The sequence below is a fragment of the Pygocentrus nattereri genome, chromosome 5 (genome assembly GCF_015220715.1).
Source record: "Pygocentrus nattereri isolate fPygNat1 chromosome 5, fPygNat1.pri, whole genome shotgun sequence".
NCBI classification, from domain to species: Eukaryota; Metazoa; Chordata; class Actinopteri; order Characiformes; family Serrasalmidae; genus Pygocentrus; species Pygocentrus nattereri.
In genome coordinates, this window is record NC_051215.1 from 38,310,812 (window position 1) to 38,598,072 (window position 287,261).

General features: G+C 38.5%; 8 protein-coding genes and 1 long non-coding RNA gene across 26 annotated transcripts; 6 read left to right on the forward strand and 3 right to left on the reverse strand.

Moving 5' to 3' along the window:
* The first annotated feature begins 10,436 nt into the window (after positions 1 to 10,436).
* On the forward strand, positions 10,437 to 11,604 carry LOC108442278 (DNA damage-inducible transcript 4 protein-like). Its single transcript, XM_017722251.2, has 2 exons — positions 10,437 to 10,597; positions 10,744 to 11,604. The coding sequence occupies exons 1-2, from the start codon at positions 10,477 to 10,479 to the stop codon at positions 11,178 to 11,180; spliced, it is 558 nt and encodes a 185-aa protein (XP_017577740.1). The 5' UTR covers positions 10,437 to 10,476; the 3' UTR covers positions 11,181 to 11,604.
* Positions 11,605 to 11,873: 269 nt separating this feature from the next.
* Positions 11,874 to 15,667, reverse strand: dnajb12a (DnaJ heat shock protein family (Hsp40) member B12a). Its single transcript, XM_017723473.2, has 9 exons — positions 15,501 to 15,667; positions 14,890 to 15,067; positions 14,577 to 14,722; positions 14,292 to 14,465; positions 14,056 to 14,135; positions 13,738 to 13,847; positions 13,400 to 13,572; positions 12,729 to 12,862; positions 11,874 to 12,466 (listed from the first exon to the last, which is right to left on the reverse strand). Exons 1-8 carry the CDS (start codon positions 15,631 to 15,633, stop codon positions 12,738 to 12,740), a joined length of 1,119 nt encoding a protein of 372 aa, XP_017578962.1. The 5' UTR covers positions 15,634 to 15,667; the 3' UTR covers positions 11,874 to 12,466; positions 12,729 to 12,737.
* A 49-nt stretch (positions 15,668 to 15,716) lies between these two features.
* trmt2b (tRNA methyltransferase 2 homolog B) lies at positions 15,717 to 17,820 on the forward strand. Its single transcript, XM_017723460.2, has one exon. It carries the CDS (start codon positions 16,006 to 16,008, stop codon positions 17,416 to 17,418), a length of 1,413 nt encoding a protein of 470 aa, XP_017578949.1. The 5' UTR covers positions 15,717 to 16,005; the 3' UTR covers positions 17,419 to 17,820.
* A 1,750-nt stretch (positions 17,821 to 19,570) lies between these two features.
* scdb (stearoyl-CoA desaturase b) lies at positions 19,571 to 26,060 on the forward strand. 2 transcript variants are annotated; one of them, XM_017723494.2, is made up of 6 exons: positions 19,571 to 19,799; positions 20,096 to 20,347; positions 20,958 to 21,088; positions 21,315 to 21,520; positions 22,777 to 23,009; positions 23,520 to 26,060. In XM_017723494.2, exons 2-6 carry the CDS (start codon positions 20,116 to 20,118, stop codon positions 23,717 to 23,719), a joined length of 1,002 nt encoding a protein of 333 aa, XP_017578983.1. In that variant the 5' UTR covers positions 19,571 to 19,799; positions 20,096 to 20,115; the 3' UTR covers positions 23,720 to 26,060. The 2 variants fall into 2 exon arrangements, with proteins under 2 accessions (XP_017578983.1, XP_017578976.1); XM_017723487.2 differs by having other exon boundaries at positions 19,572 to 19,895.
* Positions 26,061 to 28,661: 2,601 nt separating this feature from the next.
* On the forward strand, positions 28,662 to 34,559 carry wnt8b (wingless-type MMTV integration site family, member 8b). The gene is made up of 6 exons (XM_017722243.2): positions 28,662 to 29,244; positions 29,793 to 29,826; positions 30,505 to 30,643; positions 32,176 to 32,301; positions 32,436 to 32,578; positions 33,754 to 34,559. The coding sequence occupies exons 1-6, from the start codon at positions 29,174 to 29,176 to the stop codon at positions 34,315 to 34,317; spliced, it is 1,077 nt and encodes a 358-aa protein (XP_017577732.1). The 5' UTR covers positions 28,662 to 29,173; the 3' UTR covers positions 34,318 to 34,559.
* A 7,531-nt stretch (positions 34,560 to 42,090) lies between these two features.
* On the forward strand, positions 42,091 to 53,284 carry hif1an (hypoxia inducible factor 1 subunit alpha inhibitor). Its single transcript, XM_017723429.2, has 8 exons — positions 42,091 to 42,511; positions 44,514 to 44,764; positions 47,888 to 48,036; positions 48,188 to 48,333; positions 48,862 to 48,968; positions 49,402 to 49,465; positions 50,698 to 50,808; positions 51,406 to 53,284. The coding sequence occupies exons 1-8, from the start codon at positions 42,332 to 42,334 to the stop codon at positions 51,460 to 51,462; spliced, it is 1,065 nt and encodes a 354-aa protein (XP_017578918.1). The 5' UTR covers positions 42,091 to 42,331; the 3' UTR covers positions 51,463 to 53,284.
* A 945-nt stretch (positions 53,285 to 54,229) lies between these two features.
* On the reverse strand, positions 54,230 to 62,756 carry cuedc2 (CUE domain containing 2). Of its 2 annotated transcripts, none has more exons than XM_017723441.2 (9): positions 62,578 to 62,756; positions 61,632 to 61,710; positions 61,390 to 61,533; positions 61,192 to 61,253; positions 60,932 to 61,047; positions 57,683 to 57,853; positions 57,307 to 57,371; positions 56,226 to 56,286; positions 54,230 to 56,098 (listed from the first exon to the last, which is right to left on the reverse strand). In XM_017723441.2, the coding sequence occupies exons 2-9, from the start codon at positions 61,703 to 61,705 to the stop codon at positions 55,952 to 55,954; spliced, it is 840 nt and encodes a 279-aa protein (XP_017578930.1). In that variant the 5' UTR covers positions 61,706 to 61,710; positions 62,578 to 62,756; the 3' UTR covers positions 54,230 to 55,951. The 2 variants fall into 2 exon arrangements, with proteins under 2 accessions (XP_017578930.1, XP_017578939.1); XM_017723450.2 differs by lacking the exon at positions 62,578 to 62,756 and adding an exon at positions 62,253 to 62,460.
* LOC108442265 lies at positions 61,828 to 179,672 on the forward strand. The gene is made up of 7 exons (XR_001859021.2): positions 61,828 to 61,933; positions 64,172 to 64,309; positions 65,267 to 65,371; positions 144,642 to 144,822; positions 174,023 to 174,065; positions 176,677 to 176,741; positions 178,646 to 179,672. It is a non-coding gene; the product is annotated as an uncharacterized LOC108442265 (long non-coding RNA).
* On the reverse strand, positions 128,737 to 165,117 carry pax2a (paired box 2a). 16 transcript variants are annotated; one of them, XM_037538724.1, is made up of 13 exons: positions 164,807 to 165,117; positions 158,399 to 158,564; positions 158,011 to 158,031; positions 157,296 to 157,493; positions 153,911 to 153,996; positions 153,631 to 153,750; positions 152,661 to 152,705; positions 145,900 to 146,075; positions 143,377 to 143,497; positions 137,401 to 137,610; positions 133,806 to 133,907; positions 131,807 to 131,893; positions 128,737 to 131,360 (listed from the first exon to the last, which is right to left on the reverse strand). In XM_037538724.1, exons 1-13 carry the CDS (start codon positions 164,895 to 164,897, stop codon positions 131,284 to 131,286), a joined length of 1,500 nt encoding a protein of 499 aa, XP_037394621.1. In that variant the 5' UTR covers positions 164,898 to 165,117; the 3' UTR covers positions 128,737 to 131,283. The 16 variants fall into 16 exon arrangements, with proteins under 16 accessions (XP_037394621.1, XP_017578793.1, XP_017578803.1 ...); XM_017723304.2 differs by lacking the exon at positions 158,011 to 158,031 and having other exon boundaries at positions 128,737 to 131,341; positions 164,807 to 165,116; XM_017723314.2 differs by lacking the exon at positions 158,011 to 158,031 and having other exon boundaries at positions 164,807 to 165,114.
* Positions 179,673 to 287,261: the final 107,589 nt, after the last annotated feature.

Here is a 287,261-nt window from a genome sequence, read left to right on the forward strand (position 1 = left end):
TTTTAACATTCATCAACCAGGCTTGTCCAAAGTGATTGTCTGCTGTTTTGTGTAGAAGTAATTCTTGACCAACCAGGAGATCTTGTGTCTGCACAAGCAGCACTGTCTTTTAGTACAGCAGGGTTTGTGTACACTTCACCGCTGATTGGGTAACACCTCCGATACAGTCATGTAACGGCAGATAATGTAACTAAAACCCCATTGCACACTGTTTCGACGAATCCGGAAACTGTAGCAAAATGATGTACAATGTTTTGAGATTGATCATGCCCTAGAACTCAAACCAGTAGCTCACCCTCCCAAATACAGTGCCCAACCAAACTGTTCCAGAGGTCACATAATGTCTATAGATTAATGTCACTTTTACTTACTGTTTTAAGAACTAAATACAGCCCAGCTAAGCATGAGCAAATAAGCATGGGATCCAAAGCGTGCCCTGGCACCACAGTATTGTCGTTGGAAAAGCACAAATCTGTAACTTAGTAAATACAAGTTAACTACAACACACATCAGCTAACAACAGTTAACACGTTCATTGGAGTAGTTATCAGCAGGGCTGGACCCAAACTAAATTAGGAACTAAATTATGCCCCGGACATTTGTGTAGACTAGCACACTACAAACGCACTACAACCAAGAGCCACACCCACTACAACAAGGTCAATCAGGTCATACTGCAACTCTTTTCAAGTGACATGACGTTGATTGTACTGTCAAGACATCAGCTGTGGTAGTCTTTAACCAGGACACATGCTTCACTGATTAACCTGAGGAGGTGCACACATTAACAGAGACATTGTAAACGTCCCTTGTTGGAAAATAATTGGGAAAGCTCATAACACTAAACGTCATCTTTTCACAAAGAAAATCCCACCTTTGAACAAAAAGAGCCATGGTTATGCTGGTTATGCTATCAACGGGAAAAAAAAACTCTACTTGGATTTAGTTAAAGAGATCTCTGTGATTGCAGCAGCCAGAACAAGCCAATAAAAAAATGCATTCGTGTGTTTTAGCACCAAACTATTTTAATGCCAAAATACTGATGTTTCTGTCAGACTTCACTGGTAATTTCTTATATGTTTTCCAAACAGTAATGTGATCTTCAGTTTTTAGTTTTTAGGTCTCCCCATTCAAAAAGACAGGAGTCTGGTCTTGTATATTTGAAATAGCTGATAGCTTTAATATTAATTAGCTCTGATTAATAAAACTGTTTTTTTATGATTATTGATTTAGGCTTGTTTTGAAAATAAAAGCATGCAAAGATACTAATAAATGTTTTCATTAATAACAACACTTCACACAAGCACACCCACAAAAAGTCAATCATCACAGTGTACAGCTGAGCTAAACTCTGAGCTAAAGTTCAGCAGCTGTTTATGAACAAACTACTAGTGATGTGCGATTTGTGCAATCTTTTTGCTCTGTCCTTTTCAGTTGAAGCTGCCATTAGAAACTCCTCCGACTAATTTAATCTGGTTTATTTTTAACTAAACAAAAACACAATTTATAAAATGTGCTCTTTCATCTACTGCTAATTGTTCATTTAAGCTACTGTTAACATTTAGTAAAATATTACCATTTACATTTAGTAAAAGTAAATGTACAGTCTGTTTGTTCCTTATTTAGATAAAAGAATAACAAGTAATGTCACAGTAACTAAATCAAATGATTCTCAATGGTCACCATATGTACACACGTTCACAGAGTATCTCATACTTATGACTTAAGAGTCTTATAATTAGAACATTTTCTCATAATTATAAGATGCTAAGTCATTATTATGATAAAATAAATCATACTTTTAAGATGATAATTATTATAGACTGTTTCCAGTGACAGAAAAGGTTACCATTCTATTCAAATATTAACAGTACCTAAATTAGTGAAAATAACTAGTCCTTTTGGTTACACAATTGAGCAAAGGTTAGTCTTGCATATTATTACACTGCACTGATTAATGCAGAAAGATTTTTAATGCACTTCGTAGCCTGAAGAATCCATCCAATAGCACAATGCTAATTCCTGCTAGTTCCCTAAATGAGATTCCTTAAGTTAGTGCTAAGCTAACACATAATAATTAAACTCTTCATATTTCACAAAGAACCATTTTGGAAAAATGAATTGAACTTCTCATCAATACGCCCTACTCCCACACAAGAGGATTAAGATTCAGTACACAGTCATTTGGGAAATTATGATAATCATTCTGTTTTTTTAATATTACGGATCATATTTGAAATTGGACAGTCATGCTGAATTTGAAGTGTAAACCATTTTTCATTCACTTTTCTGATAGTGAGGCAGTGGACAATAAAGTGGTTAAATCCTTTAACAAAACTAATAACTGTAAATTGGTATGTAGAATACCAGTGTAGAATACCACTGTATAAGGAAAAAGCAGAAAAGAGAAAGATGAGGAAAATCAAAAAGCAGTGGAAGACAATGCAAGGACAATATTAATAGTTCACAGCAGCTATTCATCAAACACTTAGTAACAACACCTGTATTAATCCAGTCATTTTGTATCTTATAGTCAAGTAGGTCCACAGGGGACAGACCAGGAGAGAGCCTGCGAGTGATGCAGCAACTACTTCCCCAAAATCACCCTCTTCCACAAGAGGAACAGAAACCGGGAGAGACAGAAAGATGAAGAGCAGCTCCAACAGATTCAGAGAGAGACAGATGAGAGATGGACCTGACCAAAAAGAAAGCAGAAGAAAAAGAAGCAGGGAGAAAAGAGGAATCTGCAGAGTGCCAGAGAGAGTCATGATGAGGAGGTGATACGAATAGAGCAAAGAGAGAATGACATCAGACATTTGGAAAAAACAGTGAAACAGCAAGGGATGGAAATCCTGAGATTCCGTGAGGTAGGTAGGTAGGTGGATATGTAGGTGGCTAGGTATGTGGGTGGTAGGGTGGCTCGTTGGATGGATGGATTGATAGACAGACAGATCTTTATTGATCCCAGAGGGAAATTGCAGTGTTACAGTAACCAGACATATAACTGCTATGAACTTACATACACTATGCTGAAAAATAGAAATAAATCTAGACATAAGTTAAAGTACAAGAGTATATCTATCTACATATTTACATGGCATATGAGACACCATCATCATCGTCGTAGACCGCTCAATCCAGATAGGGTCGCGGTGGCATATGAGACAGATTTATTTTATTTACAAGACAGCAGGCACCGCGTGATATGAGGTAAACTAAATGCACATAGACATAAACTAACTCTGAGTTGCATCAATATTACAGTGTAAATTACATAGTGAAAGTGTCATTACAGTTGTGATATATTGCACATTGTGTATTAATCAAAGAGGAGATACAGTGATGTGGTTCAGCACAGTTCAGACAGCATGACATCAATACCATCTCTGCAGTAAGGAGAATTGTTGTAGAGCCTTACAGCAGTAGGTAAGAAAGATCTCACACGGTGCTCTTTAACACAGCGCAGCTGTAACAGACGTCCACTGAATGTGCTTTTCGGTTTATCCAGTGTAGCATGCAGAAGGTGTGAGGTGTTGCTCAAGATGACTAACAGCTTGTTGAGCATCCTCTGTTCTGCCACAACCTCCAAAAAGTCCAGCTTGACTCCTACAACAGAGCCAGCCCTCCTAATAAGTTTGTTAATTTTGTTCAGAGCACTCTTGTTAATGTTGCTGCCCTAGCACACAACATCATAGAACAGAGCACTCGCTACAACAGACTGGTAGAATGTCCATAGGAGCTTAGTGCACACACCAAAAGACCTCAGCCTCCTCATGAAGTAGAGTCGGCTTTGGCCTCATTTCTACACCGCGAAAGGTGTTACAGCTCCAGTCCAGCTTCTTGTCCAAGTGCACACCCAGATATTTGTGTGTCCCAACCCCCTCCACATCAACACCATCAATAGTGCCTGGTGACAAGGCAGGTTTGGACTTTCTAAAGTCCAGCACCATCTCCTTAGTCTTACTGATGTTTAGCTGCAGCTGGTTCAGCTTACACCAGTCAACAAAGTCCTTCACCAGCTTCCTGTATTCCTGTTCCTGTCCATTCCTTGTGCACCCCACAATGGCTGTGTCATCTGAGAATTTCTGCAGATGACATGACTCTGTGTTATACCTCAAGTCAGAGGTGTACAGGCTGAACAGGAATGGAGCTAACACAGGTCCCTGGGGTGCCCCAACAGTGCACACTGCCTTGTCTGAGACACAGCCCCGCAGTTGCACATACTGAGGTTGTCCAGTCAGATAGTGCATTGTCCATGAGATGACAAATTCATCCACCTGCATCAGCCATAGGCTGTATGGTGTCAAATGCACTGGAGAAATCAAAGAACACAATCCTCACAGTGCTGCCTGATGTGTCCAGGTGAGAGTATGTTCTGTCCAGCAGGTAGATAACTGCATCATCCACTCCAATGCCATCCTGGTATGCAAAGTACAGAGGGTCAAGAGCTGTTTTGGCCAGAGGTCTCAGATGAGCTAGCATCAGCCTTTCAAGTGTCTTCATTAAGTGGAATGTCAGTGCAACCTGTTGATAATCATTCAGTGCTGTCGGTTGCCTTTTCTTGGGAGCAGGAACCACACAAGATGTTTTCCACATAATTGGGAAGCCTTGCTGTCTTCACTTCAAAGCAATTTGAAGGCATAAGCAGATAAATCGAAGGTTGCTGTTAGTATTTTTTACCTTTCAGAAAACATATACTTTAAGAAGAATATTAAGCCACTTTAATTTTTACTAAAATGAGTAAAACTGCAGCATCAGCAAAGTACTCTATTAAGAGTTTAATTTTCCCAACTTTTGCTGCCTGTTGCTGTGGAAATAAACTGTATTCTGATTTTTTTGGAAGCCATGGATGCCAAGCATTGAATTTCAGAGCCCAGTATTGTATGAAATAAAAATAAGAGGACGGAGAGACCTCCTGACTTTTTCTACCCTAAATAAACAATATACACGGCTCTAGTGAGATAATCAGCCATATACCACTACAAGGCACAGAACAATGGAAACTTCTTGTCCAAACTTGCTCTTGATTAAATGATCTAATTTGATAACCTTAACATTTTACACTATGTACTGTTTCATGACCTCTTGAGTTAATAATTCTAAAAGCTTCCATGTGTTCACCTGTACACATGCATGAACAGATTACATCAGAAATCAATTTCAAAACAATGGTTTCAATTGTCTAGACAAAATATGCAGTGTTACTGCTGGACTGGGAATAGTCCACCAACCAAAATATCCAAACAAGCATCATGTGGCCAGTAAATGACTCCTTAAAGACTAGAGAATGACTAACACAAACTGTGCAGCAACAGATAAACAGATAAGCTGTCATTAATGTTCGATCTACAAGGTGGAAAAACAAGGTAAAACTTGTTTCAGCAAAACATGCTAACATGCCACCACCATGTCAGTGTCACTGCAGTGCTGAGAATAATCCACCACCCAAATAGTACCCGCTCTGTGATGGTCCTGAAGAAGAGTGAAAGAGGGCAAATAAAGTATGCAGAGAAACTGATGGACTACTGTCTGATAGACGTAGCTTTAAAAAGTGACCAATGAGTGTACATGTTTCAGAGATAATTTTATATGCTGTGTGTGGAATAAAAACAGTTGTGTATGTCCCTGAAGTATAGGTGTCAACCCATGCAGTGTGGCTTTCTAAAATATGTGTGTACATGAGAACAAGCCAGCTGTGTATGAGACACTGATTTGCTTGATAAACAGCTATGTTTTCTGATTCTGTAATATATTAGTTATAATAATTAGCATGACTACTAGAGGATTTTCACTGTGAACAAATACAAAACTTTGCTAATGATTTTACTTTTTTAAACCCACCTATGGTGGTAGAAACCTTAGAAGTTATGCACAAACTTTTAACTGGTTCCATTATGAGCTTATGTGGGTATATCGCTGCTGTCGGAAGAAAACCTCGTATCTCCATTTTTCAGTTTTTAACATAATTTTGAACGACCTGTTGGTCTTTACATTGTGTGTAAATTTCACGATGAATGGACCAAAAGAAACGGCCCAAAATGACTTGGAAAGACGTCTGGTTCCATTGACTTACATTAAAACTACCGTGGGTTTTATACTCCATTCTGGAGATGCGAGGTTCTCTCCCGACAGCGATATTATGATCATAATGCTTTGTTTTGCATGCATTCATTTCCACCAGTGCAGAATCCCTTAAACAAAACAATAAGCAAAAACATTTAGAATGTAGTCAGACAGTTTATTGTGTATCAAAATTTTAAACATTTTCAAAGTGGAAAAATTATTAATGCACAAAAGCAAACACACAAAACAGTAATGTTTTGGTCTACAGTAGATAAATCTCATACAACGGCTAGTGAATACGTTTCTCTGAGGAAAAAGGAAAAGCATTCAGCTGTCATTTAACTACTTCCTTAACTGATTTCCAGATAACACACTTTTGTGTCAAGCTGTACAACAAACCCCTTACCTGACAAACTGGAATAACAATCAGCTTTTCCAACAGAGACCTCCGCAGACTCCAATAACAGTTTGTCTGGAATAGATGGTTTTACTTCAGAAACTTAACAATGAGGCAAAAACTCCACAAATGCACCATCTGTAAACAACAAGAGCGTTTTTGACACAATAAACACGAAACCCATAATCAAATTTAAGCTACTTAACCTACAGGTTGAACTACGTTAATGTAAAGCACTCCTGACAACCCTCCTAATCCAGGAAATATTGCCTCAGTTTAACAACCACAGAGCCCGTTTTTAAACTGTTCTCTAGTTCTACTGACTTACACAGAAGGTTTGTGTGTGCAGAGGACATGCTACTGCTGTCACAAGACAGCAAACTTAGTCCAGAGCAAACGCCCTATGGCCGAGCTAACGTGCTAACCGCGAACTGCATCGTGTACGCTAAGCACGCTCCACCATCACGGCTAAACGCTTGAAAAAGCACAGGCTATATTCTTTTTAAATGCTCACAGCAGTTAGCCAACGTTAGCTCGCTGTTAGCCAGTTCAGACGTTACTAAATACTCTCAACATTTAAAAGGACTAAGTTAACATTTGTCACGACAAACTAGCAATAATAATAAAACTAAAAATAAACCTTGAATGGATCCATTTCATTAACCTAAGTTTGCTAGTCTTTTCAATTATTAATGCCATACTGGAGCCTTATAATTTGTGGAATGTATGTAAACATGCTTTTAAAAGTATATTACTAACCTTAATGCCCTCTTCTATTTGTTGTCTCTTCAAACCCAGCTGCTGGCTTGTCCTTTTGAAAATGATGAACTTGGGCAGGAAATTTGTTAAATTAGGGGGTTTAACCCTTCAATGGTAAGTATCGGCTGTTTTCTGTAACTTCAGTAATGGGCCACTTAGGACGTGCCAGACTTGGGCCAAACGTACTCAAACCAACCGAGCACTGATGAGCCGCAGCATAAACGTGTAGCAGTCTTCCCTCATCCACAATGTTGGGCCACAACATACATGCCAAAATTGGCACTTAAACGTAGATACAAGTAAAAACCATACACAGCTGTCCGGCATCTGCTTTACATGTCTAATATCCATCCTGAATTCAACGAACACTCGCGAATTAGAGCCAGAATCAGCCCAGAACTGTCTTTTTCCCACTCATACAAGATTCCTATCTCTTGGAATGGGGGAACAAAATCTGTGGTATAAACCATATGTACCATTTAGTTTTAAAAGAAAAAAAGAAAGCCATTTTAGCTTGTTTTGATCACTGCGCATGCGCAAGTCACACACACACACACACACACACACACACACACACACACACACACACACACACACAGCATGAGGGGACGCTCTCCACATAAACAAGAGCCATGTTGAGTGTCACGAACTTTCTTATTCATTTTCCAACCAGTGACCGGTCTCCTGAATAACGTCCTTGCTTAGAAAACATTACTCTCACAAGCTTGCCCTAATCACGGTCCTAACTGAAGGTGATGAAACTGTTAAGACCGCAGAGTTATATTTCTATTATACAGCTCCAGTTACTTGACCTCACTCCTCTTGCCGCCAGATCTCTCGCACGGTACTTCTTTGTGACGTAAGGCGCCCCGTTACCGCTGCCATGGAGACGGCTCTTTACATTTACATTTACATTTATGGCATTTAGCAGACGCTCTTATCCAGAGCGACTTACAAAAGTGCTTGTCATTACTTCAGAATATCTCATGTTAATAAAGGTCGACATAATTTTAAAGAGCTTTGCTCTAAATTGCTACCTTAAGTTATCTATGCATTGAGACCTAAACAAATACAACAAGTAGAAAAATACCTACAACTCAACAGAGTCTACACAACACTAAACCTGCTGAAAAAAAGCTCTTCAAATCAATTGAACATGTTTGCGTTTAATCTTTAGAGTTAAACCCAATGTGAGTATAGTAGAGCATGGAAGCGGCAAGGAAATAACGTTACGCTTCAATCATTTAGGAACCGTCATGACGGAAAGCTGTGCCTTTGTGCAAGTTTAGTGTCCAATGTACCATTATCCGGTAAAGCCAGGCTACGCCCCCTGCAGTTCGAGGCTGGGGTAGCGGGCGCCATGCCGGTAAGGAAGTGTCTGCAGGCCTGAGATATCCTACCTTTCTTTAATCACAGGGAACTCATGACATACTGCGCGATCCTCATAAAATATTTTGGTACATTTATCCGGCCTTGGCCTTGAGTTTCTTAATTCATTTTTCTTGGCACAAATAAAACCTTTTTATGAAAATTATTGAAACAATCTTATAGCTACTAATTCCAGGCACATGTCGCAGACCTGCTTTATAGAACATAGTAGACATACAAACTGAAAAACAGCGCTGTGAAGGGAGTGGCACTGTCACTTATATTCCTTTAGTATAAGTTATATGGTAAAAATTTTTATGACAAAATGTAAAACCTATTTCGCAGTTATTTGAGTGTATTTTCAGAATTGAGTTGTGTTGATATTGTGAATGATGTCGTTAATGACTAATTTTCCAGGAAGTACTTAGTTAATATTAGTGTTCATCCGAATTCATAAACCACTCGAGCACGTGTAGCTTCAGCCTTTTAACCTATAAGACTGAAAGGGTCCACCATATGCGGGAAGGGCTACGTGTAGTTTTTGGTGTTTGCTACCAACAGGCTGCACGGGTTTTGGTGATAGGGGGTGGGGTGGGGTGGGGTGAAAGGTCCGGATCACTTTCACACAAAGACCCTAAAATTCCTGCATACGTGCCCTCGCATCTTCATGGCTTAGAAGTGAGAAGTGGCTCTTACACAACGAAGGAAGTTCACACTTATTGTGGAGTAGAAGTACTAAAGATTCAGAGCACAATGCAACGCATCGGTGCACAGCAAGTTTAGTATCTTGACCTTTAATAACTTACAGTAGTGTTCTTTCCTAGTTTTTTACCACTGCTAGATTTACTATTCATGTTTTTTTTTACACCACGAGTCAGTGACAAAGAGATGTGTGTAACAGAACTTTTAAGTATCGTTAGTTCTGTGAAACAATGACTTAAGTAGAAGGAAAAACTATCAGGACAAAACATACTTTGAGCTCCATACCCCCTGTAGACGCAGCTGTTCTGTGGAACTTAATCGTTGCATGTGCTGTTCTTCCTTTTTTAGAGCACAATGTCTAAAATAAAGTCATAAAGCTTCAAAGTCAGAGGTTTTACCAGTCTCAAAGCAGTGCGACACAATGAACTTACACAAACAAAAAGGAATTACTAAATGTCAATGACTAAAATGAACCTAATTCGCTCTTCCCATAAACTCACCCGAGGATTTTAAACACTCTGAAAGGTACAAATACATCACAATTGTACTATTTACTCAGTTATATGCACTGAACTAGTACATGTAATTAAGTAAACTTAACTACCTTTGAATACATTAGTGAATGAATGTAAATGAATACAACCAGTAGAGCTAATTGGTGTTATTTGTGAACTTCCAGCTTGTTCATTACTATTTTACATCGTTTTTTCTGTAGGTAAAAAGTTTACACGTTTCTGCCAAATGTGTTACTGACTGAAACACACGTACCGTCCCCCCACCCCCACAAGTCAACCAAATGTTCTAGCACGTTTGGAGCTTTTGCTCACATCATTTCTCATGTGTAATGAACTTCGTAGGTTGTGATGTCGAAACTACGCAGAATGGATTTTATCCAGTGTGGTGAGACAGCCGTAAGATTTGTGGTGTAATAATCAGTGCAGGCTAGTTTTACCCCCCATTGATGTGTATTTCGGTCAGTTCAGGGTGAAAACAGTCAATAGCCCAACAGCGTCTCCAGGCAGAATGGGACGCTTGGAACGTGCCCTGAAAACTGATTGGTTGAGAAATGTGAGGGGCGGGGCTCCCCTCCGCTCCGTATAAATATGTTTTGACTCGCCCTGCTCTGAGCTGCACTTCTGGACCACACCACAAGCCTGAGGCCTTGGCACAGCACTGCTGAACTTACAATGAGCTGCTCAGCGTCCGAGTCTTCAACGCGTCTGTCATGGGGAAGAGTGGTGCAAAAACTGTTCGAGTCTAACCACGCCGATGCAACATCACTCGACTGCTCTGAGAAACGAGATTCAGGTATTTTATTATTTTAATTTGCATGTTGTGAAATTACTGGGGCTTTCAAGTTACATATAGTACTTGTTATATTACGTCTGAAAAAAACATCAGCAAACAATTAAAACTGACTAAAACACCAACTCATCCTTTTTTTTTTTTTTTAGGATGTTCATCGGTGCTTTCAGAAGACCCCTTTGAGGAGGCGCTGTGTGCTGAGACTTTGGATAATCTCTCTGAAATTCTTGGCGAGGCCAGTGCCAGAGCCATGGGGTGGTCCAGGCTTCTTGTTCCTCATCAGTTACTCGAGCACATTAGACATGAGCTCCTCCACCTGGCTGCTGGAGAACCCTGCGGTCTGAGAGGAGCTCTAATAGACCTGTGTATAGAGAATAACGGGTCCTATCAGAGCGTCGGACAGTTGTCTGTGGACCAATGCACTGTGCCAACTTTTCACGTCACTTTTTTGCTGCGGCCAGATCTTGGAGGACTGTGGCCAAAGTTTACCAGAAGGCTTAGTAATTCCATCAGACTTAGCACAGGCTTCACGGCAGTCAAAAGGAAGCTTTACAGCTCAGCTGAAGTTTACATAGATGAATTGTGACCCGAAGATATTGATCTCAGAGGGAGAAAGGGCTTTGCAATTTTTTTTCTTATTTAAGAAAATGTTTCCAAATTTTTATGTATGGGTTCTACCATATGCTTCACTGGCAGACATGCCAACTCAGGTCAAGCAATGCTAGGAATGTCTTTATATAATGTCCGTTATTGGACAAATGGCAGCTTTTTGAACTTCCTTAAAAAGGACATTTTTATGATATACTTTGTGATTTGTTGAATACTAAAGTGCCTTGGTTACGCTGGAACATTGACACAAAATAAACTTCACTATTTGATGGAGTATGTTTGTCATATTTTGAATCTGAGCATACCCAATTTAACTGATACATTTGTTTTCATTTCACTTTAATATGCCTAGATGGTAAACATTACATGATTAAGGCAAACTGTAAATTACTGTACTATCTACACACAATTTTAATAATGCCATATTGTTCAGACTATCAAAGTATTCTAAATTAAGTGAAGTACAAGAGTTGCCAAATACTTCACAAAAAATTGTGCACTTAAATACATGCAAATGCTAAAAATGCAAATGCTAGGCTCTTCTTAAACAAGATACAAATTCTTAGAGTCAAACTCACATCTTCCATTTCGCAGAAATAATGTGTAATTACAGAGATAATTGTATAATGAGACAAGAAACATTGTTCTTGATAATAAAGTTAGACGCAGATCTGGGATGATTCAATTTTAATAAATACAGATCAAAATTCTTTCATTAATCTCAAATGCTTATTTAAAAAAAATCCAACAAGCAAATCTACAATGAACAATGAATTAAATAAGGAATGGCAACAACTTAAATTTGAATTCACCAAGTTCTTGCTGTCAAATAATACAGGTCCAAAGAAATACTAAAAATCTTGAGTGGCTCAGATAACCCAAATTCAGGGTACTAAGAATTGCTTACAATGGAATTGGGGTGCACAGACTGAAAAGAAAAGCATTAAGCTAATAGCATAGCTTACCGTTCAGAATACAGTTACATAATGTTTTGTGTATCTCCAAATCCATAATATATCACCAGTTATTTTCAAATGAATTGTTTTTTAACCCATTTTCCAGATTTCAGCAATATCTACCCAATGATGTGCAAAGTTGCCAACATCATAAGGGAGAGGAAAGACAAATGCGAGCCCACCGCCGCACAGATACAGACTATTTTTGCTTTTCCTGGTGCAAATTCCCACTCTACTTTCAGTGAAAGTTTGGTGAGAGCAGAATATGTCTATACTTGGTCACCTTCAAAACAGACGTTCACAGGACCTACATGAATGGAAAAAGGGTCAGATGAAACATGGTATTTATGGAAAACCAGACATTCACTTAAATTTCCTCTCGGACATTTAATTTACGCCAAAATTCATTTAGTTTCGTGTGACCATTTCAGTGAAATATACATTTTCATTTAAAAAGGCATATTTTGAAAGCAATTTAGTTATAATCACTTGCTATACATAGATTTAAAAAAAAAAATTGGTTAATCTGGTTGTTTGACTGTACCAAAATGAAAAGTTTCATAACTTACGCTTGACTCTCAGTGTCCATGTAACAAGACTTGAATGTCTGAGAGCTTTGAGCAACTGGGTGTTCCCATTTTCTGTGCCCTTTGGTAAAGGTCTGAGTCTCCAAAATAACGTGCTCGATATAACAATCCTTCCTCTGCAAGCATAAACACATAATTTAAGTCCCAAACGTTTCCAATCTTCAAGATAACAAACTGCACACATTCATTATTTTTCTTTATTATTCATTTATACAAACTAAATACTAGCCACTGTTAAATATCTCAACACACCTGAAGAACAATGCTAAATTGTCTACCATAGCACATCCATGCAGATGTCCATTTGTGTGGTACACTGGAGGAGAGACAATATGATCTCTCACTGTCCTTTCTTACCAATGAAAATGCAATCAGTTATGTCATATGGCATAAGAGACTTAAGCCATGGTCAAACCGGACAACAGTCCTGCTGTTTTTTTGGCCGAGCAAAACCGCAAGGTGAAATTAAAAAAGGAATTTGCTTCTGGTGTTGTTATGTTCCCATATCCTTTTAAAATCAAGTGAATTAGCTTTTTCTTGCCAGGCAAATTTTAAATTATGTTTGGTGTGAGCGCTGCTACATAGCTGTCAGTGCTTTTACTGGATGCCCAAAGAGTGCAAAAAAAAAACTATGCAAGATTGACAGGACTTACTTTGTTGTTTTTCTTTCCAGCAATTGTTTCTAAGGTTTGAAATGTAGTCCTCCTCCACACTCTGTTCAATGTTCTTGAGACTTTTTCCACTATATTCCTCTGAAAAGTGGTCACCCACATAGTAAGGCACCTTCAGAGTAGCAGTTTGTCGCCTGTTTGTGTGGCCTGAAGACCTGCAGAATATTAAATGTTAAATTGTTAGGAATTTGAAGGACACTGATCAAATGTTGTTCCTTTCATAAGCCAACCACTTTAAATTAACAATAGTAACTGAAGGTGTGTAACTGAGGTTGAAAACAAGGCAAATGCTGTTAATAAAAAAGGCAGCGCAAACTTACGGACTGTGGCTAAGACTGTAAGGAGGGCTGGACACCATCATTTGGCTGAGGGCTGAAACTATGATGAGGATGAGGATGGGCATCAGCTGAACAAACAAAGCAAGGCTTCCCTAGTTCATAAAAAAAAAAAAAACATAGGAAATCGTTATATATCGTTTAGTTGTTGTGCATGATTAAGAGCATTGTAACAATCTGTGAAACAGATTGAAGCACAGAGAAACTCACTATCTTGTACATGCACACATTTGGAAATATGTATACGATGTTATTTGATGTTCATTAAAAGTTACAAAATATTTAAAGAGTACAGCCACTTACATCTCTCTGCTGTTCTCTTCGTTCTTGCCTGTGGTTATGCCCAAATCTCATCCTGCCATTGCTGTAGACATGGACATTACCTAAGAAGAGTGCAAAGAAATGACACAAATTTAATACGCCAATGATTTGCATATGGCAACTGAGTTCCTCAAAGCTGCCAACAGGGATTTGTAAAGCCATTTTAATTGGCATTAAACTTATGATACCTAATATTACCACATTTATGTCCTACTTACTAGATGGAAATCCACCTCCAAAGAACATGTTGAAGAGGTCCTCAGGGGAAATATCTGCCTCAAAGCCACGATGAGAATGGCCATGGCGTGATTGGTGGACTTTCTCCTCCCCATAAAGGTCATACTGCTTCCGCTTCTCAGTGTTACTAAGAACCGCATATGCATTTCCTATAGCTATGACCAAAACGGTGATAAAAGGAAAATATGTTGCTTCAAACCGTCAAATGTAGACATTCCAAATGGCAGAAAAGTTAAAAAGTTCAAAAGCATAAACAAGACTTTTACCTTTAAACGCCTCTGTAGCACCAGGGGCATGATTTTTATCAGGATGGAATTTCAAAGCTAGTTTTCTGTATGCTTTTTTCAGGTCATCTTCTGAGGCATCTTTGCTAACTCCAAGAATTTCATAATAGTCTTTGCACTTTTTTATCCTAAGTAAAAGACATATAACAAGACAAAGGAAAAACGTAAGTAACCACACAAGGAAGTACAAGTATATCTGATTAAATACTGGTTGTATAAATAAATCTGATTGGTAATCAAGTTTAAATGCTCTCGGTAAATCAGAAAAAATAAAATACAGTCAAAACAAACAAACCTTTTGACTGCATCCAGTTGATCCGGTGTGTATGACTTGGCTCCATCTGTGGCACTTTCTCCCGTGGTCTGATCTCCAGCATTGTTAGTTCTGTGCCTTACTCCAGCGCCGTCACTTTCTCCACAGTTATTATCACTGCCATGTGATTTTCCATTCTGAGCTATAGATTCTAATAATCCTAAAAGGACAATTTCAGTGAGACAAGTACGTCCAAGACACTACGAGAATCTTTGAATCACAAACGCTTAGAAATAGACACACTAAAGTGCAGGAAGTCTTCAGGAGGACCGTGTTTACAACATAAACAAGGAAGCAGGCGCACATCCATCGTTCATATTCACATCTAATATAAAGGCATTTTATCAGCACAGCAGCTAAGCTCGAGGGTCTGGCTGCTGGTGCAGTACTAGCTGAGATGATGTCGTGACACATAAACACGAACGAAAAGGGAAAAATCATAAAACGAAGGTTCATGCGCGCAAGAAGAAGCTGACGTTAGCTGTGTGGTTAATGCTAGCCAATTGGGCAGCTAAGCTAACGTTAGCTAGATTTGCTTCTCAAGTGGCCTCTTATCTGCCTTGCTGTGACACTCCAGACAGATATTCACTTACGTCTCGCCTTCTCAGTGGGAAATAACTTCTGCGCCTTCTCCAGAAACCTCCTGGCTCTGTCGGGCTGGTTGTCCCTCAGCGCTGTGAGAGAAATCTCGATGCAGCGCTCCGCTTCGTCCTTGTTTGATTCCATTGCGACAGCGGAACTCCACTGGCTCTGAGGCGCCGCGTAATGACGTTGCTGAAAACAGCGGGCGAAAATAACGCGTCACGGTCTGTGAGCTACTGCACTGCACTACGAGGAAAGAGGCAGAAGATTGCGGGGTCGCTTTTTATTTCTCCTAAAGTTTACTGTGTCCAAAATGCCGAAACATTTCTTAGACACGAAGGCTGTTTGCCCGAGCGAGTATAGTGTACCCAGATTTCCCTGAGGACTGGTATCCAAGACCCAGACTAAGACAAACAAGACCTAAAAGGGATTTTCAGTGGTGTGTCAGTATCGACTCTTCGGTTTACTCCAGGCTTACCAGCCTATATTGGTTTAACATTCAATCGTATCCTTAAAATGCGTATGAGTAAGATATTCTCAGAGCTGTTGCAGCGTGCTGGTGACCTAGCGAGAGCACCTGTTAGCTGTGCAGCAGTTAACTGCAGTTCAGGTTCTGCAACCAGTACTGAAAAGAAAAGAAGAGTAAAGCAGCACAGATCTCCAGGTTGGGAGACTCTGTCCTGGGAGGAAAGGTTAGCTGATATTGTGACTCCTCTGTGGAGACTGGGGTATGAGGAGCAGCTCCAGTGGAAACAGGAACAGCAGCTCAAAATCTTGCTTCAGATGTCAAATGTGGTGGGCACATGCAATAAGGGGGAGCTTACTTTTCCTCTACTGCCCATAGTCCCCTCTCCAGTGAGGGATGGATACCGCAATAAATCAACATTCTCCGTCAACAGAGGAGTCGATGGAAATCCAAAGACTGTAGGGCTTTACATAGGCACTGGGAAAGGTCGGAACATTGTCTGTGTTCATGGTGACCATCTGCTTAACATGCCATCAAATCACAAATTGGTTGGAAGGTGTTATGAAGATTTTATACGTGCCTCACCACTGAAGCCGTGCATTCTGTTTCATGATGGGGGGCACTGGAGAGAAATTACAGTGAGAACAAACTCTGCTGGTAGCACTATGGCTATAGTGTACTTCCATCCACAAAACCTGACGTCTGAAGAGTTGAGTGTCCATAAAGCAGCTGTAGTAGAGTACTTCACAAAAGGTCCTGGGGCCGTTTGCCAGCTGGACTCTCTTTATTTCCAGGAAAGTACCATGACCCGATGTAGTCACAAAGAGTCTCCATACCAGCTTCTGCATGGGGTACCTCATATCTACGAGGAGATCCTTGGCTTCAAGTTCCGCATCTCTGCAGATTCCTTCTTTCAGGTGAACAGAGGTGCAGCTGAGGCCCTGTATAATACTGTAGCAGAGCTGAACAAGGCCTGTGGGAATGGAACTCTCTTGGATGTGTGCTGTGGTACAGGAGCTATTGGTATTTCATTATCCTCAAGAATGAAGAAGGTCATTGGGGTTGAGCTCATTGAGCAGGCTGTGGAGGATGCGAAACATAATGCAGCACTAAATGGCATTGAGAACTGTGAGTTTCTCTCTGGAAAAGCAGAGGTTATTCTTCCAAAACTGATACCCACTTTGTGCTCTGATGGGGGGCTCACAGCTATTGTGAATCCTTCTAGGGCAGGCCTGCATTATAGAGTGATCCGTGCCCTGCGGAACCACTCAGATATACAGAGACTTATCTACATATCCTGCAAACCAGAAGGAGAAGCAATGAGGAACTTCAGGGAGCTTTGTGGGAAATCAGATTGGCAGAAGAAGATCACTGGAGAGGCCTTTACACCAACTATAGCTGTCCCAGTGGACATGTTTCCACACACACCTCACTGTGAATTGGTGCTTGTCTTTGAACGATAACCAAAAACCTCATCCCTGATCAGGAAAAAATAAATCATGTTTTAGAGTAGAATTCCTAATGAATATTGACATACATATTAACCAAGGACTGGAAGTGTTGCTGGTACTTTTAAAGAATTTTGCAGTTTAACATGTTTAGAAGAGACTATGGTTTATCGCTTCATGTTTTATTTGCTAATGTCATTTCCTGTATTTTTATGACAATCTCACACAATTTATTGTGTAATACATTTAATTACAAGCATATTTCAAAGGAAGCCAACACTGTAAAGTTGTTTATAGTGGTCAAGTTTCATTGTCGCTGCATAAAACCTGTTTCTTTAGTCCAGAATGCTGATCCCATGTGTTTCTCATTTGGTTTAATAATGCACATGCATGTTCAGCATAACCATTACACATAGTAGCACAAAAGTAAAAGTTTGATTTTCTACTAAAATATGACAAAACATGAGTAATGTGTATTATATAGAGTATGCTTTTACACCCTTTGCAACTTGACCTTTGGAAGGTTTGCCAGAAAAAAAGGCTTGACTTTCTTCAAATCATTTGATTTCAAATTTACTTAAACATAATTGTTACTTTAAAATGTACTTAGAATTGGGTTCTATGGGCATATAAAAAGTTGTTTGACACCTTACATGACATCATTGAAAGGTCATTTTAAAACAGGGTTACACACCTTAGGTCCTAGATGGTCAGTTTTCTGGACAGTTTGATGACTAACTTGTTTAAACACACCTGTTTACACTCATCTGTTAATTGCCAGGTTTGATGGGTGTGTTTGAATAGAGAAGCTACCAAATTGTACTGGACACTGGTCCTCCAGGACTGGAGTAGTAGTGACCAGTGCCCCAAACCACAAACTTGCGAGTGAGCAGAAAAGGGGAGTTTACTGAATTAGATAGCTGCATCAGTTCTTTCTATACACATGGTCAAAAACTGGTACAATGGATTGGGTTATCCTTGACCAAAGGTAGTCAGTTTCTAATGTATGAACTTAAGAAAAACAAATGTTCTGTCATTTGTTGACAGTTCAGTAGAGTGGCCATAGTAGGGATGCTACAGTAGAAAAGTGTCTGTTCAAGGTTGTGGGTACTAGATGTAATGTGCTTAAGATGTTTTGCGTCTTATCAAAGTTTTTGCAGATTAATATGGAAATGAATGCCAATGCAATCTACCTTCATTTCTGTATTTCCATATTTCATAGCCTCTTTTTATCCTTTAGAATTTAGGCTGAAATCAGAATCTTTTATTACCTTGTTAGTTACCATGTCCTTGGCTGCATTACATGTAATCCATTGTGTCATATTATTCAAAAACCAAATTCTTGTCTAACTATAATCTTTGATCCATTGACTCTGTGTTTGTTTCAGAAAGTTTGCTTCTCACGCTCCAGTCAGCCTTAAGGAATAAAGCCATGTCATGCCCACAATAATTTCCTGCCTGAATAGCCAGTTTCACTCAGAAATAGGTCATGTTGAGGAAAAAGAATGCTTTCTGATTTCCAATTCATGTTGAATTTAAGACTGATTTATGTAAATTATCTCATCAGTGAGAGATCAGTCCAGGCTTGAGTACTCCTTAAAGCTTCAACTTGAATGGGTGGGGCTACACAGTTGTATACTCAATAGGGAGATATATGTAAATGCATTGTTTTTTTTGTGACATTACACAAACACACACACAGACAGACACCTATTCTAAACTGCTTGTCCTTCTGGGTCGTGGGTGGAGCTGGAGCCTATCCCAGCAGTCTTAGGCTGGAAGGAAGGATACACCCTGGACAGGTCATCACAAAAACATTGAATTCAAAATAGACTATTTTTGCAGCTATACATACGTGCGTGTGATGATGTGAATTCATGTTTTTTTGTTTTTTTTTATTAGATCGTTTGTTTAATGATTGGCCCTCCTACCTAAAAAACAAGTCATACAACAAGACAGAATCCACCATTCTTTATAATGACCACAACATGCCAAGCATTTTATTGTAAATTGTGGAACAGTGTTAAAGTGCATTGACCTACATTTGCGCAGGGTTACTCTTGGACAAGGACTGAGTCACTGCAGACAACGACCTCGTCTGTCTCTCTCTCTCTCTCTCTCTCTCTCTCTCTCTCTCTCTCTCTGTCTCTCTCTCTCTCTCTCTCTCTCTCTCTCCCTCTGTATGCTGCAACTCGTGTCATTCTAGATGGGCTGCAGAGAATAGTCACCGGGAGAGAGAGAAAGAGAAAAAAACCAGATTGTTTAGATTGTGGCTTTCAGCGTGAACATCAGATGAGCAGGCAACCAATGAAACTGGAAAGGCTAGGTGGCATCCATTCCCTCCCAGCCAATTGCAACCATTTAAACGACGTACCAAAAAACGGCCAGCGACTTAGGTAAGCAAGCTCAGTGAAAGCCCATTGTCTTCATCTGGTCCCTCCGGACGTGCCCAGCTCGATGAATTGTTGACTGGAAATTGTGTGACACCGAAGGTAAGCGGATAAGACCGAATTTGTGAAGCAGCGTTTATGATATTGTGCTTTCTGCAGAGCTCGACGGTCATCGCTCCGCTGGCCCACATTAGGATGCCGGGACCCACCCATATAGGACAAAATGTTACCCTGATGTTTATTTCCTGTTGTGTTGGTGTCGCATTTCTCTGAGAATAATGATGCTTTATGTCTCGCTGCAGGCGATCGACATTGTGAAAATATGACTGCCACCGAAAGGAATTCTGTCCAAACTAGGCAACGAAACGTCGATGAAATGGCCGAAGGAACGCTAATGGATGATGTTCTTGATGAATCTTACAAGGAGAGACGGGATCCGAGTTATCCAAAGCAGATAGTGTGGAGAAACGTAGTTCTGATGACGTTGCTTCACGTCGGAGCTGTTTATGGGCTGATCACCATCACCGCCGCCTCTGCTTTAACCTTGCTATGGTGTGAGTGTGCTCTTAGAGTTTATTCCATAATCCAGTATGCTAACATTGACCGACATGAGCATATTATGCTCTTGTTTAGGCCAAGAGCTCATTGAGCGGTCATATAGTGATGGGTCATGTATTGGAGCGAGGGAGCATTCCAGTGCTGTTCTTTCACCCAGGATGGCATGAAGACATAGTCACATAGATATTGGAGCAGAGATCCTACTTTTATCACATTGTTTGCTGGTTCTCTTGTCCTGTTTTAGATTTAGAATATACCTAATTTTGTCATTTTTTCCCTAGTTTGTTTATGTGAAAGACGTTTCTCTTTCTATTGGCATCGTTGCACTGCATAATATTTCACCCACTGAACAATGCACAATCAGCATTCCAATAGGCCATCCATTGTGCGCTTGTCAGGCTCATAACAGTACGTCTTTCTCCACTGGGATCTCTCAGTCTAAGCAGCCTTGTCTGCAAACACATAGAGAGACATTCAGCATTCCTGCAAAACATCTCTGAGGAGGCCAAGCACACCTCCAAGCAATGTAGACGTAAATAACACAGGAACAACTGTACACTAAGGGCTAATGTAACATCTTAATTTATTGCCCCCTTCTCTTTACAGCAAGTGTGTGTTTCATGATAAGTGCTCTGGGGATAACAGCAGGAGTTCATCGACTCTGGAGCCACAGGTCCTACAAAGCTAAACTGCCACTAAGAATCTTCCTAGCCATTGCAAACTCCATGGCTTTTCAGGTAACCGGCTTTTCAGGATAGCGATTAAATCACAGATCAGGTGTTCAGATGTCAAATGGATAGACTTTGTGAACAGAGATGTGCCTCAGTGATCTACTGCAAAAATAATGCCATGCACTATAATGACATATAGGCAACAAAGTACTGTACAAGCCTTACTATTTTTCACAATGCGTTTTACTCAGTTGGACCTGATTGATCATCACTATTTTTGATATGTGTCCAGAATGATATCTATGAGTGGGCTAGAGACCACCGCGCCCATCATAAGTTTTCCGAGACCAATGCAGACCCACATAATGCTGCAAGAGGGTTCTTCTTTGCTCACATTGGATGGCTGCTGGTTCGTAAGCACCCAGACGTGATTGAGAAAGGAAGCAAGCTGGACCTCAGTGACCTCAAGGCAGATGCAGTTGTCATGTTCCAGAGAAGGTAAGAACTTGTGCTGTGGAACTTGTAAATTTTTGTATTGGACTGAAAGCTATCGTCTAGCCTGTTGTTACTCCAAATCCTTGTAATTTGTGGAAAGGAACAAATACTAGGATTAATTTACCAAATCGGATTTAATTTGTAGATAGCTGACCTACCAAGTACATAACTGTATTTTCTGCTAGCAGCAGCAAAGCAGATGTTCATTTCAATTTGTTTCATGGATTTTCAGCTCATTATCTAACCTATGATAACATTATATTTAAAATTCTGAAGTTTTAGCTGTTGCACACTACACGTTTCCGATAAAGCCCTATCCCATATAATTCACTGATGTAATGTTTCATCACTGCACAAGAATTATGAGAATGTTGATACCACCCAACTCTTTCTAATGACTCAGAAATGGCTACTTGTTTTCTGTATTTATAGACTTTTTAAATCTGAGCATTTGAACGTGACGTTAAAAGTTTTGCCCTCAACCCTGTGTCCATAAAAAGGTGTGGTTTATACAACAATGTTTTAGTTTAACAAGGAAGTTAATGACAGGTGCCTTTGGGCCACAGCAATCTCACAATGTCAATTGCATTGAATTGCTTTTTAGAAATACAGCCCTTAATGTGGACTAAAAGCTGCAAGAATGTTAGCATTAACACACTGTACGAAGTGATGCAGACAGGGTTGTAACCTCTTTTCCTCCTGATATTTTTCTCACACCTCTGTGGCCTGTCCTACTGAGAAAAGCCACCGCCTCTGGCAAAGTGTACATCAGGCCACAGCCAGTGAATGAGCAGAGTCACCCGATCCATTCTCTTGGATGCAGTCCCGCAACAGTCCTGAACCTCTTTGAAAAAAGGGATTAACACTTCTAAAGTCTACTGGTCAAAGGATGCCCTCAGAACATATTTCAGAGAGTTGCCAAATCACATAGTGGAACAGTGACCAGTTTGTCAGCATTTTTAGCTATTTTTTTTCTAGATGTTACTTTCTTTTTTAAACACAGTAACATAATTCAGATCTGCAAAATGTGTCCTAGCATGAGGTTCTTGTCGACAGATTCTTTGTCAATAGATTGTCAAAAGAATGCTCAAGCACTTCATATTTCTTTAATATCAAAATGATGACCTCTAAAATATGTTCACTGTGTAGCCTCTATGTGGTGTTCTCTATTTTCCTTTACTGCCTAATAAGAACTTAAATACAATAAATAAATAAATAAATAAAAATACCATCATGGGCCTTCTTCACTGTTCCTTTAGGTACTATAAGCTGTCTGTAGTGGTGATGTGCTTCCTCGTCCCCACCTTGGTGCCCTGGTGCTTCTGGGGGGAGAGTTTGTGGGTGGCTTACTTTATCCCGTGCCTGCTGAGATACACTCTGGTCCTTAATGCCACCTGGCTGGTCAACAGTGCTGCCCACATGTGGGGTATGAGGCCCTACGACAGCAACATTAACCCCAGAGAGAACAAATTTGTTGCCTTCAGTGCTGTAGGTAGGTGCTCAATGTTTTCTTCCATTGTACCTGGTGTTTTTGTAACCTCACATTGATGAATTCAACAAACTCGGTGTTTAAAATCTGTTACTACCTGTACCTGATGCATTTATATAGCATATGCGCACACAAAAAAGGTAAAAAGGCTATAGATAAGTCTGTAATGAGAGCAAAGCATGGGATTCTGTGCTAACACACAGACCTGATGAAACATTCTAAGCAGTGCTTTAATGTTATCAGTGGAAACACAGCCACAACCCTTCAGATTTACTGTTAAGGCATGTTTGTTTGGTGAAAGCTGGGCTGTCCGCCTTGGTTTGTGATAACGGTGCATGTTTGTGATAGTTCAGATGTTTAGTTTGACATGTTTCAGTTCTGATAGCAGTAAAAAAAACAACTTCAACAGATTACTTTATCATAACCCATTTTATCTGTAGAACCATCAGACAGCTTTGCATTTTTCTCATATATATGTGACAGTTGGATGACATCTTGTTTATTCCATTTCAGGAGAAGGCTTCCACAACTACCACCACACATTTCCTCATGACTACGCTGCCAGTGAATATGGCAGTCGGCTGAATATCACAAAATCATTTATTGATCTTATGTGCCACTTTGGCCTGGCTACGGACTGCAAGAAGGTGGCTCATGACACAGTCTTGGCCCGGATACAGCGCACTGGTGATGGCAGTCACAAAAGTGGCTAAGTTACTTATGCTACTTCAGAAGCCAGAACATGTGATGAGAAAGCCTTTTTTTAATTTGCAGTGAGTGTGCAATGAAGGTCCTAGTGATGTCTCCACTCTTACAATGAATTAGGGATTCCTATCTAGTTTGCAGGCTAATACCGGCTTTAGGACCACTGTTTAAGTTTTTGAAATCCATTATCAAACTGTAGTCCTTTTAGTTCCGGCACAGAGTTTGATTAGGGTAACATACCTAGCTCTCGCACTGCCTCTGAAGCAGGAGTTGTAACAGTATTGCCTAAACAGTTCTGTGCCATGTCAGGGCACTCTCTCTCTCGGAAGACCTAAGAAGTGCCGCTATCTGTTTAAATGATAACATCCAGCTTTAATTTAAGAAAATCATTCCTATAAACTATGCAAGTTGTGTATGCAATTCCAGCTTATATAACATCACATGTTTGTGCTATTAATCTCTTGATATTTCTGGTTTACATTTAAATACATTAGGTTACATTTTTAGATGATACGATTTGATGTGAAACTAAACTGAAAATATTTGATGCTTTAAAGCTGCTTTTTAGTTCTAAGAGGTAAGAGATTTTTTTTGTTCTCACTGAGTTTGAACTCAGTGTAATTGAATGGTGAAAGCTAATTCCATAGTCTATGTTAATATAGACAACTAGTACAGAGACCCCCAACTAGTATAAAAATGCTGGGTAAACTTGGTTTTTAAAATGTGTTCTAGGCGATGAGAAACTTACTGTGACACTTTTAACTCAAAACTACCCCCCCCTGGAAAAGACATCTTGTTTATTGGTGCCCCTGAATTTAGTATTTTGCACATTCTGTTAGATTCCTTTGGGCCTTCATCTGTATCATGAAAACGTGATCTGAGACCATTCTGCCATCCACAATATCTTAAGAGCTCTTAGCCCTCACATTTTCTTCAGCTCTGCCAACAAGTTTCACAGGGACTTTACATCACCTTATTTTAGCATCCCATCAGAGACATGATATCCTAGAAGTCTGTCATGTTGTGTGTAACCTAACAAGGTTCCTATGTGCTTTGGAGGCAAAACAGCCCTGCAGTATCACCTATAGAGGACTATATTTAAGAGCCAGTTAATAAAAAAGTTATTTTTCTGGATAACTATTGCTCCTTTTATGACAAACCTTTAGACAAAAAGGTTCTGATTATGTTCCAAATATATTCAGTCAAGGTGTTTTTCTGGGAGTCTTTTTAGGAAGCTTAGTGGCATAATGTCTTATAGTTTTTGAGGCTCAGTAATCCCAAAATTCACCCCAATTTATTTATTTATTTATTTATTAGCTTTTTTTTCTTTTACAGTACAAATGAAATTCAGGATAAAATGTGTTTTTCTCATTTCGGATTTCAGATGAGCTGAGAAATCTTCTGGCTTTAGTGCCGGTAATCGCATAAACTACTTTTATAAACAGGAATGAACTATAAAAGACTATTTAAACCCTATTCAACAAGTAAAAGTGTATGTCTATTATTGTAACAGTGGTGACAGACATATCTCCTAGTTTTGCTGTAAGACCTGTACCAACTCTTTTTTAGGTCAGTAGAAAATGATTATTTCATTATTCACATATCCTGCATGCTCAGTTACTTGTAGAACAAGGGTGTCTAGTCTTATCTACAAAGGGCCAGTGAGGTTGCATGTGTTCATTCCAACAAAGCAGGAGCGCACATGTTTTAAGACTAAGACCAACTGATTCAACACATGGACTCGGGTGAGCAACTGCTTGTTTGGAATGAAAACCTGCAGCCACACCAGCCCTTTGCTGTTAAGATCAGATTCCACTGTTACAGCATACAGTTCCTAAGCCTTTCTACAGGTGACCATGTTAAAATGCACTTCTTAAGGTGCAAGTGCTTGATAAATAATGTGTATTGTTTGCTGTAGACCAAATTTTAGATGCATTTTGTATTGGTACCAGGCTTTATTATTAGCTGAGCTTTACTGTTGGTATCTGTCTAACTTATGAATGACTATAATGAAGCTGCAGCTGGTCTTTATTAGTCTACAGAAAATATTAAAAAGTTGAGAGCTCTTTATTAAGGCTACATATACAATGCTTTCTCGCATTAATTACTGATAATTTTACTGAACACAAATGTATAATTGAAATTTGTTACTATTTCTCAGTATTTTACACTGATGATGTGTTCTGAGAGGCTTAAAACAGGCAGATTTTCAAGGAATGTTCACTTTGTGTACCAATGAATGAAGCAAATTTTCTGTAGAAAGAAGAATTTTGCGAGTTGTGCTGTGAGTTTATGATCATTATTAATAGTGCTGTTTTCTTAATTGAATAAAAATTGAAGAAAGCTTTATTTTTCTTTGGACTATCAATCATGTACTGCCATGTAGCCTCAGTTTCCCTACCAGAGACATAAGTGCTGTGAAGTGGGATGATATTACAAGTAGCAGCGGTTCACTGGCGCCATCTTCTGAGTGCAACTGGCTACTACACCACACAAAAAAACAGTAGGACCTGCATTCTCATAAATATCGTCACTTATTATTATTATTGCTTTTGCTCATATTTTTTTCTTCTTATTATTATTATTCTTTTTCTCCTGAAAAAGTGGTTGTGGAGAAGAGACCGTAAGCCATCCAGACACCAAACATGGTGGCTAGGTGTAGTTTGTGTGCATCTCGCCCCACAGCAAAAATGACCCCGATCGGCCAAAGGGGGGCGCTATAGAGCACCAAAACACGTTTTGCTTCATAACTCCTAAACCGAGATGTGCACAGACAAAATTCTTTTTGTGGCTCATTCCTTGGGTCAAGACAAACAACTTTGCTGCTGACACCATTTAGCTCCGCCCACTTAGCTAATTTGCATAATATGCAAAACTTACTTTTGTGAACTAGTCCTACAATTTTCACTCAATCCTCAATTTTCTGGTATCAGAAAACTCGGGAGAGCATCATTGCACACTGAGACATTAAGGGTGTATACAACTTTTTGTCCAGATTGGCCCTTAGGGGGCACTTCAGCACTCAAAAACACTTCAAAATCAATTTAATTGCTGTTACAATGTTATTACAAGGTTGATTAACAAACAATTGGTGCCATATGACTCAGTTCACTCAACTGAACAACTTTCTAATTGCATGTCATGTCAAAAATTGTACAGCTTGTCTGGTATTTTGCCTTATTTGTTCAAAGATTTCACTATACAAAGGCTTATTATACAGAGGTCAAAAGGTCATTCTGACCAAAACCTGGTGGACGTCTATGGTTTTAGTCCTTGATCAATAATGATATCATATTGAGGCCTTTTGACTGATTCTGACCCAGTTTCACTGAGCTGCTCTACACCTAAAGGGCATCATTTCGGTTCTATTTCGGTCCTTTGAACAAGATTCAAACAGCTTGAGGCCTTTTTACGCCGGATGGGCTAAACTGCTGAAGGGCTGGTACTGCTTGTACGTGCTTGAACCCGCTCATCGCCGCTTGCGGCTATATTTATTATTATTATTATTATTATTATTATTATTAGTGGTTCTGTGTAAAGTGGTGTTATTTGTGTCAGGTTGATTAATTAAATGTGTATGTTGTAACGATTTAACTGATTCAACAATTAAACTCTAAAAGTTTATTGCTGTGTAGGAGTTTAATACTGAGGCACACTCTTAAGAAAGATGGTTCTTCAAGGGTCCTTTATTGAAGGTAGTGGTTCTGTTAAGATCTATTAGTTCCATATGTAGAAATGGTCCTTTAGACCGATGGAGAATGTGTTGTAGAGCTTTTTGAAGAGGGTTCTAAATAGCACGAAAAATGTTCTGCTATTTTAATGATGTCAAGCTTGTAACAACAGCAGAACCATTTCTATGTGGAACAGTTTTTAGAAATGTGTTATGTAGAACCGTATACAACACATTCTCCATTTTACCGTCCACGGAACCATTTACGCCTTAAATGGTTCTATACAGAAGTCCTGGTTCTAAATAGAACCACTGCCTTTACTGAAGAACTCTTGAAGAACCACCTTTTAAAGCATTTTTATAAGTGTGTGTTTTTTCTGATCATTTTATTTTCTCTTAATCAAGCTTTATGACAATAATACGAACTCTATGGGAATAAACCCCCCCTTTCTCGCCCATCCCTCCCCTCCTAGTGGTCCATCCGTCTTTTTCTGAACATACATTTCTAACGATTTATGAAATAAGGTTTAGTGAACATTTGTTCCAGCTTTTTCCTCACATTTCTGTCTCAAAAGCAGAGGTTTTAGCTGTATGAAGTCTGGCTGTGGTCAGCTCTATGAGATGTAGCCGAATTCTCGGAAATATTTCTTTTTAGGTTTCGAGATGACTTAGAAAGACGGCCGTTGTTTTCTCGCGTGTGTGTCAATTCAATTAGCTGATTAGATAAAAACACTGCAGTGCCTTTAGCAAATGTGATGATTCTGCCACTTTTTACATGTTGGTTCCCACATCAGCCTCATTAAACCCTTTCAGCGCATAATCCGAAAAGGTCTGTCGGAATCTCCCGGATAACTTTCCTTAATCCTGATTTTCTCCGGAGAAAAAGAAGCAGAGAGAAGCTGCAGGAACGGCCAGGGCAGCTTCACACAGCAGAGCTGTGCTTCTGTCCGGATTAACAGCAAATGCCCACATTCGTTTGTTTATATGGATCTGCCTCAGTGTCTGCTTAGTTTGCGCTCTTAATTTGTCTGTTCCATCCAGGGGATTTGTTTGCAGACGTTTTCATTTGACAGGTTAGACTATTTGGCGTGGATTACAGCGAGTCTGTAGAGGATTAATCGCGTTGGGTAGGCTAAATTTAGAGTTTTCGACTCTCTAATCATTACAATTCTCCTTCCAACGGACACCAGGCCGAAAAAGTGCCGAGTAAACGGTAGGAGCGTTCATCAAACCAGCGAACGGCCGTTTTCAGTCTACGTAAAGGGTGGTCTTAGGTTAAGGACGATTCAATCTGAAACTGTGCTAATTTCCTCAACAAAAACAGAACCCAAATAACATCTGCTGTTTGATCCCCGCGATAACCGCGTAATCCCCGAGCAGAGCGGCTCACGGGCCCGGCCTGCTGTATCCCGTCCGCTCTCTCAGGCTGCTGCTCAGACGGGGTTTGAAGGCCCAACTCGAGGAGATCAGTGATCCCATTCGGTTTCATATTCATTCCCTCCAACTGTTAACACAGCGAGCTCTTCCCAGCTAGCTGGGCCAGAGGAACCCGGGGTGCCCTTTTGATCATTTCAATCTCTCCTTGGTACAATAGTTCTGATTGGCTGAAGCAGTAAGAAGGGGAAAATCTTTAATGAAGCAGATAATCTCTTGTTGGGATGAGAGCAGCTCCATTTCAGAGCCCCCTTTGGCTCACACATGAGAGCCCAGCCTCTGAGTCCTGCATGTAACTTTACAGCTCGCTTGCAGCTTATTTCCAAGCTAAAGACGCGTCTGCCAGTCCTCTTTCAGGATGTTCATACATTTGGACGTTTATTACTACATTTTCATCCTGATGGTTCACATGAAGTCTTGCTGCAGTTGGTGAGTTATTTCTTATCTGTTATCGTGTCTTATATTTGATTTCTTTTTTTTATAGGTTTAACATTAACTACACTAAAACTTGTGAAACTTTATATTATTATTATTTTCTTTTCAAATATTGTTTTGGCTACATTTCGAAATGTAAATGAGATTTTAAAACAGAATTAGGCCTAGTACAGAAAGAAAGGATAAAAAAAACCCTTCTTTTTCTTTAATCCATTTCCAGAATTTCACGTTTTGTATTTAACACAAAAGAAAATCAAGCCATAATTTTTAAGGCAACTTTTGGAGCCATTCAAAAGGCAGAATTTCGTTTGAAGTCATTCTAATGTTTTTAAAACTCCCTTTCTCCTTTTTGAGTCACTGTTATGATCTCTCATTGTGATGTGAAACAGAGTTTATGAGAACTGTTTAATTCATTCTAATGCTGTTGTATGATATGAACCTAAAACGTTTTGAGTATAAATGCAAAAAATAGTTACAACTATTTGGTGATGGGTGAGAACTAACACCCTTGCTCTTAGTTAATAGGCTGCTCTATCTTCCAGGTCAGTGAATAATTTCCTGATGACTGGCCCAAAGGTAAGCCAGCATTCTTTTGATCATCCCCCCAGATCTTTATCTAAAAAAAAAGTCTTCAAAATCTCCCAGCATTCAATAATCTAAGTAGATTACTATTTTAAGATAAATGAACACACTGCAAACTTTTTCTCTTATACAACACTTTCATGATGGTGGTGATCTGCAGACGCTGGGGTGTAACTTCTCTGAGATAGATTGGAAAGATTGGTTTTCACACACTTGAACTCATTCACATTGTTATGTTCTGAAGGGTCCAGTTGAACTGAGTGGCCAGGAAAAGGGGTTTGGTGGGTGGTCATCATTAGCACACCAGTTGCCTGTGAGAGCGTTTGTAGTGCAATCTTTCCTAGCCCACTTGAGACATATTAGCATGTATCAGTCACAGTCTCAACAAGCAACATAGTTAAAACCGAACCACAGAAGAAGTGCTGACCTTTACTTTTGGGGTCAGTTTTGTTCACGCAACAAGCTGCATCCTTTAAAACCTTGAAGAATAATGTGAATTTTCTGTGAGGTATGTATTACCACTTCCAGTCATTAATTATCTAGGTGTAATGTGTGCTTAATTACACTTTAAAAACATAAATAGGGAAAAATATTTATATCAAATTAGTGTTATTAATCGTTATTACTACATTATTAAACTGTTATGGGATTAATGTTTTCATGCTTTTCTAGGCCTACCTGATCTATTCAAGCAGTGTGGCTGCAGGGGCTCAGAGTGGGATTGAGGAATGCAAGTATCAGTTCGCCTGGGACCGTTGGAACTGTCCAGAACGAGCCCTGCAGCTCTCCACCCATAGTGGACTCAGAAGTGGTGAGTGTGTATGAGTTTGACCAAAATTCAGCACTTTACTTAATCATATTTCAGGTACTGGAGATCTTCTATACATATAAAGTCCTATATTTTTCCAAGTAAGGAAGCATGTCTTCATATTCTTTATTTAAGCTTGGAAATCTTTAGGACAGGTCCACTGATTCTTCAAAATTTCTGCATAATTAGATCCTTGAGATGTAAACAAAGTAATTTACAGTGGTTTATTCTGAAATGCTTAATTGTAGAGAACCTTACAGACTCAGATTGCTTTACAGTGGTGGTGATAGGAACCAGGGGTCATGATGTCTATATTGCAAGTATAGATAGCTATTCCATTTATTGTCCAAAACCACAAGTGAACCTATTTGTGTCTTCTGAGTTTTTATAATATTGATAATATAGTAGTGGTCAATAAAAAAAAGGTTTCCTTTTAGGTCAATTCTGCATTATAACTCCTGCATGTACCTCTCCACCAAGAATATATATAAACAAATCATTTTAGAACAAAACATCTTTTCTCAATACCATTGTGAAATAATGCCTATTTGTAACCAGGTTATGTAATTACTTTCTGTGAGGGAGCTTTTAGAGGCATGCAATTTTTACATCTGTTTCATATCACCATATATATATATATATATATATATATATATATATATATATATATATATACATATATATATATATTTATATATATATATATATATATATATATATATATATATACATATATATATATATATATATATATATATATATATATATATATATACACACATATATATATATATATATATATATATATATATATATATATACACATATATATATATATATATATATATATATATACACACACACTCTAAATAACTTTGTTTACATCCTTCCCATTTAATTATGCAAATGCTTGAAAAAAATAAGACTGTATCTGCATTTAAGAAACATGGCTTAACATGGTTCTTCCTTTTCTTTAACCCCTTAACATGCCAGCTTTATTTTTAAAAACAAAATTTATATTATTGAGAAACTACAGTTACTTCAATGCAAACTTGTGGAGCTATTCTTTGGTTACAGAAGTGTGTAAACCGTTGCTCATTAAGAGGTTATTTTATATGTAGAAGCAGCACTTGTTCAGTTTTATTCAGCAATTATGTTACCATTGCTCAAAACAAATGTTCTCAATGTTTACTATGACTGTAAACATTACTCTCTGATATGAATTATACCTAGTCTGTTAGAAAGTAAATAGAAAGGCCACCTAAAGGATACTATGTGGCAGCAAGAATGAGTGAAATGGATGTCCTCTCGATGTGAAGGGTGTGGGTCAAAGGTTTGCCTTAGGCTCCTTTCAGTGGGCATTCCTCAAGTGCCAAAAAGGAACCTGACCCGGTCTAGTGCCGACCCCTGTCTAATTGAGAGGCTGCTGAGCTTATGCCAGCTGTGCGCTTCACTGTTTGATTCAACAAACGCAAAAGTCTGAGAAGTGGAAGCACAAAAATGAAATATCATTTCAAGGTTGTGTCTACTTGCAGCAAACCGGGAGACAGCTTTTGTCCATGCCATCAGCTCTGCTGGGGTCATGTACACCCTCACAAGGAACTGCAGCCTCGGTGACTTTGACAACTGTGGTTGTGATGACACCAGGAATGGTCAGCGAGGTAAACATGTTGCAGATATAAAGGAGTAGATACCCTATGACAGACAATAACATAAGCACTATTATACATATGCGATTGTGATATTAGGCATAATGTGCAACTTGTGCTGAAACAAACCTGCTGCAATGTTTCAGGTGGCCAGGGCTGGCTGTGGGGAGGCTGTAGTGACAATGTGGGCTTTGGAGAGGCCATCTCCAAGCAGTTTGTGGACGCACTAGAAACTGGGCAAGACGCACGGGCTGCCATGAACCTGCACAACAATGAAGCGGGACGCAAGGTATTACTCTCGTTCTGAATGTCAGAAAAGGGTTCTCCATTTCCTCTCACTGCCTTTAGCTCATGAGAGAGTGCTAGAGATAGTTTGGTAGAGTAGGGGATTTACTCCTGCACTATGAGATGGGACTTGAAATGTAGGCAGCTCCCTTGGCCACCAGTAGAATGTAAAGTGCCCTTTGAATCATTTTTCAGTGCTTCCAACGATCACTTACCACCCAAGAGTTTCATTCATGGCCTTATAAGCAAGGTGCCACTCGTTCCCCCCACCAGTGTGTGCGCTGTACCAGATGGGCCTATTTATGGCCTGTGAATGTCCTTTATGACAAGACCTCAACTCAAGATTCTTGGGATCAGTGGTGCGAGCTTAATTAGAAGACCTAGGGGGCCACACGTTGCAAAGGTTCTGTATTCTGTTGCTCCTCAAATAAGTGTTTAGTTTTATTCTTGCAATAAGGATCTTACATTTATGTTGGTCTTTGTTGCACTTGAGAGAGCCACAGGGATCACATCCATACAGCTGAAGTGCTCTTTGTTTTTCCTGCCAGTGCCCCGTCTGCAGGTTTTGTCAGCTCACTGTGGCACCTGGAGCATCATTGTAACTGAAAAAAAATGCAAAAGAATTCTTTTTTCATTTCCTCCTGAATGGATTAACCATTGGGAATGCCCATGGCAGAAAACATGTTGACAATGGCCATGCTAAATAAATACTCCCCTTTCCTGTGGCAAACAATTCAGCTCGCTGTGAAACCTTGATTCCGCCTCCTATCGAGAGCAAATGCCTCCCTGAGAAAAGAAACCCTCCTTTCAAATGACAGATGTTTGTTTCGGTTGAAGTCAAGAAATATTGTGTTGGCACAAAAGTTGAAAAGAAGAAAAAAATACACTCAGACCTGAACCTTGAACCGGCTCTTCTTTAACTCGCTGAATTCCTCTTTTTGTCAAGTGGATGTTTTGAACATATAGTCTATCCAATAAAGAGTTCATTGTCTGCTGTCTTGAAAAGTGATGAATTCAAATCCAATCAAAATGTCCTCAAACAGTGAAAAGAGGCTGCTGTGGTGAGTGAATGAAGGATAGTCAGGAATTGTTCATATGGAATTAATTCTTGAATGAGATGCACTTTTTTGCTGAGGCACATCAGTAATTTCTTTAATTTGAGAACTTTTCTTAAACCAGGCAGTGAAAGGAACCATGCAGAGGACATGTAAGTGCCACGGTGTGTCCGGCAGCTGCACCACCCAGACGTGCTGGCTGCAGTTGCCTGAGTTTCGGGAAGTGGGCAATTACCTGAAAGAGAAGTACCACCGTGCCATTAAGGTGGACCTTCTACGAGGTGCGGGCAACAGTGCAGCCAGCCGCGGGGCCATTGCAGAAACATTCAGTTCCATCTCTCGTAAAGAGCTGGTGCACCTGGAGGATTCTCCTGACTATTGTGTGGAAAACCGCACACTGGGTCTGCCGGGCACTGAAGGCCGTGAGTGCTTGAAGAAGGGCAAGAATCTGAGCAAGTGGGAGAAGCGCAGCTGTAAGCGGCTCTGTAGTGACTGTGGACTGGCCGTGGAAGAACGCAGAGCAGAGACAGTGTCTAGTTGCAACTGCAAATTCCACTGGTGCTGTGCTGTAAAATGTGAGCAGTGCCGCAAGACTGTTACCAAGTACTATTGCGTGAAGAGAGCCAAACGGGTTAAGAATGACAGTGCAAGTCGAAGGAGAAGCCTTCGCTTAAAGAAGAATCACTAAAGGAAGGATTCAGCATAGTAAAGAGTAATCTTTAACATGGACAAAAAACACAATAAATATCATTATCCTTTGGATATCATCAAGTTTTGGTGATGCATTATCAATAAAATACTGGACTTATTGGAAAGACCTAAACTGCATATGGATGAGAAAAAAAAAAACAAACAAAAAAATTGTGATGGTATCAATATTTTATAAAGGATTTCTATATTCACAAATATTCCTCAAACTGATATATATTTCTAAGGACCTAACTCAAACATACCTGGATGCCTTTAGTAATGCATTTTTAAGATAGCACTGAAAACATTTAACCATAAAATAGAGCACATTAGACGATAGTGTCTTCCAACATTTCTTCAGCAGAAGTCTTTCTGGTCTCTCCATTCACTGAATTATTAGTTGCTCTTGAAGCAGCTAATATATATTTTGAAACTGGGATAATAATCACACTGGATGTCAATTCTGTAAATGAAATGTATATAAGATGAAGCACTTTGTATATTGTTTATTTATTGCCCATATATTATGTAGTGGTGTTTTGATTTTTGCTAGTTCTTTTTTCTTTTGTATTTTTTCCACCATACTTTTATAATTAAAGCTATGTAATCGGTGTCCGTTGTGTTAGTGGTATGATCTTTTGTGATTTGTAAGTATGCATGTTTTCGAAACAAGGCACATTTGACCTGCAGATATACATAGCAGGCCAGTTGGATTATGTCACTATAAGTGGTACTGAATTTTTCATTGCTGATGTTAATTCGAACAATGTATGTATATAACAACACTATTCATACTCTTAACAGTGTTATTACATTATCATATACTACAGGCTATTTACTGGAACCACTTATTTTAAATAGCACCCATAAACTGACCTTCTTCTGAGCATAGATTTTTGCTTATAACTCCTTTTTTTAAATGTGCACTATATATTGTCTTATTATTTCTTAATTTAGTGTCAGATAACCCTGGGGCAGGGAAACAATAAGAAAACAAGTTTTAATTATAATCTTCCTTCCTTCACGCCTCTCCTCAATTTCTTCTTTCAAACGCTTCTTTTTTTCTGTCTTAGTAATCCTCAAAGAACTCCCGATGCCTTGGCACTTGGATATTTCTTTACTGTTTAATACTAGTTTAATTAACTTTGTCGAGACAGAGGGAAAACATGAACCAAGTCGCCCCTCAAATTATCCTGCCTCTAATTTTGTATGCTAATCTCCTTTTCACGCCATCATCTCAGGGGAAAAAAAATGTTGGGAAACTTCATGTAGCCTGTATTGGGCTTCCTGTGGATGTTTTATTCCAAGCCCACCTATTTGGCTCCTTTCACTCCTCTAGGGCCTTCCTTTGCTCGATTTAACAATGAATGGCGAGCTAATCAGCTCCCTCGGAAATGCACCGCTGCTGAAGAAGCTAATCCCCCTCTCCTCCTCCTTCAATGGGCTGTCGCCTTCAAAGAGACTTTGGGAAAAGGCTTTGCATGGATTCACACTGTTTGATGAATAGAAGTTAGTTCAAGTATTGTATCTAAACAAGTAGGGTTTATAAACAAATACTTGCCAGCTACCATCCCACCTGCAAAAGTGCCAACTCTACAGTAGCACACAGTGACAAAACTAAGGCCCTCCAAAAGTGATGTTCTCTTAAAAAAGCAGATTAAACCTCTATTGAATGGGATAAGTTCATTCCTGCAAGTGTAGTCTTCTTTACTAAGAGACGTGTCAATGAAGCACCTCGTTGACATCTTATTTATGAGGAAAAGAAAAAGATCCTCTTGACACTAATCAGATAGGGCTTTAATTTGGTATTGGTGCTATCGAAGTTTCAACCACCCATCTTAACCCAATGGAGCAGATACCTTAGTAGACCTGGCTTTCAATGGGACACCTTTTCTCAATTCTAGCATTATACATTTTAATCAACATGATTATTAATCAGGGGTGTTTTTTTCTATAAGCATGTTAGCACAAAGATGACTCTTAAATGATAGAGTCAGCATCATACTGAAGAATCTCTCTCCTAGTTAAGATGGTCTTAACACTAAGATGCTTTTGGGAAATAGGGCCCATATCAGTAGTTTGGGAATCCGAGGCTGATGTTTTGGAGGTCCTCATTAGCTTGTCGCCATTGTTATCATTTCATATCAGGGCAAACTTAGCATTTTAATCTGTTTAACCAGATGTTAAAATGGAAAAAAATACAGAGAAACAAAAGGACAAACCACAGATGCCAGAATTGTGTTTTGACATTTGACACATCTCTTCATAAGATATCCTTTATTTAGAGGGTCTAACACTATTTAATCAACTTCACTACTAAACTTATTACTGAACTACTTATCTTGTGTATGTTCAAATGAGAGAAAACGCCTGTGACAGAGAGGTTGGCCCTGCCATTGTGATTTGCAGTGGGGCATGATGCTGAGGTGGCCGAGAGAGAGGCGACACTCTGGAGGAGGAGCTGAAGCTTAGGAGCTGACTATACATGTATGTCTAAATCTACTCACTCAGTTAGGAAGGTCAATGTGCATTTCCGGTCTTACTTTAATTGTAAACCATCTGATTTTTTTGTATACTCAAGCTGTCTGTTACTTCACTCTGTAAAACAACTTCTTTCTTTTTTTTTTGTTTTTGTTAAATTTATTCATTTGTTAAACTTACCAATGCACCTCAAGACACCTCTAGAGTCTTTTGTTCAAAAAGCTTTCCAGAATTCTTAGCAGTTTTGTTGGCTTTTGTGAATTAACATAATTTTTCATTAGTCCTCTTTGCATAATTTCATTTGTTTATGCCAAAGCATATTCTCATGCTAAAATGTTCAGCTACAGTTGGCATGGTTATATCATTCTCAGTATGATGATGTTTTGTATTCAGGTTTATCAGTTCAGCCTGTAACCAAGAATACTTTCAGTTGGTAAATTCCAGCCCCAAGCAGTTTTTGAACAGAATGGCCAAAATGCTTGAAGACAGTTGAGTTTTCAGTTATTCAGTTATTACTGCATGAAGAAATGGTCATGAATATATGTAGCCATTGAATATGCAGCCACTTGTTCATCACTGCATGTAACAATTTATTTAAATATAATACAGCTGTTTCTTAGTTGATATAGATGCATTACAGATGAATAGATAATTAAATCAGAGGTTACCTAACTAGGCTATTCAAGTTAACAAAACATAAAAAAACATAGAGTTGAAATTATTTAAAATCATTGGGCTGTTTGAGTTACCTTTACATGCTGTTAGCCATGTTGATCACTGAAAATGAGAAAGTAACTCAAATATAAACTTATTTATGTTTACGTAACTTAATTTTTTTTAGGCAATCATTTTTCCTGATTTATTAAAGTTATGTAATGCAACTAATTTAAGTTTACAGTGTAGAAGTAAATGTTCTATATCACACATTATATAGATAACAAGTCATATATTTAAAGATGATAAAGTACAAAATCATGCAAACTGAAATGACATATTGCTAAATAACAACTGATACCATTATATAAAGTAAATTGTTTTCCGCCTGAGAAAAAGTAAAGACTACTTTTGCCCGAGTAAAGTGATGATACAATGGAATGGGAAAATTACAATTAATGGTTCTGAGAAACCCTGACTAATAGGATTTGTGACTTAGGAGCTTTGAGCACACAACACCAAGAGGGGGCCAGGGTCAGTATAGATGTGAGAGCAGTGGTCAGTGAGAAACTATATTCTAGACACTTGCTAAGAATCATAGTTTTAAGATAATTGGTTTGGATAGGTAATTAAATTTTAGATTGATTTCTTTATTTAAGCTTACAGTCATACAAACATTTGCAGAGTAACCTGCTTCTTGAACAGATACCTCAAAGTTCTCATTACCAACACGAAAAAGTCAGCTCTTTTGAAACATCTTAATTTGGATCACTTCTTGTCAGCTGGTACTGGTCATTTTTTGTTTGTGAAAATCATGTTTATGTTGAATTACGTATGTTTCATATGTAGATGTTATGCTTGACTATCTGAAACTCATGGTCTATCATTTTTCCAGATCTTGATTGTGAAATCAACTCCAGTAAAGGCTGTGAAGCTTTGAACTTGTGTATACTCTGAACATTCAGCACACCTATAAAACTTCTGTGATAATTTTCTTCCAGCATACATGAAATGACACATAGGCATTCAAGTGGTTTCTAAGGATGAAGACCTCAGCAGTGCTATAGTTCCACCTGCTGGTGAACGAAAATATGTTGCCGCTGTTGTGACTAAATCTGTGACAAAATCAGGAATATGGTAGAACTACTTTATGATATATCTATAAGCTGCCTTATGAATACATCCTCAGCAAATTATTGTGCCCCAAAGAGGAATAGAATAGATTTAGCTGTATCTGATTTTTTAAAAATTTTTTCTTAGTTGTGAATGAAAATTCAATACCCATCTGGCAATAATGCCATCTAGTTTAACTAATCCTACTTGGAAACTGTAGGACTGAAATGAAACCCTACTAAACTACACTACATAAGTTGCTAATTCTTTAACTAATGTCTTTTATAATTGATGTCTTTTGATATGTGTTTTTTAGTAATCTACAAGCATTAAGCCTCTAACATAAGCGGTAACATTACTCAGGCTGCTCTGTAAACATGCTTTGTACATTTATGTTGCAAAATACTTTGTTTGTACACTTACAGCCAGCTCTGTATTGAGAACAGTTGCTGTGCAGCTTGGCTTTGGAATCTAGTGGCATGTCGTTCACAAACGAGTTGGCTCTTTAAGATGACTCTTTTATGTCAACGTTGGAAGCTGATGAGCAATAAAGAGATGATTTTTTATTTATTTAAAAAATTGAGTAGCTCTTATGATGCTGTAGCTGAAAATCATAGAAGCCCCTTCTGGACCTACTCAGACTATCTCTGCTCATTATTCCTAAGTCTCTTCCTTGTTTTGTTAGTTTATCTCTGGTTTCATGTAATTCTTAGCCATATTTCCAAGTGTGCCTCATTAGTACTTCTGATTTTTTTTGCAGTTGATTAGTGGTTGATGGATTTGTCTGCATATCTTGTGATTCCTTGTAAAATTACTTACTGCCATTTTTTAAAAATAAAAGTAATTTTTGTTCATTAGTAGAATAGAACAAGGTTAACAGATAATGGCACTAATTTGGCAGATATTAGGAAAAAACACAAAGTTCCTGAATTAAGAGCAGTTTGGGAGCTGAAAGAGCCAGCTCTAATTTGCAATGCCTATTACTAATGGAAACTGAAAGTGTGCAAGGTGCTGTGGCACTGTGGGAAATGTAGTGTCTATGATACATTTACACGGTTACAATGTTTGTGTCTTGTAGTTTAGCCCCAGAAAGACACAACATTAAATCTTACGTCTTACATATTGACCTTTGTTCCATGTTTATAGTAGACCACTGTAACAATTTACTGGGGTATGTACTGCAGTACTTTAGATCTAGTGGTGGCCCTGTAACTAAAATAATCAAAAACTATGCATTAACTAGACAGAGTTACTAACTTGCAAATCCTTGGATTAAAGGGACACCCTGACATTTAAGAACAAACCTATTCTGTATGCTCTGCATTTGTGGGAGGAGCTAATGTTGTGTGTTCTGCATTAATGGGGAGAGATAATACCGTGTGTTCTGCATTTGTGGGAGGACCTAATGTTGTTTGCTCTACATTCGTGGGAGGGGCTAATGTTGTGTGTTCTGCATTTGTGGGAAGACCTAATGTTATGTATTCTGCATTTGTGGGAGGAGCTAATGTGTGTTCTACATTCATGGGAGGAGCTAACAATGCGTGTTCTGTATTTGTGGGAGGGGCTAATGATGTGTGTTCTGTATTTGTGGAAGGACCTAATGATGTGTGTTCTGCATTCATGTGACTCTCTTGGATGCATTAGCAATAGAGGAATCAGAGGTTTAGAAACAAGGAAACCCACGTTGCACTTGGTCTTCATAAATTTCATGTAGAACACTGGAACACGGTTGAGGTGGCTGAGAGGTTAAATTGACAGATTGCTAATCCACTGTGCTCATGGATGGGCTTGAATTCCATCCTACTCATTGGAAGAACAAACACATCAGCAGTGAAGAAAGTAAATAATCTTCTGCTGCTACATTTAAGGGCGGCACAGTGGTGTGGTGGGTAGCGCTGTTACCTCACAGCAAGGAGGGCCTGGGTTTGAGTCCCTGGCTGGGCAACAACAGTCTTCTCCGTGTGGAGTTTGCATGTTCTCCCTGTGTCTGTGTGGGTGTTATCCCTGTGTGGGTGTTCTTCAGTTTCCCCCCACAGTCCAAAGACATGCAGTCAGGCTGTTTGGACATGCTAAATTTGCCCCTGTGTGTGAGTGAATGTATCTGTCTGTCTGCCCTGTGATGGACTAGTGACCTGTCCTGGGTGTATCCTGCCTTTTGCCCAGTGACAGCTGGGATAGGCTCCAGCAGCCCCTGCACCCCAGACGGAGAAGCGGCTTAGAAGGTACACGTTTGTGTGTGTGCTATGTTTAAACAAACTGTGCTCAAAACACATAGGTCTTGACAAGATTAATTATATTCTGATTGTGCACATTCCCATCCAAATTACGCTGGCAATAGTTTAAACCCATCAAAATGATAACAGCCAACAGTGAAATGCTGTAGTTTTTTTTTGGAACAAAACCCTTCAGTTGCATAAACATGCCTCTGCGGAGCTGTTGTGAAACTTTCAAACAGCCTTTTACAGCACAACCCTAGTCGCATATTTCTGCAATTGAAGGGTTTCATTTCAAATCGCAATTTAAACCAATTTTATGTTTTTCCTGATATACGTTGTTGGGAGCGGGCAGGAAATATCAATGCTATTGTGAAATTAAGCCAACCTTTATTACAGTGATCAAATGTGTTTTCCATTATATGTCAGCTTTACAAAACTTCATTATATCCTAAATTGTTACAAACAGATATGCAGCATTTTGGAATGACACTCTTCAGTTGCTTTTGCTGAAAGGGCTTGTGTGCAACATCTAGTTTAAGGCACTCCAATCTGTGGATATGTGCTGCAGGACTGGGATGTTGCACCTAATATGCATCATATCATTTGTCACAAGATTGTGAGACATGCAGCATTACAATTTTACCCAACTGTGTGTGCTTTCTTTTCTTTTCAGTTACTTTTCTAAATGACTTAAAACTGTCCTACAATAACCAAAAAATGTCAACATCAGATCAACAAATCTGCAGCACAACTCGAAGCTAAAATTTAAAGGATATAGAGTTTCTGCCAAGTTTACATTGTTTCTGCTATTTAAGTGATGTGTTTAGTAGGTTTTGCTCTTTACTAGTGATTTTCATTGATTCTGTGTAAATGGCCCCATTCAGAGAAAAACTCTTTTTTACAGATAATGAAAGAAAACATTTACGTATTTTGTAAACATTGTAAAAAAAATCACGAAAATCACAAATGTCATAATTGGATATTGTATCTAAAAAAATCTAAACAAAAAAACCAAACAAACAAAAACAATAACATACTACTAAAAGAAAAAAGAGGATATGGGCCCTTTAAAGCGAAACAATGCCTATCGTAATTAAAAATCTCCTTTTCAAAAGAAAAGACCTCGCCACACCATTGCTTGCATACACTTTTATTGATAAAAATCTATTCGTCTAATCAAGTGGCCAGAATTTATTTGTGCATGATGAAGAGGAGACTAAGAGGCTCGCACAGGTGCGCGGAGCGCGTCATCCCCAGAATAGTTTTTGAAACAAAACACGGCAGCATTTCTGGCTTCACGCCGTTGTTCCAGAAAACCGCCGCACGCAGCGCCGCCCGCCGCTATTGCCAAGCAAATCTCACATCGTCCCGTCCGCGATGCTCAGTTACCTGTTAGCTAGCTAACTAAGCTGTCCTCAGAGTTCTCAGCAGCTCTGAACCACTTAGGTTGCTTGTGCATGTTCGTCTGTGTAACTCATATCAGGAAAACGAGCAGGACTGTCTGCGAGGACAATCTTCATTCGCGCAGAGAGAGAGACGGAGGAGGAAATGGCAACGGCCACAGTGGTAGAAGCCGACCCTACGTCCAACGACGGTGCTAGCGCTTTTTCAGGTGTTCATAGTCCAGGCTGGACTGACTCTCAGCTTCGAAAGTACCCCTTCCAAACAAGACAGATCCCTCGTCTGTCTCATACGGACCCCCGCGCAGAGATCCTTATCGACAACGAGGTAATGTTGTCTGGGTAGTGCTTAGGTAGCCAGTTAGCTTCTCATCGCTAGCCAGCTGAATCATGCATACAGTTAACCCCTGCTAACTAGCGGTTCATATCACTTTATTTTGGTGGTCTGTTGGGTTTTAAAAAATATTTATGTTCAACGTCGCGGGTAATTATAAGCAAGTTAGCCAGCTAGGTAACCTACCTCGCTTCAAGACATGCCTCTGACTGTCTTTTGTGTTTACATATGCTCTCATCGTGTAACGCTAACGACTTACGGACGTCCAGTTAGTATTGCGTTTTGAATGGAGAACAGACGGTCTAATATAATGTTAACAGTTACTGTCAGCAGTCTAGATAGTTAGGTTAGCAGTTTCTCTGGCTGCGAACTCGAAAGTACAGTTTAGGTTAACGTTAAGTGGTAACCTTGCAATCTAGCAAACCTGTTTGGTTCTGCATGTATGCAGTAGCTATGTAGGTGGTTGTAGATGTATGCCCTGGGGAAAAGGAACAGGTGGAGTCGCAGTCTCAGTTGCAGACAAATGTAATTTGGAGTTTGAATGCGCAGTAAATACAATAAAGTGTTTGGACCCTTTTCCTCAGCCATTAGCTGTTAGCTAACTAGCTAGAAGTTAACTCCCACAATGATAATAACACACGCCGTCAGGTCCACGCCTCCGGTGCTGCTGCCGCCGCTAGTGCCCCATGCAGTTTACTTCCAACAGCTTGCCTCAATTCGTGCTTCTGTTAACCTTTTCAGTTAAGATTCCTGTTTGAGCTTAAACTTTTAGATACGCCCCCCGACCCTCTATATGCCTTGAATTATCAATGTATCAAAAACTGTTCTGTTTCGAAAAAGAGAGAACGTATTTTTTTTTCCCAAACGAAAACCAGCACCAAACCAAAGCACGCGAATATTATCTGTCCATACGTTTTTTTCTTTTTCTCTTTAATCTGCCGCCTGTCGCTTCCGTCTCCTTGCTTTATCGCTTACTACGGGCAGGAGCGGTTGCAGCGCAGGCAAGCTGCCCGCCTACGTGCGAGACAGCGTACGTTCCTTCGGTCACGTAGCACTTCTCACTTTCTCAGAGGCAGCAGCGTCGGTTTTATGCCAGAAAAAAAGCGGTGTTATTCATGTGCGTTGTCGATGTACTGCATGCGAGCAGCTCTCGGCAGTAATTGCTCAGGCATATGGAACGTTTTGGATGAGTATTATACTTAAAGAAAGGGTAAAGTTGTGACGGTATAAAAACGTATAAACAAGATGTTGAGTGGGTTTCAAACCCATTTAGACCACACTGTCCGTGGTAGTCTTCTTAAAATGAAGAAAAAAAAAATTAGTTCGTAATCATGCCATAATAAGGTCTTATTTTTGCCTATCCTTAAAGTGCAGAACTCATAAATCACATTTTAAAATATTTACATTGATAAACCACTCTAAGCAATTGCATAGACTATAGTTTCACCAAGTCATGTCTGGATGTGACCGTGAAGCATGAATGCTGAAAAGAGGTGTACAGACACTAAAATACTTTTTACTTTGTTAGAATAGACTACTGTTGGCTATTGGCTGTACTGTTGGACAGATGTTTCCCTATGAACAATAGGGGGATGAACCTTAACCTGATTTATCCCATATTTAAAATGTTTTCTCTACAAGTCTGACTATGATGACAAAAATGAATAGATGCCAGTGATGAAATGTATGTATACATTTATTACTTGTATACATTTAGTTAATGCACTTAAAGATTGAATAAATGCATTAGAAATGTTTTCATTTTGCTGACAAAGTTGTGGAAGTACAGGCTAATGCCCTCAGTCGTTAATGTATGATTTCCGATGGTATTAGGCCTAGGTTTAGGTTATCCGCTGTTTGTGTTTCTGGGGAAATGTATTTTAAGCTGGTAGTTTTGTAAAGCTTAGTATTGTTTGCAGCCTAGGTATTGATTTTGCAGTCTTTTTTTGTGTTTTGAAAATTGTACATTACATAGTTTTCCTGCTTATTTTCACAGGAGCCTGTCGTGTTAACAGATACCAACTTGGTGTACCCTGCACTCAAGTGGGACACAAATTACTTGCAAGAGAATATTGGGAATGGGGACTTCTCAGTGTACATTTCTGAAAACCACAAATTCTTGTATTATGATGAGAAGAAAATGTCAAACTTCGAGAACTTTGTGCCAAAGTCACGCCGAATAGAAATGAAGTTTTCAGAGTTTGTAGAAAAGATGCATCAAACAGAAGAGCAGGGTGGAAAAGAGAGGTAAGTCTTACATTGTTCAGAACAGTGCATGGTTTATATGTATTCTTGTATTTTAAGATCAAGTGAGCAGTTTGAGTTCACACTGTTGACCTACAGTGAAATGTTGTAACAGTAAGTATGCAAAGTTGTGGAAAGTACACACTACAAGAAATCCAATCCAGGAAATAAAACTGCGGTGGGACATGACTAAGCAGTTACTTCGCCGGCTGATGAGAAGAGAACTGACCTCTTCATGCAGTGATTTAGTTGCTGTTCCCCTGCTGCATTTTAACATCTTGTTTTAATGTTTACAACCTATATTGCTATGAAAAAAGAAATAGTAACAATGTAAAGAATATTAAAAGGGAAGGTTAATCAAATTTCCATTTAAAGCCACATGTTTCTGGAGTTTAGTAAATATTACAGTGATTCATGCTACTTGTAGCAACTGTTAACCACTTAAACTCCTTCCAAAATGCACTTTGTCATATTCTTCATAACTTTCATATTTCATAAGCTACATTCAGAAGGTGGGTGTCATATGAGAGCTGTAACTTTCTTCTTTCCAGTCAAATAGATGGGTAATGTAATGAACCCTTATAATAGAAGAAGCTAAGCTTACTTAACTTTTTTTTTGTCTACTGAAAGTCGACCCATTTTTCCACAAATCTGGGTTATAAACTATAAACAGATGGCATCTCTTCAGTGATATTTTCTGTGAAAATAATTTTTATATAAAAAAAAGTCTTAATATTTTTGTCTTTCAGCATCATAAAACACATTTTCTGTAAATTTGAGGGGAGACTTTACCAAAAAAAAAAAAAAAATATATATATATATAAAATAATAACTTGCATTTTTTTTTCATGCAGTTACTGAATAATTTGCCTTACAATTTGGTCATCAAAATTCAGATGGACAAACCAAAGTATACCCTGGAGAATAAGAGGTTAAGTCTCAGATGGCTGCTGTGGTAGAGGCGAACCTCAGACTGTTCCTTCTATATGTCTCTCTAAATTTCACTTCCTGAATAATCACCCAGAGTAACGTTAACTCAGACTGCAACTGACTACACAGTGGGAGAAGAGGGATTATTGATAGATATCTAACTCAGCGCTTCAGTAAATGGCTACCATTAAGGTGTTTTCCACTATTTCTACATTGTTATTTATGCTTATTTGTAGCTAATACATGAGGAAAAAAATAAACTGATATATCACAAACTACTAGTGACTCCTCTTCAGTAGCTGTTACGGATTTTTTTTTTTATTACTGCGTGTCTCGGATCTGAGCTAATCTAACACTGCCGTTGTGCTGCAGTTCAGTTAAGGACCATGTACCTGTACACACATACGCGTCACTCAGTAGCACGCATGTGTCAGAAACTGGTTCAGATCTTGTATTCTCCTTTGACAATACCAATACTGTATTTAAGTGCAGTTGTCGGCGCTGATACAGTATCCATATTGGTGTCACATTACCGATAATAGATTTTACGCACCGTTAGAATGCATTCAGCCGATCAGATTTGATGTTCGATTTGAACAGATTTCGAATTTTCAGCATTCCTGATTACAGGATTGAAACACAGTACTTCTCCATTTAAAAAAAAATTAAAATGGAGAAGTACTGTGTTCAAGGATAATCAAGTAATGTGCTAAATTAAATGCCTCTTGGAATGGTGATGTTGGAATATGTATTGCATATTGTCTTTTTACTTTTCATTTTCACCAATCTTATTAGCCTGATACAGTGAAACTGTAGTTTTTCTTTTTTTTGTTTTTAGCTAGCTTATACCATGATGCTGTCTTGCCCCTATTTGTCCTGTATCATTCTCACTTTCTGTGGGCTAGTGCTGATAAAATGGTGGGTCATGATTCAAGCCATTGGGATGCTTGTCATGTAATTTTTAAGCAGTAAAACACTCGAGGTTGTGTGTTATTGTGAAATAACATCATGGCTGATTTGGTCACCTATAGACCATCAGAGCCGTGATGTTATAGCGATAGCACATGACCTCGAGTGTTCTTTGCTTTTATGCAACAGTTACATAAATAAAGTAAGAAATAAATAAATTGGGCCGTGAACGTTCCATTTAATATGTTTTAATGTTAGCGATTCCTTCCGGCAAATGATAGGTCCTTAACAAGCAGCTTGTTCCTATGTCAGAGTATCAAGCTCCGCTCACTCATTGTACAGCCAGCAGTTCATTCTCCAGCTCCTTACACAGATCAGCTGACAGTTTGGGAATTTAGTGCGGTCTCGTCTTTAAATTCTGACCAAATCGGCTGTCGGTTAAATGTGATCTTCAAAGTATCTATTTCTTTTTGTGCGCAAAGTAAGAAGGAAAAACGCTCAGATAGCTTGAGTGTCTCTTACCAAAGTTGTTGCTTAGCAGCGGCATCTCAGTGGAGTGATGCAGTGTTTGTGAAAACCTGTGATGTTGTGGCGACAGCATGGGGACAAGGGTTTTGAGTACCACTGTTTTAACATTTAAATATTTAAATATGTCATAGTTGGTTTGATGATATGGACTGGAAAATGATTCTTTACACTTCTACTCAAGCAGCAAGTACTATGTACCACTGCCCTGCCCAGTTGAGTGTGTTTACCTTCCTGCAACACACATCGTTGTACTAGTCAAGTAAATATGAAGCCGTTCAGGTATAGAAGAAATTGCTTTGCATAAGGAAAAATAAAAGCTGTGCAAGAGCATTACTTTTATTGTATATAATGTGACTTTAGTATAGTATTAGTATAGTTAGTATAGACTGTATTAAGAGAGTAAGAAACACTATCCCACAAAACTGGGTTTTCAGTAGGCTAGACTAGTGTTTGACTTCACATACCACAAATGTAGTCAGGCAGCTTGACAAGTTTGTTGGCTGAACTGTGTTCTTTTAGTTTGCACAACTAGTACAAAGCAAATGCATATAACAAGTAATAGAAGCTTATAATCATTGATTAATATGATGCAGTTTCCATTGCCTGCTAGTTACATTAGATTTGTAACTCCAGTGCAAAACAAAAGAAGGAAACCTTTGACACCAAACATGTCTTGACTTATTGACTACAGTTGGGGCAAAGGGGAATTCAAATTTGGTTACAGTTTTTTTCATTGACATCAATTTAATTGTTTTTAAGAGTATACTTGCAACAAACCCTGAATGACACAGTTGGGCGAAAAATTGTTGTGGATTTCCTGGGATTCAACTGGAACTGGATCAACAAGCAGCAAACCAAAAGAAACTGGGGACAGCTAACGTCTAATCTGCTGCTCATAGGCATGGAAGGTACAACATTACAGCACTAAAAGGCTGACAATAGTCATGTCAGTAGAACACAATTTCATTTTTTATCTTTGAGAAGGCAGAAATGATTCTTATTTGTGTCAGGTTTGTTTTTTAATGTATTTTTTTCCCCTCATTCTTTTGCTTGGAAAAGGAAATGTGACACCAGCACATTATGATGAGCAGCAAAACTTCTTCGCACAAATCAAAGGTCACAAAAGGTGCATCCTCTTTCCTCCAGACCAGTTTGAGTGTCTCTACCCCTTCCCTGTTCATCATCCATGTGACAGGCAGAGCCAGGTATTACTGGGATTTCAGACTTAATTTAAAATTTGTAATCCGACATATGTAAAGCTGTTTTAGTTGTAGCAGAGTTGGAACACTTTTTGGTAGATGCAGCTGGATGTTCTTGTAGTAATTATTCACAATAGTTACATTTGATTGCTTCATGTCACTCAAACAGTAATACAGTATTAAATGTATCCGTGTCCTTCTGAGCTCACTCTATAACTAATATATTATCCAGTCACAACTAGCATTTCTACACTTACACAGTTCTTCCTTTAGTGTTTTAGAAAACAAAGTACTAAAGAATAATTTGATTTCTGCAATTGTCCCTTAGAGCAGTGGTTCTCAGACTATCTAGATCTCAGTCCTCAGTGACCCCCAGACTATCTAGATTTTTTCTTCAGCCCAACTTGCAACACAGAGTAATTGAACAAAAGTGTGGACTGTCTTGGGGGTGTCCCTGAGAGGGACTTTGATACCCACTGCCTTAGTGGCACATTTACAGCACTGTTTCAAATTGTGTGCTTGTTTTCATTGTAGGTTGATTTTGAAAACCCTGATTATGAAAAGTTTCCAGAATTTAAAAATGTCCTGGGATATGAGGCTGTTGTTGGACCAGGTGATGTACTGTACATCCCAATGTACTGGTAAGCAATAACTTGTAAATTAATTATTGATTTATTGCTCAGCCCGTACATTATTTGGACAGTGACAGTTTTGTTGTTTTGGTTCTGTACTCCAGCCTGTTGAATTTGGCAAAAAAGACTAATGTTAAAACAGAACATTGGTTTTTGCCCGAGGGCACTTAGATTTATTTGAGGTGAACATAATAGGAATATATAGGAACAACATACAGAATTCAAATCTTTATTTGCAGCGTAAAGCAAATGAAAAAAAATCTATATATCAGTCAGTCAATATAAAAATAAATAAGTACTTAAACAGTAAATATTGTCACTGTCCAATGAGTTATGCAAGTTAACAATTTGTTGATGAAATTGACATTAGTGGATGAGCTTGAATTCATCTTTGAGGATTCTTAATGTTTTGGTGAAATATGTTTCTTTTTTAAAAATATAGGTGGCATCACATTGAGTCCTTGTTAAATGGAGGAGTAACAATTACTGTCAACTTCTGGTATAAGGTAATCCCCACTCCAATGAAGGGTGATCTAACAGCTGGGTTCTAGATGCTTTCTTTTGCCAAGTCAGTAGAAGGGGTGATATTTATTATGACATAAGAAGTCAAAGGTACACTGTGTGTCAAAGTTTGTAGACTCTTGCTTATTCAACATTTCTTTTGAAATCAAGGGTATTCATAGGGAGTTTTTTCACAGTAATATTCTCTACTTTCTTACCAAGGCTTTACACTAGATGTTGGAACATTGCCATGAAGATTTCATTGCATTCAAACTCAATAGCAATAATAAGGTCAGGTACTGATGATAGATGATTTAGTTCTGGGTCACAAACGGTGCTCCAGCTTATCCCAAAGGTATTCATTAGTCCATCCAAAGAATGCACATCCACTGCTCCACAATACTGAGGGGAGGTTCTTTACTTCTCTAACCGATGCAAGGCTAGATTGGGTATGGTTCCCTTAGGCTCATGTGCAGCTGCTCCACATTGTCTCATTCTATTGCCAATGCTTTTCAGTGGAGATTGTACAGTCTGTGTGTACAGTTGAATGTCTCTGTCAGCATTGAGTACACCTTAAAGTGACTGAATTCACTAGTAGAAGGTATATGTGGATACAAATAGTGTATTTTGGATTTAACCATGAACATTTAGGGCAGGGGTGCTCAATCCTGGTCCTGGAGATGTACCACTGTGCTGAGTTCAGATCTAAAATGCCTGTTTCTAACAGTGAAGTGCCTTGAAGGCCTTAATTAACTGGTTTATGTTTATTAGATTAGAGTTGGAACTAAAATCTGCAGAGTGGTGAATCTCCAGGACCAAAATTGGGCACCTTGATTTAGAGGCTAAAATCCTAGCCAATTAAACACATTTGCACTTGTGTTCAAGATGGAAACTGAAGTGTCACCCAATGCAGAAACAAACCCTATCAAAAAAACACATTGCATGCATGTCTCCCAAATGACCCTGCAGAAATTACTGAAGTGACCTGCACCTAGCTCTTGACTTGGCTTCTGGATAGCTTCAAATGTAGTGTTGTTGGCTTAGACATCAAATAACCTCAAACATGATTTTGTTTTTGTGTGAATGCAAAGAACTATGTGATTCTAGTTCACAAAAAAATCTCCTAGGTGCCTGTTTTAAAATCATAAATCATGTCAGTTCAGCCATGCAGAATCTTTTACATCTTTTTAAAATCTATTATCACCAGTGAAGACCAACTATCATCTTGCCTTTTCAGGGAGCTCCCACTCCAAAGAGGATAGAATACCCACTGAAAGCACATCAGAAGGTGGCCATTATGAGGAACATTGAAAAGATGTTGGGAGAGGCCTTGGGGGACCCACATGAGGTACTAAAAAGTAGAGCAGTTAATCATAATGCTGTTCTATTTTAAACTCTTCAGCAAGATTAGTGCATTTGAGAAATTCCCTCTGTATTTTGACCCTGGCAGTAACCTAGTTACAGATTTATTTGTAGCTAACCTGGTTTAAAGCAAAATGAAAGTGAACATAAAATATATGTATCTTGACAACTATTCATGAGATTATGGATTTTTTTTAGATTATTTTGCCATGAGAAATAGTTTCTTGGTACAGATATTGGAAGCATGTGCCAAAACGTTACTAGTTATTCTTGTGTTTTTATAAAGCAGCCTTGCTTCACGATGTAATGGGCAAGCCCACATTCTAGTTGTAGAAGTTTACTGGCTTACAATTAGCAACTGTTGCTTGAATCCACAGCTGTAATGTAACATGTCACAGTCGTGACCTTTCTGCTGTCATAACTGAGAAACAACCAGAAGCGAAGGATTCTTTGCATTTCCTTGTAATTTTCGTATATTTTACTTGAAAATCAGTATGTTTTAAAAAAAAAAAAAAAAAAAAGAAAAGAAAATCAGGGCAACACATTTTAAACAATTAAATAGCAGTATGTCTTCCCTCCACAGGTTGGCCCATTACTGAACATGATGATCAAGGGACGATACGAGCAAGGTCCCAGTTAATTGGCAGGAGACAGATTTGTATGATGTCGGAGGGAGATGCTGTATAATAGAGTGTAGGGATGTGAATGTATGCTTGTCTGTACATTCAGACTGTTGATTTGACAGTGTCTGGCAGTGTTTTGACTGCCTCTATTTAAGTGTGCTTTGATTGTCTCAAGCCATTGTCTTGTTACTCCAACATCTATTCAAGGAAGGTACCACTAGAGAGAACTTGTTCCGTCTTTTGAGTCCTCATAAGCATAGTGTGATGCATTCTGCTGCATGATATGATGCAATGAAAAAGACAAAAAAAAACAACAAACATTCAAAGCACAGCTGCACCTATCTTGGTGCCTCTCTTTGTTGGTTCCATCTTCGGATGAGCAAGGTGCCATAGCAAAGTACTGAATTCCTACAGTTTGGAGTCCTCATTTATAAGCAAGGCACATCACAAAAGATTGTAGTTATAAGACCACTTGTAGTGAGCCTTGTCTAGAAGCACTTTTACAATTGCTGAATTTTACAGTGTACTGTAATTTGTGCAAAATACAAGACTTTTGAAATTAGTGCAGACTCCCCACTTTCCTAGATATAGCTGTTCTATAGCCTAAAATGAATTTGTCAGTAGTTTTGTAGTTAACAGGAGCAGTCCGCAGGAAGTATCGTTTTAAAACACTGAAGGAATGTTTGGCCCTGTCATAGCTGGAATGAAGTTTGGTAATTGCTGAGTATTTCTACATTTGTTTTTTAAATCTTTTGTGTACATTCAGGCATATATTTTATTTACTTTTTTGTTTGACTTGTTTATTTGTTTGAATGTAACCTTATTTTACATGTGGTACAATTTCAGGACTGTAACTGCAAGTGAGGGCAAATATGTAATTTAATATACATTATTTACAAGGCATTAATATCAACTCTTTTGCCATCTGATTTCAATAAACGATATTTCATAGGTAAAAATTAATCTGTCCTATGCAGGAGTGAAATATACCCATCACACCTTTGATGATCTTGGATCTGAAAATGAATATTATACTTGTGATTTGAAGTTGCTATAGTATTTTTTAAAGAATGCTATAATCTTAATTCTACAAACAAAAAGTCTCCAGTTTGCTTGTTACCACATTTTGATCTTTCTAATAGAGATTTAATTAACCAACTTATTTATCCATTAACCTGTCCATATACTGTTGTTATCCTGTGATCTAAGTAATATTGCATTTGCATGTAAGAATTTGTTTACATTGGCTGTGGTACTTTGTTTGTTTTCATCTGAAAAGAAAAGAAATAGCATTGATAAATATTTCACAGAATCAGCTTGTTTATTCAGCCTGCACTCATAGTTTTGATCATATTTTGGGTGCCATGCATTGAAACATGTTACAAAGTAGTGACAGTCTTTATAATATAGCTTCTTGTATATGTGCCAAATTCATTTTCCTAATGTGGAGTTATCTGAAAGTGCTTGAATACAATTGTTGGATTTAGTTGAACAATTAATGTTTAAGTATTATCTTAAAGTTTTGATAACAGCATTTTATAGCTTGTTTATAATGGCAATTGGAAGAATGAGATTGTTAGTATAGCACTTAAATTAACTGGGGATTCTAAGCGCAAGAGCACTTAGTAAATATTAAATCTTCCCAAAAAATATTGTACAGAGCACTTGGGACTGCTTGTAATTTCTTACTGAAGGATGAATATAAATGTGACCGTTATTTCAGGCAGTAACTAAAATCTGTAATTTCTATCTGTAAAAACAGTTTGGAAGATTTAAGTCTACTACTTTTAAAAAAAAAAAAGTGAGAAGTAGTAAGTGTGGCTTGGTGACTGACATGAAGAGAAGACGTACTTGAGTGAAAACTTACATTTATAAAATTGATAATTCCCAAGCCAGAACATTTCTTTGAAAACTCTGGTATATACAATTCATTTGCTGTCATCTGTTGGGGAGCAAATGCTTATTCATACATGCAGACTTGCTGGTAAATAAGTGCCTGGGCAATGTTGACTCCAAACTGTATTCAAGAATAGAAATCATATCTTATTGCTTTTCTCAGAAATCCATACTCTGTATTTCTCATTCATCAATACTAAAAGGGGAACGGTTGTATTGTCCATTTTAGGTAGGGTGTATGACCATGATGTAGGCTATTGACCATTTCTTTATAAGTCCTTGAGAGGAATACCTTCAGGAGAAACATCTAAGGAGGAAGTCAAGCAAATACTGGTGTTCTAGCACAAGTTATAATGTACAAAATCTTTAGCATGATCCTGCCCCTCTCCTTTTTAAAGTAATACAAAACGTTATTTTTATTGACTTCCTGTGTCCTTGAATAATTTGCTCTGCTGTATTACTATGATTTCTGAGATGAATAGCTACTGAAAACAATGTTCCAAACTTTTGTGCATGTACTTCATGAATAAAAGACTCTTTTTAAACACATTGTCTGTTTTACTGGGTTTCTCTTGTAGTGTTGGTGACTGTACAATTCTTTTGTTTGATATTTGGAAACTGTCAGGTATTTTTTAATTTTTAAACATTTAAAACACCAGCTATTCTACATTTACATTACAGAAGAAAGCAAACGATTTGCAGTGGTAATAACTTTGAACCATTCAGTTTGCTTGCTGTGCTTTTACAAGATGTTACTGAGGAACTATGATGAACTATGCATATATATGAATCCACATATACATTTAAATTGACAGTCCCAATCACGCTTACCAAGTGTGGGGGGATCTTGATGTGCTAATTACTAGACAACACGCACATGGCCAAAAATAAACATAAAAAAGCACAATCTTTTAAACTTTACTCCAAATAAGTATACAGCAAAAATAATTCAGACATTGGTGTCCCTACCTATGGACGCTATGTACAGGTTTCAATGTACAGTTCAGCAGACTGTATTAGCTGCCTTCACTTCTCCGAAACACTGCACAAATTTAGTATAACAAGCACAAATGATACCTCAACAAAGTTACAAATGTAAAACACTGAGATAATGCAACTATGAATAGTGAACATGGGTTACATGAACATTTCCATCATCAAAACCCATGCAGACCTGTAATCACCAAAGTACACAATACTTCTAATGAATAACTAATTGAAATTAAATAACATAACCAGGTATGGTGCATTATAAGATATAACCAGTGTAAATAAAGATGAGACGCACTCCAGAGCCAAATACTTGACTGACGTAGGCCATCATTTCTGTTTTCCCTGGATGTGGAGATATAGTACAGCTTGACACCTTTATAAAAATGCTTTATAATTTTGTACTTTTAAATATCTGGTTTATCTGGTTACCACCACTAGCACAATGCTAATTTACACAATCGCAGCATGTTTGTCATGTTACGGTAGCACCAATCTACTTGTCAATATTCACATTTAAGGCCAATTCTAGCTTATGCCCAGACATTTGTGGTTTGTAACAGACTTAGAACTAACATTTTTTTACTTTGTATACTGCAGTATAACATGCCTCCGTATGCAAATGTCTGAACTCTTAAGCATGCCTCTGGATATGTACGAGTCTGTTACCCACATGCTGACCTCGTGATCCTTCTCTAATGAAGTAAGACTGTAGTCCAGTTACAGAGAATATAAAGTGTAAACCAGATAAATAGAGACTGTTAAGTGTCCGACTATCAAAGTATTCATCTGGCTGAGTATCCTAGTCACGGATTTCAATAACAATGGGCTTTTTCAAGCAATGAAATATGGTGGTACTGGAAGATTGTTTTAAACAGTGTCCACTGAAGTTTGAGCAGAACAAAAAGACTACAAGGATAGTGTGTTACAGTAAAAACAGTCAAATGTAGACACTGATCAAATTTACAAATAATATTTAGGCATGTAGATGATTTTACATCATTTGTTAATTTAACAGTGTCATTCCATCGGGTAGATTAAATTTGACACTGGAGTTCATCTTTAAGACGAAATGTGAATTCATGCTGCAGTGCGTTCTAACTCAAGCCCAGCTTGAGAGAACTTGGCTACATGGTAATGATGATGTTTGGAAATCTTTTGGTAATCTATACATCTGCTTAAAAAAATAAAAAGTGACTATTTTATATTGGGCATCAACCTCCAATCACATAGTAGCAGGTAATATTCTTAGAAATGAGTAATTGTTGAAATGGTTGTTTCTGTAACAGACCCAAGTACAACAGAACAGCCACAGAGCCCCATCTTTTACTGACTCTTTGAAATACCTATATTGGCATCAACCTTCAACTTAAAAGTTTGTAAAGTTTCTCTTTAAAAAGCCGGTTAAAAAATTTAACAGAACATTTAAGTCAGCACAGCCGTAATAGGATGTAGTCTGAATCACTATTCAAAAAGGAAACAGTACACAGAAGTTTAAAAAAATGTAAATAATAATAAAAAAAATAACAACCACAATTTGACAGCAACTCACACACAATTTTAGGTCTGAAGAAATAAACTGTAAAACGGATATGCAACTGTACAGATACTGGATGATCATCAATGAAAGCGGTATTTGCGTGCTGGCTTGAGGCTAACATAAGTCTTTTTCATATCCTCTGATTCATCTTTCTTGACTAGATGATAGCGCTCTCCCTTGGTAGTCACCACCTGGCTGCCATGATAACGCACCAGCTTCTTTGGGGCCTACAAGACATTGAAGTAAGATCTGATTGTAGGTTTACACCATACTGTGTTTATTTCATATGTAGTGCCTTCATCTCAAAATTTTAAACTTATGGAATTAAACTTTATCAGCAAAACAAGTACTCACATCTTTTGGTATGACCGGTCTGTGAATTTTCTTATCTTCCTCACTATCTACCAGCATATATCTGAAAGAAAATATGTTAATGTACACAATGGCTCCAACCTGCATTTTCAGAATGATTTAAATTTAAAAACTCTCTGACATATCAACCAGATTTTTCACTAGCATAGATTGCAAGTACTCAGTCTCTTGGGTTTGGTAATGTAAAAGCAGCATATCTTCACTGTCCACATAAATATATGAAATAAAACCAAAGAAAATAACACATGCACACAACCAAGTATCTCCAAAATAGAAGGGTTTTTTTTGTCACTGACTTGTGGGTGTACAAACAGCAAACACCACATGAAATACTCACACTCACTCTGGCCACTTTATCATCAGGTACACTAGCCACACAGGTGCACTTTGTAGGTTTACAGCTACTGACTGCAGTACAATTTATCAACCCTACCCCCCACCACTTTCCCAGTCCAGCGATGGAAAGAGACCACCATAGAATCACCACTGATCAAATATTATTTTAAACACTATGTACACATCTACCTTTTTGGTGTACAGATGGAGACAATTTGTGCATGGGAAAAGATGAGCAAGGTACCCATGACCCCTTCATGAGTGGCCAATTAATTACCACATTTCCACTGCTGGCAGGATGCTTTAGGTTGTCAGCTATTCAAAACTCAGCAGCGACACTGTAGTGTGTCAAAACCCTAGCATACTTGTACCAGCATAACATGCACTACCATGCCACTACTATGTCAGTGAATCTGTTGTGCCCAAATAATATCTCATCAGTGGTTGTCATATGGTGGTCCCCTCCCATTGATGGAGAACACTGGCTGGTAAAACTAAAAGTGTACCACTGTGGTAGGTGTAATAGAAAAAAAATGGCCGTTGAACACACCACAGTTTTTTAATTATTAATCTGTAACACACATGTTGTTGTAACACACTTGATGTCACTATATAATGGGGGATTGAGGGGTTCTAGGTATTTTTAGCATGCATATGTGAGGCATTAATACTGAATAGTTTAAGAAGATTAAAAAGTAATACATTCAGTAGTTCAGAGAAGACTCACTTTTCCAAAATGCTCGCTTTAAGTTTATCATCCGCCTGGGCAGAGACGTTCTTTCCTTGGTTTGCCTAAAGAAAAAAGCTTGCATCTCATGAAGTTGTTTTCCAGACAAAGAATAAGCTGAGGCTTGTTACTTTCCCGAAATATATATATATATATATATATATATATATATATATATATATATATATATATGAATGAGAGAGAGAAAAAAATACATGCACCTACTATGTCACATACTATGGCACTCTAGCCAAATTTTTTTGCAGGCACCATAATTCATGCGCATTGCCACTCATTTTTTTTATTACTCTGATTGGTTTAGAGTCTAAGATGCTCCATAAACAAATTAAATAATCACCATGGTTAGAATACTCACGTTGGGAGGAGGAGTGTGATTGAGCTGTACATCTCCCTCAATGATGAGTCGAACAGCTTCCTCCATGTCTCCTTTAGCAATAGACAATGCACTTCTGGCTTCTGTCACACTGCACTTAGGAAACATCTCCAGAAGGTGCTGTTCCTGTTTATCCCACTCAGAAATGCTTGTCTAAACACACGCACAGTTGTTCATTGCGGTTTCATCGGCTTGCTAGCATTACCATTTGTAACTATAGCAATCATTTTACATACATACAGAAGTATATGGACATCTGAGTTTGGCTATTTTAACTACAACCACAGCTGACTGCTGTCTAAGATCAAGCATACAGCCATGAAATCCACCCAGAAAACATTGCCAGTTGAATGAGTCACACTCAGGAGCTCAGTCTTCTCCAATGCGATCCTGTCATATGATGCCACCACTTCAATAAGTCGGTTCATCAAATGTCTGGCTTGTTATTGTGGAATGGTAATGCCTATTATTGTGCAAGAATTGTAATTTACTCACATATTATTTAAATTGTTGAAATATTCATATCATTAGAGTCTCAAAACCACCTGTTGAAGCAATGTTGCCACAAGAAAGGCTCATTGGGATCTTTATGTATTAGGTTTCCATGGTCGAGCAAGATCAACATGGGTAACGTCAGCTGAACACTGTGTGCAGAATTATTAGGCAAATGAGTATTTTGATCACATCATCATTTTTATACATGCTGTCCTACTCCAAGCTGTATAGGCTTGAAAGCCAACTACCAATTAAGTAAATCAGGTGATTTGCATCTCTGTAATGAGAAGGGCTGTGGTCTAATGACAACACCCTATATAAGGTGTGCTTAATTATTAGGCAACTTCCTTTCCTTTGGCAAAATGGGTCAGAAGAGAGATTTGATGGACTCAAAAGTCAAAAATTGTGAGATGTCTTGCAGAGGGATGCAGCAGTCTTGAAATTGCCAAACTTTTGAAGCATGATCACCGAACAATCAAGCGTTTCATGGCAAATAGCCAACAGGGTCGCAAGAAGCGTGTTGAAAAAAAAAAAAAAGGCGCAAAATAACTGCCCATGAATTGAGGAAAATCAAGCGTGAAGCTGCCAAGATGCCATTTGCCACCAGTTTTGCCATATTTCAGAGCTGCAACGTTACTGAAGTATCAAAGCGCACCTTGTGCTTGATACTCAGGGACATGGCCAAGGTAAGGAAGGCTGAAAAACGGCCACCTTTGAACAAGAAACATAAGTCAAGACCTGGCCAAGAAATATCTTAAGACTCATTTTTCTAAGGTTTTATGGACTGATGAAATGAGAGTGACTCTTGATGGGCCACATGAATGGGCCCGAGGCTGGATCAGTAAAGGGCAGAGAGCTCCACTCCGACTCAGACACCAGTAAGGTGGAGGTGGAGTACTGGTGTGGGCTGGTATCATCAAAGATGAACTTGTGGGACCTTTTCAGGTTGAGGATGGAGTGAAGCTCCACTCTCAGACCTACTGCCAGTTTCTAGAAGACACCTTCTTCAAGCAGTGGTACAGGAAGAAGTTGGTATCGTTCAAGAAAAACATGATTTTCATGCAGGACAATGCTCCATCACCTGCATCCAAATACTCCACAGCGTGACTGGCCAGTAAAGGTATAAAAGAAGAAAAAAATAATGACATGGGCCCCTTGTTCACCTGATCTGAACCCCACAGAGAACCTGTGGTCCCTCATAAAATGAGAGATCTACAGGGAGGGAAAAAAGTGCACCTCTCTGAACAGTGTCTGGGAGGCTGTGGTGGCTGCTGCATGCAATGTTGATCGTAAACAGATCAAGCACCTGACAGAATCTATGGATGGAAGGCTTTTGAGTGTCATCGTAAAGAAAGGTGGCTATATTGGTCACTGATTTGTTTTTGGATGTCAGAAATATTTATTTCTAAATTTTGTGTTATATTGGTTTAGCTGGTGAAAATAAACAAGTGAGATGGGTATATATTTGGTTTTTATTAAGTTGCCTAATAATTCTGCACAGTAATAGTTACCTGCACAAACAGATATCCTCCTAAGATAGCCAAATCTAAAAAAACCCCACTCCAACTTCCAATAATATTAAGCTTTGATATTTATAAGTCTTTTGGGTTGATTGAGAACATAGTTGTTGTTCAATAATAAACAGAATCCTCTCAAATACAACTTGCCTAATAATTCTGCACACACTGTATAGGGCATCTAGCGCTCAGACTCTGAAGCAGTGGAAACATGTTCTTTGGAGTAATGAATCTCATTTCACTATCTGGCAGGCTCACTGATAAATGTAGCTTTGGTGGATGCCAGGAGAACACTACTTGCTCAATTAGTGCCAACCGTAGAGTTTGGTAGAGGAGGCATGATGGTGCGCCCAAGCACAAACAAAGTCCATTAAGAAACAGCTTGCTGAATGGAGGGCAGATTAACTTTATGGGCTTGTACAGAGCCTTGACCTACACACTATCCACTACCTTTGAAATGAACTGGAACAATGACTGCTTGCCAGACCTTATCGCCCAACATCAGTGTCTGACCTCACTAATGCTCTTGGGGCTAAAAGGAAAATAATTTCTACAGACAGATTCCAAAATATAGCTTTCCCAGAAGAATGGAGGCTTCTAAAAGATAAAAGGAGGGGGGCACCAACTCCAAAACTCTGCAGAATGAGATGTTTGGGTGCTACACAGTGTAGCTAGTATTAATCAATATTTCAGCCATCTTGCTAGAGATGTGTTTATATGCAAGTTTTGCAGCTAGGCGAAGTTAATCCACACATAATCTGCCTTCATGTGCATTTGTCATTTGTACTTCTGAGTAAGTTTCACATCACTACAATGCTATGTGTCTGTAGTTTGTTTACACTTTCTGTAAAATCAGATAACAAAATGAAAATCTTTGAAAATTTTAGATTTACAACAAATTGGCTGCTGTTCCAATTTTCCTCACATTGTGTCTTAGTTTATGCGTTATCATTGTGTTCATGATAAACTCATGTACAAATGTGGTTCAACTTTATAGAAAATGTACATTTTTTTTTTTTTCGAGGAAGGGGCATCTAGCCGCACCTTCTCCTACTTAATGATCAACTGTTGTAAGGACATCCTATTGTTAACAGTGAGTCAAATCAGTGTTATGGACGACTTAAATATACAGTCTTTTATCACAGTATGTTTGCTTAGATTATATTTATTAACGCCCTACATTCAGGGTGTTGGGCGTTCAGAGAAGCAGATTCATTACCTTTGCTGTGGCTCCCTCTACTTGTGATAAGTGGTTGTGCGTCTTCTGTACTGAGGCTCCGTGGGCTGAGACTGTCAAGGAACCATTCATCTCTCCAGTTTTCATCTCAAACGATCCTTAAAACGCCATGATTCACAGATATTACAAACTCACATGTGCCATCTCTTTACACAGTGTATGTAATTTATTTTTCTAAATTGCTCTAGGCTTTTCTAAAGATATCTCCAAAAATACACATCACTGGTGCTTGGATAAATTACCTGTATTCCGTGCCGAGGCTAACTTCGAGGCCAAATTAAACATCATTTCACAGACTTGAACGCTGAGGAGAAATTTTCATGTGATTTGAGAAAAAGGGAAAGTGGAACATCCACTATTAACGTGTAGATTATTTACTACCGTTTAGTACTGAAGGAAAAGCTGACTTCCGAATTCTATTCATAACAAAATCATTTTACCTGTCAATATCAGAAAATCCCGGAATATAAGCTTCCAGCATTTCAACAAACACCTCGACATCAAAGTTTTCCTCAACGCTTGTTTGAGAGCCCAGATCTTCCAGCACCCCAGTGATGTACGAAAGCAGCACGTCGTCTAGAGTGCTACGAATGAAAGGGTGAGAAATGGGAAATGTTACCGTTGGCTTGGTTGATGTTTCTCTAGCAGAAAAGATTTGAGAAGACAAGTAACTTCGCGTTACCTCAGATCTGCATGCGGTATGTGTGACTGGACGAAGTCGTACAATGCATCATGAATGATTTTCTGAAGCTCCATTCTACCTGCAGCGGATCATGCACAGAACAACAGAAGCGTTGCACGAAACTCCAGTCAAAAACAGCGTGAACACCATAAAGTATTAAAGTAGTAAACGGCGGTCAGCAGCAGGCGTGATAGAACGTATTTACAAGCAGCTAGCGACATAGCTAACGTTAGCAACTTAAGAGTTAACCGCAGGGTTAACTTTCAGCTACCGACTTTACCTAGACGAGAAGGGTGAAAAGGGTGAGTGTTAGGAACTTGCTTACTCACGAGTTGTCCATACTCTGTAAAGACCAGTTTTTAGATGAACGTAGTCAGTTAACTTCGAAATACGCTAGCACAGCTAGCATTAGGTAACTTTAGTTAACCTTTATTTGTTAGCCACAAATCCTGTAATATCGCTTATATAACAGCTAACTAACTACAGCGTTCATATACAGCGGATGTGGACGCAGATTACAAGCTCAGTCGCTGCAGTTTTGTAGAATAAAGTTGTGGAAACGTGCTAACAACAGTTAAAAATCTACGTTTCCCTTACATTTTGGACATGGGATAACCTTACCGTTACATTCAGCTTTTGTTTTGAGCTGTACGAAACTGTCTAGCTGCCAGAGTTAACGTTAACCTTAGCTAGGATGCTAGCCGATATGAGGAGGTCACAACGCATTATGATGTTTGCAAACTAACTAGGTTAAACACGTTTTCAGTCCCAGTCGCCATGTACACAACTATCTTGCTTCTCGATATTTTGAAGGTAGGCTAAAAGGCAAGCTAGCTAGCGAACTCTCGGTAGAATGAACTAGCAAGTGCTAGCTTGTATTAGCAAGTCAGCTGTAGCTTCATGGGCTGGCTCACATTACCTTAGCAACAACACAGAAACAGCTTACCGTTTAGCGAATTTATCCAAATGTGTCTGGATCAAACTGACGAGAAAATAAACATACGATAGGTGCAGATAAAGCTGTTTGGGTTACACACCCATTTAATACGAGCTCAAATGGCTAGGTTAGAGTAGTTAACCCTACGCGCCGGCCTGTGTTCAAAATCTCTTACATCATTTCCTTCTGAATGTAAACACGTACTCGTGCTGCAGGCGTGTGTCCTCACACAAGATCCTCTTAAATGACTTAAGTCACTTGAGAACTGTTATTTAGGCCTGCAGTATTTTTTTCCCCCGAAAGTAGTTTTCTGGGAGTAGTAACTTCAGATCTACTGGTAGCAGATTGTTTTGTGTGATGTTTTATGGTGTTAAATGAAAAAAAGAAAATTACTGTAAAATCGTTTTGGACAAAGGGGTAAAACAGTGCCACCGTATGTTTTAACGACGACAAATGATGTGTACCTGCTTCACACTGATATGCCACTACAGACGTGCTTTGCAGAGACACAAATAGGAAGTGCACACTGTTTGAAAAGCTGTTATACATACAGATGTTATTCGTTCAGTTTCCCAGATGCTGAAACCAGACCATAGTGACTTGAGAACCAGTTGTTTCATACTGTGGTCCAGGGGTGTTGAAATCTGGTCCTGGAGGGCCAGATTCCAGCACAGTTTGGTGATTTTCCTGCCCGAAGACACCCAATTCAACTCATCACTTAAATGCTGGGATTAGCAGTTATGATTCAAAGGCGAAGTCACCAAACCATGCTGTGTTTATCCAACACAGACTGTCTGCAAATATTCTCATTCAAATATTCATCATGGTCTGAGTTGGGCCTACTAGCTAATTAGTCTCAGTATCACTTACAAGCTGGGCAAAATATCGGTGCCACTGCTGATTGCAAGATTGAATGCAAGACTTGGGTTTCGTTGTTTTGACATGTGAAACTAGTATCATGTGTGTTGTATCTTATTGCTCCAGTTGGTGCTATTCAGTAAGATGATAAGCAATTTCAACTAGTTGGTCTGCAGTGATACATTTGTGACATGATTAATAATTATTGCACACAGGTTTCTTTTGAGTGATTCATTTGATAAATTAATTAATTTGACACTTGTACCCATGACTCACGTCAAGTCAAAGTATTTATATAGCGCCTTTTACAGCAGGAGTTGTCGCAAAGCAGCTTTACAGAAAAATCCAGGTCCAAGCACCCATGAGCAAGTGAATGGCGACAGTGGCAAGGAAAGACTCTAAGAGCAAGAGAAAGAAACCTTGAGAGGAGCCAAGACTCAGAAGGGGAACCCATCCTCATCTGGTCGACACAGGATTTGACATTTGTCGGCTGTTTTTGAGGAATCTTGTATTGTCTCATTTGTTTATTCATTACATAAGAAACGGCAAAAAAATCTGTTTGCTTTAGACATTGTAGAATTGTGCATAGCAGAGAGTGAACTGACGCACATGGTCTCAGCTCGTTCAGTGTTGTTATGCTAGTTCACACTGCCGCACCTCGTGGGCACATACTGGCACTATAGATGTGTACTTCTACATAATTAATGGAAGTTCAGTTTGTGTGTGTGTGTGTTTCCATTTTCAGCTCCTGTAGAGTCCTGTAGAATCTCTTGCCAGCTGCATGCTTCCATCCGCCCAGAGCAGGAAACACAGTACATGTAGCTGATAATGATTCTAGGCGAAGACGTTGCAACTTGGCTGGACTCTGTTTAAACTCTCTAAGGTCAGAGGAACATGGAATTGTCTTACGAAATGAATGCATGAATGAAACCTATCCTCATTCTGTGGAGAAAACGAAGTAGACAGTGTAAGAATATATGAGAATATTTAATTACAATTCATGTTTTCAGTCACCATGACTGGCAAAGATTGGTAGACTATGCATCACATTTAGGGAACATTTTTTTAATAATCATTAAGAGAATCCATCTAAAAGGTAAATATAAACCAGCTCACAGGAGAATGTTTTGTTTGTTAGATGCAGCCGTTCAGATCATGACCAAAAACCCCAGTGCAATCAAGTTTTATGCAAGTTCATATGAGAACGGTATTTGTTGAGTTACGCCACAGATGTCACTTAAGATAAAACAGAAAGATAGGAGTCAATATTAATTAAATTCAAAACAAAATGAAAAGGTATTTTGTTATGAAAATGTTTTCTGTCTTGCCTTTTTCATTTTTAAATTGGCTGTACTGAATGCTGTTATTAAAATCATTATTAAGTAAACAAGTCTTATTTCAGAGATGTTTAAATACAAAGCACAGCTCAACACTAGATGGCTGCATTGAGTCACATTCTGCTCTCCAAATGCCACAGCTCAGACCTGCACGAATTTAATCCATAATCTTTTACTTTCCCAGTGGATAGCAATTTATAATATTTATATTGTAATGATACTTTGGAAATATATAACCAGTTCAGTAAACCAGCTACAAATGGTTTATTGATCATTTATTCTACAGCTGTTTATATTAGATTTCAGGTTTGTAGTAGAAGGTTGTCTTTGATCTGTAGAATATTACATGATTAATGTGAAAACTTAGACATGCATAAAAAAGCTCCAGGGAAACAAAAAATAAACAAAAACATATTGAACATTATCAATATCAACAAGGAACATCAAAGTTGTTTGTGGTGTGCCTTTTTCTCAGTTTATTTTTGTTGCATTTGGGTGAACAGTTGCGGATTGAACCACTCATTCAAGTTTTCTTGGCATCCACTTATTTTCCTCTTGATGGCATGACGTGCCCCATCTGCCAGTTTGCCAGAACCCAGGAGCACGAGGTGAGCTGCAGAGAACACAATCGCTAAACCTGCAGGGACCTGTGTCCCGTCAAGCACATCACATTACTGTGAACAGCTTTACTAGGTATAAACTCAATTCAGCACGAAGTTTATATATCATAATGTCATTCTTCTTAACCAGACTGAGGCTTTATGAAGGATATTTGTGCTCAGTATTTAGTGTGCATTTGGAGATGACACAGAACATTAACAAATCCAGCTGTATTTTAATATCAGTGTTTTGCACCTAGATTTGAGTACATAGCACTTGCAAAATGAGTATGAGAAGTTGCTTAAAGCTTTTATCATGCTCCAGTCATTGATTGTGGTTCTGAAATTAATTAATGTTAAAATTTTTCCACAATTGTTCTACAATTTTGCCATGAGCTAAGTACTGGTTCTAAAAATATTGTAGTTATTTCTTTGTTATTAAATACTTAATGTTCATATTAGCCTATATAATTATCCAAGTGAGTAAATGCAATATTGTTTGTTTTTGTCAGGTGTGTTGTTTACTTTGCAGGGAATGAAATAATGTGCTTATTCAATAAGTATTCCACATTTCTTCTAACTTTCTTTGGTACATTTGTATTCAGTAGAGATTAATAAGTGTGTTTAAAATATTTTTTTTATTGAAAAGTATCTTTCAGATTTTTACGTGCAGTAAGTGGAACACTCAAGCATGCCATGATTACAATGGAGGGTCAGGATACACAATGTGTATATTGTGCTTAGTGCAGAAGATTTCCATCTTATTAGAGACAATAGTGGAAGACTTCAGGTCTGATTTGCAATTTCCTTTCCTTCGTTAGATCAACCAAACACAGTGCAAATAATTTACTGGCAAATTAATTACCTTTTACTCAACTTTAGACAATAATACGAGGAGCTGTCGTTTGGAACATTTTTCTAATTATTTTATTAATGCATGATTTGCAGTTCAGGCACAGTGATTTCAAATTTAAATGTTATTGTATTTTCTTGAATGTATATTATTACATCACAAAATGTATTAGCTCAGATTTATGTGTTACCTTGAATTAAATTAGCTGAGTGCTAAAATCAAATCAGTGGATTCAGTTTGCCCTGCACGGAAACTGATAGAACTTGTGCAGATCTGTTCTGTAATTGAACTGCTTGAATGTACCATTTCGTGGCATTGCTTGAACTTTATTATATATTTAAGAAAATGGAATAATAAGTGTTGACTCTTAAGTGGTGAAAACAAAAGACATGACAGAGTCACGGCAAAGTATCATATCTTAATATCTGCCAATCGTTTATTCCCAAGAAAAAAACCTTTTTAAAACAACAGCACTTCATGCTGTATTATTAGTATTATTATTATTATTATAGTAGTAGTAGTAGTAATAGTAATATTTATTTATAGTGTTTTATCTAAGCAAGGTAATGTAAACCTTTTTAATTTTGAATCTCATAACAATCTTTCAGCTTCAACCTGTTTCATGGTTGCTTGAATTTGCACCTGGAAAAAAACATTTTATTTGCTATTAAGTTATAAGTGCAGCATTATAGTTTATGTTTAAAATAAAAATCAATATAATTACTAGAAGCCTATTGACAGACTGAGCAAACTTTTTCTGCTTTTGTGGCCAGCGTATCAGGCTTGGGGGTCTGGAGCTGTATCAAGCCATCAGAGCTGGCTTATCCGGCCTCCTGCAAGCCATGCTTGCCTTCCCGTCTGGCTCCTGCTTAGATCCTGTCTCAAGGAAATGGGCACCAGACTGGCCACTGCTCCCCAAGACCCACCGTGAACAGGAGGCATAATGCCGCCTTGTGAAGTGGACACAGCTTTAGCCTGGCTTAGACAAGGAACTTGCCTTGTCTGTGCTTGAGTGCACAGCTAAGAATATGACTGTTAATAAGTGATATTTGGGACTTTGAGAAATATTACATTTATTATATTTGTTTATGTTGTACAGTTTTTGTGCAGCCATGAAGACACAGCTGTTCAGTTCATGCACAATAGTTGAATAGTTAACAGTTAAAATAATATTGTTGCTGAATCTTTCTTAATATTTATCTTTATTTCTTGTGAAAAAAAATCTTGTTAATGGTTTATAGGCAAGAACTTTCACTTTGCTGCTTTACTGCTGTAGTGACCACATACTTTGGTACTTCAAAAAGAGACCTACTTGTTTTACCATTAGGTTTCGGAACATTTTAAAAGCTTGTCCACACAGAAACTCAACTTTAAAGCTTTAAATTTATATCCTTATCCAGCACTTTTGTGTTGTAGGTTATCTTTGTGTCACACAGTCACAGAGAACTACAGCACATAATCCAACATGTTTTAGGTTGTGAGTAGTCTGTAAAATTCAGTAGCGAACTGGTTAAACTGTGTCTTGCATCTGTCTTCAGGACCCCCCACATATTAATATTGATCTGCTGAAACTGAAGAACAAGTGTGTTATCATTTCCAGTGGGAAAATTTCACTTTCTGTGATGGAGTAAGGGCACCACTTTTTTTGACAAATGACCTCGCCGATGTCTTTTGTCTTCCTGTCAATAGTCTGGCGTTCATCCAGATTATGGATCGATAGAAGCTTATCTTTTTTATGATAAGGTGCAACATAGTCTGCTTTCCTTGTTTTTGTGCTAATGGAGATGCTGTTCTCATCAGCTATACAAATAGATGTTTATGTTTTCGTAATAATTCGAAATGTCCCCCATAAATTTGCACGTGGCAGGAGTGTTTTGTGTGAGCGGTAGTCAGTGTGGGAGATGGCATACTTACTAGTGAACATACATTTTCAGGACTGTTTCCAAAGCTTTGGGTGTCTCTCATGTGTGAGACTGCTCAGTGGAGAGTAGACTCCCCTCGGTAGAAACATCTGTTGTAGAAGGGCCTGTCACTTTCCCTTTTGTAAGCTCTGTCTCTTCCTCAGACTTAGACTGTCATCAGGTTTGATCATTTCTGTGACTGAAAGAAGAATGTAGAAAATCACGCATACCTTTGTTCAGTTCAGGATCTTTGTGCATTTGTGTTTTTACAGTATCTGTTTTTTTTTGTTTGTCTATTTTAAAATGACGGACATGGGTAAGTTAAATGCAATTAATATGCCAAATGATGGTTTTATTTATAAAGAAAAATCAGTATGCTGTCAACTTACTGTTTTGTTGTTTAATTTTGTATGTCAGGTTTAAATTATTGATCCACTCTGTGGACTCTGTAGAGCTCTTTAACATGAGAGTTTAATTCTAATTAGATTTTCTTAATTTAATGGTCTCAGTTATTATTTTTATGCAGTAGAGTCACTGTGTTAAAAAATTACATTCCATTGCCTTCCATCTCCAATTGTGAGAAGCTTACAGTCATGTATGAAGGAGCTCAAAGGTGGGGTGCTTCTCAAGCAACGCAGGAAATGTTTTCAGAACAGCACCACAACAATGCCACAAGGCTCTTCACCTTTCAGTGTCTTCAGGTCAGATGCCATTTATCTTGTGTCAGAAAATACCTTAAAGTGATTCCTCATCTGAACTCAACATTAGTGTCCCGTCAAAACACTGGGCTGGACTGATGTCTATGCCACTGCTAGGAATCCATAAATAAGGGCAGACCATGCTGTCTGAGCAAACAGCTCAACCTTCATCTGCACTTAAACATAGCATCACCGTACGCTTACCCATGTAGGATTTATTTGAGATTAGATTAAAATTATTGTTGTTGTTGAATATGTTTGAGAGGATTTTAGAATAAATGCATTAAAAAGTGATTTTCAGACTTTTTAATGCTGTAATTTTTATAGTAATGCGGAAAAAAGGCTTAGTACTAGATGATGTGTGATATGTATATCGCTGCTGTCAGAGAGCATCAAAACCTTGCATCTCCAAAATGATAACTTTATGGGAGAAGGAAAAATAATGCTTTATAATGACTTTTTCCCAAGTAGTTACAGGCCATTTGTTTTGGTCCATTCACCGTGTGTATGTGTACATATATATATATATATATATATATATATATATATATATATATATATATATATATATATATATATATATATATATATATATATATATATATAATGCTTAAAGTAATCAGTGCTCACTGGAAAAAATACTGTCTCTTGTTTCTCTAAAAGGTTGTCTTTTTTTTTTTTTTTTTTTTTTAGTGTTTTTTGATGTTTGACATCTGTCTTTTTTGTTTTTAGCAACATCCATGTTTTTGATAAACAGCTGAGACCGTTTTACTGTACTTCTCCTTATGAATGATCACAGAATGATTTACAGAACAGTTAAGTAACTGTCTGTGGTAAACCATTTTGTTTGGGGTTTGTTGGTTGTTTTTTAGCTTTATTTTCCCTTATTGACATTTTTAAACTGCATTGCATGACAAAATTGTTTGTCATAACCTAACAAACATAGTTGTATTAATGCAGACTATGCACAAGCAGATGTTTGCATCTAGGTAGCTACACTGATGGATGTATTCCATGCCTATAGCCTTGCCTATGAAAATGGAAATTATTCTTGGCTGAAAACATGCGTAGCTTAGGAGTAAAGGCCCCATCCCACTCTTTTCTGTCACCCTTTTTGCTCATCTTGCACACATAGTAGAATTCCAGCCATAGTCTCTCCACTGTCACTGTGGCATGTGTGTTTTGTTCTGTGACTGTATTCCATTCTTCTAACTTTGTTCCATTGACTGAGCTGCCCTGAGTGAGGTATGAGGCACTGGTTTTCCGTGCCAAAGGTACGCTAGCATTACTGTCTGAGGAAAATAAAGCTTGCCGTTTCGCTTTGCTGCCACCAGATGCAATTGCGCAGCATGAAAAAGTGGCAGCAGTCTTTGTACTAAGTTTGAGCTTAGACTAGAAAGCGCTGCAATTTTTAACATGGTGCATACAAACTGTATCCCCCTCTAATATCACTATAATTAGATTTGTTGCATCTATCGCTCATTATTATTTTTTTCTACTTCTCTCTTTTTTGATGCAAAGTTTTTCCCACTGATTATCATTCTGACTAATAAAATATATTTCCTTTATTTATCAAGAAAATAGAATAGTTCAAGCTTGTACAGCTATTTAGAACTTTTAAGCTAGTCAGTTTCATTCATCTTAAAAATTCAGAGGTATTTTAAGGTCTCTCAGAGTTATGACGTTGTTTCTGTAAAGATACACTGTTGTGGCAAATTGACACTTAATAAAATACCTGATTACAAGTTCCTGTCCCTTATCTTCTGCAGACAATCCCTAGACACACAGTTGCTTCCCCTGTGGCCGATTATCAGATCACCTTTCCAGGATCCAAGCCCATACGATTACACACCTGTGCCATAAAACTCAGAAATGTTGTCTTTCTTGGCTCCACAAGATAACAATAGTTGCTTTCAGTCTTTGGGTTGAAAATTTCTGTTTCTCAAGGGTGCACCTGTGACTCAGAGGCCCTTGTTATATTTTGCCATTCGCAGAAATATTGCAGTTCCTATTTTTTGAATGAAATTTGATGTGGATTAAAATTGTAGTTTTTGTTGCAGCAATTCATAAGCTTTGGTATTTTCATTATATTAGAGGTATTTATAGTAGATATGATTCATGAACAGTTGCATTTTTCAGTCAATATGTTAAAAGCAAGTTATAATTATTTATTAAAATGCTACGTGACATATTTTGATTGCCTTTTAAGGCTCTATCTTCTTTTTTTTTTTTTAGAATTTGCAATAGTGGAGCATCAAAATGCCTAAGTATAAGAAAGGCTTTTGTGAGCTGCAGATGTAACATTGGAGGCCATGTCATTTTCATATTGATTAATTATCTTCCACTTTGATGTTCCAGCAATGAACTGGCCTCTTCTCTATCTCAGTGATGTATTTTATCTCCCTCCACCATTCATGTACACATTTATTGGATGCGAGGACCTCAGGATTCATCTTTTGGCCACCAGAGAAGCATAACTAATGGCAACATTAGAGTGGCTTTGTGAACGAGGAGACCGGATGCGAGTTAACCAAGCAAGAAATAATCTAGGATTTTATATTCTGCATGAACGAGCATAGGATATGCCAGGAATAAATTTATCCTCCAAAATAATTTGGGAGTGAGTTTTTTCAATGGGATGGGTTTTTTTGGAGGAGGATTGCTGATGCTGATATGAAAGGAGGGGACTCTGTGTATATGTCTGTGTGGCATTTTAAGCAGATAATTGCTGTCAGTTTAATGTTCTGTCGAGGTCAAATGATCTAGCTTGTCTCTGACCGAGGGGTCTAGATGGTCTCTATTTAGGATTTCAAGTCTCTTTGTGTGTATTGAGGGCCTGGCCTGTTTCTCCCCTTGTGCCCAAACAAGGATTTTTTCCCCCTTTTTTTTCTAAACGGGTGACATTGCCACACAAGCTGTCTTCAGAATCCCCTTTAATTAAACTGACATTTGAAGCTTTTCTTGGACACTAATAAACCTGGAAACCCATTAAGATCTTCCTAATTACTCCATGTGGGAGAAAGGAGAAACACATGGACAGCCAGCACTAGGGTAAGCCTGCTGGCATTTGGCCCCAGAAGCTTAGTGCTGCACAAAAGCAAATGTCCCCTCCGTTACCCATCCCCTCCCAGCTGAGCTCTGCTTCCCCCCACCACCCCATGTTTTTGCTCGCTATGAATGGAGCTATATGACATGTCAGTCTGAGAGTGGCCATTCATGGAGTGGAGGGAATGTGTGAATGAAGTCTCTTAATTAGGAGAGGCCTCTCTGAATCACCTGACTCATCATTAAGGTGGCTTTATGCAGGCCCTCTGTTTTGATGTGAGGAGGGGAAGGAGCATCTCTTTGTGTACCAGCTCAACATAACAGCTACCACACATTGAGAAGATGTTAACCAAATTCTCTGAAAGCATAGAAAGCAGGAGAGAAAATGTGCTCATATATGAAGAATGATGAACATTTCCATAATAAGCATTATTTTAGCTAGGAATTCTATAGTGTCTAGCCTACTTTCTCACTTTTCTGATGTTTTCTGTCTCTTGTGTTTTTTTCTGATGCTGTCTCTCTGACAGAAGATGAAGGACAAGTTGATAGTTTGTTGGCATGTAGCGGTTATATTAGTAGTGCTATTAATTCGAACATTCCATTTATCATTTCCGAATTGAGTGGTGACACTTGTAGTTTTGCGCAGGCTCTGCATGTATTTTCTGAACAGTGATCACTCCTCATGTTATTCTCATCAAACTGTCACTTATGGTTTATAAGGCTGGAAGAGTATTGATACACAAGTGAGGATTTGAGGACATGATGCATACACTGTTTTGGTAAGGAATCATGAGCTTACTGCTGCGCAAACCGCTACAGATGATGAAATCTTGTTATTGGTGCGTCTTTATATGGTGCTCAAGTCTAAACAGCCCCTGGCATTTTCCCCCTAAAGCTGGTACAAACAGGCTGATGTGTGTTTAGTGCATGTCCTAGTCGGCAGATTAATGACATTAACGAAGTTTCCATTAGGCCAACGATGGGGGGAGACAGGGGCGTCCATGCGGAAAGCCACATGACTGAAGCACTGATAAGAGAAAATGAAACACATCTCTGCGGGCCAAGAGGGGCCAGGAAATGCCACTCCAAATTAGCCGCCGGCCCAGTTTGTTGTTACTTCATTAGCCCAACAGCCTTGGGAAAAATAAAGAGGGAGGTTGCGACCTCTCTCGTGTCCAAATGGGAGGCCCAAAGGAGAGTCTCCAAAGTTTGTGTTCATTCTCTCTCCCTCCTCCTCATGTTCTGTGTATATGAAGGTTGTGCTTTGCACCTACCAAAAATGACAAAGGCCTCACCCGACAACAGTTTGTGTAGTTAGATCTGGAGAGCAAGAAGGTACCCACCTTCCACCAGCATGGGCTAATAATCTATGACTTGTGTAGTTTAGGACAGAGCTGAGCTGCTTTGCTACATGTTTTAGTATATAGAGGCTATTTTAAAGCTCAAGTTCCACAGCTGAGGCAGCTTAAGCTCTTGGTGTTGGTTGTTGGTTGAAAACAATGGAGGAAAAAAAAACTCTCTTCACCAGCTAAAACCTGACCAACCCAAGTTGTGATCAGATTTCTGTGTTTTTGGGTCTGCATTAGCTTAGCATATTTGTGGAAAACAAAACCCCTTGAGGCATAGTGCGGCCCTTGTTGGTGGTAATGTGAGTGCGATCGCAGCTCCTCATGTAGCCATTGGTGACTTTATTAAAGTGTATAGTTTCAGACCCCTGGTACCTGTGCCATTGTATTCTCACCCCTGGATAGCAGGGTTAAGTCCTTCACTGCCTGTGAATACACAAAACACCTCTCAGCCACACTGACTGCACTCTAATGCATCTACTGCACAATGAAGAACAAGCAACTGTTTTCTTATTTGCCCAAAGCCCTAATTATTATCATAGATGATTAGTGTAGTTTCTGTATAACTCATTTGAACATTATTTGTGTTTTGTTTTCTTTCTCCTCCATGCACATTAAGTCAGACTACTATATAAGAACATTGTAAAATAGGCTTTGTGTATTTACACACGAGCAGGTTGTTAGCATAATATCTCATTGACTACAGGCTGTCTGTGGTAGATGTTGCATGGTATGAGTCTTGCTTTTCCAAGTAGCCACTGGAGGGGAAGACACAGCAGCCTGCTTGATCTCAGGTGCTAAGTGAGCATGTAATATTCACCTCTGGGCTGAGATGCAATCAGTGGACAGTAGTTGGAAAATTGTAGTGATGAGCACAGCTATCAAGAACCATTCAGTAATGCATGATTGTGTTTGATGCTTGTAGTGCAACGCACCATCACTGTGGTATATATCTTGGTAAATAGTAGCTGTTATGTTGAAAATCGTTGAAAAGAAAATAGCAGAACACTATGCATAACAACAAAAATCCCCTTATGCTTTATTGCTTTCTTCATGCAGGTATAGTTTTCAGGGTTAGTAGTTCCTATAAAAATGAGTGCCAAAAAATCAAATATGAAATATAATGTATGTATATGAGAAATCATTTTGATCTTCTTAGCTCTCTAACAGTGGGTGTAACCCTATTACTGTTAATTCACTTACAATATGTTGTTTGTCACAAGAGGTGTAAAGTAGGAGTGTGAAACACTGGCTGTGTGTTAATCTACTGTGTGAAATTTGCCACACCAGCATAACACATTGCCAGGATGTGATGAGGATAAATTGAGTCCAGTGTTGAGTGAAAATGATAATCGGAGATGATTTTCAGTCACTGAGATGAAGATGATGAAGATGCTATATTGATATTTTCAGGGGTGTGTTAAAATGAGGGCATATAAAATAGCAAGGTATATTCCCACTGCATGTGCTATTTTTCAACGAGTAAAACATAGGTAGAATTTTGATATTGGATAAGATTTTGGATTAAACAGTGTTATTCCTTTTGTTGTTGTTGTTGTTGTTATTGTTATTATTATTATTATTATTATTATTATTATTATTATTATTAACCTGAATCTCTTTTTCCTCTTTTATCTATTTATAGCAGTTCTGCAGCATATCGAATTGATACTTTTTATTAGGGATGCATTCATTTTTATGGCCGGTTTTTATTCTGGTTTCTTCACGGTCAAATTGGCTGATGACTGTTTTATTTATTTATTTTTGGCCGATTGTTATAAGCCTCTTTTATTCCAAAGCTCACATTGTGTGTGGTAAAGGACCACATGAAACCAGCACCAGCACATTTCTAGTAGTTTTTATTAGCCATACATGCCGCATAAACAAAATGATTAGTTTAGCTCTTTAAGGGGCCAAACTGGCATATCGCTTATTTTAATATCATAATCATATTAAGTGGTACATTTAAGATAAGAGACAGCTGGCTTTTTAACACAATGAGTCATACATGATGATGTGATGACTTTGTGGTTCAGGTGTAGCAGCAGCAGTCAAGTATAGCATAAGTGCACCTTTCAGATCTTGGCCAGTTTTGATTGTGTTTTCGTACCTTATCTGCCAGTAATATTTATATATGAGCTCATTTTCTTTTAAAGGGGAATTTAGCATATTTTTCAAATTATCTGCAGAAATGAATCATTGACATGTAAACAAAGTCATTCAAAGTAGTTGATGTGAAATAGTTCAAACTTAACACCTCTGGATTTCATCACAGTAATGTCATGGGAACCAGGAGTCATGATGTCTACAACACAAATATAATTGTGTTTACATTTGAAGGGTTTTATTTCAAAAAGCTTTATAGACCATTTTAGATTTTTTTCCTTTTTTTTCCTGATATATAGTTTTGGGAGTATTCACTGCATTCAATATCAATACTATATTATGATTAACACATTTTAGTAGAGCAATAGAAATATGTATCCCATTGACAATAATTCAAGAACACACTATATCCAAAATTGTACAAATGGATAAGCAGCAGTTTGAAATTAAACTACTAATTTATATTTGTTTTATCGTCAACACCCTGCATATACCTCTCCATCAGGAATGTTTAAAAAAATTATGTTTTCCCCTGGTCACCTCAAAACTCCAACTCAAAAAAGTGCATTTTGCGTTTAAACACACTCACTTTGTTTTTATTTGCATTGTTTTAATTGCACAGAATTTTTGGAAAATCTTGGAATTTTGGAATTCATCACTAATTAAATACCCATTTTACCTGACTGTTAGGCTGTTTGTCTAGACCATGTTGCTAGAGAATGTGTATTGTTTCACTGGCCCCTGCTGGAGCCAGAAAGCTCTTTAGTGATGGCAGCTATTGTTGGTATCCTGGTAAGAGCTCCACTGAGCTTGCAATAACATTTGAAGTGCTTGAGACAAAAGTCACTTCTCTAAGAGGACTGCAGGAGCCAGTGAAGAGGACATCATACCTCTTCACCTAGCTAGCACACATTCAGGAGATTTAGGCTTTTTAAGTTTCCCTTAAGGATTTAATGATCAGGCATGAAGAAAACAGAGCAAGTCACTTCCACGTTTTATAGTGTGTGATATTTATAATATTGGCAGTATGATATAAACAACTATGTTATAAATGTATGTTATAAATGTACATATGTATGTATATGTATGTTATAAACAAACAATTCTAAAATATTTCCTTAAAAAAAAAAAATCATCATCAACAAAATGCTTGTTTCAAGTGCTGCAGCACTTTTTCTATGCTGCATTTTTATTTGGGTAGCGTTTTAAAGCAAGTGAAATACTCAGGCTACAGTTTATCCGATATGTGACTCATTCTTCAGTTGCTCACTCCCATAACTTTGTAACTTACATATTTGTTTTAAAGTACTTACCAGATTTGATTTATTTATTTAGTTTATAGAAGTTACTGAATAATAAGCCTAGGATTCAAGGGATTATGCAATTCAGTTACATTAGGGATGTGCATCACTGACTGTTACAGTTATTTTTAAAAAACACCCATAATCTGTTTAAATAGTGAAATAAACATTTGCCCTGGCTTTCTCCCATACCTGCTCCATAAAGCAGAAGGTTATTGATTTGCTGTAGGCTTGGCTATCATTGCACTGCTCCTCTCAGAGACAAGTAATGAAGACTCACTCCCTCAAGGGGGCTCACGGACGGCCAGGTATCAGAGCAAATGGCCTCCGTCGCTTTCACAGCCATGTGTTATTTACCTTTGTTTGTAATGTGCAGGGCTGTTAGGGAACTGAGAGCTGGACTCTATAGGCCATGTTTATGGGCTCTCTCCGCACTGTGGCTAAGTGTGGGATCAAGGTCATCTCGGAGCAGCAGCGGAATGATGGGCCATCAAACGGAGCACTGAAAGAGCCCTGACAGACACAAGAGGGCTTTTATTGACTCGGGCGGCGTTCCTCAGGTAACAGTGAGGCAGGGCTGAGATGGGACGGTCTTATCTCGCCCTTTCTCTCAGGCTGGAGTTACCTCCACTGTGTGCCCCCACACCTCACCCCCCCTCCCTACCATCCTGCTTGGCCACACATCAAATACACTCACTACCTGGAGTATTTAGGAATGGACAGTGCATTGCAGTCTTGACAGCAGTATGTTACCTGACATTGTGCTGTACTTTCAAAGGTGTCAGCCCACGTTACATTTATTAATAGAAAACAGTGAGAAAACAGGGGTGGATGATATACTGGCACTGATTTTCAGCTCTAGTGGTATTTGATATCAAAAGCATGGTTAACTTCATTGTGTGTCGTTCTTGGGGTTGAAAGAATATTTCAAAGTATGTAAAACTAAATAAATAGTATATTTATTTCTTTCCCTAAACATAACATTATTAAAGTTAAAGGTTAAAGTTTGCTGCTGTGATAGCTTAATATATTTAGAAAAAAAATAATATTACATTTTATCAGTATTGCTATGCACTACGAAAACATGACGCAAACAGAAAGCAAAAGATGACTTTTCACACATCTAATTAAAAAAAGGAAAAAGCCTGAAGAGCCTTATTAAATCTGACCAGCAGTTGGCTATGTTGCAGCACAGGTCCGGTCTGGTGTGGGTGAGGCTCAGTGTGGAGGCTGATTTGAGCGGCAGCGACAGATGCCGTATGGCCGGCTGTATTCCCTGCTGAAAGGGAAGTCCCTGGGGTCTGCTGACATCTGACAGTACACCAGGGATCAGCACTGACACTCATGTCTCCTGATGCCATTGCGTGCTGCATGTGCATACACCCTGGCCAGTGCTGGGAGGAACTCTTAAAGCTGGTGTCATCTGTCAAGTGACGTGCATGGCTATGCTCTATTTAGTGCACATCAGAGTTTTTTCTTCCTCTTCTGAATTTATAAGTAGTAATAAATGTGCTAATAGTTTTGTTTGGCTGGGTTCCACACAATGAGGTGATTAGCCTAAATAAGGAAAATGTTAGCTGTCTGTTCTTGCTGTCATACATTTGGACTGTAAAAGAACATAATGCAGGACATTATGCTGATAATGTAAGTCACTGACCATGATGGGTTGGAATATGCTTTTAGTTCATTGGCTGTACCATGCTGAGCCCTATTGATTTCGTTTGCTTTCTGAATTAGTTTGTATTGGGTATGAACGATGGATGTGAAAGGTGAAGGAGAAGAACTTCCCTGATAAATTTGCAGCGGTGTATTTTTTGCCTCTTAATGGTTCCCTTTACACACCTATTTTGTTAACAGACTTATTTTAAAGATGCGATAATATCAGCCATCGCATTTAAGTTTTACCAAATTTTAAACACTTCTAAAAGTGTTTACTTTGAGCACAGTTTGCATCAAATGTTCTGCATGTTAGTGTGTGTTCAGGAAAAAAAACTGTCATTGTTAGTCTGTTATGCTTATTTCTGTTTAGTTCTGAATAGTTGTGCTTGGTTGAGTCAGAAAGCTTATATTTTGAGCAAGTTGCATTGCCTGTATTTGGCCAGCTGAGGCCATGCTTTCCCCAGACTGAGTGAGAGAAAAGAACAAGTAAGAGAGCAGAGGGCCACCCCCCTTTACCTAGCATTTGTGTAGTGTATCCTATAGACTCTGATTTTGTTAAAGTGCTCAAACATGGATACTTGTTGGATGATGATGCTTTTTCACATCATAATAATATCTTCTCTTCTGCATAAATGGAAAAGAACCAGATTCATATTAATTTTCACTGTAAGTAGATGTAAGTTGGATGAACCAGCTGTATACTTGGTTTGCACTTTATTTTTTCCTATTTTACTGTTTGTATTGAGCAGGGCAAGCTTGTGGGGCTAGAGCAGAGGACCCCCACACAGAGTAGAGGATTGGAGACAATTTCCCTGCTGAAAGGTGGTCTACCTGCACGGGCTGGGCCAGGGGCAGCTGCATGTCATTTCTGTCCCAGCCGGCCAGGGTCTGTCAATTAAGGGAACACAGGGCAATCTGTGGCCACTGAAAGAGATCCCCTCACCCTGCTTGCTGGCGGAGAGACGGCCCTTTGTTCACCGGCATGTCTCACATACTTTCAGAGGCCAGATAAGCCTGGGCTTCATGAAACCCGGCTTTATATTTGGCCACTGTAATGTCCCTGTGAGGGCAGAACGTAGTTAAGAAAGCACAGGCAGTGAAAAGGTAATATTCCCCCCCTCATTACGGGGTCGGCAATAAAAGCCACAGGTTAGGTGGTCCCAAAGTCTGGCTTTGAATATTTGCTGAATGATGCACTCTGCCCCCCCCCCCCCCCCCCCCCCCCAAGCCTGTCCCTCACCCACTTCCAACAGTGGTGTAGAAATAAGCTGGGAAGCTAGAGGGCGGCTTGGCTGTTTCCTGAAATCGGATTAGCAGCTACTCTACACTTAGATCTGCAGGGAAAGGGGCTTTATTTGAGCCTGGCTCAAGACCACCCATCAGGTAAACAGGTACATTAATGTGGCCCTAGAGAGAGACAAGAGTCAGAACTTGAGAGTGGGAGCGAGAAAAGGAGGAGAATGAGAGGCAAAAAGTGAGGGAGACTTGGTCAGTGAGACAGGGCAGACTGTGTAAAATATAATGCTCCCCTCAGCCCTTCACTCTGTTGATTTCCACAGAAAGTGTTTTATCGGATGTAATTTGACCTTCAAGAGCAGGTGTATCTTGTATGGTAGGCTTGTAGTTATTTTCTTCATTGTGAAGCAAGCATTGAAGAGATCATTTAATTGTGAGGCTGATTGTATTTGGTTAGTTTTGTTTTGTAAACCCAGAATTAAAAACTCAACAAATCAATAGAATAAAAATGATTAAATTTTAACAACAACAACAATGATGAGAATAATAACAGTAACAAAACTATAATAATAATAATGATGATGATGATGATAATGATGATAATAATAGTCATCATCAATATCATTAAATGTTTCATTAAATGTTCAAGTGTAATGAAACTTTAGGTCAAATAATCACAAAGTTAAATCATCATTGTAGTTTACCATTTTTTGTAAATATCCTCAAGCCATTTATTTTGGTACTTTACACTTTACGCTGCATCCTCAAATCCCCCCGTGCCATGATATCTAAAGCCGGGTATGTCATGGCGCTACCAAAGCATCCTGCAGAAATCCCTGAGTGCTCCTGAAAATGAGTTTTTGGCAAGTTGCTTGAAGACATGCTCTTCCCTGCAAGCCACCGAGGCTTTGTTAGCATTGCTGGCCTGAGCCTGGAGCCTTCAAGACACCCATTATGCCTGACTCAGTGGGGCAGAAAGTGCGAGAGCCTTTGCTGCAGTCATGTGGCCACACTGGCATTATACACAGTTGAGTATTAGATATTTTGTGAGTCATATAAACAGAGCAGAGGGCTGTGAGGCTGCCTGGAGAAGTTTTGATAATTGGGAGTTATATAAGTGCCCAAATCCTCAGCGGAGGATTGGAGGACTTTTTTTTTTCTCTTTCTTTCCTCCTATTGTGTATTTTTGAAAAGCCAAGAAGGCTTCACAGTGGAGGTGACAAATCCTTTGACATAAACCGTTGTGTAAAGGTTAGGGGCAAAGCAAAGTCCTCAGGAGGAAGGCTACTAATTGCTTCGTTCGATTAAGGTTTTTTTTTTGTGGTCGGTGTTTTACAAATGAAATGAACGCTGATGCTCACCGCAGAGCCTCATTCAGCTCTCAGTGCTATTGTAGCCACGCTGAATGGTTTGCTCACTGATGTTGTTGTCAACATCCAAAGACAACGTGTGCGTGCCGGTTGGGTGCCGGCTGGAAGAATGGAGATTTTATTAATCAGTGATGGGCAAACTGCACTACGGTCAGCTGTCAGGAGGGGGATGGTGGCGGCGGTGGTGGGGGGCTTCCTCCAGGAAGGAGACAAAGCGGCTCTGATTTGCAAGATTCTGTTGATACAACATGGCACTTGGGAGCGTTTGGTGTTTGAAATGCAGGGATGCACGGTCCTCCCTTGTGTGTTAATGCATGAACTGTTATCAAACCTCGCTCTTGCAGTACTTTATATGTTAATGGGATTCAGACAGGAAAAGAACACAGATGTAATTCAGGGCCAACATCAGTATTTTCATAATGCGCCATTGGAGAGGGAAGCAGCTGGCAGACCTTTTAAAAACTTTGCATGAAATGGTGAATAAACAGTACGTCAGTTTTTAATAGTAATACAAGGGATATCGTTATGTGGCATTTTTCTTACAGTGTTACATCAAATGAATTTCAAGTTTTAGTCCAGTGTAGGTTCCAACCATAGTTTAGGTGACTTTGCACAGTGTTTGAATATGACATGAAGAGCAGTATATCACCATTAAAACCCTAGTTACTCTCTTTATTTACTCCATTAGTAAGCACTAGCTGCCCTTTCCATTTAATAACATTACATGTAATATTCCAGTTACACGAATTAAAAACTTGTAGGAACAAATCTGCAGGAAAAACACAGTTTTTTAGTGTTTCACTTTTCATAAAATAATAAAAATTATCTCAGCTATCCTTTCCATTGTTTCCGAGATTTCATGATGGACAGACCAATAGAAATGGTCCAAAATTATTTGGAATAGTCTTCTTGCATTGACATATTGAAAGTGAATGTTATTTTTACTCCTGTAAAGTCACCATTTTGGAGATGATATTCTGGCTGTGATAAGTTAGTTATGAATATCTGTATCTGTATATATGAATACCTGTTTTTTTTTTTTTTTTTTTCTTCATTTCATTATAATGCTCCCAGTACAGGGATACAAGTTACACAAAATTATAGTATTGGGATAATTTGTTTCGGTATGTTTTTTTAAGTAGAGTGTTAGTTTTCTCAAGTAGAATGTTAACATAAAAAAAGTCAGTTGCCTTACATTTCTTACAATTCACACTTGATTTGCAGAGAAGAAATGGAAAACCAAAAAGCACTTGTCTGTTTTTGTCAGTAACCAAAACAAAAGGAGCTTAATGCCTGCCTTCTTGTTGGTTTTCTGAAACATTTTCTACATCCCCCTCCTGTTCTGGCCCCAATTATAAACTACATGAATTTTTCCCAAAACCTATGCGTCCTGGCCTGTGCAGCTGCCCAGTGTGGATCTATGCTCTCTGACCGTCTATCCCCCAGTTGCCCCAACTGAGAGAGAGAAAGAGAGAGAGAGAGAAACGGGGGGGAGAGCAGCTGTAAATGGGCGGCAGGCCGGGGCACTCAGGCATGACCCTGACCATGTCAGGCCGTGTGTGCTGGGGGCACAGAGCAGAGTGCCTCCAGCAGTGAGCTCCACCAATCCCACAAACAGCTGCCAGCGGACACCCTTCCATCCTCTTTAATACACAACACACTCTGGCCGCTCATCTCTGACATAGCTTCGAACCCCTATGGCTCACAAGATTCAGGGGTAGCTTTTTAAAAAGTCAATGTTTAAGTTTTCAGTTGGTAATTTCCTGTTTCTCTGTAAGGCTTGGTCATTATTCCAATATATGTTGATGCAAAATCTGTGGATGCTTCCACAATCCTAAAAAATAAAACCAAAAAGTGTTCTTTGGAGCGATACCATAGAAGAACCACTTTTTGTTAGATAAAGAACTGCTCATTGATGGTGCTGTAAAGAACATCCTCTAGAAGTTCATAGATTTCTGCTTATCTAGTGTTTCCTCTGAAATCATTAATAGGGAGATTCCCGTTTTTGCTGCAGTAACAGTCTCTACTCTTCTAGTAAGGTTTTACACTAGAAGACATTTCTTTGAGGATTTCATTGCATTCAGCCACAAAAGCATTATTGAGGTCAGGTGCTGAGGTTGGATGATTAGTTCTGAATCACAAACGCCACTCCAGCTCATCCCAAAGCTATTTGATTGAGCTTCATCACTCTAGAGAATGCATTTCCACTGCACCACAGCTCAAAGCTTGCTGGCTTCATGCCCTTTTAGCCAACGCTTCACACGGGCATGGTGACCTTACGCTCATGTTAGGCGACTTTTGCCCGTGCTTTACTGTGGAGATAAGCTGTATGTGCACTGTTGAGCCCCTGTGTCAGCAGTTGGTGAACATTAAAGGAGCTGAATTCACTAAGTACAGGGGGTGTCAGCTTTGTATTTTTGTAAATAAGATCTGGGTGATTAAAGGTTTTTCCGACCAAAGAACTATTTAGAATACTTTATTTGCATGCATTTCAGTTTATAGAACTAGTCTTAGATATAAAGGTGCCAAATGGAACCAAAATGATTGGATAATTGTTTGAAAAACCATGTTTGTAGGTGAAAAGTGTGAAGGACATTTTTAGTGGTTTAAAGAACCTCCATGTCATATTTCCTAGAACTAAAACCCAAGCCAAGCCAAGAACCTTTTAGGAGCCTTTATTTGTATTACTTTTTGAACCTTTATTTTGTTCATTATTTGTAAATAAATTCATATTTTTCATTCAACAGTATACAGTAACCTTATACAATCCTTTTGTCCAAATTGTCATTAAACGAATATTTGTGTTATGCTCATAGTGCAGACTTGGTGAGGATAGCATTTGAAGTATGTGATGTGCTCTGGATAACAAAGGTTTGGTTTCACTTGCAGCACACAGTGTAGCAAGTAAGGGCTTAGCTTTCTCCTGTGTGGGCTACTCTCCGCGGGTTTTTGGCCTGACAAGTCTTTGCTTGGCATGGCATTCAGCTGCTGTAAAAGGCAGCCTGGGGCAGGGGCCACTGGTTAAGCATTTTCATGGTGGATTTGAAATCAGATTATATATGGGTTTGCTCAATTGACTTAATGGATTTTAAGGGACTAGATCCTATTAATAAAAGGGGGGTGGATGCCCCTAAGGCCACAGTGTTACCAGTAGTAGGCTAATCTGGCATGCAAATTAAATCCTGTCTCAGTATGCTTGTCCATTTAATGCAATCCATTACACCCCTTTTATTTGTTTAGATCTAATATTATTTTTGATATAGGCCTTGAAACGTCCAGCCTGGTGGAGGAGTAGGCCTAACCATAATTACGGGAGAAGATGAGGTGCGTTGTGAGGCTCAGTCTGCCTTAGGGGAAACCCTATCACACTAGAGGAGCGAGCCATATTCTGTCATTTTTTAGATCCACTCTCATTTCCCTTCTATTCACTGCTGTCTCTCGATGGGGATTACCATGCAGCAGCCACTTAGGACTCTAATCCAAGAGAGTGCCACTGTTTGGTCTGTAACTGAGCTTATCCTGTTTTTTCCCCCTTCTCTCCCTTTCTCCCTCTTTAACTAATGAGAGAGTGCTTTTCTTTACTCCTTGCATCCTGTTTCTGTGCATCTTTGTCAGAAGCCGAAGGTACACAGCCCTGCGCGTGTCACATATACTAATCGGCTTTGGCCTTAATGATGACAGAGATTATACAGTGCACAAAGCTTCGACTCATATTCTCTGGGTGGTGTCTCAGACAAGGTTCGCCCACCTGAATGAGGTTTCTGCAGCAGACACATTTCATACCGATCAGGAATTAACGCTAAACTGGGTTCTCTGAGAAAATCCCCAGGAAGTGTTGTATAAATGACTGCACATTATGCTGCTCTTAGTGACACGACTGCTTTAAACACGACTTTTTCTGTCTCTCTCTGCTAGAAAATGATTTGTCACAAGGCAGTTAGGGCTCATTTTCTTTCTCTTTTTTTAGAATCCGAAATGCTGATGTAGAAAATCAATCACCAGGAGGTCAATAAATGATTAACTAAATCAAGCAACAATCAAACATGAAGGAATAGATGATATCTTTAATTCTAAAGCCTATCTATGCTCCATTGTGACTGCTTATTTAAGAGTGTCATTTCCAGCAGCTATTAAGAATGCTTTGTCTAAACGTCTCATAGATATCTCTGGGACAAAATGACACAATATTCAACCTATTGACAGTTTTGAGTACGCTAATCACTACATTTGTGAAGTGAAAAGAATGATTGGAATATGGAATATTTCCTGTTCTCTGATATCAACATCCGGCCAAATAAAAATAAATAACCACCTTTCAAACAAAGGTATGCTCGGGAGTGTGCACCTCATTTCAAGCACAATTAACTTGAAATGGAGTGCTGCTGGATCAATAGTCCCCAGTTGATCCAAGGGGGCTGTCACTCTATGGAAATGGCACACATATGGTAATACCCTGAGCTTAACAACAACTTAGAGGATTTACTGTTGCCGTTTTCAGACCAACATGAATAACAAACAGTCGTCCACCCCCTGGGAGCCATTTTGTTTTATTCTAGCCTCAATTAATCTTTCTGGGGGAGGATACCATTTAAGATAAATGAAGGGGGGAGCTTAGTTGGCTGCATTGAGAAGCTGAACAGTAAACTATGCTAATTTTGAAAATTAAAACTCATAGAACATTTTTATGGAAATGATATGCTGCTCTTTTAAGCCCTGTTGTTTGTCAGAAAAAGAGTTTCTATTGTGTTGTTTTTTTTTTTTGTTTATTCCCCCCAACACAATCCTCTCCTTAGAGCCAGAGTGAAATATTTGGTCTCATGTTAATATCAGTATTCAGAGATGTTAAGTATGTTGTGTCCCAGTTTCAAACTTGCCTGAATTGCCAAACACAGTCTCATATGCATTGTAAGTGTTTTATTTGCTGAATAACTGATTTACAAGTTTTAATACTATGGATAGTGGAGATTTTGCATATTATATTTGTGACATCTGTGCCAAACTCTGCAAGCTAGGTGTTACACAGACATTAGTAGAGCTCACCAAGGAGGACTGAGTCAGACAAGCATATAAAGAGTACTGCCATCTTAGATGATGTGGGAGTTGAGGTCAGTTCCCAATTGATTTACTTCAGGTGCGGAATTGATGTAGTCAATTTATGTGAAACTTTTTCCATTGCGATTGAGTATGTGCTTTTGGGACTTATATCAGAATTGAGCAGGGTCTGTTAAAGTGCACTGGATTCAGGGGTGCAGTTGAACTATGTGGCATGGATGATCAGCTATCAGTAATTGCTGACCTCTCCATGCTGCCAATTGGCTTTCAAGCTTCTGTGTTTGTGTCAGTAATGTACATTTATGTCTCCCTCGAAAAGAGATTTTAATGTCAAGGGCCTTCCTGGTTAAAGGTAGAAAAAAACATTTAAAGCAATAAATGAAATCAGGCACGCAATCGAGCCGTGTGACGTGTATGATCTGCTGCCAGTAATTACTAATCTCCCTGTGCTGTCAACTGGCTTTAAACATACTTTTGTATGTGAACATGTAAAAAACCCTGGCCAGATTGCACATTTTGTTGTTTTTAAATCTGGCGTTTTTATTCTTTTGACGAGTTTATATTTATTTGAAAAAAAAATTATTAAGTTTAATTTTCTAAGTTAAAATGTTGTTTTTTTTTTCCCCCAAATATACTAAATTCAGCAGATGAACTGCATTAAAATATGCAGACGTGTGTTCTCTGTACTTGGTTTCACTTAGAAACTCGGCACAAAAACAGTGGTATCCAAACTTTTGCATACAACCATATAGTATTTATGTCAGATGTGTAGTTTAGGATGATAATGTACATTTATAACAATAATGGGGCAGCCTCTGTGTTGCAATGCTGACTGACAGGTCAGGCAATGCTGTGTGCTCTCCAACTTATTGCCTCTCAGAGTTCTACTGAGCTGCCAGGTGTGAGTGGAGAGGGAGAAAGTCTACACAGAGGCAATTCCCTGTCCCCTCTTGCTGGGAGTATGTTAAACCAAATCTAAATTGCTCCTATGATTTCCTCACTCGCCTCGGATGGAAGGCGAGTGATGTTGGTAAAGAAATGAATAAATGAGAAGCAGCGGCGCTCCAGGGCCAGTTTGCCAAGCCCCTGCCTTTATCATGTAAATCAGAGAATTGGGAGTGGGTTAGGAGGACAATTCCCAAGCCGCCACTTGGGCGAAATGCAACTTTCCTGTGCTTTGAGGGCCCACAATGAGGAATTTATTTGGAAGACTCAGTTTTAATTTAAAAGGAGTCAGCAGTGACTCGAGGGAGCAGGACTCTGTGTTCATTGTATGTGTGTGTGAGTGTGTTGGTGTGCGCTCTCAGGAGGGCAAACCTCCCTCCTGACTTCTCCCCTCTAACACGCCACATCTCCAGCCCAACCAGTGTGGATATGCCTGCTTGTGCTACTGATACATGTCTGTAGTTTTTTACAGTAGGGAATTCACCAGGCTGTGTTTTGTTCTCCCAAATGAAACAATCCGATTCAGTTTCGCTTATTATGTTTTAAAAAATCCTCGCCCACTCCCTGTGAGTGAAAAAAGGCTCCACTAGAGGCAGTACCTTGAAATTGACAGCTGTTACCGTGCTCCGATGTGCTGCACCATCTGGTGCTGATGCCAGACAACAAAAAGGGTTAATATTCTATGATGTTTTCTGTTGGCACTGCCTCCACAGCCAGTCAAACCAGGCTGATCTGTGCCAGGAGGATGCAGCGTCCAATAGAAAATAAACCTCCATTAGCCTCACGCTATAGATGGGGATGTAGTTCACCCAAAGGGTCAGACATGTTTGGGACAATGCCAAGAATAGCCCAAATTCATCTTCCTGCAGACTTTTTCAGCAACCTGCTGTTACATACCCTCTGGAAGTGTTAAAGAAGTAAAATAAATCATCGAGACACATTTACTAATATTACTGACATAATGTTAATAAATGTGATTGAGAAGTCGCGCTGATGCGCCAAATGCTTTGGGGATATTTGTGTGAAGTCTATGATATGATTTCTGATTGTGTTTTTGTCTTCATGTGGTGAGTTATTGGTGGCGGCTATTAGTCTATTATTCATTGACCGCAGATGTAAATATATTGAAATAATGGGGCACCCGCTGTACATTGATAGCCTCTGGAGAGGACAGAGCCCAGTGAAATTAATAGGCCTCCTGCGGTTCAATAAGCAATGGTAAAATAATACTAAATGTCCCTGAATTGTTTGACAGACAGGGCCAAAGACTCTGAACAGCGGGTAGTTATTACACGGTGCAAGAGTGCAGGGACATATTGCAGACCTGGAGTGCCACATCAAAAATATCATACCGCTGTGGACAGTGGGAGTAGAGGCTCATTTGCCACAGACCCATTAGCTGCCATTCATTTTTGATATTTATTTGCATAAGAAATACACAGCAGAGAAACATTGTAGTGTTAATAATAAAGGAACATTTAGTTCTGGCAGTATTGATTAATTTCAATAACATGACATTTCCAGATTACATCAGATATATAAAATTGATAAAATGTGTATATATATAAAATATAAGTTTGTGTTAGTAGCCGACACTAAAACATTTATACTATGTATACAATTTGAAGTAGTAAGTATTCAGACTTTAGATAATATTATGATCTATTTAGTTGAGATACTGTAGGTGAGGCTACAAATATACAAAATCATCATTTATACATATATTTCTGTTTGGAGAAGTGTCTTTCCTAAATCCTAATTTCAACTTGTGAAAATCCTTTTTTATTTATTTATTTTTAAAATCTATTTCTTTTAGATTTAAATTTAGTCCATAGGCGGAGCTTTATTTTAGACATATGCCTGCATTTTATAGCAGAAAGTGAGACTGCTTCTCTGTCCCTTATGGCCACATGGTGAGCAGTTTAATCTCATTGTCTTGAAGTAAATGTGGCCCTAACTTTTTTAACATTAAGGACTGTCACTCCAGGGCCAGCTCCTAACAAAAAATATGTGATGAAACACATATTTCTGCAGTTAAGTAAACTTTTTTGTGCTTAAATGAAAAAGATAATTTGGTGATTTTTCACTGCTTAAAACTGTGTTTGGTAGTCATGTACTGGCTAGCTTTATTCAGTTATGCTCAAAAGTAGCTAAAATCGTCAATACTGAAACTGTCATTGCCCAAACATTTGGTAAAGTTTTAGAGGTGTTATTATTGTTTTGGCAGTGACAAAATGGAATCATTTTGAAGCCATTTGTTTCAATAAAATAAGCTAAGCAAGTAATGGGAGCACTCAAAGCAAAATAAAAAATCAATCCAATCCTCAATCCAAATCCAAATCAGATAAAAGTCCAAAGTGTGATTTTGAACCAGTTCGGTAGAATGATTCACATATATGTATGTGCTGGTGTTTATATTCAAATAAAATCATTTTAAATGTTAAATTAAATTATTTTATAGGTTAAAATGGCTTATTATTAGAACCATTTTAACTGACAAAGTAATCTGAGAAATCATAGCAAAATAGTAAAAACAATACTAAACAATATACAGGCAACCCTGTGTCAATATTAAAAGGCTGAAGTTGACTTCCAATTCACCAGCTTTTTGTCCAGTTTTTCCTTTCCTTGTTAAATGGAAAGGCAGTTACATTCTGAAATCTGTACAGTAGTCTGAATGTAGCTGCAGCATCGTTTAAGGTGGAATGGCAAGTTTGAAGTAGAAGCCAACTTCAGCTTTGTTGAATTTTTCAAGTCATTTGTCTCATACATGCATCCCGTATGCTTGTGCTTCTGACTGTCAGGCAGTGCTGGAATTTCTGAAATATTAGTCATTCATGCATCAGTACCAGCTGGTCCATGGCTTGTCCTCATGTTCTAGTGTCCATATTAGGCAAACTACAAAAAAGGTCATCCCTTTATGTTCAGTGCCTCAAAAACAAAGTGGACTACTTCAGATGCAGTGGACTAGAGTGTGAGAGGTGACTGAGGGACTGCTATGCTCTCATTTTCATTTAAATGTTACTGAAACACTCCTGGCCCATCAGTCTGGTTGTCACTGTTTGTACATTGTGTTATCTGTGCTTGTGGCATGCTGGTATAATGGTAATGATAAACCTCACACGTTATGAGCTGGTATACCACCCACTGCAAGTTCCTAGTGATAAATTCAATGAAGCTGTGCTCCTTGAGTACTGAGTACTGTGCTAGAAGAAAATCTTACAAACATGGGAAGCTTGTTTGATTGCACTGATTTATGCTATTATTATATCTTTAAACTACTCCAAAGAGATCTTTGCATAATATGTTTATATCAGTGTGACTACAGGGACATTTCTGTTTTATACAATATAATGTTATGATGGTTATTACCCTTTATTTATCAGTACTGCAAAAAAGTCAGTATTATTGTGTAACACCAATACAGGTTAATGGTATACAGGATGTATCATCCGGCAATAAGTGCACAGGTCATCAGACATGCCAGGAAATGTAATTCATCTGGATATTGAGATCCAATGTGAGAGTCAAGTACACTTAAGTTCATAGAACTCTGCTCTGTGAGCAGAAAACATTACATACGGACACTCATTTGCCCAAAGGTTTAGTGTTGACAAAAAGCTAACAAATATGCCCATAAATATGTGCTTTAGCTGGAAGACAGGCTTTTTTTAACCGGTAGCTCATTTAGCATTCTGGAGAACGGTTCGCAAAATGGTCCAACATATAAAGCAAGCAGTGGGGGGTAAATTAGAGCTCCGAGATGAATTATCATACAATTAAAAATTCCAGACTGTGCCAAAAACAAAACACAATATGGAACAAATTGCTGCACTTTTTTTCCCAGCCTTTCTTCCTTACTTTGGAATGTTGAGTTTACATTACTCTGTTTTGGTGCACTATTTGCCAATCGGTTTACGCTTTAAGCTGAAGTATGTACCGAATTTGCGCAGGATCCTTTTCAGTCAGTCACCCAAATAAAGAGGCAGTTGGTTGTGTGAGATAAAGTGCAGTTACATGTGTCTTGGGATGCTAGAGAGAGCATTACCCATACTGAAATGAACAGCCATGTTTCAGCAGTGTCCTCCCCTTTACCCTACACTCTGCATTATGTGTGTAATTCAGCATTTGAAGTGTGAAATGTGGATGAGGTGGTTCTTTCTCCATGGCTGGAGGCTTCCTCTGTAGTAATAAAGAAACCAGCAGGGCTCAGACCACATGGTGAGATGAGACTTGTGTGTTGGTCAATAATCTATTACAGCACATCGGCCTCCGCAGAGTGACAAATGCCCATCACTGAAATAGGCCTGCAAAGGTCAATACTGGTCTGGTGACCTCAGCCCTGACAACAAATACTGGAGCGGTTTTACATTGGCAGCTTCAGTCTCCAGGGGCAAACACACAACACACACCCACATGCAGATTGAGAGATTTGAAGTGTGCTTTCCTTTACAGTGCTAGAAATATATTAGTACATTGAGTTGTAGTATGTCTGGTATGTAACTTTTCATGTTTAAAAGTTACGTTTTGTAATAAATATGATGAAATATGTTTTATATATTGAAGAGCAAGAATTGTGTTTTACTCTTCCAACCAGAACTTCACATAAGCACTGAATTTCTGCAGATCACCTGCTGAGGCTACATCATTTTTACCCAAAAGTCTCTTCAAGTCTCACCATCTCCACTGGAACACTTACTCACAGAAACAAAAATCCTTTGTTGTTCTTGAAAAATACAAAATTGCTTTCTTCATGTCAATTTTAGGAATGAACTGACTGATATTTACCCCAAGGTTTTAACTGTGTAGTCAAACTTACCTTAGGTCTTTTTTTTTTTCCAGAGAATGTATCTTCCCAACCACTTTTTATTTATTTATTTGTTTATTTATGAGAATTTTCATTGATCTTGCATAAAACATTGCCACCATATTAGGAAGTGAAGGTACAATGCTAGTTCATAGTTAACTGAGTGAAAATAGTTATATATACAAATTTGGGGACCCCTAGTAAAATTGCTTGATTTTCTAAGTGAAATAAGGGAACACATCCTCTACACAGAACACACGTCTATGCATTTAATACACTTACACATTATTTAAGCCACTTATTCTTTTGGGTTACGGGGGGGGGGGGGGGTTGGGGCTGGAGCTTATCCCAGTGGTCACTTGGCGGAAGGCAGGAAACAACCTAGTCCATCACAGGGCAGCATTTATTACACAATTATTTATTATACACATATATGTTTATTTATGTTTAACATATTAGAAAAAATAAAACATAAAATCTGGCCTGTGAAAAAGTGATAGCACATATTTGTTTTGTTTCCCATATGTTAAACTCAGCAATTAAATAAAAATTGTCCTGTAAATTTAGCAGAAAAATGACATATTAAGTATATTCTCTGTAGTGGATATTTTAACTTCTTTTCCTCTAGAAATTGAACAAAGCATGGAATTTGGCTGGGTGTGTTCAAATGATTGCATATGATTATGCATGCCATGTTTCACCTTTGAAAATTAACAATGCATTGCTTTTGTATTTTGTAGTTTAGGTAGTGTAGTATACATCAGATTTAGCTTTGTCAGGGTGGCAAATGTGCTGTCTGTTTATCTGTTTTTCAGATATGAATGTCTTGTGTACTATCCTTTCCCCTGTGTGAAAACAATAGTTCACAAACATCTACACACATTGAACCTTTTATTGGAATATACTATAAATATAGTCAGTGAATGTTTTCTTATTTTAAAAGTTTCTGTCTGTTAGTATGAGCAAATTCATGTCTTTCTTATCATACAATAGATTGTTCCTAAGACATTTATCTACTGAGTTAGAATAAAAGATATGAACATTGTAAATGTAGATACAGCTATGGTTGTCTATCTTAAGTATTTTTAAAGATACGCTACCTTCACTTTCCCAGGGCAAAGATGCATATTTGCACCTTTTCATAGTGTTTTAACATAGAACAATAAAATAAAAAGCATTGAGTCAAGAGAGTATATATGAGTATCAGTGCAACCTAAAAATACGATGTGTTGAAATATGGTCAGTATTCTCAAACTGTACATGAAAAAGTCTTAATTCTGTAGGAAAATCTTTTGTCTGCATCTGGGATTAAAATGATAACTTATTAGACCTTAATCGTTACATGAGTTGTACTTGACAAACTGTGGAAGACTTGGAAAAAGTCTGTTGTAATGAGTAGTCATTAAAGAACTGTGTGTGACAAGGTTTTGAAGAGTGAGCCAGAGCTGCAGGTGATGCTGGATGAAGGGAAATCTTTAGGAATCTGGAGCAGGTAGAACATCCCGCCAGTCTGCCAGCCTGCTTATAGCAATCAATTTATGCCACTAATTCTAATTCACAGCCACTCAAGCATTACCCACTGCCTCGTCCCTTTCTTAAAACACTTCCCCTGTTCACACACACCCACTCCCCCTCCAGTGCCTCCCAGTCGCTCAATAAACACCATTCAGCTACTCAAAATATTCATCAGCTGCCTGTTATTGCTTGCTCAACAAATCATAAGCCCTTTTTGTCAGTGTTAGCATCCATTTTGTGGTTGAGAATTTTATATTCCACAAATGTCAGTGGAGAGCAGGCAGAGGAGGGAAGTGATGGTCATCAAATCACAAGGTTGGTCAGCCTTACTCTCAAAACACCTGTTTAAGTGGCAGTTAAACATAAGTGAAGCGTCTGAGAACTTAACACATTTGTGAGCACATTAAAGCTAAACAATAAGCATTATGTTGGCCAGGTTGTACCCCTTGACTGATTTAGTGTAGTGAACCTAACTAGACTCAGACAGAAGACCTTCTATTTACTATTAAACAACATAGACTCTGTCTGATGCTCAAGAACAGAGAAAAGAATCCTGCATTGGATGACTGAAGGATTAGCATGTGCTTTTCTATGGGCCCACTAGTCCTAGCACTTTTGTCTGTAATGAAGACAATGATATCTTCCCATGGAGTCATCCCAGTGTTTAAAGTTTCAGTTAAGGACAGTGGGAAATACAGCTAAAACATACTGTTGCTGTCATAACAAAACACTGTATATCCAAAATTGCAACTTTATGAAAAATTAATCGTTTACAGTTTTTTACACCATTACTGTGAGTCCAGTGGTCATGAAATGTTAGCACAATGTAAAGGGCAGCTGGCATTTCCAAATGATAAAAAATATACAAATCTGTAACAGGGTTTTAATGTGGCAACAATGATATAGTTAGTTTGTTATATTCATCCTTGGTAAAGATGGGGAAAAAAGTAATGAAAAATGTCTTTGTGGTTAATTTGCACAATTTTACACTGAAAATATGAGTGAAAAAACAGAAGTACAAAAATATGTCTCACAGTTATTGGCATTATATGGAATCTGAGGCCACTCCTCAATCACAGAATCTTTCCAAATCCTCCAGAATCCTTGGTCTTTTCTTTTGGACTCTCTTCTTTAGCTCACCCTAGAGGTTATAACAGAATTTAGATCAGAAGACTGGGGTGGCCATGTCAAAAGCTGAACCATTGAACCATTTTCGTGAAGATATGGATACATGCTTTGGATCACTGTCCTTCTGGAAGATGCAATAATGACCTAGTTTTAGCTTTTTGGCAATAGCAGCCAGATTTTTAATTAAAATCTCCTGGTTCTTCGTGGAGTCTGTGTAACCTGACAAAGGACCTCATTTACCAATACATTACTAAGCATCTGTTAAATGTGTTCTTGAGAGAGGTCCTGAGAAAAAGTCTACATCAGATTCATGACATTTTTTGGGGTTTTAAGAATACATTTGGCCTCTATGTCATATTGTTTTTAGGATATACCCCAGTAAAACAGGAAGTCGTGGGTGATCGATTAAGAGTTCCAAAAAGCTCAGGTGAACTTAAAAGTGAAATTTAAATGGGAACATGTTTCAGTTTTGCTCATGAGAATGTCTGGGGTGCCAGTAAATTTGACACATTGTTTGCTAATATATTTTTTCATGAGGGTTTTCTTTTTTTAAAATATTTACTTCAACTAAAGTTGACAAGATGGAATACATGTGTGTGAATGAGAGGGAGGCAGGTGGAAAGGTGAAGATGCAAGGAGTAGAGGTCATAAAGGTGGATGACTTCAAATATCTTGGGTCAACCATCCAGAGCAATGGACAGTGCAAAAAAGAGGTGAGGAAGAAGGTGCAGGCAGGATGGACTGGGTGGAGATGGATGTCAGGGCTGATGTGTGACAGAAGGAGAGCAGCAAGAGTGAAAGGGAAGTTTTACAAGACAGTAGTGCGTCCTGCTATGATGTATGGTTTGGTGACTGTGGCTCTGTCTAAAAGACAGGAGGCTGAGCTGGAGGTGGCGGAGATGTAGATGCTGAGATTTTCGTTGGGAGTGACAAGGGTGGACAAGATTAGAAATGATCAGATGAGAGGGACAGTGAAGGTGGAGCAGTTTGGAGATAAAGCCAGAGAGGCCAGGTTGAGATGGTTTGGACATGTGTTGAGGAGGAATAGTGGATATATTGGGCAAAGAATGTTGGAGATGGAGCTGCCGGGTAGAAGGAGAAGAGGTAGACCTCAGAGAAGGTTTATGGATGTAGTGAAGGTGGACATGGAGATGGTTGGTGTGAAAGTACAGGAGGCAATGGATAGGGCAAGATGGAGGCCGATAATCTGCTGTGGCGACCCCTAAAGGGAGCAGCCGAAAGAAGAAGACGGCCTCAACTAAAGTATAATTGTGAGGTTATTGATTGCAAAGACATTTTAATGACCTTTCCCCTCATGTTTAATAAGGGTGCCCATAAAAAAGGTGCTGAATGTAATTTGTGTCATTTTGTCATGCCCTCTGTCAGGATTAATCCAGGTGTGGCTCACTTTTAATTTAACTGCGGTATGAATTTGTTGTGGTGAGGTAAAATGAAAAAAAAAAATATGTGAAATACTAAATTATAAGGCAGGTCACTTCCAGGTTAAGCCTTATAAAGTTTTCTTCTTTTGGAGACGAAGTTGACACAACTCAAATGAGCAGCGTATAGAATTCTGTGGAGAAAAAAGAGCTGCAGATAATATTTTTTGAAATTCTGTGCTCATCAGCTAATCTAACAAGTGTGCAACATATGCAGTAATATTGACAGTGATTGTTAAAAGGCCGAAAAAGCTAATATTTTCACCTGCCAGCTGCAGAGGTGCTGTTTAGTTAACATGTGTTGGCTGTAGGCAAAGCTAAACTACACATATTTTAAAAGCACTCTGCTTGTTTTGACTGTGCCAAATGTCTTGAACATTGATTCACTAAAAATAGATTTGTAGTTGTAGACGCTGCTCTCTAAGTGCCCCCAACTGTGTACCAGAGAGCTTGACCCAGAACTGATTTAGAGAAAGAGAGATACCTTTTTGGGAAGCTGGGGCTCAGAGAATATGTTGGAGCCAATTAACAAATGCAAAGTGCACAAAAATAGTCTGTTTTAGGCTTTTTTTAATTGATGTGAAGATATGCCTCTATTTCCTAACACATAGAAGTAAGGGTGGTGTATGCAAAGCTTACTTGCCATTTGTTGAAGAATATAGTAAAGTAGGGAATCTCTGGAGATCCAACAATATGATATTCTCATGATATTATCAGACCTCATCCATGGTACAAATGTATTGTTTTTTGTGAAGTACTGTGAAATGCAATTTTCACATTTTTCTTACTTTTGACTGTAAATTATACTCCCAATAAAAAGATAATCTTATTCAGCATTTTTTGAAGCATAACAGAACAGTGAAGTAGACACAGAAGCATTCAAATGTGTTCAAACATTTACGTATGTGGATGTTTTCTTGAAGACTAAGTATCCAGTGTAGTTGGGCATTTAATTACTCTACCAATGGGCATTACACAGTAAACATATTGGTTGTTAAATAGTAATACATTAATTTATTTTCAACCAGAATATTGCTATACTACATTATATTGACTTTTTTTTTCTCTCAGGTTATGGATCACTCAACTGGTTCAAGGTCAGAGTTGAAAACCCATTTATACTTTTAACTGGCTTTAACTGACTTTAGACTAAAATCTGTACCCTAATAATAAATGATATAACATTCTGCTTTGTCGCTAATAAAACAATCATAACACTACTAAATGTTTCAGTAGAGGCTGTTTTGCTAGTAACAATTTTAGCTAATTTTGAGCATCACTCAAAAACACTAGCTAATACATGTCTAGCAAACACAACTTTGAACAGTTCTCTGCATTAAATAACAATATTCTTCCTATAAAACAAGGTTTTAGTAGTGACTATTCCTAATATTGCATACTGTTTTTTTTTTTTTTTAGACTTTGGGACACTTTTACTTCAAAACAGTAGGATCTAACTGCTCACCATGTGGCCATGAGGGACAGGGATGCAGTCTCACTTCCTGTTCTTAAATGCAGGGGTGAGGTTAAAATAAGGCTCCACTTTTGGACTAAAACTGTTTCTTATTTTGGTAGTGACTTGAAAATGTGGGACAACATTTGTTTTTTGTTTTTTAATTTAAAAATTAAACTCATGATAGATCTAAATCTTTCCTTTTAAAATAAGACAAACATATATTTTTAAAACAAAGTTGAAAAAAAAATATTATTTTCATAGGTTGGAATTTAGAGTTTAGGGTTGGGTCAACCACCTCCCAATAGCCTGTACCCTGTAAATGATGGGTTTGCATATATGTATCTTATTACTATCTTTATTAATGCCTTGGGTTAAAACAGATCATAACACAATTCTTCTAAATGTCTAATTTCTGAATACTTAATTGTTTTTAATAGTATTTTTTTGTTTGATTGTTTACTATGGGGCTGCAGTTTAAATTAATTCAGTAGAAAGGTCCATATAGCATGTTAATGCAGCACTCTTCCCCACCATCTTACTTACTCTGCACTCTGTTTTTACATATCAGGAATCCCATTTTTTTAAATAAAGATTTGTCCTGTCATGTGTAATTTCAGAGATGCATTCAGTGTGCCCAGCAGTATATTTAAATGGAAATATTGCCTTTTTTCATGCTATTATGTTCTTATTGATGCTGTTGTAGTAAGTGACCATAATTTGTGAAATATTCTGCGGTGTTCCACAGAAGCAGGCTCAGGCTCTCTTAGAGCACAATTAAATTAAATTTAGATGAATGTTAATCAGCTTGTTCTCTTGCCCCACATTGTACATGTAGCGCTGACATGCTGAGGTGTCAGATACTGAGGCCAGGTTGATAATAAGGATTAATACGATGTTCGTGCTGATTTCTGCTAAAGAAAGCACCTTGTGCCTGGACTCGCGCTTTGATGTGTCTGGTCTCTCTACATATTGGCAGTGTGGCTTCCATGTAATAATGATAAGAATGGACGTGAGGCATTTAAGTAGCAAATCAATAGCAAATTAAATTTTTCGGCTCTGAGGCACACTTTCACAATCACGTGTAATTAGCACTGACAGTCTGGCTCTGGGTGAATTAGATTGCTGCCTCTTGTCACGTTACTCCCCCCCTTTTTTAAGTCCATTTTGGATCAAGGCGCGTCAGTGGCTTATGGTGAATTACAATGGCTTAGTACAAAAACATCGCCTGAGCTGTGCAAACATTGGAATCCATCAGAACTTCAAGGGCAAAACCATACACCCTGTTTTGAAATGAATATGGGAGAAGTTTAAATTAACCTCTATTATAACATAGACCCTTTTTTGAAGTGAAAAAAAAAAACATTTTGAAGCAGCAAAGGACTTCATGCATAGTTTTGCCAGTACATGCAAATATTTTAGTGACAGTTTGGCTGTTTCACTTTACTGTATCTGCACGTCCCACCAACTTTAGATCTTAGTAGATGCTAAATTATCCAAAATTACAAAGTGCTCACTTGACCAAGAATAACCACACATACCATGTCTATATTTTTTTCAAGGAGATTGCATTGAAAGGGCAAGTCTTGAAGACTCATCCTAAAGTAGGTTAATCATAGAACACATGGCTCTTGCCTGGCGGTATGGGAGAAAATGGGCTACCACCTGATTTAGATAAAGCATGATGACCCACAGGCACTCCTATATAATGAATTGTGTGACGACTATGTCCTCCAAAACGTGCTACTTGCTGCAGTTCATTTTTCATCTCAGTCCTCCATATGAATAAACAGGGTCTATTTAATTTGTCTTTCCTTCATGAGCTAGCAAGGCATATGGCCCCATGCTGTATGTGCATGCATACAACTTCACATCCGCCTGCACACGCATACATATTCAAACGCGCACACATACAGTAGCTTTCTTTCTCTTGCAGACATACACACTCACGAGCACCCAAATACACTACTACAATACTTATTGATTTCACTTTCCTTTGCAGAATTTAGCAAATCACATTAAAACACTAAAAAATCAGTGGTGTAACCCCTCCAGTCACCATTACTATTAGTGTTAATATATTTTTTGCACATACTGTAATTGTGTTTAAAAACCTGTTGTACATACAAATGCTATATGGTCAGTTTCCCAGTCAGATATTAAGCTTGAACCTCTGTCCAAGAAGCCAGCCCATACTGCCTTGAGAACCTTGAGTCATTTAATATGCTAGTTCAGGGACGTTGAAGTCTGGTCCAGGAGGGTCCAGCACAATTTGATGATTTTCCTGTTCAAACACACCTGCGTGAACTAATAATGTATTTGCTGGGTTTGGTAGGTATGTTTCAACAGGGAAAACACCAAACCATACTGGACCAGGCTTTAAAACCCTATACATTTCCTCAGAAATCTGGTACAAAAACAACTATACTTTTTGCACCTTTACACACTTATATGTATGACCTGACTTGCAAACCAACTTGAATTATGTGCTCTAGTTGCAATAACAAGAAGTATATCTGAGAAGCTTGACATACTCCACTAACATGAGTAGGAAAAAACAAAAATACTGACCAGTGCCCAAGGCAGTATAAATGCCAAGCTTTAGTACTAAGTGGTTAAAATGTAAAACTCAGATATCTGGTCATTTTGGTGAAGCCATTTGGGAACTTCACCTGTCAACCTCTCGCTTCTTTCTCTGGTTGTAGCATCTGTGCATTGTTGATCAAATAGAAATTAACTGCACCTGAATGACATGGCAAAGACCCCCAGTGGGCCAGGAATCTGCACACAAACTCCCTTTTAATAGACTTGCACCTCATTTGGCCTCTAAAGCCCATTGAAAGGTCCCAGAGGATGAGTGGAGGCTGTAAGCTGGAGCTCCTCTACTGCCACAGCAGCGAGAGAAGAAAGCCTGATTAGAGCGCGCCTCCTAGCCTGAGGAGCTGCAGGGGACAATGCACAGCTTTCCCTTTCAAAACAACAGGCCATCCTGTCTGACCTCTGTCACTGCCAATGTGTGTCACTGCGAAGATGACACACACACAAAACACGTACACTCACACACAAAAGCTCTTGTTGACCGATCTCATATTGTCTGGAGCCTCTGTATACTGTACACTTTACTTCACGTTTGCTGTCCGTAAAACTCTGTTGAATCTCTTTTTTTTGGCTTTTAACTGAAGGTTCAGTACACACACACACACATGCAAACACCGGCTGTCACACAAACTCTAGTATGTCTTTTGTTGTTTAAATTGTATTATTAAATTCAAGTTTATTTATTACATTTATTTTATTTTGCATAATTTGAAAATTCCAGTAACCTTTTACATTATGTTTAAAAGTCAATGGAGGAATAGAAATGGTTTAAATTTACTTGGGGAAAAAAGTTGTTTCCATTATACGTTAACCTGTAAAGTTAGCATTTTGAAGATACAAAGTTTTCTTGCATTGATCTAGCATTTATTGTCCTTCTCTGAAGCTTTGGCTCAATTAAAGAAATGATATGGTAAGCAAGTTACTTCTCAATTTCAACATAGCACTTTATCTGATTTATGTTATTCAAGTAGACAGCTGATTTTGTTTTTCATTTTAGAAGTGAAAATGCCTTCAATTGGAACTTTCCTTTATCTTGAAGTTTTATTAGTGTGTTGTTTTTTGATCCAGGTGAGGTTTCATCTTGCATTAGTATAGGCTCAGTAAATGTATTGGGCAGTAAACTGCAACAATATTTTGATGTGTTGTTCACTATTTCCAGACTGATAATTCTATACTCATATCATTCTTATATCAGTAGTAGTATAATGCATCATGCAATTCTTGCGGATTTTGTGAATCTCATGCTGTACGGCATCCCAAAGTTGTTCTATTGGATTCAGATTCAGTCTCAAGAAGACCAGTAAAGAACACAAACTTCATTATCATGTTCATGAAACCAGTTTGAGGTGATGTTTGCTTTATGACGTAGTGTGTTATCATGCTGGAAGTAGCCATTAGAAGATAGATAAATTATGGCAATGGAGGGATGCACATGGTCAGCAACAGTTCTCAAATAGGCTGGCATTCAAGTGAGGATTGATGGGTATTACCAGGCCCAAAATGTTCCAAGAAAACATTCCCCACACCATTACACCACCTCCACCAGCCTAGACAGTTGATATAAGGCAGGTTAGTGCTGTTGCTGCTAAATTTTGACCTTACCATCTGATTGCCTCAGTTTTTCAAATCTGGACTCCTCACAGTTCCCTTAACTAGACTTTCTACTATGGCTGGCAGACCTTTCAGTGCTGTTGCCCCCAAACTGTCCTGCTGCCTTCCACACTTCATAATTGGTCTTCTCTGTCTTCCTTCTAATCTCTGCTAAAACCTTCCTTTTTTCTTCTCCGTAGTCTTCGATTTTTTTTGATGGTATGTAAAGCATCCTTGGGTTTGTGAAAGGCGCTATATAAAATGAACTTACTATTATTATTATTATTATTATTTATATTTATATTTTTATTTATTTATTTATTTATTTCTTTCTTTCTTTCTTTCTTTCTTTCTTTCTTTCTTTCTTTCTTTCTTTCTTTCCAGTCTTCAGCTTTCCAGTTTTGGTGAGCTCATACCAATTGAAGCCTTAGCTTTCTGTTCTTTGACTGATAAAAGATGAACCCAGCATGGTCTTCTGCTGTTGTAGCCCATCGGCCTCAAATTTCGTCATGTTTTGCATTCTGAGATTCTTGTCTGCTCAGCATAATTGTGCAGAGTGGATATCTGAGTTGGCCATTCTCTGTTGACCTCTCTTTACCATCCACAGACCTGCCACTCACTGGATATTTTTTCTTTATGGCACAACTCTGGGTAAACTATGGAGACTGTTGTGCATGAAAATATTGGATCAGCAATTATAGAAATACTCAAACAAGATTGTCATACCAGCAGCTTCAAATGCTAATGTTCACATCAACTATCAGAATGGAAAGAAGTGTGATCTCAGTGATTTTGACTATGGCATGGCCAGCCCATCGTGCCAATCTTGCCACAGTAAATCACTGAGATCACACTTTTTTTTGTGAAGTGAACATTACCTGAAGCTGCTGGCTCATATCTGCGTGATTTTATGCCTTGAACTGCTGCCACACGATTGGCTTATTAGATAATTGTGTGAATTAGTAGTAGATGTATAGGTATGTATATATATGTATGTGTATATATATATATATATATATATATATATATCCATCCATCCATCCATCCATTCTCTAAGCCGCTTCTCCGTCAGGGTCGCGGGGGGGTGCTGGAGCCTATCCCAGCAGTCTTCGGGCGGAAGGCAGGATACACCCTGGATGGGTCGCCAGTTATATATATATATATATATATATATATATATATATATATATATACATACACACACACACACACACACACACACACACACACACACACACACACACATATATATATATATATATATATATATATATATATATATATATATATATATATATATATATATATATATATATATATTAGGCTAAATGAACCATTGGTTTGAAATTGGCCAAAAATTATTCTGAAATGTAGAGGCTTATTGTCACTTTCTGAACAAATATCTCCAAAATGATAATTTTTAAGGAGAAGGAAAGAAATGTTTGATTTAAAGTGGCGTTTTGATATCACATCAATTATATTTGATTCGATCTTGCAACAATCTGAACCACTATTTGAAGTTTCTGTCATAAAAATGTTTACATTGTACATGTGTCAGATTCAGCAGATGGCTGAATTGATAACAGTACTGTCCCCACTGATGTGTGTCGGTACAGCAAGCTTCCATGAGGCAAGCCTGGGTGAAGTGGTCATTAGAAACAAACACTGTCATTTGGAATGGATCGTTACTCATCTGAGTATTGCTCGCTCATGTTAATATGGAGATGACCTTCTCAGGAGGGGGCTGGCTTTGCTAAGCTCCAAATTGTGATGCATACCAATTGCTATTTATGATATGCCACCAAATGCTTATGCATCATAGTGTCATATTCAAATTGGTGCCCATAACCTTGCAATCCCTAAAAAGTCATATGTTATGAATTTAGTTTGGTGGCATTGTTTACGCTGCATTAATCATTCAAACATGCATTTAGAAAACAAATGGCTTGTGTACTTTTTGGAAATGATTCAAAAAGGTTGTCTTCCTCTAGCACCGCACGTTGCATGGCACAAATTGAGAAAGCATGGGCATGGAAAGGCTCTTAATGTAGGCTTCACTGTTAAACTCATAAGCAATAGCTGGTTATAGGTCTACCTTTTTATGTTGTTCTTACATAAATGCAGTATAGAAGAAGGCAAAAAGTGTAGGCAGTATGACAGTCAGTCAACTGTAACTGTAAAATCAATTGGTGTGAGCTTGTCAATTTTAAGACTGAGCTCCAAAGTGTGCTGCCTGCCTTCTTTGTCTAGTAAATTGTGTGTGTACCATTTTGCTTGCTTTTCTAGCCATTCTTTACAGCATAAATCTGTGTTGAACTGTGCCTGGTGTGGGTAGTCTTTTGAATTGAAATTGTTATTGCTGACATTATGCATGCTGTCAATTATGGGTGGGCCTGACCTTAGTTACCTAGTTACCCATGTTGAATGCGGGTCAGTAATTGAATACAGTGGCAGGCAAGCACCCATTTCTTAGTGCGCTCAGTAGCTGAAAGAGCTATATTGTCATTGCTGTCTGTTGAATAGGTTACAGCACATCTGAATGAAGGTTATTCTTGGCCGGGACAAATAAAAGGGATGTTGGTGATTTTCATGAATCATAATGAATATGTGATGTGAACATTATTGAGAGCTTAACCAAGCACAGCCTCGGCTTCCCTCTTCTCTCATTTTGAAAGGTGACGTCCGAGGTTCTGATAAGGCGGTTAATGTACATGAAGAGCCCTTGCATAGCTCATTTATTCATTGCCTGTTTCAAAGGCATCCTTTGTCTACTCAGGGGGCCCATTGTCTCCATATTAAGTGGAGTTCTGTGGAGATTTGAACAGCATCTTGACTCCCCTAAGTTGAAGTGCGGCCGAGGTTAAGTGGTCTCCGTGCTCACAGCACCCATCTCCACTCCGGCGTGACAGCTGGGGACTAGGCCGTTGCTATGGTTATCGCTCCCTCCATTGCGTCGCCGTGCCCCAGACTGCTCATTTGAGACAGAAGCAGTCCATCCAGACATGAAACAACAATCTGCAGATCAGTAAACTTCCAGACAGTCTGCTGTTTTTCTCAATACCCTATTTATGACTTTCTCTCTCTCTCTGTCTTTCTTGGCCTTTGGCTGCACTGTGCTTGCTTTGTTTTCATGCATTTGCAACTTTTAATTGCACACAAATTAAACGAGTCACATAAAAATGGAAAGTCATTTTTGGAACACTAAAAGTAAATTCCAATCATATGAGATAAGCTCCGTTCAGTTTGTATTGCTCTCTCTTACAGAGCACAGTAATGCCAATGGAAGCTTTCCAATTGATAGTGAGGCCACTGATCAGGAAAATTATTTCAAAAACTCTGCCAATAACACGGCCTACAGCATTGGTCTTTATAATAGCTAAAGGATGGGGAGTATGTTTATTGATGTTTTGCACACAGGGTTTATTAAGCTGTGTTTAAATGTAGACATACCTATCATTTTGAAATCGCAGCTTAAATCAAAGCCCAAAACACCTTCATTCATATTAAAACTGCCCATTTGTTTCAACGTTTAGGCTTTCCTCATATTCATTCAGTCTTTCTTCTTTCACAGTATAGTATTACTGACTGAAGTGTGTGCTTTATGAATCGGATAGGTCATTGACCAGATGAGAAAAAGAATTCCCTTCTCACAAGAAATTAAAGCAAAGTAGGTGATGAATCTGAAAATAGTTTAAATCTAGATCATATTTGTTCTAAAAGTTTAAATCAATGGTACTAAAATATTTATTTTGTTTAATTTGTATTAGCTATAATGGCTAAACCAGAAGTAAGGGCTTATACTCCTGATAAGAATAAAAATTTCAAAGCATGATTCCATGTGAAATATTGCCTTGTTACTATGATGTATATTCCGTCGGGAAAAAAAATCGAACACTGCAATATATTTTAGTTTAAATCATCTTCTAAAAGAAGCAGATCTGCTATTAAAGGGAACTCAGGGCAGAAAAAGCTGTGATACCTCAAGGCAGTCAAGGCAAAGACTTTTGAACTGTTCATAAGTCAATTTGGATAGCAGTAGATGCGGCAGGGGAGATCAATGGCAGAAATCTGACATGATTAAAAAAAATATCTAAAATAAAATCAGCTCACTTGCCAGAGCTTCACCCGATTGGCTCGACAATCGTTCCTTCTTCTCCACATTGTGACTTAGGCCTTTTTGGCTTCTTTGGGTTCTCAATACTTTCACATGTGTTTCATTTGTTTAAGGTCATAACACCTTGGAAGGACTCAGTGGCTGCCCCCTCCACCACACTGGTCAGATCCCCATTCAGCGCTGTCCTGCCTCCTTGCTGCCAGCTTGGTTTAGGAGAACATAAGAATTTTTTTCACTTCATGCTGAAATAAATTAAACTATCTAGCTTCTACTTACCAGCCACCCTGACAAAGACATTCTGTTATCTTAAATCTCAAATCACAGAGCAACAAACGCAACAGGCAAACAAAAACATTTCCACCATCAAGAAGCTTGTCTCTCACAGGGCAAACATTAGCAGTTTTGTGTGGTGCCGTTTCTCTAATTGCTGTTGTTCTACAGAGAGTCATAAAATGTAACTTCAAAGATTTGTTTTAGTGCTGTGCTGATAAGAGGCTCTGTTCTTTTCACAGGCTTTTTTTTGTCTACAGCCTTTGGTTACATTGGGTGGGACCTACGTTTAAATTAAGATGAAGAAAAGCAAGTCCAAAAATATGTGTTTTGAAGTTAAAGCATGTAATGGCAGTTTTAGACTCTTGAAGTATGTTTGTCTCTGGCTGTCTAGCCTTGGGTCAGCCCCTCATGCCCACTACCATACCCAGCCTGCTGCAGCTTAATGCTAGCCAAGCCCATCAGCACCTGTTTGTTGCTGGACTGCAGTATTAGGGCCATGGAGCATCTGGAAGTCCCCACAGCATTAGCCTGCCTTTAACTCTACCTCCTTGGTGCCGCCGGCCGGCCTGCATGAAGGGTAAATGGGGGCAACGCGTCGGCAGGCCCCACTGGAGTCTCCGACCAGCAGGCTCGCATTAGAGGACATTTGTTCCACAATATTGCTGCCTCCTGCTTTCCCTAGGCTGGGCTCAGCACAGAAGGTAGAGGCAGATACTTGGGCTGCGGCCAAAGCATCTCCGTAGCCACCTTGCTTGCACTGCAGGTGCTGAGCTGGGCTCCCCACTGCTCTTGCTCAGGGTCCAGAGCCTATACCGCCTGACGGAACAAATGCCGGCCGCGCGCAAAATAAACTTATCTCACTTGCATGACAACACATGCCCTCGGGTTAGAGCGCTGCACTAGTTTTGCAAAAAAGGTGGGGTCACTAGCTCATCTTCATTTTGGGGAAAGCTAGGTGGCAGGGTTGGCTTTTTTTCATAATGATGACATATACCTCTCTCTTAATTGACTTAAATTTGTGTTTTTGTGTGACAGTGCTGGGTCAAATTTGTATGATTATTACTAATGTGCAAATGAGCTGTGTTCTGATTGGTTGCCCTGATTTGTGCCCCATTCAAAAAGCAGAAACACTTCTTAAAACGTCAGTGTGAATAAACAGGTCTAAACTGCTGTGGGCAGATTAGGCGGACATATTCAAATGAGCTGGTTTTAGTGAGTTCACAACGGTATTTTCCATATATGGAGCATTTGGATGAATAGTATATTTTGAAATTTACATACTACATAAAAACCTTTTTTTCAAGTGAGAGCATTTTTTTATTTTAGAACTGATATGACAGACTAAAATGAATGCATTGTTTTGTCTAATCACAATGCATGGTTAAAGAAAAGACAGAAGAGAAATTGAGATGAATTTAAATATACCATTTCAGCTATACCCAGGTGTTTAAGTCACCTTGTGTGATTATAGGCCATGGTGCTTTCCAGTGATTAAATGGGTTTTAATGTGAGTCCAATGGCTTTAGCCGAGATAGAGTGGTGTTGACATGTGTTGAGCAATCTCTGTGGAATGGTTCACTCCTCCCACTCCCCAAGAGCCCAATGGGGCTTCATCACAGCCTGATGTAAGGGTGCCACCCGGCATGATTGATCACCTTAACAGATTACCCCCAATCCTGGCCACAGCCGAGTGTGGCCATCGCCATGTTGAGGCGTAATGATTTGCGATGATCTGGGGTGAGGAGTTAGATGATGGATGAAGCTTTCCTAAGAGGTCAGGCGGTCAAAGGGAAAGGAGTGTTGACCATACAGGGTATTTAAACAGGCAGCAGAGAGCCACTGGCATTGTGCTGTATGTCTTTATCATAATTAAGTGCGGCTACTTAACCCTGGGCTGAGATGGTTTCACTAGTCCATAGGGAGGTACAAGCAGACCTCCTTTGGGAAGTTCTCCCACAATGGCTGACCATATTGCCAAATGATATGCTAATGCCAGTGACCTCTGCTGCGGCAAGGCTACTCCCACGTCTGAGAGGCTGCCCTGATGAACTGGGCTCACTTAATGAAGTTGGGGATGGGGCATTTCTTCTATAAACTAGGTCATACAGTGCAGTAGATACATTTTCACAGAGTGAAAGTCGATGCAAATCAATATTGTTACACCATGTGATGATATAATGAGATAATGGTTTTGCCGAAATGAAAAGCTTTAAAATACTATAGTTTAATACAAATACTCTGAGTAGCAATGAAATAATGTGAACATCTTTCCTTTGAACTGCATCTCAAAAATGGACATAGAATTCTAAGAAAAATATTTAAATAATATAGAACGTCTGTATTTTGCAGAAGTTCTACAAATACCTTAAATGTTTTTAACACACATGCTTGTCATTTACAAAAATGGTTATTTAAGGAACCATCTGCTGAAAGGTTCTTTGGGGAACCAGAAGTGGTTCTCCTAGCGCATCACTCCAAATAACCTTTTTTGGCATGTTTTTTTAAGACTGTGAAATAAGATACCATTTTTATTTCAATTCTATTCCCTCACTGTAGTGTCTACACTATTCATGATGAAACTCCTATTGCGTGTTTTTCTCCACTTCATACATCATTCATTTAGTATCAATTCTAGTTTTTGGTAGGGGAAAAATATATGTATAGCTGAAGAAATTGATACAGTCCGACTGTGTTTAATGCCGGCAATGCCTAAATCGGACCTTGGATTTGGAAGGGTCGTCACTGGCACACATGAGTGCATGCATCACAGAGCAGGAGTGCTCAGCCAACTCCCCCAAAAAGCCTGTCCCCCGGTACGGGGAATTACACGACCTCTCTCAGCTCACCGTAACCCCCTCATTATACACACACCAATGAGCTCGGATCATATTTTCCTGGGCAGTGGGAAAAAAATGGAAATGGGAGGCGGGGTGGTGCCATGCATTTGAACAATGCTTTGCTGTTTTTTAAAATGGCTCCATGGAGAAGTTTAAGACTGGCGTTAAAGGGTAGAAATCCCCATTTGTGAGCAACTTAGAATACCTAATGGGAAAATCTTGTGTATTCATCTTGATTTGGAAACAAAAGTGCATTTTGACTGGGTTGTCTTGCTATGCACAAGTCAAAGATTATCATTGGTAGTTTTTTTTCTAACTTATACTGTATAATAAAGGTTAAATGGAATATTTTCAAAGTCTGCAATTAACTTTATTTACTGCTTTTTTTCTGTAATATATATGTATGTGATGTATTTTATATTTATCTATATTTATTTTGAGTCTGACACTTGCAGTCTGGTACACTGAAAACAGGACTTGAGTGGACACTGAGTGTGAGCCTGTGTTCATCGCCTCTATCCATGGCCTCTCTTTTTCGGTGCCTCTATTCATTTTCAAATTAACCTCCTAATAGACCTCATCTGTCCATAGAGAGCCTATTAACTAAAGATCTGTTTTCATCTGCTGGACAACCTAGCAGAGGGGAGACCCCTGCCACACAGACCTGCACTCCTATGCCGTGAGTAGCACCAGGAAACAAAAATCGAATCAGAAAAGAGGCAACAAAAGGATTTCATTATATATAGTTAATTATCTCCTAGGCCTGGGCCGACCCTTTCCTGGCTAAAGAATTAGAGGGCCTTAATTGCTTTATCACCCAGCCCTGTGATTTCCAGCAATCAGGCTGACTCCATTTAATTTAACTGCCAGGAGAGGAAAGGGAGTGCAGTGCTCTCTGGCTGCTCTGGAACACTGGAGCAGGCGCGGTTTAGAAGGGTGAGCCCCAAACTGGCAAATATAGTGTCTGTAAATTAATGAAAATCAACAGCAATGGCGGACGAATGCCCCTGAGGTGTGCTGGTGAAGGGAGCTGTACTGAAGAATGGCATGGATACAAAAAGCCTGTTTCAGCAGTGGCTTGAGATGAAGGCAATCCTTGCAGTGGCTCCCTCTGGATAATTGAAGGGTCCAAGGGATTTGGATGGCACTGCTGATATCTGAACAATTAACACGGCCTCTATGAGCAGAGGGAAGCCTGGCAGTGTCTTCCTGAATGTCAGCATGTCTGATTAAAAGGCATATATTAATTAGAGACATGTTAGTTCATTAAACTAAAAGGATTAACATTCCTTATCTGTGAATACATTTTACATTTAGGTCTAGAGGGAAAAAAGTCCTTAGTTATGAGAGAGTCTGACTGATTTTGTGAAGCAAGTGGCATAAATCTTACACTAAAGTGCACTCACAGATGATTCTGTAAGTATCTACAAAATGATTACCGATTGTTGCAGTTATCCTGCTAAGTAACAAAGCTTTCTTTTATCTACACAGAATGAAGTTGCATTCATCTGAGGGGATATGAAATAATGATAAGTTTTTTCACTCTTTGCAATGTTTACATTTGCATGCAAAGTTAATGTTAAGCACAGTAATTAAGGGTTTGCAAGCCTTATCATGCCTTATCACAGCACACGTTTTTGAGTATATTATGGGTATCATGAGTTCTTCTAGGAGAATCTTAAAAAAACTTAAAAAACTGCATTTACTGCATAGTAGCAAGTAACTGATTGGATGTCAGCCTATTATACCGATATCTTATTTTAATACAGACAGTACAGTGCTTAGGCACTTTAACAAATTGTTTAAGACTGCTTATCAAAGCAGTTTGTGTGATTTTGCTCATTAAATCACAATTAGAATAAATGCAAATAAATAGAATAAATGCAAATAAACACCATGTAAAAAGTATCAAGAAGAAAAAAGTAGTTATCTTGTGAGACAGTTAGAAAGGAAAATGCTGGGTTCCGGACTTCTCCCTGATTCCCCTCAGCCTTTCCATGGATTTGTTAAATTCCAACAGCAGCACGACTGATTTAATTTAATTGAACATTAATTAAACTAGGTTTTAGATGATAACTACAATTAAAACTGGGTAGCCAGGAGAACAGATTTAAATCTGTTCTGCCAAAAAACTATTTTACAGAAAAAGGGAAAAAGCATTCTTATCTTTTAATGTAAATTAATGTAACAAGATTTTATTTATCCCACGATTTTGCATGTGTGAGTATGTGTGCGTGTGTTTGTGTGTTTGTGTATATATATATATATATATATATATATATATATATATACAAACACATATATATATATATATATATATATATATATACAAACACATATATATATATATATATATATATATATATATATATATATATATATATATATATATATAAAATTTAACATAACATAAAATATGTTATGTTAAAAATAATGTTTCATCAATAATGATGAGTTTTGTCCGCTCCAAACCTCAAAAAAAAAATCTAAATAAATAAAATAATGATTCATACCATGTATACCAATAATATCACCAACCCCTAACAGTAATCTTGCTTTGCTCTTCAGAATCAATCACAATGGATAGTTTTTTTGAGGCATGTCCCCTTTATGTAGACATCAGTGGCTCTGAAACTTTGTTAAGTTCGTATTTAGCAAGGGGAAGTGCATTACTCTACTGTCCCTCCCATCTCCCATTCATCCCTGTAAGGCTAATAAGGTCAAATTTAAATCCAAAATCCCTGACAGTACATTTTCTGACGCTGCTGCTGCCAGGTTCTGCATGGCTGTTTGGATCAAAGAGTGGTTATCTCTTATATTGAGCTGTTCTAACCTCTGTCCAGTCTGATTAAACGGAGAATGCTGTGAATTTCCTCGTTAATCAGGACCAGCTTTCAGGGTCACTTAGCGTTTGAGACACTTTAGCAAGCAAAAATGCAAAGAGGGGTAAAAGAGTATACAAGCCAAAACAAATATCAATCCTCACAACGTTTGCACCAAGTTGATTTCCAGGGACCCTTTGCATGAAGAAAATGGGGAAGAAGCGAGTAGGAAGCTCAGTTCCAAACTTTTGGAGACTTTCTATAGATAACTTCCCTTTTCTTCTGCAGTTATGCTAAATTTAAGTGTGAATTAGATAAACAGTACAGTGTATTTGATTTTACAAGGATTTTCTTTCTCACAAGGAAGGGGGCAAGGGGCTTTTGGGCAAAACTGGAAATCTCCAGCTGTGTTTATGCATTCCTGGTGCACCTGTCTGTTAACAAAACTGTTGTATTCAAGGATTATCCTTGAGGCTCTGGTGCAACAGAACCAAGGGAACAAAAAGTAAAACATGCAAATTCTAAGATTTAACCCTCTTCATGAGCATTCAGGACTTTGCCTTTAATTAGCCTGAAGAGAAAAAAAAAGAAAACATGCTTTTTCTTTTAATGCTATCCGAACAGTTTTGCCCATTTGTAAAGGAGTTTTAAGTACACTACAAAAACATAGTTCGAGGGCTAGAGTCCATTCAACCATGTATTACACGATAGAAAATATTTTTTACTCCAAATTAATGCATCAACAATTCATGGTTAACTTTTCCAATGTGCTCTCTGAGGGAGGATATAAGATTTGGGCTCCACTTCTACACTTCAGGAAGTTTAGGTGGACTGCTTGTTTTCTTTGTGCAGTGTGCACCACACTACATCATCTGGTCTGACGATTTCAAGCCAAATATTTCTGATTTAGTCTAACTGGGCTTAAAATCTTCAGTGGACCAAGTTGAACTTCAGACTTTTAAATCCCCGTTTGCAATTTACAGTTTATTTTTGAATGGAATGACAAAGTGAACTTCCTGTGTAATGTTATGTTTTATCTTCAGATTTGTTTCAACATGAAATCTAAGTATAGATTGTCAGTTCTTGATTAAAATGTTGACTTCTTAAGCCAGAATTAACTTGATTAATGTAATTGAATGTAGAAGCCCATAGCTCAGCACAGGGCATGATCAGTGGAGATGGATTAAGAGAGAAGGCTTTCAAATTGAATACAGTTCTCCCCCCTCAGCCTGTTAATTGTGCCGTTTACCACTACCTGAGTCAGTGACCACTGCTACTTAGTTTCTCTAATGATGATGCACAGTCGGCTTGGGCTGGAGATAATTAAAAAAAAACGCTAGGCCTCTCTGTCTCGGCCTTTACTTTTGGCCCATTGACAGCTGAGCTCAGACGGAATATTGAGCTGTCCTCTTGGCAGCATCTTGACTGCCAACACCAAGCTCTTCAAACAGTCTCTTGTGCTTTTTTTAGAGAGTAAGAGGAAAAAAAAACTTTTATTGGTCTCTGGTCTTTTGCTCATGATTGACAGAGGACTTTTAAACTTCTCTTTTTTTGCTTTTGGTCTTTTTGTCAGTGTGAGGTCATGACAAGGTTTTGAGATGCTGTGAATATAGACTTGTTGACTTAGAACTTTTTCCCCTTTATTCGATTTCCTTGCTGCAGTACTTTGTTGTAAGAATTAACATAGTAAACTATGGCTCACAAACAGAATGAAAAAAGAAAGCATTAGTAGAAGTCATAGAAACTGTATTTTAAGGTTTCCTTTCTTGCATTCCAGCCTCAACATGATGTTCCTGAACTTGTCAGAGCAATACTGATTGCATCTGTTCCTTTTACATAGGCTATAGTTAGACTTGGTGCACTCAAATGGTAGATCTGGAGAGCTATTAGACTCAGCAATTGTGATTGTAAGCTTTTCATTGTATATAAGGAAACCTGTTTCCTCTGTACATATGACAATAAACACTTTGAACTTGAACTTGAACTTGTATTGAGAAGAGCATACATAGTCTAGTAAAAGTCTAAACTAGGAAATAGGATAGCCTATAATTAATTACCAGAAGCTGTTATGAGATCATAGCTAGCATAATCATGCACTTGTTAAATGATCTATGCTATTACAGCACACATAAAACAGTAAACATGGCTGGTTATCTGTAGAATGCATAGTTTATCAAAAATAAGCAAGTCCAATTTACCTTGGTTCATCCATGAATGGTGTAACGACAGTGGTCAAGAATGCTGGATATGCTCTAACACAGCCATAGCTGCCTCCTTCAGTCACACGTAAAATGGTGCATTAAATGAAAGTATGTGACGCTTGCTGTTTATCCTGAGACTCCTGGAAGTTTTCATGTAAGACATAAGTAATAAGCAAGTTTCATTTCTTGTTAAAGGGAAATTGTGATATTTTTTTTTTTTTCAAAATTGCAGAGCTTTGATGTGAAACAGTGTATTGTAGAGAAACTTAACAACTCATGTTTTTTTTTACAGTGGTGATTTTAGGGACCAGAACATTTTCAACTCAGAATTACATTTTGACATGACGTGGTTTGGTAACCTATTGTCAAATTACGTTTTGTTTCTTTTACAAGTGAATATAAGTACGCATCCTCTACAAGATGTGACAGTTCTTGTTTTAATTGGGAAATCATTCATCAAAAAAATTGTGGAGTCCCACAAGGTCATTTTTAGGGCCTTTGGTTTTCTCTTTGTACATGTTACCTCTAGGTGATTGCATTAGAAAGCTATGCTAGCTAGACACACTGAATAGATTTTTTAGGTGTTGTCTTAGATTCTGATCTCTGATTTATCCCACATGTAAACGCAGTCACTAAAGTGGCTTTTTGTCATTTGAGATTGAGGTGCATTGTAGAGAAACTTAGCGACAAATGTTTTACAGTGGTGATGATAGAGACACAAGGTATGGCTACAATATAGTCATTTTATTTACTATTCAAAATGACAAGTGAACCTAAACTAAACCTAAATTATTATTAATTTAATAATTCTCTGTGCGGTAGCATTTAGAAGCATTAAATGCTTCTGACATCTAGTCCCCATCACCACCACTGTGAACGATTATGACTCTGCAAGTTTCTGTAGAAAGGGGCATTTCACATCAAACCTCTCAGAATTACTTTTTGTACCTCGATGATTTAACTATGTAGAAATTTGATAGAATTAATATTTATGTTGAACAACAACACCAAAATGTTATAACAACAAAGATTTTAGATGAATGCTTCTGTTCTGAAATGATTTTGTGTTTGGTGAAATGACTTTTGTCTCTGTCTCTCTGTCTCTGTCTCTCTCTCTCTGTCTCTCTCTCTCTCTCTGTCTCTCTGTCTCTCTCTCTCTCTCTCTCTCTCTCTCTCTCTCTCTCTCTCTCTCTCTCTCTCTCTCTCCCCTCTGTCAGTGTTGTCCCATTCCACACTCATGACCATGACCACAGGCTAAGTGACATCAAACCTCATTATATTCATCACATGCCACATTTGTAACCTGTTAGGGAGTAAATTGTGATAAGAGAGGCTGATCCCCTGTGCTTGTCCTCATTGGCTCTGCAGAGATGTTCCTTTGCATTGATAGGTGCAGGGGAGGGTTAATTGGCTGACTTTCACCCTGTTATTTTCTGTACAGCTTCTGTCATACAATAGCTACTACCTTGACACTGCAGAATACATTGTGTCTGGATGAAAACTGCAGCTTGCAGGTCGTTGTAGCCACTAAATGAGGGATATGACATTTATATTTGCTGATGCTGGTCAGAAGTGCTTAACCTAATATGTAGTAAACAGATAACATCACTGGAGGCTGTTTAATGAACTCATTTGGTTTCTAGCAGAAATGACTGTTTGACCTGCTTCCCCTTGTACTTGGCTCAAAGAGAGAGAGGCACCCAACACTAATTTCTTACAGTGATATACTCCTAAACCATGATGCCTGTTTGGGCTGGCTGATACATCCAATATTTACAGTATATTCATAGTTATTTTTGGAGATACACAACCAGGCATTGTAAACAGCACAATGATTTTGATGTGGGTGGAGTTGTAGTAGTAGTCTTGTGATTCCTTCTTGCTTCAGACGTATGAATGTGTTAAGCAGAGTGGTTAGTGATTACCACCACCCAACAGACAGAAGATCAATGGTCCAATTCCCTGTCCAGGCAAGAAAACCACTGGTCTTTTTGAAGACTCCTAATACATATCATAACATAAATAGATAAAAATCCTAAACATATAAATGTACTATTATATGCAGAGGTGTGGTCACCTCTATGTCAAATGACATGTTTTGTTTATTTTTAAAGTGAAAATAAGTACATATCTTCTACAAAATGGGACTTTTCTTTTTTTCTGTTTAAGCATTAAAAATATCTTTAGAGTAAATACACATAAACAATACATTGTGATTGTATGTATTTCCTTCTTTTGAGGATATAAAGCTGTCCTCAAGGAAGTCCAGTGTTTATATTTATCATCTAGTACCTACTTAAGTTAATCAGTCCTTCCTTAATTTAAATCAGGCATGCTGATGATTGAATTCCATGCAATGGCTGAACTGCGCCAAAATTCAGAAACCAATGTTCTAGCTGTGTCTTTCTAATTTTAAAAAGTTAAATTTTGTGAAAAAGAAGAAATTGCTTTTATTTATTTTTTTTACTTACTGTTACTTTTTACTGTATTTGTTTTGCTGTTGGTGTTTTACTGTATTTGTTTGTTCTACTGTAAGTGAAAGCATATGTTTAACAGAAATTTATACAGAAGCCACAACACATACATTCAGTTTCAGTGTTTTCAATATTTCTTGTGTCCACTTCAATTACATCTTTTTGAAAGGGGATTTATTTTCAGTTTTTCAAAAAAATCTGCAGGAATGTTTTCCCACAGCTTCAAAGTTCAGTCTTAGAAGCTGGTTGCATTTCCCAAACATATTCACTGATGTTAAGATCTGGATTCTGGAGTGGTCATTCCATTGTTTTGAGAATAGCTTGCATTGTTTGTCTTTTTCCTTTTCTCAGTAAGGGCTTCTTAACAGCTATACATCCTTTCAGACCTGTAATGTTGGGGTGTCTTCTTACCAGACATGGGCAGATATTCTGTATCTGATATTAGTTTGGTACGATATTAAACCTGTAACCTGCCAGTAACGTCATCATGGATGCTAAAATACCTTCATAGCAATTAAGTCAAACAAGTTGCAGTTACTCTGGAGATTTTTAGAGATGCAGAGCAGCTCTGCTTTCTCAAGCTCCCACTACACTGTCACGATCTGATCATGTGATACGGTCTCTCTGAAGGATCACAACATCCACAGCATGGCAGAAAGAGGAACAACACAGAAAACACAAAAAACTAAAAACCCATGTCCCATCTAGCATAAAGAAGGCTACAATGCCTGATGTCAGAAAAACATGTATGTTTTGAAAGAGTATGTAAGCATAGCGAACCTTACTTAAGAATCTGGTTTTATATAACAAGCTGCTAATTGGCTAACAGTAACATTCAGAATTAGGGTTTAATTTGAAATATGAACTGAATGATTTACTGTATAACTAGAACATTAAAAAGTAATGAACAGTTACCTAAATGTCTGTTACAAGCTTTACTTGTCCAAAGTGTATAGACTCTGTTGGCTATGTAGTAATGAACTCATTAGCATTTGCTTGATGGTAACATATAATAGAAAATCTCTATAATAGAAAATATTCCTGCTAGCAGAAATGAGCATTATCACTGTGGGTGTTTTTTAATAAAAAGATGGTATTAATAAAGTAAAGCTTTCCACATTATTATATCATGATATGTGTGGCATGTTAATCATGATCAACTTTATGCCATTTTTTGTAGGTACAGGTACAAGTAGCATGTTCTGTGCTGTATTTTACGTTGGAACAGCATTACAGCTCTTGGTAAAGGCTATGGCAGGTTTCTCAATCACAAAGTATTGTTTTCTTTTAATACAATATAGAAATTATATTGTAAACCATAATACAAAGTCTAGCATGGTTCTTAGGAGCCACATTTTCTCTATAGCTTTTAATATGTATATTTTTAAATGTTTCCCAGAAAATGAATAACTTAACAGCCATTCTGGAAATGAATGGTGGTCTCTGGTTTTGCACAGTACTGTAAATATACATTGCAGCTTAAATGTTTGTAAATCATTTAGCATTATGTGCATTTCAGCAGAGGTTTGAATGATTAGTTTCATATAGGTGATTCAGGTCAAAATGGTTCAATAAATCGGTTGACAATCAATTGTGAATGTGGTTGACTGTACCCTGTTTATCAAAAAAATATATATATGTCTATATAAGTCTTCACCAACAAAGTCTGGTCTTTATTACACACATTTGTTAGTGTGTGCCATGTGTAAGTCAAATGAGACTTCTGAAGACCTTATAAAAACATTTGTTAATGTTTATTAGTCTGGAAGAGGTTCCAAAGCAATTTCTGAAGATTGCGGATTTTACCAGTCCTCTGTCAGGCAGTGTACAAGTATTGGAAATTCAACAGCTTTGTTACCCTTCCAGGAGTGGTCATCCAATAAAAATGACTCTAAAAGTAAAGCGTATCCCCAGGGTAACATCTAAGGCCTCTCATCTGCAGATCACTTTTCACTGGCCAATGTCAGTGCTCATGGGTCCACCATCAATTAAACACTGAATAAGAATAGCACATTTTGAAGGACATATGTGTGTGTGTGTGTGTGTGTGTTTGTATATATTTTTTTGAACATGTTGCCAGTCTCGAATGCCTATTACAGTATTGCTGGTGCCTTTGCCTGTGTGCACTGAATGTTAGGCTGAAAGACTGAAGTTCATCAAGGTCAATTTGTCATTGTTGCACACATTTCTGTTTACCAGTGTTTCTACTCATGCTTGGTAAAGTTTTCTATGCACATGTTGTTCAATTGTCACCTTGTGTTGGATATAGTCACTTAATAATAAGCATGTACAATTTCAGTTGACCTTAAATGCTCACAAGGTGATTATTCTAGATTATTTTGCTATTATCAGGGAGAACAACTGGCAAATAGCAAATACTGAGCACAAATGAGAATGCAGTACTTTCTGCTTTAGACCTGAGCTCTGTGCCAGTTATAAGAGAAAATTGCCATGTAATTTTTATATGTACCCCTACAGATCAGAATAGGCTCCAAATATGAGGAACATGTTGTTTTTGATATCATATTATACAGTAGTTTTACTCTAGAGATACTGTACATATATTCATCTATACTGCTTTTCCCTGTACACACTGGATATACAGCATGTTTAATTCAGCTTACAGGTATATGAAACAGTGAAAATTGTCATCTTGATTTTTAAATATGAAGTCTCACTTAAGCTCTCCAGAGGGGGGAACATGTTTCTTTTCCCTGAAACAGAAGCAGAGAAGAAGAGGGAAAAAAACGCTCTCAATTTATGCTGCCACCAGTGCTGAGCATATGCTGAAATAATTAGGGGGAAAAAATCTTGCGCTTATGCAAACTTCCAATTGCCAAAAAAATAATCTGTCTCAGACAAAGGAAAGACCCCCATGGTGCTAGGGTCCACAGTTTCTGTCATATGTATTCCTGTGGGGTTTCACATGACAAAATGCAGAAAGTTGTTTTGTCCCTCTTCCTGTCATGTTACACCCCTTAACCGGAGTGTTTTCTCCCTCCCCCTTCTCTCTCTCTTCTCTCTCCTCTCTCTCTTCTCTCTCTCTCTCTCTCTCTTCTCTCTCTTCTCTCTCTCTCTCTCTCTCTCTCTCTTCTCTCTCTCTCTCTCTCTCTCTCTCTCTCTCTCATGTTGTCTCGCTGTCTGTGCTGTCAGCCCATAGCCTGGCACCTGCTCTCATGTTCCTAATTAGTCTCATTTAATTAATTATATTCTGCTGCACATCTTCTTATCTGCCTCTCTGCTCATTTTTTTCCATTTACTGTAGGCTGAGAAATAAAGAGCTGCTCAGACTGGTGAAAGTGTGTGCGCTTAAAGAACTTACCCAGTTCCCTAGAGCACTAGTAAAAATAATAGGGGATCAGGAGGTTATGTTCATTTCTCATCTTAGAATAAGTCTGAGAGATAGTGCTCATTTTTTAATCTTTATATGGAGGAACGTTGCATAAATTAAATGCATCTAGCATTCTGATGTACGCACTTGATGTGTTCTTGATGTTGAATGTGACATCCTTGGTTAAATATCCATGGTGCTTCTATGTATCGCTGCTTTAAAAAAAATTCACCTCACAGGAGGAGGCAAAACATTCTTTACGTATACTAATATAAAGAAATGTTATTCTTCGTAATTGTGGAGCATTCTTTTGGTCCATCATGAAATTTTAAATAATTTGAAGGACAGATTAAGTGCTTAAGTGATGCAGAAAAACTAGACAAAAATAAAGCTTTTTTTGCACACCAATAATATGTTGTGTATCACAATAAATGAAAGAGATTTTGACTGTTTTTAATTTTTAGAATAAACACTATTCTTCAATTATTTGGAAAAGTTTGATAGACTACAAAATCTCCTCTCTATTGTAACTATTTTGACTATCATGAGTAAACATTTACTATGTACTATAATACTCCATCCATCCATCCATCCATCCATTATCTAAGCCGCTTCTCCGTCAGGGTCGCGGGGGGATGCTGGAGCCTATCCCAGCAGTCTTCGGGCGGAAGGCAGGATACACCCTGGACAGGTCGCCAGTCCATCGCAGGGCAGACAGACAGACACACACAGACAGACAGTCACTCACACACTCACACCTAGGGGCAGTTTAGCATGTCCAATTGGCCTGACTGCATGTCTTTGGACTGTGGGAGGAAACCGGAGAACCCGGAGGAAACCCACGCAGACACGGGGAGAACATGCAAACTCCACACAGAGAGGACCGCCCGGCCGGGGAATCGAACCCAGGCCCTCCTTACTGTGAGGCAACAGCGCTACCCACCATGCCACCGTGCCGCCGTACTATAATACTCAATACCATAATACAAAACACTAAGTACATTACATCAAGTCAGAGTAAACAAGCTCAAGATTCCTTTATTCTTTACTTTCTTGATTAATATTAAGAAACTGTGTCTAGCTTAATAAGCTTTGCCTCTCTAATACCCTGGATTCCCTTCAGTGCCATATCATATGAGTGTATGGGCTTAAAAGTAGAAGCACCAGCTGAAAACATCTAAGCTTTCTTGGCTTGTCCAGTAAAAGAACTCCTTTTTGGTCAGACTCCCTCCGAGCCTTGGTGTTTCTGTGAAGGCATCGTAAGAAATATGAACACAATTGACACCAAGGTTTGCCATGCAACACAATCAAAGGAATGTATAATTAACACAGTCCAAATAATATCAAAATAATCTGCCAATCCATGACCCAAAATGGAGACTAACCATATGTTCACCAACAGGTTTGTTATTTCTTTTTCAGTATTAATAATTTGCCCCTTTGAATATCTCCAGTGGTGCTTTTCTCATCATTCTCGTATTTGCTCCTTATATTAGCACTTCTTATGTGTATGGCCACAAGTGTGCCACACTTACTTACTGACACATTCGTGCTGCGCCTCTTTAGCTCGCCCACGAAAACAAGTCAACTTTAAATACAGAGCGTGAGCTGCAGTCAGGAGAGCGCTTCAGCAAAGACAGTTTACCTAAGCACCTTTTTCTTCTCTGTTAGCTTCTCTATTTCATTTGTCAGATTCACTCAGCTTGGATGCCAGCGTTGTCTATCAGCTTTAAAGCTGGAGGAGGTAAACAGTGGGCTGCAGTGGAGTGTGGACTGAAGGAGGTTGATCAAAGGGCTAGGACACAGGCCAGAGTGGACCTAATGTACCCAGTCCAAACTCTGAGTGCAGAGGCTATAGGTAATCACTCATCATTTGATCCATGATAGTGGGGTTAGTTAAGTTCCACTGTAAATGGAGAAAACTATGAGACAGAAGCCATCAGGCACTAATGATCTGTGATTATGAGAAGACTGGCTGGAAAGTTAACAAACTTCAGGGAGAAACTCACACAAATGAATAAAGACATTATGCATCATGTGGCTATAGTTTAACACATCCTCTAAGGGGGATAAGTGTAAATATGGCATTATCAGCTAATGTTATTGCACACTAACTTTTGCATAAACAGTATTTTATGTTTATTTTTTTCCTAATACGTTAAATTCAGCAAATTACAGTAATTGTGCAGAAGAAGGAGAATGTCCAAACTTTTACATTGATTGAATATGCAAAGAAACCTTCTTCTTACTTTGTGTTTCACTCCACACTCAGTCCACTAAAACAAGCAGAGAAATTTTCTCCAAAGTGTGGCTTTTTAATTTGTATGTAATGATAGAATTACATATATGTATAATATGAACATAACAAAATGACCATAACTCCTGATGACTTCTAATGTTTAAATATAGTGCATGGTCACCTCAGAAGCTGTGTTGATGTACCTTAAACAATGCTGGGTGACCCACAGTATAGCCTACTTTGGTGTCATGTTGTGTAGGCATTATGAATAGATGTGTGGCGTATTTGGCGGGTGTGCTGCAGCTCTTTTCATTCAAGTGACAACCATGGAAGGCCATCCAAGGTACCAGCACCTTCACTCAGAACAACGCAGTGGAAAGAGCCTCAGGTTTCACTTGCTGCTGATGGAGAGGATGGGCTGCTGTTGAGGAGCTAGCTGCACCCCAGCTGCCTCCCTCCAGCCTCTTCTTACAGCACGTCCAGGGATCTGCTCAAGAAAGGGTCCCATCAATAATTCATCCCACTGATCAAGGCCTCCACAATGGAGAAGATCAAACTTTTGGCTGAGCCACAGCAGAAGCAGCCCGATAGTATTTCCCCTGCTCAGATAGCTTTGCATTGACCATATGGACATCATAATTACCAATGGGATGAGGCGGCAGCCGCTTGATCGCCAGCCCAAAAATCACACGACACCTTAATTAGTTTGGGCTGCTCCAGAGCCCTGCCTGGGCTAATTTGGTGTCATGATGACTTGTTTTTTATGAGATACTTAAGATATGAATCTTTGATTCTATTTAAATCGGTCGCCCATTCTGGTAATGATTTTGCAGAGAAGCGTATGAAATATATGAAAGTAGGACTGGAAAACCATGCGAGTCATATTCTGCTTATTTATAGACTACTCAATTAAGATATGTAGACACGCCTGGATAGTGCTATGCAGAGCCGTGTTGTGCCTCTCATGCATATTGAATGTTTGGGGAGGTATAGTATTGTCCTGTCTGTCAAAATATTTTCCGTTTGAAACATTTTCTATTATATTGCATACACTCTGTACATTCTGTAATGATATATATTTCACCACGTATATCCATTTTTGACGTTTTTCAGTTTTTGACATAATTTGAAAAACTTGTTGCCCTTTGTATTGTATGTTTTCATGATGAATGGATCAAAATAAATGACCTAAAATGGGGGGGATGTCTGGTTCCACTGATTACATTAAAAGTAAAGTAGGTTTTTTTTTTTCCTTTTCCTGTAAAGTTACTATTTTGGAGATAGATTTTTTTTTTCTGACAACAGCGATCTATGATACTATACTACTATATATGCTAGAGTGTATATAGTAGTATAGTAGTATATTCTCTCAGAAATATAGCTGATTATTTTCTAACAAAGTTCAGTATGTGACAGTATTTAAGTATTTTTGCATTACTAAAGTTATTGAACTGATACTGCTCTATGCTAAAGTCTTACAAACCTGACATGACTGTTTTGTTCTGTGATCTTCTCTAAAAATGTCACCAAAAGGAACTTTGAACAGTACTGTAAATTCTAACTGGACATGAACATGTTCCTGTGAAAGAAAACTTTTCTTTAGCTTTTTTATGTATTTAGAACTTTTTTTCTTCTTTCGAACTAAAAGCACCTCACTAATGACATACACTGCAGTTAACAAAGTTTTTGTTATTCATTGGTTTCACTAAAACTAAAAATGAATATTATCATGTAACACCAATGCTAGCATTTCAGTATGAAGGCTGTTTATTGCCGAGCAGTACCAAAAAAAAGGAATATTTTGGGAAGCCTGCAGTATTCTGGAATGCTGTTTTATTAACCTCATTGAGGTGTTAAAGAATCTGTTTATGGTAAGGAAATGACAAGAAGTCAGGTTGACAGGCCTGGAGTGAGACAGTTAAATGCCCCTCGCTGCTTTGGATAATTAATAAATAAAGCACCAGGGGAGCCCTGCCATGCCTTCCTGTATGACAGGGGCTGTCTCCAGTGCGCTAAAGCATTAAATGACCAATTTCTGTCAGACTAACTTCCACTACGCACTCTCTCTCTTTCTCCCTCTCCCTCTCTCTCTCACTCTCTCTGCCTCCCTCCTCCCTTGCTTGTTCCCCTTTTCCAAAGTAAGCTACTTTGCTCTCTTTGCACTGAGTTTTTCAGCGACTGATGGCTCTAGTTCATTTCTGCTGAATTAATTGGTCCCTGAATGAATTCTGTTGACAGGGCAATTCATCATGTGTTTGGCCTGACAGTGACTGGGTGTTGGGGAAGGGGTAGAGGGGGGATGGAGGGAGAAAGAGAGAAAGAGGGAGAGGAAAAGGGAGCCAGGGGGAGGTTGGGGTTAGGGGAGAGATTGGGGGTTGGTTATTTTGTCTTATGCTCTCTCGCGCTCTCTCTCTCTCTCTCTCGCTCTCTCTCTCTCTTTCACTCACTCTCTCTTTCACTCGCTCTCGCTCTCGCTCTCTCTCTCTCTCTCGCTCTCACTCTCGCTCTCACTCTGACCCTTAAAAGGCACGATGATCCTTACTGCGCAGACATGAGCAGTGTAAATGGGGGATTGTATTTGTGTGTGTGTGTGGGTGTTTTTTCCTCACTTCCTCGGATGTCCAGGGTGCCCCTGGGTTACAAATAAACAAACCCCCTTAGGCAGAGTCTTTGTCAGCTTTAAGAAGATCTCTACTTGATTGGACAGACAGTCTTCTCCCTTTTTAGACCACACTCTTAAAAATAAAGGTGCCAATAAGGGATGAGGAGAAATCGCTTCTGGTTCCCTAAAGAGCCATTTATGTAAATGTAAGGGTGTTAACCTTTTTGAAGTTTAGCAAACCTCCACACAATGTAAAGGTTCTGTACCAATTAAAAGTTTCTCCTAGAACCAAACATCCAAGCCAAGAACCACTTGAGGAACCCTTATTTTCAAGAGTTAGTATGAGTTCTGCTGCTGCCTCGGTATGTGACATAATCACACAGAGAGGCGGATTGCATTAGCTCTTAATTACATGATGTGTCACACAATGGCCATTAGACGCAATCATTTAGCTGCTGAAAGAAAATGAGCTTTGGCTGCCGAATGAAATGGCCAAATTTGGCAGGGATGAGGCACAAGGTCTCAGATCATGCAGGCTTCCATAAGATTCCTGTGCTAATAATATAACTAATAAAGCCACCCCATTGTTTAGCGCAGGAGCTGAACTCTACAGCGCCTCAGCGCCACCCAAGCTGATCTTTTTACAATGTGAAGTCAATCAATGCGCGCTCATTAGGAAGCTCACCAACTTATGTAACTGTCTCCTGGATGGGCTCATGCAGCTCGGGTAAAAATGACCTCATAATTACAGAGCAGCCATCAGGAGAGGCTTGCTGCTCCACTGACACCATGCTCCAAACAGCAGGAATGCAGGCAAAAATTGAAGCTGAGTATTCATTCATAGCCTGTGTTGCCATGTGCAATGAAATACAGGCTTCATGTCTAAAAACACTGCAGGAAAAATAATCAGTACATTTAACACGATAGTGTAGTTTATAAAAAACATTGTTGTATCAAAACCTTATAATAATAATAATAATAATAATAATAACAAAATGAACAAAACCACATACTCTTTATATTGTGTGAACATATCATAATGAATAGATCAGTAAAAATGGTCCAAAGTTGCTTCTTGTTATGAAAAGTCAAGAACACCTTTTTCTTCTTCTATTATTATTTTGTGGATACAACTTTTTATTATGACAGCAACTGTATATTCACGCTACTGTAAAAGTCAGAAAACATCCTTCATTTATGTCATTTCCAGTCAAATGGCTGCTAAAAAAGGAAAAAAGCAGAATATATTTTAACATAAATTAGACAGCAACAAATACAAGGTAATAAATGAATATAACATCAGTACACAAATATAGTAAATATAATATGAAATGTTTCAGAATTACTTCTTCCATTCTTTTCAAGAGACTTACTTTCAGTTTTTCTTAGAAATCTGCAGGGATATTTTTCACCCTCCAAATTCCAGTCTTACGTTGGTTGTGTTTACAAATTTAGACTCATCAATCCATAACATTTTACTTCACCTCTCAGATGTCAAGTTTTAATGTTCAGAGCAATGTTCCTTTGTTCCTTTTCTCAATAAGGCTTCTTCATAGCTACATGTCCTTTCAGACTCATAGCGTTGTTTTCTCAGAGTGGGAGGATGGACAGAAACACCTGTGGATTTTATTTTAGATCTGAAGCCATAGTGGGGTTTGATTTTCTTCTATCTACCAGATCTTGTGCAGTTTTCACTTTTTTCTTTTTTTATGCAGGGGGATTATTTCATGTCTTATCTGAAATATTCCTGAAAAATGAATAACTTAATAACTTAAAGGCCATTTTGCCTGGAAATGATGTCAGTAAATGTCTATGTTTGAATTTTTGCACAGTACTGCATCATACATTAATGTATTATTAGAGTTTCTTTCTTTCTTGTATTGCCACATATTATGAAAACATTTTCTTTTCTTTTTATTCATGTCTTAATTAGTGCTTTTGTAAATGTTTGCAGGCATCTTGAATATCACAAAGTTCAGCATTTTTCAGGCTCCATGTTTGTGCACAAATATTAGCAATGGTAACAGACATAGAGAGAGTTATAGTACTTAAATTCATTTCCAGACATCTTCGGCCATCTCAGAAAATTTCATAATTAGCACTGTCCCTAATGAGGTGGGTTTGATTGGCAGCTCCGGGTTGGCCTTTCCCCTTCACAGCATCAAAAATGACAGTGATGATGATGATGAGCATGTACACAGTTGACAGGACTTTAACAGTGAGCGCTGTCCACTGCTACTCCTCTGATACCCCTTCTCTCTCCTCTGTGACACCTCATGACAGATAAGGCTGCTTTCTCCCCATTCAGCCTTCATATACCAGCCCTGTTTTTCACTGTGCTCTAAATACAGTGTCTCCAAATCTTTATCACGTACAGAAATTTACATAAAACTACATGAATACGGTTCCATGTTATTACCATTTCCGATAATGCTTGATGGGATTGGGGCGTTGTCACACTGACTTGTCAACCAGTAACACGTGTACTGTGAAGTGATTGGGTTATTCAAGTAAAATCTGGGCTGTGTAGTCACTGGTGAGTTACTGTGGGAGCTTCCAGAATGTGAGCTCAGGTTTATAAGAATGCGAATGTAATATGGATCTTCTTTTGAATTTTATTCTTGAAAATCTTATTCTTTACAATCTTATTCTTTAGATTTGTATTCTTTTGAATCTTAGTCACAGGGACAACACAGTTACAGATACAAAGTTTTAAAGGTTAGAGTACATCTCAAGAAGATTATTTTTAATGAATCGAACAAGCCAAAATACATGTTTTGCAAATTTTCTAAGTAAAAATAAATTTCATTAAGTTTTGTTTATTTAATTTAGATTTATATTGACAATAACCATTAATACACATTTCTGTGAATGTGCTAGTTTAGCCAATTTGGCTAATTTTCAGTGGTTAACACATCCGCTACAGGATCCAAACAAAAATATGGGATTTTTAGTGCACAATTTTTATTTATTTGCTATGTGTAACATATTAGGTGAAAAAAAAACATGAAATATGCCAAACCTTTTGCACATGCCACGTGTTTTTCTTCCCCAATATATATATATATATATATATAATTGTCCATTAAAACTCTGTGCACTCTGTGTAGGCTGTGTTACCTTATTTTCACTTTGGGTGCCAAAACTTTTGCATACGACTAATATTTTTTTAATTAACACTGCATTCTTGTGCATACATTGTCTTACTATTCATTTATATAATAAATGAAGGATATTATTAAGTACAGATGCTTAGAGAAATCTGATGATCATTTTTTGGCCAGTTTATACAGTTTTTACCAATCACAGTAAATATTAGCATTTAATTTGTTATAAACTGGAAAAAGTAAAGCTAATAATAAAAACACTTGAAAACATTTTAAAACTCTTAAAGCAATGAGCTACATGTTGGAAAGATTCTGAGAGTTCTAAATGGTGTTGCTGGAAGTGAAACAATAAAAAAGCAGGAGAATTACTGTGTGAGTGCGAGCGCGTGTAGCTGTTTCTCGAAGCGCAGCAGTACAGGGCTGGGGCCCCTGACTGGGTTTGAGGAGCCTGGAGGATGACAGGTGCTTTTTGTAATGCCTTGCTGATGAGAGCCAATCAGCTGATTCCATTCAGCTTCTTTTTTTCTCCCCCTTCTCTCCCTTGTTGTCATCTGGCATGCTAAAGTAAAGATGAGCCTGATTGACAGATGCATCCGGGTTCACAGTTTATTGGTTTCAACAAAAGAGGCAGATATGCCAATTTAGACAGGGTAGTGACAAAAAAGTTTCCATCTAAATGGAATAATTTTACCACTGGGAATTCTCAGCTGGGGGAAGAGTGGAGACGAGCTCTTTTTCGTTATTTTAACAAGGCCTGAATGACAAACATACGACAGTAAGAGGCTGACAGAACAGCAGCTTTTGATGCTTCACAGGGGAGCTATGAAATAAACAATAGGCAGAGCAATTGAATTACAACTGGGTTGGATTGTCTGCTCGAGCAGGAGGAGCAAGCAGTGGTGTGCTGCTGAGAACCCAGCATCATTACATATCTCTGTCTCACTCTCCCTCTTTCCCTGTTTGCTTCTACAGAACTGAATGTTTTGTACTATATATCATATACAGTATATTACAGTATCAGTGTGTGTATTTTAGGTGGTTTTGAAAGATTTCTACACACGTCTATATATATGTATATGTGTGTGTGTGTGTGTGTGTGTGTGTGTGTGTGTGTGTGTGTGTGTCTGTATCTGTGTATGTACCCATACGCATGTGTGTGTATAACGGACTCTGCAGGATTCTTGTGCCTTCTCTCTCATGCTCTCTTTGTCTCGCTTACCATTTTATGTACACTTTTGTGGTGACATTCATAAAAATTGGGACCTTATCATGTCCTTGAACCCTTAATGGTTCTGTCATGAAAGGGTTAATAATAAATACCACTCTTACAGGTTGACATACAAAAAATTTATTTTTCATGTGCACAAAAAAGGAATTGGACAGAAGTGGAACAGAGCAGTGATTGAGGCCACATGGCTTTTGTTATAGATTCTCATCAGAAATTCTTGTTATGTCCATGATATATCTCCTGTATCATTTTAACAGCTGGAGGAGAACCATGTCCTCTGCCTTGCTCTAATGATGTAGGTCCTTTCTGTCTGCCTCTTCTTAAAAGACACGAAATGAAGCGCAATGAGTGAGACAAAAAAAATCTCTTCATTCTAAGCGGGACAGCACTTTTGACCTTTTGAAACTGTAACAATATTCATCCATTTATTCTTAACTGCTGTTCTCTCTGCTGGTGTATGAAGAAGCAGAAAACATTTTTTTTCATGCTGCTGTGTCTTATAGCGAACACTTTCAGGTCAGCATGGCTCAAGAACCTTTAGAACCGTAAAGTTACAGAATGCACTTCAAATGTGGAATAAGGATTGCTGTAAGGAAATCCATCAGAGCAGTCCATAGAACCAGGTGTGCAGAATGCATTTGTTCGTTTGTACAGACTTGCCATCAATAAGAGGCCGTGGGAACAACCGGAATCAGATGTCAGATGGAACACGATAGTAAAAGAGAATACAGAAAGCTGTTTTACTTCATTTGCATAGTGACTTAAAAAATTATGAACAAGTCAAGAAAAACAGAACCAAACGTACAACCAGCCATACATGTGATGGGCGTCATCTGAAACCCACAGAATAATAAATGACAGGTTTCTTTTTTTTCCTTTTTTTCTTTTTTTTTTTTGTTGTGCTTTAGTGCACAACACGTAAGACACAGATGTATGTATTTTTTTTTACTCCTGTTCAAATCGCATATGTACAAATGGAATCAGTAAATTAGTACGATACTGCAATGGTCAGATGTAGATGATCTTATATACATAGAAGAATTGTCTTCACATTATACACAAATTCTACAAAGCAGCAATTTGTTGCAAATGACATAAACATTAAGTAACCCAATACACTTGGTTCGTGTACACTGTAATGTTGTCTTTGATGGACCTTTTGCATTTTGTTTAACATTACCACATACAATCAGTGTTGACTACTATTAAAACATAATACTGCTTTATTAATGCATACAGAAACTGCAAATAAAATATTAAATATCAAACTATGTCTTTGGCAAATGTGGTAAAAATTACATTCACTTTACATTTCCAGGAGTGTGTAACGTAATGAATCTTTTTCACTTCTGTCTCGAATGTCCCACCTAGATTTAGAGAAAAATTGTGATCAACAGCAAAAATGTTGTGTTACATGCACGTCTACCTCTCAGGACTGGAGCCAATGTTTTCACCCATACGTTTGAGGGAAAGGGGCGGGGGTGATAGTAAGGCATTACTAGGAGTGTGTTATTCATGATGACATAAGAGTCGAGAGCATTTGTTCTATTAGCATGAGCAGTGTGTTTATGCAAAATTACTTCTCAGTTCTAAATAACTGAACAGAACTAGTACAAATCATAGTGGATTACTGATATGCCATTTATAATTCATTTATTTTTTATGTATACATTTTTTTTTTCATTCCTACTGAAGTGAAATGAAAAAGAGATGTACAACATATGTTAAATTATTTTTATGCCACATAGTTAGCATTTAGAATGAGAAGTTGTTTATGCATGTAATCTGGTAAACGTTGCTAGCTCAGTGTTCTTGTGATTAAATAGTGCAAAAATGAGCAAAGCATAATATTAGTTATGAAGTCAGAACTGAATGAACTGCAAGACAGAAAACTGGCATCAAATGTAAAAAAAAAAAAGAAATGAGAAATTCATAAAATCCAAACACAGCTATAACTTAATAAATTCATTTCTTTTCAGACCATTTGGAATTTTCTTTTTTTTTATTCTTAGTAGTCAGATTTTTACACATGATTGTGTATCACAGAAAAGAATGAACGTCTTTTGCTATCGTCATGCCATCATTCAGAGGCAGCAGATGACTAAACTGGTCATTATAGTAGGGGTTTGAGTGAAAGTCCTCTACTGCAGTTCTCTCCTTCTCTGTACTCCGTTCATAATTGATGTGTCCGTGAGAGGTGAGACAGTGATAATGGTAGGACATTGGCAAAGGACAGTCCTAAATGCCTCAATCGATCCTTGGTCAGTGATACTAAGTACAGTATGTAAAGGAATGCGTTGATGGAAAAAAAAACACATCACTTGTTACTTTGTATTTTTCACACGGTTTGTCATGTTTTATATTTTATAATATATATATTTTGTATAATCTTTCAGAGTCTTTTTCGGAAAATTGCTCAGTCAGTTTCCAGCACATCGAAGAACGAGGGCTCTGGTGTCGATGATCAGGTGGTCCGAGAAATGTGTGAGGCAAAAACCCACCGCTGCTTGACCCTCTTAATCTCAGCTTGACCCCGGGAAACTGAAGATTGTAGAGTCAAGTTCAATCCCGTGGACCTTAATGCCATTCAGACTGGTACAATATGGAGGCCACGACCATGGTGCTGCAGTTTGATTGGGTTGCCATGGTAACTAGTGGCGGTCATAGGCAGTGGCAGCAGTGGGAGGGGCGGAGCCCCGGGATGCGGCACTATAATAATAAGGGGAACCTGGAAGTTAACAGAAGAGCGGACCGTTTGAAACCACCTAGTGCACCACAGCAGAGGAACATTCAGGCCCACTCGAAAGCAGGAGACAGTACATTCTCACTTCAGCTCGGAATCAAGTAGCATGATTTGGGCTAATTTAAAAAGCCACCTTCATGTTAATAGGCCTCAATTTTGTAGGGAATAACTTTGGTTACATCAGAAATCTATCAAATGTGTTGCTACTACATCATGGTCCAGACTACATAATGCCATGATGTCAGTAAAATGAAGTAAATTATGCTCAGTGTAATCAAATAGAAGAATAAACCATTTCATGAAACAAAATGCAGACACTGGATTTTTGCGATTGTGCTGATGTTTAGGTATATAAAGTTTATTTATATAGGCCCACTATAAAAAGCTTAATAACAAAGAGAATAAACATGTAATCCAGTGCTAATACTCACTTAATAATGCAGGGTTGCTGAACCGCCAAGCCTCATTGTAAGTTGTGTATTGTGGATGGGAGTAGGGGTTTCCTGAAAAATCACTTCCTGAAAAATCACAATGAATCACACTCTAATTAGAAGTAATTAAAAATAAGTAATCTTTTAATTAATCTTAATGAAAAGTTTTAAAATAGTTCAATTCAGTTCATGCAACTTAATTCAGTTTTGCTTGATTATCTTTCCTCACCAATAGAAACATCTCCCCTTTTTGTGATTTTTCTATGTACTTTGAGCACAGCAGCTGTCCTTTATATTGTGTATGAATTCCATGATGAGTGGAGCAATAAAAATGCTCCAAAATGACTTGGAATAAAATCTAAGTTACATTGAAACCTATCTTATGGTAAAAGTTGAGAACATTTTTGCCTTCGTCTGTAAAGTCACTTAAAGCTAAGCACCTAAAACTGATGTATATCAGCACATACGTGCATTATTTCACTGCAACAGTTCTAAATACATTCTTTTTTTCTTTTTTTGATATCTGCCTTTGTGCTATCAGAGTTCACTTTCCCTGCTTTCGACAGACTTCCAAAAGCTCCCCAATGGACTCGTTCTTGCTTGCGCCCGCCCTCTTTATATAGCCTGGATTCGACTTTCAGGGAACAGCCGCAAGCGTGTCAGTGAGCAATGCTGTTGGTCCCTCCACGTTTCTTTCTTTTATGAGACAATAAAGGCTGGGGTTTATATGAAGCTGGTGAGGAATGGCTTTTGCTTTAACAGTGTTTGGGGTCTGTCACTAAATCTTAGTCGTTCGGGGACCAGATGAATGGGAGTGCACACTAAACCCGTGGCTGCTGGATTTAAGAGGATTTCTGTGTGTGTGTGTGTGACCAGTGAAAATGGATCTTTGATGAAACCATATTTGATGTACCTGTAAAGATATGTTTGCCCAACAAATGAATTCTGTCACTGAATTAAATTTACCCAGCAAAAACGGTATTCATGTTTGCAGCCCAGGGAGGCTGAATCCAGCTGAAGCACTCAACAGTGACCGCCGCAAGAATCCTTCTGTGTTTGATGTAAAATATTTTTTTGTAATTTTTTGCTCAAAGTATGTTTGTGGAGATGCTATGGGCCATGTTTTTCACTGATGCTGAGGCCAGGCCTTGGATAAAGTGTGTAAACAGTGCTGCAGCTGTAGCCGGCCTCGTACAGTATTGTACTGTACAGAAGAGGTGGTGTGTGTGTGTGCGTGCACGTGCGCGTGTATATCCGTGTCTGTGTGTGCGCTGTTTGGGGAGAGGGCACCAGTCTGTTGCCAGATTGCATCCTGTCCTGGTGGCTGGCAGTGAAACTCAAGCCGGGTCCCTCAGAGAGATAGTGATTTAAATATTTACAGGCCTTCCCGCCCTCTGTTTTGTGACCCTTAACTGTTTGCTGTGAACCTGAACTGCAGGTTAAGTAGAGGGGGAAAGAGATACGCTCTGCAGCACTGCAGGCTGGGGCGGAGAGAGCCCTGTTTATCGATGGTCCGTGAGAATGCGGGGGTGGGGGGGTGGGGGTAATGAGCGCTGGAACCCGAGTGGAACTGAGAGGAACTGTCCTATATCCCGTGCCCTGATCGCTTATTGAACAGCGCTAATTTGCTCCTACTCAGCCAATAAGCAGGCCGATGCTTCCTTACAGGTCAATTACGTGTCCGAAGGCCTACGATTCACATACAGAACATCATTGTCCTTAATAAGCCTACAGCCACCACATGGCAAGCCCCCTTTCTTTACACTGTACATAGCATTATGCTAAAAAATTATTTAGAAGACTTTTGTCTGTATTTAGTTGCCAGACTCAGGAGGCACTAGGCACAGCAGAGCTGTAAAAAGTAAGCCCTCCAAACATTTCTTTATGAACTTTATGTTGGCTTTGAATGACCTCAGGTTTGCTGAAGATGGTCAATTGGTGAAAATATTACGAGCTCTCTTAAAATTAACAGCCTCATAAAAAGAGTAATGTCACTTACCAGGGACCATTCCAGCAAGTGTTGAGGTGGGATAGCTTCCCTGCCCAGTGGGGGGGACATGAGGAGGGTAGCCTGGGAGAGTCGTACTGGCCATGTCTCGACCTGAAAAGCAAGAGGCAACGAATGTAAGAGTAGCTCCAAGACTGAGCTTCAACTAAAGAACACATACTTCCTATATGGATATTGAAAATCAGAATCCTAATTAATGTGCTGTCTTATGTTTTTGAAATAAACCTTTCAATTCTTTAGATGTGTACATTAACATACCTTACTATCAAAAACACAGTTGCTCCTTGATATATCGTAAGGCACGGTATTGTATAGATCACATCATTTTCACAGTAAAGTTTATAGTGCGTAGCATCAACTGGAAAAGAGCCCTAAGCATTAAGCAGTGCTAAAGTAACACAGTGTGAAGATATGTGACCTCGTGCATGACTACAGTAAATACATTCAATCATATCAAAATATTTCCTCTTCTTTTCTACTGTGCCAGTGTCAGTAATCACCAATAATACTTCAAATCCAAACCTCATCAGTTATCAAAGAAAGTGCCAGCAAACCAGTCACAGATGATTAGAAAGACAAACAACAAGCCTGTATTGTCCAAAACTCATTATGGGCAAACCATGCTGTGGTCAAAGATCATCTCCTCTACGCTTCGCCATTCCAAACCTGCTTACACAGTCGAACTCTGCAGCATTTTATTCTACACACGTCATCCTGCTTCACAGAGCACCACCGAAGGCCAGTTTTCACTCGTGTCTTTTTTGTGAAGTGACAGAGTTGAACCGAACTGAACGCTGTTGTTTGGCAGAGCTCTTACTGAAGACCTCAGCAACGCTGAGGGGAGAAGCGCACTTGGCCTCCACATTCAATGCCGTAATTGGTGGTGACGGCCAGTTCTTCTGGTCGAGCCGTTGGCTCTGGAACACATAAACCTTCGTCAGCCTGAGCAGGGCCTTCACTGGGCCTCCTGCCTTTGTTAGCAGAAGGTCCTGTGACAGTCATGACGGAAAGTGACAGCTAGCAGTCAAAGTTGCTCACTTTACATAATAAAAAATTGCTAATGGCATGACTGAACACATGCATGAATGTATGAGTGGGTGGGCTGACTGTGGAATATGGCTGCCATTTCTAAGATGAGTTCGACTAAAGGGGAAATTAAAGGCAATAATAAAAGCAATAGTAGCAGAGTCCAGTAGCAGTGCCCACTTAGCATTAGGTCATCAAGACTCATTCCCTGAATCTTTTGCCTATATTGCATCAGTAACTCATTTGCAAACCAAGCTGTGATCCCTTGTTCGTGTTCCTGCACAATCAACAGTCTAGCCAACAGCAGAGAATTACAATAGATATTTAAAGCAATCCTGTACAGATTTTAACCGTTAATCATTCAATTGTTCAGCATATATAAATACCAGCCTCCAGTCCAAACATACAGAGGTTCATCTTCACTAGAATGATGTTACAGTTGGCACAGCATATAAGATTAGTTTTCTACTGTACCTCCTGTACTCTGGCTCTCTGACCATAAAGATGGACAACGTGAACTCTTATTTGCATCTACGATCCAGTTCACATGTTTTTTAGTACAAGCTATCTTAAGACCACATTTACTAAGATATGCAATGTAGCTTCATTTAGCATTAGTGCGCACCACCAGCCTAATGGTAGCTCTATATTTCTCAAACTGTGAGTTGTATGGTCCGTTCTGTTTTCCTACAGATTTGGTGACTAATGCCAAACAAAAATAAAAAGCCTACAGGACAGTGCCCTTCCACCATAATCGATTTTGAAATCATTTCCATACTGTACATAATCTGGTTGTATAGCTCATCAGAAAGACATTTAAAAATTTTTTAACAGCATATATGCCATATGCCAGTCGACTGCTTCAGGCTGTGGATTATTGTTTTAGCCATACCAACAAATATAAAACTTGTAACATGTAACGCGTGGTCCGATCATCAAAGTTCACTTGGCTATGCAGCATGTCATCGTTAGCAGCAGAAAAATGACTTACACGAGACAACAGGGGTGCTATAACTTAAATAACTGTACCCACTGATGTGTTCAACAACTTCAGTTCACCTCAAGGTTTTGACATCATTTGCATAACTTGTTAAAACTACATTTATCAACTAGTAGAGGAGAGGTGGGCACAAACTAACATGAGGAGAAATGTAGCTAAACAGGTGCAACTATAACTTGCTTTTAGTGATGTTCTCATATCCATATTTTGACAGCAATTGGACAAACGTTTCTCAAAATTCCCCGTTTTTGCACATAATAGTAATTTTTTTCATTGTAAATGTTTTTCATCGCTAATTTGTCTGTTTATGACACAGAATTAACACCTACGTTGTTTTAATCACCCTCTTGGTGGTTGTTATCAGGCACTGTTTTTGAAGCATGTGAATAACACACACTGAGAGCTAGTCCAGCTAAAGTGCAGCCTCCTCACAGCAGGATTAGTTGCAACACAAAGTTACCCTTTAACTATGCCTTCTGAGACCAACAATGTGAGAAGTCCATATCCCCCCATTTAAATTAAACACAGTCTTTTTTTAAGTTGTTATACAAAAAGTCTTCAAAATGTAGATATCACGTAAATAAAATATGTTTCAATTGGTTGTGCTGTTCTACTTTGCGGTCAAAATAATATATTTGATGCTGCCTCTTTTCACTTATCATATTTTTTTTGATGCATTTATTTTTATGTATTTGGGTTAGAAAGCTCATCTGGTTCAAACTACATAGAAATGTACTGAATTAATTGTGTTTTTGCATTGATTTATAACACTTTTAGAGTTATAACTATTACTGCTCTTAGAGACTGTTATAACCTCAGTCTGTTACACGTAACCTTACCTTACATTTGCAATCACTCTGATCTTGACTGTGTTGTTCACAAACAGTACATTTTTGAAAATATGTTTTCATTTGTAGCAAAGATGATTAGTGAATTGTAGGTTGACTGGAAAAAAAATACTGATACTGTTTTACATACTTTTAAAATTATTCAGCAAAAACTGAATGAATGAATGTGTTGGGCTGTGTCCTGCTCTCCTCTTTACAAGCTGCATATAATACATAACATTTGGTTCTTAAACAGAGGGTAATCATAGAATATTTAATGCAGACATTATTATTATTATTATTATTATTATTATTATTATTAGGGTTTGGTTTTTGCTGTCTTAAGTATATTTAATTGCTAATGAGGAATTTTGAATATAATTTCATTAAAATGCTAAAATGGGTAGAGATATGTGTTTTTCTTTTTACAATTAAGAGCATAAAAAACAGATTCACAGCAATTTGGTCACTATTTTGATGATAATAGATGAGAATGTTACATGATTTTAGACACATGTACAAAGACAAACACACACTTTCTCTCAGACATAAACAAGAATGCAAGAATCTTCACCAATCCTTCCCAGTAAAAAAAAAAAAAAAAAAAAAAAAAAGCAAAAAAAAATGATGATAGGTAGTAGCTCCGGGACAGAGTAGGACAGTAGCTGTCTCCCCCCAACCAGCGCAGGGTACAATGATTATTATTTTTTTGGGTCCTCCAGTTGGGCTGTACCTGCTATAATAGGCTGGCTTGCATACTGGCCGTAGCTGGGGCCATGGTGGGCATAGGCACCGTAGCAGGGGGTGGAGGCGTCTACTGATACGCTGGGCTGGTAGGGCAACAGTTCCGCTAGGCCCGAGGCTGCCAGCGAGGAGGGGGTGAAAGGAGCCAGTGAAGCCTCGTGTGGCTCTTGCTTAACACACACCGAGGACGAATGGGACTCTGCCGGGTGGAGAAACAAAACAAAAGCCACACACACAATCAGACAATGCACAGGCACACACACAAGCACAAAAAACAAAAAAAAAATGGAATGATGAAGGATGGGTGTTGTGAATGGGATCAGTCGGTTAAAACCAACATAACAAAAAGAAAATGAAATGAAATTTGGATTCGGATTTGTCTGACTCTGTGTGTGCTGTGATAGTGTTTTTATGGTAAAGTAAGCTCTCTGTGCTGAGGCATGACTGCATTGTGCTGTGGTCTAGTCATCCAGATGAGTTTTGGAGTTTAAAAGTATCAGCACAGACTTTAGAGACATGTAAGCATGACGCCTCCATGTGTCCATGTGTATGTTTCTGTGTGTGTGTGTGTGTGTGTGTGTGTGTGTGTGTGTGTGTGTGTGTGTGTGTGTGTGTGCGCGCACATCAGTCCAATGCCAGGTTAGCAGGGGTCAAAGAGCATGTTAAGGACACACACTCAGTGTTCAGTGCAACACACATGCAGCGTGTAGGGGGTCTGATCCCCAAATAAATAGATTGGCGATACCTTAAACACACTTTGTTAAGCAACTGGAATCTATTGCGGCCATCTCCTACAGTTCGTGAATGTAAATCCCAGAGCGTAAAGAGCATTCTTCACTTAAAAGGCCCAGATAAATCTTTCTCAGCCCACACCCTTGGGCTTTTCCTTTGAATTCTTTGCTGAATACTGAGTCTGAATGCAAAGTGTCAGGCGAGAGATAACTCCTCTTTCCAGCACACAAGTGGTCTGTTTTGTTGTGTAACAACTCATGCATAGAATATATTTAATTTCTCAAAGCTGAAGCCTTGTAATGAACCTGGGAAACAGGAATTATTATAAAACAAAATTCTGGCTTGTTGGCTTTCATTATACACTAACAAATGAATTCATTTCCTCGTTATTAGGTCACTTTTGTGTGTACAGTACCTCTAAAATAACATCAGCAGCCAACAGCAAGCCTCCCAGGTCAATCAAGCTCAAATATGAGGGAAATTTCCCTCAGGTTTAGGTGTATGAAAAGAAATCAAGAGAGAAAAAACTGTGAATCATAAAACAACCCCTTTGAAACATCAGTATTAATATCATCTGCCTGATGAAACTTGGCATTTTTCATTCATCTTTGTGGGTTTGCTGCTGCAACCCAGACTACCAATGTAATCTCTCTCTGTCTCTCTCTCTGTCTCTCTCTTTCCTCATCCTCTTTAACATCCTCTGCTGTTAGCATGGTCTGTGGGGAGGGCTCTCACAGCTCCATGATAGCCTCATTAGCTGCTTCCCAACTATTGTTGTTTTACAACCGAGCTGTGTGCGGAGAATCCCTCATTAAGATAAGGCCTCCTTTATGTCAGACGCAACCCTGACAACCCTTTCAGACCTAACGCCAGGAAATCGGGCAACTTAACTGGCCTCTTTCCCACACAAATCAATGGCAGAATTTCCCTTTCTGAGCATCTGATGGCTGCATCTGCGTACAGTACCTGACTAATAAACCTCGTTTTAGGAGAGAGCTTGTTAGAGAATGTAAAATTTTGTTACCCTGCACACAAAAAAGGGGTTTAGCGGAGGTGTAAAATGAACAGCTCAGATGACTATATTGCTTTTTTTCAACAGAAGGAGATGTTGGCCATAAAGCCAAACTTCAAGACGAAAACCTTTGAGGCCAATAAAGGAGAGGGAAAGAAGCTTTTTGGAGCGAATTAGGCCTCCTGTTTTCACACGCAGAGCTCTGCTGTTGTCAGACAGACAAGGGCACCGTGCTACGCTGACCCGGGCTTAGTGTTCAAGATCAGTGAACTTTGAAACTAATCAGAAGCGCTGTTGCTTATTGTCCCGTGGACGAGCGAGGGCTGCAAAAAGGAAGGCTGTCAACCTCCTGATTACTGAGATGGGAGATAAACACAGGTCTGTGCGGAGGCTCTCGCAACAAAACACATCACGGCATCAGGCCTATAGAGTTCTCCACGTCTGTCTCTCCCTGGTGCATGGTTTCACATGGGTGCGTATACTGAGGGGAATGTGTCTGTGTGGTAGGAGGGGAGCATTTGACCTTCCTTTTTTAAACCCAGCAGCTACAGCAAAGTCACCTGCATATGAGTCTTTAGGGGATTACAAATATTTTAAAATCGCCACAACAGGGACACATTCATGTACATAACAATAACAGTTAACTAAAAACTTTGACCTCCATTTTCAGCATTCTGGAGCTACCCATTTATCATAAGTCTGCAAAACAAAACAAAACAAAAAAAACTCTAATCAATTACGACTGTGCCAAGAATTTTTGGAGAGGAGAATTAAAGTCGAATTCCCTGTCTATGTGTTTAAAAGTCATTCATTATCAAATGTGTGCTCAAAGGTTAGTGTGCTATTGTGAGGATGAAATAAACATTAATTTGGGCAGCAGGGCCTGGCGGGGCTGTGCTGAGCTGAGCTGAGACATAGGTAGTTTGTCACCGGGCCACACATCAGGCGCCTCAGCCGAGCCGGCTGCCTGTTGTTCGCTGCTCACTGGAGAATAGCAAGCCACACTTAAAAAATGGCTCTCTGGCGGATATATTTCAGCCGGAGTTCATCAGCAGCATAGGCCGACACAAAGCAGTCTTTTCTTTTCTCCCTGCCTGCGTATGCTGCTTTTCCTTCTAACTTCTCCTGCACTGTGCTTTTTTCTTCCTTTTCTTTTTTCTTCTTCTTTTTTTTTTTTTTACACAACCTCCAGACATGGAGTTGTGTTGCTTTCAGGCACAGCACTATCCCCCCGACCCACCCCACTCCCCCACCATCTCTCTGAAGAGATTTGGAACAAGGGAGATCCCTTCAGCACCTGCTCAGGTTTTCAGCGGGTCAGAGGGGTGCCCATTTACACGGTACCATCCCACTGGCACCAGGAAGACTTCCATTATATGCCTCTGCAGGGAGGGTGCTTAAGAATGTGCACTGCCCATTCATTCTAGAGGTATGTGCAAAACGGCCTTTTTAAAAAGAGGAGTCATATCTGGCAAGTGTCCAAGTTAGTTTCCATAGCCAGAATAAATCATGCCTTTGTTTTTTTTCCCATTACTGTAAATATGTCTAAGCGTTGGAATGTGAAGTCTCACTGGCCCTGATAAGACAGCAGACCAAAATAACAATACCTTTAATCTGACTTTAACGCATGAAGTTGAATAATCTGATATTTTAACTCCTATCAGGTCTATAGCCAACCACACATTACAATGCAGTGTTTCTGTGTATCTCTGTATCTGCACAGAAATGTGTTCACTTTATTAGGAATTAATCTGATTTACTAAACAGCAGTGAAGAAGAGACATCAACCTAGTCCAAACAAGGCCTGCCTGTATAAATGAATCCAACCACCTAACAGTGCTTCCTGCCTTTTCAGCTGCAGAACAGCAGTCCTAACTTCTTTCTCTAATAGGATAAACAGCGGACAGAAAAAGAGCCGCGTCTCCTTCGCCTCGTGCTGCCCTTAAAATTCCAATTTCTGTTTTGTAATGAAGAGTTCATTAATCATTCATCTTTAATAGATTATGCAAATCTCATGACATAAAATCAACATGATCAATGACAGCGTGAATTTTAATTGGCTCAGGAAAACATTGCAGGGAATGACCATAATCTGCAGCTCTATCCAATGGCAGGGAGTCATTTATTCCAAATTGGCTCTCAATGTAAATGCAGGGGGTAATTTAGCACCTCTTTTAACTTGGTCCTTATACCCATTTCCAAAGTTTATCACATGCTAGAACACCATAACATCCAGTTATTGCATATCACTCCGCATTACTTGCTCAGCACTGCATTATAAATGGAGTTATTGCTGCCAGAAGCCATTTAAAATACCATGCGCAACATTTAATATTCAAGGCCTTCCAGTAAAGAGGTTTGTGCCCAGTGCATCAAGAAGGCAGTGGTAAAAATAATTACAATATCATTTTGTGTTTGAAGAATATACATAACAATTTAATGTTCTATTACTATTGTTCATTGGTTCTTTCAGTCTTTCTGTTAGACAAACCTTGCCACACACTGCATGAAACTAAGCTAGGCATTAAAGTGTGTGTGTGTGTGTGTGTGTGTGTGTGTGTGTATGTGTGTGTCTGTGTGTGTGTGTGTGTGTGTGTGTGTGTATATATATATATATATATATATATATATATATATATATATATATAATGTAATAATGAATAGTATTAATAGTAATCATATAATATTGTAGTATTAAGCTATTCAACTATTAAAAACAATTATGCTTTCTTTGTAAGCAAAGTTTTATAATGTGAAACAAAAGGTGGTCTGCACTGAAACCCCCTTGTGGAGTCCTAACCCAGGTGCAAGAAAGGCCACCTGCCATGAGGGTGCTCCCCAGACCGAGACTGCTTTCATACAAAGGACAAAAACACACCTTTCTTCTCCAGGGGCCCAACTTTCTGGAGGGAATCCTACCTCCCACATATTACTGCAAGGAAAAAAAGCCCTTTCTTTTCGCACAACACTGGCCAGCTATCATTTGAGAAGGGGGCACAGCAATTTTCAATCATCCTGTCCTACGCCCACACAGAACTCATTGGCTTTGATGGCTCCTGCATAATTATGTGAATTTTATTAAAAGCTCAGTGTATTAATCTCAGAGCGACAGTTGGCTATCAGTAAACTTAACCTTCTCCGAGGTAATAACAGCCGCTGCAATGAAACAATATTTCAATTAGCCAGCCTGACATTAACCACTACATACCAAAAGATGACAAGTGGGGGGGATGTTACTGGAGCACCACGGAGCAATACACAGCAGAGTGCTTTTTTTCTTACCATGTGCCTGAAAGGTACAGGCTAAATAAAATTTTCTTACAACAGTCATGTTTACACAGGAAGGCATCATTGGCCGTTTTCATCCGCCGTTCCTCAGTAAGCAGAGGTGACAGGTAGAAGCCGGCACATCAATTACTGCACAGTGACTTGCTTGACACTGTCAGTCAGCACTCAGATCATCGCTTCAAATGTTCCCACCCTGCCATGCAAGTAACAGCACCTGTCTGTGGTGAGCAGTATTCTCTCACACTGTCAGTCAGAGCAGGCCCTAACACTAATCTGACCACTTTAGATATAAATGCCAGATTCACAGAGACACTCGGCTCAACTTGAATAGCTTACTTTACCACTCAACACGCCTGAAAAAAAGGTCACACACAAACATACTGGAGTTGAACTCTATTGCTAGCTAATGCTAGCTAGAATGCTATGGGCCTATGCAGAGGTGGGTAGCAACTAATTACATTTACTCAGTTGCAGGTGCTTAAGTACAGTTTTGTTGGATTTGTATTTTTCCTGAAAATTTGCTTTACTACTGCTCAAGTATATTTATGAGGCCAGTAATCTATTTTTTTACTCAGTTACACTTTAGCCATTCACATTGTTACAAATTCTATTTTGTGTTTAATTTCATTGACCCAAAACTGGTTGTCTGATTCATTCACTTATCATTTTATTTTAGACTAAAAGTGCATAAATGAACTTCAGTTCATGTGCTCAAAGATGCTGTATGAAGTTCCATTAGAGTTCTACAGGGAAGTCCTTACTTGTACAGTTCTTGTACTTTTATTCAACTTACTCAACTTTTTTGGATATATTCTTTCATATTTACTAGACCCATTATTTCACCAAAGCATCAATCCTTTCACTAGAGTATGAGATCAGACTAATCTACCCACCTCTGGCCCTTGGCTAGGACAGGTGATCCAGCACTCTTACCTGTCACTACCGGGTAGCTCTGTGACACGCTGGAGCCCAATTCTGAGCTGGCGCTGGTCGACAGACTGGGCTTGACCTCGTCCAGTCCTGGGTTCAGTGCTGGTAGTGCGTATTCATTAGCCTGCCAATGAGGGGGACACTTTAAACAGGCGCACAGAAGCACAGCTCTCTGCCTAACTCTGTATCCGAGGTGGCCAATTATAAAGCTAACTGCTTCTGAGCCACCAGTCAGCCAAGTATGTTCCATTATCATGTGAAGCCATGTTTAATGCTTTGTCTGCCATTTTTGGTGTGTAGCACTATGAGAAAAAGGAAGAGAAAAAAAGGAAAATGCGCCACCACAGAAGGCACCACCTACATCTAGGTTAATCTGCTGGCTGCTCAGGTGATAGCTATGTAGCTTTATAAATGAGCACCTGGAATACAGTGATACTGAAATTCTGTAGCATCTCCCTTCTCTCCCTTCACAGAGAGAGAGACTGTAAAGCCTGAGTGTGTATTTTGGTGAGAGGGCATGTGCATCGTGAGTGCATACATTAGTTTTTTTTTTTTTTTTTTGAGTGGGGCTGAGAGTAGGATTTGGAGCGGGTTGAAAGGCAAGGGTGTCAGCTGCCTCTTTGTGCTTGACTGCAGCCATCCCCCTGACCAGCCAAGGGAAGAGACGGCCCTGCTTTGTTAGATTACCGACATGTGGCCCCGTTTCTAGAGCCAGAAACGACCGTTTGTAATTGTTTTCATTGAAAAAAAAATATGATGACACATGCAAGAAGCATGGAGAACAATTAAAGAGATTTGTATTATTTTGGATTCACAATAGATTTATGCTCTATTTGCTGATTTGTGTTTTTGGGTACAATAATTATCTACATTAGATTTGTTTGGATTAGTTATTAAAGGAATCATTAAACAGAAGTAAAAATCTTCCAGCACAGTCATTTTCATGGATGGCCCAGATTCTCAAAAAGTGTCACGCTGGGCTAATACTGACTATGATAGCAATGCTTTAATACATGTTGAATAAATATGATGATGTTAGGAAACTTCTTGGTATGTCACAGATGGCCTTTCTGCATTCTGTACTTCAAACCCTTCCTTGCTCTGTTGTTATCTCTCTGCTAATGCAATGCGTGTGTGTGCATGTATACAAACACACACACAGCACACATTTGGGTGTGCGTGAATGTGTTAGTGCATCTGTGTACCTCAATGGACCAGTGTCCCAAAGGGAAATGCCGTGACCCCAGTCTTGTCTGTCTCTATTCCAGATAAACTCTAATTGTCTGATACAACTGTTCACTGGGCCAGCAGCGGATGTTCCTCTCTATTTGGCCTGGCCTCAGATGCACAACAGCCATTTTATCATGCAGATAGGGGCAGGTTGGGCGTGGAGCAACTGAAGAGCCATCTGAAAAGGATGACCAAATGGCTGGCAGAAGTGTGGGAGGGGTGAGTCTATTGAGTTCGGCATTTCCAAAATGGCTTTTTAATGCCTTGCTTCACACACCAGACATTGGCTAATAGGACCGCCCTTTCAAGAGTTAAAAAGGGGGCTGAAAAAGAGACCAATAAAAGGGAGTAAAGTCTGATTAATATTACACTGAATTAAAAGTGATTTTTCTGGGCCTGTTTCAGGGCCATTTTTTCCCCTTGTGCTTAACCTCTTTACTCGCAATTTTAATACCTTCTCTGGTTCTCTTTGTGATTGCAAGTCATTTCCAATTCGTTTTGGTATTGATCTTCCAATAGAAATCAGTTTTGTAATTAGCTGCAAATTAGGCCCTCTACTAGGGGTGAGGGCTGTCCCCCTGATTTATCACAAGTGTAATTCGCCACGATTGGAGAGAAATTAAAATGAACTCAATTAGGCCTCTGCTTTTGCTTTATGGGCCTCCACTTGGAGTTTCAAGGGAAAAATTAATAGTCGCTTGTTGTTTAATAGTCTAATGAAAGTAAATAAAGGTTAAGTCTACAACTTTAAATAAGAGGTTGTATACAGAAGGGTTTGTTTTGTCGCATGTATCACTTTTAGCAAAGCCTTAAGCTATAATTCTGACTGCACCACATTTAGGACCTTGATTGGATCATTTTTGCACGCTGTAATCTTCTTGACAGTGTGTTGTTTCAGTGGCTGTCTGATAAATGTCAGATAATTTAATTTAATTAAAAACTAAAAATTATTAAATTTAATATCCGTGGCAGAGTCGTGGGTTGTATTGTTTAATACAATATTTTTTGGGATTAAATTATATTGTAAATGTTGTAGTAGATGTCGATCTGGTTGTCTGATGTTTGAGGAAGAAAAGTGACTTAGTTTCCACCCAAATTCTGTTTGCTTTGTCTGAGGTGCTCAAATCAAATGGCCATTTGAGTTTCTCACATTTTATTCCATGTTTAGTCTCGTAGTAAATCGGGTAGACTGTTAACTATTCAAAAAGAGAGCTCCTGGCTAACTGGTCAAATCTGCTGAATGGATTTGTTGTATTTGGTCCAAGTTATTGTCCATTTAGCCTCGGTGTTACTGACCTGCTCTGGCTTGATGTGCTCTGACGTTGGGAAGACGTCGGGGTACGACGGTCGCTCAAACACCCGGTCCAGAGCCTCCAGCTGCTGCTGAGTGAAGGCATCAGCCCTCAGGTGCTTCCGTAAACTCTCCACACTACCCTGAGAATCACTGTTTGGGCCAGACCCATCTGAGCCATCTACGAGAGGAGAGAGGGACAAGGCCACATGCTAGTAGCAGTCATTATGGCCCTATTTCTCTGCAGGGCAGCCACCCAAAAAAATAAAACCCTCCCTGCTCTCATAGCCCAGCCTAGTGCACCTCTCAGCACCAGCGGTGGGAGCAGGGCTGAAAGATAGGAGTGTATCAGTTCAAATTCAGTCAGCACTACCCTCAAACAGATCCTAATAGCTGAGGAAAGACAGCACGAGTGAGGGGGAGGGGGAAAGGGAGAAGGAAAATGAGAGCCAGAGAAAGAAAGAGGAGAGAGAGAGAGAGAGAGAGAGAGAGAGAGGTTCCCTTCCTCCTACACCTCCCCCTCCCTGTCCAGCATCAGCACCATCATCATGTGATAGGTCTGCAGTAATTGATGGATTACCTTCAGTGCAAACATAGACTTGTTGGGAAGACCATGTGTTTTAGTATGAGCTGTAGCAATAAGGGGGTGTGGAGGTGGTGGTGGTGTTTGGGGTGGCTTGCTCTCACTCGGCAGGCTGGTGGAAATGGAGAGCTATTATTTAAAGGCACAATTTCCTTTAGAATGTAATGCTGCTTTCACTTTCAGATTGCTTTTCCCTGGAAAAATGGGGGGCCAGCTACAGCTTGAATACAATTACACTGCTTGACTGCTAGCTTATGCATTTCCTTCAGACCCACTGTCTATAAACAAATGAGCAGTTTCCCCTCGGATTCTGACCTCATCACCTCGCCAAAGCAGGTCCCCTGGATTCCCCACCGCTTCATATTCGTTTTTGCTCTTGAAAACCCTTTGCTAACCTCTGGTGAGTGTCCCTGCAACCCTGGCAGCTATGACCACAGACGCCCAACCTCCCAGCCTCAGGCTTTAGTTCCCTTACAAATCTGTCATTCTAAATTTGCAGCAGATTATGTTCTCTCCTCAGCGCGAGTGTGGTGATATATGATATGCAAGGCCCCTATTGATTGCCTGATCTGGTGGCAGGAGGGAGGCGAAATGAACTTGAAATGAACATCATGCCTCAACTCATTGTGCGTATAATACTCTACTTAATCCCACATTTTTCTGTGCTATGGAATTCAATTGATCAATCATGTTCCACTGATAGTACCATTTCAGGGGTGTTATTGCCAGTCTACCCGCCAGCTTGACCTTTTTTCAATGGCTGAAGCCATAGGATGAACCTGACTTTCACAGAGAAATAGATCCATAGAGAGCTGTGATAGGGGGCGGTATGTGTGTCTCTGTGTGTGTGTGTGTGTGTGCGCACAGTATTCTTTGTGAGAAGTAGCAGCTAAAATAAGGCAATATATTTTTTCCCTCCTATTAATCCCTCTTGTGGCATGTATGCTTTTCATATGTGCTTTTTTTCCCTGGCATTATTTGAATCATTCCCTATTTGAGGTCAAGCATTTCTTACAGACGGCTCCCTTGGGGGTCTTTCACACGGCTATGTGTTGTTGCTGTATAAAACTCAATTGTTCTCTTTGGTACAGAAGAAAATAGAGTCATTAATTACTTTCTATCAGTTGGCCTAAGTGCAAACTGCGATCAATAAGCAAGCATTTGTCATTCACTGTGCTACAGCATGCTTCCCATACTCAAAAGCCCAAAGCGCACAGGGCTGCTGTTGGACACAGGGGACGCTGCTGCCGTTAGAGGTATGGGGGCTGGGCTGCTCTACACTACATTACAATAGTTAGAGGAGATCTGCAGCAGACCAAGGTTACATCAGCTTTTCTTGTTCTTGCATGGTCTTGACTCCGTCTGCCATAATGTTTTATGATTTGGGTATTTAATAATAGCCACTGTTTTGACCTCTAAGAGGCTGCGTCTTGTGAGCCAATTGCATAGTGAAGAGGCCATTATGTTGTTCCTGCGTCTGTTGTTTGCTGATGTCCCTGTGGTTGTGCTGTATTGATCACATTGGGACACTTTGTGCGTTTGTTTTGACATCCTCCTACATTAGCACTCTGGTGCTATGGGACCACCACTCTGTCAGATCATATAACCAGAGTCCATAAAACACTCTTCTCCTGAGCTTCCTCCTCCAGAGAACTTAATTCGGATAAAACTAGAGCAGGAGAGAGCTCCACTTTTATCAAATTAGAGAAATCACAAAGGAAGCCTTAAAAGGTGATATTGTTGTAGAAAGAATTCTGATATTTTGCCAGGGATTTATTTTTTAAAGTGAAGGTTTGAAATTGGACTTTTAATCAGAAAAAAATTATTTGCTTTGACTTGTATGTTCTTTGAAATGCAAATTTGAAGATTTTTTTGAAAACTGATCAAACCATATGCCCTGAAGGTGATTTATTTTAATAACATTCTCTTATTTAGTGTTTTGTTCATATAAGACTTCTGATTTTTTTCCAATCAACACAAAATCCTAACTTGATTCTGTATTATATATAATCATAAAAAAAATCTTAGTAACTTCTTTTCATACTAAATTGAGATGGATGTGAATGGGTTAAGCAGATAACACTATCTTTAAATATTAATAATGTTTTCAGCATTTGTATGCATTAATAGTCAGTGGATGGTTTGGTAGGGGGTTGTCTGAGCTGGTGTGACATCCTGTAAACAGAGAAACACTGCTTTCATCTCAGATGAGAAAGAGAGAGAAAGAGAGAAAGAGAGAGAGAGAGAAAGAGAGAGAAAGAGGGGGAGGCGAGACTTTTTGGAGAGCTAAATAAAGCACGCCTGCTCCTGGCCTGGGCCTGCCTGACATGATCATATGTCAGCGTTTGTTGATTGTTTACGTTTATTTTTGTTTTACTGACTGTGGTGGGTGACATGACTGATTTGTTTTGAGGGCAATCACTGCATTAGCTGACAAATTGATGGTAGTAAATTCTGATGATTCTGCTGACTGAAAAACAGTTTGTTACTGTTTGTGTGTTGCCTCAAACACATCCTGCAACCTCCTTAGCTGATTTAAAAAAAATCAATTTTTAAGGGAACAGACCTAAAAGCTCACAGTGAGAGAGAAAAAGTAAGAGAGAGAGAGAGAGAGAGACAGAGAGAGAGAGAGAGACAGGGAAAGAGAGGAATTGAGCAAGGGGGCAAGTACACCTTCCATGTCAGCTGTACTTAGTTTGAGAAAAAAATCCCCTATTTATGAAAGCCGTGGAGCGGAAAGGCTGCACAGCAAATAACTGTATCGTAAGAGACGAGAATGGGAGAAAACAGAGAGAGAGAGAGAGAGAGAGAGAGAGAGAGAGAGAGAGAGAGAAAGAGAGAGGGAGCAGGGAGAGATAGAGAGAGGTGCTGCTGCCGCCGCCGGTGCTGGTGGTGGTGGTGGTGGCGGCAGCGGCACAACCGGGGCTGTTAATTTCCTGTTATGTTGCGGCATGTTTAAAGGCTTTATTAATTCAATTTAGCTGTGCTGAGCAGGGTGCAGGCTGGCAGTGGGTTGAGGAATTAGAGCTGATCTCTCTCTCTCTCCCTCTCTCTCTCTTTCTCTCGTTGTCAGAGTGGGTTTCTCCTCTCACCCATATCACACATCCTCTACTGTACTCACACCCAGTCCGTCATTTAGCACATCGGCCTCATGTGATGCAACGTTCTGGAACGCAATTAATGAATGCATCTTCCTCCCCTCTCTCTCTCTCTCTCTCTCTTTCTCTCTCTCTCTGACTGTCTCTCGTTTGCTCTCTCTCTCTCTCTCTCTCTCTCTCTCTCTCTTTCTTTCTCTCTCTCCACTTCACTCTCTTGCTCTTTTTTAAAACCTGAGTAATGCAGCGCACCATTAATTCTCAGCATCAGTGCCCATAATTGACTTTTCTCTGACATGATTCCTCTTCAAGCGAACCACCCTGTCCTTAGATATTTCCATGCTGCGGATTTGTGAGGTGTCTTTTTTTTTTGGTGAGCGGCCCGGCGGCGGTAGCAGCAGCAGCAGCAGACGGCGAAGTGGGTCTGCTTGAATGCAGATGTATCAGCAGAGCAGGGCATAGACCTTTTGTGTCCTTTGATAAGGAGCCCTGACACCTTCTTCACTCTCGGTTCCGCTCTGCAGCCTCGCTCAAATCTGGGCTTTCTCTTTCATACAGAGAGCCATCATCGTGATGAGATCGGGTGGGAAGTTCTTATTCGATTTAGACTGAGGCCAATCCATTTCTTGGTTTGGATGTATTTCATTTCTATTCTTTTTTTTTTTAGAGTAGAATCCATATTGACACAATAGAATCTTACAAGCCATGAAATGGAAGCACCGGGCTAAAGCGTTCTAGCTGCAGGCCAAACTATTTTAACATGGGGGGAAGGATTTGAGGTGTGCTGGGGCCGCGCTCTCCTTCTCTCTCTCTCTCTCTCTCTCTCTTTCAAAGCGATGCCTGTCAAATGAACAAACAAGCCACAAAGAGAAGTGCCAGAGCTTTTTTTGCGTGCCTTGACCATGATGGCATGGGCTGTGCGGATGTAATCTCTTTATCATGCTAATGTCAAATAAATAAGCTGCTATGCCTTTTAAATCGACCCACTTTAATTTCTCTCTCCTGCGAGCACACACACTTGTCCACTCCCACAGTGAATTCAACCGTCACATCTATGTTTTTTTAAAAAATTTTTAATGTAATTTATTACAGCTAGCCTCAATCGCTTAAACGCCCTAAGTAGCTTGTGTTGCGTTTGCATGCCTGGATTTTATATTAAGGGGAAAGACATTAGGGAGAGTGGGGTCACACCAACCTGCTTATCAGCCATTGCGAGGTCATAATCAACTGAACACTGCTTAGAGGGGGAGGGAGCAACATATAGTATCAATATAGTGTTAAGGCCTAAATGCTATATGTAATTAACCCAGTGCACTCATTTGTCTTTCTCAGTATTGAGGTATTAATGGATGAGTGAACCCCCCCCCCCCCCAAAAAAAAAAAAAAAACAAAAACCAAAAAACAAAAACAGGCTTAAATTCCTCCCTTTTTTGCCATTAATGCATTTGGCAAGAGAGGCATTCTATTTTCCATAATGAGATACACAAATAAATCTGGCAATGGATTGAGGGGCCTGCGAAGGCAGCAATAAGGTTGAGGCGCATTCTCGGTGTGCTGGTATAATTGGTATCACTGCTTGCAGACATATAAACCAATCTTTACACAGATAGGGCTGCAGCTCTCTCTCTTCCCCTTTAGGCTATTTCTTTTGTCTTTTCAATAGCTTGTGCATCCATGATAGAGGAAAGGGGATGTTAATTTGTGAATTAATAGCTTTTCTCTGCAGAATTGCAAATTCTCTTAAATGTCACTATGTTCAACGTGCAGGGAGCTATTGCCACCAAAGAACTAATCTAGAGAGGTACCCCCCCCTTCCCCTCTGTACCACGCTTAACATCACCCATAGCCAACGAGTGTAACATGCTACTTTTAATTTGCAATAACACATGAAAATGGCAGATTAATGACTCTTATGACACCTATGTCCCTGAAGCTCCCCTTACGAAGACCTGGTGTACATAACGCGTCACACTACATTATCTCCACATCCTTCTTGTAATGGGGACCTTTTTTTTCTTAAAGGGCACTGCCAACATCAAATACACAGGCTGACCTCCATGTCTAGAAGCAAAGCACAGCGGCCCAATGCTCCATATAAAGAACAAGCAACATTTTTGCACTATTCAAAAACAAGCCAACTTTTTTTTCCTGAAAAATCTGGCACTTTTAGCTTCTAATGCCTTCTAGTTTGACTGTACAAGCTACTCTACCTAGCTCTCAAATCGGATTAGCATATATTCTGTTATGTCATCAGCTAATGAAGGCGAGACTTGCAGCGCCCAGCCAAATATGGCTCAGGTAGCCCAAGGCTGCTGTGCTGCTATGAAATTGAAACCAGGCGCTGGCTGTCGAGCGGCCTCCCTGATGTCTTTGTGTGAAAAAGGGCTAAGTTTAAATAACTCACAGCTTTTTGGACAATTGGCACAGGATCAAAAAAGCAGCTATGAGGTCTTCATTAGGGTCACAGCGTGACGTATGCATTCAGTACGCATGTGCTAAATATATACACACATAAAGAGCTTGATAGATGTACATGTAATATCATATTCACTGGTGATATTAACCCCACTTGTCATAATGGTAGCAGCAGTCATAATAAACAATACAACAACAATAGTAAAAGTCTTAGGACATAGTATTATTAATACAAGCAGAATTATGAACTCCGGTTTTACAGCCAAATGATCTGCAGAACAGTTAAAAGCATCCCCTAATAATTCAGCACTCACTTTTAATATACTGCAGTCAGACTGTTTATCACTACCTGTGTTTGAGTGTTCATAAGACTTGCTATTTATATTCTGTTTTTGGTAACAGGCTGTGGCAACAGTGGAGGAAAAGCTCCAATAACAACATACAGTATAGCAAATTGGCTTCAGACTCTTTCTCTCAGAGTTTATATATGGTTCAGGAATCTCTCCATAAAGATGCAGTTTGGCTTAAACTGTGTACTCTCTCTTTCTCCCCTCACTTCTGTCTTCCCCGGGGCCTCCACACACACATACACACACCCTCACATGGCCACTTGATCAGAGTCGAGTGGCCCGTGATTCAGCAAGCAAAGAGAAGGTGGGCTAACAGAACTTACAATATCCTATTTTCCTCCCATCCAAGTGGTTGCCACTCCAGAGAACTAAAGAGATGGAAACATAAAAGAAGCAAGTAGGCCTGCTTTGATAAATGTTTTAAGAGATCATTTCCAACCACTTCACCCAAGCTCCCCTCAACTGCCACTATGTTTGTGCGCTTGCTCGGCCCAGTGCCACACTAATGTTTATTCACTAGCGTTCAAGAGCTGATTGTTTGAAGAGCCGATCAGCTATTAGGCCTTAGGCACTGTGTGCCCCCTCATTTTCAAAGGAGAGAAAACGTTGGTCAGAACAGGTCAGCTTCCCTGTTTTTGTAACTCGTTACGTGGACTACGGTCTCAACGTTTGTCCATTTAGAGTATGCAAATGAAGACAGCCAAAAGCTCCAGAGATCTCAATGCAAAACATTGTTTGCTGCTCTAACTAAGACCTCAGCCTTAGTTGTTTCTGAACTTGGCTGAATAACATTCCATTATAATATGTGTATTTTTCACATTTTTGATTGAATAAATGGATTCTTTTAAACATTTCTGCTTTATCCTAATTCAACACCTTCACAAACGCCTACCCCCCCCCCCCCATTTGATCAAGTTAGCTGTGTTATTTACAAAGGAATTGAGCTCTAACTTCAACACACTACCTGCTTACATGTATTATCATAATGGCCACCACATCACAATGCCTCATGCTATATGATCATTTTCTAGTTGATGCTGAGATGCTAGATCGTTCAAATAACAAAGGAGCTTCAGCTCCTCAAACAGCAGAGTAACAACCAGCTGAATGAAATAGTCCAATCTGCATTACTATATCGCAAAACGCTTTTACAGAATGCTTCTTCCAGTGCTATCAAAGTGCCACCTTCATCTCCCTGCACATACTGTATTTGAATTTACAGGCGGTTGTAGAATGGCACAGAGAAAGAGCTTAAGAGGAGTACAAGCAATGGAATACAATCCAGTCTCTTACCATCATCACGTTTTCTCTTTTCACCATTAGAGCGAGGGATTCCGAGGATGCCGTTGATGGAGTAGGAGCCCACTGGGTCATTGGAAGCACTTGATACGGGTGGAGAGGCTGTGCTAGGCACTGATGAAGCACAGGAAAAGGTTTACCCTAAGAGACCATTCTCTGCATAGTGTTTAAACAGTAAGGAAAGTGATCTCATTTTTCTCACTATTGAGAAATTATATAGACATAGGTAGGATTAGTGTGTTTTGTCCTTGAGATTGCAGAGCATCTGTCTTACCTATAGTGTGTCCTGCTGTGGTCAGTGTGGTCCCTGTCCCGTCAGGAGATGGATGGAAAGGCTGCTGAACTTTGGTCCGTATTATCCTACAAAAGTGAACAGAGTCTGGTCAATATACTACCAGTCATTATGGCTCAGCAGAGCTCTTTTACATACTGCACTCAGCCGGGTAAACCCACTGTGTTGTTTTGGGCCCTTTCTACAAGGATACCTGACTCCGTCACAAATAACCAATCCGTGGGCATTAGGGACAATCATGGCGTAGATGTTTGGGGCTAAGTGAGAGCTACCCCAGAGAGAGTAGATTCAATCAAACGAGATCCCAGCTTTAGAAATATGATAAAGTCCCACTACTTCAAAGGTGTGATATGGGGGAAAGTCTTCATTGCACTTTGGTCTGAATGATCTTGCAAACAAAGCATGAAATCACATCAATTCACCTCAATGATGGGCTTCACTGCCTCGACCTGGCCTCAACTTTAATAATCTCTCTTTCTCTCTCCCTCTCTGTCTCTCACTGTGCTCTTTTTCTATGTCCCTCCCTCAATCTCCCTTCTTCTCTCTCTCCTGAGTGGCCTTTTGAAGAAGTGAAGATCGCTTGTAGACCGAGACTGCTGACTTTCCTGATCAGAGCATTTTTTTTCTTAGTACAAACATCCAGGATTGCCAATGAGGATGAGGCCCTATTGATTGGGACTTGAAGATAAAAAAAAAGTTGGGAATTAATAGTAGAGGAGAACAGATGCAAATGGAGGGCTATAAATTATATGTGACAGGAAAGCAATAGTGTCTCATTGCCTCACAAAAGCCCACTGCAACATTTGATGTCTTTAATCTGGGACACACTTCTGAGAGAAGGAGCTGTCACCCTGTGCTGCAAACACATTTATATTATTTGAAGCCATATTTTTCATATTATACCCCACAATATTTATGTAGGTATATGATATCAAATGATATCAATTGATAACAAATTATACTTGAGATCTAATTTTGCAGGAAATTCAGTTCCATCATAGATCTATAATGTTGTAGAGTGCATATAATGCGCTGAAGAAGCACCACTATTCCCAGTGATAAACTTTCAGCTCCAGAGAAATAGTTTGAGTTGTAAAACTATCTAAATGACTACAGTGCTACTGTTGTTCCTTTTTTACGTGACTTGCTGGTTAACTATAAAGCACTCTTTCCGATATCTTTGTTCAGGCTTGCCTTTTTCCATTCTACAGTATCTCCTTGGTCTGCCCTTTGGCAAAAGTGGCAAGATCTACAAGCCTTTCCTGGAAAAAAGAAACATGCATCAATATTTTATTTGAATTTTTAACATCTAACCATAACAATGATTTGACCCTGTGACTTGGACAAGCCATATAAATTCAAGGACTTTATATGGAATCCATGTTCCTCCTATTGAATAAGCAATCTTGGAGGGTGAATTAATGACTTGCCACAGTGCTGAAAATTCCCTGTAGAAATATGAAAATATGAATCAATACCATTGAAAGGCACTTAGGATCTTGGTGTTGGCAGTGCTCAGTAGTGGGTGAGCGCTGGTGAGTCCACGCTGAGCAGAGGACACTACGTCCACCCAGCCTGTGTGTAATCTTTAATAATTCATGCAGAGAAAATGTGCTTAAAGCTAGGACATCTTCTAATGTCAGCAGAGCAGAGGTCAACTACCTAACCACTCAAAACATGAGGGTCACCCCTCTCCCGACTCCACAGAGGAGAAATGCTTGCAGGCACCCTATTTGAAAGGCAGTAGTTTCAATATTTCAGAAAATTGGAATTTGTTAATACTTGTTGAGAAGATAGTGTTAAAAGCAGTTATCGTTTTAGATAAGCCTCTTTTTATGGTCAGTAGTCATAGCTGGTCATTTACAACTGCACAAAGCAACATGAAGAACTTCCACCAATTCATTAGGCTACATTTAAAAGCACTAATGTATAACCAAACATCAACTGCTGATGACTGTTGATAATGAAATAATGCACTTGAATTCCACACATAAACAAAGGCCCACCCTGTGCTCTGTCACGTAAACAGGATCACAAACCGCAGTTTATCGGTTCCTCTTTTAATGTCATTAGCGCGGATTTAGAGTTTACCACATACATGTGTTGAGTCCTGTTCAAATTGCCCTTTTTAAGCAATCACGGTGCATGAAATGAATTTTTTCAGCCCCTCTTTCCCCCATTTTTTTCTCGGAAATGTCTTGTGCGGGTCGGCCCATGATCTCTCTTCAGCTCATTAAAATGTAATGCTGCTGGCCAGCTCTATGGAACAGTGCCTCCTAACCAAAGTTCATTACTCTCGCTCGCAGGTAGGCCTTTTGCACCTCGCTCTTTTTTTCTATAGCTCACCCGGGATACTTTTTCAAGCCCTCTTTTGTTTTATAAGAAAGAATGGAGGAAATCACTGATGAAGTTGTTAATATTACTTCTTTGGCATCGAGAATATTTAATGGCTCATATTAATGTGTAAACCCCAGTGGACTGTATTTCAGATTTCTTCTGCAACTTTCGCCACACTAATCTCTCTCTCTCTCTCTCTCTCTCTCTCTCTCTCTCTCTCTCTCTCTCTCTCTCTCTCTCTCTCTCTCTGCATATATATATATATATATATATATATATATATATATATATATATATATATATATCTGTACCACATGTAGCCTAAGCATGTAACAATAAATATCATCAACATAAATAAAATAAAAGAATGCTAATATGTGTGATGATAATAACAATAATAATAATAATAATAATAATAATAATAATAATAATAACAATCATCATCGTCATAATAATGATTATAATCATGCGTTTAGCTATTAATAATATTTTTAATTATCCATAATAATATTAGTAAAAATAATTACAAGTTTTAAAGGGTTTAATTTGCTCGTTTTTTCATTCTCTTTCATACCTAAATTTTACGTTTATTCCTTCACTGAAGCTCTAATTCACAAAACCAGTAAAGAACATTTCTTTACCAGCGTTAAGCTGCTGAGCGCCATGGTCACTGCGCGCTGCTGACAGCGGTCAGTTCTGGGCTTCAGTGGTCCGTCTGAGCGCAAGAGAGGAACTTGCAGAGGCCACAACTTTGACAGTGAAAAGACTATTATTGGATTGCCCCGTTTCTGACCAGGCGCTAATTCAGTGTTTTTACTAGTTTATTCCTTTGTTTATTTGAACGTTTTTCTCATATAAAAGTGGTAGATTTTTCTGAACTACGTCGGAACCATCGCGACTTTTTAAACTGTTTTCCACTGTTCTGATGTTACTGGGGTCTGCTCGATGGAGGAGTTATCTGCTGTGTTTCCTGCGGTTATGCCGCTCTTAGTGCGCGCGGTGCTGCCAGTGCAGTATTTTATTCTGTTACCTGTTGATAGACGACACGCTTGGCACTGTGTCGTTGTCACACACTCCTTCCGCCAGCAGTCTGTCTCTGATCTCCCAGGCGAACATGGTGGGGTTCTGCCTCTTGTACTCTGCGATTTTATCCACTACTTTTGGAGTGGCCACTTTAGGCTTGGACCCACCAATAACTCCAGGCTTAATGCTGCCGGTTTCATAGTATCTGCAGGACACGGATCACACAAGTTATTACACTGACGTTAGACCAGTACGAAAGAACAGCAATAATAACAGATCACGGAGCGTTTATTATTATTATTATTATTATTATTATTATTATTATTATTATTGATAATAATAAACAATAATAATAATGTCTTTTTTAGTCAATCTGGCCGAAATATATCACTGATGTTTGTAATGTTTGTAATATAATTTAAATGCCCAACATTGGACTTAATCGTCCACATATTAAAATTACCAGCCAACGTGCTCAATAATATAAAAACGCAAATCTAAAGGCTTTTACTGTAGAATTTTTTCACCTCGAGTTTTTTTCTGCCACATTTTCCATCGGAAAGCGTTTAAACATGACTGACGTCACTCTCATGTTACTGATATTTCTTTTGCCATAATTAATACACAGCTGTAATGTCCCATGCACTCATTAAAAAAGACATGCCACCAACATAAAGACTCATCTTTTCTATCCCACATTCCAAGTGTATAAAACAAAATACCTCATAAAATCCTTCTGAAAGCTGAAAAAATATTTCAGAAAATTCAAATATACATCTACAAGACGGTCCCAGCAAACAGTGTTTTTTCTCCTGGTCTGAGAACAGCAAACGCCATTAATTTAATCTAATCATTTCACCAAAGAGGAGAGTGGAGAAAGGAGAAGAGGCTGTGTGTGTTTATTTCAGGTGTAGTAGCAGCTGATTGATGTGAGGCTGATGCTGGACTGGGTGTCAGGCTGCTTCAGCTCTGGGCGATCAGCTATGCTTTGAGGACATACATGCACAAAGAGCTACAGAGCTGTGTGTGTATGTGTGTAAGAGAGAGAGAGAGATAGAGAGAGAGAGAGAGAGAGAGACCGTGTGCGCGTGCGTGCTGTTTCTCTCCTACCTGCCGAGGATTTTGCTGACACAGCCGTGGCTGACCCGGAGTTGTCTGGAGATGTCACAGGGTCTGACCCCTTGATGCGCCAGCTCCACGATCCTTTGCCTGACCACATCAGGTAGGGGTCTGCCATTCACAAACACCCCGCCTAACTGGTTTACACCCCCATGCCCTACATGGTATAGAACACACACACACATACAAGCGTTATATTAGAATACATGCATACAGAAAACACTGCAGCATAGCTTAACCGTATACATACCATATACATCATCTCTCTCTCCCTCTCCCTCTCTCTCTCTCACTCTCTCACTCTCTGAATCAAACACACACAAGAAACTGTAATACTTTGCACACAAACATTGGCTAAATGCTGTTCAGTATACTCGTGCCGTTTGGGCATAGTCATATTTTTATTTGATTTTATTTATTTATGAAACAGTAATAAAACATTTAAGATAGTTAACTGATATGCTTATCTATATTTTCGAATCTATATTTTCTTTCTGTTCAGTAATTCATTTTTACATGTATTTTTATTTCCAATAGTTTTTCTATTGTTATTATTATTATTATTATTAGTATTATTATTATTAGGCCTATGTCATGATACTATTCCAGTGATAGAAGTACATTAGTATAGAATCCATAATCTCTGAATGTAATGATTCATAACAGGATTGACCTCACACATGCACGCGCGCGCAGACCGCATGTTTTGTGTTGAACCGCGAAACTGATGAAGTCGCGCGCTACTCTATCAATAACACAGCAGAGTTAGCTAGTATTTTCCTCTACTATTCCATTGCAGCCGAACACATGTCGCACGGATTATGTTTCAAGCTGTTTAATTTTCCTTGCACAATTATTGTAAATAATTAAGAAGAGCTTTGATAACTCATATTACCGCCGTAGAGAAGGCAACTGCAAAATGATTAAGAATTAATTATTTAAATTAGCCGCTGGTAGACAATCATCTTGTTACAAACTTCATTCTCAATGTGTCGCTCTTTATTTTAATATATGACATTTTGTGTTTGTGTTCGAGAATAAATTAAAAATAAAAATAAACCCAGGCGCGTGATGCCTTCCTTTTCAGCTTGATTTGCGCTTCTGCGATTTTAGGTGTTTTTCTTTTTTACATAAAAGGGTATAAACTATTAACATGTATATTTATAAAAACAGAAAAAGCAATTACAGTTATTTTAAATTACATTACATTAGTCGCCTTCGCATTTTATGCTCCAGCGTTGAGTTTAAAATGCATGTAAAATATACAGCTGGGGTTAAAAATAATTTATTAGCCTCACTTTAGTGTATTAAAGCAACTACATGCAAATGAAATTAAACGGTAACTACAGTATCAGTATCAGAGTTACAGTATCATTTTATTATTATTTTATTTATTTATTTTTACTGTGCGAAATTACATCGACTTTTTCTACAACTTCATTCAGTGCTGCTCAATACAGAACAACATACACGCCAACATGGCAAATCATCTCTGCAACTGCTCTGCGGCTGAACGCCAGTCTGTATAGTGGTTATTAAAATGATTAACCTTATACGGCTAGTTTGTGCGCAATAATGAAAATATGAAATTCGTGAATTACAAAATCTCGAAATCTTCGCTCTGGACAGCGCGAGATCGCAGAGGAATGCGCATAATGCGTTGGAGATGAAGTTTGCTGTTACACCACGCAGCACACAGCGCTGAAGTCCCTGTCTTCTGTTTTAGAAGTGAGAGAGAAAGCGAGCGGTTTACTCACGGTGCATGGCCGTGAAGGGGTCTGCCTTGCAATGAATATCCATTGGATAGCAAAGGAAGGAGAGATAATCGACTGAGGTCGCCGTCTCGCCTCGGTTATGCAGCTTTAAGCGTGAGTTGTAAAAATATTAAATAAAAATAAAAATCAAAACAAAAATTGCAGCGCGCGTCCGAGGCCCTGGGGGGCTCACAGGGGAACTTCTTCACCAAGTTCAGCTCTGAGCCTCCGGTCAGTCCCTTCAGTGATGGAGCAGCAGCGCTGGACAGTACGGCATGTCCGTCACTCGTCTGAGGAAGAAGAGGAAAGGGAAAAAACAGAGAGGCTCTCGCGCTGCAGGATTGGGCTTGAAGTGCTCGTTTAGTGCACTGCCGAGTGCCACATGTTTCAGAGGAGCTCAGGCTGCCGCCGCCGTCCGCCGTGTAAAATCCTTCGATTTTTCAGTGCGAGTGCTCGAGCTCAGGCAGGAGCAGAGAGGCGCGAGGCTGCGGGCGCCGAAGAGCATGGACACGGAGAGAAGGGCTCGGAGCGGGTCCCCCTCTCTTCAGGAATGGGATGTGCCTGTTAGAAGCTTTGGGCTGAGAATGAAAGCCCTCTTCCCAGTGTGTCTGTTTCTAAAAGCTGCAGTCCGCCGCCACCCCCCCTCCTTCTCCTCCTCCTCACCCCCCCACCTCCTCCTCCTCAGATCCCCCTCGCATAGAGATGGATGACTTGTCAGACAAAGGCAATAGATTCCAACACTTTGTGATTCGCCAACGCAAAGGAAGCAGAAAAAAAAACGCCGGAGCCCAAATGAGGAGGTCTCTTCATGTGACACTTCGGAAGGGGAGGGATGCAAACAGGGAAATGAGTGGAGTTTGGGTTAAGAAATCGAGGAAATTAAAAGAGAGAAGGGGAAGGAAACAATAAGAGCACGGGCCAAAAGTCTTCTGTGATTTCAGCACTGCATGCAATCAAAACGACCATCATTACTGACCTCTGCCTAACAGTACACTGCGTGAATTTCTGCAGTATTGCTACCGGAGTTCTGGCTTTAGCTGTTGTAACACCAGGTCCAGTTTTCTCTCCCCCAAAATGAATCATGTTTTTGTGCCACACGTCATCTCTTTAAGGATTTGATCGGAGATATTCCCACATTTAGGCTTACTGGTCCCACGTCACGGACTGATCGAGGCTTGGGGCGCCCACAGGTCTGATTTTCCGTTGAGATATCTCAGAGAGAGAAAGAGTCTCCCTCCTCCTCTCTCTCTCTCTCTCTCTCTCTCTCTCTCTCTCTCTCTCTCTCTCTCTCTCTCTCTCTCTCTCTCTCTCTCTCTCTCTCTCTCTCTCTCTCTCTCTCTCTCTTTCTCTCTCTCTCTCTCCCCTAAGTTTTCTCGGTTTTCTCTAGCCAGGTGTTGGGATGTGAGCTTAGCTTCTATCCAGCGGGCTGTTTCAACTTTACTTGGATCTGCGCTTCACAGTCCACGCTGCCTTTATTTTGCTGCTTCTCCTTGCTGTTGAGCTGCAGGTGTATGCTGAGCTGAGCTGAGCTGTGCTGTGTTGTGTTGTGTTGTGTTGTGTTGTGTTGTGCTCTGTAGATGGCGCTGCCTCGTATGCTTTATTTTACACTCAGACCCCTCGTTTGAGGAGTGATGTGGGGTCGCACTGTAGTTGACAAGTGTTTCAAACTACTCGAAAATACTTTTACTTAATTATTTTTAATGCAATTATGCATTTATGTATTTTATTTTATATGTTTAGCTATTTAATGTGTTTTACATCTGCATGAAATTTTATTGAGACTTTTAATGGTTAAAATGACACTGTCAGCAACGTGAGGCTATGATCTTTGTCAGCATCACAGTTCTGTATTATTATTAATATTGCGTAACTTGTGCAGGACAGACCGGTTTCCTGCAGAGTCCAACTGGATATTCATGCCTATTTTACCATCTCATTCAATCTGTTATAACGGTCTCATCAGCACACGCTATTTAAACCGTTATTCGTTTCCAAAAAAGGTGTCAGTGGAGGGAAAGGACTGGCCTTATCACTTGAATTTGTCATTTCTAACGTCACTCGCTCTTCTTGAGCATATTCACTCTCAGCAGTGGGGCAATAAAGCATGAGGCGAAGTTGTAGCGTTTGAGCATTGCATATATTAAACCAATAATAATTGAAATAATCCAAACTATTTCTATTTTTGCGCTAATAATGTTAAACAGTATCAAAGAAGCTCAGCTGATCTGTCACTTCTGTCTCTGTAATACCTGCGTTATTGTTAACATTTGCTGTTTCTTATTCTTATTCTTTTCTTCTTATGATTATTATTATTAATAATAATAATAACTTATTATTATTATTATAGCATTGGTCTTATATTATCAGTATTATCTTAATGAATGTGTGACGTTAGCCACATCAATATAAAAATCAGTGCGCGTGTGTATGGAAGAACACGTATGAATAGACTGAACTGTGGTTGCCAGATAAGACGCCTAAATTCAGTGTAAAACCTGGCTAGCTGCACTGAAAACCGCTCTTTCATTTAGCCAATGTGTGCTTTGTGGCCGATGTAGATTGGGCTAAAAGAACAGGAGGCCATGTTGTGTTGTGCCTTGCGGCCAAATTTGGGGACGATTCTTCTTTTTGTTAGTGTTTTTGGAGGGAGCTTCTGGTACAATATGTAACACCATGGGCTGTAATTTCACACTCCACTACACATTTCCCCTAAAGCTGCTTTTATTTCCCCGCAAGACCCCTGCTTTCAGCCTCCACTCCCCTTCAGTGTATTAGTTACTTCCCGTGTTAAATGGAAGGAAAACTAATTGCAACTGATCATACTGGAGTAGCCCTTTGTACAGAGAAGATACTGCGACTTTTACCCAAGCAGAAATATAGCACTGATGTGGCCAGATTATGCATGCGTGCCCCCCCGCCCCCCCACCCCTCTCTCTTTTGTTAAGCTTGCTTTCTCCAGTCCGGTTGTAAAATTTAGGAACAAAAGTAAAGTAGGCAGTTATGAATGATGAATCCTTCAGCAATATTTCCCTTATAAACGTCTTTAATCTTAATTCATCTGATAATCAGAGAGAGAGAGAGAGAGAGATGCAGTTTGTGAGGTGCAGCTCCTGATCTCTGTCCTCAGTCTTTAGTGTGTTAGTACGCCGCCCAAGTTTGAGGAGCAGACTTAACCATGTGAACAGTAATGAACTTCCAATGAGGAAGCGCTAAATCCGTTTGCTGTGTGTTCTCTGGCCTATGGCTCCTCTTCCCATCCACCTTCATATTATTATGGCAACGTCACCAATCGATATTTCACTCCAGCGCCACGGTTCATGTTAGCCTCAGTCACCCTGCTATAGCTTACCTTACAGCAGCGAGACTGCTGGGCTGGCAGAGAGGAAAACACATGAAGACCCTTTTTACTCTTAAATGGCCAGATATATATAGTGGTTTTAATATTTAGTATTTCGTCATGTTTGGTAGAGTTATAATGTTTAATTATATAATATTTAATCATGACAATCAGAAGAACAGTTACTATGCAGAGGAAATGCTGTGGGTGCTTTTGTCGACAAATTAGTTCAAAATGCAAAAAACAAGTGCCCGTTAAAAATGAAGCATACTGAGCAGCATTACTGCTTTATATTCAGCGACATTTATGTTGTTTATGTATTATATTCAATTTGATTATGTTATAAATAATTAAGTATAATTTATTTATAAATCATTATTATCATTAAGTGTAAATATATGTTGTTTATTTTTCTTCATAATTTAATTTTTTTTTTTTTTCCCGAACTGGCAAGCGCCACTAATCATTTTTCCTCTCTTAGTTGATGGAAAGTGACTTTTTTTTTTTTTTTTACCTCACTCTCCTCAAATGTAACGTATCCAAATATTTAGCTGTTTCCTGACAAACAGCAGGACGGCTTCCCCAGCGCCATGATATCAGCTGCGTCCTTACATTGCCTATTCATGTTGTCTATAGGGTGAACAGATGGACCATCAATTTAATTCTATCCTCGACACCATCAGAGATTGATTTTGTACTTGGTTTTAATTTTGCCATAATTAATTAGATCATTACAACTGTTTTTCATTGATCTTCCCATTTACACCCAAAATGGAAAGGTGAATTAGCATGTGATCTATGTTTTCAATTAACTGACTGGTATAAGACAATATTAATTATCATACTTGAATAGTACAGCTAATACTGTAAATAAAGCTCTTATTAATAATAATAGTATAATAATAATAATAACAACAACAATAATAATAATGATAATAACGGTTAAGTTTATTGTTGTCATTATTATTATTATTATTATTATTATTATTGTTAGTGGAAACAGGATCTACTGCAGGGAGCGTGTAGCAGCATCTCAGGCCCAGTTTACACAACTTCAGTAATAATCTAATAACTGAGCCAGGCTGCTGAGTCCACAGTGCTTTGTACAGTAGTTTATAAAGCAAACACGAGCTCTTGTGAAGAGTCTGTTTTCTGCCAGGTTTATGAAAGTGGCTGTAGTGGCACGCAAGCGGCGCTTAAAGTAAGCCTACAGTACGCTGTTAGCTCGGCTGAAGGCGGCTCACCTCTACAGCCAGCAAATAAACACTGGCGACTGCAGGAAAGAAGAAAAAAGCACGCGGCGCTTACCTGATCGACCAGGGCTGTGAGCCATGGCTTTCCCCTGGCTAATGGTCCGTCTCGTCGATGCAGCCCACTGGATGTGGCCGGCCTCCTGCATGCGCTCCCTCCCCGGCTGGCCGTCCTGCCTCTTCCCGCTACCTGTCACAATATTTGACCGATCAGCCAAAACTAAACGGTTTAGACGACAACAGCAAAAAAAAAAAAAAAAAGACAGAGCAACCTCTGCTCCACTGAACTAGGGCTTGATAAAGTAAGGAAATAGCAATCAAAGCAAATAAAGCGTTGCAGGTGTTATATAAAAAGAAAGAATAAAACTTGTCTGCGGGAAGTAAAGAAGGACGAAGAGTATGGAGATATCTTAAGATCTGCTCGCGGGGGCTTTTGCGCTTGTAGGAGGTTCAAAGGTAGGACTGATAGCAATGAATATTCATGATGTTTTAGTGCGCGTTTATGCTGTTGTTTTCTGTGTTATGTGTCAGCGTGTTTTCGTATATGATGTGTCATAACTTTTGTGAAGGTTGAGGCTGAAAGTTGGCAGAAAGGTGAAAAGAGAACTGTGTTTCTCATTGGCTGGACTTCGAGGTGAACCTGCGCCTGGTAGGAGGGTCCAGCCGACTTTGAACAAGCTGCCCAAGTTGATGTTTGTATCAGCGATAGTTAAATAGGCATTCACACAAAGTTCCCGAAATGATCCCGCTTTTCTGACGCGCAGTAAGGATGGGAACCACTGCTGGCTTGGCGTTATAGCGCCAGGTGGATCAGCGCAAGAGGAGTTTCAGCTTTGTAGCTTTTCGTTTATCCGGAGCAGCTCCTGCACTGTTTAATCAGACCGGCCCACAACTCAGCTTTTAATATGATAAAAAAAATAAAGAAATTAGTTATCAGTGAAGTGTATGTCCCACTGTGGCGTATTTACTTATTTATTTATTTATTGAGTTGTTGAAAAGCTCTAAAGCGCCTAAATACAAGTTGAGCTGAATTGAGTTGACTATTATAAGACGTATTATTGGGTCTGACAATGTAAATGACAGTAAAATTGCATAAAGTCATGAAGTGTACAAATCAGGCTTTTGCTCATTCCACAGCTCTGATTCTCTACAGATGCTGGAGCGAATCTTGGCGTATTAAATTGAGCTGCTCTGCTCTGCTTTTTGAGGATCAGAATGACCATGCTGGTCAGCAAAGTTTACACGAGTTATGTCCTGTTTCATTCTGCGTGTAAAATTATATGCACACCGGTATTAAAAGTTCACGTGCAAACAAAACACAAAATACAGGCGCGCGCTTATACACGCCTGAGTGCACGCGCACCCACATGCATTGAACTAAGTTAGTATAGCTGCATTTAAATACAGAGGATCAACTGTCATCTTTTACACTTTGCTAAAACAGTGTGATATTTATTGATTTATGTATTCATTCATTAATTCATTCATTCATCATTCATTCATTAGTTTGTTTGTTTCTCGCGGTTCGCTGGTTCCTCTGAATCAGTGAATCAGACGCTGATTTGAAAATAACTTCTTTGGCCAGAAGGGGCGCTGCAACTCACCACTGCAGACAGATGGAAATTTCAGTTGAAGTGGAATTTGAAAATGGCAGTTTTAACTTTTACTAGGCGCAAATTGAAGTAGCACGAACGTCCATTAAACCTTTGAATATGCGGAGGCTTCTTTCGTTTGTCTGTCAAATAACAAAAAAAAACAAAACAAAAAATAGCTAAACAAACAACACTTTTGAAGGGATATTTCCCTCAGTCCCTTAGTGTCAGTCCCTCATACAGTTCTGACATAATTCTAAATCTCTTTACTTTTCACTGCTGTTGTTCTCCATTTCCAGCTTAAAACCACTTTATAGAAGTGTAACAAATCCGGGAGTGACTTCAAAAACTCAGATTAACAGTTTTCTTCACTGCCTCTTGTTCTATTTAATGTGAAACCTGCCCTCCTTCATGCAATTTAAAGACAGAACACACATTTTATTAGCAGTTGATTCGGAGTTAATGTACATACTGCACACTCTGCGAATCAGTACAGAGAAAATAATGCATAAATATATAAATATACTTACATATTCCACTTTTGGAAAAAATGCCCTCACACAAAATGTTTGTTAAATAGGAGATATAGAGGCCATAACACTTTAATGTGGAGTTTTATAGCTTTACCACGCTCTGCCGTTCTTTTGAATATTGTATTATCACATTTTTACAAGTTACTCGTCTGTTAATGTTCCAGTTAGTGGGCTTTATCATCCCTTTCCGTTTGTTCCTCTTTGGATTGGGCCGCACTGTTAAACTCTTCGCTGGGACTGCCTGCCTGAGTGTGTGTGTGTGTGTGTGTGTGTGTGTGGCTAAAAGGACGGAGAGATCAGCCTCCATCACTGAGCCATATTGCTCTAAACATCATTTTATATCTGCCGCTTTAATGTTGACCCACTGACTGCTCTCCTCGCATAGGTGGTCTATAATGCAGGGAGAACCTTTATGTTAAATCGGCTGGATTTTATGCTTTATTCGTTTTCTGAGACGATGAGGAGCGTTTTATCACACAGACTGTCTGCTTTACAAAATGACTCCCAAATTATGACCCCATCCCCGACCTATTGTGGAATGTTTTCAGGTTGATCATTAGCTCAGCCTAGATCTGCCTTCAGTTCTATCTCAGGTGCTCAGCTGGTGAAAGTAATAGCCGCTCACTATTTAGAAAATATTTATTCTTCATTAACGAAAAGCTGAACCCTAATGATGTTTTAAGATATATCAAGTAATGAGGCAAATAGCAAAGCTATTATAAACTACAATAAACTCAAACTGCAGATAAATGATAACTCAGCAGCAGGTGATCATTTCTGTGTCTTTTAGGGTTTACATTTAAGTGAAATGCAGTAGGATTTTTTTTACTATTATAATAATAATTAGGATTAGACTTAATATATGAATTATATATTATATTTAATTTAATATATTCTACACAAAGCTCTTTCAATTGGCATATAATGTGTGAATTTCTTGTGTGTGTGTGTGTGTGTGTGTGTGTGTGTGTGTTGGCCCCTGAGGCTGTCTAGGGTGCTCTCAACCCAGCTGCCACTGTCTAAAGCAGACAGGAAACAGCTTCCACTTACATGTCTGCAATATGGAGAGCAGCGACCTCCTCAATGCACCCCATGTCATGACACACACACACACACACACACACACACACACACACACACACACACACACACACACACACACACAGACGAGCACACAAACAAACACACGCAGAGACAGTACGTCCACATTCAGCTTTTTAGCTCTTTGATTCTGCATGTCAAAGTGACACCAAATTCTCTTTTGTTATGAAGATTATTTGTGTTGTCTTTGAGCTTTTCATTGTTGGAACACAGAACAGTCTGTAATATGCAATAAATGCCTGAAATAGATTAAAACACCCTTCAGATTATTTTCCTCAAACAGTGAAAATGTACATATCATCACTGTTCGAGCAAAACCTTGTTTCTCCAAAACAGTATCTTAACAAGAGAAGGAAAAGGTTCTTAAATTCAATGTAGTTAATGTAGCAAGACTTTTTTTTTTTCCCAGGAATTTTAGACCTTTTCTGTTGGCCCATTCATTGTGAGATTCTAACATAATCCAAAGAGTAACTGGTGTTTTTCAAATTATGCAAAACAGTACAAAAGAACAAAAATGTAGATGATATTTCAGTGTGTGATTGTTGCCCATGCAGTTGCACTCTTAAAAATAAAGATGCCAAAAAGGATAAACCATGTCTGATTCCTTTTTTTTTAGTGGAGAAATCTTTAAAGAATCATATTTTCAAAAATTAAATATGAGCATGAAGAGCCTTTTTAAAATTTAAAAACCTCCATCCAATCTAAAGGTTCTATGCATGTTGAAAGTTTTTTCCTAGTATCCTATATCCAAGACAGCAACCACTCAGAAACCTTCATTTTTAAGAGCTGGGTGCCACAAGCATCTCTGATCAGTCCCCTGTAAACGCAGCCTGTCACGGTCAGTGGTGTAATGATCATGGAAACAGTGACCTTGATCTATGAAAGCCATAATAAGGCACAATGAGCCTCCCTTACACACACTGCTTAGCACTGGCGGTGCAGGCGGGCATACGGGAGAAGCCTGAGGAGTGATCTGAACAGGGCATTTGATTGGCAATAAAGGCAGTTGGAGTATCCATAATGGATGTGAGATTTCTCTTGTTGATGTCCATTTGGCCTGGCCGTTGTGACTGAAGTCAGTGTGTGTCCAGATTGAAAACTCAGGGAGAGGCTGATTATAGCGTGTGGTGGAGTTTTATTGCATAGTCCATTACGCTGGTCAGCGCTTACACTACACACCGCGTCTCCCAGAGCAAAGGCTGGGTGGATTAATGGAGCACTGCCGAAGAACACACTCCAGCCCCCTTGCACGTCCCCACCTTGTTTCCTTTCAGGGAGACTTTATACGTGTCCCAATTCCTGCAGCATTTAACTTTAAATAAGTTTCACCCTCCCTCTTTCTCCAGAGAAGGGCACAGCAGGTCCCTGCACCCTGCAAGCATTGCCATTCATCATTTATCTTCCCTCTATTTTTGGAAAGGGTAGACAACAAATGCCAGTGACTTTTCTATTAAAAAAAGTTCTTATGGAAAAGACAGGGTTAAACTGCAACTGTCTTTTTTGTAACTGAATGTGTATATAGTATGGTCTATAAAAAATGAAATTACATATTTAATTAGAATTGTAATAGGTCATTTAGAATTGGTGACATGAAACATGAAAATGAGCAAATTTCACCATTTAGTTAATCACACACTCTTAAAAATGCAGGCTCCTAAATGGTTCTTAGCACAGATGCACAATGTAATTGGTGTAGAACCTTTATATTATGTTCTTTAAACTTTAAAAAGGTTCTTCACGCTCATACATCTCACTTGCGTCAATGATTCTTGAAAAAAACAATGAAAAGTTCTTTGGGAAACCAGAAGTAGGTGTGATGCCATAGAACAAGGCTGCCTAAATTTTGCCCATGAGCACGTTTAATTGGGCCCACCAGAAAGTTACCTACCATAACCCCACCCCCTCACTGAAATATAGTTTTATGCTTAACACATTTTTTATACTATTCTAATTTCTTAAATGCATATTTTCCTTTTAAATGTGTATGTTTTAGTACTGTTACCTACAAAATGTAGTGTAATGTTACAATGTGCATTTTTAAAAGCCTGATTTGAAACCTACCATCTTTAATTGTGTATTGTTTTGTATTATTAGAACATGGCCCAATACAAACATTATATTACTTGGTCGCTCAAGATGAAAAGTTTGGGCACCCTTGGCGAAACCCCCCCCCCAAAAAAACAAACAAAAAAAAAAACAATAAAAAAACATTTTTTTGTTGTTTTGGATATTTAAAAAAAAATCACAACACAGTCTACATGAAAGAGCTCTGTAAACACTGTCATATTCATTACAAAAGAGCACAAAAATAGTAAACGTGTTATACCAGAAAGACATAATAAATAATGGAAGAAAAGTACAAAATTCTCCCTGCGGAAATCTGGACTGCTTTGTGAAATCTGGTCCCCACACCAGCAAGCCCCATCAACTCATCTCCCCTTGCCAGCTTTTCATATTTAAAGCCAGTACGGGTTTAATTACCAAATGATGACAGTGTCATATGGTGCCATGATGGCACAGGATATGTGCGAGACACTGAGTGACAGTGGGAAGCTGGAAAGCAAAACAGGAGAGAGAGGAGGAAAAAAATAGCTGAGACAGTAAAACATCTGTAATTTGCAATTCGCTGGTGTTCAATGGTTGCTCATGGATTAAAGATTAAAAACTATTGTCTGGCAGATGGAAGAGAGGGAGAGAGAAAGAGGGAGGGAGGGGGGGGAGCTTCTAAGCAGCCCATTTACATTTGTATAAAAGCAGCACTGTTAGGATAATCACATGGAAAAAAAAAATAAGCTGTCTCCATTATACACTCAAGGCAATGCCTCCATTAGCCTTATATCCAGATGTAGATGCTTCCAAATCAAATTGTGATGATGGTATAAAGTGTTATTTGATAGTGTTTAATATATGTTCATATGTGATCATTTAAAATAATGACAACTGTAAACTCAAAGATGTTTCCACCTGAAAATAAGTCAGAATCTTACTTTATACATACAATACAATTTGTCTTTACGGTCAGACCGGGAGTCTTTTCAATTGTACTCAGCACTTAAAGTTGAATTGCACATGGTGTCTGATATTGTCTGTTTTTTTTCTTCCCCACACTGGATAAATGAGGAGAGCTCCTACACCTGATCCTTAATTGTAATTGTAATTAATTGCTGTTTTGTTAGTCATGCTGAGTCTTAATGAGTTTGCTCTTCCCAGTAAAGAGTGAGATCCAGCTCATTCTATATGAACGGATATCATGTATACTAAAGCAATTCTAAAATATTGTTATGGTCGAATGGTACTGTATATCTCCCAGGCTGACCCAGGGTTAGCCTGGTTTGATATGCTCAGAGGTTTCTTTGATGCGTTTCTGTGAGTCGTTATGGGTGGGGGTAATGGGCAGGCCACTGAAGCATGGCAGACCACCTGAGAGTTGTTTTTTGGGCACTGGGAGGTCACCTGACACCAGCGCTCCAGAGAAGGTGCACGGCGCTGGATTTCATGAAAGCACTGACGGAGCTGAATTAAAGGACCTCTTCAATAAAACATCAACTGCTTTGAATGGCGCACGCTTGAGCTGCTTGTGTAATTGACTATTTGACTTTTTTTTTTGGATTTGCATGGACTCTCCAAAAGGAGCTCACCTGGATAGCATTGCTCTCCTCCAAAATTACAGTGGTGTGTGTTATGTTACATATAATAAGCACTCTTCACTGGCCACTGCTACTCAATAGGCTTTCTTAATTCTAGCCTGCTTTTGAGAAGGGTCCTCTCTGTGAGCAATCACTGAGACTGTTAAAGTACATTTGTATGGGGTACAAATGAGCTACACTTACTGACAAAGTCTGAAAAAAAGAGTACTAATGGCTTTTTTGGTGTCAAAAATGATAAGAGGTTTGTAAATTGTTGCTACTGGAACAAAATTTTCTACTAAAATAGTAACTTGAAACAAAAGTAACTAGAAGTAAACCTAAATAAACTAAAATAAATTCAGTATATGTTAATGTAACATGGTTTAATTCCAAGTAATTTTGGACCATTTCAATTGGTTCAGTTGTTAAGTGTTCAGACAATGATAGATTGCATGTTCAAACGGTGTTAAGAAAATAATAAAACTACAAGGTTTTGAAACCACAGAGATGGTCATAATTTTGGGATATTGCAGGAATGTCAAAACACATGCATAAGCACTGAATAACATATTTATAAAGCAATACTTGAATATTTATAGATAGCTTATGCCAGTAATTGCAAGGTGATATAATATGTATTCTGAAGTAAATGACATTATGTTAACTCAAGGGGACTTAAACAAAAGTGACAGACATTTGTTCCATTTATAACATAGTTAGGAAGCATCGTTCCCAAGTAATGGAACTTAAGAGCACCATTTATCAGTTCTATGAAAGGTTTTTATGAGCTCCCATATGTGTGGATATGCATGTTCCTGTGTATCTGGATGTCTGTCGCTTTAATTCGAAACATCTCTTGTCAATACAATGTCATTTACTGAAGCAAGCTTTATTTAAATATTTGCTTTATGAATATATTATTAAGTGTTATCAAATCCCTATGTAAGAAGCCTTCAAATAATGTGCTACAATTTTTTGCTAGTCAGATAATGTAATAATGACAGATGTAGCCTATGAGATTGGCAGCTAAATGATGCAAGACCATTGGCAGCTAAATCTTTTCAGAATTGTATTTTTTCTTGATTTTTAAATGCTAAAAAAAGCATTTATTTTCCCAAAATAATCATAGCATAAAGATCATCATAAGACTGGTGGTTGAGTGACTTATCAGTCTAAACACGGAATCAAGATCAAGACGAGTCAAGATTAGTCAGGATGATCTGGTGGTAATATATCTGCACATATGAATTCAGTCAGAAAGAATGATTTGAGTGTTTAAGCCTGAGCTGAGAAGTGGAGTAGCTGCATACCAAGCTGCACTGAATAGATGAGTGAGAGCCAAAGGTGAATTATACAGGGGGTTGTTGGTATCTGTGCCTCTGATCTCCCTCTGATAGCCCCCCTTGTTGGCAAACATCTGTCACGCCGCATGCTGCGCTCACTCACACCCAGAATGTCAGGTGATGGTGTTGCGTGGTTATCCCTGCAAGGTGGTCCACATGGAGATATCCAACACGAGCGCTCATTAGCAGAGAACCAGGGCTGGGCTGTTGGAGCTGTGGCTGGGCCTGGAGATGAAGCCTGGCAAAGTGGGCCGCACATCCGCAATGGACAACCCTCGCCAGATTGCAGGGATATCAGAAGTGACATCACAAAGCCAACAAAAATTAGCATCCCTAATGGTCTGCCAGGCCAAACATTATTCTTCATGATGAGGAGCAGCCATGCCTGCCGAGGGCTCTTGGTGATTCAGCCAAAAGCAGTGGAGGCCTCTGAGTACTGAGCCCAGCCAAAACCAACAGGCTCCATTCTCCAGTGCCATAAGGAAAGTTTTAAGATACTGCACTACAAGAAATCCTTGCATTCTTAAAAATAAAGGTGCCAAAAATTGATCTGCAACCATGCCATAGCACAACCACTATTTTGCTCTCTAAAGAACCTTTCAATTGAATGGCTTCCATTAGGTTTATAAGGAAACATCCACTGAAAAGTTATTTGGGAACCAAACATGGTTCTCCTATGGCATTGCTCCAAAGAGCCTGTTTTTTAGCACCTTTATTTTTTTAAAGTGTATTCAGTTTTGAGAATATTGCTGATAGTCCAAGACATGGAACATCTTTGGTCAAAACTGAGAACAAACTTCTAAGATACAGTTTTTTTAGTTAGGCTATGCTACTGATTAAGATCTATATTGTATCATTCTGAATTATTAGGACAGTGCATCATAGCCACCTTGACAGCATTACAGAAAGCTGCCCTGTACTTACCTCCAAATTAAGAAAGTAAAGTCATGAAAGATCAATGAAAAGAGAAGAGAGGCTTGGCAGATTTAATTAATTACAGCATATTAAAATGTTTGTTTACAGAAGTGAATACGTACAAGGGGTCTGATGTTAATTAATTTGAAACGTTCTTCCCCCAGCCCCTGCGACATGTCGGCAGCAGCTGAGGTAGTTTCATGGCAGGTAAGCGTACGTCTCATTGGATTTCCATCAACTGCTCTAAGGTGTGTTCAAAAAAACAAAGATGCATGGTACGCAAATTAGCATGAATGATAACATGATTGCATATTAAGAAATCTAATTAGTATTCAAGAGAATAGAAAGAGAAGAGCTGCACAGTATATGATAAATATCTGAAATAATGCTTCCATGTTTAAAGCCATCACACTTTTACATACATTTATACTGTTACACACTGCTATATTGTTACTGTAACTTTTTTTACATAACAATTTTTGTGTAACTGTGGTACTGCATGTCAATGCCTTTATTACACTGCATGTGCGGCAGAATATCTTGAACACATTTTGTAATAACATCCATCATTTAATATTGTGTCTTTGTATCTAAGTTTACAAGAGGCTTTTACCAGGATATATTTTTGTACCACAGTACTGTGTAAAATCAAAACTGCCATTAAGTACAAGTTATTTATTTTTCAGTAGACATTTCTGAGGAAATTAGATGTAGGACAATCCATTTTGCACAAGGAAAAGATAAAAAAACTGTAAAACCTATGAGTTTCCCAAACTAGAGTTTAAAAATCTATTTAAAAAAATAGAAAAGGGGCTCCTAACAATCCTTCAAGACTTGGTAGACCACCAAAACCGTCATCATCAGATAAACAGTAAACACAAAAAAAGATGATTCTTCAAGGGTTCTTTAGCAAAGGCATTGGTTCTACTCAGAACCATGAGTTCTATATAGAATTTCATGCTTAAATGGTTCTTTGCATGGTGAAATGGTTCTTCCAATTGGTGCAGAATGTGCTGCATATGGTTCTATAGGACCTAAAGAGTTCTTCTATTGTAACAACACTCTTAAAGAGTTGTTACTTTAGTAAAAAAATGGTTCTATATAGAACCATGAACACTCAAAGTATTGATAGAGAATGTACTGTAGATGGTATTGTATAGAACCTTATTGAAAACGTTCTATATAGGACCATCTATCATCTACCTATCATTCTCAGTCAATCTAACGAACCTTTTATAATGCAATGAATGCTTTAATCATGGAAAGCGTTCTTTTAAGTTTCATGGTTCTACATTGAACCATTTTCTTTACTAAAGAACTCTTGAAGAACTATCTTTTTTAAGATGCTTTTTATTATTCAGTAACTACAGGGACTTCAATGCAAACAAATGGAGCTATTCGTAGGTTGTAGAAGTGTGTAATGAAACTTGTTAAGGGGTTAATGTAGCACCCTGTGTGGAATTCTGGAAAAACATACTGCCAGAATGTACTGAATCAAACACCTTACGGTGTGGGTACAGTAATATTATTGTAACAATATTGTAAAAAAAAACATCCAAACATACAGTTTTACTGTAAATGTAGGAAGCAGCAAAGGGCCATCATCTCGAATGCAGTTGTTATAATTTTTCAGTTTTCCATTATATAAATGCTAAAAGAGATAGCAAAGCTGAATGGCATTCATTTCTGAGAACCAAAGTAAATGTGACAAGTTTATACTTTTGCTTAACGTTACCAAAATGTTAACATTAGTCTAGTTATTCACATGAGATTAGAGATTTTTTCAATCAATTATTCAAACAATCAACAAATCAGTTTATTTATTTATTTATTTATATAAGAAATAATTGACTTTTTGGCACAACTTAAGATGCAATTTAACGGCAGCTTTAAAACGTTTCCATTACTTAATATGTGCATGTATAATATTTAAATAAGACAAGATACTGCTGTCAATAAGTAATCTTGTGAAAATAGTTTTATATTGCATTTAAAATACTGCACAATATGTCATTACTGTAAACCAACATTACAGTATGAGTGCTGTAAATGAATTACAGGAACTGTACTTAACAGTAGCAGAAATGTCTTTAAAAAAGTGAAAGCAAGTCTCATGCAAAGAACGGAAGCTGTAATGAAGGCAAAGCAAATACTGAAAAAATCATATCATATTTAGTTGTTCGGCCTCGGTTTCATTTTCTGTAAAATACACATCTGTATTTTTCCTGACACAGAAAAATTTATAACTTGTATTGATACACAGTACTGTATTGGAATACACTCATGACATGTTCACACATTGTAAAAGGCAAATGTTGTTGTCAAAAGTATAGAACAATAAGGTTTTGATATTGCAGTGACATTTTCTCTTTTAGATTTTATTCTTCTTGATAGTGTTCAAAATTTTTTCTTTTATAAATATGATGCTAAAAGAATATGTACTCTCTGTGTAAGTGTATGTGTGTGCACAAGAGTGTGTAAGTGTCCAACTGTGGTCAGGAGGTCTCCTGAGGTCCCTCTTCTGGACAATGATGTATTTAAGTCCCCTTAGAGGTCAGATGGACTCTGTCCAGGACATCACCTGCAATCAATAGTGTTGGTAAACCAGGCTCAACAAGAGTGGCTGTGAAGACTCCCCTTATAAACAAACTCACAGAGAGGCCGGCACGGCCCATTGCTCCGCTAAAACCACAGCCAGAGCCCTTATACACTCTCTCCCTCATACACACACATGCACTGTCATTCTCAGAGAGTCCATTGAGGAGAAAAAGTGACAGAAAATAAGAGTAAATTGACAGTCATGTGAATGTGTTTATAGATGCTGGTGGGTGGCATTGCTGCAGAGCGGCGAGAAGCAAGCGAGAGAGAGAGAAGTTCACTGGGGTGAGGGATGAGTGCGTTATGAAGGACGTGTGTAATTATTTTGCCTCATAGAGTCATTATTGGTCCCGCTCACTGCTGACAGTGCTTAAGGACTAGGACTCAGGATGCAGCTCACTGTGGAACATGAATGCAACATGCCGAAATAGCTATTAAACACGTGTAACAAGATTTTATGCCATTGTGGGCTTATATCTGATCTCAATTGTCATGCTCTTGTGCATTTGCAGGTTATATTGTTAGAATGAAGCTATTTCCTCTCTGACAGGCTACATCTAAACATTACTAAACGAGACTATGCAAAAAATGCAATTTTCTTTTAGGTTTTAGGTGTTTCACATATCAGTGCTATTCATTTGTGGATGAAAGGTATTAAGGATCATAATTCATCAAGATCTGTTTTCTAAGTTGCTTTCTGCTGTCTTAGATGAAGAGACACTCCTACACTCTTAGTAAAAAAAGGATTGATTATAGTACAAAAAACAGAACTATATTTGGTACTTCAGAACTATTTAGGCCCATACACAAGAGGTTTTCTATCATAATGAAGAATCATTTATGCGCTCAAATGGTTCTTTGAGTTCTATATGTAACCACTGGCTTTAGTAACGAACCCTTGAAGGACCACGTTTTAAGAGTGTATACTGACATTGTCATTATGAACATGTAGTCACAAAAGATGTTTTTTTTGACTTATAGCGATCAGATTTTTATAGGTAATAATCAGGGTCAGGAGGTTCAATCAATTGGATGAGTGTGGTTGACCTAAGCCTATTTTAAAAACATTGGTCATTAGGCTTAAAGAAGTTCCAAAAGAATTACTGAAGAGTGTGGATTTCACCAATCTACTGTCAGGCAGATAGTATACAAATGGAGGAAATTCAACACCATTGTTACCTTTCCCAGGAGTGGTCATCCAACCAAAATAACTCCAAGAGTAAAACGTATCATATTCTGGGGGATCACAAAGAACTGCAGGGTAACACCTAAGGATCTGCAAGCCTCACTTACACTGGTTAATTTCAGTTTTCATTCATTTCAGTCTTCCATCAGGCAGCGCTAAACAAAATAACTTGTATGGAATTATAGTATGGAGAAAGCCACACAAAATTAGATCTTTATGGGTAAAATGAGGAATGTTATGTTTGGCAAAAACTAAACACTACATTCCAGCATTAGTATGTGTCCACTGAGAAACACCGTGGTGGCAGTATCATGATTTGGGGATTTTTTTCCTGTTATTGGCCAAGGACAGCTTGCCATCATTTGTTGGAGCAGTGAATTCTGGATTATATTAAGAAAATATAAGAATGTTAGGGAACCCACTCAAAAACTGAGCCTCAACAGAAGGTGAGTCCTGAAGAAGGACAATGGTTCTATTAACAACAGTTAGTCTACAAAGAATGGTTGAAGCAGAAGAAATGGTACATTTTGGAATGGCTGAGTTAAAGTACAGACCTTAATCCAATATAAATGTTGTGGCAGGAACCAGGATCACCAGCATAACAGAATTCAAGCAGTTCTGTAAGAAGGAAAGGTCCAACATTCCTCCAAGTCAATGTGCAGGGCTGATCAACAGTTACAGGAACTGTTTGGTTAAAGTCATTGCTGCTCAAGGGGGTCACATTATTTGAAAGCAGTTTCACATAGTTTTGCCAGCAAAGAACATTGGATCACTGTGTTCAATGCATAAGATATATATATATATATTTTTTTTTTTTTCCCCCGATTGAACTTATTTAGTACAATGGTCCATATAACCAACACCTTTACTAAAGAATGCTTGAAGAACCTCTTTTTTAGGGTATACACTCAAATTGTCATAGTAAACTGTCATACTTCTGGTACCAACACTGAATTCAATATCAATACAAAATTCTTTTTTTTTTTTTCATTCCAATTCGCAGGTGAAATGGGTGCAGTGGTTCAATCAAGGCTTTGCTCGGATTGAGAAGACCCTAAGAACCCAGGCAACAAAGGCAGATGCTGTGGTGTGTGTCTCTACTGTAAGTGCCTTTTGAAGAATTGGCACAGTCATCTGGCGAACACCTCACATCTCTCACAAACAAATGAAGACCCAGTGCTTCAAAGTGAGATTGATATCTCTCTCTGAAGTTTATCCCGAATATTCTGAATATTGAGAGAGGTGCACTCCTCCCTTGGGATCGTCGCCGCGCCTTCTACTCCCCTGCTCTGCCAAAGAGGGGAAAAAGATTGCCCCTGTAGATCTTTCATGTTCATCAATATTCACTCATTCATCGTGAACCATGGCAGCTGAAATTCGTCCAAGTATTGCTGGATGGATGGCCCGGGGATCCACTTTGTCGCAGTAAGGATGTCTGAAATTGAGTCCCAGAATTAAAATAGAACAATCCCCAATTTTTACTGACTCCAGACACTGCTATAAATTTCACTTAGCGGCTGAAAACTTTTCCATTTGGTCCATGAGTCCTCAATGTACCCAGCCATTTAATAGGTCATGGATAGATGTATCCGGTTTGTTCTGCTTACTGACTCAATGAGAAAAGCTTTTGTGTGGTGACAAATATAGTTATTTGTTATTTTAAAAAAGGTCACAGTTTTCATATTTAATACAGAAAGGAGTTAAAGGGCTTTTCATGAATCAAATAGTTCTAAAACACAATGCACTGGCCACCATTATAGAGCAGCATTTGGCTGGAATATAGAGAGTCTAAGTCAGTATGTAACCAAATGCAGCTGAAAGGGCCCATATAATGGAAAACTGAATCTCTCACACATTTATTTAATAAAAATAATCTAGTATGTAAACATTGCTACAATTGGTGTAGGCTCCCAATCCAGTCCATGTATAGAAACTGCCAAAACCGTCTGTTTTGAATACATTATTTTTTGTGATGTCATGAAAACGAATGCATCTATATACATATATCCACCTACTCAGCCTACAGTAGTTCAGCCTCACTCATTCAGGCTGAAGTTATAAAGAGTGTTTCAGCCTGGACTGCATTTTGAATAAGGCACAACAGTCTTAAAGACAAAGTAACAAAAACAGCCTGTTTTAATTCTAAAGGATAAAGGTAGAAATTTTGGACATTTATCTGAGACCAAATTTGTTTTGCATTGAAAACATTGATCTTAACAGTGAATCTAAACTTCAGAATGTAGCATACATGCATATAGAACTTAAATATATAGCTCTAAAATTCCTTACTGTGAAGTTTTACGTGAATGACACTGATGGCTTTTTTCCTTAGCTACTTCACACAGTCAATATTATTAACCATAAGAAAATTGGTTATCAGATGCTCCACTGACCAGGTCCTCCATGGGTCACAAAATAGGCAAAAGGCTTTGCTACAGAGACACAGAGGCAAAGGGCCAACTGGTTTTACTCTTAGTCAGTGACTCAGGAGGCAGGTGATGTACAGTTCTATTGATGTACTGCTCTTCAGCAGGAAGCACTTGCATTTGAATAGAAACATTTGGTTATATAGCCCTTGTTTCAACAATCTCAATCTTTTTTTTCACAATACATTATGTATACAATCAAATGTTTGGGTGCTCCTGGTAAAATGACGTTTTAATGATTTTCTAAGCAACAATAAGTAGGCATCCTCAACAGAAAACACACTTCTGCATATTTTAATGCACAATTACTATGACTGGTGCAAAGGTTATGGCATAACTTTTTAATGTTTTTTTTTATTTTTATGTACTTTGTATTTTATGTTTTATTTTATGTCAAACTCAGCAAATAAACAAAAACGTGAATTACTTTTGATATATTTGAGAAAAAAAACAAAAGACTGGTAGAATAAAATAAAGTAAAATAAAATTATGGGCTGATACACAATCAGGTACCATGTTGTTTATGCCATTACAATAGTACCCTGATATGGTTGTTGTGTACCTGCTCTCTTTAATTGGTTTGAATCTTCTTTAGGGTATTATTTCTTTTTTTTGTCTTAGCCCATCATGTAGTCCATTTCTCCCTTACAGCACATCAGCACCACAAATGGTGAAGAACTAGCAGCTCCTGTGATGTGGGTGACGCCACTTTTTCAAAGGACTAGCAGATGCTTGACTGGCTTGTGCATCACATGGTGATAAGGAAAGATAGACCATGAATTCCTTGCTTCCCTTCTCAACGAGAATAAAGCCAGTGGTGTGGTAAAGCAGCCTCAGTCATAGACAGCACACGTACACCTGCAATATGAATCTGAATCTAAGGGGCAGCATTCACCTCTTGACTGTCTTTTGAACGACTGATCAATCCACATTTCCAGTCTATCCTCTCTATAATGATGTTCCCTGAGAAGTAAATCAATAATTGCTAAGCTACAAAGACCATTTTGTCATAAAATGGTAATTAGTATGGGTCTTGACCTCCCTCATGGCATCCCCCAATCCCCCATCTGAGGACCAGGGCATGTCCAGAGTTGCCACTTAATGACGCTAACATTACACACTCGCTGAACATTGTCGGGCTTTTGTCTTCATTCACATCGAAATGAAGTTCTTGGGGCCCACGTTTATCAATCATGGTGGGGCTCCAGCTGTTCGCCAGTCTTTGGCCTGACTTCAACAGCCGTGCTTACAAATTGTCTCTGAATAGCATGGAGAACCCCCCCCCCCCTTCCCTTTTTGTCACTGTCTCCTGACAAATGTTCCTCTGCAGCTTTTCCCAGACATGGCCGACCCTACCTTCTGCTCCTCACCATTCATGCGGGGTTTTGGCCTCATGTTCCTCCACTGAGACGAGCCTGGTGAGCCACCACAGAAGTGCTTTAGAGCCTCTTGGCTTGTTAGTGCATTATTGGATAAAAGACGTTATGTTGTTACTATGGTAAAAAGCATTGAAATAATTCTGTATGGGTCTACGAGATTAGGCACTATAATGTAACAAAGGTTAAACTTGCTTTCACATAGTTGCACATCAGTATATATTTGTCATTTGGAGCACCAGTTTATTAAAATCCCATTGTTTCTACACAACCCTTTCACACCCCAATGAAGTGTGTATTAGAAGGGTGTATACTGTAGTTACAGTTTTCTGTATTCTCCCAGGAACAATACAGTCTCTCCTGCAGTCCATAAAACAATAGAAAACAACAACACCAACACTTGTGAAGAGCTGGGATTGCCTCGGAGGGATGAATGACATACAGTTTCTCTTTCTTGCTGCTTTGAAAAGTGAAATAATTAAGATAGATGGACAGATGAATTAGTTGTCTTCCAAGGTCAAACGCTGATTGCCTTATTACTCTATTACTTCACTGTTGTGAAACTGTTACCGCTGACACTTTTTCATGATATTCTGTACATCCACAAAAGAAAGGCAGTGAGTGGGGGAGTGAGAGAGATACAAATTGATTGTTTGGCGGCCAAATCAGTCATAGTCATCTTCGGTGGATGGATTAATGGGTTTGATGGCTGTTGCAGGTTCAGGCAGGGAGACGCGCTGAGAACAAGAGAAATTGGTTTGGGCCCCCGGGAGCTGAATCGATGTGAGTAGCATGTAAGCAGCACACTGTTGTTTTGTGGATATGTGTGTGTGTGTGTGTGTATGTTTTTTACAAAAGAGCTTGAGTGTGTTTTTGTTCAGTAGGGAAAGGGTGATTCTCCCCTCTAATAGCAATGTACTGAAGTATTTTTCTTGTTGAATATGTCCTGTAAGGATTTTGAAGGGGTTGGGGGAAGCATTTAAACCTGTGCACCTGGGCAATAATTCCATTTTTCATTTTTCTACAATCTGAAGAACCATACCAACACTGAATTATTACTAACACCAAGTGTGTTTACATGTGCTTTAATAATACGATCTGATTTTGGTAGTTGCCATATTATTCAAATGGTTATGTAAACAGCATGCCATGTATTCTCTCATCAGATTAAACCTGTTTTTGGTCTGATAAAGACACCTAGGGCTTCCATAATAAAACATTTTTTATACCAAGATTTGATTTTTAAATGATTTTGAAAATTCATGTTAAAGTTCTGCTTTATAAAATGTACATTTAACTTTTAAAATATGCATAGATGGAAGTTTTCAATCTGATCTATAAACAGCAGTGTCAGTGTGATACAGGACTTTAGAACACATTAGAACACATTTACAATGAAGCACTAGTACATTAGATAAATGAGAGCATTTTAGCTCTATAATCAGGCTATACAGCACTTGCATGCTATCTGATATCTTTCGCTTTTTTACATTTGCACACATGCACAAACATAAGCAAATGGAGAAAAGCTACCTGGAAAGTAGCAACTCTACAGACTTAAAGAAACACTATGTAAGATTTGGGGATTTGGGGATTTAGAGACCTCTCTGGTGGAAATAAGTAATTGCATGCAATCTAGTTGAATAAAATGGAAGAAAATGAAAATCTCCAAAATGAAAAACACACTTTACTTTTAATTTAAGGAAATGGAACCAGCCAATTTTGGGTCTTTTTTCTTAGTCTATTCTTCATGAAATTGACATTCAATGTAAAGGGTAACAGATATTTTTTAATTATGTCTGAAAAACATCAGTAATGGAGATACAAAGTTTTGTTCCAATAGCATCAAATTGTTCCTTTCCTGAATGGATGAACCTGATGACCATGAGTGTGTTGAAACTCAGTGTACTCATCATATCTTCATCAGTATAATGTTGATTTTGAATTTGAGACCTAAACATAGAACTAGATATTATTTTTAAGCCTGTGTGTGTGATATGAATATGTAAAGACATATTATGTGGTCCAAAAAAAGTCTGGACCCAACGCTCTCCAACTTTAAAATGCTTTTTTCAGGCTTTACAGAGTGATTCGCAGCATCACACAGATGCCATATTTTAGCTTATTTTTTCCTCCTGACTCAGTAATGCTGCATCATTTAGTTTCAACAACAAAAAAACTTAAATAGTGCAGTTTTCATTCAACACTGAAGCTATGAAATGATAGCAAATCACAGCATTAATTACAATGTGGAACCATACAAAAGTATTTACCAATAAATGGCTACAAGTGCAGTGAGAAGTTTGAATTTTACTGTCTGTTGACCTGCACAGCTATAGTAAAGTTGCATAAGCTCTGTAATAAGAACTAAATCTGATTATTGACTGACTCATGTAGTTTTTCCATGATCAGATTTCTTAAGTGCTTGTAAATGTGTTAAATGAATAATTGCCAAAATCAGATTTTCTACAGTTATCAGATTATGTTGTGCATGTAAACAGACTCACTGTCCCAAATGAATATAGCCCTTAAGCATAGGTTTAAATCCTGTCAAAATAAAGAGTAAAATGAAGTATGTTCCCACATGGAGATCATGGTTCAGTAGTGCTGTTAGTAGAGTCACTGGAGTAAATGGAGTGAATCTCACTGAACCGTTACTAATATTAATGTTCAATGTCCAATATTTAGTATATTTTAAATCTGTAATACACTATGTCATTGGCTTTACAGAATTATACAATTTTAAGGTTATCTGCCCTAATTGCAAAAACTGTAATTACCAAGTGTGCAGCCATTTAATATAAATAATCTGTTGGTTTCTCTGTAAAATGTGATGGTCCTGTGTCTTCAAAGAGCTTCTGTCATATCTCACAGCCCCAGTCTTTTCCATTTTTTGAAACAGGCCTAAGGAGGTCAACAGCTGTGACAAAAAATCAAAATCCATTTTCTGTGGCCAAATGTAAGGAGGACCAAATGGTGGATGTTCCATTCATCTCTTAGTGCTGCCTGAGCACTCTTCCACCAGAGGCAGCAAGCCTGCTAAAGCAGGTGGAAAAGCTGGGGGGGAACTTTATCTGAAGAAGAACTGCACAAGGCTAGTGGTCACAGAGACAGTGTGCTTTTGAGCTTTTGTTCTATTTGCACTGGTGGTAAGTGTATCTAGTGATGAAGTGACATTAAAGGTGGTCATACAATGTGAAACCTACAAAATCAGTCATTGTTTTTGTGTACTCAAATGCATGAGGATAAGTGACAGATGTATAAGCTGCAGATGTATAAGACATATATCTTATGTAGCTTCACAGAATAAACTATCAGTAGGATTAGGCGTAGGCAGTGGTCCTCTGGAATTGCACCTATTTAGGGACAAAATGGAGTTTGCTCCATATACCGAGAAACAACACATGAAAATTGCTCCTTGAATTATGACAGAGAGCCTTCCCACTTCAGTCCTGAACAAGTCCACCCACACTAAATCTGTATCAGTGGCCCACATGAGTGTGGTGCAGCCAAATCTCTAGTTTAGCCAGCTCCTTTATTCCTCCACTGCAACAGGGCATGTGTGAAATTAATCAACTCCCCACTGTAATTCTAAATATTTGCCACATAGGCTGATTGGGGTCAGTGGCTCAATCCCACATCAGGAGAATGTGCACTCCCCATCATGATTGATTACTGGCGCGGCTGCACATATTATTATGAAATGAGTTTATTAGCTTTAAATCTACTAGTAATGTGCCACTGTTTTAGGCCCTTCATGCAATTTTCAGCAAGTCAGGCATGGGTGACGAGAGCCTGTGTAAAACACTTGGCTGTGAAGGCTTTATGGTGGAGCACCCAGGCTTGCTTCATCTGGGGGAGCTCTCACTTAGGCACAAGTGCTACAGAGGTAATAAAACAGGCCTGAACTGCGTGGCTATTTCTGCTGCTGATTTGTATTTAGAATGAGCACTGAGGACTCTCACTGAACACCAGTCAAGGCTCGTTTTCCCCCAGATAAACAGGCTGATTGAATAGAGACCACTCAGCCCACTCACACTTCTTCCTTCACATCGAGATTTTCCAGTATTTATGGTGTAATCTGCATTGCCATAGTTTTTCCCAGCAATCATAAATCATCATTTCAGAGAATGAAACTGCGCCAATTTACCTGTCGACAATAAGGTCTGGTATTTATAGCTATGCTGCTGGTATATTTTATGATTATGATTATATGAATTACACCAGTTCATTACAATCAGTATTAACTTTAGACTTTGAATAGAACGAGAAGAGTGCCAAATGTCTGTCTATTTTAACCTGCTTTGCTAATAGCCATATGAGTGTGATAACTAAGCAAAGTACTTGGTGGTAATGAGTCATGTGACACCTCATGGGGTTTCCCATAACTATTTGAGTAAATGGTCGCTCTCCACCAACAATTCCCTTTGATGACCCATTAGATATTATGGGGCAGCCTGCTGTGAGCGCCATAGTCATGTTCCTACCAAATTTGTGTTTAATGCCCAAGAGACAAACAATAACTAGATTTTAAAAACTTCCGTACATTATCTTTGATTTGAGTTTTATAATAAACCACAAGACATTTTCTTTTATTCATTAAGGATTTTTCCCCCCAACATCCAACCCATCATGATTCCCATTTTTAAAGCATAGATTATTATACAAAGAATCCACATACGGTACCAAATGCACAGTGTCTTACAATAGCTGTGGATTTTATTTACAGTTTGGGTTCAGGTTTAAATGTTAAACAACAAAAAGGCTGTTTCATTCTGTTGTATATCATAATAGGTTCAAATATTACAAATCTAATATAATACTGCCACTAATGCACTACTATAAGGGAAATATCCACTAGCTTTTGCTGACACTGTGCAGATTACTCTGCATCCCCTTATAAATCTTACTTGATTGAAAGAGCCAGTACAGGTAATCAGAACTGCCTCTTTGTTTTGAGCTGCTCTGTTGTTCCAAGCGAATCTCAGCCGCTGGAGTCTGATCAACTTCCAAGGCTGCTGCTTGTCAGCTGGGGAATATATAAAGATAAATGGTATTATGTTAAATTCCACTTAATGACAAATTTTTAATTTTCTGAACATGGTCATTTTCTGGCTTGTGAATCAAGTGTAAGGAGCTAATTACGTGAGGATCTGAGCAAAAATAACTCCTCATTTTCAAGGATAATGGAAGAGAAATGTTGTAGATTAATGGCACTATTTATCTTTTTTAAATTTCTATCTTTCTCTGGTGATAGCTGTGCTCCCCAAGGAAAATATTCATAAAATGAAATTGAAGTCGTAACTTAATAGGTTATTAAAATTTTTGAGTGCATATCACTTCTCCTTTCGCGGCGCTGTAAATTTAAATTGAAGTTTGTGGCGTTCGGAGTCACCAGCGGAGTTTTTTATGATGGCACAATAGAGGAGGAACATGCATCTTTGTCAGGAGGTATTTGCTATTCTAATTTTATGGCAGGCCAGATTATCAAAAAGGAATGTCACGGTGCGGGCTGCTGACAACACCTCAGCCTTCAGCCATGTGTTTCCATTAGGGGACCTAGCCGTCCAGGGGTTTGTTCGCCCTATTATTTTCCATTTCTGTCTTTTATCTTGATTTAAAGTGAAGCTCACTGCATATTCTTCTGCTGTCATTTCCCTTCCTCTGCCAGAGCCTGAGATTGGGCAGCACAGGGCGTCTCAGCACGGGGACCTGCTCTCTCTGGGGGCAGTGTGGAGAGCGCTTCAAGGTGGAATAACTATCTTTAGCCCATGTGTGTTTGGAAACACAGGGTGAATGAGAGATGAGTGAGCTGGGTGATAGAAATAGAGAGGAACTATCGTCACCGCCCCACCATTTTTTTTCAAGGTCAGAGGGCCAAATTTATTTATTTCCCTGAAAGTTACGATGAAATTTTACTGAGTACTTTGTAGTAATGATGAGGGAGATCAGCAGTCATAAATTTGTCTTGCCATTTGGTCTCCAATGATGAACCATTTATTATTTGGCCTTCAAGGACATGGTGTGGTATTTGGATGGCATATATGTAATGAGGTCTATTTCATAGTGTCATATAGTATAGGCCAATATGAAAATTAACAGCAAAACTGACTTGCTTAGCTCATGCCATTGCTAATGCTATTGGAATATGTTGGAACATACATACATACATACATACATACATATATATATATATATACATACATACATATATATATATATATATATGTTTTTATTATTCTTTTTTAGGGTGAAACTTCACAGAACCATCACAAAGATGTTAAACTAAACTTCTCTAAGTCAGAATTTTATCTGAGTTGTGGATTGTTTATAGTATGTGCTTTAACCAGTACAAAACTAAAAATAACACTGTGTCCACCCATAATTTTATTTCTTCACAATCCCTTTTTCTCTTGGACTCATCACCCAACAGCCAGGTGATTTGCATAACATCATGATGTCTTTTATTGATTGGCTATTTAAAATCCCATTGTAGTCCTGGGACTACGTTAATGGTTTGGAGCCACACCCCTTCATTGCTTCATGCTATCCCATGGGCCCTTGTGGGTATTCCTCAGTGGGCTGTGTTTCTTAGTTCATTAATGGTCAATTACTTAGAGCTTATGGGCCCCTCTGTGTCATCAGCATAGAGAGGCCTAAGTGATGCAGTGTTTGTCCCACTACACTGTCCAAACAAATAACACAAGCATACGTTAAAGCTAAAATCATACGCTTTGTATGAGGTACATTATCTATAGTCAGCGGAAGCCGTCCGGTCCAGTTCATTTCTTATTTCAGAATTAATAATGTTTTGTTTTCCCATTTCAAGACGTTCGACAAATAAATTTGTCATCGCAAAGATAGTGGCCTCCATTGTTCCCTCAAGGATATTTTCCCTCTCTTTTTTCCCCAGTCTCTACTTAGAGATTCTGCATGCTGAAAGCTTAAAGTAGAACATATTGGAACGCTCAGACAATCCTGACCTGTTTATGCACGAAGAGTTGATAGGCTGTCAGGCCCCCAGCGAGAGGGCCCAGAATGAGGCATGCTATCCTTTAAACTGCCTGCTTGATATTTGTGGATAATAAAAGAAATAAATCAGACAATAGGCCTGAATATTTCATTTGTTATCCATATTCCTTATGGGCAAAAATGATACAGAAATGTAAAAACAGCAATTTTGCTCTGGCCCCTGCTGGAATTGTAACACTGCCTGGGCTGTTTTCATGTCCAAAGACAAAGTGCATTCTCGCTGCCGCAGACTATGTGCTATAACTCCATTCAGCAGTGCGAATTACATGTTTTAATGCTGCCAGACACCATTCCCTTCTGTCCTCTTTTTCTATATATCCTTATCATGTTGTTCTCATAGCTCAGATGATTATTGCTTAGTTTTGTTCTCTTTTTTTTTGCGTCTGAAAGATTTTTCTCCCTCTCTGCTTCACCTGCACTGTCTGTAGACGCAGATATGAGCGTGAGGTCCAGCAGGGTTAGGATGACCAGCGTCTGCAGCCTAATGCCCTTCATTTAGCATCTCTCCCCCTGTGCTCCGTACTGCGTCTGTGTGAAAGATGCCTCCATCAGCAGAATGGTGGTGACAGTCAGAGGGGAATGAGCTCATGAAGTGATTACGAGAGCGGGTGGCAGTCATTCAGACCCCCAAGATGACAGCACATCCAGAAGGAAAGTGCCCGACTGGCATTAATCCCAGGAAAATCGCCGGCCTCCAGGAATGCATTGTGGGCCTGATAAGATGTTGTTATAATATGCACTTAATCAGCAGGTCCCCAATGAGTCTCCTGGAATTTCCAAACTGGAGGGAGTCTTTGTGAGGGACCTGAAACATCAAAAGCAAAATTGCAAGGTCTTATTATCTTTTTAATGCAGACGGTGTCGTTACAACTCTATATCTCATCTGCCCCACAGCTATCAAATCTCTAGCTTCTATACACTCATTTCACTCACCTTCACATGCTAAGATAATCTACAGAAGGCTCTAGTAGACTCTAATACTCTAGTTCAAATGCTGAATATCTATCAAGTACATTCCAAATCTCTTTTAAAACTATTGTCCTACATAAAGCTCACCTTGGAGCCAGAGTCATTCTGAATACACAGATATTAGCTATGATTATGTCCACTCAGCACACTGTCAGGACAGAGCAGGGAAGACTCTGTTCAGTCTGTCATTAGGCATTTTAAGGAGGGAAATAAGGGCCTCTTACTGAATGAGACCAGAGCAGTCTGGCGCTATTTTATCTTGACAGTGCATACCACTTTCACTGTCACCATGCAGTAGAAGCCTTTTCTGAAGTCTAGTGTTAAGAAAGCATCTACTCTCTAAATATGTTTTTCCTTAGATTTTCTTCTGTCCAGTATATTTTTTATAATTTAAAAACTTAATGAATTATCCTTTTTCAGGCATTTTGGGACTTCTTTGTATTATTTTTTTATTTATTGTTTACTTTCTAGACATCTAACTTTTTGTAATGCCAGTTGTGCTTAGGACCCCTTGACCAAACAGTCAGCCTGATGACTGACAGAGAATTCAGTCAAAACTTGGTGAGGGTCATTTCTACTGAGGATGCAGGCGAATTATCTACTATTTTCATCATATGTTCATCAGTATAATGTTTAGATCTAAACATTGATTCTGACCTTCTTTTTGAGCCTGTGCATGACATTAATATGTAAACACATATGCCATGGGTTGTGTCACTGCCAAAATATTACACCACCAGTAGTACTGCATTCAGCAATGTAGTAGCTGTAGTGTGGTAGTATGTACACATACATTGGGCATAGCCATGGTTTGAAAACTTCTTTAAAATCCAAACAGACATAGACTTTTTTATTATTTCAGGCCACACACACACACACACACACACACACACACACACACACACACACACACACACACACACACACACACACACACACACACACACACACACACACACACACACACATATATATATATATATATATATATGTGTTGTTGGAAGAAAACCTTATATCTCCAAAGTGGTAACTTTACAGGAGAAGGAAAAAAAAACATACTTTACTTTTAAGTCAATGGAACTACACTTTTTTCCAAGTCATTCTGGGTCTTTTCTTTTCATTTTAAAAGTTTTATGTGAAAAGAAAAGTGATACATTCTTTTATTTCTACTTTTCCTAGCTTGAACGCTGGACGTAGTTTGTCAGACTGCCAATTAGTCTAAGTGAGTTGTCAAATGCAGCAAATGGGTGTTTTTGTTTTGACTCTTCACTCTTTCAAATTTTTGATATAAAAAGTTTAATCTTTCAGCCGTGCACACAGGTGTAGGCACTGCTCAACACTAAAATTTTTACTTTAAAAAATCTACACTAATTAAACCTGTAGTTGCTTACATTTCTTTGCAGTCCAAACTAAAGCAAGTCACATTTTAACAACGTTTGAACACAGCAGCTGCCCTTTTCATTGTGTGAAAACTGAATGTTGAATGGTCCAACTGAAATGCTCCAAAATTCTTTGGACTAAAATCTCTTTACATTAATTTACCTTAGAAGTAAAGAAAGGTTTTGGCCTCTCTTGTAAAGTTACCATTTGGGAGATACTTGTTTTATTCTAGACAGTGAAGATTTCTGTTGGATTAATATTTTGTATATTGCCAGGTTCAGATGTGCACCCACGATGGCAAAATATATATATATAGTGGTTACCTCTTCGAGTACAAATATAATTTACTTCAAAATAAAATCTACTTACAAACACAGATGTGCTGACTGAACATTTAGAATCCATACTTTTGACAGAATTTCTCTGCTAGTTTCAATGAAAAATGAACAAGTGAGAAAAAAAAATATCTTTGTTATGCTAGAAGGCATCTATACCAGAATGTTAATCACTATATATTATTGGATAACTAATATTTAACTAATATTTAAGTAATATTTAAGGATGTTGAAGAATTAAGGTGGGACCACAAACATGTAATGAGTTTGAAGGATGAACATTATAATTAGGATTCTTTGTCGTTTTATTTTCAGGTCCCAGCACTGGCATTCTGATTTGAACATGTTTGTCCCACACAAAGACTTTAAAGCTGTATATCAGTCTTGAGACTTTGTCTCTACTAAGAGACTGGCTTGATAAAATATCTTTATCTGATGGAAAGCTTCTACATTCTACAAGATGATATTAAAATGGTCCAGGAAGTTCTGGTGCAGGAGAAGCACTATCCTGATTATTGATGGTGGGCTGGTATGACGTGATGGTGATGGGAGGTCCAGGCGAGCTCCAGGCGAGCCCCCCCACACCACACCCTGGGGTCCCACAAATATCACACTTGTAATTTCACGCTTCTGATTATTATTGCACACTCTAGCTCTGAGCACAGCTCCTCCACCCATCCTCTTTCACTTTCCCAGCTGAGCTACTGTTTTAACAGGACAAGCCCACCTCCTACTCTCTCTCTCTCACACAGTCGCACACTCATACACTTGCAAATGTATATATGATCACCTACGGTACTTACACACACACACACATGCACACACACACACACGCACACTCTTTAATCCTTATTTTTTAATGTCTTGCCTCTCCGGACCAGTCATGAGCTTTCTCATTCCTTCTTCTCTCATTTTCTGTTAATTCGCCACCATCTGCCTCAGCATCTGTTTGAGGAGCCAGAAAAAAAAGGTGCCTGCCACGATAGAAAAAGTCTCCACTTTTTCTTTCTCTTGTTTCACTCTTGGTATTTCTCTCTCTCTTTCTTCCTTTCTCTTTCTTCTCTTTTTCCCCTCCCTCTTCTCTCTTTCTTTCTCTCTCTCTCTCTCTCTCTCCTCTCTTTCTCTCTCCCTCTCTCTCTCCCATTTAAATGCCAGTCACAGTATCCTCTTTTGCTCTTTGTCTGATCTGAGTCACTGCTCCACCCATTTTGTTCAGGTCCTTTTTTCGCATAATCTCCTCAAAAGCTCTTTTCCTCCTCACTCTATCCATAGCATGTAAACCTGCGGCCTGCTTCCTCTTTTTACCCTCAGGGGAAATAGACAAAAAAAGGCAGCTATATCCTTTCCATTTCCAGCCGTTTAGTTAATATCCACAGTCAACAGGAAAGCACAAAGGATTAGAAAAAGTTCAATTGTGTAGAATCTGGACAATAGCTAAAGGTCTGTGCAAAGCCCACCCCCCCAACATACATAGCCCTTCCACCCCCACTTCCCCAATTGCCCCATACTGGCACCCCAAAATCCTCCAATCTTCCTCCTTCCTCTTGTGCTCTTTGAGGCTTGCCGACAATAGTGGCAGGCTGCTGCAGAGCAGGGCCTGGGCCAGGGATTCTTTGTGGTGGCCAGGGTTGCAGCGGTCTCTCAGAGAGAGTGGCTTCTGAGTGAGCCTGTGGCAGAGGCAGCGCTGCCTCAGGGTGCACTCTCCTCTGTTTAGGGAGCTTATTGTGCTCCCCTGTTTGACTGACACCGAGCCCATCATAATCTCCTCCCCACAGGGACTAGCACCATTTGTCTAGCAGACCTTACAAACTGTTCTGACCTCGTGTCCTCTATTCCATGCTGCATTAGTGTCATTTAATTAATTCACAAGTGCTTTTCATCTTCACTTAGTTGCTTTTATACTGTCTCAGTAACATGGTTGTATGTTTACAATCATTTTTTGCACCAGTTATGGGCAACCCTCATTTTGGAATTTACACATAAATGAATTTTACTTAATGCCGCTTTTTGCATCTTTAAGGTCACTTAATTTAATGTAACAGGATATTATGTTTAGGCATTTTGGACAATTTCTATTAGTCAATTCATATATATATATATATATATATATATATATATATATATATATATATATATATATGTGTGTGTGTGTGTGTGTGTGTGTGTGTGTGTGTGTGTGTGTGTGTGTGTGGTGTCATATTGACATTGACACTGACTGACCATTACTATACAATGCTATTTGGCTTTGGAGAATAACTCTTACATACTGGATGCATTCTGCCTAAGGTGCGTGCACATGGTATTCATTTTCCCATAATGCCCCCCTCTCCATTTTTCCACAGGGAGCACTTTAGTGATAAGTTGCCACATTACATGTTAACTTTTCAGCGATAGCTCTGTATTCGACTCATTTATGGTCCAGGTCCTAATGGCTATCCTAAGGCACTGCCTTTGGCAATCATGTCACAAATACATAAAGGCTGACACAGTCAATCGGCCAAGTCTTCCCCCTGCTTTTGCTCATTTTCCCTTAGAGATTATCAGTATAACAACAATTATTTCAAATGTCACTGATTCATGCCTTTAGGTCATAGACAAATGGAAATTATAAATCTATTAACACTTATAAATATTTAAATATTTACTTTTTTAGTCAGCAAAGGCAGAGTGAGGTATGCATAGGTTTTGCTTTCCTAAGAAACAGCATAGGCAGCATTTCTGCCTTCAGCACGTTAATTGATTTGGTTACCTGTATCACACCAGGAAGTACACCAGTGTGTCTCTGTGTGTGTGAATGTATATGTTGTAACCATGCAGATATGCATATAAGTAAATGTTTGAAACTGCACACAACATATATCATGCAAAATTGCAGGCATTACAGATTATAGCATTAGACATCTATAACAACTACACTATAATTAATTTCTGATCCAATCTCTTGCAAACATGTTGGTGCTTCTATATTGCACCACCATTAATGTATTCATGATGATGAAGGGAGTTTCTGTGGAGATAGTGAGTTGCTACGGAGACTGTGTTTAATTTCCTTTGGGCTATTGTTTGGCTTGTCTATGCCTTGGGGGCTAAGGTGGAGGGGTCTGGGAGCATTGTCACAGACAGTGGCTCTATATGACCTCATCTACCCTTTTATCTATCCTGTGTGTCATCAACACATCCTTATCCACTATCTCAACAGATTGTCTAAGACTTGCATCATCAAACAACACACCGATGTGTTGATAAAACACTTTACCTTTGTGATCAGTGCGTAACCTTAGTTTTATTCAGACTATTATTATCCCATTTAATTAAAACATGCTCTCTTCAACCCGCAACAGCACCGATGTCCACTTAGAATGGGATGATATAAAGATATTGCTTGCAATATCAATCTATTCCATCTGATTGCCCTCTCAAGATGGGCTCAAAATCTATCTAGGAAAACTAGTACCATCTCCCTCTTTATATTGCATGTATTTGTTACCTTTGGCCCAGTAGCAATAAATTCAATCTAGTCTCTTGGATTTGGACCACTGACCACTAGGAACTGGTCAGGGAAAGATGCCACAGCTCACTTCACCTCAACCCTCTAACGTCGTCCCCCCTCACACATTCCTCAATTTTCCAATTTTTTTTTTCCACGTTGAAGAATTTAGAACGTCTAAAATAATTGTTTTCAGTCAAAGAGAATATTGATTTACGTAAAAGTGGCGTTAATAGTTCATTACGCAGCAAAGCAACTTTTTACCTCTATTTCCAGCCAGTCGACGAGGCCCGGAACCTAAAGTATCAGCTTTCCTCACCACTAACCTACGACTGGCCGCATATAGTTGCGCCACGCTTCATTTGGAGGACTAACGCATGTATTCAACTACTGTCAAAACATCTGTGTGGTAAACTCATTCCGCTCGTACACTGTTCACATACGCTTTGCATACGGTTACAGAAAGGCTTACCGAGCACCACTGAAAACCAAAGTGGCGAAAACTGGTGCTTTGCTCCGTTAACCTAGCTAACTAGTTAGTTAGCTAGTTCAGATTAACGGTAAACCAGACTGCAGGAGCTAAGAACCTGGGGGCGTATGTGAAAAAAACACAACCAAACTACATTATTAATAACGTATTTTTGAGCATACAAAGCCCAATGTCAGTGAAAGTAAAGAAAATTTAAAAGAACATTTCTTTTAAATATATTAATTGATTTAAAATATATATATATTTTTTTACAGTTTTAGTCAATAGAACGCTAACGTTACTGATACTGAGTGCTGATTGGTTGGCGAGTGGAGCAGCTTGTTGGCTGAGCGAAGCATAAACGTACATGAAGCGCCATTATAAAGTCCTGCACTGGAGTTCAAAGGCGCTCAAGACACAACAGCAGTGTGAAAATGTTTTATTCTGTTCGGTGTTCAGGAAATGAACGTATTCTTTAATATGAACTTATTTAAGCGTTCACAAACTATGATTTTGCTTAGATGCTCCATGTTAAGCCATTCATTTTGGACTCGTTGCGGGAGCGTCCTCTGGTATTTGACGAACCCTAAGTAGGCTACAAAGCATACGGATAAGGTGCTTTGTACAGAAATAGTGAGTAGAGAAAGTCCTATGTTTGCAAGTATTTTCAAAACTCTAATTAAAGTAGCGTAAATAATGTTTTGTTTATGTATTATTTAGCAGCACCATGTTACTCTATTTGTTTGATAGGTCAGTATTCATGTTTAATATTGTCAGTAGTGTTACTAAAGTCTGGTCTGTAACATGCTAGGAGGCAGCAATCTTCCAGGGCTGTGAAGTCCATCTCCTGTGAGAAAAAAATGTGAAGAGGGCTGCTGTGGAGTGTTTTAGGGGAGAAATGTGACGAAGGTTGCTGTAGTGTGTTTCAGGGTAAGTTGAAAGAAGTCTTGGGAGTCTTGAAGCACAGCTGCCATTTTTTGGAGGATCATGACTAAAAAGAACCATGTAAGATGTTTTACTCTGTGGGTGCAAACATTAGTGTTCAAAAGTTTGGAACCACTGTTTTAGTGAATATAATGGTAGTTTTGTTGCAGGTATATGTGAAAAAAACTATTTTAATATGATTCTCGTATTCTAGGTTTTAGATAATTTGTAGAAAGCTGTAACAGTTGTGATTTTTTAAGGATAAATTGAGCTATGTGTTAATATAGAATAACTAACAATATAATAACTGATTTAATAATATAATAACTTATTTTTGTTCTCAAAATACTTTAAATTGTGAATAAACACTTGGTTTATGTTTTTGTGTCCAGTTTATACCATTTCAATCTACAATATTTAACAATTTTTATAATAACTAGTGAGTCCAAACTTTTTGATGTTGGGGTAGGTCTATTTATGCCTTTTGTGACATATAATATTTTCTTGTGAGATTTTTTTTTTTGCTTGTGAGCTTATATTGCATCAACCACAAGACTCAAAAACAAGCATGTAATTAGACCTTCTGTTACTGGTGTACCAAAAAGACATTGCAGAAATTGCAGAAGCTACTTTCACTCTGAATATGAAAAATGCTCCAGAAAGGTCTGCGTGTGCATCAGGAGTAGACAAAAAGCTCTTGTACATGTGTCTCAGTACATCCAGTCCAATTTAGAAGTATGAGAAAACATGAGGACATAACGCAGTCCTGCACTGAACCCAGTGCATACGCTACATTGCCAAAAGTATTCGCTCACCCATCCAAACCATTGAATTCAGGTGTTCCGATCACTTTCATGGTCACAGGTGTATAAAACCAAGCACTTAGGCATGCAGACTGCTTCTACAAACATTTGTGAAAGAATGGGTTGCTCTTAAGAGCTCATTGTATTCCAGCATGGTACCTTAATGAGATGCCAGTCGTGAAATTTCCTCACTACCAGATATTCCGTAGTCAACTGTCAGTAGTATTATAACAAAGTGGAAACGGTAGGCCACGTAAAATGACTGAGCAGGTTCAGCGGATACTGAGGCATAGTGCGCAGAGGTCACCAACTTTCTGCAGAGTCAATCACTACAGACCTCCAAACTTCATGTGGCCTTGAGATTAGCTCAAGAACAGCATAGAGAGCTTCATGACATGGTTTCCATGACCGGGCAGCTTCATCCAAGCCTTAAATCACCAAGCACAATGCAAAGCGTCAAATGCAGTGGTGTAAAGTGTTGCAACTGGACTCTAGAGCAGTGGAGACGTGTTTTCTGGAGTGACCAATCTCGCTTCTCCATCTGGCAGTCCGATAGGTGTGTCTGGATTTGGCGGTTGCCAGGTGAATGGTGCTTGTCTGACTGCATTGTGCCAAGTGTAAAGTTTGGTGGAGGGGGGATTATGGTGTGCGGCTGTTTTTCAGGAGTTGAGCTCGGCCCCTTTGCTCCAGTGTAAGGAACTCTTAATGCTTCAGCAGACCAAGAGATTTTGGACAATTTCATGCTCCCAAATTTGTGGGAACAGTTTGGAGATGGCCCCTTCCTGTTCCAACATGACTGCGCACCAATGCACAAAGTAAGGTCCATAAAGACATGGATGAGTTAGTTTGGTGAGGAAAAACTTGACTGGCCTGCATAGAGTCCAGACCTCAACCAGACCTCGCACACCTTTGGGATGAATTAGAGCGGAGGCTGCAAGCCAGGCCTTTTCGTCTAACATCAGTGTCTGACCTTACAAATGCGTTTCTGGAAGAATGGTCAAATTCCCATGAACACACCTTAAATAACACTCCTAAACCTTGTGAAACACCTTCGCAGAAGAGTTGAAGCTGTTATGGCTGCAAAGGGTGGGCCAACATCACATTAAACACTATAGATTAAAAATGGAATGTCACTCAAGTTCATATGCTTGTGAAGGCAGATGAGTGAATACTTTTGGAATTATAGTGTATGCATACAGAATTTTTGTCATCAAGCATTAGATGTTGTGTGTAGCTGAAATAAATGTAACACATTCCAGATAGGCTACAAGGAAAATATACTGAATGTATAATTTTAGGTATTACTATGATTGTTGTTTATACGCCTGTATGGAACGTCAGTCTCCAAGCATCAGATTCATTAGTTATTCAACTTTGCCATATTGTTCCCTCCGAGTACAAACATCCAAAAAGTAAATTACTTATGAATGATTACTTTCTTTCATTACTGTTCCCACGGGAGCTGTTAATGGAGCCCAGATGGCACATAGTTTTTTTTTTCTCCTTTCCTTTTTATACACAACATCAGAAACACTAGTTGGATTTAGTTGGAAGAAATCATTTTACATAAAACAGAATTTTGTAAAGGACAACTCTAAATGATGGACCAGTAAAAACAATGAAGAGTGATTATCATTACTTGTATTAAAAAACTGGCCCGTCTACAGTGGCCTACAGTTCTGATAATCAGTGCATATGTCTGACACCATTAATAATTTATAGATAATCAGTGAGACTGTAGGCTTACAGTGTCTAGTGTAACAGAGTAAACCATTATTTATACATTTGAGTGATCTCCAGTCACAATAAACTTGATGATACTGGGCAGTAGAGTCTGTATATTCATAGCTAGTAGGTTAAAATGACTAAGTGTATTCTGATTTATTATATGTTATTATTCCGGTTGTCTCCTTACTCAGAAAACACACTAAAGAGATGAGAAAATAAACTTATGTCTATATATATATGTACCCATTGTAAATAAATTGAAAATGTCTGCACAAACAGCTATTAATCTACAGCCATATACATTTACTAACACCAGGTCTAATTACTGTAAGACACTTAGAGAGCATCAAACACTTGAGTGACACACCAAGATATGCTTTTCTAATTTTGCTGGCAATGCTGTAAAATAACTAGAATGGTAATTAGAAAGCTTTTGTGGTGTAAATGAAAAATTCAGTGACTCCTGTGACAGTGATGTATTCTACATTGATCATCCTCTGTAGTCTTGACTTGCTAATTAATCAACTTTATTTATGCAGTAAAAACCCTAATGAACAATTTGCTTCAGCAGTCAAAGCAGGCTCAATCACACGAACATTTAGAATACTTTTAAATATGTACATATTTTTACATGGGAAAATCAACCCAAGTATAATTTTGCAACTTTTCAGGTAGGTGAAATGTGGAATGTAGATGTGAGTATGTGTGATAAATTGTTTGTGTATGTACAAAAAATATTGTGTATATATGTGTTGTCTGATGTCAATGTGGGCCCAGAAGTGAGCATACTGCAAGCAACATAGCCAGTCCATTTACTTCATAGAACAAAAAATTTCCCATCACAAGTTTGTATTACAACTTATATAATGAATATCATGCTTTTCAGTGGGTATAAACATATTCTAAATCATGTCCAGCGTTGATAAGAGATCTTTTGAAAGCTGCCCTGTTTGAAAGCTGAAAGCCTTTATCTCATTGTAATTCTTAAATGAGATTTTAAATCTTAAATTTATCATAAACATTATGGATGTTTGGAAGCTGTAGCATTGTATATGCCCCTGATCCAGCACTGGTGTTCAAGTATTCTGGATAAAATATTCAACAACGATATTTAAATTATACTGTATGTCAAACTGATATTTGGTGACAACTCCAAAAGAGCAGAACATTTAGGCAATGCTGCAAAAATATCTGCATTTGATTCATTTTGCTCCATTTTTAATCCCTTTTATGAATAAATATTATATTTCTTCTTAATGCTAATCCAAAGTTAAGTTAGTCCCAGTTTCTGGATTTTATAAATGTCTCTATATTAGTATCAGCAGATAGATGCATGAAAAATATTGGCATCAGCCCATATGTATTATTAAATGCTGTGGTACTATATGTACTAGCTAGTTATAGTTTGTTGATTATGGTTATATAATTATATGCATGTTAATTTGTAGAGAACCTTCCAGCTAGGTGTTAGTAATCTGATGTAGTGAAATTGACTGAGCTCTAGTTAGTAACAGTGGTAAGTGAGGCTGATCATGTAGCTGTGACATGTCAACATGAGACTGTGTACCATGTGCTTGTTACATCTCATGGCTGATGACCTTTAATAATGAACCTTTACATGATTTAAAGTTGGATCATAAACTTTGTCATTGTATATAGCTGTATTTAGATGGCAAGGCATGCCATATATGGATTAATTTGGAAATATATATATATATATATATATATATATATATATATATATATATATATATAAGGTCTCAGCTTGGCTACTCTGCTTAGATTTCTTCACTCTTTACAATTTTTCCTCAAGTGATTGTCACTTAAATTCATTAGACCCTAAAAGGGCTTCACCTTTCATTGTAATGTGTGCACTCTGAAATGAAAAAATATATGCACACCCTCCTTCCAAGGATCTTCGCATTGGACGGCCCACTGTATTTTATGCTGCTTTTTTCTTGTGTTCATTTGCATTTTTATGCAAGGTTACACACAGGGGCTCGATTATCATCATGAATAGATTAAGGAAACTATCAATCACATCTCTTGTCGGACACAATGAATCAGCCACCACACCTGTCCTTAAAGCTGGGGGCGTGGATATGAATCTGTCTGTACAGGAAGAGAAAGATCATCGCGTCTCTGCCTCACCCAGTGTTTTCCAAGGTGATGCTGTCGGGTGAAGTCTTTTGGCTTTTTGAGGGTCTCATATAAGTTAGTGGTCAAACTATAAAGGATCTGTGCTTAAATATGAATTAGTATATTATTGTAATTAAAAATCCAGTGTACGTCTAGCCTAATCTAAAGATAATGTTGCATAGACCTACTGTGAGACTGTTATTATTTTTCTGTGAATTTCAGCTTTGACTTTCATGGACTTTAGCATTTCTGCATTATACACATGTCCAGAAATGCATGTGAAATAAGTGTTTTATGATCATGCAAATAAGTATGGATGGCTTTGATTTAGCTGAATGTTTCATGCCTTCTGTGTCTAAACAATTGCATTATTTGGAAGTCACAGTCAATAATAATTCCTCCCATAAGAAAGATTAGGGATAGGATATTTAATGTATGCATTGTGGCTAGTCATTGGTGGGGTCACTGGAGTCCCATTGGTCTAATTGGTCTCCACACATCACACCTGATTTAATTGAAGCTGTTATTTGCAAGCGTTATTCTTGTACTAGGCAGATAAAGTATTGGTTCTGAATGAGAATAGGAAAAGTGCATCACATCTCTTGGGAGAGAGAGCTTAAAACTTCTGGCTAATGATAACAAATGACAGCTAATGAGTTGTCCAAACATAACAAATGGAAAGAATTAAAGGCTCAGAAGCATCACTGTTTCATTAAAATGCAATAAGGAGAGGAAAGATTGGTTTTATGGACGAGTGAGGATTTGTATTGCGCAGGTTTTGTTTGAAAATTGAAAATTTATAAACAAGGTCAAAGAATCATGTTTGGTCAACACTGAGCAAGCAAGTACGCACCTCAGTTCGATGCATGGTTTGATATACATACATGATTTTGTTCATATGTTTTCAAAATGTATAATTTTGTTATAATGAGGGTAGATTTTCTGCTTGGTCTATTAAAGTGCTTGTTTGTTTGTTTGTTTGTTTATTCCCAGAAGAAGGTTTCTCTGTCCATTAAGTCTTTTCCCGGCATTGAGCATGCTATCATTTTTCTTTATGATTGTATTCCTTGAGCAGGAGTTTTCTTAACAATAATCAATATTGAAGTCGCCAGTGGCCAAAGTGGCCAGGAGAGCTGGGCTGGTTGAAAGAGGGGAGATGGGGGAATTCTTCCACTGGAGTGACCTTGTCAGTGTAACAGTGCTGTTTGAGTTTGGCCCTGAGCATTCAAACACGCTCTCAATCACCCCTGTAACCCAGCAGTCCACACTTGGCTGCAGTAGTAGCCCTTCGCTATGATCTCAATTTGTATGTTGTCCCAGGCTGTTGAGACTTGACATGGTAAAATTAATGGATTGATCTCTCTTCCGAGTACATCTCCTTCCTAGAGGTGGAATGTCTTATTTTTGAGACTTGTATGAAATAAGCAAACAAAATAGAAACAAACAAAAAATCAGCATTTTAGGGTTTGGCTATAGTAACAGTTGTTACTGTTGACCCTTAATTTTGCTTGCATAGAAGTCATTGCTAAGAATGGATTAAATGAGCAAGTTAGATACAGGGCGAAGTTGTTTGTTGGGTTTTGGGTAAATGATGGTCTTGTTATTTGCATGCTCAGTCACATAATGTAACATTTAAATTGCAGACTGTTTGTAGTGTAATTTATTTGTAGTTGTGTTTAGCATTTATTATGTAGATTTGCTTCATTTGTTCTATTCTTCTTAATTGAATTTGCTTTGATTCATTTTGTATGTTACGAGACTACAAATACTCGCTGCAGTTCTCTAAGCCAGCCATTCTTGACAAAAAGTTTACTCTGTTCCATTTGCTAATGAGCATATATAACATGAATGCCAATGTGAATTACTGTGCATGTGTTTGACACAACCAGTATAGAGTGAAAACTGGGTACCCATCTTCTTTCATAATTAGAGACTTATGCTCTTGTTGATTGCAGAAAAGGAAGTTTGCTAGCAATTAGACCTCAATAGAGGCCCCAGCGGTCCACTGGACTTCGTGCCAGCCTCTTCGAAGCAAACCCAGCACATGGTGAAAGGGGCTTCATTGTGAAAGCTGGTCTTTAGCCCATGCAGCACAGTGTGATGGGTCAACACTGGCAAGCTGCAAATAGCATTGTATATTTTATTATAGCAGGCTTTATTATAGTAGGCCTTAGTTGAATTAAGCCACTGTTGCAGGTGTAAGAGAGAAAGTGCTGGAGAAGATGGTTCAGGGGTGAGAGAAGAAATATGTGTATGTTGGTGTATGAGTGTGTGTTTGTATGAGTGAGCGAGAGTGAGATACTCCTAGAGAGAGAGTGGGGATATCAGCAGTCACTAAATCATCCTGTAATCAGCTCTCTATGCAGATCCATCCATGCATGTTGAGAGCGAGGGTCTCTGTGCAGCCCGCCTGAGAACGCGGACCCCCCTCCAACGCCATCACCCTCTCAGCCGACCCCATCTGTAGCCTATCTCACTCTGTATTATCTGGAACCTATAAAACTCCTGAGCGGCACAAAAGAGTTAATGATTCCTTTTGTTTTGTGGCGGGGGGCTGGTGGGGGTGTGTGTGTGTGGCGCACGAGCAAATGACAACAACAGATCCATCAAACTTAGCGGCGCTGGGCACATCAGCACTTTCTCTCCGCCGCTGAAGTGCACATATTGTGCGCTGGCCCCCCAGGAGCGGCAGGCGGGCCAGGGGGACAGGGCGGCCCCTTGGTGGCCAGCCTAGACTTGATAAATGACTGGAGCAAACTTCCTTGTCACCAGGCGGGGTGGAGCCCCCCCCACAGTGAGCTACAGCATTATTCTTTTCATGCTGCTTGTCGATAAGGCCCCCCCTCGTGATTGGCGTGGCGACGTGGGCAGGTTAATTGGAAGGCTGAACTGTGAAACGGCACGGGAAGCGCAGATATTGTCCCCTCACCATAACATATGAAGAGTGTGTATCAGTGTATCGATTACATGCGGGGGGTTCATGGCTCCAGTGGGGTCCGGAGATGGCCTGGGATGGGGGTGATAGATGTTGCAAGGGAGAATGAGCGGAGATAGATACATTTGGAGATTAAATGTTTGGTGTGACAAGAGACTGTTGCCAGAATCTAGCCCTGCGCAGTGAGTTTTCCATTTTATCGCAGTCACATCAAACCCTCGTAACTCCATTTTTTTGTTTTTATTGTTTCTTTTGTACCATTTGAATATGGAAGCAGCGGTTTACATTTCACAACAAATTAACTGATATAAATGCTCAAATGTACTTAATAAAACATTGGTTGAGAAAGGTTTCTATTAGAGCAAAGATCTACCTGTGTGTATGTGTGTGTGTGTGTATATATATATATATATATATATATATATATGTATATACACACACACACAAATCATTATTAGTTTAATTTGTTAAAAAGGTACCTCATGCTCTCACAGCTGATTTATTTAAAAAAGGAAGTAAGTCATGTAGAACCCTACAGTAAAAGGTTCTTCTACAGCAGCTCCAAAGGACAGTTTTGGCAACTTCTTTTTGAGAGTCTGTTGATATGCTTCTGGAGCTGAGATCAGAATGACGCTGAAAGGAAGGTGACAATGTGTAGAGCTTGTTGTGATCTGGATTTCCTGAAAAAGCATTTGCTCCAGTGTCCTGACTTTGTTTTGCATCGACACCACTGTTAAAGAGCAAGACATGTTTTGTGTGTGGACTTTTACCTCCAGTCGTTTTCTTCAGGCAGTGATCCTTTGCTTCGGCAGTCCTTTTGATCAGGGGGCCATGCCTAAATCAGATGGGGGGATACCTGATACCAGACAGAAGAGGTAACATAACACAGTGTCCTCCCCTAGAACTTTTGCTCTCCGTCTTGTGTGTCTGGCCACCCTGCTCCCTGATGCTATCAGCAAGAGAGCAAGACAGCCAGTATCTAGTAGCTTAAGGCAAAAGAACAGGGCATAGGATTTTTATTTAGTATCACAGAGGTCAGGCATTACATTGACACGTATGTACGTATTTGTTGAATTGCATGTCTGAATATGTGTTTGCCACTGTGTTTGTGTGTGTGCTCATCTGTCTGAATTCTCATGAGTGCATGTTAATCAGATGTGATTTGCATTGTCTTTATTTGTTGTCCCTCTTAATCCTGCCTGCCTGTTACTCGGGTTAGCTCATTCCATATAATCAAAAGACTAAGTGTTCAAGGTCCACACTTTTCAGCAGAACCTTTGTCTAATTACTGTCCCATCATTCCAGGTGGCTTCATGATTCATTGTTTAAGCATCACAATTTACATCAGTTTGATTCCTTTGCCTGGATTTTTTTGCTTATTCATTTAGAAGTTAATTGCAAATACGAAGTGACATTTATTGCCTCAGTAAATTTGATACCTGGCAATTGGGTGCATGTCCGTGACTTAACCTTTTTTGTGTGGCTAATAAAAACACTCCTGTTTTTAGTGCATAGCCAAAGTTAATATGAATACTAAAATAAAATACTAAAAACTTTATGGATACTACAGCCTATATTGATATTACTCTAAGTAAGTAATGAAACGGTTCTATATTTTGTATAATAGTTGTTATGTCACTATATCATTTATGGATGCATGTCACTGCTGAAAAAAAAAATCAAAACCTGTAACTTTTTTTTTTGAGGCCATCAGCTACCTTTATATTATGAGAACATTTCAGGACTAATAGAAATGGTCCAATATTACATGGAATAATATCTTATTGCGTTTATCTACACTGAAGTCAAAAACATTTATCCCTTCTCTCTTAAAGTTTCCGTTTTGGAGATATAAGGTTTTATCATCTAACTGACAATGTTCAACTTTGTCTATGCACCAAATTGTAATCAATGCAGCATGTAAGTATTTACTTATTTATTATATTTCTGGTTGTATGAGAGCAGGTCCATGAAACAAACTTGACTCCTGTTGTGTAGTCCATTCTCAGACCTGACATCATTGACTTTGGCATCATTGTGGCTAACGGAACTTCTGTTGTCAAATTACACCCTCATCAGCAGGACAACAATTACAGCATCTTGCTGTAGCTTTCTGATCCATGTGTCCGCTCAGACCCCTGCGATGTGTCTCCACATAACCCCTTTGGTATGGACAGAAAGCCCCAGCAGGGAATGTTATGGCCTCCTGGGGCTGGCTGAGTCTGCCTCCTGCCTCTTCTTTGGAAAGAAGGGACAAGGAGGCTGTCCCTCGCTGCACAGCACTGAGGTCCAGATTGCTACACTGGGCCAGTCTGGAGGTGGGCAATGGCACTCCAATTCATCTCCTGCTGTAGCCCACCGACGAGAGCACCCGGTGCCCACTCCTCATCTGTGAGAGCGCTCAGGAAGATGGATTGGTTGGCCGGACCACCAGAGGAGGCAAAGCGTGTGGCTAAGAGACTGTGCAGCACGTGGCTGCTCTCATATGCAAGTTTGATGAAAGATGTTTTCAACTGCAGTCTGGGGAACTTCTTCTGTATCGTATGCTAGAATTCCAGAGTGCCATATAGCTCTGAAGGGCTGGAAGAATGAAAAAGATGCACAAGCAGAACTGGAGATGTGAATACCATAATTTAAATGAAAAGAAAAAAAATACAGGAGCAATTCAACTGCATCGGCTTTGGAATGTTATAATTGATCACAATAAATTAGCATTCTATAACATTAAAGTATGAGCTCATTTTAATAAAAAAGGGTGAAATTAAAGCATAGTGTTTCCTCCTCATTCTCTCATGAGTTATGAGGAAACTGGAGAGAATGCCCCTTGCTAGATATTTGTAGCAAATAGAGTCAACTTATTGCCTCTTCATAGGTGTGAACCTAGCTGTTACGGTATTGGTTACTAAAGTGGACTCGTCATTATCTCCATAAAGTCTCATCTCCTCAGTGGTTGTTGTTACTTTTACACATAAGTGTATTTTTTACTGTTTCTGGACCTAGCTAATATCAACTAGAGTAGTTAGCCATGCCAAAGCTGCTTGCACCATCTGTACCTTTTCAGTCCTCTGTCCTCAAAATTGCATTCTTGGCACTCCTATGTTGTAGTAGCAAAGTATTACATACTTACTCTGTCAAATCTTATAGTCCTCTTAAATTTTAAATTCTAGATTTTCCTGAATTGTTAGGCTGTTTATTTTCTTCTTGTGATGAAATGTAACAAAAAACAGAATTATCCGAATACTGACACCTTGAACGATTAACCGAGTACTTGAATATCCATGCAATTTACCATAATGATGTGTAAAGCTACAGGTATATAATTATGTTAATACACTGTGAAATATTTCATCCAGTCACAATTTTTTTCCTTTCAAATTCAGAATCATATCAAAGACGTGTTCAAATAGAATCATTATCCAACATGCATGTTTATATAACTCAAATTGCAGCTAGTCATTGAGCAGGTTAAATTGGGCCATAATGTTTGCACAGATTGATTGTTTTCTTTAAAATTAGGTGGTGAAGCAGACAACTAGTCTACGTCAACAACGGAGAAATATCTTTCTGTCCAAGTATTTGGATGGTTGTAGTGTAGTACATTGCTCAAAAGTCTGCTGCTGTCACCCAGCTTCTTTTGAAATAGTTTTGAAGCGGTTTGCTTGTTTCTCTAATTGGCTACTAGTTCAGTTCAGTTAGTTTAATTTCAGCATTCAGAAGTCTTAAAGTTTTGTATGATCTCCATTAAATATTTTTAAATATTGGGACATCTTATTTATATTCTGAATGATTGTCACCTGCATCTACTACTGTCCTTTTATGTTAAATAGTGTATTTTTGTGGTACCTTTCCAATGACGAAGTTGGTACCGTAGGTCTGTTTCAGTCCCTAAGCACGTTTCTCCTCGGTTGTGCTGGTGCTCATAATTGCATGGGCTTGTCTGAAAAGGCAGACTAAATTACACAGATATGAGCAAAGGTGCTATCAGTAATATTCTCATGATGTTCCTGTTAATCAGCCTGGCTGGTTTTTATCACAGATCGCTCTGCCCACCCCTGGCCAGGCAATAATCAGATATACATAAAAAAAATCCAGCACAGCCATAGTCAGGCTCTCTCATATTATGGAATAAACCTTGTGGAAAAAAATCGGTTCATCCCCAGAAGCGACTACAAATTGGTCCTGCGTGACACGCTCGGAATTTGCGCCGCTTTACATGACCTAAAACAAAAATGACATGAACATTGACAAATTTGACAAAGAAATTTGTGCAAAAAACAGCCTCTATTTGGTCAGCCAAGCAGCAAATATGTCAGATGATATGCTTTATTAAGCAATCCATTTTTCAGCAATAGCAGTGCCATCTGCAAAGGTTAGCGTGCATCAGGCTACAGAAATTTCATCTGCCTCTGTGGGCCTTTGCAAACACACTGGCACATTTTTCATGTACATACAATTTTGGATGCAAATAGAATAGTTGATGAAAGGGATGACCTTCTGAAGTGACTCCTCGGCAGTAAGCTAGGGCAGCAGAAGGGGAATGAGTTACTGCCCTGGCTGATCCAGCACTGGTGTAATATATGACTGCTGCTCACACACCCAATGAAAGACCACTCACCACTTTCATAGGAACATCTACTTTTGTATCAATAGGATGTTCTGTTTTCTTTTTCTGGCAAAAGAATAAAAAAAAAAACTTTCTGAAAACACTATGTTCATGCAAATATAAAGAAAATGTTATATGCTCCTACTGTGAAATGCTTGAGTTTTTAAGGTTACTATGTATATTAGTGACTTTATAGTTTACTATGAGAAAACAAAACAGATTGTATTTAAATATAGTTTTGACAAGATTCTAATTTTTTCATCAGCTACTTTGTTCTCTTTGGCTCAAACTGTTCCAAATGATTTTGTCACCATGTAAGCAATGTTCTTCCTGCTCTATCTTTGTTGTCACTGGTTTAACAAATGGACAGTCAGACAGCTAGTGCTCTACTTGCTCAGAGGTGTGGGTCTCATCTGTATTGTGGCTGGCAGCACAGTCATCTTCATTCTCTTTGTCCTTACTGAGAAAGGTGATCTATCAGAACACAGACATCATGGCGAATCTGGCTGGCCTCTGCCTTCTCCCATTTGAATTGAACACACATTGTCTGAGTGCTCCGCAAGCATCCCACTAAACCAGGCCAGGATTGAGAATGAGTGAGCTGTCCTTGGTACATATTGCTGTCCCAATGATTGAGTTCCTTTACTAGATTTCAAGAAGGGATGAAAATTGAAGACTTGACTTTGCAAGGTGAGAGTTTCAATAGGAATGGGTAATCTCATTTCCATTTTGTTCACATCCCCCCTCTTCTTGTATTAGGAGTAATAAGCATTACACTGTAACAGGTATTAGGTGGTTGTGATGTTCAAATCGATCAATGCAAATTGGATATTGAATATAAAAGGTCACAAGAATATTATTGGAAATATATATATACTTATTATTGGAATGTATATATATATAATCTTGCAAATTAAATATCTTGTTTTTTTTAATGGAAAGATGTAAATGTTATTTATTTGTTTATTTATTTATTAGATAATTAAATATAAAGTAACTGTATTAACCTTTGTAGAAAAACTATTCTGACTTCTTTTTACTTCAAAAACAAAGAAAATATGTAATTTGGGTGCCAAACTTTTGCATACAACTGTATATACTGTATACACGTGTCCAATAATAACTTATAAGTATGCAGTTAAAATGTAAAAAATGTACTATTTTCTAATATTAAAACAAATTCAAAAACTGCAGACTCAATCTTAATTAATATATATATATATATATATATATATATATATATATATATATATATATATATATATATATATATTAATATATATGGAGTGTAAGTTAAAAGTAAATATAACTCATATAATGCAAGGCAAGTTTATTCATAAGGCACATTTCATATAAAAAGGAAATTCTGTGTTCTTTACATGAATAAAAGCAAAGGGACCAAGAGTGCTTAAGTGTATAAAAATAAATAATAATGATAATTTAAAAAAAACATATTGCTCAAGTTTTTCCAGCACTCTAAGTTAGGAAGATAATCATCTGGAAGGTGTTAATGAATTCATGTGATTACAGTGCTAGCATTTACCTTCCAGGAGAGTTGATTAAAACTAACATAACGGTTATGCTTTATCCTTCTCCAGCACCCTGAGTGAGGAAGATCCCATAGAGTTCTCACCTTTATCTGGATGAACAACAGCCATAACTAAATTATTGCTTTGCAGTAAAAATAAAAAAATAACCAGTGCACGATTATGCTTGTGCTTTTTCCATAACCCTAAGTGTGAAAGGTCATCACTAAGTAATTATTTTAAAGTAGAATAGAAGATATTAATCCTTTGAATAATAGTTAGCCTCCAAGAGTTGATAAGATTTATGATAAACAGTGCTTTCCTTAACAATGTGTAAACTGTTGGATTAACCTTGATTAACCCAAAGAAACAAAGAAGTTACAAAAAAGCTAAAAGAAAGAGAAAGAATAATGAGATACTGAAAAGATGTGCAAATGCTTAAGGAATCAGAACAAGTAATTATAAAATGTACAAAGTCTAGACAAAAAAGTGCTAAAGTGTCAAAAAATCTGGAGAAAAGCTCAACTTTGGGCAGTACAAGAGCTAAAGTCTGCCTCACAATACTGAGTTCCTATTCCAGGCACTACAAGCCTACCAGTGATCTCAGAGGCATGTTAAGGTCGTATTCTCACAGTAGATGGGAGATGTATTTTGATTCTAAGCCACTGAGTGATTAATAGACAAGCAGCAAAACTTTAAAATTAGTTCTAATACTGGCGTAGTAATACTGTGTAGTGATCTTAATACTGGGGATACATGCTTTGGTGTCTAGGTGAGCATTCTAGCTGCTGTGTTTTGAATAAGCTGTAACTGTTTTTTTTGTAGGGTATTTTTGTGGGGTATTTTTGGGATGTCCAGTGAGCAGCCCATTGCTGAGTAATGAGATTACGCATTCCAGTGTACTGGAGATAAAAGAAGTGTGGATTATGTAGCTATATGTGCAATTAATTATATTCTATTTATTTATAATTATAATGTAATAAAATATTATGTAATTTGAACTGAATGAACAGAAAGACAAAAATATGAACCTGATTAGGATCAGATTTTTGACAATTTTGCATTTAGTCTTCTCAGTACAGATAGGTGATCAGTAATTTTAGTATTTATTTTCTTGTTCCCATACAAGAGTAAAAGAGCCGCTTCCAGTGGTCTGCAGTAGCCCTCTGAGAGCCAGCCGTTTCTCAGCTGAAGGGTCATAGGGACTGGACGTATGGGGATGATCACACAGCGATAATTCAAATGACTAAGAAGTCAGTGCTTCAGTGACTTTGTCCCGCAGAGGGACGCGACTCCCAGGCCATCAGATTGATTGTTTACTTGGGTGCTGGGGGAAAAGAGCATCTATTTGTTTCCCAAGGTGAGCGTCTTTCCAAACACCTGCTGTTAAATAAGCAGGGCCAGACCTCTGGCCACCACTCTCTGGCCAGGGGAATAAGGAGGCTTTGTCTCAGTGATGGAGAGCTATTGTTATTTATCCCCCACCCCTACTGTACATGTCACCGGCAAGGTGCTTAGGCCTGAGTGTTATATATAGACTTCTTCAGTCTCCAGATAGAAATGAAATGGAATTGCCAGCATTTTTGTTGGTGTGCCATCAGAGGTGTGCGTGTCTGTTGGAGGGGAGGGAGGAGGGATTAGAGATCCACTCACTGTGTACTTCATCACCTGCAAACTCAATGAGGGAGAGCGTTTCTGTGCCTGGCGACTGTAAACTGCATCCAGGTTACTGCACGCTACAGTAGCCAAGAATGCGTGGTTCTGTAGATGATTAAATCAATACAATTTTGACAAGACTTGTAGGAACATGCCTCTTTATTTTACGCAATTCCTTCCCCTCCGTCAGGGGGCATTTATCACTCGACCCAGGCGCTGTCACCTAATGGAGATTGTTCTTTAGTCTGCGCTTGATCGAGAGGCACGATTATGATGCATGTCGATAGTTTGCAGAGATATTGACACAGGGACAAAGAGCACAGCCTGCGGCTGATGGCCCATCTCTGTATACACACATACACAACCATTGCGGCCATATCCCCCCATGGATGATTCCCATTGATATCCCATTGATGAATCAGCCCAAGTGCCCCGGTGACTGGAGGCAGCCGTTAAGACCCCCGCAAACTCATTTCGCTAGCGATTAACACAGGGACAACTGATGTATTTCTCATCTTTATTTACTTTGGTGCGGAGGCGCGGGCCATTTTCTTGTTTGATATTGTAATATGCTGCAGGCCACTGCCTGTCCTCCTACACCACTTAATACAGTGTCCTTGGCGCCTACATCCTAAACCACTACTCGCTGAAACACAAAGGGTTAATAATAAAAGGCAGCACATGAGGAGAAGAAGGCAGAGGGATAATGAATATGAAAAAGGGGGGGTTGCATATGAAAGAGGAATGAGATAGGGGGAGCTAATGACAGGTGTAGCTGTAAATTCTTCATTCTGCATGGGCTGATGGGAAGCGCTCGGCTGTGCGCTCGCCTGTGACTTTACAACTAATCCTGTTTGTAAGTTATTATTTATCTTCAGCAAAGTTTGTCAAACTTGGGCTTTGATTTTTTTTTTCTCCTCCCTCCTCCGATTTCCCTCTTGTGGCTCGCTCTCACACATGCTCCCCACATAATTTATGACTGCCTCTGGTCTTCATGACAGATTATTAAAAGTAGAATTAGTTTTTTGCGGTGGATTTTTCCACTGGGAATTGGTGAGGCAGTCCTCTCAGAGGAAGGTCTCTTACGAGGTCTCCATTACTAATAGAAGTTTTTTCCTTTTTTTTGATGGGGTGAGAAGACTAATGATTTGAATTTACTGTGGCAGCCGTCACGTGGTAGGGAAAGCATCAGCAGAGGAGACAAGAGGTTAAGTTCTTCCCTGTGGAGAGCTTTATTGGATTGTTTAGCAGCAGAAAGATAATGTTTTTGTCATAGACTGCTGCTGCTGCTGCTGCTGCTGCTTCTGCTGCTGCTGCTAATGCTGCTGTGCTGGCTATGGTGGCTATGTAGGGAAGAAAACGGTGGAATATGAAAAGAAATAGAGTAAAGAGAAAGATAAAAGATACAAACGGATGCAAGATGCTGTTATATTTGCTGTAGATGCAGGATATATGCAGATGCTAAGTAGATATATTTAACTGAAGCGGACAAAAGGGAAAGCAAGGGTATATAGAGTTAGACAGTGCTTTCTTTCTATACTTATACAAAATACAAGATACACATGCACAGCCACACGCACACATAAAGTCCTATTTCCATTCACCTGATGGCCGTTTGGTGCTTGTTCTCCCAGCATGCTACTGCAGCATGGGAACCAGAGGGGAGTCACAGCACAGCTGAGAGCCTCGGCTTAATCTTATGCATCATTAAGCACTCAGCGGCAAGCCAGCGCTGTTCATATACATCATCCACGCTTAATAAACATAATGATGACATAAGATGTAATTCTAGATGAATTTTCATTTTATAGGGAAATGGAGAATTCCTCTAGAAAGGAAAAGAAAGAAAAAAGTAAATTATCAGGGAAGTACAAAATAAATGATGTTTTTTTCACCAAGATGAATAGCGGTGTTTGGGGCATTAGAGCTGGGGAGGAGAGTGGAGTGAGTTTGAGTGTGATGTGGGAAGGGGGTTGAAGAGGGCAGTGGAGATGACTGGAAAAGGAAGAATGGAGTTTGGGGGTGTGGGGGGTAAAGGGGAGGCACTTGCCATTTCTACATTTTAATCGTGGGGGTCTGATGGACAGGCCAAGGGAGCCGGAGTGGGACTCATCCATCATGGGCACTGGAAATCAGCAGTATGAGAGGTAGACTTTCAGGCCGGGTCACTTTACAGAGGAGGAAATAGTGTTCTGATGAAAGTGTGAGGGGAGAGTGGCCCCAGACAGTGCCCAGGGCAGCCGGGGCCACGGGAGGGCCATCGAGACCTAAGATTACCATGCCTTCTCTAACAGGGGAGGGACAGGGCCCACTTGGCTACCCAGGCCATGTTTAGCTTGAAGCTGGGAAGAAAAGAAAATTAACCTTGGTCGTTACAGATAACCCTCCACCTTGATCCCTGTAGACCCCCTGCAGTGGCCTCACCCTGAACCCAGCCCCATACCCACAAAGAGCACCCGCCATGCCACAACAGCGAGCGGCACCCATGAATTAATATAAAGAGGAGGGAGATGAATCGCCCTTTGAAATTAGCAAGCACTTTGAATTCCAACAGAGGGGGCCGGGCAGACTACTTCCCCTCTATCAGTGACTCTTGACACGGGCAGATAACAGCCCAGAACGAGCATCTACAAATCAAAGCGTAATTACGACCGCTGGCGTCCCATAAACGCCCCAGTCAAGATGGCTGCTTGAAGCTGTGCAGTGTTTGTACAGCTGTATGAGTCCAGGCTTCAGATGCTGCTGAGAGGAAACGCCAGCAAGTGCATAAGTGCATGTCTGCCAAAAGCCTGCGAAACTGGAATGCACTGGCTTTGTCTAATGGCTAACTAGAGCACAGCATTCCAAATACACATCCAATTTTACATCACAATACAACCTGACAAAATTTTTTTTATTCCAGTCTCAAACAGCTCTCGTTAAATTATACAGCTCTTATGAAAGTTGCATGGATCATACCACCTTTTTCCATCAAGTTATTAACATGAATGAGTTCAAAATTTTGCTAAAGCACTAAAACGATACAATTTCCCTTCAATTTAGAAAATGTTAATTAAAGCCACTCAGCATCCAGAACATAATAATATGGTAAATGGGCTGTTGTAAGGATGTAGGTTGGAAGCGTGTGATTGAGAACAGAGTAATGTACTCTATTTAGCCATCCTGCCCAATGCCAGCATGACTTACACTAAATCTGCTGCCAGTGTGGCCAACTGGATCTCTTCCCAGAACGCACATACTCATTATTATGTGCTTGCAGTGTTCCCAGAATTCATGAATTTGTGGTTTACATAGAGCACACAAGAGAACAAACAAACCAAATCAGTCAGAAAACAGCAACACAGTCCACAATTGTATGATTTACATGGCCATACAGTTTAAAGATAAACTGTAGAAATGATAAGTAGTTCAGTGAATTCGGTTGTAAACAGAAAAGCAATAAAATGAGATTTATGGTAATGAGATAAAGTAAGTATTTTTTAATATTTGAGAATATAAAAGGGGAGAATAATGATTCATTTTAGTGTCCCTCTTTAATGTGAGCTCACTGTATATTTAACACCTGCTTCACCATCTTGCAGTATTTTGACACAGTCTTGTGATCTTTTCTCGTTTACCTCATCAGCCATTTATATTGTGCCATATAACTCAGAGTTGGAGTGAATGCTTTTGACATAATCTCTTTCTGGTGAACTATAGAACTTTTAAGCATAGTTGAGCTGTTCCTGGCACCACTGTCAAATTATATCTTGTTTCCCTGACTATTAAAAGTGTCAGTGGTTGTCTGCTCTTGCTTTTATATGCTGTTATTAACGATGCAGAGCCTACCGCCCAGAGTGTACATCTAATTAAAAACCCCCAACAGTTAGAGCTGGAGAATGAATCCAAGAGATAGAAAATAATCACTGCAAATAATGTGATTATTTTTCACAGCCTCTGGAGGACTGAGCTGAGATGGCCTATCTGTATTCTAACTGTGGGTTGTGAATCCACTCTATAATTATTATAGGCTGTTGTTAAAGTTGTGACTTCCCACAGTAGGGTTTTACTGCTGCCAGTTCGCTTATTTCAAATCCTTTCTTCATTTATTTTGTATTCATCAAATCTGTTATTTGGCATTAATGTTAAGTTATTGAAATAAGCTCCTGATCCTCTTAGCAGTAACCACTGATGTGCCCTGTATTAAAATAGTTAACCCTCAATTTACTCTACGGAGATTGTCCTTGCAATTGGCATATTCAAGCTCCAAATGTCAGTTAAAGTACATAATAACAAATTCAATTTCTTATATTCTATTTGCTTCACCTTTGGGATGGTGTTTCATTGAATAATGGTTATAACCACTGAATAAATTCTGACTGTGTAGAAAGAGATGGTTTCTCAGGTGGTTGATAAACTGCCACTAGTACCCAGGGGAGATGAGATATGGCTTCAAATGTATGAGAGCTATGTATTAATTTTTAGGATACAGTGATTTAGATGATTGACTATGGGCTGCTGGAAGTGTATTCTGATGCAGTGCTTTTTATCTCTGTTGACCTCGGCCCAGTCCAGTGCCCTACTCTCATTTCTGCCCTTTGACTTAGTCAACTCGCACACCCCAGCATGCTGGCCTGCTTTCAGGCTCCTGTCTTAACCTGAAGAATTATGGGTGGAGATAATTAGCTCTTATAGGTACACTTTCCATTTCTTCACTTCACTAAGCACATCATCTTCCTCGCCTCTTTATTGTTTGCTTTGCTTTGTCAGATCGATGTCTTGCTACTGCGTAACTAGCAGTCATATCTAAAGCAACATAAATCACAACACTGTTCTCTGTCACACCAGTCCCGTCTGCAAACGCAGGCAAAAGCAGCTTCTTTTTTTTTTCCCTTCTTCTTCTATTTTTTTATTTATTTATTCTCCTCCCCAGAAAACCGACATCTCTGTTTGCCGTCTGGGTATGACTGTGCTTACCATTTCGCTGCTGTTTGTGTAGTGCTGTGCTCACTGGTCTTTTGCCATGTAAAATGGAATGTGATTACACAGTGCTTCACTTTGGCTTTCGGAGGCTGCCTGAGCATCAGGCGTTTGTGTCAGATCCCTCTCCACCCATCCCATAATATCCTCCTGCTCCCCTTGAGTCAGGGGCAGACTGCTGAGGGGGAACCTACCAGATTATCTCCTATCAGGTGCCCTCAGTGGATAGCAGCAGGGTGGGCAGCATCTTGCCTGCCATTACCACAGGCCCCACCATGATTCTGTGCTAATGAATGCACAAAATGCAAATAGCCCTCCCCTGTAAAAGTTGACATTGTCTCCTGTGATAAATTTTCTGCTGAGGTAAGAGACAATTTAGAGCCGAATTACAAGCAGGCTCTTTGTCACTCTTCAGCTCCATTTACATTCGTAATTAGCTGTAATTCCACTGCACCCATTAGAGAGAGAGAGAGAGAGAGAGGGAGGGAGAGAGAGAGAGAGAGAGAGAGAGAGAGAGAGAGAGAGAGGGAGGCAGAGAGAGAGAGAGCCTACCGCTGAAACAGATAAGCAGTAAAAGGAGTGAGAGAGAGAGGAAGAGAGAGAGAGAAAGAAAGAGAGGCAGAGCCAGATCTCTTGATGCTTTTCACCGACACAGCGCCGTCAGCTGGTGATTTATATGCACCCTCGCACGGCCATCGCCACGCCATTGGGTGTAAACATTGATTAGGAGCAGGAAATGAGGCACACACTTTGTCCTCAGTGTCAGGGGCTTTGGGTTGAGGAGGAGGAAGTCTTGCGATCTCAACGTGTTCAGCCCTCAACACCTGAGTGCGTTTTAGAGGGTGGCGTTAGATACGCTTCTGAAGCGTTACCCAAACAGACACATGACATCGTGCTGCTGTGCTGCTTGAGTGACAAGCTTAGACTTGTCATTGAGTCTCTTTCAGGTCTTTGTGACACACACTCACATGCATACACCCCCCCCCCCCCCCCCCCCCCCACACACACACAGAAACTGAAGAAACAGGAGTTATGGTATGCACTCTGTCCTTTGTCTCATTGACAATGACATTCTTCACATTATGTAGGAAAATAAATTTGAATTGGCACTAAAGTTTAGTGCTTTCTGTGTTACATTGAGCAAATTTAGTTTAGCAGCACTTTAAAACAAAGTTTTTAAACAGTGTATCTTTGCAGCAAGTGTTTTTGCTAGTAAAAGCACAATATAACAAATGCAAATAAACATAAATACAGTAATGTTTTTTGTTATTAGTATCTTATTTTGAAGAATACAGTTAAAACACATGTTTAGTTCCTGACGAAATAAACTGCTGAACTCCAGCCATTTCATGTCTTTGCTGAATTTAATCAGTAGCACACTTGATTTAGTTTAATGAAGGACTAATTAATTGAACTACGTACTTGAAGCTAACTGTAAATACTGAGCTTTCACAAGGAGAGGTTAAGATAAGAAAATGGTTAAGATAACATAACACAATATATTGTTTATTTATTCTAATTTTGGTATTCCTTTGATCAAATAAATGCTTGCTGCCTAGATAAATTTACAAATTACTTTCCTAAATGCTTAAGACTTTTGCACAGCACTTTATATTGACACAATTTGTAGGTGTGGTCCTGTAGTAGAAATGAAGACTCTTATCTCATGCATTAGTGCTAATACTAATCTTAATGTATTTTTGCTTGCAGTGCTCTTAGGGCGGAACCTCATGGCTAAAGCGTCAAAGGTCATGCCTCCTGTGCTCTCTTACACATATTTACTCTCTGCAATGAAGTCTCCAGCATTGTGTCTCTGTCTGAGAGCTTGTAGCTGGTATCCTCAAACCCAGTGATAGTGGCATAACTGTTACTGGTGTTTTATACAATATGAAATCCTGGGCCTTTCCATGCCAAAGTGTGTCAAAACCTATTAGTCCCCATGAAAGGTCACAAACTGTTTCCTCACAAACCAATAGTGACTTATTTTTTCTGTTTACAGTACACATAATGATGTGTTTAACAATGTCCCAGCTACTGACCATTCGCTTGACCTCATCTCACACCAGTGGCTAGACTCAGATGCTGCCTGTGGTCGAGTCTAATATCTAAATGTTTTTGTAATACACTCTCTCAGTGTGGCCTAATGAGGCCGTCAATGACCTTGTTTAGAGAGAATAGGTTTGTTTATTCTGAAAGCTCATTGAAATGGTGTCTAATTGATTCATTTGATGAACACATCAAAATCATTTTCTCAGATTCATTAACTGTGATGATCGAGTGTCCACACCCCTAGATGCAAAGTAGTTCCACTTGCCATTGAAATATCACGTCCCGTAGGCCTGCCTCTGTGATATTGATACTAGGAATTCTTCTCTGTTTTGGGGCATATTTATGCTCTCTGTAGGCTTCCTGTTATGCTGCTGTAAAATATAGTTGCTAGAATTGTGCATTAGGATACTATGATTGAATCCATCAATCATGTCTGAGATTTTGGAAATGATAGTTTAATGTACCTTTTTAACTACACGTAACTTCAAGTCTTCCTTTTTCTCTCTCTCTCTCTCTCTCTCTCTATATATATATATATATATATATATATATATATATATATATATATATTTTTTTTTTTTATTATTTATTTTTTTTTTTCCGTCAATGTGAAATTCTGGTGAAGGAGGTGTAAAGAGAAAGTGAAAACCCATTGTGTTTTTCCCTGTCATTAAGCTGTGCCTGGGAGATGATGTGGAAGCTGTATGTGGTCCAAGGGAAGTATTTATGGCCCTGCTGGAATCTCGTTGGGCTCCGCTGATAGCTGAGATAATGGGAGCGAATGGGATGCAGCGAGCTGTTCTAATGGCACCAACAAGACATGAGAACAGCCAGGATAAATAAATGTTAGCCATTTTCTGCACTCCATACCATTTGCATGTTGCTGCTATTAAATGCATTAAATGCCGCTTAAATATTTGTGATAATAGAATAATAATAAAAGTGCAGGATCCACTCAAAAAGAGGAAAATAAGGATTTAAATGTGCTAAACGCATTTAGTGCAAAAACTAAATGTTTCATTTGAATGGTAAAGTTGTGTTGGGTTGAAGATAGCCAGGGCTTTAATTTTAATTTGTTTTAATTCTGACACTTACGCTCCAATGGCTTTTCTCGTGGAATGGGGAGGAATACAAACAAGATTTCACTTCATTAAACAGCAACAAACTGTACGGAAATTGCACTTACTTATGGAAATGGATTTTAAGCATGCAAAACATTACTTGCTCAGTCTACGCTGAAATTTGAAAAACATTACAGGGTGAGCATATTAGCTGTGACAGGCTCAAGCACAAGTCCTAATTACAGAATGTGAGGATCAAGGTACAGCTAAACCCATGAAGATAAAAAGGGACAAGCTATTAGGAAAGTATATTGACCTTAAAAACCACTTAATATAATAAACTGGTATTTGCAGACGTGTATTACAGCGAGTGGCTAAGAATAAGGCGGTAGAAATATCATTCAACATAAAAATGAGATGTACTTAGGAACAAACATAGGAATAGTTATGGAGCACTAAGGGTATTTTTTCTAGTGGACTTTCAAGTCTGTTGCTTTGTGTAATATTGATATTTAACTTGATATTGATTATTTAAGCTTGCATCAAATCCTTGTTTTGTACATGTCCCATAGTGTTCCCTCTCAATTGAGAAATGATTAGTTGGTGTACACAGTCAGTGTGCCATCTGGCTTTTGAACAGTCTAGTCATTGAGTTCCTTCACCCACAGTGTTTGTGAGATGGGTAGGACTTTTATTTTTTTTGCTTACCTTTAGAGTATGAAAATCTAAGCTATAGCCAGCATGACTCCACAAGCCATCAAGAGACCTTTTAAGGGTTGCTAGCATGCTTGTGCTTTGCTGAGAGCTCTTTTCTTTCCTTATGCCATCCAGTCCTCATTCTAATCTCCTGAGCTGCTTGAGCCTGTGTGCAAGACTTGAATAGAAACTTCAGTCTTATTGTTTATGTGCTGCTCAGTGTGACCGCTCTTCGTGTCCTCTACTCTGGTTTGTTTTTCATGCTACTTAACAGTGACATTGAATGCCACGTGTGTTTACCTATCTTCAGTACACTAATCTATTTGCATTACTGCTGGAATTCCGATAGTTCCATTATATATTAGAAAAGCAATTATCACTTCATTAAACTCCAAAGGTGTTAATACAAGTGATAAGACTAAGCCATCTGTTGAGTTATCATTGGAGTCTTCGTTCTGAACTATCCACTAAAGAACGTAGCTGAACAATTAAGGTTACACTTGGTAATTTAACTTTGAAAATGGGATGTCTGCTGTTACTCACCTAATAATAGCCATGCATATGGCAGTTATTTAGTCTCTTTTTAATGAGAGAGATGGCCCCCTCAATTTGTCTTTGAGATCTGGAAAAGGCAGATTGGAGCCTGAGGACTCAATTCACCTGAGCATATGTCAGAATCAGAGGCTTTTCTGTGTGCTGGCACACTTGATATCTGAAATAGGGCAAAAAGTTTGTTGTGTGCTGTTGTTTTATAATATGTATCACAGTGTGATTTATTTTAGTAAAAATCTAAGAATAAAAAATAAAATGCTACAGATTTTTTTATTGATGTAAACTCCACATGTATATTTTTTCATCCACTTCTCTGTACCTAGTTCATTCCTCATCATTTTTAGCCTTTTTACAATTTGTTTATTTATACTTATTGGTAAATAATCACATGTGATATATGTGAAAAACAGGCATTCTCTGTGCTTATTTTAAAATCTGACACTGCGATATTTGTCAGAGAGGGTGCCATCAAGATAATCTCAACTCTTTTTGCACAATCAATAAATCAGTGCTGTAATTGGGCTACTTTAGCATGTTTGCTGTTTCAAATTACATGCTGAGGCAATTTGAATGCAGTGCAGTCATAAGCTAAGGTTTTGAATTATGTGACATTTAGTCATTTTCAGCCTCTTAAATCTAGGATGAAGGCAATAAGACAGACAAATGTGTCTGAATATATGCTCAAGCTAAGGTTATAATTCTCTGGCTAGCAGCTCCCTTGGTTGCAGCTCAGTTTGTGAAGGGGAGTGTTAGTATAACTTGGTACTAATTAGATTTTTACATTTGTTTTTGTATTGCTGATATGTATTCATCTGTTATGCTTTACAAAAATTACTTATTTATACATTTGAACAGTTACAGTTTTCCAAGACTGTCAGTCCTACAGAAGTTTAGTTCAAGCTTTACTTATTGTGTTGGTTTCCAGGAATTCAAGTAGCAAAAACCGATTTCTTGATTTCTGAAATGTTTCCAAAATGTCCATAATTCACAAACAAACAAACACCAAACATACTTTATTTAGGCTGGCATTGTGTACAGAATGATAAATTTGACATGTCGAAGAAGGTGCCATGAAGTTAAGCTGGACAACATAATATGAAGCAGTTAACTGCCCGTTTTTTGTCTTATATGTTTTTATATATCAATTTGTATATCGATTTATGAGTGTTTACTCAACGGTTTGAAGAAAGATCTGCAGCTGCTTTTGTGCAAAATGTGGGATGAAAGCTTAAGATTACTGAATAGTAGATGAACGTCAGACTGAGATGAAAAAGCCTTCTCTCAGCATCTGGCCCTGTGTGAGCATGTATCGACAGCTCAGATGAGAAGCTGCCAGAGGAAATAGCCTCATTTGTTTCCTATGGCTCAGTAATGGCAGATCACCTCTTAGGGGCAGTCAATTGACAGGCTCCAGTCTTAGAGTGCAAACATCCATGAGGATTATATTGGCTTCCTCTTCAGTTCTTCCACCTAATGTTGTTAGCCCAATGAGCCTCAGAAGTTGTGAAGCTATTCTGAGAAAAAAATCTATCACCTGCAGTCCAGGCATATCCCATTTATGATAAATAGTTTAGGTTAGGACAGTTCATCAGTGTGATGTGAGGGCATCTGGCCTCTTATATGTGATTGATATGAATTTGTTAGGACATGACCACACATGCACTAGCATCATTTTGATAGCTAGGCCATTGTTCTCTCATGCAGTTAGTCCTTGTTAGAAAATCCCATTGATAAATGCACACGTTGCTAATGTTCTAATTTTGCAAATTTTGTGTGGTGCCTTTTTTTAGCCCGTTTTAGGCAAACAGTAGTGACTAAAAGGGCGCTGTTGTCTGAAGACTTGGTGAGAGGGAAAAAAAATCTGTTGTCCCTTAATGAACAACTATATTGTCCACAGGACTCCTTCTTGATGGCTACATATTTCGTTCATTAATGCTTCTTCTCAAATGCCAAGATCTGAATGGTTTAGTAGACTTACTAACGTCTTCCACTGTCCAACTTTTTTTTTCTCATGTGGAGGATGAGAATCAAACCCCTTTCATAAAGAATAATTCTGATAGTTTCATAGCACCCAAATCCTGGATTTGAGTCGGGCTGCACTGATCATGACTTTTTATGGCCAATTCTGATTTTCATTTTGTTACAGCAAAATTGTCCAGTGGCTAATTTGTATCTTCTTTTTAGCCTGAAGCTCACATTATATGCACTAAATTAACACCTTAAGCACACTACTACTTTTCCAGTACTTTGTATAAGCCAATTCTATATAAACAATATCATTTGTTCTTTAAAGGCGCAATCTAGCATTTCAATTTAAAAGTGAAAAATAGTTGTCTATTTAAGTAACATGAATTCAATTCAATTGCTACATAACAAATTAAGAGAAATGGCTATAAAGTCGGATGATTTACATGTCAGTGAGTTGTACAAAAGGGAAGTATATGTGTCTCGTTATGTATGTTTTTTTTTTCAAAATGTAATCCATGTCCTCTATCAGTCCAGATATACTGTCTAAACATTCTATAGCAGCACCAGTGGTTGTGCTTGCTAAACAGGCAAAGCTGTGCTACAACCTTCCATGCATGGAACATTTTTCTCTGCAAACCATGAACTTTGGCTTAACTTAAAATTGTTAAAAACTAAAAGAAGATTGCATCTATCCAAGCCTAATAACAGTAGTAGGTTAGCTTAACAAAGTATCTGTAACCATTTTATTATTTTAACAAGAAGTGATTCACAAGCTGTGAAAGTATGTTTTCACTAAGCCATTCAAACAAAGTTAGAGCAAAGTTATCTTTGCAAGTTTCTCACAGAAAACACAAGCACGTTTATTTTCTTCGGTTTAAGCCAGGTTTTCTGTGCTATGTCTGCATTACTTGTTGTTCTGAAATGATTTACTGGAGAAAGATCCTTCTCCTAGGCACCTTTCTATGCATGCTGAAAACACATGGAGGATTGTTTTTTAAATGCTACTAACCTAGTGCCCCCTACAATGGTATAATCAATCACGCTAGGGTACATGACTAGATGAACCTGTGTTTAAGTAAATGACATTTTGATATAGGTGTAGCAGCAACATTCAAATACAGTACAACTGTGCTTGCTAATCATATCATAAAATTACAACATGAATCCAACATAAAGATAATAAGTTATTTTATTTTCAGTCTCTTGTGTGGAGCAAAAATCTTTTGATCTTAGCCAATATCTCATCCCTAGATTTGAGTTGTAAGTGCCAAAGGTCTCAACAGGCAAGTCCACTGTAACATAAATAATACACCAGCAGAATATACATTTTCAATGCTAAATATGTCAACCTCTTTTTCTATTTTTATTGTGCTGTTTGTAATCACTTGCTAGTGGCAGGTGTGTTTCCTGTATGAAAGTATTGAAACTCTCCCTTATAAACATAGTTCTATGTAATATATATAGGAACAACCCTTTATCAAACATATATCTGCTAGGCCACCGCAGCATCTTGAAACAATGCTGTTTGCTCTTGCAGTCATGGTTGTGGCAGCATTGGTCAGGTCATTCCATGAGCATGTCATCTTTCATGCCTGACTGACTCCGTTCCAGGCCGAGGGGGGTGGGCCAGAGTGCAGGGGGTAGGAGTAGTCCTGTAATTTTCTCCACTTAGAAATGAATTCCATCTAATCTCATTTCACCATGTCAAATGGCTCTGTGACATGCTGTTTTCCTCGGTAACATTTGGTTATGCTGCAGCAGTTGACTGGCTCACGATGCAGCCTGACACCCTCTGGTTATTAAAAACTGTTTGCTCTTTGCGATATTGCATGATGTGGGTTAAATGCAGTGTAATAGAGAGACTAAATAAACCCTTCTTTCTGAGTTTTAGTCTTGGGAGCTGATGTCTTGTGCTGGGAGCTTGTGCCTGCTTTAAGTGGTAGTATTGGTCAGCTCTGGGAAACCATGTCAATTTAAAATGCATTTCTAGTGTGCATTCAGTCTTGTGCTACATCTTATACATACACACACACACACACACAACACACACACACACACACACACACACACACATATATATATATATATATATATATATATATATATATATATATATATATATATGTGTGTGTGTGTGTGTGTGTGTGTGTGTATGTATAGCAAAACCTTGCATCTCCAAACCTTTACAGGAGAAGCAAAAAACATGTTTTACTTTTAATGTAAGTTGTAAGTCAATGGAACCATTGGCTCATTTCTCCTATACTTTTTAATGTATGTTTTTTTTTAACTCCAGTTTTGGAAATTCCTGTTTTTTTCACATATTCCCATTGACCTCCCCCTTCCTTATGCAAGTGGATTATGTTATATCTGACCTCCTGAAAAATGAACAACTTAGTGGTTGCCTTTAATTAAACAGAAGGTGATGATCTCTAATTTTTGCACAGTAGTTTAGTTCTGTATACAGTATGATACGCTGTTTATTTTAATTCTAATGTTAGTGTTCCTTGCACAAATAATTTTTTACTGCCCAGATAAATAGCTTTACATATAATGTCCTAAGATACATAAGACCTATACACAGAACTGTGTGTATAATTTGGAATATCATGCTCATTTGTTCTGAGTGTAACACTAAACTGCAATACATACACAAGTTCTATGCAATATCTATAATTATTACTGTGCAATATCTACAGTTTCTGTGCAATATTTAGTCATTACCTGCTCAAAAATGTGCAATATCCATACAATTGAATGTGTAAACTGTAAATTTGTATAGTTTCTTAATTCTGCTTTTTTAAATATTTTTCTGCTAACAGATGCCTTGTTTATTTATTTATTGCTATAGGATATCTTACATTTTGTATTTTGTATGATGCACATTATTGTCTACTTACTGCTCTTTATCTGCTTACTGTGTATTCTGCTGTAACAATGCAAATTTCCCCCAGTGGGATAATTAAAGTCTATCTTATCTTATCTTAACATAGAAGGACACAAATACATGTGTACATTATAGTTTAATGCGGCCTTAAATTGGTGGTGAAGATAATTCATTAATATGCTTAAAAATGTCTTATATCCAGGGAGAAGACAGTGTGCAAATTCATGTTATTTTGAAAAAGTCTGTAAAAATGCATCATTATATTCTGATAATGCTGGTATTTGAGCTTGTTGGAAATGATCTACCACCATGATTGTTGTTACTTAAAGACAGCAGAAATGTATGAAAAATAAGTTTATAAACTTGCGGCATTGGGTCTACAGTCTCACATATGAAACACCTCTCCACTTTTTCTTAATGAACACACTCAGGTGCATGTACACATACACATTCCTCTTCCCTTGTGTTAAAGAAGTGCATTTAGGAGATGGAGTTGCAGGCTTGGAGCTGTTTTGCTGGGGTAATGTATTATTCTGTTCAAGTAATGATCAGGTAGTGTTAGATGAATGCGAGGTGTTCAGCTCCATTACTGGCCTCACATCAGAGAGGCATTATTACATTATCGCTGCTCCTTAGTAGGAGATTGGCTGTGTGACCAGGTTCTGAATACACTCATACCGCTCAGGCTGGCATAAATTGCAGACTGGCTCATTGCTTTCAATGATAAAAGTAAGAATTGCCAGTAAAGAGAACATAGACTCATGTTGCTCTTCAGCTGTTTGTCAACTGCAGATGTTAGCATGTGGGTGTCAGGAATGTTAAGTAGGTAAATAGGTACATATATCATCTGGTACTGATATATATATTGTTTGTGTGTGTGTGTGTGTGTGTGTGTGTGTGTGTGTGTGTGTGTGTGTGTGTGTGTGTGTTTGTGTGTGTGTGTGTGTGTGTGTTTTCATGTGTCACAACAATCATAGTCTTACAGTTTAGAGTAGGTTTTGTACAAGTAACATACACGTTTTACATTCAGTTCTGAAGTTGTGTAACCATATTTTAACAACTTGCATGATCAGTAACCTTCAATTTGCCTTTTTTAATCTTTGAAACTCTGTTCTTTAAAATAAACAATTTTGGAAAGTTAGGATTTTCTATGTACCATCTGCACCTGAGCTGACATGTAATGTTCAAGAGAAAAGCAAATCATTAAAGTAAATTAGGCCATTCACGTTCTAAAGAGCATTTGCTTTGGAGATCAATATGCTTTGCTGTTTGTTACTAGACCCAGTGGTGTCTTCAAACCATCATGAGGTAGATTATCTAGTCTAGTCCATTTTTTTTGCTGACAGATGGGCCGATAATTATTGACAGCATTGAAACTGATGATTACATTCCTTTTTTCCTAGCTACACAGTCATAAATTATGATTTTCTGCTAGCAAACCTTTGTTTATGTTATTTGCCAATACTGGCACACAAATTTGAGGTCTACTTATTAAAAATTTAAATATTAACATTTAAAATATTAAAACAAGGCAATTTTGCTACACTGTGTGTGCACTTTCCCCTGTCTATTAAGATTAGGATTGTGATTTCCATATCCTATGGGTTTGTGGGTAATGGAAATGGCATTGTGTCAACTTGTGTGGCTGGGTGACTTAAGCTGGCACTGGTGAATGTCTATAGATAAATAAGTCAGTCGTAAAATCATAAAACCAAAAGTGAATTTATTTAATTTATTTGACTGAACATAATAATGGTTTACAGATACTTGTTTGACAAACATAGTTTTAGCTAGTTGTCTAGATTTTATATGATTCCCTTCAAATATTTATCAGGTAGAGTCAGGCTTCATTTAACTGGCCATATTTGCTTAATAATCATATTTCCCTTTTTTTCCATTATCAGTCGTTAAAGTTTTTGTCAAACTGGGAAAGATTTAGCATCATTTTACACACAGTAAACATATAGAGCATATATGTGATTTTAAACTACAAGTTGTTAAACACAGTCAAATCAACAAATAGACAGTTTTTGGAGATCTGCATTCTAAGTTTCTGTATCTTCATTTTACTGTATAATATTTAACATCCATCCATCCATCCATCCATTTTCTAAGCCGCTTCTCCGTCACAATTTTGTATTATTTACATTTTTAAGACTTCCTGAGATGAAGCAGGAGAAACACTGTTCAGACAGCATCTTATATGTTCATTTCCTCCTCTTTGTACCTTTAAGCTTATTTTCACATAAAGGATAAAAAGAAGAGAGGTGTCTTCGTCAGATAGGATTTAAGATAGGATTTAAGGGGCATGTAAGCAAAGCACTATTGTCATTTACACAGCCTGGGCCCCTAACTTTATCCTCACTCATACGGTGGAGCCCTATGAATTTGTGACCCCCTGGAATAATCAGACTTAATGGCAACAAAATGACTCCTTTTTTTCATCCCGTTGTTATGCTAAAACAGCTAACCCTAAGTGACCACTACTCCGCATATGAGGCTGGGTTGTTTGCCTTGCTTTTGGTGGGCTGCAAGTTGGAGTTCCTTCTGTTCCCCATATGGCAGCATTGTCTTGGTAATGTGCTACAATGCCCCCCCTCAGAGCGTGCTGCAGGCCCTGCTGCTAGAGGATAAACTATTGGTTTCACTTTTTCTGTGTGAGCCCCCGGAGGCAGGCCCACAGCCTGGGGGACATGCTGTTTTCCGAGCTGGGGGGCTCTCAGCGCGTGGCGGCCCCCTTCCCCCCCCCACAACCCCACAGCCACTAACAGAAAGGGCTCATAGCCAACAAGGAAAAAAAAAGAGGGAAAAAGAAAGGATGCAAAGAAATAATACAAAGCCCTCAGGGGCGTTGAAAGGGAAAGCCACTCTGTTTGAGTCCCCCAGTTTTGAGATCGCAACATACTGGACTATAAGACTGAAAGTGGGTGCACAATAATTCCACATTGTGATTATTATCGCCTCTTTGTCTGTTTATATTTGCTGCGAGGTTTACGTTAACAACAGTACATCAAACTAATGGATTATCTCACTATATCATCACATGCTTTTTAGATTTATTAATACTGTTTAAGGATGTTATGTTACACATATTTATAGATTTGATAAATTGTCAGTCAAGATTTGGTTTAATTGTTTAATATTTTAAGTGTTAAAAATTTGTGAATTCTATAGAGCTCTACTCATGGTACTATGCACTGGTTTGACTTGAATTTCAAAGCAAAAGATTGCAATGTTTTCCATGAATGCTACATAAAAGACCCTTGGAAAGTTATAAATTTCAATACAGTGTTTTGAACAACAGGGCCATTGATTTATCTATAATGTATTGAAATGATTATATACTTACTATTGGTACATGAAAAGTTCTCAAGAAATGTGCTGTTTTAACTAGTCAATCCCGCAGCCAAAAGAGACCAGCTTTTACAATGCATTCATTACAAGTTACAAATAAAGAAAATCGGATTGTCAACCTTGAGGCACAATCTTAGTGATGAGAAAACATTAGCTTACATGACTAATGGGACTTGCTAAAATAATTAGAGAGGAATTTTAAGAAGTCCATTACATTATGTAAATGTATAATCAGAGAGAAATGTGCTGCATTTGCAAATATGCATATGATATCATTGTGGCTGCTTTTAATTACCTTCGTTGTCCTGCCTGAGAGATAATATGATTTATAATCTATCATTAGTGGATGGTGCTCTCTCCTTTCTCTGTTTGTTGAAGTTGTCTTGTACTGTCCGCTTCTATGATCTGTTTGCATAGCTGTCACACAGTTCAGCATTAATTAAGTAATTAATTGTCAGACAACATCAAAAGTGTCAGCTCTGGAAATCAAGTAGTCAATTTAATAATAGAAACGAAATGGCAAGACCTTTAATGGGAACACCTTTCATGTCATTATTCACATTAAGAGTATTAGACCATCAGATATAATTTAAATATACTTAAGATCACTTTATTTACGAGGGTTTTTTTCAGTTTTCTAATGCATACAAGATTTTGATTTCAGTCTTTTTTCATTAAGCTCTGTGGCCAATGTAAGAATAATTTACTTTGACAGTATGCACACATTGCACATACATCTCTTGCTCTATGTATAAACAGGAGTAGTTAAATGTTGATAGCCTGTTTGCATGAAACTCAGCTTCCAATGATGGACAACATTAATTCTGCAATATATTGATCCACGTGACCAATTACAGGAATGATTTTAGACTTGTGGAATGTATTTCTTTCTATATTTACTGTGTCATGAATGTGTTATTGTAGGACAAAAATGCATATTGATTCTTAATTATTGGTACTTTTTAAGAAGCCTGTCACTGACACTACACTGTAAATCCACAGCCTTTCTATAACACATTTTAAATGCACCTTGGTGTTTAGTTGAGCTGTAAACATCAGTGTTAAATAAGAGAGCACCTATCCTTAAAATAATCATATTGCACTTAGGCTTTAAATACTAGTGTTAAAAAACATTTACACATTACATTTACATGCTTTTCAAATCTTTGGAGTCAGATTTTATATTAATGATTCTTATTCAGTAATAACAATAATTTATGTAGTGTAGATTGAAAGGTTAGAAACTAGACAATGTTAGCCAATAATTTATTCACAGTTTAAAGCTATTTGGGGAAAATTATGATATGGAAAATAATATGAAATAATAAGCTGTATTAAACTGTAATTATCTATTTGTAATAATAATAATAATAATAGCTAATAATTGTTTTTTCAAATTTGATTCTGGATATTAATGTTATTATACGTTCATTCCTGATTTCTTTGTTTCATTCCTGACTACTTTGTAGTATTTGTTTGACATCTATAGAATAGAAATGTCATACTAGAGTAATATTTTGAATTTATCTGCAGCACAATTGGCTTTATATTATTCATAGCAATGATTCTGTTTTGAGAGGAAGTTTATTTTTAGAAATAATCATGTTGTTTTTAACTTTTAAAAACTCGTGTTTATTTGATGCTTTTAATAAATGTGTTCTCAAATGGAAGAACAGTGTGTTAATGTTTTTAAATAGTTTTACATAAAAGTGTATAAAATCTAAGCATGTGGATTTACAATGTAGTTTTTATTCATTAGTTATCTCTTTTTATGATGATTAATGGAAAAGAATACCTCCACCACACACAGAGCGCTCTGTCTGTTTCATTCTCTCTCTGCCTTCTAAGAAACTCTCTTAAGCCTACCCAGTGTGGAGATGTGAATGTGTGTGAGTAATGCCTTGCAGGGGTTAGAAGGGGGCTCTGTCTTGGCCTAACTAATCACTCTTCAAAGCTGCTGAGTGGAGAACTACCTCATAGGGAAAAAATAACAGCGCGCCCCAGATGAAAACGTTAATTGGCCTTAAAGTCACACAGGTCTCAAGAGTTTTATTCCCCCCGTGATCATGTTGAGAAAAGCATGGCTGGTCCACTGCACATAGGAGATACTCCTTTTTTCGTTCTTTATTTATTTATTTTATTTCTGTTTCTCTCCTTTCTCTCTGGGATTATTGCCACAACGCACATAGTGAATGTGAATTGTTAAAAAAGTAACAAAGCCACTCTGTTGTGGAAGGATGAAAGGCTTGTGAGAACACTGGGGTTATCTGCTCAATAAATATGATGCTTCCTCATACTACAGCTCTTTGTCACTGACAAAGACCAAGCAGCTGGCAGATGAAATGTTACATAGCAGCAGAGGACAAGGGACATTTTCAGCTTGGCTGCCCAGACACTAGCCTTTGAGCTGGCTCTGGGAGAGCTGTTTGTTTGACCCAAAGGAGTGGGAATTGACAGAGGAAGCCTGCAGCCCTTTCTGTGTGATGACTAAGACTGAGAATGACTTTGCACAGCCCTGCCTCAAGTACTGTTTGTGCTACTCTCCAGATCACTTTGCACCTGTTCTGTTTGCAGTGCTGTTACATTAAAGGCACACTCATTCCACCCGTTTTTAACATTTAGACCTTTCAGCCCTTACAGAACAAACACAGTGATTCACAAAGACCTCTCAGACAGAAAGGCTCTTTCCCTGAATTCTGTATTATAAGTAAATGTGTTACTCATGTCAAGCGTTACTGAAACATTTTTTCATTATTTTCCCATTACAACCACATATGCAGTCTTTTTTTATGTTGGTCAATTAATGAATTACATTCTACAAATTATGCAGTGTTTTCCCAGGTACCTTATTTATATGGTGCCTGTCAGTACCAAAATATCAGTGCGCTGTCATTGATTTATGATACAGGGCACTCACAAATTGACTTGTATGCAAGAAATGTAAATGGGCAAGGCTGTTTGATGGAGATGCTCATTTCCTTCTATAAATGTTTTAAATGATCTGAACACTCATGGCAGAATGGCGCAGGCCTTTTTCCTCCTCTCTTCTCCTCTCCCTTTTTTATTTGCACGATTATGCACATTATCAGCCAATTTGTTTCACAAACAGAAACATTTTGCTCTGATAGAGTCAGGGCGAGGGAATTTGATTAAGAGGATTCATTTCTGAAAGTAAACCTATGAAATTAGCCAAGGAACGAGCCATGTTAACAATGATGCACAGCAAAGTTGTTTATAATCAGAGCTGTTTGACAGCACATATATCACTGTATAGGTGGAAATAAAGTAAGATACTGAAGAGTCACAGTTCCACAAAATGATAAAATAGAATTCATTTATCAAAGCAAGTTTGTCAGGCCTTTGGTGAGACTGAGTCAATTATCTTTTCAAGTGCGTTCTGAATGTTAAAGGTGCTTCTGAGTATAAATTTAGTACACATTACAAAAAAAAGGTCTTTATTAATTAAAACCTATTTTGTTTTAAAAACTTCTTTTAGTACCCAGTTGCAGTAATGTGTGATTGTGTATGTGTGATATTTGGATAATACACAGTATTATTTTTATATATAATATATGGAGTCTATAATTTATTTTACTGTCATTATGAACCATTTCATTTTATTCTTTATATATCAGTCTATCATGGGTGTGCATTTCTCTCTCTCTTTCTTTCATTCCCTCTCTCTCTCTCGTTGAGTATGCGCTTAGCCCTATACGATTTTCAATTACAACTCAATGCCAGCAGACCTTTCAAACATAAAAATCATCTGCCAACCCAGAATCAATGGCTCCTGCCTTCTAATGGCATGGTGTTAAATTGCTTCCAATTAAATAGAGGATATATACAATATGAAGTCATATGTGACAGAAACACAGGCAGCTGAGTGCTGTTTGTGTTACTGAGTGGGACTGCTCACTGTTATAGGGAGGACCCCTACTGGAGGCTTCTCATTTCTTGTATAGTCAGCTGAATTCTCTCTTCACTGGTAAACTGGTAACTTGGCTATGTGTGAGTTCCTGAAACTCGGGGTGGGGGGGGTGGTTGAAAAAATTCAGCTACTAAATGTTTGTTGTAATATTCTGGTTTTAATAGTCATTAAATCTGTTGGAGGTGTCTTGTGTAGATTTATGGCCAAAGCTTTACTAAAACCATCATTTTGCATTTTGTATTTTTTTTATACATGCTGTACAAGTTGACTGTTCCAGTGTGTTTTGCCACAAAATCTATCCCAAAATTGAAACAATTACAGGTACTTTTAAAATTTTGTATAAATCCCAGAACATAGTCCACTTTAACAAGATTTATGAAAACCCTATATAAATGAATGTACCCACCCACAATGCTTCTATTGTCTGTTCTACCACAATAAATCTATTACTATGTGGCTCTAGTAAGAGTTAGACTACTGTTTATTGGTGACAGTGCTAATAAGAATAGAACATTTGGAACATTTCATTCTGTTTCAATGAAATTACGTATTCAGTGCTAAGTGAAAAAAAAATGTTGGCATTCAGTAACACGGCATGTCACTGTGGCTTTATTTGCTCAAAGGAACCCAGTGAGCTCAGTATGTTTTGCAGTTATCCCCTTACAATAGGATTCCCTTTCAAACTTCATGCAAAATGAATTAAGGGGTATGTATGAGAGAAACCTTAGTCCTCTGGGAGGGAATTTGTCTAGCTGTACTTAAGAAGCAGCACATGTAATTTATAAGCTCCTAATTTTTGTAATTAAATACCACTTGAATATTTAACACCATTGTGTGGGTTTCCAGCAAAATGTGTATGAGGCCTTTTGGACTATCAAGTGACTATTGTCTCACAAAATGGGATAATAACTGAATGGCAAAGCATATCAGGCCCCCTGTTCCATAATTTATTTGCATAATTAGCTCTTGATTTTAATTCCCTATGCAAATATATGCCTTTTTTAAATTGCATTTAAATGTGAACTGAACCCACTGTCAGGGCTAATGTGAATGTATTGTTAAAATGTGACAAGAAATGATACAGAGAGAAAGACCATATGATGGGATTTGGAGTGCAAATTGTTTTCATGGACAATACATTTTGGGTTCAGTGATCTGTTCAGATATAGAGCAGCAGATTGTTGAGTATTTGAGGAAATACTGTATGAAACATTCAGTGACACCCACAATATATTTCTCCATCGCTTATAATGATTTAATATTTAATATTTTGCTTTTAATATATTAGCAGTTTGTTTCTGCTATTGAGATTTGTTTTCACACTGTCTGGAGTTGATTTGCGTGGCTGAAAGAATTATACTGTATCCATTTCTGTTTGGATGCTGTTTTTCAGCAAAGGGAGTGTTTCCTCTTATTTCACTAAGAAAAGGGAGGCATGCTTTGAAGACACTTATTGCCTTCTATTATGCTAAGATATCAAGTGATGGAGAAACAAGCTTACTTTGAGAGGCTGAGTCCATGGTCCAGGCCAATAGTGGCCTTTGTGGAAGAGGGAACCCAAACCCTTGGCCAGGACAAAGTAAAGGGAAATTGACCTGCTTGATCCCTTTTGGTGGGAGCGGCTTTCTTTCTTTCATCTCTTTTTGAGGGCCGAGGTCTTGGAGTAGCACTTAAACAAACAAAATTATGTCTTTGCCATAGACATGGTCAAAGAGACCTTACCTTTGCTCTATATTGATGCTCAGTGTATCATCGAGCCTCATCATTCACTGAAAAACTAATAGTGATGTGTGATTACTGGCCAAATGTTTGCCCTGTGCCAAATGCATTTCTGTAAATGTCATAATGGACTTAATGAATAGGGCCTTTAGTGTGAGTTATAACAGTATTATTGCAAGTTAGCACTAAGAGGTGTAGATAAAAGAAGCAGAATAGAAACATGAGACTGACAGGCCTTTGGGCCAGGGAAGTAGCCAAAAGGGACAAATTAGCTCTAAACAATAGGGGATCTCTTCCACTGGGGGATAATTAAATGTTTCTTCATCAAAGCCAAGACAGTTTGCAAGCTGCTCATTTTGTAATCCTATCATGTTTGCCCCTGAGATATGCGTTTTGGATTTTTCCCCCTCTTTCTTTGGGTTCATCACTATCGCCATTGAGGGAGAGTCTATTTAATAACACTGTTGGGGGTGTTAATTATACACAGGGCTCAGGCCAGTCTGCCTTCTACTAACAGAGGCTCTGTGTGATGTCTGTGGGCATCAGCCCTGTAGATCACAACAGACAAAGACCTTTCTCAGCCATGTAAACATTAGATCATGATCAAACACATGTTGTCATATTGTTTGTGTCAAATAAATACAGAAATTAGTTAAATATGGCTGCAAAAAACACAATGATTTCAAAGCATTAATAGGTCAGTATGTGCTAATTACACACTACAAGGTTTCTGTACAGTGCTTGGCTTGGAAGTATGAATCAGGGAAAACAAATTTGGTTTAGAATCTTTACAATTCACTGTATGAGAAAAAGGTACTTTGGAGGTGCATTTTTATCCTTGAAAAGGTACAACTGTATATTGCAGTGGAATATGGTACACATATGCTAACTGAAGATCTTGAAAATGTACAATTGAGGATTCCACCCCAATGACAGCATTTGTACCCTGAAAAGTTCAAGACTTTTTTTTCTTGAGAGCGTACATTGAGCTTCTTTAACACTTGCACATCTCATTTAGAAAGTGAAAAAAAAAAACATCAACTGAAAGGCACTTTAAAGAACCAGAAATTTCCAAGGTTCTCTAAAGCATTGCTCCAAAGAACATGTTTTATATACATGTGCAAGCAGTAATAGATTACATAAACTGTGCAGTTGAATCGAATCCTACTTCCACATTCCAGAGGCCTAAACCTCTGGATTAGTACTCAGTGTTACAAATGTACTGTTAGGCTTTGAGGCTCATTCCACATTTCTTCCTGGTCTCTGTGTCTTAGCTAGTCCCATCTGCAGCGTGTGACAGGGACATTCTGTGCCTGCTCTTTCTCTATGGCCACTGAGCTGTGGATTACATGGTTTGTTGTAGGCTGAGGATCAGAAGGAGGAAGCTGAATAATGTTGCTGCACTCTTTGAGGGAGGGCCACGGTCGGGCGATTTCAGAATGGCTTTAACAGGATATCTCAGAGGAAACGATGGCTTTTGTCCAGTGCCTCCCAAAAAAGGTTATGTCAAAAGAGTTGGGGGTCGCTTTTTAAACAGCCGCTGGAATTCTGCTTAAAGCCATACCCACAGTGTTGCCTATCTAACACTGTGACACCATCAAATGGCATGCTGCGGTGTTCCAGGCTTGAAAACTTCCCAGTGCAACATGTAGTCTGGTCCTTATGGGCATGGCTGAGCACTAACACTGTCCTTGGAGTGGAAATTTTTAATGTATCAGAGGGAATGCATACAGTTGAAACAGATGAATATCTGAAAGTGATGTTGAATATTTTTGAGCTCGTCTTGTTTATATTCATCTTTATGGCTGTCCTGTTGTAGAAGGTCCTACTGGTATTTGCGGTGATGACCTGGATTTTGACTAGAGGACCCTTGAAGTGAGGTAAAGGATTAACAAAGATTATCAGTCACGGTGCATAAGCTGAAGTGAAAAAGTATTTTACAATACACGCTCCACAGTGAAATGAATAATCAAGCTCTCCCTCCTCCCCTTTACTCCTAGTCACCCCTGCTCCACACAGGCATACAAATAAAATAACACATTAACAATTCTTCGAATTAGCATTTTTGTTGGCCGTTACAAAGCCAGTATGTTTTGAGGTGTAAAGCCATACTGAAACAAGTTGGTTGCAAAGCGTCGCCTCAGGCTTGGAGGCAACCTCTAGGGACAGTGCTGGGCTAAAGGGTCTGTTTGCTCAACACAATTCCTCTTCTGCTCCCAGCATGCTTGTCACCACTCATATCATTTAAATGGCCATTTCTGTTACAGGCCCAACAGCCTGTCTCATAAATGGTGGACGTATGCTTGTGGGGAATGTGGATGCTTGAGTTTAGGATGCCCATGGGATATAGTGAAAAACACTCAGAAGTCAGGGCTTGAGTATCTGGATTTATTTAAAATAAGAATATAGTAATGACAGTCATAGTATGAATATATCAGATGTACATATATTAACTAGCATTAGGCTGAAAGTGGTGTACTTTCCCTTAGATTTCACAGGTCATTTCTTTCAGCATGCTGTTTGTAAGTTCAAATGCTGAAGAAGTTCATTTGCTCAGGAGCCTCTCACATCTCCATATATCTTGACAATGACAAATGACCTGACTGGTGGACATTCTAATGTGCCTAATTGAAAAAAACCAGAATCTGTAATCTTGTTGTTGACTTTCTAGTGAATGATATTTTCTCAGAGCAATATGAAATGAAAACTGAGTTCTGTTTATGGAAATCTCCAGCTAATGCAACCATGCTTGCTGTAGTTTCTGCTGCTGCTGCTCAGTGGCCTCTTATGAATGTGTTTTTAGTTGAAAGTGATATCTGGGAGTATATGGGCTGGCAAAACTTGTAAAAAGTGGCTGTATAATGGACCTGTCAGGCCTGATGGATTTGCAGCACAGCTGGGGTATGGCTGCCTAAACCGAAGACAATCAAACCCAGCTTGTATGTAAACAGACTGCTACAGAGCACTCTTTCCATTCACAGCCTAGTCAGAGCCAGGAGCCCTGATCAATAAGACATTCATCCCTCACTAAGCAGTGAGGCAAAATGCATAATGGCAGGAGAGTGGCTGAATTTGGAGCGATTCGCAAGGGGTCCTTGTGGAGAGCATGTTTTTCCAGAGCAGTTTGGCGGAATGTAATCAATGACACAATGTGCCTCAGCTCATTGATGATACCCCGTCATTACAGATTACTCTCAGTGAGTAATGAGACCCCACTGGAGAAGATAATGAGATTCAATAACATGTTAACTGCTCTCACTGAAAGAAAAAACGAACTGCCGTACCTGACCAATTACCAACACCCAAAAAGCATCCCTCATCATGGGCCTGCTTTGAGGTTTGCCATCTCATGGAGGATTATTCATCTATTAATAAAAAGGTTAGGACAGAGCTTAGATAATGTGTCTCTAGATTCCATAACTCCATACACCAACACCTGCACTTGCTCCTAGTACACTGAATATTTTAATCTAATCTGGGGCTTAATTTACAGTGTTGCTACAAAAAAGCAGCCCTCTGATGCCAATTAATTAGAACAGTATAAATATTTTAATGGGTGTTGATACAAAGGCGACACCACACAGATAGAATTCACAACAGGACAGGCTCTAATAGAATATTAATAATGTAGAGACATTATGTTTTTCTCAGCTTTCAGAACAGGAAGGTGCATTCAGAGGTCCATCCATGATGATGCAATGCTTTATATGCTGTATTTGCATTCCTGTTGGCATTAATCTTTTATAATATTGTACTCAGAACTTTCTCACTGTCAGCACTGTCTTTTACATTTTATGAGTAATCAACCATGGTTAATTTTCATTTTGTGTTTAGTGGAGTAGTTTGTTTTCTGTCCTTGAAATTCTAAATTGTAAGTAATCCATTATATTCCATTAGCTGGCCCATTCAGAAGAACATTAATACTTTAAATAGTTTTGTGTTTCACAAATCTTTGATTGCGGTCCAGGAATGTTTCAAGTCCTTTAAATTAATCAGGCTTTGTCACGATTATTAAGGCTAATTCATGCCACCACTCTGCTCAGCCACTGTACAGCCTCTTTGACACAAACATTAGGATATGCATTGGTGCATTGGTTAGTGATAAAAAAAGAAGCCCATTATCGTAACTATTAGCATTTTTTGGCACCCTTGTGAAAAGGCCATTAACAGTGTGTGTGTGTGTGTCTGTGTGTGTGACAGAAATTGTTGCAAGCACAGACCCGGCAGGGAGCCCTCTCTTTCTACTCTAATTCACATCAGAGTCAAATCAGCATGTTAAGAGCCCATCAGTAGCGTCAGTGCTGTGTGTCCCATTCTGCCTGCCATCCCTGAGAGAGACCTCCGCCATTAATCACCATTATATTTATTTTGATTGAGATTAGATGACTAAATGCAGATATTAGGGGAAGTGGCACCAGAGTCATGGGACCTTCACTGTCTGATTTGTAGGGTCTGATGGGTTCTCCTCTCTCTGGAAGGCTGGACAAGAGGAAAGAGAGCGAGAGAGAGAGAGAGAGAGAGAGAGAGAGAGAGAGAGAGAGAGAGAGAGAGAGAGAGAGAGAGAGAGAGAGAGAGAGAGAGAGAGAGAGAGAGAGAGAAAGAGAGAGAGAATTAAATGAAAAGTTGCCATTGCCACACTAATAGCATTACTCTGTATTTTCGAGTGGACTAAGACAGTTGCTTGGTCCATAGTTTCAAGTTGGTTATATGATATATATACCAGTTGGATATATATATACCATATGCAGGTGTCAGAAGAGTGACTGTCTCTATTGGCAACCTTGCAGTGCAGTGTATTTTCATTGACAGATTAGTAACTTGAATTCATGTTCAATCCAAGTTTGCTTTGGACTATGTTTCCACTCCCTAATTGGCGTACTAACCTTCTCTATGTTTCCAACTAACCAAATGTGTTTTAGGAGTATTGCCCAACTGGTTTTGGAAGCACAAGGGGTATCAACAACAATTTACTATCTCAGCCTGTTTTTGCTTAAAATTCGCTTGTGCAGATTGAATTTAATGATTTAATGTGGTTGAATTCACCTACTGCTTAGATAGCTGCTGTTTAACATGTATTTATGCAATTAATCAAAATATTCTTGCCAAATCAGTGATCACTCTGTTGCCAATGCCAAAGATTCTACACCTGCTGCAGCATCTAACAGCGCATTATACTAATGATAGTGGAGCAGTTATTTATTGTGGCATATCATGGTTTCACTTGACATAGTAAATCTGCAAGATTAATCTTCAGCAAGCCTCATCAATAATTATTGAATTACAAACATAACAGTATTCTTTGAATGACCCATTTCCTCCACACCCACGCAAAAGGACCTTCATATCATAGAGGAATATTGCTTTTAGAATGATTCTACCTCACATTTCACATTATTTAATATACATTGCACCTTTGGTTCTGGGAAACCTGGGAAACTATAGAGGTTTAATAGTGGAATTCAGGATCACTTTTGTAATCTGTCTGGTTTCTGGCCATATAAAAAAAACAAAAAAACAGTGCAGTGTCTTGTGTTATTTGTGGGCTAGATTATTTCCATCAGCACGGTTCAATAGGAAAGCTGTAAAGCACTTTCAGATAGCCATAAACACATTTGATGAAAACAAATTAGGATAGGGAAAGATAACCGACAAAAACAATATAGGCTGCACTGGAAATACGTTAGGGAAGGAATTCGATGTTGCAAATAAATGTAAATGTAATAAATGAGTGCTTGTATCACATAAAGTCCTGTATCATCAATGCACATAGATCATTTAAATTTGTTTTTATTCATTAAATGTGCTATTAAGAATACTGCACAGCATTTACAGAAGTAAGGCTGCTGCTGCTGATGAAACCTGTTGATGCCTAGGTAACCCTCTATAAGGAATAAATCGTCTCTCAAATAAAATCACAGATAACCATAATCTTTTGACAACATGAGATGAAAGTTGGGCTGATTTGTTGGCAGGCTGCTGTACTATTCTTGTTAATGAATTTTTAATACCCTTAATGACAGCAGAGGAACGATGTAATTAAAAGAGCAAGTTAGGAAAAATGCTGACTTAAACTCTTTATGAAGACCATTTTAATGTTAGTTTAATTGGAATTAACACATTATCTTAATGAACAGATTGCCTTCAAGGAAGTTATTTCCCTTAGCAAGCTCAAACTAGCCTGCATGCAATTTTGAAATTTCTTTCTTTTTTTTTTAGGCCACGTCGTCTCTAGCTGAAGCTGCAGGGTGTTGGATAAAAATTACCCAAAGTATTTGTTGCCCTTACATTATATTCTCATCTGAATTCTACGTTCTAACACATACATATAATTCATTCACACTCCCCGACACGTGAAACACGTGCTGTCCAAACGGAGTTGCAGACTGCTGTATGACTAGCAATATCCAGGTCTAGGCATGAAATACGTGCAAAGGATCAAGTGGGTCCAGGGGCCAAGCAAATGGAACAACTTCGCAACCTTGACACAGCCGACACCTGGACGACTGTCCTATCTTTGTCAGGAATGTCTATGCGGACAGGAAAAGGTAAGGTGGGGGGCTGGCTGTTTTTATGCGCAGAAGCTTTGGGCAGTTGAGTTTAATTTGGGATTTACAAGTGACATTGTGCCCCCACACCCGTCCTCTTACTCTCTGGGGTTTATGGAGTGAGACAGAGGGTCTTCTCCTCGTGATTAGACAGCCTGCGACTGGCCATGCACAAAGTATTATGGTCCTTCTGCATTATGTATCGAAGTACACAGACCCCACCCCCACCCCCCTGTCCCTCTGCACCATTTGTCCAGCCCTTATACTCACGAAGGTCAAAATTCTCAGACAGCGCAAAAGCAGATTAACATATATAACACAGTATTTCACTTAATGAAGTTGAATGTATTTGGGATAAAAAGAGAGGGTAGAGACAAGAACTTGTGCCACAAAGCTATGAAACACATTTCTGTGTTTAGATGATGGTAGCAGTGCTGGTGTTAGTGGTGGCAGTAGGGGGAGTGATGTATGAACTGCAAGCACCCACATGTCAACTGGAGGGCTTATCTTCCAGAAGCTGTTTCCCTTAAGCCCTGGCATTAATACACTGATAGCCCAAGGAATAGCCAAGCATAAAATGAATGTAAAAGGATGAAGAAACAACAAGAAAGGAGAGGAAGAAAGAGGACGAAAGTGTTTAGGCCACAAGCTCAACAGACCAGTAATATAGAACTACCAGGAGTATTACAGAAAGGCAGTAGGCAGTCACACACACACACACACACACACACAAACACACACACATATATATATATATATATATATATATATACTATATTATATAATATAATATAGACAAAGCTTTTTGATTGAATCTCATGTCATAGATAAGTTCAACTGTAAGATTTTTAAGCTTTATAATTTAATTTAATGCAATTGTGCAATGAAGAATGAATGAGGAAGCAAGAACTCCACCGACATCTGGCCAAAAAAAAAGTCATTGGTCATGCAAACATATATCTATATATTATTACCTCAGAATGTTAGCATGAAGCCAAGCACTAAATAAAGAAATTAATAAAATATAGTCCCTTTCTTATGAAAATAATGCAAAAGAGCAAGAAATCTGCATTATATTCTATGTTTTACATGGCTACAGTCACAGAGAAGATTTTATTCCTTTATTTTATTGATTAAAAAAAAAAAACCCAGAGGCGCTAAAACACAGGCAATGATTAATGTCCCTCTCAGAGAAAGAAATTATATGGAATAAATTAAACTACTGCGGCAGCAAATTGAAAAATAAGGATGTAAATGAGCTTTGAATACTTAATATCTTATAAAGAAAAATAGTCAATGAGGCCCAAAAATGATGAGGGATTGCCAAAGAAACATAATATTAACTCTAATGACCAAGGCTAGATTTTCTGTACTGTCAAAATCTGACTGTCACAAGTGATTTGCTGCACAGAAAATGAGTAATGGGGGACAATATAGACCAATTGAAAGAGCTAACCTTGTTCACCAGAGAAAAGAAGGGATCAGTAACTTGCCAGTGTGTCAAATGTAAATTAAGTGAAAAGGTATTTTGAATATGTTGTGTGTTCTCACCAATGGAAAAAAGTGGCCAGTGAAATGAAATTTGACATGTAAGCAGTTTACTTTTTTCTCAGTTTTTTACAGAGGCTATAAATTGATATTGTGTCACTTAAAACTATTGGAAAAACTATTGAAAGAAGCACATTAATGATTACATCCAGATTTGTTGTTCACACGTAAGAGGAAGTTTCTGAAAAATAAGACCTAAAATTAAACCTGAATATTACAGTAGTTTAATTTCACCATAATATGGCCAGCTAGGTGGCCATTATATTATAGGAAATATCACTGAACCTACAGAAGATATGAAGTGTGACATTAGCCCAACAGGAGTGGCACAGGACTCGCATCCGCTCTTCAGTAGCCTCCACCCAGGGGTGCTGGTGGTAAAATGAGAGCGTATCTCTGGCACAGCACCCTAACTCCCTCCCCAGATGCAGTAGAGGAGAGATGTGCTGTATATTAAACATCACTCCCTCAATCGGAACCTTTAATTAGAGCAGCTCAGTATCAGTTACAACAGCCCTGCACAGACGCCTGGGCCCTCCGAGGCTTGGTTACTCTACCTTACTTAATCTGGAGGGGAGGCGAGGACGCCAGCGGCAAATCGAGAGACGACTTGGGATATTAGCCGCCTCTCGGCTCTCCTCCAATTACAGAGCAGCACAGAGGCAGCCAGAGGCACATGACCCAGCAGTCTAGTCCTCTCCCGATAATCTTTTGTTGCATTATTGTTATTTGCGATTTTTTTTCTTCCCCCTCTGTTCTTCACTCTCCCTCCCAAGGATATAGCGAGGCATGTGCTGTGCACCTAAAGACGCTATAAAAATTGCTGAGGTATAAAATCGAAAGTGCTCAAACTGTCGGTGCAGAAATATCTGGCTGCCCTGGCCTGTTCGGTGGTTAGAGAATGGCGGGCCAGACCCAGGAGCACTGTAAATCAGACCAAGTTCCAGCCTGTTTGTTTACATATTACATCCTTTACAATGGTCTCAGTAAGCTGGAAGCCCCTCTCTGCTCAGGCTATTGTATGGATCATAAAATGGAAGAATACAATGACTGTGCAGGTACCCATCTTCTGCTTGTTTGCTTGTGGGACCATAATGGTCTGCCGAGCAAAGTCTTGAAAATAGAGTTCATAGAATGACAGTACGGTGTGGTTGCATTATGGAGCATGACGTTCTCTGAGCAGTGTACCCAAAAGTTGACATTCAGAACAACACGGGCTTTCATGTGACAAATTAGTGCCTTAAGTCTTTTTCTTGTATAGTTTAATGGCAAGAATGAAAGAATGTTTTCTTTCATTCCATCTAATGGTTACTGATGCTAAGGAGGCTTGTCCTTCGCTTGGCCTCCTTAGGCCTTTGCTGAAAGCCCTGTATTTGAGTAAGACTTGCCTCACAACAGCAATGTAGAAGCAAACTGCTGCTGATGGCCAGATTGCTTGACTGAATTTATAGAACGAATTGGAATTTGCCCTATTGCCATTTATCTTGTTTGCTCATATATTGCTTATATAGTTTCTGTGATTGTTTACTTTTATCATATTTCTTCTGTCTTACAACCAAAACAATTCATCCTATGCTTTTATTAAGACCTTTGCTGTTATTTGATTCTTTCTGTTAATGTATGAAGTATTTTCTTTACTGCAGCAGCTACTGGTGTTGGCTTACCCCATTAAGGCCCTGGTTGCAGTATGTCTTTGCGATAAGATCATGGGTATGCACATGTTTATGCATGTGTGTGTGTTTTTGTTGGGTGGTAGCACATATATACCAGGGACAGGTTCATTAGTTGATCCACTGTTATGTGTCTATAAAACCTGCATCATTATTAGTACATTACATTAAGTCATCTAAATATTTATGCATTGAAAGAATACTCCAGCATGTTTAAATGTAATTGCTATCTGCTGCACTTGCAGCATTTGATCAAGAACAATTTAGATACAGTTCCTTTTACTGAGAATTTAATGAACAGAAAACCTGTTAACAAGAAATGGGTTGAAACTTCGAGAAAAGTTTAAGGAGTGGATTGTCTGTTGTTTTTATTTTGTTTTGGTGTTGTGGTGGCACGGTGGCGTGGCGGGTAGCGCTGTCGCCTCACAGCGAGGAGGGCCTGGGTTCGATTCCCCGGCCGGGTGACCACGGTCCTCTCTGTGTGGAGTTTGCACATTCTCCCCATGTCTATGTGGGTTTCCTCCAGTTCTCAGGTTTCCTCCCACAGTCCAAAGACGTGCAGTCAGGCCAATTGGACATGAGTGATTGTCTGTGTCTGTCTGTCTGCCCTGCGATGGACTGGCGACCTGTCCAGGGTTTATCCTGCCTTCCACCCGATGATCACAGGCTCCAGCGCGACCCTGAGGGAGAAACGGCTTAGAAAATGGATGTTTGTGGCATCTGGCCATATGCAATAGATGTGGCAGATAAAGGCTAGGTTGAAAACCACTGGAGTATTCCTCTATTCTGTTGAACACTAAGTTCACATGTTCAAAAAGAAATGTAGATTCTTAAAAATAAAAGCTACTAAGTAGTTCTTAGATTAGATGTACTTGGACTGGTATACAACCTTTACATTATGCAGATGATCTTTATCTCTTTAAATGGCCAAAGCTCTATAACATAAGAATATTTATTTACTGAATAATAAGCCTTAATGTGTAAGAAGTCTGGGATTTTAAGAGAGGTTAAACATTCCTTAGAAGTTCTTTAGGGGCTTCTAAGTGGAGCAACTGTATTGGACCCTTCACTGGGAGATCACAAGCTTGATCTCCTCAGATCAATACCTCAGTCATCAATGCCTGGGAATCCATGGGTGTGTGACCCTTTCTCTCCCACATCATTTGAAATATTTTTTTCATGCAGTTTGAAAAGATGCAGTACTTGGCTTCATGAGTCATGGAGGAAACACATATTGGCCATTACCCTCACACCTAGTATCATGTGATGGGGAGACCTAACTAGTGGGTGTGATTGGCTATGACTAAATTGGATAGAAAAATAAATAATTAAATATTTTCACAAGAATTTTAACAACCCTATAAAATTGCACTACTATATAGTGCACTATTGCACTAAAAGAAAACAGTTCTGAAGACAGCTGAGATGTGCAGGCATAACCTTAGTCTTGTAAGTACCTAGTATGTTATTCACTTTGTAGTCTTGGTCAAATCCTTAAGACTGTATCTTCCAGTTCAGAATATAGAAAATGCATTGTAGTGAACAGTAAATGAATGAACCATTCTGGACACAATGCACATTAACAAAAATGCTTCTTTAAAGAACCACCCATTGACAGTTTTTTTTGGGAACCAACCTCATTATTTGTGATGTTGCTTCAAAAAACCTTTTTTTTCAAGAGTGTAAGTTCTATATGAAGTGTTATGCTCCTACTCTCTTTCTCTGGTTGCACCAGCAGCAGTGGGACGTTTTCAGGGAGCTGAGTCCAGTGGGGCAGGCAGGCGGTAAGGCTTACTCTAGCCTGTAATCAGAGTGGGTGGGGATGTGCACTGATGTCCCCTACAGCCCAAGCGGCCTGTTTCACTGAATCCAGAGGAGGCTTCCCCGAATACACGGCTGAGTGCAGGAAGCTAGGGAAAAAAGCCCACCGATCTTATTGTTTTGGAACGAGTACAGAATAGACTAAAGGCTTGACCGTTCCCCTCAGCAGATCCCTCCCGTTCCCCTCATGCTCTGTGCTGACTGATAAACCGAGATGTTCACATTTGATGGTTGAGATAGTCCTGCACTAGAGCAGAGTGATGCCACACTGGGCTTAGATTAAAAGCATGGTCTGTTCTTCCAAAGTCACTGACTACTACAGAGTACACACAAGCAGAATGGGAAACAGAAAAATAAAAAAAAATGTTTTATATATATATATATATATATATATATATATATATATATATATATATATAATAAACTCATATGTAAGCCAATTATTTTTTTAAGACTGTGTACCTCTGTAATGAAAAAAAAATTGTTTTTTTGCTTTTGCTTGTAAAGACATGGTATAAAATCAGAATAAACATAAATACAGAATACAAGTGAACATTGATACAGTAAAAAATTAACACATATTTATTGTTTTTGTAAATTTTTGTGATATATTGAGTGTTGATTAAAAGAACACAGCTTTATTTCCCCAGTGCTACCCAGTTGTTACATGTATTTCTTCCTATTTTACCATAAGCACACCTGATTTAATGTATTAAAGCATAACTTAATAATGACATATAAATTGGTTAAACCAGGTATTGGATTGTAACAATGAGTACCGTGCTGCCTCAAGAATATTGTTGAAATTGCTTACAATAAAATTAATGTTTCTTTTTATTTAATCCTAAACCCAGGACTTCCCTGAGACATAAATAACAAAACAATATTGTTTGTTGCTTTGATATATATATATATATATATATATATAGATAGATAGATATATATATATATATATATATGTGTGTGTGTGTGTGTGTGTGTGTGTGTGTGTGTGTGTGTGTGTGTTCCATAGTTCCTCATCTTATATAATTATTTAGTTTATGTTTTCTTTCTAGTTAAGCAGCACTGACATTGTAGTTTAGTCTAAGACTAGGATTAATCTGCGTTCTCGAAACTGGCCCACAGTGTTTAATCATAAGGCCAGGACTGAGACATAAACATATTAACTAAATAGGTTGTTTTCTCCCTAAAGCATTTTAACAGCTTATGTCCTTACTTAGTAGAATGTGATACTGTATACCTGACAAAAAGAAGGACACAGAAAACGAATGGGGGAGGTAGAGAGTAGGACAGGTAAACAAATTCCTTGTCATATTCTGTTGTTGTCTTCACTGTGCCACTTGGCATTTTAATGGAAGTGAATCTGATGTAACATAGAGCACTATGGCAGCAGCAGCATTGTACAAGGCGAGAAAACTTAACTCCACAGACCTATGCATTAAACATATTGTAGAATAGAGTGTAACATTTATCACTGTCAATGGCAGGGAGTTTGTATAAATTTAAATGCAGTCAAGCGTGATGATTCCCCCCCCTCCCCACTGTATATGTTCAGAAAGCCCATTTTCCCATCTTTCCTATTGTTCTACAGAGTTAGGCCAAAAATGCTGTTTTACCATTTTAGGATGGTATAAGAGCATTTCCACCATGCATATAAGCAACTTTTCATATATTAGGTGTCCAGCTTACAATTTTCATATGTACAGGATTTAATCCTGTTTATATATATATATACATATATATATATATGTGTGTGTGTGTGTGTGTGTGTGTGTGTGTGTGTGTGTGTAAGTGTAAGTGTAACGTGTAACGTGTAATGTGTAAGGTTCAGCATTCATTGTAATACCATCCTGAATAATAGCAGTAATGAATAGTGCGGCTTGTTTGATACTGCTTTGAATTTACACAGTGCACACTGAGAGAAATCTAGCTGAAGGAATGACAGCATGTTTTCAAGCTTCAACTTGCAAACACATGGGGTGAAACAGTAAGGAGCAGTGAATTAGGATATGAAGGTAATTTATGGAAAGGACTTTTTTTTTTCTCCCAAGAAATGTGGGCTGATTTAGAAAAAACAATCGTGCCTGTAAGTGTGGAATCTGTCGAGAACTAGCGCATGGCAGTGGTGGCGGCTGACACTTTGCACATTAAAATAAATTACCTAACCTTTCCAACTTGCAGTGACAAAAACAGGAAAAATGAAAGATAATGGGTTATTATTCACGGCGAGATCCTATACATAATAATGATATCATCAATAATGGCCATGATACCACAGCTCCTGCGGCTTTTAAAAAACATTTAATGGAATTACTTTTTGGAATCATCAGTCCTAGTCCAGGCCCCAGCTATTCAACTGGAAAGAAGCAGGGAAAGAGGAAAGTCTGGGAGAGAGAGCGAGAGAGAAAGAGAGAGAGAGAGAGAGAAGAAGAAGAAGAAAAATTGAGCACATTATATTTCTAGAAGCCTTTTACCAACCGGCAGTCATGAGTCAATTTGCCAAATAATGCAAGCAGAACCAGAGAAAAGGGGACCACATTAGAACCTGCTTAACGTGCACAGAGTGGCCAATAGCCATAGACCATACATCCACCCGATCACATTGTATAGATGTAATGAGCGCGGTTCACCATCCATCAGTGTTTGTGTGATTGTGTTTGTGTGGTCGTGTGGACTTAAGGAGTAAGTACATGGGGTTTAGTATTGGAAGGCATGGACTGAAGCTTGGCACATTTGTGGGCTTTGAGGGCAGCAGGCGAGACTGGCACAGATACCCAGGGGGGCTGGTACGCTCGGTTGCCCGTCACTCTTCACTGTTGCCCCTCTTAATGAGACTAAGCCCTCAGAGTGAAGCGCACACAATCTGCCCTGAGCTGCTGGTCGGTGGTCAGATTTTGTCAGCGCTTTGATAAGGACAAAAGCAAAGAAAGGCTTCAGAGAACTGATTTTCGATCAGCACTTAAAAATAAATTGTAAAGAGAGTTTAGATTTCTGTCTTGAATTCAGAGTTTAAGCGTGCAGAGCCGCATCACAAATCTGACGCTTATCAGGCCAAAGACTAAAACTTAAACGGTTTTCATTCACAATCAGTATGTGATAATCTATTGTCTTTTCTCAACGATAACAAAAGCTGCACTGTTATTTCTTCCCAGTGGAATATGCCTGTCGTTTTATATCCTTATATGATGCAGATACTAGGTGCACACACATTTAACTTTTGATTTTTGATTTTTTTTGTATATATAGTATGTTATACCTTCACTTAATATAAAACACATTCTGAGCTGCACTTCTCTCCAAAGAATCTCTGTGATTAGCTGTTTTAATTAACATTAGCATTATGGCATATGTGCTGTGACTGAACACCTTCATTTCACTGCTCATGAAGACGAGAGCAGTACACTCTGCCTCTGCAGAAAATTCACTAAAGTAAATTTAACTGTCTGCATCCAATATAGACCACCGGAGATTGCTTTATGCATTTGACTTCATAATTAACAGGTTTCAAACCCATAAACTTAAATCATTGAACACAGCTGGCGACTGGTAATTAAATGCATTAAATATTTGAATGAGCATCTCCCACATAACAAGGCGCTAAAGTCGTTCCTGTGACAGAACTTAAGCTTTGGACTTCAATTTGGAGGCAGAACTTTATCATTAGAAAGATGGTCTTTTTGCTCTAGGAGTTTGAGTGTGGAAACCTGCAGACTTTAGTAGGATAATGGGTTCTGAGTGGAAGTTTCCACTAAGTCTGCTGGTCGCTGTGCAGTGGGTAGACTTATCAAGGTCATGCAAATGCTCTGTGTAACTAAATAGATATTGGTTTGTGCATAGGAGATCACTGTTTTGTCAACATTCGGATTTTCAGCCTTTTATTCACAGCACCCGATTATCCTCTAACCCTGCTCTCAATTGAAAGTTGATATTCACTAAAGCCTTTTTAATTACTAAGATTTAAAGTGGTTAGTTAAAGTATCTTTGCAGAAAGAAGATATTCAGTCTTTCCCCTGAATAAAATCCCCCCTACAAAAGCCCTGCTGCTGAACCAGTCAGTAGGATTTTTTTTTTCTTCTTCTTCAACCCGCCATTGATGCAGGACTCAATGAGATGTGTCTTGGATGCTGTGTGAAATTGGTTAATACAAACGCTTGTTGGTGAAAACAATGTCCTCTCCGTGGTGACAGAGACAAAGTGGCTGTGTTTGGGCGACGCGCAGGCTGAAGACAGGTGATGGCTGCTAGGGAGACTTTACTGAGAATTTGAATTTTATGTGCAAGAAGAGGCAGCTCGTCATTAAAAAACCCTAATTTCTGTGTCAGGTAGACTTACAGGTAATCGATCATCTTGTCAGATAGATTGTATTTTTTGCACTCCTTCAAAGCAGCCCTTACTACTTTCCAATTAAACTTGTAGGTGAAATGGAAAAAATGCCTTTTGTTATTAAGAGCAAAGGCTGAGAATTGGAAGGTGCATTAGAATTTAAATGCACTGGTATTATTCATGCCATTTATCAGTCAGCACTCTTCAAAATTAAGTGATGTATAGGTGTGGGTTCTGCTGTGTTATCCTAAGAGAATAGTTATGTAAAATTCTGGATATGTGTTCTGGTTAATTCTTAGTGTTGTCAGTGTGTTAAATTCTCATGTTGCTTTACAAACTCTGTATAATGCCAGAGGTATTCCTTATTCAGCAGCAGAAAACAGCAATGGCTGAATCCAACCTGAATCAGACTGTTATTGCCTCTCTGTTCTATTCCAGGTTACACTCTGTTTTCTGTGAAAAAGACGCACACAAAGTGCACTACAAATGCCCTGAATATCTCCACATAAGAGCCATTTATTGGTACATTTCTAAATGTTAACGGTTGTCAGCTCCAATTTCTTTCCTGGACTCTCTTGTACCTGGGGGATAAAATGCCTGTGGCTTCTTACTGAGGCTTCCCACCTCCCAAGGCACACATTAGATCTGACAAGCAATGACAAAAAACACCACTGCTACTGATAGCACAACTTACACTCTCAATGAAAGCCATTTATTTCTTAGTTTAATCCTCAGTTAAAGTGTGCTAGAAGATGTATGTGTTTAAGTAGTGGTTAAACTCTAGGGTTGTCTTTATCAGGGTTATTATGTATGCATGTATATGTTGTAACCACCTTCATTCTAGCAGTCCAAAGGTTTTGAAATTGCAATTGTACTTTCAGTTCTTAGTCTCCAATTGATTTTATTTATTATATTTATTGTCTATGTTTAATTGATGTGTTTTAATGAATACATTTAGCACTGAGATGTATTGATCATAGCTTTTAATAGAAGCACATTAATGTTGTATAAAGCTCTCTCTAGGCACACTGTGGACTCTCAGACATGAACCATGTGCGGTGTGACCATTCTCACATAAGGCCTAAATGGAAAAAAAATGCCAGGGCAGCAGAAAAAAAATGTGGAAAAAATAGAGTTGATTAGTGGAGCCTTCCCAGCATGCTGTGCAATGACAAATGATTGACTTGGAACAATATCTAAGGCGATCAGGATAAAGCACCGGCCATTTCAAGGCTCAGCAAAATTCAAATTCTAATTAGACTTTGCACCACATTCCAAATAAAAATTGTTCCCTTGGTATTTTATCCTATCAGGTGTCTCTTCCTGACCACTGAAACAAAACGAATAAAGAAAATGATTAAAGTGATAACAAAGGCATAAAATTTAAATTATTGCGGCATCACATCTGGGATCTGTATGTCACTGCGCTGCCATTTTTGCCCCCTTGCTCGGCACTCCATTCTTTCTGCATGAGGGCAACCGGCGAACAGAGAGAAGAAAAGGCGAGAAGGAGCGGGAAGGGGGAAAAAAAGAGTATGAAATTAAAAGGTAGAAAGCGAGAACGCAAATAGGCTTTCAGCTTTAGCGTTATTAATGACTCTTCAAAAATCTCCGACTTTTCCAATCTCTCTGAGAAGCGCTTGAAGGAGCTTGCAGATGAAGCTGACCTTCAAAATGTTCTTTGGTCTTTAGTTAAGAAATTCACTCACCATTATGGCATCATTAGGGAAACAAGGATAAAATTACTCCATGGTTAATGACCTATAGGATCCCCCACCAAAATTTGTTTCAGATCTAATAAAACTGCGCTTAACACAGTCGAATGAATTATGAAGACTGTTACGTGGGGTATTAAAATGTGGAAAATAGATTTTCTGAAGCTAGGAGGACTGGACTTTTCAAATCAGATAGTAGAATGGAATTTTCTGGGCAATAAATTCTACCATGTCTCAATTTCATTTTTTTTTTCCCACCCGGAATTTCAGAGGCTATGATTGAATCTCTGAATGGACCGGCCTCTAAAAATTCATTGCCAATTGCAATCCCCTCCTACGCCCTTCGTATGATAGAAAGATTGATAAATGCTTCGCTAGATATGAACAGAATGTTTATTTGTAACCAATGATAAGTGAAGATGTGCAATATATAATAATAAATAAGAGTATATTTACAGTCCATGGTGCATATACACATAAAAAGCAATTGAGTTGAATGAATAAAGTAAGTGCCTATATTGAGTTTAGACTTGTGGTTATGATTTGGGTTATTTAAGTGGAAGGCAATTGTGAAATATGTGAAACAAAGAAGTGCAGAAAAAAGATGAATGCACCGTTTAATTAAGAGGATCTGTGTTATTGAGCTTGATAATTTACCATGAAGACCTTTATGAAATTGAATTTGCATGTACATTTACTCAGCATGCTGGCCAGATTAACGAATGCCAAGGTGCTAATTAGCAAATGCGTCCTAGAACTGAGAAAGCATGCAAAAAGCTGTTAGCAAGAAAAAAATGAGGCTGCAGGCTATTGGACCCATACACACAATCACACACACCTAACCATTGGACCAGGTATTATTTTATTCTCCGCAGTCTTAAAGTCAACTGATTTTGAGGAAAGGGTGGAGAAGCAGCGGGTTTGGCTTTCTGAGAGCTGCTTATAGCCACTGAGAGGTGGTTTGTGCGGTAATGGCATTTGCTCTCTTTAAACTTTAATCTTTCCTATTAATTCCCTGCAACTGGAGAATGTGCAAGAGTTAATGTTCCATGAACGTGTTGCTCACTCTGCAATCTCTTCAAGCTAATTACCTTCAGGTGCTAAATGGAGGGAAATTGCAATCCATTTGGATGAGAGAAATTTCACCTCCCTGTCCCCTGTGCAAGATTTTGGGGTGCTTTATTGAAAGAGAAAAAAAGATAGAGGGCTGGAAAAGAAATAAAGTCTAAGTAGTCTGGCCTTCTAGACGATACATATTCATAGGTAAACAGTTAGCATGTTTGGGTCTGCCACTACTGCCTGCCCTGGGAGCCTTGAGAAGGCGGGTCGTTCCATCTTTTTACCTATGGAGGTCACCCAAAGGTCAACAGGTGCCGATGGTAACGTGTGGACAGCTTAACAGATGTTTGATTGACATGAATCATTTGGATGGCCCATTAAAATCTTGTGGTGGGAAAGAATTGATACTATGGCCATTTAGAAGGGTAAACAGTGGAAAGACTGCAAAGATGAAGAGCTTGTCCGAGTCTGTTTGACTTAAATGGTGGCAGTGGTAGCTGATTGGCTTGGTTAGCTTTAGACCATCCAAATGATTTTGCTGTCTTATATTAGCTTACTTACCTAAGCTGTAAATGATGGGTTATACTGTATTTAATACATGGTTAGTGTGGTAAGATAACCTTATTTTTATTGTTCTATTAGAAAATGCTACTTGCCTTTTGCATTTTGTGAACATTGTATTATGAATGGGCCAATTCAAAAGCTCGAAAATGACAGAAAAGGTGTGTGTGTGTCTATGTGTGTGTGTATATATATATATATATATATATATATATATATATATATATATATATACACACACACACATACCTTTTCTGTCATAAAAATCTTGTATCTCTAAAGTGGTCATTTCACAGAAACAGGAAGTTAGTAAGTTTCTGCAAGTTAAAATAAACACTATTCCAAAACATTCTGGAGCTTTTGCATTGGCAAAGTTCACAAAATGCAAAATGCAATATATGATATATATATATTCTTAGAATAAAGAAATATAAGCTATGGGCAGCAGCCTTTCTGTAACCTGCATGACTTATATGACCAGCAGAACACATCTTTCTCACCCTGGGTGCATCCTCCCCTCGCAGCAGTAGTTCATCAGGGCCTGTGAAATAAGTCAGGAAGACATCTCTTATTAGGCATGTGCAAGGGCCAGCTGGGGAGGGCTGGCCACATTGTGATCACTCACCTTCATCCTTAATTTGTTGTCATTACCTTTACGAGCATTTCAAGATCAAAATCAACTAGAGAGGGAGGAGGGCCATGTGACAGGGTGGGACAGAGGGGATTAGAGTGACAACAAGAGAGAAAATGGAGAGGCATTTTAGGTTTATTAATCCTTACAGCATTCTAATTCACTAAAAATCACTTTTCTACTCACCCTGTCCATGTGACCTAGGCCTACTACAACTATACAACTTATCTGTATCTTAACGTATCCCAGATCATAGCCTATCTCAATCAGACTTCTGTGTTGTTTGGGAGGATTTAAGAGGGAATTGGGAGGAGTGGGGGGTTGAAGGGGGTGGTGGGCGCAAATTGGCTTTCTTGTGCTGAAAATAAACCCCAACTGTTTGCTATTGACAGACCTTCCTAAATGTTTGTGTGCAGGAGGGGGAATTTAATTATCTTTTATCAACTTTTTTTCCTCCACCTTGCGGGAGGGTCCTCAGGAGGGGGGTAAAGGGAGAGGAAGTGAGGAGATAAGAGTAGGGGGGGGGGGGTCATTATCTGTAATGGGGGAGCATGGAGGGCCACTTTGTCCCCTGTTTGATCTGTCTCTCTAGATGACACAGCAGGAAATTAAAGATGAAAGAGCTCTGCGACTACTGTCTAATAAACAGCGGGAGGACACAGACTCATTTTCTGACTGTGTATGACTCCTATAAGGGATTCTAGCTTGCTCTATATCCTCTTCATTCAGTATAGTGAAATGCATACATTAAGCAATTCAACTTTTGTTGAATGAATTCCAAATTGTGCAGCTGATATTCTCACATTCTAATATTGAGTTATATATAGCAAGAAGTTCTTTAACAGTGATATTCCAGCTTGTTTGAATTCCTCTTGCTTCATTAATGGTCCTGTATAGAATAGTGTACTCTTATGTTTTATATTAATATTAAACAATGTTTTTTTTTAACTGATTGATTCATTTTGCCCATTACACTAATTTAAACAAAAGAACATTTCTGGCATGGTCAGAACAACCCTCACATTTTTCTTCAGTCATATTTCTTACGAGTAATAATAAATGAAATACTGTTGAGGAGGTCTCCAAATAGCCAGTATCTTACATAAACACTTGGAACGACAGCGCAAAGCCCCCACTGTGGCAAAGAATCTCCTTCAATTAACACTCCCTACCATATATCTTAGCGTTTGAGAGGAGAAAGAGTGCAGCCAGACTGCCGGCCCACTTCAAAAGAAGAGCGACCTGGGCCACTCACGTCCACTTCCTCAGCCTTTTAAAGAAGAGATCCCATGTCTTCTCACTTTCATTAATGATTTGACAAGCAAACCTGTGGATAGTGACGATTAGTCAACTTACAGTAATACATATATTTATTTATTTGTTTGTTGCAAAATGATGACTTTGTAAAGTAGACATTAATACCGCTGTGGTAGAGACCAGAAAGGTTGTTTTTAGATCATAAAGAATATTTGCTTTCTGAACCACTTATCTTTAATCTAAAAGTTGAATCTGTGTTATTTGTGTCATTGTTGTGCTTTATATGTGGATGCATTGCCTGATGGTATAGCCATTCATTTAGGCCATTTCTGGTCTGGATATGAAGCTGGTGATATGAGTGATATGAATGAGGCAGAAAGTGCAAACTGAAGATGCAGGTGTGTACCCTAGAGCAGTACATATCCTCCTGTCTAGCATGACAAATCAAAGTAGAGTATCTGGCCGTTTGGTAGCTAAAGTTGAAAAAAATCTAAAGGTGAGATATGGAATCATCATCCTCTACAATAACCTGTATAATATAAGGTAAATGTCTTCATGCTGAGATGTACATAATTCAGTTTCATGAGGCTTATAAACAAACTTCAAATAAATAAATAAAACAATAAAAAGTGAAAAATAAGAGCAATGGTACCTTCTTAGGATTCCAGTCAACTGTCAAGTATATTCTATTCATGTACAGCTGTATGAAAAAGTTTGGCTGCCTCTGGTCAAACGATACTTTTGTTTATTTGAACACACATCGTCTACAGAGAACACACTTCTGTATATTTTAATGGCTAATTATTTTTAATTTGCTGAACTTGGGGAAAAAATGGTGAACAAGTTATGGCACATTTTACATTTTATGTTTCATTTTGTTCCAAATATGTTAGATTAATAAGCAAAAAAACATAAATGTGCTTGCTAATTAGCAGAAAACTGCATTTTTTAAGTTGTTCCTTGTAGAGGGCATGTTAATTATCATGAAGAAAATCAACAAAAGACATAATTTAATGGGGTATTCTCACTATTGCATGTAACTATAAATTACTTTATATGTATAAAAAGCCATTTACTATAACACTAATCTTGCTGTAATACTATAACACTTTACCACTCTCTCACTTATGAAGAGAAGAGTAGACAAATGGAAATGGTAGTAATAAAAGATCTAGATGTAGATGTTGATTATCACTTTAAAATTTTCAAGCTAAAACAATGACAATAATTGAGTACAAAAACCTTTTGATTTTTTACTAACTAAACATGTCTCTTTAAAGTAATTATATTAATAGAACCGATATTAATATGTTGCTGCCTCTGCTAGTAAAGCCTCTTTCTGATCAGGCAGGTGTCACTGCTTACCTATGCAAAGTGGTAATAATTATTTAGGAAACACTAAAAAGATGTTGTCTATGTATATGTTGTGTCTTGTTATTAAATTATGGTGTATAACTTCGTAATGCATGCAGCATTGTTATAAGCAGAAGAAACAAATTAAGTTATATGAAAGTAGTTTAAGTGATATATAGAAGTGTGTGTGTGTGTGTGTATATATATATATATATATATATATATATATATATATATGTATATATACATATATACACACACACACACGCACGCACGCACACACACACACATCATTCAGTTTGCCTTTGACTCGTTTGAGGAAGGGAAAACAATTCCATGTAAATGAAGGAGCTTGCAGAAGACTGACTCTTGCAGCCTTTAGCAGAGGTGGTTCCCAGCTCTTAGAAACATAGATTTACTATTTCACGCTCCAGAGTCCATGCTGTCCTTAAAGACTTAAAAGCATTTCACACCAGGATTACAATTTTACAATCATTCAGAGTGACCTATCACTCACTCACAGTTCCCTGCTACTCTGGCCAAATCACTCTATTCTTTCTTTAAATGAACTCTCTCTATCAACATTATTCATTCCCTACTTGATGGAAATAAATTTGTAGTCTTTGTTCTGAAAGTTAGCAGCAACTTACGGTATCTGCTAACTCCAGAATACATCAAGGATATAGTATTACTTGTATATTATATCCCTTATAACCTTATGAAAGGCAAAAATATAAAAGTATATCTATATGTCTCTATATGTTTTGATAAAACAGAGCCCTTTTCAAACCTGTTACATTATTTTTTAAGAAACATATTACTGTATTAAAATGGCTGAAGATTTGCCTTTAACATTGAGTTACTTTGTGTTTTTGTCTTCACATTAATCTTGTGTGCAGAAAAAGCTGACCCAAATAAGTTTTTAAGACAAGAATACAACCCACATGGAGCTAACCAGATGGCTTGCAGTGCGTTTGACATTGGAAGGGAAAAAAAATTTAAATGACTAGCCAAACATTTTGCCAGCTTTGCATGGGAAAGGCTGGAGCAGCCACTGGCAGAGCAGGGTTGGAGAACGTTTCACTTAGCATGCCCATTGCCAGGAGCTGTGTGCCATGTAAAACAGCGCACTCAGGTGGCCTGGGCAGGTAGACGGCCTTCTTTGCCAAGCTGTGACCATTTAGCTGCCGATAACGCAGGTAATTGCATTTCTGGAAGAGCAGGAGCAGATGAAACATGGCGCGTACAGATACCACTAGCACGTCGGCCCCTTCTGTCGGAAAATTTCATTTCTTTCCATGAGGAAGCCATGAATCCAAATCCGTTCCCCCTGCACGTTTATCAAGCCTGGCCCACCAAGTGGGGAGATGGAGGTAATTCACTCAGCTGCGACTCACCACTTTAATCCAATTTACAGCCTCCCACAGCAAGAGATAATTACAAGTCTTAAACCAGTTAGGACCAGGGTAGAGGGGGGAGAAAAAGAAACCCCTCACTCTCACTCTCGCAAACTCTGCTCCCGGCTCTACGAAAAGATCGACAGAGAGAGGATTTCTGCTGGGAGGACTGAGCATTGTTGAAAACTAAGAAAGTGTGCATCTAATGAGTCAAAAAGTGAATTGCACTGCAAATTGAGGGAGGAATATAGTTACGTTGAACTGGTTCACCATAGTAAAAAGAGAGCTGAGTCTGAACTCAGTATTACAGCCAGCTGCAAGAAAGAGCTCAATCTGTTTGTCCTAAGAATCAAATGAGAAATATGTGTATAAAGATGCATAAAGATGTAACAGTCATTCCACATCTGGCTTCATAATGAAGCTGTAATGGTCCTTGTTACCTTCTCTCAGCACCCAGCCTAAAGCCTCAAGTAGACTACATTCAGTTTTCCAAATAGAATTTATTTGGTTGCTTTGGTTTACATCCTATTGTCTTTACATTTAAAGTAGTTCTAAATCTACATATTTAAAGTAGATTAGATCCAAAGCCCCTCAACCAGCCCTCATACAGTATGTGCATGGACTCGTATCTGAGACCTAGCGATATAAAATTCACAAGTTGTACGCTAAAAGCTTTCTTTTAATGAGTGAAATTAAGCTTGTTGTATTAGCTTTCCAGGCCTACTCTGTCAAAGTCTTCCACTTTATGATGTGTTCATGCCATTGCCTCCCTCTGATAAAATTTGTCATCCTCTGTATATTCAATTTTCAATGAACTGTATCCCACTAGCATCTCAAAAATGTCTTTGTAGTGTGCGTCATCGATTTTCAAAAAGATGTTATAACAAAGAAAGGGCAGATATTGATTTTTTCTTCCATTGTATGTAATGTAACATTTAGCCTTTTGTAAACAGTATTAACCTGGCATCGCTGGGCTTTGCAGGGGAAGTGACACTTGGACCGTCACATTAATAACCATCCCGACAGTGTGTCACTGTGTGATCTCTAGGTCATGAATTGTCATTATTCTTTGCAGTCAACAATCAGGAATGGGACTGTGTGTGTGTGTGTGTGTGTGTGTGTGTGTGTGTGTGTGTGTGTGTGTGTTGCTGTATGCAATAGAAAATTGATAGAGTGGGTTCAGTATATCTAGGTCATTTCTGTTGCATTATGTATTTCAAACCAATCAGTTTATAATCAGAATGTATTCCTTGAATGCTTTCATAGATTTTTCATACTCATCTTTTGCATAAAAGCTGCAGTTTGGATATGGACTAGCTTTGTGATACTGCCACAGAGTACTTAAATATCAGTGACTGATAGGTCACTTGGGTTTCATTTGTGTCGCGGAACCGCTTGGAACTTTTTTGTTGCATAACTGCACTCGCTGATATAACTTACTCTCCACATGTTTTGGAGATAGATTAATTAAAAAAAAGTAGTTCTGCAAGTCATCTTAGACTTGCGAAGTTGTGAACACTGCCATTTGTTGACTATATACTGGCAGCTTTACAGCATTAACGGTTTTGTTTTCCAGTTTTTCAAAAGGCAGTATTTCCTGTATCTTGGCTCATAGTACGCGACAGCACCAAATCATTTGGAACCAGACCAGTCTGCAACGCTTTGCATCTTGTGCTTCTCTTTGATGTTCGGATTGAGGAATGGGGTTAAGTTGTGTTAAAGAATGTGAGGAAATCATAATGAGGCGCTCTCTTGGGGAGCGGAAGCAGCAGTGAGCCCTAATTAATGGAAGGAGAGACACTCCTAAAGTCGCCCATTCAGCAGCGCACAATGGCCGTCTCTCTGAAGCAGAACCTGCAGAGGAATATTAAAGAAATGAATGAAAACAAGCGCTAACGCCGGACCCTCGGCCTCCCCCTCGCTGCCTTCGGCTCCCCGGCTCTTATTGTGTGCCTGTTCTAGAGTGTCTCCTCCAATCTTCTGAGGGAGTCCCATTCAGCGCGATCTGCTTCAGAAGATCCTGCCGCGCCGTTTTGTAAATATGGCCTTGGACAATGCATACAAAGAGAAGGCACATTGCCAACAAGTATCCAATTTAGCCCTTAAAAAATGTTAACTCCTTGAGCCTCCCTTTTCCCTCATTCAGGTGGCTGTGAAGAGGCTGGGGGTCAAGGCCGACAGTGCAGTCGATGGGGGGTCTACTCATGCAGACACAAGTCAAGTCATGGAGTATTTCAGAGGGCTGATGGGAGAAGTGTGGACCCACCTGCCACTGATTATCCCTCCTGTTAAAGGGTTTAGTGCTGACCTCTCCTCCTCTGAGCTGCCCCTCACCACTAATCTGTTCATTAACCACCAGCAAGAAAGGCCGAGAGCTTTGAAGGGCTTGGGGCAGTGTGTCAGTGGGCAAAGGGTAGTGTTGTGGAGTGAGTGTGTGTGCATGTATGTGTTCAAGAGGGAAAAATCAAGACTGAGTTTTTCTTTAAAAAGGTTCCTAAATGCATTTTTGGTTTGGGTGTATGGTTCTTGAAGCAACCTCAAATTGGTCTAGAACCTTTAGATTATGTGGAGGTTTTAGCTTTAAAAAGCCTTTTCACACTCGCACACTCATTTACAAAAATGGCTCTTGAAAGGAGCCAATTGAAGGGTTCTTGACGAACATATTCATTGCTATGATCTCTGGATAAGGAGTGTAGTTGAGCCCTAGAGAGATGTCTCTTTGGCATGTAGCTCGTGTGCTTTTGTTAACATGTCGAAGGCCCTCTAAGGGAGGGGCTGTACATTACCTTTGACCCTTACTGTATTGTGGCATCCCAGCAGCTGAGGGAAGGTTTTCATTCACTCTCACAAAACAAGGGGCCCAGTGTTGTTCAAAGACAAAATCTGAACCTAATTTGAACTTCCTTAAACACAGTGTTCTGGTATATTTCCCACTTCCTTGCACACTAATCCATAGATTGGATTATTCCAATGGCAGTGTGTTAATCCTGAAGTGTTCCATATTCTTCGTTCTTCTTTTCTATATCTCTATTTCATTCTTCATCTCTGCCACCTTTCATCTCTTCCTCTCTCTTTCATGTGTATTTGAACTTACACTTCTCACAAGTTATGCATTATTAAAAAATAAAGGATCCTAAATGGTTATTAACTTGGATGTGCAGGTCTAGGACAAACCTTTAATTAATACAGAGCTGAGGATGCACCAATATAAGCTGATTCTATCTTTTTTTTCCATGTACATATCTGTTAATGCCGATGATGATGCTGATGTTGATATACATGCTTTTATAAAATGCAGAAATTGTGACTAAATCAACTAAGATTAGCTTTATAGAGAAATATGTTATTTATTTTAGGTTACAGTTAAAATAAAATAATTAATTATTTGCAGAGCAGTCAAAAAACATTCTTCTCTTCCAGAGTACAGTAAATAATGTAATTAAATATAAATTTAATGTAATTAAATATCAGTATGAAATATTGATCAGACCTAGTAATCTGTCTGAAGCTGATAAAATTTGTCATCTACACTCTTAAAAAAGATGGTTTATTAGTAAAGAAAATGGTTCTACACAGAACCATGAACACCAAAGAACCACTTGCATGATTAAATGGTTCTTTGTATCATGAAAGAGTTCTACAGATTGATGTAAAATGTGTTATATATGGTTCTAGGCAGAATCTTTTTGAAAATGGTTCTATATAGCTTTAAATGGTTCTTCTGTTGTGATAATGTCAAGCTTATAACAGTAGAAGAACCCTTTTTGGTGTTATATAGAACTCTTTTCTAAACGGTTCAATATAGAATCATAGACAACACATCAGTCTGAAGAACACTTTACAGATGTAAAGAAAGAGTTCATGTTTCTATATAGAACCATTTTCTTTACTAAAGAACCCCTGAAGAACCATCTTTTGTAAGTGTTGTGATACTGATATGACTGATATCATCGGGAATCCTTACATAGGATCTTTACATGATGTGGAAGGTCTTAAAAGGTTCTTCACAACTACACTTCTTATTTACTCTCTTAAGAGTACCATCCATTGGACAGTTCTGTAGGGAACTGAAAGTGGTTCATCTAAGCTCTTTTATGCATTAGCATAGTGTCGATGTCTGGACAAAACCTTGTATTTGTAACATGGAGCGAGGAGGCAGACGCATACACTGAGATAAGCGACTTTTATTAAGGGCAAATCCAGGGTCATGGTCAAAACGGTCCAGGTTCAAACAGCTCATACGGAGAGCAGGAGGGACAGACATGACAAAATGAACACAGAACCTCAAACAAGAACTAAACACCACGAGAATACAATACACCCAACACAATCAAACATCCAAACAATACAAAGACCAGCAAATACAAAGGGCAAACACGGGGCTTATAAAACACAGGGATAACAAGGGATAGGCAAAAAACAGATAGCGACAATCAGGGGCGGAGTCACAAAACAAGGGGCTGGACTAGGAAACCAAAACAAAGAAGATGTGGACTAGACCAAAACAAAACATGAACACATGGACAGAACCGGGTGGGGCCAGTCGTGACAGTATTAGAAACGGTCCAAAATTCCATAATATTACTATTTTGGAGATATGAAGTTTTATTCTGAAATAAATATCTTACACATGTCTCACAAGCTATAGCATTGGTGTTGTCCGTAATGGTATTACATGTATTTTGTTTAATAATTGCTCATAGCTTGCAAAGATTTTATGATTCTTGAAATTTCTGTGGCAACCAGATTCTTTGTTGTTTCAACAGCACTTGCCTGTTGACAGGATTGAGGGGGGGGGGGGTGATGGTGGGGTGGCATGCAAAGTCAATTAGTTGTGTGTTTATTAGTTTGTGACAGGCATGAGGGCATGTAGATTAGTTCATGACCCCACGAAGGATTGGACAAGAGTTACTGCCAAACTCGTCTGTCAAAGCAGAAAAGTAAAGGTAACGTTATGATGGAAACAATTTGTGCTCAATTAATTATGTGTAATGAAGTTATGCTTGATTACGTGTAGATGACATTAAGCGCCTAGTTTTTCTTTTCTTTCAAGCAGCTTAATGGACACTCATATATATAAATAATTGAAATGTCCATGATTAAGGGCACTAACATTTTGAAGTGTTTTAATACACCCCTTAAGACATGGAGTTATTAAGCACAATGTGGCCATCTGTGATGATTAAAAATACAAGCATTATTAAGGCTTGACCTCCCCTTCGACCTTCAAATAAAGCATATACAGTCATTCAGAGATTCAGAGACTGTAACCTATTGATGGCACAAGGTAGTTTTTAAGGTTTTCTTTTTTCAATTTTAGGTGAAAAGAAAGTAGTCAGTAGAGGATATTTAGCATTTTAGTTTGTTACATGCTTCCCACATAAGCTACAGTCATGCGGAATAAACCTGACTGTGTGTGTGGGGTTGTACAATTTGCAAGCCAACAAATGCCAATTTATTTATGTTAATTGTTGCTTAGTATTCATTATTCATGCATACATATAACATTCATATAGAAATATGAAGTGGTTTGTATTGACATGTTTTGTGGCGTTATGCATGTCTCTTCTTATAATGGAATTAAATTGATGCAGAATGCATGTTTAGGTTTAAGTTCTTGAAGGCAATTTCAGAAATATTCTGAAACCTATAGCACTGACATCTTTCCTGCATTCCTTTCATTGTGACAGTCCAGTAAACAACATCTGCTATTCCATTTGCACACCTTCCACTGTAACCTCTGTCTAGTATAGTTAAGTGAATGCACAATGGAGGGTAATGATCTTCTACTAATGTGTGCTATTACCACCACACTCAAAGTGATAGATTAGAATAGATTTGGATACCTTATATATTTTCCCATGGCCTTTGTTTCTATAGAGATTTCTAGCACTCTATAGATCTCTTCTTTGTTTGGTTCAGATTTTTTGCTTTATGCTTGTCTCTTTCATCACTGGACAGGGTATCTAGTATGGCATGCTGTTTACTGTGCATAGCTATAGTGACACTTGAAGAATTCCTGAAATGCATTTACACCACTGCTTCTGCCTCTGTTGTGTTAAATGGCTGATCAAGATAATTGCCCTGTACCCTTAGCTGCCACTGGTTTATCTGCTTGTGACTCTTGCTAGGTTATAGATTAGCCTCTTACATGCAGATCAGGGGCAGATCAATACTGCTGTTCATTCTGACCTCAGCTCAATACTCCCTACGTCAATAGCTTAGAATTAACCATCATCAACTTCTGCTGTCCAGGTAATGGAGACACCAGATCCACATTTATAATCTGCTTGGCATTGGCTGCTTTGCCTTCCAGCAGGCCAGAGCTCGAACATATTATGTCAAGTGACTCTAGATGCAGTTAAATGTTAGCCTGGGGGTTCTATAAAACTACAGGTGGAGTGCTATGGGACTAAGTATTTAATATTAATTTCCAGGGGCAAACAGAGACTATTAGACATTTAGGTTTAGGGCAAAATAATGCTAATTCCTGCAATGAAAATGGTGAAACACAAACATTTTAATACTGTAAACGGCATTTCACGTTTTATTTGAAGACATCAGTAGACATTTGGCTGTGTATGTATATGCCTTACAGACCTGTCATAGAGCTGCCACTGTTTTACGCTTCTTACATCTGACTGAAACACATCGGTAATGCTGCTCAGTGACATATTTAGGATGTCCAGAATGCATAGAATGATGTTTTTCTCTCAAAAATGTGATTGGTTGATTCCACCACTCCTAATTATGGTAGTGGTTGATGTTACATGTTAGGCACTGGTTCAGTTCCTGAAGTCTTAACCAAAAAACCTGATAGAAAATAATCTGATTGAGACACAGTTGTTTCTAACCAAAACTTGAAATAAGAGTATATTCACAATAGTTGCAGAGTTTCGATACAACAAGCATGATGCTTATATTAAATAAAAACTAAACTAAAAATTATAGAGATGTAAATTTTTATTCCACATGGAAAACTAGGCCTACCCACTAGGTTCCCACTGATTATTTTGTATCCGTACTTTATTCAAGGTTTTCATTATAATGTTGGAAATGGGTGGACAATATAAATGGCCAGTATTCTGGGCTTTTTGAACTTGTTTTCATGGTTAATGTTCAATCCACCAGCTCTTAATTTACATTGGCGAGTAGGAGCTGTCTTGAAAATATTGTTTTTTTTAGGAGATCATTGACTAAAGGGAACACATTGCATTCCATTCACTGTATGTAAATCATTTTCTGAGGGTATGACCTCCCAGTACCGGTAAAACAGTTTGACCTCAGCATATGCTTTGCATGCTTAAAACAATTTATGTAATACTTTTATTTATTTATTTATTTTAGCCATTACTGATGTGATTTTCATGGAAAAATGCTTCAAAATAAAGCATTCTTCACCATTGTTTCCCTTAATATAAAAGCTCTATTACTTTCTGTATACCTGATGCAGCATTGTATGACTAAAGACCACTTAAGGTGAAAAATAACAGCACCTAAGGATGTAGCTTGTAGCTGGTCAAGGCACTTGTTGAACAAGTGTATGGGATTGCTTTGCCTTAGCCACTAAGCTCGCCTCCAGGTGTACAGGACCAAGACCAGACTGCACTAAGGTTAGAACTGACCATCAGAACAGGCCAGCAGCCCACTGTAGAGGCTTCAACTGAGCAGCATAAACTGTTTTCTCAACAAAGGGTTTGACTCTAACAAATGTCATAAGCCTTTAATGAGAGAGCTGATCTCACTAAAACCTGCTTCTATTCACCGCCCCTCTGGCCACTAGAGTCACTGAATCTAAATGGGGGTTCACTCTCTCTCTTAGAAAGCCACTGCAACAAGGCAACATGACAATGCAGGTCAATTAATTGGTTAAAAAAGTAGGAATCCAATTAATGTGTATCAAGCTGGCATTTTTGCATGATGATAGCTCATTAGTGGGGGAGTTTTGCTGGATTATCCCCCCCTCATTAAAAGGCTGTCTCACTCAGTAGGGTTTTAGGCAGTAGGGAGGGGATCCTTTATGCAACAGGTCTGAAACAAAAACTCTGTGTTATCCTCATTTAATGGATTTAATGGTGTTGAATTTTTAAATGGCTTGGGCAGATGCCTTTTGAGTTCCCGGGCTTGCCTCTCCACAGTAGGCCAGGCCAGGCAAGGCAGGACTATTCGCATTCACTAGCAGCGGTGAGTGGGGAGGTCAGTTAATGGAAAACTCAGCCACTATTTGTGTGAGAGCAGAAATGTATTTTATGAGCAGCTCAAAGCAGTTATTTAGATTGCAGTTACCTTTCCAAAGTACCTGCTGACAGCTAGGTGATTTATTTTAAAATTGGCCCTCTAGTTGAAGAGTATAGTTGAAAGGAGATGAAATTTAAAATATATCTGTGTTGATACTGTTGTGTTTTCTTTCATGCGTTTTTCTGGTTATCTAACAAAAATGGCTTTTGTAATGCCACCCGGATCAAAGTATTCAAATCACAGTTTCTTATGACACACTGCAGACCTTTGTAGATAAATGACCGTTTTTATGCACTCTTAACAAAAAGGGTTCTGTATAGTATAAAAAGAAAAACAAAAATGGTAAGGGTGACTTAGAACAATAATTGAACTTCTTTTCCGTTTTATTGAACCATTTCTTTAAAAATCTCCACTGTGGAGATGCCACCATCTCCACTGTGGTTATTTCACCATGCAAATAACCATTTAAGCATTGTTTCTTTGAGTTGTCAGGGTTTTATATATTTTGTTTTGTTGTGTTTTTTAATTGTGCTATTTGATTTCATGATGCAAATGTTCTTCTTATTTATTTTTATTATATTTTAATAGATTAAAAAAATACTTTGCTGAGATTATTATTTCCAAATGAATTTAAAGAACTACACACAATGCAACTACAGGCACCAGCAAAAAGACATGCTAGCTGATTTCTGTTGTTCACTCGTGTTTAGTCTGCTTCTGTTTCTGGGCAGAAGATTGATATCCCTGCCATACTCGTGTAGAATAACTTCACTTTAATCTTGTTTGGGGCAAAATTCCAAGTGGAGTGTGTCTAGTTGCTTCCGAGATTACTTCATCTTTCTCTGTGCACCCACTTCCTCCTGTGTCCTCTGGCATTCGATGTCCCATTACCCTTCACAAGCAGCAACTTTCTGCTGTTTGCACAGTGCTTTCCACAGGGGCCGAGAGCAGACCATCACAGCACAGCTGCATTTAGTGATTGCTTTTCCTTACCCCAACACCACTATCTTTTATACACTCTGCTGGCCAGTGGCTCAGATATTGCAGAAGTAGAGTGATTAATTAATGCTTCACTTTTGTATAGGCTGTCTTCTTGTCTTCTCTCCTCAAGGCAAGTAAGAAATTAGATTTTATCAAATTCCACTGTAAAGCAGCTTGGTTAATCTTGGTATTTGTCTTGATCATAGTTTTAACAGATACAGAACTGAAAAATGGCCAGTTTTGCATCTTGTTACATAGAAGCTTCAAAACAGAAATTAGCCCCAAGTCATGTGACACTGAAAAATTAAGTGATCTTGTGCGCACAATATAGGTCACCAAGACTGTGTTTAATGTGTAGAGTGCCTCTTCTTACAAATAGACCCAAAGAGGACATTTTCCCAAATACCACTGTGTAACCAGGCATCAATTTGTAAGGTATATTTTCAAGATTTCAACCAGGAAGCTAAACTCTAGTGCGTTGTCTGCTCACCCATGCACCAAGACCCCCCTTCACATAATTTTCCATCCTTGTATTTCCGTTTTGTTTAATTAGTCTGAATTTTAATATTTTTTTCCATCAAGCTTCACAAACAATCAGGGCTCGAATTAAATTGCTATCAATGTTTTATAATTGAAGTTAGTAATTATAGCCTTAAAACATTCAAAAGTGGTTTTATGTGTTTGATAGCTGCCCCAAACACAATGCAAAGTACAAAACAGTGTCTGTATTTTATGAGGGTGTCAAAGTTTAGATTAATTCAGCCCCAAGTCATGGCGAATGTTAATTGTTGCCGAATAGTGATGAAGTGAAGAAAAATAATTAGGAATATGGTAATCAAAAGGGTCATTTAAAAGCATTTCAATGTACTTTTAAATTGTACAAGTATATTTTACACTAATTATAATATTCAAATGTTACTTGGTCCACTGTGGATGCACAATTGGTTACTGAGTATGAATTATATGTTACAGTATGGCAGACATCTTTTTTCTTTTTTTGTGTGTTATTTTGCTTTTTTATTAAGTGTGTTTAGCAACTAACCCCAGTTCCTGTATTGTATCACCATCAGTACCTGAAAGAAAGCTATTTTCATCATCTTCTGTCTTTGGGCATTACGGCAAAGTGTATGTACGTCTCTACAGTCTTATTTGTCCTTAGATTTGTTTGTTTGGATGTAATATGAAGCCGCGATGCAGGCCTTTAGCAAATGTAGGTCAAGCTGTGAATTTTTTTTGCAATGACCACAGGCTAGCATGGGAAAAATAGGCAGAATGAGTAATGTCCATATAGTTTAATGGGGAGGTAGCATGGTTATCCAGAATTACTCTTACTTGACTTTTTTTTTTTTTTTTACTGTTTTTTTTTTAGGGTGGATTGACTAAATATATGGGTCCATACCTGTTCTAAATACTTTGCCCACTTAATACTCCAAATTCCTTTTATCATAGTTGACATATCGATTTATGAGATATTATATCGAGATTAAATTTTATGAAGAATGACCGTGTAATTTAAAACATTATATTTTCCTCATGCTAAATCGTTTTGTATATGTGTGGAGATACATATACAATACATATACATATACTGTGGTACAAAGCATTGTACCATTTGCAAATGCAGTGTGTTTTTCATTCAGATCCTAATAATCTATTCTGTTCAGCCAGGCGCATACGTTGACAAATGTTTCCAGCACTAGGCATTTACCTAGTGGAAGGTAATGGATGTAAAAAGTTAAGAAACCCCTGCTGCATTAGCATTGGCCATACTGGCAAAGCTAGCAAGGCTGACTTTTTACTCTGAGAAATACATTGCCTTCTCTTGACTGTGAATTGCTACGAAATAAGACACACTCATCCAACAGTGCTATCTGGCCATGATAATGGATCCTATCCAGTGGAAGGCTAGTTGTTTTTCCTCATTCCAGTAGGCATCCTCCTAGAAGTCTAAAGTGTGCATTGAATATTTGACAGCAGTAGAAAAAAAACTGCACCATTCTGGTAGGAGCCACTGCCTTTTGGGGAAGAATTTGAGGGGGCGGATGTTCAAATTTGGCCCTTTTGTTTACAGTGAAACAATTATTGTCAGCTTTTGACTGTTTTGTTATGTTTTAGTGGGGAATCATTTGCATCTGTGAGCCTCCAGTTTGCTTGCTGTAGTGATAGACATGTAGTTTTAATAGGGTTTATCCCTGAGGCCCAGAGGTTTAACCCTGCCTCTGAGGACTGCATCCGGGATCAATTAGAGTTCAAGGCAGAAATAATGTCTCCAGGGCATGTGAATATGGAGTGCTTTTTTTCAATACTACATTTTAAACAACAGCTACTGCCAAACGAAAGCCTGTAAAGTTTATATATAAATATTAACATAATTTAGAGTCTGATTCTTTCACAATATTTCAACAAATTGTCTCAAATTCCATTTAGATTTCTCACTAAATGGGGCCGCATTAACCAGGTTAAGTCCTTTTCATTCGCATGTGGTAATAAGTCAAAACTTTGTGTAGTGCACCAGTGTGCTGGGGAGTTTGATTTCGAGAAGATACTGACCATAACAATAGACAGATTTAATCTGACGGGGAAGCTGCAGTCGCTGTAAAAAGCCGGGTGCTTGTGCAGGACCAGTCAGTGAGTTTACCCACTCATGCCATCTGTTAAGAGGCTGCTCCAAAGTTCAGCTTGGATTCACAAGCCCCAGGAGTTCTACCAGCCTGCCTACTGCTCCTGACCGCTGGATCGTGGCATGTGTGTGTGTGTGTGAGGGTGTGTGAACGTGTACAAGTTTGGGCGCACTTCTGATCCACATACCGACTCCTGCCCCCCACAAACATACAGGCAGGTAGGAAACTTGCTGTTTCTGAAGTAGGGTAAGCTTACTGAAACCCGTAGCTAATCTACAATCTACTAACTTACTGTATAAGAGGCTCACAGAGGGCACATGGTTTTAATCTGACCAAGCTGATCCCATTCAAATGAGCATGGGAACAGTTTACCAGTAGCTGTTTACCAGTAGTTGATACTGTATTGTTTTTTTTTTTCTTGCACAAATGAACCACTTTTTAAGCCCTGTCCTTGAAAAGCATTTGTGTTTGTTATTGTGAGTGTGAGAGAGAGAGAGAGAGAGAGAGAGAGAGAGACATCTCTCTCTTTCTTTTCTCTCTCTTTCTCGCTCTCTCACTCTCCCTCATTCTCTGATTTATAGCGCCGCCACCTTGGTCAGACTGGCTAATGAAATCTGTGACAGTGCATTAACGAGGCCGTTTGTTTCAGCTCAAGTTCAGTTCTTCTCTTCTTTTCACTCTCTTGCCTAAGCTACTTCTGTGTTTGCATATTATTCTTCTCCCCCTCTCTTCCCCGTCCCTCTTTAATCCTTTTACTTATGCAACATTTAATATAAACCAGCCTACAAAAGTCTACTAAAGCAGTACGACTGTAGACAACTGAGCTTTGCAGTTATTTTTTTTTTTTATGCAGTGCAATGAACAAGCTGTAAACTGTGATTTTTTTTTTTTTTTATGGGTTGGAACACCTTCAGAAATAGTGATAAATTGGACAAAATATATTGTAGCCTGTATCTTGGCCAAAAGATTTCCACAGTATGGAGGCTCATAGTTGTCAGTGAAACATTTTAAGCTCTTTTTTATTTAGGTGTGAGAAGTAAATTATTTTCCTTTTGGACTGTTGCCTTTGAGGTTCTTGCTCTGATAGCGTTTGAGTTACGGGCCCAGCTTAGTAAATGTGTCTGGAGTTATGTTGAATAAATTACAGTGACGCTAAACCCAAAGTCTTAAACTAATTTATCTTTTAGTGAGTTTTATCACTTCTTTAAAAAGAAAGAAAGAAAAAATAAAAATGGGGCTGACGTTTTGCGCTGTAAATTTCTTTCTCTCACTTCTAGGTATTTGGGTTAATCAATAACAAAAAGGAGCTTGTTGAAGAAACGATAGTGTACAATGTAGCGAATCATTATGAAGTCAGAAAGTAGGGTCGCCTGTACATACTTTATTAGTGAAATACTTTAGGGCAGTGTGATTGAATTTCTGACCTTTATGTGAAATGAGCATGTGTGTCTTTCAATTTTTGTTCTGACATTTTTTTTATATTGCTGTGTAGACAAAGGTCGCAGCTAAACTCTAAATAGCGATATATCGTGTGTAGAAGTTAAGGGTGCACCTAGAAAGCTTTGTTGGGAGGCTGTGTTTTATTAATTACTCCAGCAAATGTAACCTAGTCAGTGATTAGTTATTATAATGAATAAAGAGTGAGTTTTTATGATAGTAAGGCTTTTCTAGGGGGCTTATTTTGGAATTTGACATTGAATTCTGTCAGTGTTTTTAATTGTTTGGATTATAGATTACTGTTTTGCTGTTACACACATTAAGCGCAAACTTATTGTCAATATGTAAATCAATCTAATTTTATATCATGATGCTGTGTCTTTTTAGTGTTTAGATTTGTAATGAAAGCCTGTGGTGGGAAGTGGAGTATTAGCATAGGAAGAGCGTCTGGACGGGTGTAGCCGACATTACAGGCTGGGAAAGTTTGGGGGAAAACCTGGCCAGGCCCGCCAATCAATCGCAAAGTTCACATTAAAAAGTGCTGACAGCAGTGGGAGAGAGAGTTCCCACTTTCATCTAGCGCGAGACCTCCAGCTAACCTTCACGTCACACTTTTCCTCTCAAGACCTCCTCTCTTTATTAAATTGTGTTGCATCCCACGGTGGAATTCGAGGCACTGCCCGCTTTGTCACTTATCGCAAAACTTCTGACTCATTCCATTTTTCATATGAAAAACAATTCACATGATAGCCTTGAACTGAAGCGCTCCTCTCTCTGCTTTTGTACTGAGCCCACACACATACTCCATATCTGTCCCCTTTCACTTAATCGAGTTTGCTGAAAGAATGGGAAAGTCTCTGTTGTGTGCCTGAAACAGTTTTCAGTTTGCATACCTGTGTATGTGTGGCATGTTTGTTCCATGCTGTCGGTGTGTTTTTGTGAAAATGTAGACATCTTACAAGAAAGTTGGCATATACAAGTACTACATATACTTTATAGTGTTTTTCAGAGATGTCTTGTTCAGTTACTTACATTTTTTATCCCTTGTGTCATATCTTTTGTTGGTTTAATGGTTTAAACTCTTTTGAAAAACACCATAAGGTTATTACTACAACAGACTACTGTGGAAAAAGCATTGCACTGAATTAGCTTGATTCAAATGATTTGCACATGAAAAGTAATAGACAACACAATTCTTCCCAGAAGTAAGTACACTGAAGAATGAAATACATTGATATTATGTATTTTATTCATGCAAAACTGATGCGAACTTTTGAATGATGCAAATTCACTGCATCATTTTTTTCGTTGTATTTACATAATTCTTTAAAAATTCTACAATCTTTTGTCTTTTGATGGTCACTTTAAAATAATATAAAAGCACAAAAATATGTATATACAAAATCCTTAAATATACTTTCCAAGTAATACTTTAAATGCTGGATGTTTAAAAATAGTTAATAAGACCAAGCCAATTTTAATTGGAAGGAAGACGTAAATTGCACTCTTGCTTTAACGTCTTTAATGACACACACACACACTAGAAAACACTGTATTGTCATTTCTCCATTAACTAAAAATGATGCCTTAAACAACCAGCTAGTCTCAGCATTCTTCAGGATGTGGCATTAACCACGTCCAAAAACATGCACTGAACTTCAGCCTTGAGTACTAATCTCCAGTGTTAGCATGCTGTGTGGAGAAGGCTGATGAATAAGGAGGCTGTATGTTGAGTGGTGGTGGACTCCACACGCTGGGGGACTGGCGGTGGTGTAGAGAGGCTCAGGGACGGACAGGATGAAGCCTTGCTGCACAGTCTTCTGCTGCCCCTTAGGGGTGTGGAGAGGAGTACCACTCCCAGAGCACACTTACCCTGTCCCACTCACGCACAGCCTGGACCAAACCTCCAACACCTCAGCTGCACTGAGGTACAATCAAACACAGTAGGGAGTAATACGTTTCTGAGTTTTTTAGTTTTGGTGTTTAACTTCTTGTATAATGTGCACAATACTTTAAAGATTACACTGTATCTCAACACTTTACCTCACAAGTATGTTTGCTGTTGAAGTGACCCATGTTGGTCCCTAACATGCCTGGGTGTAGTTCAAGATTTAATCAAGAGTGGATATGGGGCACTCCCAGTGGGGAGGTTCAGAGAAATTTGTCATATATTTGAAGTAATTAATTTCTTTCTTTTGTCTCTGTTAATATATTTAAATATATTATACACATCAAGAGGATTGTTTTTTTTTCTTAACAGGGAATTCCTCAGTAAGCCCCGCCTCCAGGATATCAGGCTAATTCACTATTTAGAAGACCATAATTTGCAATTTACCAATACTTCATTTGGAAATAATTATGAGGAATCCTCCTGCTTTGCTTAAAATATATTATCAATTATCTATTATCTAAAATATATCTTATGAAGATCTTTGTATGAGTGGTGTAATTGTTTTCATGACAAAGGTCTTTACGTCACAAACACCTGGGAATGTTAATTTCTGAATTTTAGAATCTATAGAAGGATGTGAGTAAAAATATTACAACTACAACTACAACTACATGTGCAAAAGTCAGAGACAACCCTTCAGCTGCCATTAAGTACTGGATGATTTCAGCATCAGCATTCCAATACTTTCAGTTTTTCAAAGAAATCTGCAGTGATATTTTTTACCCCTCCAAAGTTCAGTCTTAGAAGTTCATTGCATTTTCTAGCAATTCCGGTAATCCCAAACACAATCAGTGATGAGGCCTGGGCTCTGGGGTGGCCAGTTCATTGGTCTGAGAGCATAGCTTTTTTGCTTGATTCTCAGATTTTCTCAGTAACTTTGTCAAACATGCTTTCATACCCATAATATTGAATTCTCACAGTGGAAGGAAGCACAGAAACACCTGTGGATTTTTTCAGATCTGAAAAAGAGTAAAGCTTGATTTAGTTCTTTCTCTAGAAAATAAAAGCTTTAAATACTGTTTCCTGATGATGATGGCTTTGATAGTTTCCTAGGTCTTGCAGTTGTTTTTTAGGGTCCCATTTTCTCTGTATCTTATAAATACTTCAGTTTTATAAACTTTTGTTTTTCACTTAATGGCAAGCATAACTGAAAATGTATTAAACAACTCTATTATTGTTATTATATTAAGATCAGATTGCTATATTTATATCATGCTTTATAGGTGATACATGTATTACAATTGTGGCTGCTGGGATAACAAAGTGGCTCATATTTGTTGTTGATAATCCAAACTATCAGCTGTTTCTTTCGTGTAGCTCAAGTTTGTCTGAAGTTTTGGACATGCTAGAAAATGATGACCCAATAAAGATTCAGTTTTGAGATTAAATGGGTTAACGTGTATGTGTGTGTGTGTGTGTGTGTGTGTGTGTGTGTGTGTGTGTGTGTGTGCATGTGTGGTCAGTTCAGAACTGAGTTTATATAGCATTTGCAGAGATGCTTTCCTGTGGTGCTCTTCGTGAGAGTCTTGGTGAAAAGAGCATATTTTAAATGAAATTTCTGAATATAGATTACAACATTTTGCATAAATACCTTTTGTCAGAGCAGATGCTCACTGCACTTAACCTTTTGTCTGTCTCTGTAAAGCGGCCACTTTCGTCTTGTTATTCGTAAAATACGCTTTCTTTTCTTTTTTTCACCTGAGCCTCCTAATGCCTGTCAGCTAGACACAAAGGGAGGAAGTAGGATATTGAGTTGCTCTGTGCTGTGTTTATTTGCTATGTCAGAGACTGAGAGATTACACTGTTTATAAGCAGCATGCTGGGATCTGGCTAGGTGCCTCCTAAGGGCAGAAGCGGCAGGTAAGGTAGCAGAGATGCACTGTTGACAGTGGCCTTAAGAATGAAAGTTCAGGCTGGCAACTATTCACTGGGAGTGCTGCCATCAATCAAATCAAAGTGGGCTTCTGCATTCAAGGTGCGGGTCTGCTTGTGGGTGTGGTGGATCTGGAAAGGCTATCCTCTTGACAAGAGAGCTACAATGCAGTGTACAATATTTGTTTCCATAACATCCTCCTTTAAAAAAGTTTTGTTAGGTGTGGCTCTGGTTACCTGAATGCTTTTTAAATCCATTTGACTCAAATTGTATTTCAGTTGCAACAATAGTGTATAGTGGTCATGTGAGTGGTTGTTCAGAGAGATTTTTCTGTAGGTTTAAACCTTCACTTTGCATCTGCAAAAATAGGTTCTTAATTTAAACAACTTTTTGTATCCAAGCGCTAAAATCCAGAAGGATAACTAATTTGTAGATTTTTAAATATCAGAATCAGGTTTTTTTTAGCCAAGTATGTTTCACATCTGAGGAATTTATCTATAGTTGAATGCATGTTTGACATGTAACAGTCTAGACAATGCAAGACTTAACAGATATTCAAGAAAAAATATAACAACAAACAAGGAACAAAAAATACAAATAAGATTGAAAATTTAAAGAGTCAGTGTATGAAAAGAGCTAAAAAATTTAAAACGTGACAAAGTATTTTATAAGTCATCTGAGAAACTCTAAGCAGTGAGCATTTATTTGTCTAAATAAAACTGTACAATCAGAACAAATACAAATAAATAATTAAAGCATTGTGATTTTTTTGTCTGTCATCATTAGTGTAACCATTTCCAAAGCTCTCCTTGAGGAAGTCCAGTGTGTACAGTTACATATTAACACCAAATTCAGCCAGTGGGTACTTCTTTATAATTAAATCAGTTGTGCTACTGATGGAATTTAACAAATCCATGCAGTAGCTAGAGTGCACATAGATGTCAGAAACCAAAACTGTGTGCTTCTAATCAAGATATTCTTGCATTTAAAAAAACAAAAAAATAATAAAATTTATTACATTTTATGTATTTACAGTTATATTTATACATTATTTTGTATTTTCTGTATTTATTAGTTATAAGCATTTCTACTGGAAAAAAACATGCTTACTGGCAAGAAAAATAAACTTTTAAACAACTTTTATGGCTGCTTAAGACTTTTACACAATTTTTCTTCTTACATGTTTACATGTTTCATGCTCTTTAGTATGACCCGTTGTACTGCCAGTGTATCTCTATAAAGATCTCAGGAGATCTTAAGATTTCATGACTATGTGTAATGAACTGTTAGCATTGGTTGTGGCTCAGTAATGTCTCATTCTACTTTCTTCTTTTATTCTGACTTTCTTGGTTCAAAATGAAAAGTTCAACAGAGACATTTTGGACATTTTTTACTGACTGGACATTTTTACATGATTGAATGTTAAATTTGGTCACTACCTACATGATCACAACACTACTAAATGTTTCAGTAGTGATAAGTTTAGCTACTTAAAAAGACATGCCTGTACATGACTAGTAAATATAGCTTTGAGCAGTTGTACACACATAAAATAATAACATATTTCATTAAAAAATGTTTACTTAATTACACAACATGTGTGTTTCAGTACTGACACTTTTTAAGGTTACACAATAATTTTCAGACTTTTAGACACATTTACTAAGTAATAGGATCTAACAGTGATACCGCCTCAGTTTATGCTTTAAATTGCAAGAGTGACACGAAAATGTGGGTTAGCATTTTTTGAACACGCACACACACACACACACACACATATATATATATATATATATATATATATATATATATATATATATATATATACCATCTGAGTGCCTCAGCAGACACCGAGATTCATCAAATCAGGCTACGTTTTTCTGTCTATTTTGGTCAGCCTGTCACCTCTTGCTGTTGTAGTCCATCCAACTCAATGTTTGACATATTGTGGATTCTGAGATGCTTTTCTGAGTGTGAGTTTCTGAGAGTGGTTGAGTTCCCTTAGCCTTTTTTTCAGTTTGATCCAGTCTGGCCATTCTCTGTTGACCTCTCACATCAACAAGGCTTGTTTGCAGCTGTCTGCAGACCTGCTACTTTCTGGATGTTTTTTGTTTATTGCACCATTCTGAGTAAAATCTAGAGACTGTTATATATGAACATCCCAGGAGGTCAGCAATTCTAGAAATACTCACACCAGCCCATGCGGCACCAACAATCATGCCACAATCAAAATCACCGAGATCATATTTTTGCTTTATTCTGATAGCTGGGGAATAATCCCTTGAAGCTGTGGCCCATCTCTACATGATTTTATACACTGTACTGTTGCCATATGATTGGCTGATTAGATTAATTCCATGAATAAGTTGGTTTACAGGTGTTCCTGATAAAGTGCTTAGTGAATATATATGACGGTTCCTCCTGTAACTGTGGCAGCAGTGTCATCAGTTCAGGAATAGGGGAATGGTAAGCAAGTCTGCCGTCGGTAAACTGTGATTGATCACAGGAATAAATATCTGTTGCTGACCTTGTAGAAATTGATCCAGAAGATATTCACTTGAGAGACTGGGGAACTTCCAAATACCTCTGACTCTGCCCTTCTGAACAAAAATGCAGATATTTCTGTAATGGAATTGGAAAGAATTGGTTTCTATTTTTATAGAGACAGAGTCAGGAGGGGCCTGGTTGGGCTGGTCTTCTGTATAACCCGAGGCACTATAAACAGTGGAAGGGCTGAAGTATTTGGCCTCTCTCTTGGGCTAGTCCAAGCAGAGGCTCCACTGTCTCACTGATGAGAATAGATGGGAGTTTTTGCTTACGGTAGTTATTGAGTATAAGAACAAATACAAATGTGTGTATGTGTGTCCTCAAGTCCTCAAGGTCAAAGAGACTGTCTATTTTGGGGGTAAAAATCTGCAGGTCTAGAATTTCTCTCTCTATTATATAACTGAGTGAAAATCATTTCAAATAGACAACCCTTGTGAAAGTGACAAGCTTTGCTGTATGAAAAGGAAAAGAATTTGAAGTGTTTATTTTACTACTAGAAGATTTCCTCTGTAAACCTGCCAAAGTATTTCCCCTCCTCAATTAAAGCAGTCACAAGTTTCATTGAGCTGGATATCAGAGTCCAAGACACTGGGAAATGGACTTGGCGGGCTATGCTTTCTAATGTGTCACAGAACTTTCTGACTTGCACACTGGCATTCACTGTGCCAGGGATAAAAAGGAATTAAGCTTCTAATATTGCCATTATCAATCCCCCAGGAGTGCTAATCACTATATGTCAATGTGCAAACTAATTAGGGAGGGATTTGGCCTTGAAAACAAGTCTGCTCAAGAACTGCCAGTGGCATGTTGAAGGAGGGAATGACACAATACACCCTGTCAACACTCACAACACTACTGTAATATTCCATAGCTGCCAATGTGAAATGGTAGCACAAAATACAAAGAAAGCTGACTGGTGTACAGGTTTTTAAAAGCCTACTAAACAAGGACTGAGCTGTCCTGAAGAAAAAAAAAAACATTGTCATTAATTTTTTCCAAAAACATACCATGGTGTCACAATGTTTGAAGATATTTTATTTGTTTCTTTAATATAGTTAATATACTGAAGCCTTCTACATACTGCTACTGGATCTTAAAAGAATATCTTATAAACCTGAAATACAGTAGCCCCACAAAAGTATTTGGACCTTTATACCGTACTTAAAAATGTATAAGATTAGTTTTGTTAGGTAACAAAATGTCAAATCAGGTGAATTTTTTTTAAACAGACCATCCAAGACTTTTCAAAGATGGCTTGCATGTTGCAGAGTGTTATCTTGTTTGGAGATCTATATCATCTTTTGAGAAGTTTCTTTGCAGACTTCCACAGGTTTTCATCAGAATGGCTTTGTACACTTCTGAGTTCATGATCTCATCAATGAACATAAGCTCACCAATACAGTTCTGTCCATATCTGTGCTTTGCAGTACCCATAGTGCAGTCTGGTTGTAATTCTTCTCCAAGCTTTCTTCACCCAAAAGTTCAGCATCAGTTTGATGTTGTGCTAAGCATGTTTGAAACAATCATTGAAACATGTTTGAAACAATAATTTTGTAAAAGATTTTATAAAGTAGCTAAAACTTAAAAAATAATCAAAGGTTAAAGTATACAATTACATTCTGGGACCACTATAGCTTGTTTTGACTAAACTAGGCCTAGTTTCCCAAAAGCATCTTAGTGTCAAGATCACCTTAACTGGTATACTATTTAAGAATCTTCTTTGTACTAAGACTCTTTCAGGAAACTCTGTTTCATTTCAGTCTTCTCATGTTAAGAGGGCTTTGATCATTACTGTGAATGGTAACCAGACAGAAACTCATTGAATGCAAACAAATGAAACAGTCAAAAATTGTTTAGTTTCGTCAATTGAAGTGTCCTTTTGAGACTATTTAAAGCAGACTGTAAACAAAAACACTTAAGTTATGTTTTTGTCATCTACAAATGCTGCTAAAAGTGAAAATCCATATTGTTGTGTGCTGATAAATCCTTACATTACAACATTTGGCAGATGCTCTTATCCAGAGCGACTTACAATGAAATCATATTACAAAGGCAGAGAGAATATAACATTGGGAGTCTTGCCCAAGGACTTGTACTGGTGTAGTGTGGTGTGCTTGCTTAATCAAGGAATCAAACCACATTCTGCTGTTTGGTATTGGACAGTGTTATTACTCACCACGCTACACCAACCACTCAACTGCTGTCCTCAACTGTTCTATAAATTTTGTCTAAAAAATGATGCTTTGTGGACATTCAAACGTGCAATAGGACCACCCTATACACCATAAAGCACTTCTCTTCCTGCAAGAATATACTATGTTCCTGGTTTTTCACTGGTGAGCTTGTGTGCATTGTCATGCACAGTTAAGAAAAAACAGTGTGTGCGACAGGTAAACGACCTTAGACTTTCCACACCATTTCATTTACTCGCCTATTCAAGAGAAGAACTCCACCTATTACTCCTGATTCTGCTGAATTATACATAAGCCAATGGTTGAATGATTAAAAATGCAGTGCTTTTCTTACAATGCTTATAGACATGCTCTTAGAATGGCCAAGGTGGGATTCCCTCTCACATTCACATGGTAGAGAAAAAAAACACTATTATGATATCTATTACAGAAGCAATGAATATTGCAGAAGCAGAACAAATAACAGTGAAATGACTAATCATAGTTTAGGCAACCTGAGACGGCACTCCCCAGTTAAGTGACTGACAGGTCAGGATACACAAGCAGCTCAGGGATAGTATGACGCTTTGGCCATTTACAAATAAAATTTTTATTATTTATGGATGCAAAGTGTTGACTTCACTGGGCGGCACAACTGAGAAAGTCTACCGGTACATTATGAGCTTGGAAAAAAGTGACGTCTTCATATGCTTAAGTGATATCCAGTCGACATGTTTCTCCTCTTCATTCTTCTGTACTTTATGACAGAACTGTTTGCTTAAAGGATTTTGTTTGCTTCAGTACTAACATATTGAAAAAACAATGCAAAATGCTACATGGTATATTGAACCAAACTTGGGAGAGCAGCTGCACCTACACTTCTCATGTAGCACCATTACAGCTGCAGTGGACTGGAACCTCTTTAGGCGTATTTACTAAACTACCACAGCCTGTGAATGCACTACTAAGAGCTCAAATACAGCCAGCACTCATTGATGGATCAGGTTTGCAAGTGCTCACCCCTAAGACATATTTTTGTTTTGTTTTTTGTGGCCATTTAAGCAGATTTTTAAATTAAACCAGGAACACTTTCAGCAGAATCAGTAGGTCATTTGTTTAAGGCAGGCTAATGAATATTGAATGGCTTAATGAGACATTGTAAGTCTGGTCTGTGGTAATGTGATGTTGACACCTTCTACACAGCCTGAACTGATACAAACTGCTTGATAGGTGTTGGGCCAAATCCAGCAAGTTGGCACTTTTCATTGACTGCTTGTCTTTTGCAGACCTCTTCCTTTTTGAATTCCTATGAAACACTATGCTCCAGCACTATTTCCAACCTTCTAGTCTGAGAGTACATCTGAAAGAGCAATAGAATGGAAATTTAGTACTGCTGAACATCTGGCTTTTCGCATACTGTATGTGATTGGAAGTAGATGAGAACATGACCCTACAAACTCTAGATAGGCTTGAAACTAACATCAAATTCCATCATCTGCTTTTGGTTCATTGTGGCTTCAATGAATTCTTGAAAAAGAAAAAGTGCAGTTAGTTATTAACGACAGATTTTCTGCCCTCAAAAACACAATTTTCTTTAATATAAAGGTACATAAGTAATAAAACAAAATTAATAAGTAAATTGATACATTAGTACATTTTACCTGGTAGTCCAAGAACTTTTATGGAGATTTTTTTATAGAGTTTAATTCTACCAAAAATGTATGTTGCCAATCATATGATTTCTCTTTTAACGATAAAGCAAAGATAAATGTTTTAGTTTGTGTGGTCGGTAACATGCTACACTCTTAGAAATAAAGGAATGAACCCATCACTGGGGAAGTACCCCTCTTGTAACAGGGGTGGTACCATCAAGGGTACATCCTAGTACCTTTATTCAGAGAACATAATTATACCATAATCCATTGAAATTAAAAATTTCCAAGTTGTACTGACTCCACACACCCCTTCTCATCTCCAGGCTTTTTGTTTTATTTTTATGTTTTAAAACATTAGGTTATGAAAAGGTACAAATGCATACTTTTCACCTGGGGAAAATATATTTAAGGTACATAGTTGGACCTTAAAACCACTGTTGTAGATTTGAGGGCACATTTACATTGTTTGCTCCTTGATGAACAAAAAATGTAAAGCATGTACACCCCATATTAAACAACAATAAACATGCATGTGAGGTCAGAGTATTCAGACACATTTGTCCACATCTTTTAAAAAAAGGAAAAATCTTCACCCTGGAAAAGATTTTCCATATACTGTTTTTAGTAACATAAAAAAACATAATTTTTGTGTGGAAGGGAGACTAAAACATAGAGTAAAAAGTAAGTTCAAATTTTTTTTTACTGCAGTTTTGGGAGTTACCAGGCTAAGCCTTGTTCTGCTTACAATTAGTTTTCTCACTTGTGACAGTTGTGCACCCATGGTAGGTATCTCAGTTTACACAACCCCTTCTTAAAATGTAGGATGAGTGTTTTTTGTTTTTACTTTCTGTGTCATACTTTACCCTGTACTGTAGTCTCTGCTGTAGTCTTTTTTATTATCAGTGTTATTGATAACATTGATTAGCTGTTGCAGCCCTAGAAGACACAGCCCTTTGGCTACTGTGAGACTTATCACCATGCTGCATTTGACTGCTCTTAATAAATGTATTTGACCTGAGTCTTCTAACTACTAGCCCTTAAAATGTGCAATTATTTCAAGTTATAAATGTATTTCATTACACAAATTACTAATATGAATTACATAATGATGTAAATATATTTAAATAGTATAACAAACAGTAATAATTCTAGAGTTCCAAGGGTTAATTTCCATTACATACAAAAACACATTAGACCACAGTTTTCTGAGTTTTATTTATTTATGGTCTTGCTCATTTTGAAGTCCTCCTTATTAAACTGTTATATTTTTAAAGAGCACATGTCCAGCCTGTGGCTTCCTCATGTCCTGATACGCCATGTGAGACATGAATGCAGACCTATTTGTCTGAATTATACTCAAGATAGCACATCAAACAGCTCTACACAGTGTTCCCAAGTTTATAGCAGCTGCTGCTCTGTAGCACAATGGTGGGTGCAGGCTCGTGTAAGTGATATGGTTTTATACTTGCAGAGAGGTGTATGAAGCGCTTCCTTATTCGGCTACACGCAGATGTACAGCCTCTCGTATTACAGCACAGTCCAGTGTGGAGGATGTGCAGCACAGGGAACAGGTAGATGATGGACAGCTCGTTGCTCCTGTGAAGGACCACAATGGACCAAACATGCCATATTCTCGCCACTCTGCTAGGCCTCCCCTTTTACTTTCCTCACTTTAATTAAAGGGCAACTACTATGGACATGGCTGTCAGTCTCAGTCAGTAAAAGAATATTATGAGAGAGTTGAATGCAATTACCTTGTAATCACTAAACTATGACAAAGACAGAATAGCAGTATGGTGTCTCAAAGCAATATATATATTTTTTTATTTTAGCAGAATTGAAATAGCATTGGCAACAATACTTTGCTATAATGTTAGTCAGACACAATTGATCAACATTTGTTACTGTTTCTTAGTTATGGGCATTATAAAATTGGTACAACAAACTTTATAAACCTTCTATAACAATATAATTAAAAAATTCATAGTCCTAAACAAAACCAAACTGTCTTCATTATAGCACATTGTCCTTACTGCATGCTTACTGGGGCTGTCATGATTATTCAATTCAAAATTTTAACTTATGTTCTCAATTAATTTTCTCAGTTCACAGTTTGCCACTTACATAATATTGAAATTCACATAGAAGGTAGCAGAAATTAGCATTATTTTAGAGATGGTACCCAAAGCTACTTATAAAGTTGCTTATAACAGCTATACTGCTATATAACAGTATGTGTGGCACTTTAAAAAAATCACTGGTTCAAAGCAGCATTAAAGATTTCTCAAATGGTATTAAAAATGACTTAAAAAACATTCAATTAAATTTTCTGGATGGATGATGGACACATTTTTATATATTTTTGTGACAGTATTTTATTTCTCCATGAAGTGTTTTCATTTAACATACCTTTTTAAACACATAACTTGTTCACTGTTATTGTTGAGGTCATTTTAATCATTTGGTCTTAAAAAGATAAAAAATAATTAGATTAGTACTCAACATGAGATGATGAAACACTTATTGCGATATCAGAATCAGCATTGGGAGAGAAAAAAATTAATGGGTGAATCTCTAATTACAACCACGATTACATTCTGTTTGCAAAAATGGCAATGTTCTTGTTGCTATAGTGGAAATAATACACTGTGTAAGAGCTCTTTTGGTGTTAAAAAGAAAGGACCAAAAAGAACAGAAAAAGTAAAAGAGAAAAAATGTCAATCAAAATGAGTTACGGCAAGTTTGTAAGGCATTCTTTTACCATAGAATAGGATTACTCAAGGGGCTCATTATCTTTATTGATGGAAGCTTAAATATAATCAAATACTATGATACAATGATATATCTGGAAAATACTGTGATTATTCAGTTTCAGAAAAGATTTCTATCAACATGAAGGTCTTATAGGGGTAAATATTAGTGATATTCTGACAGCAACTAAGCTTTGTTTTTAAAAGCAATATAAAAAATACTCTCAAGCTAGCCATCATAAGTTCTAGAAAGAACCTTGCTAATATCAGTCTTGCTTTTTTCATCTGTATGAGCATATAAATATAAACACATCATGGAGAACTAGCATTTTTCAATATGTATGTCAGATTTAATACAATAATTAATTACAAAATAGACCCTAGAAAACAGTCTCCTCGTGAGTAGAGGCCTTAATTCTGCCCAACAGAATTTTGTGCACTGAACTGATTTGTGGCATGGTTGACCTCTCAAGACTTGGTTTTGTTATCTTTGTTTGAAATATTCATAAGAGTCTTCCTTGCGTAGGTCCTGTAGTGGGCGGTTTAGGAGGTGGAGCGTGGCAGCTGGGGTAAAGCACTGGGGTCTGATGTGAGTGGACGGCCATCAGCACTCACACAACGAGGCTGTTTCCACTCAGCACCTAATTGGCTGCTTCCCCTCCAAAAATTCTTGTCCCACCCCAGCCAACCATCTTTTAACACAGTCAGCCATTTAAGGAAATGCCTTAAAATCGCAAAATCCATAGGTTATCTCATGAAGAGACCTTAAAACATCTGTGTTTGCACAATTTCCTCATTCTGGGATTGAAACACAAACTGATTTGTATCTGTGGATTTTGCTTGTTTGATTTAATGATGAAAAAAGGTCAGGGTCACTGAGAGACGTTTGGAGAGACAAGACTTTTGCCACTCTTGTAAATAGTTCAAAGCAGCAGTGCAAGTAATTTATGTATCAGTGACTTCAAATGTGAGAGGAAATGTTTGACAAAGGCTGCTTTGGCTGACTCACAGGCACACTCCCCTACAGGCTCCTTGCTCTCGGGCACATGAGCTGCAGATAGAGGCATGGAGCCATTTCCTTTGATACTAAGTCACTCTTCAGAGATCACACACGTGCAATTGTTCACAGAGAACCTTAGCCATGCAAGACATTATAGGGAAGGAATAACTCTTTCAAGAAGAGGAGATATGAAAACATGGCTCTAACAATTTTTCTGTCGGCATTTTATTACTGCTTTGTCAGGGCTTCCTTTATTTTTGAACTATTGCAAACACCCTCAGATCAGTGCAATACAGTTTCAGTGAGTGTAGTTCCTTTACAGTATGTGGTGTTTAAGAGGCTGGGGGGGGCAGGTCAGCCTGTCAGCCATTAACTGCGGATTAGTGCTGGATCTCACACCCTTTGAAGAGGGAATTCTTACATCCGCTCAGGAAACGGTCATGCTAGTGCAAACGCACCAAGGTTTTCAAGCCAACTATATAAAATATAGAAATAGTGTGATTGACCTTTATAAGAAAGAACACACAAGTGTATCAGGTCACAAAAGGTGTCTGTAAAGATCAAATGCAGATATTTGATAACACTGAAGGAATTGAGAAAAATGTAAGTTTCTTGTAATGAGATTGTGTGAAGGGGAAAAAAAACAGACAGAACAACACTGTCCTCTGCTGGTACAATTTGTGAATTAACTACAATCATTAAAAGTATCTTTTCAGTCTTTTAATAGGGAAAGTGTAATAACTCAAGATTTAATCAGAGGTGCAGAGTTTAAATTCATACTCTATTAAAAGTAGTGTCATGTCAGTGAAATAATAATGACTGAAGTATAATAGTAATGATTCAAACATACCATAAACCAACTTGAGTAGAAGCATGAAAGTAGCGGGTTAATACATAATTCAAAGTGGAGTTCCTCTGATTTTACAAAACTGTTGCATGTTTAAATCAATGAGATGTAAATATTCAGAGTGATTTGATATAAAATGCTTCATTGTGGAGAAACTTACTAACTCTTTCTTTTCAGTGGTGTTGACAGGAAACAGGTGATGTCTACAAAGCAAAAATCGCCATTTAATTATTAACATCCAAAATGACCAGTGAACCTACATGTGTCTCCTGAGTTTTATGTGTGGACCATTGTACTGAATCAGCTCAAACTACAGTCCCACAGTATAAATAAATAAATAAATATTCAGATTTCAGGTATTTACAAGGATTTTTGTTGTGATCTATTTAAACCCATTGTATTAATCGATGATAATAAATTAAATTCCAAATTGCAAAATAATTTATGATACTTTCTATTGGAAGATGTCTTTCACAAACCCGTAATCTCTAAATTGATGGTTTTTGTTTTGTTTTGTTTTTTTTTTGTTTTTTTTTAGATTTTGTTGATTACTTTTAAAGTGAAGTTAAAATATTTTAATTTGAATTTTAAAATAAAAATTAATTATTTAAAAAATGCTGTCCAGTGTTTTCATGTCACTACCGAAACACAAAGAGCTTTAGTTCATAGGTTGCAGTCTTGTTTTAGCCACACCCTTGCATTTTAGATGA

What these genes read in the sequence shown, in the direction of transcription:
- LOC108442278 (XM_017722251.2), top strand. Translation starts at nt 10,477, where the DNA reads ATGAGCTGCTCAGCGTCCGAGTCTTCAACGCGTCTGTCATGGGGAAGA. An exon ending in CTCTGAGAAACGAGATTCAG is followed by an intron (nt 10,598 to 10,743) that starts GTATTTTATTAT and finishes TTTTTTTTTTAG; the next exon opens with GATGTTCATCGGTGCTTTCA.
- dnajb12a (XM_017723473.2), bottom strand. Translation starts at nt 15,633, where the DNA reads ATGGAATCAAACAAGGACGAAGCGGAGCGCTGCATCGAGATTTCTCTC. An exon ending in TCCCACTGAGAAGGCGAGAC is followed by an intron (nt 15,068 to 15,500) that starts GTAAGTGAATAT and finishes TTGTCCTTTTAG; the next exon opens with GATTATTAGAATCTATAGCT. An exon ending in GAAGAGAACAGCAGAGAGAT is followed by an intron (nt 13,848 to 14,055) that starts GTAAGTGGCTGT and finishes TTTATGAACTAG; the next exon opens with GGAAGCCTTGCTTTGTTTGT.
- trmt2b (XM_017723460.2), top strand. Translation starts at nt 16,006, where the DNA reads ATGCGTATGAGTAAGATATTCTCAGAGCTGTTGCAGCGTGCTGGTGAC.
- scdb (XM_017723494.2), top strand. Translation starts at nt 20,116, where the DNA reads ATGACTGCCACCGAAAGGAATTCTGTCCAAACTAGGCAACGAAACGTC. An exon ending in TGCTTTAACCTTGCTATGGT is followed by an intron (nt 20,348 to 20,957) that starts GTGAGTGTGCTC and finishes TTCTCTTTACAG; the next exon opens with CAAGTGTGTGTTTCATGATA. An exon ending in TGTTGCCTTCAGTGCTGTAG is followed by an intron (nt 23,010 to 23,519) that starts GTAGGTGCTCAA and finishes ATTCCATTTCAG; the next exon opens with GAGAAGGCTTCCACAACTAC.
- wnt8b (XM_017722243.2), top strand. Translation starts at nt 29,174, where the DNA reads ATGTTCATACATTTGGACGTTTATTACTACATTTTCATCCTGATGGTT. An exon ending in CACCAGGAATGGTCAGCGAG is followed by an intron (nt 32,302 to 32,435) that starts GTAAACATGTTG and finishes GCAATGTTTCAG; the next exon opens with GTGGCCAGGGCTGGCTGTGG. An exon ending in ACAATGAAGCGGGACGCAAG is followed by an intron (nt 32,579 to 33,753) that starts GTATTACTCTCG and finishes TTCTTAAACCAG; the next exon opens with GCAGTGAAAGGAACCATGCA.
- hif1an (XM_017723429.2), top strand. Translation starts at nt 42,332, where the DNA reads ATGGCAACGGCCACAGTGGTAGAAGCCGACCCTACGTCCAACGACGGT. An exon ending in CTGTACATCCCAATGTACTG is followed by an intron (nt 48,969 to 49,401) that starts GTAAGCAATAAC and finishes TTAAAAATATAG; the next exon opens with GTGGCATCACATTGAGTCCT. An exon ending in CCTTGGGGGACCCACATGAG is followed by an intron (nt 50,809 to 51,405) that starts GTACTAAAAAGT and finishes TTCCCTCCACAG; the next exon opens with GTTGGCCCATTACTGAACAT.
- cuedc2 (XM_017723441.2), bottom strand. Translation starts at nt 61,705, where the DNA reads ATGGAGCTTCAGAAAATCATTCATGATGCATTGTACGACTTCGTCCAG. An exon ending in GGATTTTCTGATATTGACAG is followed by an intron (nt 61,254 to 61,389) that starts GTAAAATGATTT and finishes ATTTCTCCTCAG; the next exon opens with CGTTCAAGTCTGTGAAATGA. An exon ending in AAAGCGAGCATTTTGGAAAA is followed by an intron (nt 56,287 to 57,306) that starts GTGAGTCTTCTC and finishes ATTTTCTTTCAG; the next exon opens with ATATATGCTGGTAGATAGTG.
- pax2a (XM_017723304.2), bottom strand. Translation starts at nt 164,897, where the DNA reads ATGCAGGAGGCCGGCCACATCCAGTGGGCTGCATCGACGAGACGGACC. An exon ending in CACAGCAGGACACACTATAG is followed by an intron (nt 153,751 to 153,910) that starts GTAAGACAGATG and finishes GTGCTTCATCAG; the next exon opens with TGCCTAGCACAGCCTCTCCA. An exon ending in ACTTGCTGGAATGGTCCCTG is followed by an intron (nt 131,894 to 133,805) that starts GTAAGTGACATT and finishes GTGATTTTTCAG; the next exon opens with GAAGTGATTTTTCAGGAAAC.